Source organism: Rattus norvegicus, chromosome 16, assembly GCF_036323735.1.
Source record: "Rattus norvegicus strain BN/NHsdMcwi chromosome 16, GRCr8, whole genome shotgun sequence".
Taxonomy (NCBI): domain Eukaryota; kingdom Metazoa; phylum Chordata; class Mammalia; order Rodentia; family Muridae; genus Rattus; species Rattus norvegicus.
This window is the reverse complement of record NC_086034.1, coordinates 5,868,201-6,097,500: the sequence shown is the minus strand read 5'-3', so window position 1 is coordinate 6,097,500 and position 229,300 is coordinate 5,868,201. Positions and strand designations below refer to the sequence as shown.

The 229,300-nt window shown below is 45.7% G+C and overlaps 5 protein-coding genes, 1 long non-coding RNA gene and 2 pseudogenes across 22 annotated transcripts in view; 2 read left to right on the top strand and 6 right to left on the bottom strand.

Moving 5' to 3' along the window:
- The window catches only part of Itih4 (inter-alpha-trypsin inhibitor heavy chain 4), a 15,178-nt gene extending 4,662 nt beyond the window's left edge, over positions 1 to 10,516 (bottom strand). The window contains exons 1-17 of the mRNA NM_019369.2: positions 10,412 to 10,516; positions 9,078 to 9,238; positions 7,382 to 7,486; positions 7,096 to 7,258; positions 6,841 to 6,951; positions 6,560 to 6,688; positions 5,816 to 5,932; positions 5,499 to 5,667; positions 5,296 to 5,421; positions 4,927 to 5,108; positions 4,648 to 4,833; positions 2,459 to 2,598; positions 2,093 to 2,247; positions 1,830 to 1,859; positions 1,523 to 1,582; positions 924 to 1,118; positions 141 to 197 (exon numbers count right to left, since the gene is read on the bottom strand). Of these exons, the coding sequence (NP_062242.2) occupies positions 141 to 197; positions 924 to 1,118; positions 1,523 to 1,582; positions 1,830 to 1,859; positions 2,093 to 2,247; positions 2,459 to 2,598; positions 4,648 to 4,833; positions 4,927 to 5,108; positions 5,296 to 5,421; positions 5,499 to 5,667; positions 5,816 to 5,932; positions 6,560 to 6,688; positions 6,841 to 6,951; positions 7,096 to 7,258; positions 7,382 to 7,486; positions 9,078 to 9,238; positions 10,412 to 10,501 (2,176 nt within the window). The 5' untranslated portion in view covers positions 10,502 to 10,516. The remainder of the gene's footprint in view (positions 1 to 140; positions 198 to 923; positions 1,119 to 1,522; positions 1,583 to 1,829; positions 1,860 to 2,092; positions 2,248 to 2,458; positions 2,599 to 4,647; positions 4,834 to 4,926; positions 5,109 to 5,295; positions 5,422 to 5,498; positions 5,668 to 5,815; positions 5,933 to 6,559; positions 6,689 to 6,840; positions 6,952 to 7,095; positions 7,259 to 7,381; positions 7,487 to 9,077; positions 9,239 to 10,411) is intronic.
- Positions 10,517 to 15,892: 5,376 nt separating this feature from the next.
- Positions 15,893 to 18,146, bottom strand: Mustn1 (musculoskeletal, embryonic nuclear protein 1). The gene is made up of 3 exons (NM_181368.4): positions 17,877 to 18,146; positions 16,747 to 16,879; positions 15,893 to 16,570 (listed from the first exon to the last, which is right to left on the bottom strand). Exons 1-3 carry the CDS (start codon positions 17,883 to 17,885, stop codon positions 16,464 to 16,466), a joined length of 249 nt encoding a protein of 82 aa, NP_852033.1. The 5' UTR covers positions 17,886 to 18,146; the 3' UTR covers positions 15,893 to 16,463.
- Positions 18,147 to 18,347: 201 nt separating this feature from the next.
- On the top strand, positions 18,348 to 19,514 carry LOC134482447 (uncharacterized). The gene is made up of 2 exons (XR_010058556.1): positions 18,348 to 18,444; positions 19,328 to 19,514. It is a non-coding gene; the product is annotated as an uncharacterized LOC134482447 (long non-coding RNA).
- A 714-nt stretch (positions 19,515 to 20,228) lies between these two features.
- On the bottom strand, positions 20,229 to 77,713 carry Stimate (STIM activating enhancer). 6 transcript variants are annotated; one of them, XM_039094618.2, is made up of 9 exons: positions 77,410 to 77,522; positions 72,060 to 72,184; positions 34,652 to 34,700; positions 33,197 to 33,292; positions 30,903 to 31,024; positions 26,573 to 26,685; positions 25,453 to 25,530; positions 24,410 to 24,559; positions 20,229 to 22,841 (listed from the first exon to the last, which is right to left on the bottom strand). In XM_039094618.2, exons 4-9 carry the CDS (start codon positions 33,259 to 33,261, stop codon positions 22,743 to 22,745), a joined length of 627 nt encoding a protein of 208 aa, XP_038950546.1. In that variant the 5' UTR covers positions 33,262 to 33,292; positions 34,652 to 34,700; positions 72,060 to 72,184; positions 77,410 to 77,522; the 3' UTR covers positions 20,229 to 22,742. The 6 variants fall into 6 exon arrangements, 5 of the variants coding, with proteins under 5 accessions (XP_038950546.1, XP_063131561.1, XP_063131560.1 ...); XM_063275491.1 differs by lacking the exons at positions 72,060 to 72,184; positions 77,410 to 77,522 and adding an exon at positions 35,066 to 36,540; XM_063275490.1 differs by lacking the exons at positions 72,060 to 72,184; positions 77,410 to 77,522 and adding an exon at positions 34,838 to 34,981.
- LOC102555619 (uncharacterized) lies at positions 55,040 to 72,420 on the top strand. The gene is made up of 2 exons (XM_063275915.1): positions 55,040 to 70,392; positions 71,998 to 72,420. The coding sequence occupies exon 1, from the start codon at positions 59,714 to 59,716 to the stop codon at positions 60,620 to 60,622; it is 909 nt and encodes a 302-aa protein (XP_063131985.1). The 5' UTR covers positions 55,040 to 59,713; the 3' UTR covers positions 60,623 to 70,392; positions 71,998 to 72,420.
- Positions 77,714 to 81,189: 3,476 nt separating the features above from the next.
- Positions 81,190 to 200,815, bottom strand: Sfmbt1 (Scm-like with four mbt domains 1). Of its 12 annotated transcripts, none has more exons than XM_039094800.2 (25): positions 199,424 to 199,707; positions 172,763 to 172,917; positions 170,273 to 170,332; positions 161,352 to 161,487; positions 160,567 to 160,660; positions 138,731 to 138,869; positions 134,059 to 134,153; positions 130,018 to 130,258; positions 124,873 to 124,961; positions 122,516 to 122,762; positions 121,908 to 121,996; positions 120,873 to 120,974; positions 119,028 to 119,178; positions 115,702 to 115,784; positions 103,041 to 103,167; positions 101,994 to 102,107; positions 99,949 to 99,991; positions 97,771 to 97,832; positions 96,922 to 97,061; positions 92,705 to 92,814; positions 91,586 to 91,761; positions 88,476 to 88,654; positions 88,057 to 88,302; positions 86,751 to 86,879; positions 81,190 to 86,201 (listed from the first exon to the last, which is right to left on the bottom strand). In XM_039094800.2, exons 6-25 carry the CDS (start codon positions 138,756 to 138,758, stop codon positions 86,061 to 86,063), a joined length of 2,592 nt encoding a protein of 863 aa, XP_038950728.1. In that variant the 5' UTR covers positions 138,759 to 138,869; positions 160,567 to 160,660; positions 161,352 to 161,487; positions 170,273 to 170,332; positions 172,763 to 172,917; positions 199,424 to 199,707; the 3' UTR covers positions 81,190 to 86,060. The 12 variants fall into 12 exon arrangements, with proteins under 12 accessions (XP_038950728.1, XP_063131751.1, XP_008769228.1 ...); XM_063275681.1 differs by lacking the exon at positions 199,424 to 199,707 and adding an exon at positions 173,118 to 173,589; XM_008771006.4 differs by lacking the exons at positions 161,352 to 161,487; positions 199,424 to 199,707 and adding an exon at positions 200,086 to 200,225.
- LOC120097675 (small nucleolar RNA SNORD113/SNORD114 family) lies at positions 92,891 to 92,969 on the bottom strand (annotated as a pseudogene).
- On the bottom strand, positions 189,074 to 199,417 carry Fdps-ps1 (farnesyl diphosphate synthase, pseudogene 1; annotated as a pseudogene).
- Positions 200,816 to 229,300: the final 28,485 nt, after the last annotated feature.

Genomic DNA, 229,300 nt, shown 5'->3' with positions numbered 1-229,300 from the left:
GGGGGGATGGGGCCCTGGTAAAGGCATTTTTATGGGTTTGTTTATTTGTTGTCTGTTTGCTTTCAGAGCTAGGGAGCAAATTCGGGGACTATGCACTTCAGGCAGATACTCTCACGAAGCTAGGCCACTAGCTGCAGTACCTTGTTCCACCACTTTCGGTAACATGGCTAGACTTGGGCCGGCTGGATCTTGTGAGGCTGAGGTGAACATGAGCACAGGAACATTGGACAGAAAGGGAGAGACCGTTAGGATGCCGGGCCTTGTGCACCCGAGGCCCCTGACCTTTCCTAACTGCCTACCAAGCTCAGGCCTAGAGAGGCAGGGGTGATTTCAAGGAGATAGGTCCTGACTGAGTCTGAATTCAGATTGGGAACAGCAAGGAGTATAAGAACTGCTGGAAATGGGAAAGCCATCCTTCTCCATCGTGAGGAGTGGGTCCTCAGGGAACGAAGGGAGTTAAAGTACTGCTCTGGGGGAGGGAGGCCTGTTGTCCAGGAACTGCTTGGGGAAGAGGCACCCCCCAAGAAGGAAAGAAGGAAAGAGTTGGCTCTGGTGGTCTAAGGAACCTAGTCATGAGCCCTTTTGTGACCCAGGGCTCACAAGAGAGGCTACTCTGTCAAGGTTTGTGGGCCGGCAATCAAGGGACAGAGCAAGAGCCAAGAGAGCTGATTCTTGAGACAAAATGCTGTGGACAAGGCAGAGAGAGGCTGGCGCATGGATAGAAAAGTGAGGGCAGGGAATTATGTACTCATCCAGCCCCTGACTCCTGGCTCTGCCTTAGGACAGGATCCCAGCTAGGTCTTGTCTACCTGCATTTCTTTGCCAATGTCATGGCTTACTCTGTGTTTTCTCTCCCTCTTTGGGTCAGAATCATTGAGCTAGGAGAAGAAGGAAGCCCGCTGTGGGTCAGAAAAGAGGCTCACATAAGGATGGCAGGTCTAGCACCCTTCCCAAGGAAGGCTGCCTGCCGTAGTCAATGCTAGAAGCAAAATGAGGATGTCCGGGAGGCCCAGGAGGTCCAGGAAGTCCAGGAGGTCCAGGAAGTCCAGGAGGAGGCATGTATTGTCTAGATCCAACGAGACCATCCCCGAGTCTGGACAATGTCTGGAACCTATTTCCTAGTTTTAAAACATTGGCATGAGCAGTTTCTCACAGGCAACATTGTGGGTCCCCACAGCCAGGACTAGGGACTTCATGTCAGGAATAGGATGTAGATTAGGTAGGTAGTCCCTGCTTCCTTTTGGAAAGCCTCCCCAGGAGATGAACAGTGGTAGAACTCTTCCCCACGGAGGGTCAAGCCTCCCTGGGCGGTGCCCCTCCAATTAGCCTGATTGCTGAATCAAGTAAGATTCAAGTAAGTCAAGTAAGATTCTAGACAGCCAACTCCTAATTAAACCCACCTGATCTTTAGATACAGGTCTGTTACCAGCCAAGAGACCCAGGCTAGGCACTGTCCTTCCAGAGTCCTCCTGGCACAGTTCTAGAAACCTCCCTTCCCACCCCATTGTCCCTTATCACCCACCTCTCAGCCTGGATGTCAGCAGTTTAGATCCTGTGGTAGGAGTCTTGAAATGCCGTTGAACTGGAAGACAGTGAGACTTGGGTTTAACTCTTTGGAGCCAGCTCTCTGGGGCTCCATCCTGGATGGGGACTGTGTACCTAGAGTCCAGGGCAAGGCCTGAAGGGTGGCCAGCATTTGGGCGAGCAAGTGGCTAAGAATACTGACATGTTTGGGCAGATGACACCAGCTCCTGGCAGCAGAGGAAACTTGGCCCTCAGAAAGCTGCTGGACCCTACATAGGCAGGGCTTTGAGCTCTGAGGCCCTTACCTGCTGAGAGGATACTCCACACTCCACCATCTGTAACAAATGAACAAAAGAAGCAGAGAGTGAGAGAGGCGGGTTTTATGGGTGGTTTCCCTAACCTCAGGAGCTTTTGCTTAAACTTGCTTCCCCAGTCCCAGACTAACGGGTGCACTCAGTGAGTCTAGGGTGCTGCAGGACCTATCCTCGGTCTCCGCCTTAGTGAGTTAAGATGGGAATCAGGGGCATAGTCTGAAGCCATGGAGGATGAGACCCAGCCCCACACTCACCGACTTCCGTAGGCTTCTCAGCAACTTGGAATTGTTCTTGATCTTCAGGTTTGGTGACCACCATGTGCGTGAGAGGAGTGACAAAATTGTACTTGAGTGACAAGTTCAGAACTTGGGCCTCGAGGGCCTCTAACTCAGCTCCTGAGGCTGAAATCCTGCAGGTTGAAGACGTGAGAGCTCAGGAGGTCCCCGGGTATCTTGGCAGTTCCCCTTTCACTGGCCCCTCCTTGTGAGTGCTCCCGGGGAAATGTAGAGTTTGGACCTAAGACCTCATACATACCTGGTAGATAGCCTGTGCCAAATATGCCTGCCCCACCACTGAAAGGCTTACTGGTGCAGGGGCTTGCAAAGGCCAGGGTCACTCACCTCTGCTCCAGCTGTTGCTGTATGGTCAGCAACGCCCAGAGTCTCTCCATAAAGTTATGAAAGATGTACTTAGGACCCTGGAACTCTTTCTCTTGTTGGGCTATGCTGGCCTCCGTTTGGAAAGTGATGTTCTGCAGGTGCTGCAAAGAGGTGCCAGACCAGGCCAGGGCAGTGAGGGCCTCGGGCCCAAACCTGTCCAGACTGCATTACTTTTGAGTATTGTGGAGATAGGATGGTCTCCCACAGATGCTCCAGGGTAAGAAGGAGGTGGGGTAAATGTTAGCAGCTGCCCAGGAATGGCAAGACAGCTGTGTAGGCAGGAGCTCGGGTCGGCTGACATTTTATAAGAAGGGACAACAACTTCCAGGCCAGAGCAGAAGGAAGAGTTCTCAAACAGTGTGGGGCAGAAAAGGGTTCTGCTCTCCCAGACATGAGGAAAAGGAAGAGAACAGAAAGGCAGGGCCTTCCCCAGTAGTTAGCAGTGGACTCGAGACTAGCACTTCAGAACCCCAGCAAGCTGTCTGCTCCACATCGCCCCTCTACTAGGGCTGGCCAGCCTGGGACAATGACAGGAAATGTGTGCCTCAAGAAACACAGTCTGGCTGCTTTCTTCCCAGGGGAAGGATGGCGATGGTCTTAAGTTGGCCCAAAAGGCAGTCTGGGAAATGGGGCAGAAAGCAAGCAGGCCCCAAGCCTCCTCCATCAAAAGGGCAGGTAGCTAAGAGGCCCAGTGCAACCGTCCCACTGTGCTGGTACCAGCCTCTTCTGGCTCCTATGCAGGACCTGGCTTGCCAAAGCTTTGGTACATGAAGGCCTTGGGCATGAGTTTCTCCCTATCTTCTCAGTGAGGCTACCTGCTTGATGTTTTTCCTTAAATGAATTTTGAGTAGACAGACATTTTCTTTGGGCTCATCCCAGAACAGTTTAGTCACACACGCCTGTAGCTCTGGTTACTCGGGCAGCTGCGGTAGAAGGATGAACTCAAGGCCTCTCTGGGCTACAGAGCAAGTTCAATGCCACCCTGGGAAACTTGCAAAGGACTTGTCTCAAAACAAAACATAGCAAGAGAACTGGAAATGCTGCTTCGTGGTGGAAGATTTGTTTGGGGTCCCAGATTCAATTCCCTGCACTAAAACCAGTGTACTCGACCCTGTCCGTGATGTTTGAAGTCATGTTTGTGATTACAAAGTATCCCACAGTAATGCTACAAAGTAGCCACCTGAATCAACTACATTTGTGATCAGGAGGAGCCTGAGTCACTTGTCACCTATGGGAGGTGAGGGAGGTTGATTTGCAGACATGTTACCTGGCCAGTCTTCAGGAACGGTCCTACTACTTGGCCATGTCTGAGATGAGGCCTTGGGTCTCCCATTACCCACTGCCATTTCTTGCAGACAAAGTGTCCTGATGGCATATGAGCCCAACAGCCCTTCCTCATTTCTGGGTTCTGCTGCTCCTACCGATCGGTCACTCAGTCTTAGCAGACCTCCTGTCTGTCCTGCCTGGAGCTTGCTCTGTTCTCCTGGGAGCTGGGAGTAGTTCTCTCAGTCTGGCCACACCCTCAAAGGCCTGTTATGAGAACAGAGGGCACGGGGCACTGGGAAGGAACATCTGTTTCCATCTTATGTTCCAGAAGAGTCAGGAGGCAGCAGGGCGGACCGAGTTATCAGTTCCTATATGTGCTAGCCGCTCTTAGGAGCTATGCTATGCTATGTTACATTATGCTATGTTATGTTATGTTATGTTATGTTATGTTATGTTATGTTATGTTATGAGCATGTTGTCTTACAGGATCCGTACCATGAACCCATGTAGCGAGGGCTGTGTCCTTCAGGAAAACCCGAGGAAAAGGGACCTTTGAGACTCACTCAAGGTCAGTCAGCTGGAATTTGGTATGGCTTGAGCATAGTCCCTCCAACTGCAGATATGGAGACTGCCCAGGCTGCCCCAGCTGCCCCAGCTGCCCCAGCTGTCCTAGCTGTCCCAGTTGCCCTAGGCTACCCCAGGTGTCCTAGCTAACCAGGCTGCCCCAGCTGCCCCAGCTACCCCAGCTGCCCCAGTTACCCCAGCTGCCCCAGCTGTCCTAGCTATCCCAGCTACCCCAGGCTACCCCAGGTGTCCTAGCTGCCCCAGGCTGCCCCAGCTGCCTCAACTTCCCCTTTGCTCCAGGATGACTCAGTCATGCTTACCATCTGCCCACTGACTTTGGCTAAGAGGACATCAGGGCCCTGGTCCCGGAGCTTCCCAGCCACCACCATCTCTGAGCCCTTAAAGTGGTGTTGGAAGTTGTACCGCGTGACGTCCTCCACAGCATTGCTGGGATATTCAAAGGTCACTGATGACAGCAGCGGATTGGCCACTTCCTGGTAGAAGTCCTACAGTGTGGCAGGGGGTGGATGGAATATCCTGCAAACACCAGGCAAGCAGGGTCTGCCCGGCTGTCTGCATCCTCCGGATCCGACCAGTACCTGAAGCTGCAGAGCAGAGTCTGAGTCCTCGTAGATGCGCCGGGCCAGGCCTCCGTTGTCCAGGGCCAGCTTCTCCAGGAAAGGATAGTTCACATCAAAGCCAAACCCCAGGCAGAAGAGGCTATACCGCCCATTGATGGCTTCCTGTGTGTTCTTCTGGATAATCTTGGGATTGGTCTCCCCTAGATTCAAGAATTTAGGAACCGGGTGAGAAAGAATGATTTGCTCAGCGGACGTTTCTGGAACTTGAGAGCCGATGGGGTCTTGACGATTCTCCCTCTCCCCACCCCAGGTTTCATGGTCAGTCTGGAAGCGATTCCAGCCTTGCTCCGTGTCAAGCATGCCCAGGAATGGCCACAGTGTCCTCACCCACAGTGGGCTCGCCATCCGTGAGCAGGATGATGAGGGAAACGCTCTTGGAGGGCAGTAGCTCAGCCTGGTTGCTTTTATCCAGCAGTTCCACAGCCGATAGCACTGCTTTATTGATGTTGGTCCCTGGAGGACACAGACTCAGGGTTGGTCCCAGCCAGTGACCATGGAAACGCCTACCCTCCTAAGATGCAGAGACTCACCTCCCTGAGCCGGGATCTTGGAAGCATAGTCAACCGCCCTGTTCAAGTTCTCTTCTGTTGCTTGCACCAGCAACTGCTCCCACTGGTTTGCTTCCCCACTGAACACAATGATATTGAACTGGTCTTGGGTGCTGAGGTCTTTCAAGATCTTGATTAGGGCTTCTCGGGTCTGATTAGGGGGAGAGAAGGCAAGGCAGGTGTCTCAGAGGAGCTCCCCAAAGGTGCATAATCCTTGGGGTAGTATCCTGGAAGCTTCCACCCACAATGCTGGAACAGGGGAGGTGCTGCTAATCTCAGAGTCTAGGAGACAGACCTACCTGTTGGATTTTCTTGCCTGCCATAGATCCGCTTTTATCAATGACAAAGAGCACATTCTTGGCCATTGTAGGAAGGTCCTCTGGGGCAAAGTGGTGCACAAAGTAGCCGTTCTCAATCTGTGGCCAGAGCGAGTCCACATTCAGATGATCAGATCATAAGCCCCGCCCTACCTCTGTTAGGTCTCCTCATCCCAGATCCCTGTTCTCTTTTTATGACCCCTCTCCATCCCAGCTTCTTACCCATCCCTCTCCCCCAAATCCTCATCATTTTTCAATGCTCAATCCGTTGCCGCTAACAGGAGACTTCCGTATTCAGGCATCGCCCTAGATCTGTCCATAACTTTGTTCCCTGTTTCAGTATTTGAGGCAGCTTATGCTAAAAGACACTATGAACCCAATATCCATCAAGTGGGAGCACTGAGGGAATAGGGAGTAAAGGGAAGCACAAACATGACCAGCTGCTAGCCTTGCAGGTAAGGCTGAGCTCTGAGCCTCGAGGTAACAAATGCATAGAGGGAGACTCCACAAAGTCGGTCTTTGCAGAGACAACCCTTTTCTGACTCCAGAAAGGGAATAATATTCAGGATCATCATAATTGAACTGCCTGTTTTCTGTCTGAGTCAACCCCTAGTGCAGAGTACAAAGGAGGGGCCGTCACTTTCCTTTTCCAGAACCCTCTTGCTTAGACGTGTGAAGGTAAGACACACTTTGAGGTTTCACTGCTCTTGTCTGGAGTCCACCCACCTGAATGGTACCGCCAGTGGAAGACCGGTCCACATCATAGCGAACGGTGAAATCCCCATCTAGCACCGTGTCCTGCTCATTCTGAGACTTCCGTTGCTGGGAGAGTGTCGGCTTGAACTGGATATGTGCCTGGAGGAACAATCAACACTGAGGTTGAAAGGAACAGTGGGAGTGGCATGGATACAGATCTCAGAGCTTTCCACCTCAGATTGCTGCCAACTATTTCAGGAACCATAGTCTAAAGACTGGGCGTCTTCACTTGATGGCCATAGCATGCCTACCTTGGTCTTGTTCTGTGAAGTGGTAAGGGCATTTGCCAACTCCTGGGTCATGAAAGTACTCTCTGTCTCCAGGGTGCTGATACCCTGAGGCTCAAAGATGTAGATGTCCATCTGGAAGGGAAATACAGGTCACCAGGGTCACCAGGGAAGCCATGAGGTGGGCTGTGCTCCCAGGAGGGTAGGTGGCAAAGGGAGACTGCCTTAGTAGGGAAGGGATTGTCTATGGGGCTTGCTGGAGAAGGCAGTGCCAGGTACCTGAAGGTGCTTGACCAGCTGCTCAGGCCTCACTTTGAGGAGTAGCTCATACATTCCCAGCCGTCTTTGGAGCAGCTCTTGGTATATGAGTTCGAAGGTAGTCTTGGAACCAGGGGCCACGTTGACTGACACTTCAAACTGCTCTGTCTTTCTCCCAGTGGTCCTGGGGAAAAGAACCCGTTTAGGTCAGGTAGGGGATGTATCCTGGAGTGAGCAGCAAAGCTAAAGGCCAAGGTAGGAGCAGTCTCTACCCATGCACACTCCCCCCAACCCCCCACGGGCTCACTTGACAAGGCCAGCGCTCTCTCCCCGGCCCACAGCAGCAGTGTATTGCTTCTGGGCTTCAGCCTTCTCTTTGACAACCCCTGGGTAGGTCACACCATCAATGATCCTAGATAAGGAAGAGGACAAACAACTGAGAACCGTTTTAGAAGAGTTTTTTCTTTCTTTCTTTCCAGAATTTGGTGAGCTAGACATGACTCCTGTCTTTAACTGGGACAATGGCATTTATCATGCACCTACAGGGTAGAAGACCCTGTCTATGACACTGGGAGTGGCTTTCAGTTATCCTGAGACATACACAGGGTTAGTTCACACGGGTGTTCCTGTAGGGACAGAGCAGAAAGTTACAGAGAAAGCAGGACTGGGCTAAACTCAGTCCACATTCCACTGCCCCATGACCCTTATGAACTGTCCCGAAGGGCCAGCTAATCATAGCAAAACCAAGAGAGTAATGAGCTGGTTCTTTATCGAGCCCTACATCTGCCTCTTGTGTGGTCAAACTTGAGCAGGAGGGAGACACGAGGCTGCGACATAATTCCCTCCCAGTCCCCTTGCTTAGGACAGGTGTTGCAGGGAACTTGGCATCTCTGGACACAGGCTCTGGGGACCTAGTGGTGAAGACTCCTGGGAATGTAGACTAGTTTCTGGAAGCTATCCTTTGAGGTTGAGAAGGAATTGGCAAGGCTACTTCTTTGCACAGAAAATGGCTGTTCCAGAAGCTCCTTGTTGGGTGAATAGGGACCAATAAATGGTCATTTGCTTGTCCTAGGGGTGGTACCAGAGCGTGGGAGTGTACAGAGAAGGGGGAAGGGAGGGGATCTAGCCAAATCCACAGGACAGACGTCTTCCTTTCCCTTCTCTGGTCATGGTTAAGTCTTGGGCCAGCATGGGAAGGAACAGGGGAAGCCTGGCTCCTTCTTCTGGACAGAAAGTTCATCCTTTCTCCAGACATTCTGCCAGGGCAGGGAACAGAGATGTCTGCCCTGCACTTCTCTGTCTCATGCAGTAGAAAGACCTGGCCCACTAGCCTAAGCTTCAGGGTGGGGGTGGGGGCAGCTCTGGGGTGGAGGTGGGTGGGTAGAAAGGGAGGAGCCAGCCAGAGGGAAGTTAGTCCTGCCTACTGCCCTCTAATTCTCCTCCACCCCTAAGTGCTCCCTCTATTGGGGGCAAGCAGCCTGTCTCTCTGCGAGGCTAGGGCCAAGCGTGGAGTTTCACCAAGTTTAACAAACATTGCAAAAGAGATAAGGGCAGTGTTGGGAAGGAACTCAGAGGGCATGGTAAGGACTGCTGCTGTCTCAGAGTCCGCAGGAACCCTGGCATCTCCTGAGAAGGCAGAATAGATCTGCCTACCTTCTGCAGTGACAAAGGGACCCCAGGAGATAGGGCTTATATTTTCCCAGCTGGAACCTGATTTTGGTGACTTCCTGTGCCCAGGTTAGCCTTGCCCTAGGATTGTACTTCTCAAAGGCAAAGACTCCAAGACACTGTGGTTCTTGGCCTGTCACTTAGCAGTACTCAGTGAGGAGGCGGGATGGCAGGAGGGACAGAGGCTCTCAGGGGCTTGATAACATCCTTGTTTCCTGTGAGTCTGACTTGTGGAACAGAGGTCCCGAGTGCCCAACCTGTGGAACAACATGTCTCAGGCCCAGGGAAGATGGAGTTGCAGGACTGGGTTGTGGAAGACATAGGGAGACACCTACATGGAGAAGTTGGTGATGAAGGCTTTCCTGGGTAGCTCTACTTGGAAGGTCGCTTCTTGAACAGTATCGGCTCTGTTGACCACCCGGCTGGTAACAACAGTATGAGCAAATCGGGAAGAGACCCGGGAGTCCACTGTGAGACTGTAGATATCGATGCCATTCTGGAGAAGGGACAGGGAGGAGGGCTGGAGTGTTTACCTGACACCCCCAAACTCTTCAAGATAGGCTTTGACTCTGGTTCCAGGCCAATCTCCACCCTTGATCTGGCCCAGATACTGTCTACGCTTCAGGCAGAACCCCATCAAACACTTCACTGAAGTCAGAGGCAGCTGTGGACCTCATTCCCCACAAGACAGAGCCTACCACAGAGATCTCATGGGAAACAAAGCACACAGGAGCAGCAGTGCAAGCCTGGAGAGATCACACTTCTTATTCTGGCAAAGGCAAGGGGCCCAGAGTCAGGGGCCTTGCGTGCAGGTTGAGCTCTGCCTAGTAAGAGGGCTGTGAGCAAGGTCTTTGATTTTTTTGGAAACTCTGGCCCCAGTGAAAGTGGAAGAATGCTTCTGCCTCAGTCACAGGAACTGTAGGAATCTGTCCAGGATCAGGTCTTTTCTTTGCCTATGTTCCCTGCATTGGACCCTCTGCCCCGACCCCTCCACAGGGTACTGCTTGCCACATACACTGTTTGCCCCGAGGTTGGCAAATCCTTAAGAAAAGATATGTGCAACACATACAGCCTGTCCCATGTGTCATGCTGTGCACACACAAACTGTTCAGATACTCATGGTTACCTGCCCCAGTTTAGCACAGAGGAACGGCATGACTTGTTTTCAGGTTGTTTGAGGTTTCACATCAGCTCTGTACTATAGGTGGCACTGAACACTTCCTAGGTGTTATAAGCTTGATTATCAACCAGCACAGCCCTCTGATGATGTTATATTATTACCCTCTTTCAGATGAGGAAGTTGATAGGTAGAACATGTAAGTCATTCCCAGAGGTCACTCATCTAGAACAGAAGAGCTGGGCTCTTACAGCCACATTCTGACTTTCTTGGCTCTGCTGTCAGCCTCAAGGAGCAGCTGGCTCTACTCTTCCATCTATAAAGTGGCTAGAATAGGATCATTCCCTATATTAAGTGAGGGAACCTTAAGGATCCTTGGGTACTACCTGGTGACTAGTTAACATCAGGCCTTTGCACGAACACTGACCCGCACACATGCCTCCTTCATTACACGCATACTTAAGAGGTACCTCCCAACTTCCCAGGTGTGTCAGATCATTTACTTAGCTCACACTACACATACACAGAGGCACCTATGGTGGATACTGCTACCTTCTCAGTAGTAGTGATCGGAAGCACAGCCAACAGCGAGAGCAAGACCAGTACAATGTTCCACATGTGGGCAGGGGCAGGGCTCTTCATTTGTCTCCAGTTGCCTGCCAGACTGCTTCTGAGCCCCGGAGCAGGTGGGTTATAAATTGGCAACTTGCTGGTTGGCCTGCCCCTGCTGGTGCAAGTTCTGGGAAATGCAGGTTTCCAAGCCAAAAATCCCAGAGACCTCAGATAAGGAGACAAATGACCTATGTCCAGTAAACTTTGCTGATAGCAGGACATACCCTGAGGAGAGGCAGACTCAGGTTGGAGCTGGGTATTAGCAGACCTTCTGCAAGCTAGGTCCAGAGTTCCAGGAATCACAACCTGATGTAGACACCCACTATGATCTGTAGAGCCCGAGGCACCCAGCAGTGAGGCCAGCATGTTCTTAATGAATCTAGCCCAGGAGGATACTGAAGCTTCCCTAGTAAGACTGGGGCTAGGAAGACTAGACGGTTTCCTGGAAAAGACAGGGCCATATTAACCAGGTAGCTAGGCATGCCTGCAGGGGGTCCCTGAGACATTGAGAGGACCACAGAGGTGTCCAAGGACAGCAGCAAGATTGGTCACCTTTTGGAGCAAAAGATGCTGGGCCCAGGAGCCCCTGTTCGCTCACTAGTGTAACCAGGCCGTAGGTTCGAGCCGAGCAGACTCCCAAACAGGTCTGCAATTTGACGATGCATTCGAGTTGTAGAGATGCGTGTCCTGAGCCTAGAGGCGTGATGTTGGATAGTCTATGCAGGAAGGCGGGGCACCTACGAGCCACTTGGATAGAGTTCCTGAAAGCTGTGTACGGGTGGAGTGTGGGCTGACTTTTGTCATAGCAGGCCCTTGAGAATTACTTAACTGCTGCTTGCCTCTACTCCTGAGTCCTTGATAAAATTAAAGTACTTGTTTTTTTTAATTTTAATTTTATTTTTATTGCTTTTTATTTACATCTCGATTGCGGCTTCCCCGCCCTCCTCTCCTTCTAGTCCCTCTCTCTCAGCTCGTCGCCTACCACACCCACCCACCCCTCCTCCCATTTCTCCTCAGAAAAAGGGAGGCGTCCATGCATACCACCAGTCTTGGCATATTGAGTGCATCTGCTACTGAGGCTAGATAAGGCAGCCAGTCAGGGGGAAGGAACCAAGGCAGGCAGTGCAGTCAGGGGTAGCCTCTGCTCCGATTTGGAGTCCCTTATGGAGACCCAGCTGCACAACTGTTACATATGTGCAGGGGGCCTAGGCCTGTCCCACGCATGCTTTCTAGTGGGCAGTTCAGTCTCTATGGGCCATATGGGCCCAGGTTAGTCGATTCTATAGGTTTTCTTGTGGTGTTCTTGACCCCTCTGGTTCCTTCAATCCTTCTCCCCACTCTTCCACAGGATTCCCTAAGCCCCACTTAATGTTCGGCTGCGGGCGTCTGCATCTGTTTCCATCAGTTGCTGAGTGAAGCTTCTCTAAGGACAGTTACACTAGGCTCCTGTCTGCTGGTATGGTATGGTATGGTATAGCGGAATATCATTAATAGTCAGGGGTGGGCTCCCTCTCGTGGAATGGGTCTCAAGTCTCATTGTGGGCCTTTCCCTCAAATTCTGCCCCATCTTTTACCCCTGCACATCCTGTAGGCAGGCGGAATTGTGGTCTAACGTTTTGTGGGTGGGTCGGTGTCATAATCTGTCCACTGGAACTCTTGCCTGGTTACAGGAGGTGTCTGGTCCACATTCCCCACTGCTAGGATTCACATGTCCCCATCTTGGGCCCTTAGTTTGTATTATGGCCACCCTGTGCTTTATGGCTCACGTCCACTTATACACGAGTACATACCACGTTTGTCTTCTGGGGCTGGGTTACCTCACTCAGGATCACCTTTCTAGTTCCATCCATTTGCCTGCCAATTTCATGGTGTTGGTTTCAATAGCTAAATAGTATTCCGGTGTGTAGAATTATCCATTCTTCAGTTGGGGGACATCTATAGTGCTTCCGGCCTCTGGCTATTATACATAAAGCTGCCGTGAACATAGCTGAACAAGTATCTTTGTGGGACGGTGGAGCATCTTTTGGGTCTATGCCGAGGAGTGGTATAGCTGGTCTCGAGGCAGAGCTATTCCCAGTTTTCTGAGAAACCACCACTTGATTTCCAAAGTGGCTGTACCAGTTTGCCCTCCCAACAGCAATGGCGGAGCGTCCTCCTTGCTCCAGATCCTCACCAGCATGCGCTGCCGCTTGAGTTTTTGAGCTTAGCCATTCTGAAGGATGTAAGCCAGAATCTCAGAGTTGTTTTGATTTGCATTTCCCTGATGACTAAGGATGCTGAACATTTCTTTAAGTGCTTCTCACCATTAGATTCCTCTGTCTAGATTTCTGTTCAGACCCATACCCCCTCTTTTTTTTTTTTAAAGATTTATTTATTTATTATATATAAGTACACTGTAGCTGTCTTCAGATACACCAGAAGAGGGCATCGGATCTCTTTACAGATGGTTGTGAGCCACCATGTGGTTGCTGGGAATTGAACTCAGGACCTCTGGAAGAGCAGTCGGGTGCTCTTAACCACTGAGCCATTTCTCCAGCCCCCCCCCCTTTTTTTAAAAAAAAAACACTTTTTTTAATTTATTCACTTTTTATTTGAGTACAACACTGTAGCTGTCTTCAGACACACCAGAAGAGGGCATTGGATCCCATTACAGATGGTTGTGAGCCATCATGCGGTTGCTGGGAATTGAACTCAGGACCTCTGGAAGAGCAGTCAATGCTCTTAAGCCACTGAGCCATCCCTCCAGCCCCCCCATACCCCCTCTTAAACTGGGTTGTTTTGTTTGTTGATGTCTCACTTTTTTTCTTCTTCTTCTTTTTTTCGGAGCTGGGGACAGAACCCAGGGCCTTGCACTTGCTAGGCAAGCGCTCTACCACTGAGCTAAATCCCCAACCCCCTTACCCCAATTTTTAGTCTACCATTTTGTCCTTTTGTCAGTGTCCTTTGCCTTACTTTTCCATTTTGTGAGGATCCATTTATTAATTGTTGATCCGAATGCCTGACATGTTAGTGTTCCGTTCAGGAAGCTGTCTCCTGGGTCAGTGTGTTCAAGGTCACTCCCCACTTTCTCTTCCCTCAGATTTTTTTTTTTTTTTAGGTCTTTGATCCACTTGGACTTGAGTGTTGTGTAGGGTGACAGGTATGGATCTACTTGCATTCTTCTCCATGCTGACATCCAGTTAGACCAGCACTGTTTGTTGAAGATGCTTTCTCCCCCCCCCACCCCCCTTGTATAATTTTGGCTTAACAAAAATCAAGTGTCCACTGGTGAGTGGATTTACTTCTGGTTCTTTGATTCGATTCCACTGACCAACTTGTCGATTCCTATACCAATACCACGCGGTTTTGATTCACTATTGCTCTGTAGTACAGCTTCAGATCAGGGATGGCGATTCCCCCCCCAGACGTGCTTTTATTGTACAGGATTGTTTCAGCTATCCTGAGTTTTTTGTTTTTCCATATGAAGATGAGTGTTGTTCTTTCAAGGTCTGTAAAGAATTGCAGTTTTTGTTTTTGGTTTTTTGAGACAATTTTTTTTTTTCTGTTTAACAGCCCCGGCTGTCCTGGAACTCACTTTGTAGACCAGGCTGTCCTCGAACTCAGAGATCCACCTGCCTCTGCCTCCCAAATGCTGGGATTAAAGGTGTGCCACCATACCCAGCTGGTTTTTTTTTTAACTTTTTGTTGGTTCTTTGTGAGTTTCACATCATGCACCCCAATCCCACGCATCTCCCTGCTCTTCTGTGCCTACCCTTTGCCCTTGCAACCTCCAGCCCAAACGGGGGGGGGGGGGGGCTTGTCAAAGCTGTAATGTGTGAGTATCCCACAGTAGATTCTTTTGTCCACACTTCTTTACTTGGAGATGTTATTGCAGTGAATCACTGGTCTGGTTGGAGGCCTTTGGCTACTGCTACAACATCAGTACTGACTCCCCTGAGAGGGACTCCTCTTAGACACCCTGTCATTGCCCTGTGTCATGGAGATTCTGTAGCTTTATCTGAAGGACCGGCCCCTTCACACGCTCCAGCAGTTCATAGATGGGGTAGATGTTGGGTGGGCCAACGCAAAGCCCTAGAAGTAGGCTCGAGTGGTAGCTGAGCTGGTCAGCCCTCCATCTCTCCTGCACCCACAGCACAAGGTTGAGTTCTCCAGCACTGCCCAGCTAGCTCACCTAATGCCACGGCTGGCAAGGGCAGAGTCAGCTTTCCTGGTCTCATGGTCTCGGTCCTTTCCACCAGAGCCAGCTCAACTGTGGTGTATAGCCAAGGGGCAGGGCTTGCTCTCCCAAATGCTGCAGTCCATGAGGGGCTGCTCTCCTAAATGCTGCAGCCCATGAGGGGCAGGTTGGTTCTCTAGTTCTGATGAGCTTGGGCCTAACTCTCCCGCCTGCCATAGGTGGGGAGGGACAAAGGGTGGCATCTCGCCCTTGCCTATGCTACCACCCACATGGCAGACAAGTGTCAGGGATAGCTCTCCCATGCTTACACCCGCCGGGCTTGCTCACCTGCGACCTCTCCATCTGTATTGCACTGCCCAGGAGAGGTGCAGGGTCTGATCTCCTGAGAGTTGTAGCCAGTAAGGGGCAGGACCTCTCTCATGACTCCAGGGCCAGTTCTCCTGCCTGCTGCTGGTTTTAAGGGGTGAGGCACGGGTGGGAGACACTGCTCCCTCACCCACTGAGTACTTTTTTGTTTTTAAATAACGAAGAATGTGATGAAGTGGACAGATAGATACTGAGTACTTGATGCAGATGGAGCCGATGCTCTCCGGTGGCCCTGAAAAGCCCACTCCGGAGTCTATGGACCTAAAATTATGGCCAGCGGCTGGTGTGTTGTTTATCTCCAGCGCGGTACCTCAAGGCTGGTGGCGTCTGTCCCTAGGTCAGGGCATCGGGGACTTTGGGGCAATTTCTGTTGCTTCCATTAACACCTTCCCTTTGCTTGCAAGACTATGGTCAGAGGACACAGTCCTGTGCATCCGCTCCCTCTCCAGCCTCTAGATGGGAGTGGGTTGCACAGGGAACACAGTTCTTTTGGGAAGAACATTATTGAGAGGTCCAGGATCTGCCCCCACTGAAGTTCTGCTCCTCTGGGACCCAGAGGATAGGCCTGGAGCCAGAGCCACTTGCCCAGGGGCTCACAGGAGCTTCCCAGCAGAGTCGCCCGTGAGCCCGTACATCTGCTCTCGGGAGCCTGCCTGTGTCCTTGCCATCCTGGCCGTGCAGGCTTTTGGTTCCCTCAACCCGACACAGCAGGCACAGGTCTGAAGAGACAGATCCCAGGCAGCTCGGAATCTAGTGTTCTCAGGCCCGCAACAACACGCAGAGGGGGCTCGACCTCCAAGTTTGCTGTGTCACTGTCACTTGCTTCATGAAATAGGCATTAATTCAACCCTCCTGTTGTACATGACGGGAAGCCGAAGGCTAGTTTTACATTTTATTTTTGTCTTAGGTATGTGAACATTTCGACCACAGGCGTACCACGTGTATGCAATGCCCGCAGAGGCCAGAAGAGGGTGGCAGAGTTAAATGGTTATGAGCAGCCATGCGGCTGTTTGGGAATTGAACCAGCGTCCTCTAAAGAAACAGCAAGTACTCTTAGCTATGGCACCGTCTTTCCAGCCTAAAACAGAGATTTAGAGAAAACAGACAAGTCTACATCCGTCAGAAAGTCCGTATCAGGACTCCATGTCTAAGGCTCTTTCTAGAACACCTCAGTGGTTCTGAAAGCACACACATCATTCCCCGACCCACCTCGGGGACCAGGAAGGGCACTCAATATGCTGTCCCTCTCTTCTGCAGGTAGTGGCCATGGTACCTTCCCAAGTGGCGTATTCTTTATTGGTGTTTCCAAGGGCTAGGGTTGTGACAGTCAAGATGGTTCCAGAGGTGGCAGAGGAAAAGCATCTTCCAGCATTAAAAAAAAAAAAAGAGAGAGAGAGAGAGTTCGTGGACAGGTTGCTGTGCCCAGGGGTGTAGTGCAAAGTGCACTTCTCAGCCAAAGACGCTCTTGGCAGGTCCCTCTTTGGGCTTCTCGAAGACTGTCTCGGTGCCCGTGCGGTTGCGGCTGAATATAGATGGGGCAGCTGAGCCAGCTTGCTCTGCAGGCAAGAGATGGAGGAAGTCACACCAGGGACCCGGAACTGGCTCTCTCAGGGGCAAGGCTCCCTCTGCTGTGTCCAGCCCCTCCTAAGCCCAGAAACCCTCCACACTGCTCAACTACTACTGGGGGATGCTTATGTCTCCATCCCGTCCACATGCCCTGGGGTACACTCACCATAGTCCCGCATGACCTGGTACGTCTTAGACTTGATCTCCTGGTTCTTGGACAGACTCCCCCGGGCCCCCTTCAGGTCTTCTTCCTTCACAGGGGGGCGCTTCTTCTTGATGGGGGCTTCAGGAGTGCCAGCCTTGGAAAGTCCAGAGCCGTACAAGTCAAGGCCTTGAGGTGAAGGCCCCTCCAGCATTGGCAGGAGTTCCTTCCTTCCAGGTTACTGAATTAAGCCAATTCAAAGCCCACTCCGCTCCCAACTCCTGTGAGCCCCCTGCCCTCTTAGTCTGACTTGGACATCTGACCTTGCCCCACAGACAGGAAGGGAGCTCCTGGGGGTGGTGGCCGCTGCATCCTCGCACTAGCCTGTTTGTCAGGCCGAGTTCAGGACTGGACACAAGGGGTGGACAGGAAAAGGCTGAACTTCAAGACTGAGCAACCCTAGGGAATCTTGTGAATTCTAAGACCCGTTCACAAAGGTGGCAAAGTCCCATACAGACTGCTGCCCACCCACCAAAAACACTGATATTTTCCATTACTATGTTAGGAAAGGGAATGAGGTAGACAGCCATAGAGAAGGGAGCAAGGACGACCTGGCTGCTCTTGTCCCAGGAGAGCTGGGACAGCCAGAGTTAGTGCCTACCCTGCCCTCCCAGCCAGCCCTGGCGCCTGCAAGGCTGAGGCCTTATTCCCTCTTAAGCCCTGCAGGCAGGTGCAAAGATTCCCTCCCTCAGCCTGGGCTGAGCTCCCAGGGAAACACGAGCCTGCAGAGACACACCCTCTCAGGGAGATAGCTGTGATCTAATAGGTACAGTCAGTGTCCTTCCTCCTGATTATAAATGAACACACATCTGGACACGCTAAGGCATCCAAGTCAGCTCCCTCACAACATACAAAGGCGCACAGTTCTATATAAGCACTCCCTGACCCCAAACCTTCACAAGAAGCCTGGAATCAATAAGGCCACTCACCAGAGCCTGGTGGGACCCAAGGTGTTCTCTGAGGCCAGCCTGTGAGGGCCACAGTGCCTCTTGTTTAGGCTCAGCTTTTACTTCAGAGTGCATACTACTGAGCAGTGTCCAGCCTTGCCCTCCCAACTTCCTTGGCACCAGATGGGCCCCACTGGGCCTTCTTACCTCGGACATGGTAGATGCCAAGCAAGCTCTCTTTTGGTAACTCTCTGGCAGCAGGCAGTAGCCACAGGCAAAGATCTGTGTGGAGCCCAGCCCTTGGGAACTTATATAGCCTGCCTGTGCGTCCTGGGTAGTCACTCCCCTCCTTTGGAAGCTCTCAGATGATTCAGATCCACGCAGGGACTAGCTGGAGTTTATTCTTGGACATGATGGGCAGCCACCCTGGGGAGAGCAGATGGACAGGGGGTATCCCGTATCTCGGGACAGCTGCTCCCTTGCAAGTGGGAGGTGCTGGCACTGTCGTCCACAGACTGCGTTTATGAATGCGAACCCTGGAAGGTGTGGGACAGTCTGGGCAGGCCGACTGCAAGGACCCATCCCAGCGGCAGGGGCGGGAGGAGGAATCTGCGGAAGGGGAGGGCCCTGAACGAGGGTGGATGCTCTTGTTTATCTTTCTCTTGTACTCCTGGATTCCACTGGAAATATTTTCCATCCCCGCACACCAGCAGGGCAGAGGCTTCCTTTCTGTTGCTTAGAAGCATTTCCTCATGGCAAGCACAGCTGACTCGGAGTGAGTAGCCAGGAAGGCTGGGACCCCGTAGAGCTGCTATATCACAGTTTTGCTGATGCCCTGGCCTTCTAGCCAGCTCCGGGGCAAGTTTAGTAAAGGGACAAAGCAAGGTAGGGTATGGGCCCAGGAGGAGACCATAATGCTGGTGAAGGTTTACAGAGGGTTTCTGCCTATCATGGAAACCGGGAAGCTGGCTGGCAGGACTTTAGAGAAGGGTGAACACCATTTCAAAGCTGTGGTAAAAAGTACACAGCTCCCGTGGAAAATCGTTCAGCACCCCCATTAGCCTCATCTCTGCACAAGGAAATCACCAGGGGCAATGCAGGGCCCCTGAGCCTGAGGTGGGCTGTGGTGGATGTGGGAGGTTTGTCTTCTTTAGACAAACCTCCGCTCCCTCCAGTCTACAGTGGACATTCTTTTTATCCCTAAGGAACCAGGCAGATGGAATTCAACCAGGCACTAACAGTTGTCCTAAATGTCATCCCATAGCTGTTGTGCCTCCAACTCCACCCATTCTTTGTTCTGGTCCTGGTTCCTAGCTCAGTGTGGGCACCATCAGGTCTGTAAAGCATAGGGTTGAGCATTCCCATGATTCCGAGGAAAGGCCAGGCCAGGCCTTGTGATGCGTGCCCACAGCTGACTCCGGCTAGTCCTGGTCTCCAGGACAAGGATGAGGGATGTTCAGCTCTACACTCCAGGAGGGAGACTGTGTTAGGCTCATCAGGGATGATGGCTAGACTATGCTGCTTTCTTTCCTTGCAGACTTTGAGCCCACAGCAGCCAAGAGCCATGGGAAGGTTTATAAACCCGTTGAGCTATTTTAATTCCGCAGGGCACACAACCAAGGATCACGAAAGCACTCGTTTCTTTTTTCTTCTTTAAGGTAATAGGACTCCATGAAAATGTACTGCAAACCAGCTTGCAGTGGAAGTATACCATCTTCTCTTTCACCTAAGAAATGTGTTTCTGTGACTCGTGACACCATGCTTAGACAGCCTCGACAGGCAGCTGAACTGGGGTGCCTTCTTCACATAGGTCTGACTTCTAAGTAAGCTCTGTGAAAAGAAAAATTGAGAACTAAACCAGGACCCAGCCAACCAACCAATCCACTCACCTACTCAGAACTCAGGGTGTTCAAAGCAAGGCTGAGCACATGGCCCTCACTGTGAACGCGTCTCTCATCGAAAGCTGTGTGAATCTTCAATTCAAAGCTAGCTCACTTCGGGGGTGGTCGCACACATCTTTAATCTCAGCCACTTGGGAGGCAGAGGCAAGAGGATCTTTGAGTTTGAGCCCAGCCTGATCCACAGAGCTAGGTCCACGACAGCCAGGACTATACAGTAAGACTGTCTTAAAAACAAAACAAAACAAAACAAAACTAAAACCCAAACAAAAGACTGGCTTACATCCTGTAAGGTTTGCTGCCTGGTGGGAGGGATGGTCTGGGTCTGCCCCTTCCAGGTCTTGGGGCACCTTTCAGATAGACATCTTGAGCTGTAGTCAGCAGGCCTATACTGCCAAAGAGAGGTTATAACTTGTTTGCCCCGAGCAAAGAGGCAGGAGAGGTGGCACAAACCCATGACTCCTTGGTGCTAGGAAGTTCACAATTTATAGTTTGAGGCAGGAAGGTACTCCCAGCATGCTCCAGGGCTGAGGGGCCAGAGAGCCTCACCTCACACATCTTCCGGAACACTGCCACACAGGGTCATACCATTTATCTTTGCCTTTCCCAAACCCCGACCAAAGCCAGAAAGAAATAAAAGAGTAACCACCATCTCTCTGAGTTAGGTGTCAGCTCTCTCTCACTGGTTTATTTGTTAGTTACAAAAACTTCACTCATCACCTTGGCTTGCAAGCTTCCAGCAAGAGCAGCTTGGCCAAGGCACCTATTTGGACAAAACAGATTGACAGCGTACCACAGCTAAGTCAGCATTCCATTTTTCCCCCTCGCTCGGTGTTGCCTGCTGTCAGCCAGTAAAGGGTCCCACCTCATAAGGCAGCTTGGAACAAGTGATGGGGACACTCGTTCCAGGGAGGGAGGACAGCTCTGGAAGAAGCCTTCTACATCCATTCCAGTGAGACAGTGCACCACGGTAACAGAAAGGCCTTGTTGGCCACCGAGGCTCTCCTGAGGGACGCCGGGTTGCGAGAGTATGTGTGCTTATGCCGCATGAGTGCACGTACACATCCACACAGGATGGGGGAAGGACACACACACCAAACCTGTACACAGACAGGCTCAGTATCAAATACCTGCTGGACTTCCTTTCCTTCTAGGCCAGCCCAGGAGCTGTGGCCCGGAGACTGTAGCCCTTAGTGGAAATCAGGGTGCAGAGGGAACCTGCATTCACTTGCTTCCTGTCCTCCAGGCGCTGTGCTTGGGAGCTGGGAGGACCTTACGGATCACCTCTGTGAGGCTGTCACCTTGGAGTTTCCCCCACCTCTGTGCCTGGCTTGGAAGTTTCGGGAGCTGGAGTCTGAAAACGAGGTTTCCCCTGAGCTCCAGAAGGACGGCAGGGGCGTGTGCTGTACAGGCCAACTAAAGCACAATGGGGCAGGAAGGGTATGTGAGGAGGGTGTCAGTGATGGCCAGGGGCTGACCATCTCACCAGGACCTGAGTTGCACCCTTCCACACGGCTCAGTGGAAGTCACTAGAGAAGGGGTGAGAATGGTCAGGGCTGCAGGATGGGAAGGAAACAGGAACAACGCAGAACCTGGCTGAACCACTTCCCAGGTCACGGCCTCTGCCTGACTGGAATGGGAAGCCTCCTACAGCAGACTCACTCCCCTCAGTGGTCCTTTCAAGTGTCCCATTTGTGCTTGTCTCACCGAAGGCTTCAGCCATATCACTGCCAGTGCGTCAAGTGGTGGGGTGTTCTTGTGCCCCTTACCACTGTGTCTGCCTGCAGCTCTGACAGGCCACCAGACAGCCCCGCCCTGCTGTTCTCATAGCAGGGTCAATGCCAAGGCCAGCAGGACCACAGGTAAAGCACAGCCACGCTGAGGAGCGGGAAGGCCAGCCAAGAGGAGGGACCGTTAGAAACGCCTCATACCACCTACGCAGTAAAACATGGCTCTTCCGCTGTCTGCTCTGCTGCGGTCACCTCATCACTTTGGAGGGTGTGATGACAGGCTTTTCCCGACAAGCACAGCTGAGCAATCAAGCAGGTGACAGCTGGTGACAGACACCAAGGGCAAAGGTTGGCTCTGTAAGCTGCTGTACTGGATGCTGAGGCCAGGGCTACTCTAACGCTTGTGATTTAAGAGACTCTGAGAGAGGCAGGAAGCCAGCGGGAGGAGGCCTGGTGGCCTTGAGTCCTCTGGACACAAATGTCTAACTATTGGGCTCCCTCCCTAACCGAGTTTGACCAATGCCTCTAACATGTCCGCCTGGCCTGGCAGGGCTCTGTCTGTCCTCACAGTGGCGCACACAGATCTACTTGAACAGCTGCCTCCTGTGGAGGTTCTGACCTTAACAGAGTATGGCTCTGTGGCCGCAGATAAGCACTATCTAGCTACCCTCCCATCAGGACCATGTACCTCAGCAACCATGTTCCCTAACAGTATCCCTGGCTGAAAAACCTCCTTGTCTTGACCCGCCTCCCACCGGCTCCCACCCCATGAAAGGCAAACAAACCCATGTGTTTGGGGATTAAAAAGAGTTTTAAATACAATAGTATGAAAATATAACTTAAAAATATAAAAGTCAGACAGCATAGGGAAGACTTAAAAATCTGTTTGCCCGTTAGACCCATAGGTACTTTGTAGGAAACTAACACGTACTCAAAAAACAGTAACACTGTTGCAGCCTGTGAGACAGGCTTCAGAAGGAAAGAGTTACAAAAGCCGGTTTTTGAGTTAAGAAACCATTCCTGTTCCAACCTGGGTCAACCAGCGACTGTTAACCCCAAGCACGTCGCGTGTCCACAAGGCCTGCAGCCTCGGCAGGAGAACCCACCACAGTTCTGTGTGTGCTCTGTTTTCTTCCACCATGCCACCCGGTCAGACATAGGACAGGGGGTCTCACGACCCCCCAAAGGGACGACAACGAACGAACAAAGCTCTTCGCTTGCATATTTGGTCAGTGTTTGTAGTGCAACTGAGCGGGAACTCCAGCTGCCCACAGCCCCTCAGGCACCGGTCCTCTTCCCTCTTCTCAGTCACAGTAGTCTGGGGCGGGCGGAGAGCAGGCAGAGACAGCAGGAGGAGTGGAGGTAGAAGAGGAAGGCAGAGGGGAGGGAAGCAGTGTTGCTGCAGGGCTGGGCCCCAGGACTGTCACCCGCAGCGTGGAAATGCGTCATACGGGCAGCCCGAAGCGATGTTTCTTCTTCACAGGTCTCCGGAGGTCCTCCTCGGCGTCAGACTCCTCCATCTCGTCGTCAGCCGAGATCAGGATCTGATGTGGTCAAGAGGCAAGGTCTGAGACGCCGGTGTTTCTGTGTAGTGCTTGTCCTCCTCGGAGCCCAGCCCCTCTGGGAGGCCTCACGTCTCCCACATCCTCGGGAGAGGGCGGAGGGAGGCCCCTCATAGTGAGCTGTGCTGGCCTGCTGAAGCTAGCATTAGAGGGACCACCCCTAATCTGCCACCCCCACCCCATCAATGCCTCCAGCTGCCTTCCAGACAGACCCAAAGCTGATCAGAGCCAACCAGGCGCAGGGAATCTCAGGGTCCTGGACCTGCCTTACACACTCAGTCTCTTTCAAAAGGGACTGGAATCATCCCAGGGACCACACGGGCAGTGCGGTTTCAGAGGGGCTCTCTTGAGTCACCTCTGCCATTTCTGAAGATACAGAGGGAAGCAGCTGAGACACTGAGGACAAACTTGCTCACTCCTGCCACAGCTGCTGGCCTTAGACCTCTGAGTACCACGGGAAGATCAGAGGCCTGCACGCAGGTTTAAGGGCCCTAAGCCCAGCCGTGCAGGGAATGTGCACTCCTACTCCAGGGTGGGACAAACAGCCTCACTACCCTCCCTGAGGACCAAATCACTTGATGGTTCACGGCTCCCTGCTCTGGCCAATGAGAATTTCACGTTAGTATCAGAGGGCAGGCTGTGGTTGCGAATGCTGATAAGCTGTTGTTTCTGCCTTATGGCCATCTGTCATTTGCCAAATGTGATCCAATTACTATGACGTAATAAACCCCTATAGCCAGAATACACACTTGGGGTCAATACAGGCCTGCCTTCTAATCTGTTCATCACTTAAAACTCCCTCCAGCCTGCCCAGGGTTCTCCAGGGCACTGTGAACCATTTGTGCATTTGCGTTCCCCATCCTCACACCTCAGGGTGGCAGCCATCTCAGTCACTTTGGTGGGGAGGAGTCAAAGTTCACTGTATAGCCCTTTCTGGAATGTGCTATGTAGACCAGGCTGACTCTGAACTCACAGACATCTGAGTGTCTTTACTTTCCAAGTGCAGAATTAAAGCCATGAACCACAAGCTGGGCTAACCCCAGCATTGGCAGCACAACGCTTAGCACTGTGGGAGTTACCTCAGGCCTCTGCTGCAGCCCAGCTGGGACACACACCCCTGCCCCACGCTGTCTGTGTTCATGCGTGCTGCTCCCTTATGTTCAGGCCCTTGAATTTAGGCACCAGCAGGTAAAGGGAGACGAGGTTTAACTAGTCCTATATTTTAGAGGTTTCTCCCTTGACTGTTAGTGAAGAACAGGGCTCCAAGAACAAGGTGGCTTTCATCTCACCTGGCTGTCTCCACTGCCACAGGGACGGGCTGTGGCAAATCTACAAGCTACATCCCTTTGGCCTGAGAGGACACATGTGACAGCAGACACTGGGCTCAAGCTAATGTGGCTCTGAGCAACCTGGGCAACGCTTCAGCCCAGCCTCTTCTGTCCCTCTGACTGGTATTGTGAACCAGCATTCAGGTACAACCTTAAGAGCAGAGACCCCCAGAGCCCAAGGTATGATGGCCAAGCCCTTGGGGAGAGTCAGGAGGCTCCTACCTCAGACTCAGACTCCTCATGGGATGCCGCCCGTCGGTAGCGAACCTTGCTCCCGTTCCTTGAGTCCTGGTTGGCTCCTCTTTCTTCGAGTTTAGCTTTCGTCTTCCCCTTTCTCATGAGGAAATTGTCCACTACCCAGAACATGAAAGCCTGCGGGAAGAAGGTGTAGGTTACTGTGGAGAAACCAGGACAAAGCAAAGCAGGGGGCTCCAACCCACCCCTTCACGGAGAAAAGAGAAGCCCCACTCAGCCCCCACCATCTCTCAGAACATTCAGGAGAGACTGCTATTTTCTTTCATTTACTATGCTTCTACAGTCAAGAGAACAGAGAACAGCCCGGTAATTCTTGCAGTAGTCACTTAAGGGTTTTGTTGTGTTAAATAATGACAGCCCAGGGCCACACCCTTCCTCACAGCACCTCAGAGGCAGAGACAGATCGGTCTCTCTGAGTTCCAAGGCAGCACAGTCTACTTTAGTGAGTTCTAGAACAGCCAAGACCCTGACTCTAAAAGCAAAAGAACGAACAAACCAGGCAGTCTGTTTTGGGCCTGGAATCTAGGTCTCTAGCTGCCCGTTTGGAGCCTCATGGGTCTTTCATAGGTGGCCACACTCTGGGAGCCCCCGATTCCCTTAGCACTCTACATCACGGGGTCTTCACAGAGGACACTGCGCTCCCGAGTTTCTCTGAGGTGTATACTCAACACTAAATGTCTGGAGAACACTCGAAACGTCCCTGATCTAGAAGTTACTATCACACACAGGCTGGGACCTCTCAATGAAGTGGCCTATCAGGGAAGGCGAGTCATGGTTCCTAGGATCCCTTACCCGAAATAGGGCCCTAGAATGGGTGCTGGGTCTCTGAGGAAGGACCCCCATCACGCTCAAGACTGGTTATGGGATGGAAGGTAACAACTGGCTACACAGATGGGAAGGACTGCCTGAGGCTGTAAGGGTGACTTTTGTGCCACACTTAGAGCTTTGAGCAGGACCCTGGGCGGCAGGGCACAAGCTGGGGTAGGTAAGACAGTCAACGAGGCACTGACATTGACAAAGAAGGGGACTATGAGCATGACGATGGCCAGCTTCAGGTCAGGGTTCTCAATTGGATTCAGCAGGGCCACCTGCAGAGAGAAACAGACAGTGAGGAGACCACAGGGCCGCAGGCAGGAGACTCAGACACTCCCCGAGAGCCACGGAAACAAACGGCCCTTACACTCATGGCTGCACAGACCCTAGACACTCACGGCTGCACAGATCTGACTGTGAGGGACCAGCTGGAGCCAGTCTGGGCCCTTAGCTCTTAGCACCTCCCCCTTGTTGTGGATCTGAGGACTGAGTCAGATGCAAGTGGGACCCACACCCTGTAGGGAACCTGAAGCCCAGAGAGCAGCAGCGTGTGTGTGTGTGTGTGTGTGTGTGTGTGTGTGTGTGTGTGTGTGTGTGTGTGTGTGTGTGTGTGCCTCAGGGGACTGGGGGGCAGAAATGCAGTGGGTGATCGTAGAGACAGGGGCAATGCAGCCCTAGGCCACTCACTTTCCAGCAGACATGTTGCACGGCCAGGGGCACAGCAGCTCTGAATATACTGGCTTGTTTTCTCTCACAAGGTGAGAATCGGCCACAGACAAAACCAAAGCCAGAATCTGAGCAACTTGCCCTAGAAGGCTCCTTGGCTGTTTTATATGGGAACGAGCTGTTTCGGTTGTGCTAGGGGCAGAGGGCAGAGGGCAGAGGGCAGAGGGTGGGGCTGGTAAAGCCATGGGCTTACCCAGGGAGGTGGGAAAAGACCTCAAAACTGCATCAGCTGAACCAGCTCAGACACGTGTTTGAAGGACATTTGCCAGCGTAGACACATCCACAGTTACCAAGTCTGCACACTACTCAGACCAAGCAGCACGCCAGACGGGGCTGTATTTCCATTAAGTTTACATATCCCAAGGCTTAATGTAGGGAAGACATGTATTTACATGAAGTGGGTGGACACCAAGTACAAGAATGGCAAACTAAGGCTTTTATAAATACTGCTACACCAGACCAGATCCAGGCCTCGCTCATGGAGCTAAAACAAAAACAAGCAGACCAGGGGCCGGCCGGCCAGGGCTGTGGATGACATGGGATGCCGTTTTCTTGGCTTAGAAGAGAGCAGAAGCAGGGATGGACGCAAACCTTTTTCCACTGGAGTATGAGAAGGACGATGAAGACCACGGACTTTTCAAAGATCATGATCACGATGTAAAGGGCACACTGCCCGACCCAGGCCCCACACTGTAGAGGGTCTCCTGCAGGGACAGGAAGGCGCTTAGCCACATACGCCAGGATCCGAGTAGGACAATCCCATCCTCACCCCCTTTGCCCCTAGCTGGATCCCGGAACCCCAGTTCTAAGGTTCTTCATGAGCCCTAAGCTCTACAAATCACCTCATTTCTAAAAGAGGCGGCTCCCTGCATAAAGTCAGAATTCCTAATTTAGACAAACCAGAATGTTCTTCTTTTAAAAAAAATATTCTAGGCTGGAGTTGAGAGGAACTAAACTTAGTAGGAGCTCACGCTGGCTCTGTGTCCACTGGCAGCAGAAGCTGGGTTAAGCACGAAAGCTATTATTATCTGCAGTTGGTTTTCCCAGTGACTGTGCTAACCCCCGCATTCTCTGTCCACGATGGGACTGACACTGTGCCTATGAATGCAGTAATCAGCTTCTTTGTCCACTTCCCTCCTTTCGGCCACCCACTTCCTACGCCGGCCGTTCCCCAGCATCCCTGCCGTTCTCAGCCCTGAGTACATCAGTCTGACCTAGAGAAACTCAGATTCCACCAAATTCATGCAAAAGAACCCCAAGTTAATGCTTTCTAGGGTTTTTTCATAGCATTAAACAAAAAAAAATTTTTTTTTGGTGGGGGGAGCAACCTAATTAATTTTGGGGAACCACACAACACCTTGGCTAGGACAAAGAGAGAAGCCTTCAAGACTAGGGGTAGCAGAGACAGACTGAGGCCAGCAACTACGACACAGGGGTGAGTCTGTCAGTGGGTATGGTTAAGAAATGACTCGGAGAGTGGTGGTGGGGGGCTCCAAGAGACCAAAATGGGGAACATCTGGCCCTGCAGTGCCTCAGAATGCTTCAGAAAGGGACTCAATGAAGGGGGGGGGGGCAGCCTCTCCAGAGAATGATTGAACGACATGCAGAATCTTAGCACAGGCCTCAGAGCGGGAGAGCCGGCAACAACCTGCCCTCCACCCACCAGAACAGCAACAAAGTAACATTTCAGGGAGGCCGTGAGAAGAGAATCTGGTCTGGAGAGAAAGCTCCAGGCTGTGTCTGGGCCTGCAGGCTGAGCCCGGCTGAGGCAGGTGAATGCCTCTCACAGCGGCCATGGGGCCAGCAGAACACGTGTGTCTTTTTCTGGATATCGGCAGGGAGCATGCGGCAACACGCTACTGCCTGACCTAAGGCTTCCTTCCCAGCTGCTCCCGCTTCTGGGGCAGGGTACCTGAGCCTCAGAGAGCACTCGGAAGTGCCGCTCTTCCTGGCAAGGCTGCCAGCAGGAGTTAGTTACACAACTTTCGGTAAACCACCTGCCCTTACTGAGAAAAGTTCACTTGAACAGGAGAGGAAACTATTTGCTTAGGCTCTCAGGTAAGGCCAGGGATGCCCCGCAGGAGGTGCCACCGGGAAGGGTCTGAGAAGGACTGGTGCATCTGGGAGAAGGCAGAAGGGACACCATTTGTTCACTGTTATAAGAACATTCACTAGCTCAGTGTTCATTCACTCCATTTTCCCAGAAGCTGTGAGAAACGACTTTCCTCTTCTTTCTTAGTTTGTCTGTACAGTGGGGCTGCCACTGCCTTTTGTGTTTTGATACTAAAATAAAAAGGTTGAAAACCACCCAGAGAGACAAAAGCAGCCGTGTCCAGTCGATACACCCACACACCCTTGCTCGCCTCCTGTGTACCCAGGCCACAGGTCACTGCAGCTGGACGGAGTAACACGTGACAGTTTGTTTGATCATTTCTGGTTCCCTTGAGTTTTTTTCAAATGCTCCCTGAAATCCTGTCTTCAGGACAAATGTGGCCAACAAGCATGCCGGTGTGAACTGTTTTCTGTTGTAGTGGGCAACCTCAGGGATGCTGGTGAACTGTTCTCTCGGGCTGTTACAGGAATCAGGGCCGAAAGGAAGGGACACGAGTGGGCTGAGAAGCTTCTGGAAGGGGGGCACTTAGGTGGGCGGGCAGGGAAGTCTATGATGTACCGTGCCACCGAGTACTGTCTTGTCTGCGGGTACAATAAGCTTGGTCGTCAGACTACAGATACTCAAACACTGTTCACCCTCAACTAAACAACTGTGCTTATGTTCGAGGCCCATGACTTCTCCTAGGAACCCAACGTGCTGTCTAGAGAGCAAACCCCGTCGCCTTCACTTGCCTCAGAGCTGTGGGGCCGACCTGGTGTTCCTGTCTCAACTGGACAGGAAAGTTCACAGGTGTAGAAGTCAGAATGGTCCTGCAAAGATGTCCACACCCCAGTCCTGGACCCCATGACATGTGCTGCGACCTAGCCAAGGGCAGCTCTGGCTGTTAATGGAATTGAGGTTGCTATTCGGACTTCAAATGAAGTATCTGGAGTGTCCAGATGCACTCTGGGTAATCAAGGGCCACTTCAAGGTAGAAGGTCAGAGCGGTATATCATGAGAAGAACTTGGCTGCTGGCTTTGAAGACAGAGGGAGAGAATCATAAGCCAGGGACTCGGACAGAACTAGAGGCTGGACAGGGCAACAGAACCACCATCCCTATCGCCACCAGAAAGAGACAACCCTGGTGTTGCCTTCATGTTAGTCCAACGGAAGTGCATGGACTTCTGAAGGAAGCACAGATAAGTCAGTCTGGGTTATCTGGGCCACTAAGCCTATGCTGGTTTCTTGCAGCAGCAGAGAACACTAAGCAACTACGATGCCACAGGCAATGGGGAGACAGTCCAGGGAGCGAGGACTTGGGTGGCCCTGGACAAAGGGACGTTTTCTCTGAAGACACTTGAGGACTCTGGTTCCCAACAGCAGTGACGGGATTATGGGGCTGGGCCAAGAGGACAGAGCTCACACAGAGCCGCTGCCATGTTCCCTTCTCTCCATCCTTGGGGAGGCAGACAAGACTGGCTTCAGAACCGGTGGTATATGGGACGAGACCTGACCCTGTCCTCAGTCAGCAGTTGACCGTGGGAACTCTGTATCATCACTGGTCAGCTACTGGGGATCTGGACAGCAGAAGTGCAGGTGAGCAGTGCTGGTGGAGGTAGAGTTTTAGGTCTCCTGGTGTAGAGGACACAGAGCCGCAAACATGTCCTGACGGGGTAATTGCTTAACTCCTAGTTGCCCTTGAGAATGATGTCACACTGGCTCACATGTGTTGGGCCATTTCTGGCCTGCAAGCTGAGAACGCTATGGCGGGGGCACTTCAGAAGCCTTCCCTCGAGTCCTGAGGCACATGCTACGTTGGGCACTATCTTAAGTCACTGACTCATTGGCATCAAGTAACAGGCTAAGAAAAGCCCTCCCCTGAACTCATCTTCCCTCACTGAAGACAAACAATTACTTAAGATGTCTAGAAATACCCAAGGCGCTCCACAGCCAGCTCCACCAATCTCGTGCCCTTTTAAACTGTCAGTCCCTCAGGTCTTCAACCACCTAGAAGTGAGTCAGTCTCTGGGTGCAGAGCCATTAGTCGTCTGCTTGGTGTGGAAGGGATGTGGAGCCCGATTCTACCACTTGTCCCGGCGCCCTCTTGTGGTGAAGTTCTACTAGCACTGCTCTGGGCCCAAGAGTAGCTCCTCACTAGAAGCTCCACACATCCTCAAGCTTAGAGCCAATATGAAAGCAGCTTCTTATTCAGGCTGTGACATGGGGGTCTTACAAGGTAGGCTAGCACCCACAAGCTGCAGGTCCGAAGCCTTATATCTGAGTCGGGGTAAACCTCACATCTGAGAAACTGGGGCACCCAGATGCTAGGGGGGAGAGAAGCCTACAGCTAGAAGGAGGCGAGGCAACTTGGCCTCGGAAGGGATGCACACATTAGCCCTTGACATGTGGGCACTACGCTGTCACAGAGCAACCTAGTGACAGGAGAAACACAGGTGTGTAGCATAAAGAGGGACAGGTTTTCGCCTCACTGTGGACAGCTTCCCAAACAAGAGCTGCTCCCATCTGTCTAATGCGGTGGGCAGTGACATGGACTCTTTGGGGAGCTCGGCAGAACGAGGTGGCCTTGCAGCCCCGCATGTGGGACCAACAAGTGCCTCTGGGAGAAGGGCCATCTCTCGGCTTCTGCCAATCCTTCCCTCCGAAATGAACGTCTTGGCGGTGAAGCACTTCCCCCCTGACCCTAGGGAACCGAATCTCAAGCCCTAAGTGAACTCCTTTATGTTCAACAGCTCCAAATCATCCAGATTTCAGAGCTGCACAGGGCGAGAAGAACCCAGCAGGCCCTACCCAGTGTCCACAGGCATTACCATATTCTCCAAAACGCAGGGACTCCCACTGCTGCCACTCCACCAACACACCGACGGCACGTACGCCCACATAAATGAGGAGCATGCCTACAGTGGCGTCCAGAAGGAAGTTGATGAGGTACCTGGAAGAGAGGCCACACCAGCACGGTCAGGAGACAAAAGCCACTACGCTGGGGCCTCACTGTGGCTCTTACCAGGGTCCCAAATGAAGGCTATCAGACCCAGTCTTTGCTCGGCTTTACTGAGGGAGAGGAGAACCCCGACATGACATGTACTTATTTATGCAAGAGACTACAGGATGGTGGCTTCCATTTCCAGGACTCTGAAGAGATGCTAATATTAAAGACACGAAGAACAGGGAAGAGGACAAAGACACTTTATAAACTTCAAGTCTATGTGCCAAGGCCAAGATTCAACGGAAGACAGCTCGTCTGGAAGTACCTAAGGAAAGCGAGGAAAACAAACCCCGGTGGACAGCAATAAATCCATTAAGTGATTCTGTTCTTCCTGATGGTTCCAGGCCAACGGAGGTGGCACAACTGTGCCACTTTCCCAGGGCATTCAAGGAAAATGGCTTCTGAGACTTCTTAGGCAAATCAGGCAGGGCCGCAAGGCTTTGTGCTCATGTCCATCCCTGTCTGTAATCATGTGTGCAAACACTAGTTTTACCTTTTTTTAGAGGTGCTGTGATGGAAACCAGCACTGTGCATGTGTGTGTGTGTGTGTGTGTGTGTGTGTGTGCACGCACATGCTTGTGTGTATGCTTGCATGTGTGGGTGTGTGTTTTGCACAAATATTCTATCAGAGCTACAGTTCCAGACTTGACTTTTATACTTCACTGAAGAGTTCTGCTGCCTTGAGAAAAGGCCAGAGGACTGGAGAAAGGGACATGGGGAGGCATGCCATAGGGACCACACATTCTTATAAGACAAGGTTTGTTTCCATTTGCCTGACAAAGAACCTTGTCCTCGCCACGGGAAAGCCCTGTTTACCTAGCCTCCCTACACCCAGACCTAGCTGAGCACCGCTGGACACAGGCTCCAGTTACCTAGGCGGGCGAAGATGAACATGAGGCTGTGGAGCAGATACTGAGCCTCTGTGATACCGAACGGCTCCGAACTCCCTACAGACAAGCTCACGGACAGTGCAAGACTTGGCTTCAAGGAGCTTCCAAGCCGCTAAGGCCTGAGACACTTGGCTGTACCAGCAGACCTCTGCCCCAGGCTGGGCTTTGTGATGTGCATAACATTTCAATATGGGGCCAGCTTATTGTGCTTGGTCCTCAGAACCCAGAGCATTGAGAGGGAGGCAGGCAGTTTGTTCTTCCTCCTTAAAGACACAAGGGGTCACTCTCAGACCAGAGTCAGAAAGAAAAGTCACAGCTTCCAAAGCAACTTCCATTCCGGCAGGAGGGCACTGCTCTGACACTGATCTCTAACTCACGGGGAATGCTATTCACACCTGCAGTTTCACATCTGACACGAAGCCTGGAAACTAACAGGGCAACGGCTACATCCAGTCTTGAATTCGCTTACATACTTGTCAATTACTTCCTGAGCCTAGTGGGTGCTGCCCCGGAAGCCAGGACCAAACGTCACACCCTGCATTCAGCACAGAGGACTCATTTAGACATCAGAGCATCATGGGGGCTTGCACACAGACTGGTTTAAGTCCAGCTTCGCCATGTCTGCACCGTGTGACCGTTAGCCTTTCTGTGCCTCCCACTTGAAGTTGGAGATGGGAGGTAAGGATTGGGATTGGAATCCTCCTCCAGTAAGAAGTACGGCACTTTAGGGCATGGCGAAGGTCGCAGACACACTGCTCTGCACATCATGCGGAAGGCAGTCCAGACGGACAGATGGAACAGTGGACGTGCTTTGTGTCAAAGAGGCCAGTAATGGCTCAACCATAACCGTGTCTGTGAGCATCTCACAGCACAGCTAAACGGCCATGTGCTCTGCAGCCGGCCCACGGCCACTCTTGAGTGTTATCCTGTCCTGCTGGGGGGGCTGCTGGGAACCCGGGACCACGAGGGCACTAGAAAGACAAATGACTGAACTTAGACTGATGAGCGGAAAGCCAACACACAAGGTCACTATCCAAGTCCTGGGAACCAACCAAAGGCTGAGTGTACGAACTCATGAAGGCACACACAGGATGAGAGCAGAGAGAGAAACCCAGAGGAGAAAGGATGGGTGCCTCCCCCAAGCTAGAGAGCCGTGCTGGCAAGGGGAGGGAAGGGGAGGCTAGTCTGTATTTCCAGTGGAGGTTAAATTCGAATACAAGCCACTCACAGTGAGCAAGGGTCCTCTTCAGTGAGATCCGCTAGGTACACGTTTGCAAAGTGGATGAAGAGCATCCCTATGGCTTGTTTGGAAGTGTCTAAAAACCTGCACAAAACAGAACCAGCAAGCGTTACCCACCTGACGGGAGAGCGGCGACCACCTTGGGGAAAGGAGACCAAGTCTGTGGCCAAGCCTCAAAACCATCCCTATACCCAAAGAGAAACACACGGAGGGCCTTAGATCTAGGTCTTCTTGAAGCTCCTCGCTGACCACAAGACCAGGACTAAATGCCCAGGCTTGGGAGAATCGGTGACAGAAGGGTACAAATAGGAGTTCTCAACAGACAGGAGTTATGTCCTTAAGAGTCACAGTATGTGTGGGACAATTTATAAAGCACTTTTATTGACAGGACGATGACGTCGCTACCAAAGGGGAGTGGAAGTGTCACTAGGGCAGGAGCAAACTTAGTGTGGCCCACACTGTTACCGGAAGCCTGCCTTCCAAGTGACTTACTGTTTGGGAATTTTATCATTGGGATCTGTTTCTGAAGCTTTACTGCTGTATAAGAAACATACACCTGTTACCATAGGGCCATCCTACACAAAAGGAGTGTGTTTGATATCATGTGTCTACATTAAACACTTGGTCCCTGACCCTGACCCAGAGTCCTAACCGCCCTGTAACCTCCCAAGTGCCAGGGGTGGGAGGTCTAATCCTTTGGACTGTCCTGGGTGCATATTCTGTTGGTAACTGGAGTTCCTAGAGAGCTCTAGGATGGGGAAGGCCACTGGAAGATGATTAAGTAAGACCCACCACACTCCAGGGAGAGAAGGGCAAAGCTGACAGTCAGGTGAGCCTCGTGAGCCTGGAGTGTGTCGGAACCAGTGAGCAAATGAGCTGGTTTACGGGGGGATGGAAGATGTGAAGGCCACGTTCCCAGAACTGCCCTCAGGAACAGGCCATCCCAGCTCACCGAATGGCTTCATCTGGCCACTCATTCGCCTGCATCCTTCATGATAAACTGGGAAGTGTAAATACTCAAGTTTTCTTGAGGTTTGAGTCACATCTGGTGAGGGGTGTGCTAAGAGTCTCTGAAATATGTATGGCTAATTACCAAGGGTCTGATTACATACACAGACTGTATGAAGTCAAGAATTTAAGCATAATCTCGTAAGCCAGGATGAGGAAGCCCACAGCAGAGGCTGCCCCGTGCGTACTGCTTTTCACTTCCAATACTGAAAGCATTATAAATAAAAGTAGGGGCCAGAGCTTTTGAAGAAACAGAACTATTTTCATATTATACAGCACTCGTATTAACTCAACTGAAGGATCCCACGTACTTTATACGGTATGCAATTTCTCCTATTCCATGTCCTACCTACCCCAAAACTGTCCCGTGTCCCCAAACCAAACCCTAGCACCACAGAAGGCGCCTTCTGAGTGAGTCAGCATTTTGTTACATACCATATCCTCCATGGCCGTCTTTCATGCTTTGGTTCTCGGAAGCGTTTAACTGAAAGAACAAACAGACATTGGGAGTTTCTCAAACCAACAGCAAAGCAAAGTGCATACCCAAGGTGGGTTATCAGTCTTCCTGCTATTTACAGTGCTAAGTGAGAACACGGAGTATGTCGGCACGGGGCGGCATACTTTGCTCAGTGAAGGTTACGGAGAGCCTGTGAGGCTGTCTGTCAGCAGGGACTCTTCAGAACTAGATACGTCCTAAAGCGTGCCTTCTCAGCGTCTGTGCAGCCCTTCACGTTTTCCCCGTGACAAAGCTCATTTAGGAGGTCCCTAGAAGCAACAAGGGATGGTGTAGTCGCTTCCAGCCCCAGCATATGTTCTGAGTACACCCCACCCACTCACCCTGGGGCTTACCGTACTCCAAGCCAGACACTGAGGATACAAATGTAAAGTCGGCTCCCTAAGAAATGGGAGAGCGGCACAGCGCAGGCTGGGAAGTGCTACAGAAGTGACAGACCCGAGGCTGGACTGGACGCAGGAGTTAGGGCAGGCTTCCCTGTCAGAAGTAAATGAGCTAGGTCCTCAAGGCTCAGTAAGAGCAGAGAAAAGCACAGGGCAGACGCAGCTTTGAAGTTTACATGTACAGCTGCAGAGCACGGCAGTGTGTGCAGAATAATTCAATTTGCCTCATGATAGTAGATAAATATGAAAGCCTGCGGGAGAAACAGCAGGTAAGAGGGTAACAAACTGAACATGAGACATGTGTCAGGGGTTCCTGAGTGCTGGGTCAGAGGGTTTGCCATGGATCCTGTAGGGAAGAAGGACCCAGGAGAGTCTAAGCAGAGTCAGCTTAGAAAAGCAGCCCTGAGAACTGAGCGGATGCTGGATTTCCCAGGTGAAGTACTGAGAAGAGATGCTGGCTATGCTCACAGCTCCAGGGGCAAGGCAGCAACAACCTGCTCGACCTTGGCTGGCAAAGGACTCTCAGGGCAAAGGTGTGTGCCTGTTCTCGGCACGATGTCTGTAACAGGAAATAACGTGATTTGGCTACAGGTGCCCCTGAAACTCTTATCGACCTTACACAACTAAAACAAACATCGGAAGTACGGCTTGTGTGATATTTACCACACCAAAGTGCTAAGAAGAATCCAACTGACTTAAGGCATGAGAGACCCCTGATCAGAAGGGGGACAGGAGAGCACCAACTTGGGAGAAATCCCCAGCCACCAAAGAGACTAAGAGCAGGCAGAGGGTGTGAGAAAACAAAAGGCAGGTCAGCCCTGCTCTGAATAAATGCAGCAGTCCACACAGCAGGCAAGGCTGCTGTGCAAACACGGAATAACAAGCCTGGTGTCCTCAGTCATGCTGATACTGAAGAGACCAGAGAGCTGGCGGAACCGTAAGGAAGAGTGTTTTGTCCTTGACATATGGTTTATCCAGACCCCAACATTGCCAAAGAATCTTAAGCTGAAGCCCAAGAGGCTCTGGGGCCTGAACGGCCCTTGAAGGTAGGTTTCTCCTAGAAACACCGGGTGTCACTGAGGGGCACAGGCTCACAGAGACTGGGCTATAAACTTCCAGCTGGGCTGGAGTCACTTTGTGCCTCCCAGTTCTGTCCTCAGCATTCTGACTACTGCCACCATTATGTTTGTTCTTCAAAAATAGGGTTTCTCTGGGTAGTCCTGGCTGCCTTAGAACTCACTCTGTAGACCTCAAACTTAGAGATCTGTCTGTCTGACGCCCCAGTGCTGGGTTAAAGCACGCTTGGCTTTGTCTTCACCAGTATTAACAACACCAAATATTGGAAAAGGAGAAGGCTCTGATTCCTACAAGACGAACACTTAGGTATCAGAGGGGCTGTAATTTCCCTTCAAATGGCTTGTGGGGAGGAATTATACATTATGTGTATTAAATAGGTTACATAAAATGATATAATTAAGTACAGTATAACTAGACACAAGTATAGGTAATTATATAATAAATCTACTGTTATACTATTATAGCAATGCCATACGTGGATAACAGGAACAATTGTGGTGCCAGGAGACTAATGCTTTTGAAGAAGTGACTAAGGTCAAATGAGGTCCTATGGGTGTGTCCTACCCAATATGTCTAGTGTTTCTTAAAAAGAGGAACCAGAGCACATATGTCTGAGTGAGCACATGTGTCTGAGTGAGCACATACGTATGAGTGAGCACATGTGTATGAGCGAGCACATGTGTATGAGCGAGCACATGTGTATGAGTGAGCACATATGTCTGAGTGGGCACATGTCTGAGCGAGCACATGTGTCTGAGTGAGCACATATGTCTGAGCAAGCACATGTGTACGAGCGAGCACATATGTATGAGTGAGCACATGTGTCTGAGTGAGCACATATGTCTGAGCGAGCACATGTGTATGAGCGAGCACATGTGTATGAGCGAGTACATGTGTATGAGTGAGCACATGTGCATGAGTGAGCACATATGTCTGAGTGAGCACATATGTCTGAGCGAGCACATGTGTCTGAGCGAGCACATGTGTCTGAGCGAGCACATGTGTATGAGGAAGCACATGTGTATGAGTGAGCACATGTGTCTGAGCGAGCACATGTGTCTGAGTGAGCACATATGTCTGAGTGAGCACATGTGTCTGAGTGAGCACATATGTATGAGTGAGCACATGTGTATGAGCGAGCACATGTGTCTGAGTGAGCACATATGTATGAGTGAGCACATGTGTCTGAGTGAGCACATATGTCTGAGAGAGCACATGTGTCTGAGCGAGCACATGTGTCTGAGTGAGCACATATGTCTGAGCGAGCACATGTGTCTGAGCGAGCACATGTGTCTGAGCGAGCACATGTGTATGAGGAAGCACATGTGTATGAGCGAGCACATGTGTATGAGCGAGTACATGTGTATGAGCAAGCACATATGTATGAGCGAGCACATGTGTCTGAGTGAGCACATATGTATGAGTGAGCACATGTGTATGAGCGAGCACATGTGTCTGAGCGAGCACATGTGTCTGAGCAAGCACATGTGTATGAGTGAGCACATATGTATGAGTGAGCACATGTCTGAGCGAGCACATATGTCTGAGCAAGCACATGTGTATGAGCGAGCACATATGTATGAGCGAGCACATGTGTCTGAGTGAGCACATATGTCTGAGCGAGCACATGTGTATGAGGAAGCACATGTGTATGAGCGAGCACATGTGTATGAGCGAGTACATGTGTATGAGCAAGCACATATGTATGAGCAAGCACATGTGCATGAGTGAGCACATATGTCTGAGCGAGCACATATGTCTGAGCGAGCACATGTGTCTGAGCGAGCACATGTGTCTGAGCGAGCACATGTGTATGAGGAAGCACATGTGTATGAGTGAGCACATGTGTCTGAGCGAGCACATGTGTCTGAGTGAGCACATATGTCTGAGTGAGCACATGTGTCTGAGTGAGCACATATGTATGAGTGAGCACATGTGTATGAGCGAGCACATGTGTCTGAGTGAGCACATATGTATGAGTGAGCACATGTGTCTGAGTGAGCACATATGTCTGAGAGAGCACATGTGTCTGAGCGAGCACATGTGTCTGAGTGAGCACATATGTCTGAGCGAGCACATGTGTCTGAGCGAGCACATGTGTCTGAGCGAGCACATGTGTATGAGGAAGCACATGTGTATGAGCGAGCACATGTGTATGAGCGAGTACATGTGTATGAGCAAGCACATATGTATGAGCGAGCACATGTGTCTGAGTGAGCACATATGTATGAGTGAGCACATGTGTATGAGCGAGCACATGTGTCTGAGCGAGCACATGTGTCTGAGCAAGCACATGTGTATGAGTGAGCACATATGTATGAGTGAGCACATGTCTGAGCGAGCACATGTGTCTGAGTGAGCACATATGTCTGAGCAAGCACATGTGTATGAGCGAGCACATATGTATGAGCGAGCACATGTGTCTGAGTGAGCACATATGTCTGAGCGAGCACATGTGTATGAGGAAGCACATGTGTATGAGCGAGCACATGTGTATGAGCGAGTACATGTGTATGAGCAAGCACATATGTATGAGCAAGCACATGTGCATGAGTGAGCACATATGTCTGAGCGAGCACATATGTCTGAGCGAGCACGTGTGTCTGAGCGAGCACATGTGTCTGAGCGAGCACATGTGTATGAGGAAGCACCTGTGTCTGAGCGAGCACATGTGTATGAGCGAGCACATGTGTATGAGCGAGCACATGTGTATGAGCGAGCACATGTGTCTGAGCGAGCACATATGTATGAGTGAGCACATGTGTATGAGCGAGCACATGTGTCTGAGTGAGCACATATGTATGAGCGAGCACATGTGTATGAGCGAGCACATATGTCTGAGCGAGCACATATGTCTGAGCGAGCATATGTGTCTGAGCGAGCACATGTGTCTGAGCGAGCACATGTGTATGAGGAAGCACATGTGTATGAGCGAGTACATGTGTATGAGCGAGCACATGTGTCTGAGCGAGCACATGTGTCTGAGTGAGCACATATGTATGAGTGAGCACATGTGTATGAGCGAGCACATGTGTCTGAGTGAGCACATGTGTATGAGTGAGCACATGTGTATGAGCGAGCACATATATCTGAGCGAGCACATGTGTATGAGCAAGCACATGTGTCTGAGCGAGCACATATGTCTGAGCGAGCACATGTGTATGAGCGAGCACATGTGTATGAGTGAGCACATATGTCTGAGCGAGCACATGTGTATGAGCGAGCACATGTGTATGAGTGAGCACATGTGTATGAGTGAGCACATATGTATGAGCGAGCACATGTGTATGAGTGAGCACATGTGCATGAGTGAGCACATATGTATGAGCGAGCACATGTGTATGAGTGAGCACATGTGCATGAGTGAGCACATATGTCTGAGCGAGCACATGTGTATGAGCGAGCACATGTGTATGAGCGAGCACATATGTCTGAGTGAGCACATATATCTGAGTGAGCACATATGTATGAGTGAGCACATATGTATGAGCGAGCACATGTGTCTGAGTGAGCACATATGTATGAGCGAGCACATGTGTATGAGCAAGCACATGTGTCTGAGCGAGCACATATGTCTGAGCGAGCACATGTGTATGAGCGAGTACATGTGTATGAGCAAGCACATATGTCTGAGCGAGCACATGTGTCTGAGCGAGCACATATGTCTGAGCGAGCACATGTGTATGAGCGAGTACATGTGTATGAGCAAGCACATATGTCTGAGCGAGCACATGTGTCTGAGCGAGCACATATGTATGAGTGAGCACATGTGTCTGAGTGAGCACATATGTCTGAGTGAGCACATATGTCTGAGCAAGCACATGTGTACGAGCGAGCACATATGTATGAGGGAGCACATGTGTCTGAGTGAGCACATATGTCTGAGTGAGCACATATGCATGAGTGAGCACATGTGCCTGAGCGAGCACATATGTATGAGTGAGCACATGTGTATGAGTGAGCACATATGTCTGAGCAAGCACATGTGTCTGAGCGAGCACATGTGTATGAGCGAGCACATGTGTATGAGCGAGCACATATGTCTGAGTGAGCACATATGTCTGAGTGAGCACCTATGTCTGAGTGAGCACCTATGTCTGAGTGAGCACATGTGTATGAGCGAGCACATGTGTATGAGTGAGCACATATGTCTGAGCGAGCACATGTGTACGAGCGAGCACATATGTATGAGTGAGCACATGTGTCTGAGCGAGCACATGTGTATGAGCAAGCACATGTGTCTGAGCGAGCACATGTGTACGAGCGAGCACATGTGTACGAGCGAGCACATGTGCATGAGCGAGCACATGTGTCTGAGCGAGCACATGTGTCTGAGCGAGCACCTGTGTCTGAGCGAGCACCTGTGTATGAGCGAGCACATGTGTATGAGCGAGCACATGTGTATGAGCGAGCACATGTGTCTGAGCGAGCACATGTGTCTGAGCGAGCACATGTGTCTGAGCGAGCACATGTGTATGAGCGAGCACATGTGTCTGAGCCAGCACATGTGTATGAGCGAGCACTTGTGTCTGAGCGAGCACATGTGTCTGAGCGAGCACATGTGTCTGAGCGAGCACATGTGTCTGAGCGAGCACATGTGTATGAGCCAGCACATGTGTATGAGCGAGCACATGTGTCTGAGCGAGCACATGTGTCTGAGTGAGCACATATGTCTGAGTGAGCACCTATGTCTGAGTGAGCACATGTGTATGAGCGAGCACATATGTATGAGTGAGCACATATGTATGAGTGAGCACATGTGTCTGAGTGAGCACATGTGTCTGAGTGAGCACATATGTCTGAGTGTACCAGGAAGGGACCATGTGAAGATACCGTAAGAAGCAGACATCCAAGTTGAGAGGTGGTGGTGCACACCTTTAATCCCAGCACTTGGGAGGCAATGGCTGGTGGATCTCTGTGAGTTCGATGCCAGCCTGGTCTACAGAATGAATTTCAGGAGAGCCAGGACTACAAAGAGAAACCCTATCACAAACAAACAAACAAACAAACACCAAACGACAACAAAAAGTAGCAGCTCTTCATTGGTTCCTCAGAAAATTGGGATTTGATCTACCTCAAGACCCAAACCCACTCTTGGGCATGCACTCAAAAGATGCTCCATCCTACCACAAAGATCAATCATATTCATTGCAACTCTACTCATCATAGCCAGTAACTGGCCACAACCTAGATGTCCCTCGACGAAAGACGAATAAAGAAAATATGATGGGGTATTACTTGCTGTTAAAACCAATGACATCATGAAATTTGCAGGCAAATGGATGGAACTAGAAACAAAAAATCATCCTGAGGGAGGTAACCCAGGCCCAGATAAACAACCCCAGTCTCTATTTACTTATGTGCGGGCATCAGCCGTTAAATAAATGATAATGGATAATCCACAGACCCGAGAGGCTAGGCAGGGAGGAGGGCTGTAGTGGGGAAGCCATGGTCTCCTCAGGAAGGAGTGGGGATGAGAGCTGGAGGGGTCAGGTGGTGGGAACTGGGGGTGGAGGGAGAGAGTGTGGGGAGACAGCTGGAATTGGAGGGGCGTGGGTGAGGCGGAACCTAGTTCAGTGGAAACTTCCTGGAATCTGTGAGGCTCCTAGTGGAGGCCCCTAGTAATGGAAGACTTGGAGTCTGACCTGGTCATCTTTTGTAGCCAGGCAAGGCTCAGCAGTGGGTCTGCGAGAAAGGCACTCAGTTGAGACTTTAGCTGAGGGGTCCCACAGAGATCCCTAATCAACCCAGGCTGACCCTAGGACAGCCAGGCTGATGTTAGGGTGAGGGTCGCTCTCTGAAACCAACGGTAGAGCCCCGTTTCTGGGGACAGCATCCACACAGCTCAGTGAATGGAGAGAGGTCAAGCTGGTGCCTGCAGTCTTCACCCCTATGGTCTACTCTCTTTGGTATGGGAAGGTACTCTTCAGGATATGGACAAAGAAATGTGCACACCAACCCAGACACAAAACCTTTGACCTACAATCTACACTGCCTACAAGATGCACTGGCACAATGGTAGCACGGAATTTGTGGGCATGGCCAACCCATGTCTAGTTTAACTTGAGGCCCAGACCAGGAGAGTCAGCTCATGCCCTACACTGCCTAGATGGCTAGGGGCAAGGGACTGGAAAGCCCAGACACCTAGGGTAGAAACAAACAAACAAAAAAACCCAAAACAAAACAAAACAAAACAAAAAAACAAAAACCAATGAAACGATTTCTAATGTTCTGCTATACTCAGAACGGTGTTTTGTCCAGTCGTCATCAGAGAGGCTTCCCTTGGCAGCAAATGGGATTGAGTGTAGAGCTCACAGCCAGACATACGGACAGCCTAGACTGGAGGTCTCCACTGGGTCCCTTGGATATCAAGGAACTCTTCGGAAGAGGGGGTAGAAAGACTGTAGGAGTCAGAGGGGACAGAGGACACCAGGAGAACGTGGTTCACACAGACTGAAGCAGCAAGCACAGGTCTGCATGGGTCTGCACCAGGTCCTCCGCATGCATGCTATGGCTGTGAGCTTGGTGGTTCTGTGGAACTCTGAACAGTGGGAGCGGATGTGTCTCAGGCCCTCTAGCCTGCACTTGAGACTCTTTTCCTCCTAATGGACGGCTGTGTCCAGCCTTGAGACAAGGCCTTGTCTTACTGTATCTTGTTTTGTCCTGTCTGGCTGTTGTCTCTTGAGGGCCTGTTCTTTCCTGAGGAGGAAACGCGTCCTGACTAGCCCTTTCATCTTGGATCTGACCTCAGAACTGAAAGAAAATAAATGTCTACCATTTAAGACACCCAGTCTGTGTACTGTGTTAAGGAAGCCGGGGGGCTTAATCGTGTAGAAAGATAGTAACTGCAGGGCAAGGTGAGGCTTTTCTATAGGCCAAATGTCCCGTTTAAAAAGGTGGAGAGAGAGCATACGTCCAGAAGTCCAACGTGGTGAGTCTGCCAAAGAATTACACTGCGTTCTCTGAAGTCCAAGGTGAGTATTCTCCAAGTTCAAATGTATTTATCTATGGTGTATTAATTTACTGATATAACTTGAAAGTGTTTCCATGTATGAAAACATATAGGGAGGTCACTGTACCACTGTCACAACAAAACCCTGGAAATAAATGGTCACTAAATATTAACGGGGATAAGTATATATAATAGGGCACGTATAGATTTTAATCCTAAACACTGCTAAAAAAGTAGATCTAGACAAGATTAATAACTTAATATGGAAATACTTCCAAGTTCTATCGGTAAATTAATACACACATAAATATATACATTTGAACTTTTATGTAAGATGAGCCATTCAGGAGGAGGTGAATCAGGTGAAGTCCTTGCCTTCCTTACATGGGAGGGCGGCTAAGCTCCAGAGTGCATCCGTGCTGTGTGAAGGTGAACTCTGGGAAGAGTCTGGGAACAGGCACGATCTGTTTGTGGGGGTTCCAGGTAATCTAACGGAGGAAGGTGCAGGGGGGTCAGACAGTCTCCACGCTGAAGTGGGTCAAGGGCTTCTCTTTCTGCCTGAGGGGACGGGTGGATGCTAAGCTGGAGTTCACTCAGCGGCTTCATTCTGCTGCTGTGCTGACAGCGGCCTAAAGAGGGTGATACAGGAGCAGGGAGACCCGGTAGACATCCTGGGCCAAAGAATAGCTCATCACTTGCTGCCACAGAAGGCTGAGGAGAAGAAAGATGTTTTAGAAAAACCTTCAGCTGACAGAATTAGCTGTGGACATGAGAGAGAGAATGGTGTAGAGGCCCCTGCTGTGGGAATTCAAACTTGCCCCATGGTATCTCGCATCTCAATTGAATGTTCTAATCCAGGGACAAGGAAACCTGAGAAGACAGAAGTCTCTGCAGGTGAAAAGCCAAGAGCTAACGTTAAAAGCAAGGTTCACAGAACTCCAGGACAAGTGACCTCTCCATTAATGGCGCTCCTGAAGAACAGAGAAAATGGACAGAGCAAGGCCCCGCATCACCTTCTGAGGCAAGGCTCAGGGCAGAACAAGCAGGGTGAGGAAGCTCTCCAGAACTGCAACCAGCTTGAGGGATCCCTTCCGGGGCCAAGAGAGGAGGAGAGCCAGCAAGCTAGAGACTCCTGGCATTCAAGGCCAGCAGCACTAAGTGAAGCCCTTTCTCTCACACAGGCCCCTTCCTGTTGCTTAAAGGGCGCCAAACTGCCTTAAGGCCTAAGCAGGTCCTCAGCAGGTACAAGACAGACAGACAGGCACAGGGTCCCAAGCCTCTGAAGGAATGAACAGTCAAGAGTATGAGCCTAGAGACAGAGGTGAGTTTGAACCCAGTCTCTGCCTCTAACTTGCAAGTCAGTATGCACGCACACACGCACACATGCATGCACACACACACACATGCACACACACATACACACACATGCACACTCTATACCCGGGAAGAAAGAGGGAGAGGAGTACTTTTAAGAACCTGCAGCTTAGGTACGCGCAGCTCACTCTCCCATCCCTGCCTCTCACCCTGTATTCCCTCCCTTCTCTAACTCATCTCCCTGAGTCATAGGCTGAGCTGTCTCCTACCGTGGCCTTAGACACGCATTCCACTTGGCTAGGACCTGACCTCTCCAGTCCAGCCCCTCCTTTCTTCCTTCCCTGCAGGTCTAAGAGCTTAAAGCACCCCCAACTGTGCTCCGTCCTCTTCCTATCCTTCAGTGGCCTGGATGCCTCTGGGGCTCATCCCTTTTCAACCCTTTGGGGGTTGCTCTCCTCTCAGGCCTGGCAGTTTGCACAGCAGCCACGACTGCTCTTCTGCACACGCCCCTTTCCTCACGCCTACCAAGGCCTTCAGGATTTGTTTTCCCGTGCTGATGGGCTTCGCTGCTCCTCCCCCAGGCGGTGCTCGCACTTGCAGTGAGTAACGTATAGGACCTGGCGTGCCTCAAACAGTTCCCATCTCCTCCAACCTTTGGATTAAAATACACCTTTTAGAAAATGTACACGTACAGGAAATATTCATGTTTGGGTTTTGTTTGTTTGCTGTTGAGGTAAGATCTTGCTGGAGAGCCTGGGCTGGCCTTGCCTCTCCTCCCATCGCCGCCTCTCCCGTGCTGAGATCACAGGTATGCTCACCCTGGCCAGTCCCTTTTTTTTTGGTAGCGTTTTTTTCTAAAGTGCCTTTTCAATCTCTTTAAACTTTATGTTTCAGGCAGATCTGTTGTAAGCAGCATATAGGTGAATTTCTCCTGAAATGTCGTTGGTGATTGTAAGCGGCTGCAAGGTAATAATCTCTGAACAGTTGGAGTTGACACCTCCTGTAATAAAGGACAGTGACTCGCGACAGCTTGCATCACACACACAGCATCTGTGCACAGCATCTGAACGACAGCATTTCAGGTACTAGCAGACAGTGGTATAGAAGCTACCTTCCAAGAAGGGCCTTTTAAATAAGCCTTGAGAACCACACCACGGAAACAAACATTGCATGCCTGTCCAGCACAGGAGTCACCCTCAGCAAAGAGAAGGGTGAGTGGCTGGGCCTGCTGTCGGGGCAGAAAGTCTAGGCCACATCTGGTCACCACAATCAACAAGCACCTATGGGGGACTTGAAGGCCCAAGCTGAAGTCAACTGATATGGTGATCTGAGTAAGGCCATTTCTCTTGGCCCTTTCCTGGGCAGAGATGGCAAGAATACAGGATCCCGTGCCACCTGCGACCCCACGTTTCCAAGAGTTAAATGAATAAATACCTTGCTCAGAGCCACAGTGCGGTTCATGTAACAGACAGAACGCTGTCTGCTCCTCTATCCACCCGTCCATCTTTCCATCCACTCACCTGTCCATTATCTGCCCTCCATCTCTTCCCAGTCACTGGTCTCTCCAAAGTATAAACAGTTATGCTTTCTCCTTTGCACTTAAAATACCCACGGCACACGGACTCATCAAATTTCACACTTAAGATGTGTTACTTTAATAAGTAATCTCTTTACATTATAAACGAGCACAGAACTGTCCCATGCCTTTCTTTCCCTAGTGTTTAGGGTAAAGGGCAAGCTCATTCTGTAGCCAAGGTCCTACATGGCAGGGATCTTGGTCATTCCTCTGACCCGATTCCCACATATCCCAGCCACAGAGGCTGCTCTACACCAAACGCCCACATTCTGTCTGTCTTCCTACAGCAACACTCTGCTCCAGATCAACAAGTGGCTGGCTTCCTCTTATTTCCCTAGTTCCCAGGTCACCTCCCTGGAAGCCTCTCCGGACACCCACATCTGAAGGTGTGTACCATGCCCATTCATCAACCTCCTGTTAGCCTATCCACTGGACTCCAATAATACCATGGCTTTTCTTTCTTATTTCTTTTGTACTAGAGACTGAATCCAGGGTCACACATGCTAGGCAAGCACCCTGCCATCGAACTGCATCCCCAGCCCAGTTCTATCTATTTTTATTTTGTATTTCTGCACTCTGATTTTGAGACGAAGTCTGATAACAGTTTTAAGCTGGCCTAGAACTTACTTTGCAGCCCAGGCAGACTCTGAAATCATGATCTTCCTGTCTTAGCTCCACGAGTAGTTAGGACTACTGGCTTGAGGCGGAAGGCTTGGCTTCTCCTGTGTTTTCTGGACTGCCTTACTTTCAATAGGATGTCTGCCCGGTAGTGTCAGAAGGATCTGCTCAGGTCAAACCTATTCACCACTAGCACTTAGGCAGAGCCTGGCTCACATCAGGTAGCTGAATAACATTTTATCGAACAAAGGAATTTATTTAGATTCTCGCTCAAGCTCCATTTCTTGGGGATTGTGTGGGCATTTATTTTGATTTTAGTTAAGTTCCATGAATTTTCATGATAGGTTCTTTCAATTTAGCTGCAGAGATTAAAACTGCTTTGGAAGCTCACAGCAAGAATGCCAGAGGACAATTACTCCCCGAGGGAAGGCAGAAGGAACTGATCCACAGTCTTGATTATGGTGTCTGGACTAAGTTTTTAACCACAAGTGTTCATGAGTAGTTTGGGGGTAAGGATTTAACTTTTTTTTTTTTTTTAAATCAGATAGGATTAAAATTCTAAGGTCGCCAGATGTAGATCTCGTATAACATGTCCAGTTGAGGGCTGAGAGATGAATGGCGCCCTCTCAGAAAAGCTAAACAAGTAAAAAACGCTTATAGTACTTGAAGCCACAGCTTCTGCTGGGAAGGGGGCAACAGTGCCTCTGTCTCGTGCTAATGATCCTAGCAGGAGTGACTGTTATCTGCACAGCACGTCCCAAGGGATCTGTCTGACAGGAATAACAGCTGATAGACACACAAGGTAAGAAGCCTGATGATGCTGACAACACAGACTGATAGCTGTGGCGAGAATTAAGAAGCAGGCATTGCCTTCGAGGAAATACAGAACAAAGTAACCCTGGTACCCAGAAGAACTCAGGCCAATGGAGGCACTCCCCTGGTGCCTCAGCGACCCGAACATTTTCGGACCGGGAATGCTGCAGGTACATGGGTCTCTGGGACCTGGGAGGGGAGGTAAAGGGATAAGGCGTACGTTCAGGATGCAGTGTTGTGTAACTGCCCTTAATGCCGTTGGAACTCTGAGTAGGAACTCCGAGTAGGAACAAGCTGTCCGGGAAAGAGGCCCGGCTAACCAGTGCACTTAGGCCGAGGGGACATTCTAGGAACGGGGCACACATGAAGACACGTTCATATTCTCCTGTTTGTGTTACCTCTGCATCATTATCCTAGTGTCCTAGACCAAAAAAACGCAGAAACTTTTTGATCTTATAATAAAGGTGCGCGCGCGCGCCCGCGTGTGTGTGTGTGTGTTCTATCAATTTACAGACCCCATGAGAAGTGAGGGGTTACTCCGGAAACACTGGTTACTGTGTAAGGCACGGCACAGGGGATGTGATTGTGTGTCGAACTGACAAGGAGTGGACTTGCACTTTGGTTGTGAGCCTTCAAGGCTGCGCCATCTCTCCAGATCAACAAGGGATGGATTTGTGATGACTACACTTGGTTGTTACCATGACTGCATCTGGAATTAACTTTAACCCGATGGCCAGGCATATACCGGTGAGGGAGATTTTTCTTAATTAAATCATTTCCAGCTTCACGGCTGGAAGATCCACCTTTAATCCAGACCTTTAATCTGGGCCACACCTGCTGGCGGCCTATACAAAGGACATGGACAAGGAAGCTTCGCTCTGCCTGCCTGCTCTCTTGCCTCACTGTCAAGTCCGTCCCCTTGCTGGCAACTGGAGCCTACTTCTTGGATTCTTGGACTTTCTGGTTGGTGGACAGCCATTGTTAAGAGTAGTTGAACCGGGGCTGGGGATTTAGCTCAGTGGTAGAGCGCTTACCTAGGAAGCGCAAGGCCCTGGGCTCGGTCCCCAGCTCCAAAAAAAAGAACCAAAAGAAAAAAAGAGTAGTTGAACCACAGTCTGTAAGTCATTCTAATAAATCTCCTTCACACAGGCGTGCACACACACACACACGCACACACGCACAGGCACACACACACACTTATTCATTTACAGGTTCCGTTCCTCTTGAGAACCCTTACTAATACAGATTTTGGTACTGGGAGTGGTTCTACGGCAACAGAAGTGTAAGGACGATGTTTCTAAGGATCTGGAATAGGTGTTTGTTTGCCAACTACAATTACTGAAGCCTCTCCTGGGGGCTCAGAGAGTACGGGAAAACCCACGGTGTGAACTATTTTACAGACTTGAGACAAATCCATTTGACTGACCTGGTTCACCAATTATGACAGGCAGTGGATCTGGTAACTCTCTACGTAAGTTTTGACAACTTGTGGGAAAAAAAAATCTAAAGAAAATGATGCTGCTGGTTGGTTGCTCCTAGCATCTCCAGATAAACTGACAAAGGAAAAGAATGAGCTACAGGATTAAAAATTAGCCCACTTCTAGCATCTCAGAATACAGTGAAGGACCACAACTCAGAGATAAATCTGATGGACTCCATTTGTACATCGACAGTCTAAAGGTTTCTAAGAGAATCATCAGTGGTCACAAAGCTCGAGCTGAAATCAAACCAAACCCCTCATTATAGGATTGACTGAATCACAACGAAAACTGAAGTCCCGGCTTTGGAGAGAAGTGTCATCAGTTAAAGTGAGGGCACTAACTGGTAAAGAGTGGGATCCTGCAACTTGGGATGGAGATGTGGACCCTACTGGCGCTGAGAACTTTGAACCCTCCGATTCTCAAGGGTTCATCTCACCTGAAGAAGCAGTCTCTCCCCTCGCAGCAGAAGATGCACCCCCAGCCCCAAAGCCTGGAATATTAATTTGACAGAGGAAATTAATTCTTTATTCTCTGCTAAATCAGCAGTGACCTTCTCTGAAGGAGATGCCAGGCAAGATAATACCAATGTCTCCCAGGGCCCAACAATAGTGGCCTCTAGAGCTGTAACCAGACGTAGGGCTACACAGGCTCCCAGAGGGAGACAGAACGTGTAGTCCACAGGAGGTGTGCTGCACTGCTGAGAGCTTACCGAGCGAGTTGGCCAGGTCCTTCAAGCAGAAGTCTGAGATAATGGCGGGAAGAACATAAACTGGATCAGGCTGGGTATGGATACGGGCCTACCAACTGTAGCGTCTAGGTGTAATAGGGACGCTTGCACAGTTAAAAGGAAATGGTGTCAAAAGTTTGTCTGAATGGTTGGCTAAAGTATTTGTCAAAAGATGGCCTACTGAAATGGAGTTGGAGGTGCCTGATGTCCATTGGCTTAGTGTTGATAGAGGGATTTTAAAGCTCAAGGAGACTGCAATTCTAGAGTAGACATGTTGTGTAAAACCTAATTCTCCACACTGGAAAGGCTGGAAGACACGCTCTTCACGAATCTTGTAAGATACGGAATAATGAGAGGCACCAGCACGTCTGTGGAGCTCTGCTGTGCCCCTCTTCCTCCTGCCACCCCTTAGGGTTGGAGATGCTGCCGCTCAGACAGGTGAGTTAAATGCAGTGGTTTGGATGGGCTCTGAAGTAGCCGGGGTCAAGAAGCCTACTGCACCTTTGTTTGATTTGCATAAGTGGAAAAATCATCAAGCAGACGAAAAAGGGACACGGGGGACCATGGCAAAGGTAATCTTGCCCCACTAACGATTTCACACTGGAGCCAGTCTGAACGGAGATGGCCAGGTTTCCCTAAGGAAGGGCCTTGATAGAGTGCCTGAGGGTTTTTTGTTTTGTTTTGTTTTGTTTTGTTTTGTTTTGTTGGTCCTTCCTCAGAGAGACCTTAAGCCTTTTGCAAGGGTAATTACACAGGGGAAAAGGAAACTTCCTGGTTTCTGCAGCATATCACAGTGGTGCACTATGGATTGACAACACTGTGCTGATTTATTTGATCAAGGGAGCAGCGACTCCTTTGGACTCTGGTGACACAGTGCATCGGAAGATGGGAAGTGAATCCAACCGAAATTCAAGGACCTTCTACATGGTGAAATTCTCTGGAGTCCACTGATGTGGGGCACGCAGAGACACTCCTTCTAAGGTGAAGGGAAAGTTATTGCACCTGGCCCCTCCCACCACCAAGAAAGAAGCACGTGTAGTGGGCCTATCTGGAATTCTGGAGACAGCACATTCCTCACCTGGGTGTGTTACGAAGGCCCATTTAGCCAAGCGACTGGGAGAGCTGCTAGCTTTGTGTAGGGCCGGGAACAGAAGGCTCTTTAGCAGGTCCAGGCTACTGGGCAGGCTTCTCTACCACTTGAACCGCACGATCCAGCGGACCCAAAGGTACTCGAGTGTGAGTCCGCCTTTCTACCTCGGAGCTGGAGTGTCAGAACGCTGCCCTGCCGATGTGCCATTCCGATGTGTTGTTCTGGGAAGGCGAAAGGCTCCTTGCCACTGACAGATCGCTCGAGCAAGGCAAAAACAGTTTAGGATAGGGGCCCCAGCCCATGCTTCTCCCAGTGAGAAATGGCTGGGCTGGAATGGAGGCTGGGATTCTCAAACTCTTGTGCACCCAGATGCCACCGGGAACCCTGAGGAGTTGAGAACAGGCCTTAGGGCCTGAGGTGAGCCCAGGAGGAATCTGGCTTAGCTCTGAGTGAGAGCCAAGGTATAGCGGGGCTTCTGTGGGACACTCAGCAGCCGCTCTGTGTGATGAAGCCCACCCTGCCCCCGACAAAGGTGGTCCTTGATAAAAGAGACGGTCCTTACTTGTCCAAACTGCTTTATTCATGATGGATGAGGATGCATACGTCTTACTTGGGGTGGATCAGGGATTAAATACTTTTTGCAGGAGGGGATGTCTAGGAAGGGAAGCTCACTGGCTAAACACTCAGGGCCTATCCAGATGCCTTACGAACATGGAGTCCTGGTCCTGTGCGCCAAGACAGGGACCTGGTGGAGAGCTAGTTTGTATTCCTGGCATCCTCGATTATGAGATTCACTGGGGTTCTGAACGTACTGCTACCTTACCGGCTCCTCTGTCTGGTGGCACTGCCCCACAAACCCACACTTGGTAATGGCAGACAGGCATGCTGCCTGGGGACGCTGGCTGGCCACTGTGGGTGAATCACAGAAGAGCCCTTCAGGATTTTAGAGGAAGGTTCTACTATCATGAGTGGATGGCTACTCTCCCTATGAGAGGACGCTCTTGGTCTGCTCCTGGGCCTCAGTGGAAACTGAACATGTGACGATGGACCACCAAGGGACCGTGCAACCCGAGCTGCCCGTCATGCACCTGACCCAGAGCCCTAAAGTGGGACGTGCACAGCAGCGGTCTGTTATCGGATGGAAGTGGGACATACGTGACCTGGCCTACGCAGGTCCTGAAGGCACAGGCGAGAAACATGAAGAAGTCGTCCCAATGCCTATGGTTTTCTACTCCCGTTACGATGCCACCCGCTGCCCAGCCTGCACCTACAGCCTGACAGGGTGTGCCCTATGCTGGGCTGACTGAGACAGGAAAGACCGGGGCCTGGTTGACTGGTGCTTTGCACACTATGCGGGCTCCACCCAGGAGTGGACGGCAGCAGTGTTACATCTCCTCACTAGGACAACCCTGAACGCCAATGGTGAAGAGAAATTTTCACAGCAGGCAGACCTCTGGGTGGAACACGTGGTCATACATTTTGTTTGGAAGGAGAAATGGCCAGATGTGATATTGTGAATTGGCTGGGTGATCAGGGGCCTGGAAACAGCATGACTGGAACATTGAGGAGAAAGACACTGGGGAAGCAGTGGACAGAGCCCTCTAACTGTCCCATGTAAACGTTCATCAAAAGGTGACTTCAGCAATCAAGTAGACAGGATAACTGTTCTGTGGACACTCTGTCTTTCCCCAGCCATCCCTGTCACTGCCCAGTGGCCCAGGGACAAAGTGACCACTGTGGCAAAGATGGGGGTTACGCATTAGCTCAGCAGCATGGATGCTTCTCATCAAGGCTGAGCTGGCTACAGCCGCCTCTGAGTGCTAGATCTGCTGACAGCAGAGACCAGCACTGAGTCTCAGAGATGGCACCATTCCCCGGGTTAGCCAGCCAGTGATCTGACAGTAAGTTGATGACCCTGGACCACTTCTTCTAGGGAAAGACAACGCCTCATCCTTTCAGGCATGGATACTTATTCTGGCTATAGATTTGACTTTCTTGCACTTAGTGCTTCTGCCACAACTATCATACAGGGACTTGCAGAATGCCTTCTCCACAGTCATGGTTCTTCATACATTATTGCTCCTGACTGAGGAACTCACTTCACAGCCAGAGAAGTACGACAGTGGGCCCACGATCGTGGAATCCACTGGTCTTACCATGTTCCCCACCATTCTGAAGCAGCTGGCCTGATAGAGATGAGCTTTTGAAGACGCAATCACATCACCAGTTAGATGGCATCCGCCTAGAGCGCTGGGCAGAGTTCTCCAGAAGGTGGCATACACATTGACTCAGCAGCCAACATACGGTACGTTTTGTTTTTATTTGCTTTCCCATAGCCAAAATCCACAGGAATCAAGGGTGGAAAAGGGAATTGTCCCACTCACTATTACCTCTAGTGAACCACTAGGAAATTTTTTGCTTCCTGTTCCCATGACCTTAAGTTCTGCTAGTCTAGAAGTTTTGGTTCCAGAGAAGGGCCTGCTCTTGCCAGGAGCCATACAAAATTCCACTGAACTGGGATCTCAGACACCCCCCTGGCCGCTTTGGATTTCTGGTGTCCCTAAGACAACAGGCTAAGAGAGGAGTGACAGTGTTAATGGATTGCTTCTCCACAATGGAGGTAAGGATTATGTCTGGAGTGCAGGAGATCCCTTAGGGTGTCTCTTGGTGCTACCATATCTGTGATTAAAGGCAATGGGAAACTACAACAGCCTAATCCAGGAGGATATTACAAAGGGCAGCATCGAGAACGAATGTATGGGCCACTCCTCCAGCAAAGAGCCCAAGACCTGCTGAGGTTTTTTTCAGAGGGTACAGGAATCACAGAATGGTTAGTAGAGGAAGGCGGTTATAAATACCAGCTAAAGTCATTATGACCAGCTTCAGAAACAAGGGTTATAATTGACAAGAGTGCTTCTGTCATATTTTGTTAAGAATGTGTCTGTGCAGATACTTGTGTTTTCTTTCGATTGTCTGTCAAATACTGTAACATTAACTAATGTATAACCAGCAGTTACAGATTTAAGTTGAGACACTAAAAGAATGCCCCTCAAGGGACACATTCTAAATTTATAATGTGTTTGTGGTTGTATGAGGGATAATTATATCATGTTAGGCATAATTATGAACTTGTTAAAAATATAATGTGTTTGCAACTGTACATGGACGGTTCTATTACATTAGGTGTAAAAATTACCTAGTTATTGTTTTCATTTGGAAAGTAATCATGCCATAGGAGATATGATTGTGTGTCAAGTTGAAGAGGCGTGGACTTGTGATGGCTATTCTTGGTTATCAACTTGACTGCATCTGGAATTAACTAAAACCCAAATGGCCGGGCACACTTGTGAGATTTTTTTCATAATTATATCATTTTAAGTAGGAAGACACACTTCTAATCCGGATCCTTTGAAGTAGGAAGATCCACCTTTGATGTGGGCCACACTCGCAGCCTCTATCAAGAATATGGAAGCAGGAGGCTTGCTCTCTTTGCCTGTTTGCCCTCACTCTTGATGGCACATCCATTCCTTCACTGGCATTAGCACCAGCTTCTTTAGGATCCCAGTGTATACTGAAGACCAGCGGAGACGCCCAGCTTTGTGGCTGGAACAACTGCTTGGACCTGTTGTTGGTAGACAGCCATTGTTGGGACTAGCTGGACCATAAGTTCTGGTTCTCTAGAGAATCCTGACTAACACAATTTATTATAATGCAATGAAGTACAATTATTAAAAAGTTGGAGACCATAAACTTGAAACGAGTGTATTCAGTGGTACATAAAATATAACTCAATCAAATTATACTGTAAAACTGTTTAAAAAGTAAGACAAGGCTAGGAGTGCAGCTTAGTAATAGGGTACTTGCCTATTGTCAGTACAGCTAAAGCCAAAAAATAAGTAGGTCCATCTGCAGTGAAACAGAAGCATGTCCTAAGGAACGGAAAAAAGCAAGTTCCAAAATGAGAAATATGTATGGCGCACCTGTTTTTACTTTAAGACAGACAGAAAGAAAAGGAGAAAGAGAGAGAGAGAGAGGGGGGGGGGGAGGACATGAACGAACGGTCAAGTAAATGCTTGTAATCCTATCTCAGTACTAGGTTTAGGCTGGAGGATCGGCCACAAGTCTGAGCCAGTGTGAGCTCCAGGCCATGACAGGCTACAGAGTAGGTAGGAGTCTTGGTTTTTGTTCTTTAAGCAAACCAGGTCCCATGCCCCATGCTCCAAAAACATAACCCAACACACGCAAATTTGAAGGCACAAGGCACACACAATAAACCTTTAAACACGGCTAGCCTTAGAGCATGACATTGTGTTGATCTTCTAAAGACGCAGGGGCTGGCAAGATGGCTCAGTCGGCCAAGGGCCTACTGCATAAGCATGAGGACCTGAGTTCAGACCCCCAGCAGTGGTCAACAACAACAGCAGCAGGTTGGGCACAGTCGTTTCTGTAACCCCAGCATCGTGGAGGCAAAGACAAAAGATTCCTGGAACTCAACCTCCAGCCTGTGCTGGGTTCTCCAAGTTCAGTGAGAAGCCCTGGTTGAAGAAGATACCTTATGTTGGCCTTTGGCCTCTCTACACAATATACCCACATGCATGCACACCGGAATGGGCATGCACACACACACACACACACACACACACACACACACACACACACACACACACACACTCGAAAAGGTTACAGGCCTCTGGTTGTAAGAGTAACACTTTTAAAAGCATAAATTACAGTTTGGGCAATCACATTAGGTAACTAAGAGCCGTCCTCAAAACCGACTAATCTCACACACTGCTTCAGAGGAAGGTGTCCAGTGGGTAGAACTCACAGGGTGTGGAAAACAGGTCTCTTGAGCTGGTATGGAGTCCCACCGAAGGAGATCGAGGGTTACTGCTACAGTTCTACCGTTGTAAGCCTAAGTTCCCTGTGCCCCACCTGCCAGGCCAGAACTCCATTCTTACCCGACACTAACACACACAAGATAAAATGTCTGTTGTACGCTTCTACTTTTAAAAAATTATGTGCATGATGTATATGTGCTTGTATGAGTTCTGTGCATCGTGTACCTACAGAGGCCCGAAGAGGACACTGGATTCCCTGAACACAGAGTTAACAGGAAGGTGTGAACCCGAGACCTGGGTCTTTTGCAAGAGCCGCGAGTGCTTTTAACCAATGAGCATCTCTTCGACATTTCCCTACTTTTTTTTTATTTTTAAGGATTGTCCACTTTTATATAATAGTTAATCAACAACCAATCTGGTTGTGTTGAACGAGATGCCTAATTATTAAAAGTCCTCTACCAAGTAAAAGACTTAAAACCAACCTTGTGACTTACCAAACTTAGAAAAATGGGTGACGCTGGGGTCTGTGTTTTAAGCGACCCATGTTTCCCCTATTTAACACCAAAACTAAAGGACTAGATGCAAAGCTGTCGGCACGGTCTGGCCACTCAACTGTCCAGCATCTCACTGAGAGAAAGCAGTACAGTGTCCTTCACTCAAAGTTGACTCCATCTTTCCTCTTAACGCTCACAGGTCATACGTGGTCAATGCCATTCTTTGGCATCTGTGAAGGAGCCACATTCACAGAGACTCTGAATTCTACAGCCCTGGTGAACAGCGCATGTTCCTATGAAGAGATGACCCATTTGGGAGAAATGTCTGAGGGTGACTGCTAAGGACAGGTCCATCCCAACAGGTCCCCAGAAAACCTCACTGCATCTTCAAGGACAAGCAGACTCAGCTGCTATCTAAACTTGGGGTGCACTCAGCCGAGTTCCTCTGAGGACACGTGAGGCAGCCTGACCAGGTATTGTCAAATCGGTGAGACTGATGGCTCCCAGCAGGCACTCCAGATGTGCTTACCTTAGGAGGGAGAGGGAAACAGCCTCCTTTCTAGATGAAGAAACGACACACAGGGCAGTCCAGGCATTTGCTGAAGGGTCTGAAGGCTGTAAGTGGTGACACAGTCCAGGACACTGTCACCCTTTACTGACCTGGAGTCAGAGTCAGGAGTGAGTCTGGCCTCTAGGTGCAAAGTGAAGCCTGTGACACTCAGACCTCTTTGTGGCCTGGATTGCAAAAGTCACTAAGAGTGTGGTAGGGGTGGACACCCTCGGAAGGTAAATCTCGGGCTGGCAAGATGGTTCAGCAAGGAAAGGCACTTCCTGTGCAAGCCTGGTTACCCAGAACCTATGAAAAGGTAGGAGAGAACGGATTCTATCAAGTTGTCCTCTGGACTCCCTAGGTCCTCGAACACCACAGTCTTTTTTACAAAGGTAAGTTTAAATGGCAAAGCCACCCCAGAAAGCCGTTTAGTCCTGAGGGTGAGGAGGGTAGTTACGTAAGCATGAAAGCTTTCCGGCATAGGTTGGAGGTTAACTGAAATCTTAGGGTGGGTTAGCAGCAAGGCGCTGGACTATTAACAGTTCATAGGGACAGACAAGAGGTCAAACTGGTTCCTCTGGTGAGCTCTGCCTGGGGTTTCTCCTATGATCAGCCGTAGTAGCTCAGGCTCTTGGGCAACTCCACAGCTGCTCTGCCAGGGGGAGTGGGTCAGGGGGGAAGCTTACGTTTCCCAAGAGTCTGCAACATCCCTCCGCGATCACTAAAGGCTTCAGCCACCTTCTCAGGGGCTGCTTCTCCAAGCTCTACTTGTGGGCTGTTGTAACCAAGGGCACAATGCCAGTTAAGAAGGTTTATAGGTGGAAAGAATCCCGTCCTCATGCCGCGCTGTAGGACAAGTACTGGGCAATGATCGGCGATCGGTCTCGAGAGAAATACCCTCTGCTGTGCAAATGAGGGATGCCACACGCGTGTCTACCGGCCTGGTGAGGGAACTGTGTATGTACCCAGATGCTCTCTCCTAAAAATACCCTCCACCCCAAACCTCTAGGAAGCAAGATATTCTTTACGACTTTACTCATGGAAGCAGATTAACAGGTAGCCTTAGAACAACTATTAGAAGATCAGCTGACACTGGAGGACGCAATTACATTTAAGACCTTCCCCCAGTGAACTTAGCACTCAAAGTCATCTTTATTCAGACAACACAAATTGCACAATCAGCCAAAATCGGAGCAAGACGGTGACACCTTGGGGACGAAGCAGCAAGAGGCAGGATAGCACAGAGCAGCAAGGAAGTCTTAACTTCACAAACTACACCCCAGGAAAGCTGAGGGCTACAAGCCAAGAGATCAGCCCCCAGTGAGCTACCCACACAGCCTTTGGCCGGCAGTGGGAATCTTATCCAGTGGTCTGACATTTTGGGTGCCTCTGGGTTATTCCCATCTTTTTCTCCACTGTGGAAGAGCAGGTGGGCAGGGAGCGTGGGAGTGACACAGGAGAAGTCCAGCAGCATGGAGGAAGTTTGCTATGAACAAAGACCCTTAGCAGGGAGCAGCTGTGGAGGAAAAGCGGCAGGGCTGCGGTCATGCAGCTTGGATCCCTCACACTGGGGACACTCCCTGTGTAGACAGACAATGGTTATGGGAGGCAGCATATGGCGTAGGTCCCAATAACTAAGGCTGAGTAGGCTGCTTAGTAGAAAATACAATAAAAAAACAAAGAGGTCTGCCTTTGTCCTTGAGCGCTACAGACTCCACCTCTACGGTGGAAGGGGAAGTCATATCGGCATTTAGAGGCCTGGAGAGGGGCTGCCTGATGATGATTTTGAGACCAACCTACAACTATGTTCTCCCTTGGCTTCTGGTTCCAACCTTCCCAAAGTCTAGAATGGACCTACGGCCAATTCCAGGGAACTAATATATCCTGGTTCTGTTACTTCTCCTTTAAACAGGTCTGCTTATGCCACCTACCATTCAAAAAGGCTGTATACAATCTACAAGGTCCCAGAAGAAAAAGGAGGTATAGGGCTCTCCAACCAGGGAAGAATCGGCATTAACCTTTGGCCTTGCTCTCCAGCCAAACTATATGCAAGATGCCTGGCTGGGCCTTATCACAGCTGATGCAATGCGAAAGGATTCAAATGTGGCAAGGGCAAGCACGGAGCCAAAGAAAGCAGAATTAAAACCCGCTGCCAAGGAGTAACCAAGCTATCTGCCATCGAGAATCAGAAGGGGTTACTGCTACAGAGAGGCTCACAGCTAAGATGGTGGCTGCTCTTGCAGAGGCCCAGAGTCTGGTTTCCAACACTTACATCGTGGCTTACAACCACCATAGCTCAGAGCTCCAGGAATTCCAATGCTTTCTTCTGACCTCTGTGGGCGTCAGGGATGCAGGCGGTGCACAGACATACATGCAGGCAAAACACTCACCTATTAAATAAATCTTAACTGAAAAGTCAGAGGGGCCCAAGGGACAGCACAAAACACTAAAGTGCCTGCTGTACAAGCTTGGGGACTTCTGTTTGCATCTGCAGTACTCAATGTGAAATTCTGGTGCCTTTATGTGTGACTGTGACCTCAACTCTGTAGAGGTGGATCCCTGAAGCTCACTGGATGGCCAGTCGGCCCAGCTGAATTGATGAGCTCCAATTTGAGTGAGAGATCTTGCCACAAAAGATGATATGGAGAGTGATGGAGGAAGGCACCCAAGGTCACTCTACACACACACACACACACACATACACACACACAAAGAGAAACACACACAGAGACACACAGAGAGAGACACACACACACTTACACACACACTCACACACACAGAGAGATACACAGGCAGACATAGACAGGCACACAGACACAGACACAAATACACACACAGACACAGACACACAGACACAGACACACACAGATACACACACAGACACACAGACACAGACACACACAGATACACACATGCATGCACACACACACACACAGAGAGAGACACACACTCACACACACATAGACATACACACAGAGACACACACACACAGAGACACACATACACAGAGACACACACACAGACAGAGAGAGACACATGCACTTAGACACACACAGACACACACATACAGATGCACAGGCAGAGACACACACAGAGACACACAGGCAGACATAGACAGACACACACACAGACACAGATACACACAGATACACACACAGACACAGACACAGACACACAGATACACACACACATGCACAGACACACACATACACGCACAGACACACATGCACGCACACACAGAGACACACACATACATACACACTCATGCACACAGAACACACACAGACACAGACACACTCACAGACACACATACAGACACACACACAGACACAGACAGATACACACACACGCACACACACTCACAGACACATACAGACACACACACAGACACAGACAGATACACACACACGCACAGACACATACAGCCACACACACAGATACAGACACACACAGATACACACACAGACACACACTCACAGACACACAGACAGACACACATGCACAGACACACAGACAGACACACACGCACAGACACACACATGCACACACACACAGACACACATACACACACATGCACGCACAGACAGACACACACAGATACACACACACGCACAGACACATACACAGCCACACACACATGCACACACACACAGACACACACACATGCACGCACAGACACACACACATGCACACATGCGCGCGCACACACACAGGAATCAGGAGAATGATGACTGTGCATAATCGTATTCTAAAGAAGAGCAGGTGGTTGAACAAAGACCAGGGCATCACCTACATCTTAAGGCACAAAACGAAGCCAAGCTCTGCGCTGTACAGAAAGCAGGACTTTAGCACTGAAGCCTCTGCTGCTCTTTCGGTGAGAAATGAGTTCATCAAGCACCCCTTAAACAGAAGGGTTGGAAACAAGGCCACAACTGAGTTAAAAAAAAAAAAAAAAGCATACGAAGCCACTGCTCGGTGAGTAGATTTTTAAACACTGGTCCCTGTTTGACTCCCACATGTAACTCAGAGCTGGAAATCCAGCACGGATTGTAGAAACACAGATGTCGTCGTCTAGAGGCTTGCTAGGAACAGGGCAAATCCAAGAGAGAAAAAGTTATCCAAGGCTTAGAAGATGGTAGATGTGGGCAGTGCCTACGCTGAGGTAGGCGATTGCTGGTAAGCCCGCCCCAGAGCACGGGAGGGTCGGCATGGAGGGTGGCAACCCCACTCTCAGGCTACACACTCCCCTTCAGCTCTCACCTCCCCTGCAGGAAGGCACACGGGGACTGACCTCTGGCCATGCAGTGCAAATCTGGATTACTTCTTCAAATAATCTGCCGTCCTAATCTTACTGCAGACTCTGGAGAGCAGTGATTAAGTTTCCCAACTTCTCCACATCAGCTCTGCCATATCACTGCCACTGCTCCATGTTCTCCGAACCCCGCTGGCTTACGACAAACATTTATTATTGGTCTTGACGTGTTCTGACAAGATCTCTTGGGAGGTTACACCATCCCTGGGGACCCATCCCCAAACCACATATATATAGTCTAGGTCCTCTCGTGTGGACCGGGACTCTCCATGTGTCTAAATCACTGGCATTCAGCTTCCACAGAGCAAGTGACGGACAGAGCCAATGAGGGAGTATGGCCGACTTAAAGGGCAAGCTGTATCCTGCTAATGACCTATTCTCATGCCACTCAGGACTTCAGACAATACTAATACTGATGACATGGTAGGACATTGTACACGCTATAAAGACCAGGGGTGGGGAATGCTGGCTTCTAGCATGGAGGCTGGTTGCTAGGCTCCCTACTCTGAGTCCTTAGATTTCTACTAAACATGGAACAGACGCAACGTCGTAGAACGTGAAACTGGTATTTCATTTTCTATCTGGTCTAAGCTGACACTCTCATGCTCTCTGCTTAGCTGTTGGCTAATAGCCCTCTAGTGCAGGAAAACACACACACACACACTCACACACACACACTCACACACACACAGAGTGTCTTTCAAAGTATCATAGTGTCTTCATCATTCTTAAAGGCGAGCCCTCCTCTACCTCAACCATCAAGATAGTGTTTTGGACTGAATCTGATTTCTGATGCAGAAGCAGTGAAAAGTCTGCCATGGAGTTGGGTGGGCCAGGGCTTCTGTTATCCGAGGTGGCTTGATCCACTGGTGCTATATAAGCTATTGAGAGGTACTTAAGTCACGCACGGTACTCCCCAGGATGATGGGGAAGACGGAGAAAGAGGACGGTAAGCAGGAGGCACTGGGAGCACACGGTCTGTGTGATCTGTAGGAGTCTAAATCTGCAGTTTTTATGCTATGTTAAGAAAGAACAGAAGAGATGACATGGTGGTACATGGCCTGTAATGCCAGCATTTGGGAGGCTGAGGCAGGACTAGGTATTCAGGATCAGTTTCTGCAGCATACAAGCTGGAAGCCGGTCCCTTAAAGGAAGGAATGGGGGAAGGAGCGAGGGAGGAACTCAGTTCAGCCCTAATGCATTTAACTTCCTAACATCACATTGAACTGTGAGGCTATAAAAACCTTAAGAGGTCCAGCGGCTAAAACGGAATCAAGGGCTGAATCACTTGCTTTGGGCAAAGAAAGATGTATTTTTTATCTAATGTGTATGTGTGTGCCTCGGGATGCCAGAGGAGGATGTCAATAACCCAGATCTGGAGTTTCACGTGAGCTGCCTGACGTGGGTGCTGAGAACTGAACTCCAGTCCTCTGGAGGAGCAGGAAGTGCCTGCCCTTACTGCTGGGCTGTTTCCCCAGAACCCTTTATCCAGCAAAAATTTTCCACCTTCATTCATGAGAGACATTTTTTCACTGGATCCAGAATACCAGATTGGCAAGCTTTTACTGTACATATTTGAAAGATGATCCATTGTGTTCTAGCTCAAAGAACTTGGTGAAAACTCTGAATTAGTTTCTTATGTTTATTTCTCTGCATATAATAAATCTCTTTTTCTGACTTTTAGGAGTTTTTTTTCTATCACTAATCTTCAACAACCCGATTTCACTGTAGCACTGTGTGTGTGGTGTGTGTAGTGTGTGTGTCTGTGTGTGGTGTGTGTATGTGTGTGTGCCTGGTGTGTTTGTGTGTGTGTGTATGTGTGGTGTGTGTGTGGTGTTTGTGTGTGTGTGGTGTGTGTAGTGTGTATGTGTGTGTCTGTGTGTGGTGTGTGTATGCGTGGTGTGTGTGTGTAGTGTGTTTGTGTGTCTGTGAGGTGTATGTATGTGTGTGTGTGTGGTTCATGTTTGTCTGTATGTGTGTGGTATGTTTGTGTGTGTGTGTGTGAGAGTGTGTGTGTGTATGTCTGTGGTGTGTGTAGTGTGTGTGGTGTGTGTCTGTGTGTGTGCATGGTGTGTGTGTGTGTGTGTGTGTGTGTGTGTGTGTGTGTGTGTGTGTGTTTCCTGCAGTTGGATCTGGGCCTTTACAGTTTCCATCAACTCTGGAAAATGTTTAGCCATTATTTATTTTTTCAAATAAAATAGTTTTGCTCTCTCCCTTCCCATCTCTTCTTGCAAGCCCACTACACATCAGGCTTTGATACTCTGGGTAATCAGAGGTTTGTTTGGTTTTTCTCTATGTCTGTCTTCTCTCTCTATGCTTCAGTTTATAAAGTTCTGTTGTTACATTTTCACATCCAGTGTCCTTCCGGACAGTCTAATTCTTTGTATGCTTGTCCACTGAATGTTTCGGAAAATTTATTTTCCATTCCAGAAATTCCATGTGGCTCTCTCTAAAATCTTCCATTGCACTCCTTGTTACGATCTGATTTCTCTTTAAAACCTTTAGCAGGGAGCAGGGGAGATGGCTCAATCTGTAAAGTACCTGCTAGGCTAGGACGAAGACCTGAGTTCAAATCCATCACCCAAGCAGAAGCTTGCTGTGGCAGCCTGTGTCTGTAACCCCAGCACCAGGGGAACAGAGAAGACAGATCCCTAGAGCTCATGAGCCAGAAAGCCTAGTCCAGTCGATGAGATCCGCTTGGTGAGAGACCCTGACTCAAAAAATAAGGTCGAGAGCAATTGAGGGAGACAAGTGATGCTAACCCTGGGCCTTCGCGCATGTGCATGCACACCCATGATCACACATGTATACACACACCCATGATCACACATGTGTATGCACACCCATGATCTAACTAGGTCTTCTGGCTTGCTAGTACACTTTTCCTCACTTGTTTCTATTTACATTGATTGGGTTTTCAAATGTACCATTGAGTCCCACACTTGCCACCCCAAGGCCACCATTATCTTACCTGTTGTCACTATAGATTAAATTCCCTTTTTCTAAGATTTCATATAATTGAGACATACTATAGTTTGATATTTGGCTTCCTCCGCTTGGCGTTTTCAGCCATGAGCATCAGCCATGTTATGCTGCATCAGGCACCAATGGCTTTACTCCTCCTAGTTGTGAACATCTACCCCATTGTTAAGATATACCATGGCTACCTATGCACAAGTTCACAAACACTTGCACTATCCCTCTTGTTTTGTTGGTATCCATGTCATCTTCCCCGGAAGAACCCAGAGGTAACACTGCTTGGTAGTGGGGGACATGGAACTTTATAAGACAATGGCAAGTGACTTTCCAAAGTGTGTGTGTGCTGCTCTCGTGTCTAGCTCTCATATATGAAAGTGGAGGAGGTCATATTCTTTTTGTGCTTGGTGTTGTTGGTCAGCCTTTTTAACTTTTACTCTTGTGTGGATGAATAGTGGTATCTCATCACTTTTTAATTCGAGTTTTCTTGGTGACTAAGATTGTCTTTCCATTGGCTCTTGTGATCTTCAGGAGAAAGGACTATTAGCCTCTTCCTTACTGAAGAGCATATCGTCCCTTTCCACTGAGTTCTAAGAATTCTCCACATGTTCTAGTCACAAAGGCTTGGCCAACATTGGTATTGTGTTTCCTCCTAGTTTACGGTCTACCTCTCAAAAGTGAATGCTATTTCTGACGGACAGTCCGTACGTGTGTTTAGAGAGTGCTGCGATGTGTGACACCTGTATACAATGTGGCATGATTAAGTCAGGTTAATTCTGTAGCTATCATGTCACTTAATGGGTTTTCTGGTGACATTTAAAACGTCCCCTTTCAACTATTTTTAAAATACAGACATAGTCCTTTTCTGAAACATTTCAGACCAGTGTTCCTGATTTTACAATTTTTTGGATTCTGGAATATCTTCATGCACTTCCTAAGCATTCCTAGTTGAAAATCTGAAACAGTTTTCTATACTGTGTGTGTGTGCGTGTGTGCGCGTGTGTGTGGGCATGCAAGCCACATGCGTGAGAGGAGGGCAGAGCACAGCTTTGTGGATTCAGGGCTCTCCTCCCACCATCATGTGTTCTGGTGACTGAACTCGGGTTCCCACACTGGTGTGGTACTTGTGTTTACCACCGAGCCATCTTGATGGGGAAAAAATCTCAAGCTTTTTTTTTTTTTTTTAAATTGTCATGTTAGATTTGGGCTAGGGATCTTCAATCTCTACTTAAAAGAATATGTAAATTACTTTTAAAATACGTGTGTGTGTGTGTGTGTGTGTGTGTGTGTGTGTGCATTTGTGTGTGTGTGCACAAGGTTAGAAGATAACTTTGCACAGCTTGTTCAAGGGGTCAAAATCAGGTCACCAGACTTGCATGACAAGTGGCTTTATGGCCATCTTGCTGGTCTCATCCAAATTACTCTCCACTATGGTCATGGCAGTCAGAGATCACACTGACTCGAACCCTTTAACCAACAACGCCTTGCCTCTTCAGCATTTGAAAGAATAGAAAATGTAAGCTGGGCACGAGTGGCACACACTTTAATCCTAGCACGTGAGGGGCAGAAACACAAACCTCTGTGGGTTCAAGGCTGGGATAGTGAGATAAAACAAGCGACGAAGGAACAGAGAGTTTAAATGAATTCTGACGTCATTTTTAATGATAAGCGTTTAGTGTCCCAAGAAATCCTTGCCCATAGTCAGACTTCTTGTTTGCATGGTTCCTTCTAGAACTCTTCTGGCTTCCCTGTCTACATTCTGAGCTGTGATCTATTTCTAGTCAATTTTAATAGGGCACTTTGTTGTGATTTTTCCCCTCCACTTCATCCAGGGTTCTTAGCTCACTTTTGTAGAAAATAGCTTTTGAGAAAGCAATTCACTACGTAGCTCAGGCTAGCCCAGGCTTGTGATGCTCTTCCTGCTTCGGCCCCGAGTGTCAGAGGAATCCCAATCTTAACGTACCTGCCATGGCTCTACTATCCGCCGAGACGTATCTGACTTGCTCCACTTCAGCAGAGATCCTGACGGTGAGCAGGCCTGGCTGCTCACCCGACTTGGTCTATCATTAGAGTTAGACACCATTCTTTTTGTCCAACCACATTTCAGCGTGTCTGTCCACGCTGCAGTCATGTCAAAGGACTGAGGTCTCTTTGTAAAAGATTCAGAGCACGGGGGGTTGGGGATTTACCTAGCAAGCGCAAGGCCCTGAGTTCGGTCCCCAGCTCCGAAAAAAAAAAAAAAAAGAAAAAGAAAAAAAGATTCAGAGCACGGAGTTTCTAGAAGCTAAATGTGTGCAGGTAACAGTGGGCAGTGCACCTTAGAGGACACGGACGCCCACCCTCCTTCACGCCCTGCTGCATGAGTCTCTCACCTGCGTCCTCGGTCGGTATCCTTTACAGGGAACCAGTGAACTGGGCAGGAGATGGCTCAGTGGTCAAGAGTACTCACTGCTCTTCCAGAGGACCAGAGGCCAGTTCTCAGCACCCACAGCCAGCAGCTCACATTCATTACCTCAGCTGCAGGGGTTCTGACGCCTCTGGCCTCTGAGGTACCCGCCTTCATGTGCACATATGCACACCACTGCCCCCCATACATGAAAAAGATAGAGGGCTGTGTGAAGTCCAATGTGCAGTCAGACTCAGGAGCACAGGTAAAGCAGCCTGAGGCTCGAGCTGGCAGCTAGAGGAAGGAAGATGGTCTTGAAGACATCCCCCTCCTGCACAGACATCCCTCCAGACATAAAGCCTGAAGAGAGAATGCTAGGATGGAACCAACAGACGGCAGTGCACAGGTATCTGCTAGGCCAGAGTGGGTGGCCTGTTAGAACTGACTAAGAGAAATTCTAGTTTGTCTCTCCTGCCTCAGGGAGGGAGTTATTAGCCAAGAGCAGTGGAAGAAATTCCTCACTTCTGCGCTGAGCAGCAGTCCACATTGCAAACATGTAGCAGAAGAAAGTGAGTTCTGGTTTGTATACATGTATAAAGGCTTGGTGTTTTAAGCTACATACTGTTTGCTAGAGCACTTGGGTGTCGCCCCTCACGCACTTACTGAGTGCCTCGGTTAAGGCCTCCCCACTATACCCACACAGAGCTCTGATGTCTCTGGGTCCTGCAAACTGCTCTCTAGCAGCTACTCTTCCTGGTCATGAGCTCTACCCAGCCGTCAGACCTTTCCAAGAGTCTTGAGGGAATCCCAGGGTACACATCTACAGCTTTCTCTTGTGCAGTTCCTTTCCCTACATACCTTCTCCTGCAAGTTCCCCTTTGCTTCTGTCTCTAACTCTGCCTTCTTAACACATCACACTTTTGGCTACGTGTGGGTTCCTCGCTGCTCTTCAATGTGGGGACGGTCTCCAGGCAGGATGCTGGGCCCTCCCTTGGGGAAGCAGCAACTGTTGTTCAAGGACCACAGACAAGAGTTGTGTGTGTTCTGCCCTGCTTTCTGGTTGCTTATAGGAAAAGGGTAGGTTGCCCTTTCACAGCATCTACTTTTGCACAGGCTAAAGTCGAATGCAGCCACTGAGGAAAGAGCACTCGGGCTTCGAGATCCAGCCCTGTTCTCCTCCATGCTGCCCACTGTACCTAGGAAACCCTGCGCTCACGATCTCAGTGAGAACGCAGGCGGCTCTCAGTCAGGAAGAGGCATCCTGTGGTGTGAACACAACGGTCACTGCACACCACAGGCTGCGCGAAGGCAGGGAGGCCTAGAGCTGGACTAAGAGCCATTGGGATTGAGTCACACTTTTGTCAGTTGACACTAACTGTTGGGTATCTTCACGCAGGTACCAACCAGATCAAACTGGTCACGCACCTTCACTCTCGACTTGTGATTTTAACTGCCCAACCATTGAGGCTTTGGCCGGAAACTGACAAACAGATCCTGTATTTACGTAGTCTTACACTATCACTTGGGGCTAGGAGTGGGTATGTACCTAATGGTACAGCATCTGGTTAGCATTGACTAGCTTGTATGAGGTTCTGAGTTCGACACTCAAGATCCCAGCACCACCAAAACACTAACTAAATTCTTCTGTAAGTTCCATGTTAATTACAAAGGGAGAGACTTCACGGCAGAAAGACTTAGAAGAATCAAGTTATTAAGGAACCAATGCTGGTGCCTCAGATTAGGACCAACCAGTGTGACACTAACATCACTTAGGTGGCAGCTCTGCCCACAACATGTAAGGCAGAAGCTGTCGCAAGCAAATGGAGCCCAGCAAGCAGGACAGAATAGTTGCGACAGCATCAGGGTGACTTGAAGGTGTAAACACAGGGCTGGGAAGACGGTTCAGTGGGCAAGCTTTGTGCTCCACAAGCATGGGAACTCACGTAAAACCCAGATCTGGCAGCCCATGATTGTAGCTCCCGCCCTGCCCTGGCAGGACTGAGATAGGAGGATGCCTGGAGCTTGTTGGCCAGACAACCTAGCTTATCGGCAAGCCGTAGGTCCAGTGAAAGATCTTGTCTCACAAACCAGGGTGGTCAGCTCCTGAGAACCGCCATCCAAGGCTGGCCGACCTCTGCCCTCCACACCAACATTCTCTGTACACAGAGGAAGAGGAACAGGCACAGGAAGCGTGTGGGCAAGGGGAGGAGGCAGGCACTCGCGTCACGGTACAGGGGCACCCCTGCCTCTCAGTATCTGCTAACTGGGCGGCTAACATGTAAGACTATACCAGCTACAGCATCTGCAGCTCAGACACGACACGCCGGTGAGAGGTCAAAACGGAGTGCCAACCACCAGGGCACCGTCCTAATTTAGCCTGAGCTCCTGCTGTAATACAACAGCAGATGTGGTCGGTGGAGAGAGACCAGCCATCCCCACGTCATAGAGCAGGGGCGTGCAAATGCCCCAGGTGGCACTCTTCTCTCTACCCTCTATTTCCTGATGCCTTATGTCACACCAGGCCAAAATTCGGCCTGTTACTGTCCACGTGGGCCTGGTCCCAGGACCTCGACCACAGGGGAATGAGATCACACTGTAGACAGCTGCTGCTGGGTATGCTGTATACCAGCCCTTGGGAGGCTGAGGTGAAAGGACTTGCCTGAGCCTGAGGTGACCTACACAGCCAGCATCAGGTCAAACAAGCCTATATAACAAGAACAAAGCTGTCCTCAGAATGCTGTGGCACCCATTCCAGTGACACTGAGCCCAACTGTAACGTTCTTGATGACTGCCCCTGAATATTCTCCACTGTTCTGGAGTGTTAGTTATTTTCTTAAACACATTCTGGGGGGAGGGGAATCACTATTAGTTGAATTAATAAACATTTAAGCTACCTCTGCTTACTTTAATTTCCTGTAACCCAATGTTTTTGTTATTATGTTGCCAACAACTGACAGGACTTCTCACAGAAGAATCTGAGAGAATTACAAAAACCGGGGTTTTTTTCTTTTTTCTTTTTCTTTTCTATGCTGGGGATCAAACCCAGGCTCACGCATGCTATAAATGCTCTACCACTGAGCCAAATCCCATCTGCAAACCAGGACAAGATTAACGAATCCCATCTTCACAAAATTAACACTGTTTTTCAACCCTGTGACTGTAGGAACCCAACACGTTCTTATCTCGGGCCCCTCCTGTGCTGGACCCATTTCGGGGAAGCCATGGAACCAGTAACTCAGACTTGCAGTTCGCTAGCCGAGGAGAGCCAGATGTGTGACACATTTGTTCAAACGTGCTCACTGTCTCCCGCACTCCTCTCTCTAGATGAACACAACAGTGGTGGGTACAGATGGCCTTGCTTGCAGGAGCTGACAAGGATTCATCCCAAGTACACTGAAGGGTTCGGGCCACCTCAGCCAGGACATTTGAACTGCAGGATCTGCACAGCCACAAGAATCTGTAGCAAGTCTTTAAGGGGGCCAATGCCTTACCCACCAGGGAACTGCATGTCTATATCACACCTTTAAAGAAGTATCAAAGCCAACAAGAAGACCATGCAGCAGCCCCTGAAGCTCCCTTCTTCCTCTCTGGTTCCCTTCCGGTGTGATACACGATCATAACGAACCCCCACTCCTTTCCTGACAGGAGCCTGTTTCCTGCACACAGCACCCTTCAGAATGAAAGTCCCAGGAGCCAATGGAATGGCAAGGAGGTGAGCCTACTGAAAACTCAGAAGTCAGAACTCAAGGGGGAGCCTGTTCTACTGGGCACAAAGGCCCAGAATTCCAGGATTTGCTGACAAGCAGAATTCTTCTTGGGAGACATTCCAAGGCAAAGGCCACCCCTACCAACACCTGGGGCCATGCTCACAGGGTGGGCAATAGCAGTTCCCAGAACTTCCTCAGCCTAACAAGATTCTCTGTGACCACACGCGGGAGGTGCGTGAGCCTCCATGAAAGTGATGGATGATCAATAAACACCAATTAACAAGGACCCTCCTTTGGTTTTCTGCCAAAAGGAGCCTTCCAGAGGTGGACTACGTGGTTCTTTCTGCTTACTGACTCTCTGACCCCGAGTAAGCTTCTCTGTAACTCAATTCCACATGTATATGGAGGTACAAGTGTTTGGGTGGCTGTCAGGACTAAATGTCTTCCAATGTCACCACCACCTGTGCTGGAGCTCAGATGGGACACAATGAGGCTAGGAGGACAGTCCTTTGTTAGGTTCTGACAGTCCACTGTTCTCTTACTTGGGGACACAGCGTCTACTGCTCTGTCCTTGCGAGCTGAAATAAGCTTCCTGTGTAAGGCACACGCTGAACACTCAGTGACTCTCACACAAGGACGACTGTCCCCCCGAAGAACACCAGGCAATGTCTAGAGACATTTTTAATGGTTGTCATGATACAGGGGTTGCTACAGCGTCTAGTGTGTGCAGGCCACAGATATTATAAATGCCTTATAACGCAAATGGCAGCTTCCCACCCAATTAAAATGAGGTGAAATGCCAACAGTGCTAATCCGAAACACTGTGGGACAACAGGGTAGCATATTACCAGTGGGAGAGTCTCAGAGACTGACTACTCCTGTGCACAGACTAACATATAAACCCATGAATCACATGGGGCCCAGGAAACCCCTTCCTCACCAGTCAGCAGCTCCTGTCCTCCCTCCATTTGTTATTCAGATACCAGACCTCGGTCCTCAGAGGACCAGGACCTCCTAAGGGCTAAGGAAACACTCACAAATGCAAAGTGTGACTCAACATGCACGAAATAATTGGAAAATCACTTCAGATGCGTTTATGTAAATATTCATGAAGTACAGTTTTATACGTCCCCATGCCCCCATGCTCTGTTTATTTGAGACAGTTTTACTATTTAGGCCAGGTTGGCCTGAGGATGAGATCTTCCTGTCTCAATTTCCCAAGTGTTAGGATTATGGGTGTGAGACCAGAACGGACAGAACAGGACAGGCAGGGACGGAAGAACTCAGGAGAGCTCAAAAGTCTGAGGGACTTGGCTTCTCTGCTCTGCACCGAGTAACACGAAGGCACAAGACCAAGCTCTTTGTTTATAAAACCCTTCCTTCCAGGATCCCTGTGAGCCTATCAAGTGTTCAAGCACAGGAACCAGCAGAGGGGGGCCGGGGAGAACAAACTGTAGGAAGGAGAGGCCAGTTCTAGTGACTCTATAGCCGCTCCCCAGCAAGGACCTGGGCAAAACAAAGCCCAGGAACAGGAGGCAGGTTTATCACCTGGAGGCTGCTTAGCCCAGGAAGACTCCCTGCTCTGCTGAGGCCCCCATGAGACATCACAGGTGAAGAAAACGCAGGAAAGGGTTGGGTAGAACAGGTGTGGTATCTACTAAAACCACAGCTCTGGGAACGTGTTCATTTAGAATTTACACTGACCTTGCCGGTTGGGGAAAAGGTTTGTTTGTCTTTTACATTTCTTTTTTTTATTACGGACTGTATGAAGAGGGCTAAAGGTCCTTACAGTGTTTAATGTAAGGACACCGTGCAAACAACGAGGGTAGAGAGGCAAGTGTCCTTAACCCCATTCAAAAAACAATGTGTAAGCACTTGGGAAATGCTTTCCCTGGGACCACCCTGGACCCGGCACCCACAGAGGACTGGATGTGTACCCAACACTGATCCTTGATGACTTCCAATCCCCACAGGCCCAGAACAGAAATCTCCATTGCCATCTTCCTCGAAAAGAAACTGAAGCTTTGAGAATTACCTCCATGGCTCAAGGACAGAGGAGAGATCGAGTGCGGACCACATTCACATCCATCCGAGGTCCTGCTACTTTTAACATCTTGTGAAGAAACTTCAACACATCTTCATCTTCATGCAAATATTACTCTAATTATGAAGGGTTTAAACACATCGTTAAAGCAGCAGAGATCTGGCAGGCCCCTACAGAGCAACACTTGACCAACAGCGGTATTTAGTAATTTAAAACATGCATTTGATGAAATTATTCTACAATTCAGATCGCTCCCAAATTCATAAAACTCCAAATTAACAAACTTTTACTATAAATGAAGTGGCAGAATGCTGTTAGGACAAAAGCTAACAAATAAATACCTATCTAGAAATCCAAGTCTTTTGAACATGAACGCCCAGGACTAGCATGCTAATGTCAGTCATAGCACAGGAGGGAAAAAGGAATGGCCTCCTTCCCACTGGGAGAGGAGAGTAAGTGCTGGGTGCTAGGCCCAGAGTGAAGCCTTTACTGCCTTACAGTCCATCTCTCAGCGAGGAAGTAACCTCTAGGTGAGAAGTTACCAAGGCTTTCACTCACTCTTAAAGCATCATAGTGAGAACGATACTTTTATAAGGGAAAAATGAGAAATCTTCCCACTCCTTCCAAGAAGTAACTGGCCTTTCTCTTTCTTTCCAGTTTGATACAGGGTCTCTTTATGTGGCCCTGGCTGTCCTGGAACCCACTAAGTATACCAGGCTGGCCTCAAAAGAAATCCACCTGCCTCTGCCCACATAGTGATGGGATTAAAGGCGTGTGCCAACGACACTCAGTCAAGGACTTGCTTTTTCTAAGGGCTACAGCCTCCTGACATCATTAGAAGCACACAGCACCTCTTATGGAGTGTTCTTACATAAAAAAGGTTATATGACTTTAGCTGTTCCAAATTGAGGAAACACCGGGGGTCAGTGACACAACACAGACCCCCAAGGATACACCTAGAGACCCGTAGAATGTGGACACTTGACAGTTAACAGGCAGGACTCTTCCAAAGGCCAATAATGTCATTAAAAACTAAAAGTGTTGCTGGACATACAGCCAAATGGTAGGACACTAGCCTATCATGGTGAGGCCCGGGATCAGGTTCAGCACTGCAACAGCAAAGCCCAAACCAAGCACAACGTATGGCCCTCTGTTGAGTCAATTAAACAAACAAACAAACAAACAAACCAAAAACCAAAAAAAACCCAAAACAAAACCAAACCCTCTACCTATAAAATAGATAGCATTTGGAAAAATGTGAACACAGTGGGTATACAGAGAGGTTTTTTGTTTGTTTGTTTTTCCTTTTTGGTTTGGTTTTTTTTCCAGACAGGGTTTCTCCAGACCTCAATCTGTAGACCAGGCTGGCCTTGAACTCGGAGATCCACCGTATGGATTACTAATCCTGTTAGAGGGCCGTCCTTGTTCTTAGGAGGATGCTCAAGTCTTAAAGTGCGATAACGACTGCATCTTTTCCTCAAAAAGCTCAGAAAAAAAAAAAAAGAAAGTCGCATAGAGAGAAAGCTTGACAAAACGTGGACTTGTGAAACTAGTTGGCAGGCAGGCCGTGGCTGTTCTGGCATTCTTAGAGATAAAGCTGTGATGGGATCTAGCGAGGGGACCATGAGAAACGCTGTGCCAACTCTGTCTGTACAAAGAGCACAGAGGGAGGCCAGCTCTGTAGGAGTGGAAACGCCACACAGCCTTATCTGAGAGCAAGGTATGAAGCAGACTAGACTGCTTTGTACTTTTGCTTTGGGTCACAGAAAAAAAGCTACCACTTCTTCATGGCAGTACCCTGCTGGGACCACAGGGATCCACTTCTACCAGCTCGCTAGGCCCGTTCTGTGATGTGAGAACGCACAGGCAGATTTGCTCAAGCTGTCAAAACGCTCGTTTTGTTAAAAGCCAATTCTGTCCACACTTCAGCATAGAACCCCGCCTGTGCACGGTGAAGGAAACTCAGGTTTGCTCTGCACTCAAAGTCACGAGAGTAAACGCCCCCAAATGCTAACACACACAGGCCAATGCTGCCCTCGGGCTGGCCGATGGAGTGGTGGCCAAGCCTCACCACTGCTCAGCCATGCTCTGCTCAATTCTAGTCTGAGTGCCACGCCATGGACCAGAGACAAAGACACCAAACAAGAAGAACCGTTTGGCAGGCAGATCACGACAAAGCCTCTGTGTAGATGCTCCAGTCAGTTTCACAATGTCTCAGAAAACTCCGAGTGGCTAGAAACTTTATAATCTGGCTAAAGTTTGCTGGCCATTCCTTGTACGGGGGCGGGGGGGGGGTGTTCCTTAGTAGGAAGTCCTGGGAAGTCCCCTACTCAGTCACAAAGTGGTACTGCCCGTGAATACACCAGTGGCTGGTGGACTCTAACAGTCTGCCTGTTTATAAAGACAACATGGAGAGCAGGAAGCACACGGCACCTGGCATAGAGGCCCTCAACCATCTAGTCTGAGTCAGTGTGCAACTTCCAGATGTAACACAAGGCGTCTATCAGAGTATCGGGGGAGAGATACTTGTGAGAACCGAAATCTTCCCCAAGTGATATTAAGGTAACCTCCAAACTGTTCCTCTCCTACAAAGCCCACCCATACACAGAAGGGTAGAAAACACAGCAACTAGGGCAAAGTGATTTTATGCCTAGAGACAGGAGAATAAACAGTGGATCTGTGGTTCCTCTGAATCCAGGAAGGTTAAGGGAGAAACCTCAGTCTGTCAGGCACAGAAGTGGTCTTATTATACCATGGCAAGAGCAGGTCCAGCAGGAAAACTGAAGTAAGTCCCTGTAGTCAGAACTGGATAGGACCCAAGAGAGGCACTGACCCTACTGCCTCGAGGGACAGGGTACCAGGAAGGGGAAGACCTCAAAAAGTACAAGCACTGTTAAGTCAAATTGTCCAGAAGAATCTGAAAGGTATTTAAAGTGTGCCTGAAGACCATAAAGATGGGACTAACAAAGGAAGGTCCCCCCCGCCCCTGCCCCCACTTCTTCAGGGACTTCCAGTTGGGCTCTGACCCAGAAGGCTGGCCCTTGACTCTAGCAGCTCAGCCAGATACATTTTGTGACCGGGCAGACAGAGCCTGACAGCTGCCAGATGTGCTCCACAGCAAAAATCTAGTCCAAAAGTATAAGGACCTGAAGAACTCTGCCTCTCCCTGGCTATTCAAAATGGAAAAGCCCCACAATTCTGTTTCACCAGGACCAAGAGGTCTAAGCCGTGTGAAAGGTACTTCCCAAATGGGCTACAGCCCAGGAGGTCTCCCGATCTAGTACAAAGGTCCTGCTGTCTTGGTTTGCTTGATCTACTTTCTGCGTCCAGGCCATCCCATCTCTTCTGCATAACACTGCCTCTCACTGGCCAAGGGCCTTCTGCCATGGTCATAAAGCCCTTCCACACTGAGCCTTCCCCTGAATAGGAATCAACTTTTGCACTCAGTATACGCTCCCACAAAGTCCTAGCAGTCCTGGGATCTGTATGTAAACTCACACTGAAGATTAAGTGAGGAAGTGAGTGTCCCCGAAGACTTGCAGGGCCAGTACTACCACTCTGAACAAATCCACCTGACAATTCTCATCTATGAGCAACTCTGTCCTGACATAATCACATGTCCCTCTCTGAATCACAAGTGGGCCCTAGGGGTTACACCGAACCAACAACACTAATCAAGCCTATGAGAACAGCCAGCTCCGCCTACAAAATCCCCTAGTTTTTTGAAACCTATAGTTTCTTGAAAAGGGACAGTGACTGGAGGAGAGAAGGGTGAGAAGGAGAAGCCCATTCACAGTATCGTGGAAACACATGCCCAGCAGAATATGCACCTGTCGGCAACTGATTCTAGTTAAGTTGTTACAAACTATCACTGTGAGAAAACTAAGCCTTGGTTCAGCAGAGAAAATGGCAAAGCAAGTAGAGATGGAAAAGAAACAGAGGCAAGCACGTGGCTAGTTGGACACTTCCTGTTCAAAGCCGAGCAGTCATAGAGAAATAGTGGCCAGAATCAGAAGCTATCCAGGGTCACTTGAAGCCTGGGCGAGTTTGCCCAAAGAAATCTGTTGTTATAAATAAGCAAGGATAACTCTACAGATGCGTTCAGAGCTGCAGCAAGACCCTCTCCCCGCCAGTGAGGAGTACACCCTGCTGGAACTCCCCATTCTGCCCACAGAGCACAGTTTTGAAAACAAGTCAGTTTTGGAATTAATGCCTCTACATATTAATTATAACTCCTCTGTAATACATCACAGGGAGGTCTATATGCCAAGAGACCTCCATCCTTTAGTGTCTTGTGTGTGCCCATCAGAGAAACAGCACAACCTCCCAACCCAAGGGTAAACATGGCCCTTACTCCAACCCCCACTGGACAACACCGGCCATCTGTAACTTCCTTCTTTACTATAAAACTCCCCGAGAAGTGCCTCTGGCGACTTAGCATGAAGATTCTGAGACCTTTCCCAGAGCCTCTAAGCCTCCTCCATCAAGACAACCAGGTTGTCAAGAGTTCACAGAAAGAAAAAACAAAACAAAACAAAACAAAAACAAAACAAAACCAAAAACAACCCAAAACCCCAAACCCAGGAAATTAAAAGCGTAAATAACAGGCGTGGTTTGGAAGAACAGCTAGGGGAAACTTCAGATACAACTTAACTAGGAAAGCTCGGGACAGAGCTGAACAGGTGAAACGGAGGTTGAGATGTGGGGACCACGGCAGTCAGAGAGGATCTTCCCTGAACAATAGAGGGAGTAGGACCGGGTCGCGCGACGATGTGGGAGCACCGACTGCACTGCCCTAACACTACAGGTGGGTGTGGGTGCGTGTCCACACACCCAGCAGGAAGGGCAAACACAGGGAGTGAAGGTTCAGGGAGGAGCCCAGCATTAGGCCAGTAGACACTTAAGGATGTGGGGGTCTAAGAGCCAAGGGGAGGCAGGCTACGAGGAGCCCGAGAGGGAGCTGAGAGTAGTGCTATCTTTGGGAGTGGGAGGGTGGGGGAGACGGCTCGGCCCATACCGGAAAGTGGGGTAACCTTAATTTGCGATGGTAAAGTAGGAGGGAAGCAGATTTAGGCTGGCATCGGACAAGAGACAGGTCTAAGGTGGCGACGGGCAGGGTCACTCCTGGCCCAAAGCTGCAGCTGTAAGCCCAGGGCTCTGAGGGTCCGGGACTCCCTTCTAGTCTCGGATGCCCAGCACGGTCTCGCGGGAGAGGGAGGCACCGCAGCCCAAGGGCCCGGTGCCCAGGCCGGGACTCTTAAGGGCAGGAGGGTCCCCGGGGTGGGGCTAGGTCTGCAGCTGGCGACGTGGGGACGGGGAGGGGCTGGGGTCCCGGACTCACGCATCAATGTGCTGAAGGCCACGACGCCGAGCAGCCCCTGCAGGAAGATGCCGAAACTGTGCATGAGCGCGCCGCTCTCACAGCGGCCCGCCCCGGACGCGACCGTGGAGGCCGGCCCGCCCGGCAATCCGCGGCTCACGTTCCCTCCCGGGCCTTGCATGGCGGCCTGACGGGAGGGCGCGAGGGGCAGCCGGCCTCGCTGCAGCCCGGGCCGCGCTGCCCAGCCGCGACCCGGGACCTGAAGCTGGGAGCCGGTTTCTCAGCCCGCGGCCGCTCGGCGCCGCGCGTAACCCGACGTCCGAGATCGTAGAGCTTGATTGGTCGAGCCAGGCGTGAGGCGGGCTTCGATTCCCCTAGAGGCGGAGCTCTAGCCAGGGCTAGTGGGCGGGGCTGGAGGGAAACCTCTGCAGGTAGAGAGAGCAGGTGAGTTAGGCTGTGTGAAGGGACTCACCAGAGCCCTGTGTTCTAGGTCACGAGGGCAGGGTCAGGGACAGTGATGAAGTCTGTCGTTAAATCCCTTTCCCCTCCAAGGTAAATAAATCTTCTATGCTCGGGGCAATTTTCTAAAAATACTCCTACATTTTGCCCTCAGCTTCGGTTCACTACTTCAGAAGTGGAGTTCAATAACCTGCAGCTACAGTATGCTAAAGCATGGTGTTGAGTACAGTCTCAGACATCTAGTCTTCTTCCCACGCCAGGGTTGAGTGTTCTACTTAAATGGTCAAAAGTCAAGAGGGTTCAATTCATTAATCAAAGCTCCAAGGTGAATGAATCCCTGCCCTCCCCCCAACATAATTTGTGCGGGGTTCGTTTTGAGACAGGCTCTTACGTAGCCCAGGCTGTCCTCAAACTTAAAACGAGGACCTGTAAAACAAGGATGGCCTTGTACTCCTGATCTTCATGCCTGCACACTGCAAATACTGAGATTATAGGCCTGTGACACCAGTCTGATTTCGCTGTTTTGTTTGAGATTCGGTCTTGTTGACTTGCCCAGGCTAATTTGAACTTCTGGACTCAAATGCTCCTTCCACCTCAGCCTCTGAGGTAGCTAAGTGCTACTACACTTGCCCAATCCCTCTTTTTTTTTTTTTTTATTAACTTGAGTATTTCTTATATACATTTCGAGTGTTGCCCAACCCCTCTTAAATGGTTACTTTTAATCCAGCCACTTTTCATCTTATGAAAATGGTGAGATGAAGTGCAAAGTCAATATGCACAAGTCCCTGCTCTGTTCACTTATGAGATACAGCTACAAAGAGAACGGTTTTTGTTTGTTTTGAGACAACATCTGGGACTCATTATTAGACCAGGATCTGCCTGCCTTTGTCTAAAGTCATATGCCACCACACCCAGTCTGGTTTAATTTTTTTCCCCCCTCCAAAACACCGGTGTGCAGATAGACTCCCGTTTAAGTTTGTCTTACTTGCCCAGGCCCCTAGATATTTCTGCTCTCTCTAGATACCTCTTATTGGTGCCTCAGAGCTCTGACTTTTTTGCTGCATGTCCGTGGACATGTGCATGGTACAGGTCCAACCTACACCAAGCTATCTTTGTTGACCAATAAATACTAAACTCTAAAGAAATTCCTCAAAAAGTTCTAATTATCGAAGAGGGCTAAATACCTCCCAAAGATTTTTTTTTTTTTTTTTTTTTTTGTTAACCGAAATATAGACTAACCCGGTTGGGGGTGGGGGGGATGCAGTACTGCGGCCTTTCTTAGTCGACTCACACATCTGTATCTCCATACAGCGTTCTAGCTGTAAGGATGCTGTTTCCCCATTTCTGCCCCACCAGCTGCTGCCGGAGCGGCAAGGCAAGCCCCGCTGACCTCCCGTCTCCACTACACCTGCCCTTTCCTGTGCGCGCCAGTCCACCAGCGCTTTCAGACTTTAGATCACACAGCTAGGTCTCTCTTCTGGGTAGGAGCTTCCTGAAGGCAGGGCTAGTCTTGATTCATTCTTGAATCCAGCAGATTTGGCACACGATAAATATAAATTTACCTGAATTTTAACTTATACATTTTAAATGTATTCAAAAATTTATTGAAAAAGATTGAGGAAACAAATGATCGGATAAGGAAATGTAAAGTCCCCTCATTCCCTGTAAGTCCAAGAAGGACCCTACACACAAAGTGCTCAGCTGTTAAACCTCATGTGCAGAGAGAACCAGAGAGTGTGTCTTAAAGCTAAAGAGAGGTTGTGGTTGGGCACAAGATTACTAGTTGCTTGAAGACAGAGTTCATGAAAAACACGGCACGCACAGCTGACAAATGAAGTCTGGGAGAAACACAGCTCTGCAGAGTCTGGTGTGACACTGCCCTGCACACTCAGGTGTGACACTGCTCTGCACACTCAGGTGTGACACTGGCCAGTACCCTCAGGTGTGACACTGCTCTGCACACTCAGGTGTGACACTGGCCAGTACCCTCAGGTGTGACACTGCTCTGCACACTCAGGTGTGACACTGGCCAGTACCCTCAGGTGTGACACTGCTCTGCACACTTAGGTGTGACACTGCTCTGCACTCAGGTGTGACACTGGCCAGCACACTCAGGTGTGACACTGCTCTGCACACTTAGGTGTGACACTGCTCTGCACTCAGGTGTGACACTGGCCAGCACACTCAGGTGTGACACTGCTCTGCACACTCAGGTGTGACACTGGCCAGCACACTCAGGTGTGACACTGGCCAGCACACTCAGGTGTGACACTGCTCTGCACACTCAGGTGTGACACTGGCCAGCACACTCAGGTGTGACACTGCTCTGCACACTCAGGTGTGACACTGCTCTGCACACTCAGGTGTGACACTGGCCAGCACACTCAGGTGTGACACTGCTCTGCACACTCAGGTGTGACACTGGCCAGCACACTCAGGTGTGACACTGGCCAGCACCCTCAGGTGTGACACTGCTCTGCACTCAGGTGTGACACTGCTCTGCACACTCAGGTGTGACACTGCTCTGCACTCAGGTGTGACACTGGCCAGCACACTCAGGTGTGACACTGCTCTGCACACTCAGGTGTGACACTGGCCAGCACACTCAGGTGTGACACTGCCCTGCACACTCAGGTGTGACACTGGCCAGCACACTCAGGTGTGACACTGCCCTGCACACTCAGGTGTGACACTGCTCTGCACACTCAGGTGTGACACTGGCCAGCACACTCAGGTGTGACACTGCTCTGCACACTCAGGTGTGACACTGGCCAGCACCCTCAGGTGTGACACTGCTCTGCACTCAGGTGTGACACTGGCCAGCACACTCAGGTGTGACACTGCTCTGCACACTCAGGTGTGACACTGCTCTGCACACTCAGGTGTGACACTGCTCTGCACAGTCACATGTAGATGGTTCTCAGGCCTACAGAGTCTTCAGCATTTGAGAACAGAATTCCCAGGTCTGGGAAGTGGGAGGGATTCTGCTCACTCCATCTCTTCTTAGTAATTTAAAAAGCAACAAAGAAAAAGAAAAAGAACAAAACTTATCTCAATCCAGAAGGGACAGGTAAGACGCCAGTGGGCGGGGCGGGGTTAGCGTCTAGAATTTTATAATTTTATGTAAGTAGGAAAGGCCTCTCCTACACATTTCAGAAATGATCTTCTGAGGCCCTACTAAGAGTCTGGAAGAATGTACTCTAGCCAAAAGCCTTTCTTATGGTAAAGTTAGCACAAATGAGGTTAAATTAACACGTGTCTTTCTTGTAACCACTTAAAACTGTCATATCACAAGTTTACTATAAACTTACTGGCCAAAAAAGAAAGAAAAGCACGCATATATTCATTCAAAATAGTTTTGTTTTGTTTTTAATCCTTTAAAATTATACCATCAAACCTGATGGGAGTTATTTTAATAGGTATTCTTGTGCATATTTCTCCTTAAATGTACTTTGTCTTCAATGCATAAAATTTTAAATTAAGAGGAAAAACAGCAAGCAGGAATGATACAGTGCCAAAAGCATCTCATTTTGTTCCAGACAAGCAACTTGTTTTGGTTTTTTAAAGGCAAATACATTAAACAAAGTGCATTTCTTCCAAAGAGAGAGTACTGGAGAGAGGGCTAAGGACGGTGCTGGAAGCAGCCTGGAGTCCCATCCTGGCGAGCCCCTGATTGTCTTTAGGGAGGGAAGTGGGAGGGAAACACGAGCACTTAAAACTCTTACAAAAGGGGACAGGAGACTGCCTGCTTTACCCCAGCCTGGGCTTTGTAAATGTCTGTGTCCTCTGCTGATCATCTGCGTTGTGACCTGCCCTTAAAGTCTATAACCTTGTTGTGACATTATGTGACCCCCTCAATTCTGCCAAGCTAGACAGAATAAGCCCTACAGGAGCCCTACGGCCTGAGTTTCCACACACGGAGAGAAGTTCCTCTCTCACACCTCAGCAATGGTGACACTGTTTCTCTGTCAGAAGTTCCCTCCCTCCCTTGCTTGCTTCCTTGTTTCCCATGGCTCCATTCCACACTTTACTGCTGGTAATGACAACTGTCTGGTGAATCCGTTGCTTGTCTCTTTCATAACACTTCGCCATGGTAGGCCATTGTACCCACCACACCAGCCTCATCAGAAAAAGTAAGAGAGTTTTAGAGCTACTTTAATCCCCCAACCTCCCCTACAAACCTTCACCCTGGTGTTGCTGGTTCTTGTGATTCTGACCTTTGTGGCTGAAGACAGTACAAGTGAGTGCACCTGGAACCAGATCCATCTGGACTGCGCTTTGAGCTTAGAATCCTTAGAATGAAACTCCAGGTCAACAGGTAGCTTATTAGAATAAATTCAAACTCCCCAAGTACATACATTCTCACACAAAGCAGTCATCAATGTTCACGAGTAAAACATTTAAAATGAAGCCAATGGCAGGAAAGTGACCATCATTTCTTGGTTGTACAGGAGGCTCTGTTCTTACAGAGTTTCTGAGCCAGCATCACGGTCACAAGACACAGAACTTACCAAGGTCCTAGGACCAGAGACATCCAAGTTTACAAAGTGATCATCTTGTCTGCCCAAGTTCTCTACTTCACTTCTTCACAAGAACGCGTAGGAACGTGTGTGACTTTGTACACAGAGAATATTCCCAGTGTGTAAGGCAAGTTCAAACTCAGTGTTACTTTCACAGTCTAAGGACTCTCCCAGCACTGGTGGCAGTCACTCAGACTGGACAAGATCTCTTCAATGTAAGCTTTGGTGAGAGGTGCCAGCTAAGAATAAGTCCCAGTAACAGTTTTCATGATTCTACAATAGTTTTTACAGTGCTACCACCTATGGTTTAGACTGCCTCATTTTCTGTGTCTCTTGGAAACAGTGTTGGCTTGCGAGGGGTGGGATGTTTTGAGTCCTATCTGCCTTCTTCAGGCTTCACATTAGTAACTACAGTGGTTCCAAAGAGCATGTAAAAGGTATTCAAGTCTTCAGGAAGCTTTGGTCGAATGCCCTTTCCCTCACAGTGAAAATACTTTTATCTCTCGAAGAGACATACAAAGGTCAAACTCTGAACTGGTTTTCTATGCCTGCCTCTATTAAAATTCAATAAATATTTACCAAGATCTTCACTTCTAGAGCTTGGCTAGTACCCTTCCTACGCCTGTATTATAAAAACAGGGAGCTGTGTACATTGCTAAAGAAAGGCTAAAGATGTAATTAAAGGGCTCCATTAATGTATCTCCTATATTTAAAAAGGACAAAGACATTTCACAAAGGGAAACAGCATATATAGTCAAAATATCAGAACTAATCTGCACATACAGTTGAAGGTTTCCCTAGAAGACCAATATAGCTGTAAAGTCTAGTTTGGGTCTGTTAAGTCTTGAGGTCTAGGAGGACAATATAGTCTGTTCATGTATTTCTAAGTTTGTCAACCAGGTTTAAGGTGGATCATAAAAAACTTGACTGCAGGCAAGCTATGAGAACAACTGCAGGTGAACTCTAGACAAAGAGTCTCCTTACAGCAAACATCTATGAATTTTGAGGCTGGCTGTCTCAGAGACAGTTTCCCATACAAATGTGTAACATGTAAACTATTTACCCCAACAATGCAAGCTATCATCAAACTTAAAACACCCCAGCATCATAACCATTACTGCTACCTAGCCTAACCTTTGTATCTTTATAGATACATGAAATGAAAACAATCTTTAAAAAAGGCAGGATCGCACATAACCTGGGCTAGCCTAGAATTCACTATGTAGCCAAGGTTGATCTTAGACTTCTGATTCCCCATTTCCTCTTCCCAAATATTGGGATTAAAGGTGAATATCACCGTACCCAGTTTGAGATTAGAATTTTATACTTAAAGGTCCTCTGCAAAATCCCCATTTAATTGTCCTCTTCTGTGTGAAGAAAGTTGGGATAGATGATTCTTTGCTAGGACTGTCAAGTGTATGGTATCCCAACACAAGTGCAAGACATATTCAGGGAAGCCCTCCTCTTGTCTAACTTACACAGAGATTGAGTAATTATGGTAGCCTAAGACAAGACTGTTGTGTTTCCCCCCAGCCCCCAGCCCCACTCAGGCCTTGGGTCGTGTGCTTCACCTTCCAGACAGAATACCTGTTATCTCTGGTAGCTCTACGTTCTGTGATCTGAGTCAAGGAGAGAGGTAAATTAGAGTCAATGCTGTCCCCTTTCATTTCACTAAGGTAACAGTGTGAGACCCTGTAGGCATGGGTTCTATGTCCTCTCATGACTCCCCTTTGTATCAGTGACTCAACTCCTGCAGTCTCCGGAGATTCTAAGAAGAGCCACGCATGTCAGTCTGCCAATCTGCTCCCTAGTACCATGTCTGCCTCTCTCCATGGCATCAGAGAATTATGTTTTTAGAAGATGGATCTCTAAGAAAGCTCAAATAACTGAACCATTACTTAAATGAAGCTTCTTCCCAGAGACACCTGCTGGTGGCCTATGTGAAGAGCTGCTGCTTTAAGACTCGGTTAGACGGTTATCCAAGGAAGAGGGGGATCCACACTACAGACGTTCCCAGGGTCCATAAAAACAGGTGGAGTTGAGGTGAGAAAAGAAAAAAAATCACAATTTAAGTTTGTAATGATATGACCTTATATTTGTATGCTTGTTCAGAATTTACTCCGTTTGCAGTTTTAAAACATTTTCAATTCTTGAGGAAAAATGTTTAGGGTATAAATCTGTAGGGATTAGGGTAATCAAAAATAAATAAATAAATAATCAACAAGGAAAACTTTAAAGGAGGCAACTGTGTCTGCATGTCTTTCTTTACTCCTGGCTGTGGTAGATCAAATGCTATTCTTCGGTAATAACTGAACAACGCCATTGTAAGTGAAAATTCACCTGGAGCTTCATGTCAACTTGAGTTTAATTAAAAAGAAAAAGAAAAACTTCAAAAGAATGAGCTACTGAGTGGGAATCTTCAGACTGTAATGACATTCAATTTAAATTGGCTTAACTGAAGACAGGCATAACCGTGGCTAGACAGAGATTTCTAGACTTCTTAACCACATCTCCCATCCAAGTACCAACCAGGCCCTGCTTAGCTTTCCAGAGGAGAGAAGATGGGGACATTTCGGGTAGCGTGGTCATAGACTCTTAACTACCTCTCAGTACTCACAACCGAGGACACTGTTAACAAACTTCATACTTTGTGCCATCCCCAAAGACACATTTCTCTGCCATGTGTCTACTTGGACATACCCAGAAAACCAGAAAAATGGGCTCGACAGTGGGTCCAAAGAACACACACTCATTTTCACTGAGAGTAGAAATTCCAGAAATTAAACAGAGGTAGTTAAACAACTCTACAGAAAACTAAGCATAAAACCAAAGCCACTTAAATACCTTTCAGAAATAACGGGTGGGGGGGGGGGAGTGAAGACTGAAATACTTTGTAAAGCCACTTAACAGCGGTGGCCAAAACTGGGTGACAATGGAGGACACAAGAGTGGAATTCCTAGGACAGCTGGTGAAGGGGCTGGGGTGTAGGTGCTGACACGATACCTTTAAAAAAGCAGGCAGTGCCGTCTCTAATTTCTGTCATAGTTTTAGCATTCAGCTTAAAAATGGCATCGTACAAAAAATGTCACTCATGGCTGTAAGCGCAGTCATCAACAGAGGTAGTAAACAAAGGAACTCCTAAGACAGATTTTAAAATGGATCGAAGTGTGACTATACATTCAAAACCCTAGAGCCACTTCAGTATCCCCAAAATGAACTGCTTTAATTTAGAAAAGCTTAAAAACACAACAACAGTGGGGCACTGCCGTGCCTTAGGCACCATCCCAAGCCAGTGCCGACTTAAAGCTATGTCCTCTTTTTTCAACAAAGAGAAAGCAGAGAACAGAGTTCAATCTACAGAGGGAAGGAACAGAATGAAAATAACCAAATTGGTGTGGTCCAGCTGTCACAGTCATTCTTTGATTTCAGGTCCCGTTAATGGTCACTCAGACTTTTAAGGGTTTTTTTTCTTCCTCACGACTTTTAAACTGGAATCTTCTAAACAGAAGTCCACAATTCCATTGCAGGAGAGCCATTTTGTGCTCTTTTTGCTCCCTCCTTCCCTGAAAGTGCAAAGATAGCAAGCCAGCACTTGCAGGCCGATAGCCCAGGACGACTGCAGCTGCCCGTAGAGCAGGGCAAAGGGCTTGCTGCACTGTGCTTCAAAGACCCAGCTCAGTCTGCTTGTCCTTCTCAGTTGGCAAACTGCTCATAGAACGCAAACTTGATTCTCTCTATGTGATGGCAGAGCTTGATGGCGGGGCCCAACTTTAAGTCCATGCACTCTTGAACAGTGGGGAGGGTAAGGAGCAAGAGGGCCTGCCCATCAATTTCCTGTTGAGGAGAGAGAACAAAGGCTGTGACGTGCACACAAATGAGGCCCCTCACTATGTAGCTTAGACTGGCCCAAATTCACTATGTAGCCCAGGCTAGACTCCAACCTGTGAGCATCTACCCCACCTATCCGGGAATGGGGGTAACAGTCATAGTCGATGTTTTATACGGAGAATGGGATAACGGTCATAGACGATGTTTTATAGGGAGCTACATCTCCATCTGCCATAGCTACTGGCATTTATTTCACCATCCCTGCATCAAAGCTGGTCATTGTGCTAGAGCCCAGCATATTAGAGATGACACATTTGTTTTAAAAAGCAGACAATCACTATCCTTAAAAGATGAGGTCGACTAGTAGATGCTTGACGTAAGTCACTCAGAAGAGAGGCTTAGATTCTGAGGGCGCGCTGTACCCTGTGGTGCAGGTTGTGAATGATGAAAGAGGACAATGGCCTTCTTTCCTAAAGCTTGCAATTTTTGCCCATAGCATGCATAGTTCTACATCAAAGAGACATTGCTATTACAGATTACCCCGTCTGTGGTTACCTGATCAAGGAATATTCTTGCCAACGGAGCGCAGTCGGTGGACCTGATGAACCGCACGACGTCGGCCACACTCCACTTCAGTGGGTTACTGTCCAGGTGAAGCCTTTCATCAACTTCAATTCTTATTTCCTTCATTCCCAAAAACAACATCAAATCAAGTGGGGTAAGAGCTTACATATTTTTAGAATGTCTCCCAAAGAAATTCCACACTCCTTCACGGAGGATTCAGAGCAGTCCTTCAGGCTGACATTTCCCACCCCACTTATTCTCTTTCAGACGGATTTTTGCCAGAAAAGACAAGAGGCTCACATGTATTAGTTATTTGGGAAATTTATAATACAAATTTTATCTTTTTAATTTATGTTCCCCATGTGTTTCTGGGTGTTCTTAGTTCTCTGGTAGGATACTAGAGCAAATGGTATTTCCAATGAGAACATAAAAAATAAATCTTTTATTGCTTCTGTTAATAGGACACTTAAAAAGTCCAGTTTAAAATGGTAAATTTGTTTTGTTTTAGAGAGGGTTTCATGTTGCCCACACTGGCTTTGAACTGGTCTCCTGCCCCCACCTCCCAAGTACTGGGATTCCAGAAGTGTGAATGACAGCATACCTTGTTTTAGGCTGTACTAAGGACTGAACCTAGGCAAGCACTTTACCAGGTCTAAAATAGTAAGTTAATTATAATAGCCCTTATATTAATCAGGTCACATATTCAGGTCATTTATGTACATAGTAAATTGCTAAACAAAACAGCTGAATAAGGGAATTAAATGAATAAATGATTTGCTTCTAGAAAATTACACATATTATAAAAATTATTTAAACAACACTTTTCCATAAACTGAATGGCCAGTTATAAATAAGCAATGAGACCTTTTCTTTTTACTGGAAACAAGCAGATTCTCTGAGAATGTCCCTTCATTAACAAGCTCATGCAGATCACAACTTTGACGGTCACTCTCCTTATTTTTTATTTATTTGTGTTTGTGTGTATGCACGTGCACACACGCACTTAGGTGTGTACACCCATGCTGTGCCACAGGAACCAGAAGAGGACATGAGAGCTGACATCCCAGGCAGTGTGTGGGATGGCTGCCATGGATGCTGGGAAGCTAACCTGAGTCCTCTAGAAGAGCAGGAGTTTTCTCAGCTGCTAGCCATCTCCCCAGCCTCTGAGGCTCACTTTAAAATGGCCCTAGAAACTCCTCCTAAGCGTATATGGAAAGAAGTGGAATGCTGACACCATGCGCAGTGACAGAGGGAGACGAGAGGGACAACGTGAGAGGAGATTCTTTTCCCGTGGTACCTTTGGTGAAGGAGGCTTGTTTTCACCATCTGAGAGTGAGGAAGTCTGGGCCTCTCTTTTATCCGTCTGTGTGTCTGGGGGCAGTGGGGTGGACATCTCACTCTGGGTGGGAGAAGGGGAGCATGATTTTTTTTCTGACACCTCAGACTCTTCATGTAACTCGTCCTGTTGCTCAGATGTACTGCCCTCAGTGAGCGAATCATCATCTCCGTCATCGGCATCATCCTCATCCTCACCCCCGCTTCCCTGCAGGCAAAGGAGAGAAATCTCTCTGAAGCCCAGGACAAACCACTCACTGGCACAAAACCATCTTCTGACCAGAAACTAGAATCACAAAGACGTGTAGGCAATATGTATACAGACTGTAAAGCAGGGATCGTTTGGACCCTGGAGAGGAAGCCACATTACAGATCTTATACCTGGGGTGAGCCCACTGGGGTATTGTCAACAGATGCAGAAGAGCGTTTCTTCTTATGAACAAAAATATTTTTCCGCCTTTTTCTCCTCTTACTGGTTTTTTTCAGGGCACAAGATAAATTACTATGCCCACCGGGTGGTCTCCCAATTCTTTTATTTTTCTTCTTTCCATAATAGTGTGCTAAATAGAAATGATCAAAGAGAAGGGAAAAGGTAGCTTAATTATTGTTATGTACCTTAAAGCCACAGGAGTCTATGAGCACAGCAGAAAATGGGTTTACTACATTTGCAGTTTAAATTCCATACACTAGAATAAGCAGAGAAATACATAATATGATTTGTACTAACATGTAGAAGCATACGCAAAATAAGTCAAGGCAGAGAGCATATCCATTGATACAAAGCTCTCAGGGTCCCAGTCATTCATGACAGAGCAACTGCTTTCCTAATTCCCATCACTGCAGATGAACTTGCTCTCTCAGAACCATGCAGTGGGCTCTCCGTTACAGTGTGATTCGTTTTAATCTCGTGTCTTCTCTATGGTAGTGGGTAGGATTCTCCTGTATAGAGGTACCCACTCACTCATCTGTCTCACTGCTAACACTTGGGCTACATCCAGGTTCTGACGTAATTCAAGTTGTAATGAACAACCCAGCTTCTTTGCAAGAACAGTAAGTGCTCTCATCCACAAAGCTAGTTCTTTAACCCCTCACACGAGGTACGCCTTCACTGCTTTGCACAAATACCTAGTAATCAAATGCTGGACCTTAGCATAGAAATCTTGAACAATTTAATGTTTGTGTATAGAAATTTCTCATTGTAGCTTTAAAAAACAATAGATAAATGTATGTGGTATGATATGACATTCCAATATGTGTATAATATGTATTACCATCAAGCTAAACAACATAGATCTCACTTTAGACATTTATATTTTTTGTATTAGAAACATCTGAAATCCTCTCTACTATTTTAAACATAAAATTAAATGTTGCCAAAAGTTAGCTTTCCACCTGGTCAGTCCAAGCAGTATCTCCAAGAAAAATAAGAGCTTTTCTCTTTTTTTTTTTTTTTTTAAGAGCTTTTCTCTTAAAGTGGTGGATGGCATTCCTGAGCCTCTGTTCTGGGCCTCTACGCTGGTGTACACACAGGACCAAAACTGTACCCCTTTAAGCCTACTACATTACTGTATCCATCAATCAACTTCCCTCCATTCTCACCTTCCCAGGCTCTGATAAGCACTATTACTGACTTTAGTGAGAATTTTCAGTATTTTTCTTTGTGATATCCTCCCTCACTGCTCTAGCATCCCCTACATTGGGGCATCGAGCCTCCACAGGAGGCATCTACAGGACCAAGGGCCACCCCTCCCCCTGATGCCAGACAAGGCATTCCTCCCTCTGCTATATATGTAGATGGAGCGATAGATCCCTCCATGTCTACTCTTTGCTTGGTCCTGTAGATGCTTGATGTCCCAGCACAGGAGGATGTTAGAGAGGTGGGGCAAGAGTGGGTGAGTGGGTGGGGGGCACCATCATAGAGAGAAAGGTGAGCGAGGATAGGATAGGGAATTTGTGGAAGGGAAACCAGAAAGGGGGATATCATTTGAAATGTAAAAAGAAGTTTTAACTGAACTCAACCTCATGTAACTACAATTAGCTATTTAAGTATACAATTCAATGGCAGTCAGTATATTCAAATGACATGTAGCTATCCACTCTGTATCATGTCAAAATCTCCCCTTTCATTACAGAGTTGTAGAAATTCATAAATGTTCTGGACTTCTTGGCTGCATACACATTAAACATACTTCCCAATACCGTAGCTTAGTGTCCTCTCTTTAATGGCAATATGCAGAGAACCACAGCTTTCCCCGTGGCCTCATGTGTTCTTGTTGCCATCGGCGTTTCTGGGCCCTCACTAGAAACCTTTGCTCGCCTCGCCCTAAGGTCTGGAGACTACTCTTCTTTCTTCTAGAAGCTCTGTAGTTCTAGTTTTCACAGAAGGCATCTATGATAGGTCAAAGTTGATCTCTGTGTATGGTATGAGGTAGGAGCCGGAGAGTTTGCACACCCACTGTTACTTGTACCACATTAGAGTTAGCTCTTTCTTCCCTATTTGTCACCCTTGTTAAAGTCATTTGATCATGCACATGCCACTCTACTTCACAATCCTGTTTAACTCATTGCCTTCTCCTGCTACTCTTTAGTATTAGAGTCTTTCAGTAATTACAGTTCTCTCTTACAGTTACAAAACCAGTAGGTCCTTCAATTTAATCTTTGTGGTGTTTTATTTCAGGATTACAAAGCTTGGTTATTCTTTTTTTTTTTTTTTTTTTTTGGTTCTTTTTTCGGAGCTGGGGACTGAACCCAGGGCCTTGTGCTTCCTAGGCAAGCTCTCTACCACTGAGCTAAATCCCCAGCCCCTAAGCTTGGTTATTCTTAATGCTTGTTATTTTTCTTTAATCAAACCAGAGCTGGCAGAGTGATCTATGCCTATACTCCCAGTAATCGGAAGGCTGAGTAAAGTGGACACAAAGTTTGAGGCAAGTCAAGGCTGTATAGTGAGTTCCAGGCCAGTCAGGGTTACATGGAAAGGCTCTTCAGAACAAGAGCTGGGCACAGTGCTGCAACACCTGGGCTACATCATAGGACCTTGTTTCAAAAAACAAACCAAAGTCAAACCAAACCAACAAAGCCCCCAAAACAACCCCCCAACATCCCCACCCACCCTGCACACACACACGAAAAAAAGGAAGGCTTGGGATGTGGTCTGGAAACAGGAGGCTTGCCTGGCAAGCATGAAGTCCTAAGTTCGATACCTAATCCCTCACAGGGCAGGGAGGAAGGAAGTGGAAGAGGGGAGGAGGAGATAATTTTAGTTATGTAGTAAAGTGATATAAAAATGTAATATAATCTTCTGCAAAAATGAATTCCTTATTGGTCCTTCCATTTTTAAAACTTTTTTAAACATAAAACAGAACAAAACAACAAAAGCAGAATGAGATCGTATGAGCCGTGGTAAATCTATCATCTGATCCTTTACAGGAGCCTGTGCTTCTCTCTGCACGACCTAGCGCGTCGTGGCCAACGCGTCTGGGGCCAGCACTCACTGTATTTGGTCTTCGTCAGGACAGAGCAGTTCTCAGAGCATGTGTCCAGAACCATGCGTGGACCAAAGAGGTTGGGACAGCATTCCAGTTTGATACATGTTTGCCGGCAGAATTCCGTCACTCGGTCCGCTGTTCTCACTATCTCAACAGTAGCTCGGTAGCTCTTCCCTTTATATCTACGATTAGAAGACAGCAGATGCAAACTTATTCCACCAGTGATAACTCTGACAAAAACTAAGCAGAAATTTATCTAAAATAGTTTGAGAATTCTTTTTTAAATGGTTTATCTATTTTTATTCTATGTGCATTTGTGCTTTGCCTATGTGTATGTCTCTGTGATGGACCCCATGGAACTGGAGTCACACACAGCTGTAAGGTGCTACATAGATTCTTGGAATTCAACCAGGGGCCTTTGGAAGAGCAGCCAAGCTCTTAACTGCTGAGCCACCTGTCCAACCCTCGGAGTTTGAGAATTCTCAAAACAAGAAGGAAGTTCTGTAGTCCGTACTTAAATCTGGTATGCTCCAACAAATAAAAATTAAGTCACCTAGCAAGACCAAGCCCCAGCTTTCTGTTCTGGTGAAAGTACGCACACATGCATTTACTCATTCATGGGAGCATGGAATGAATCCCAGGGGCCTCGAGCATGCTGGCAAGTATTCTACCACTGAGCTCTGCCCTCTAGCCCTGAAGAATTTAAATACTACTTTTACTAACTACTATAAAAGGACCTTTTTCACTCAATTTGCCTTTATCCCCCATCAGTGACCCTCAGAGTCTGGCTCGAGGACAATATGACTTGCCAACTGCCATCTACCCACAAAAAAGTTCAAATCAGAAAGCAATGGTAAATGTTCATCAATTTTCACAGAAGTTTTAAAACATAATTTTATATATCTTCACTCTAATAAAAAGTGTTCTTGTATTTAAGTCTCTTAAAAGTTCTTATTTCTTAGAATTAACTGTCACATAACAGAAAGAAAACCAAAAATGGGAAATAAGCTCGGTCCTTGACCACAAATGGCTGCCGCGGCTCTGCTCTGGGGTACAAATGATCTGGTGCTGCCATGAAGCTCAGAGACCTGTGAAGACAAGCACCAGGGTGAGGCCTCTACTCACTTGGCCTTCAGGACTTCTCCACACCCATGCCACACAGAGTCTTTGTCCAGCTGGAGCTCTCGGAGGACACGGCTGGGCTTGTATGCTGCGTTGATAAGCAAAGTAAGGACCTGTGGGGTTAAGGCAGACGTATGGGTCAGGAGGAAGGAGAAAGCAGACCATCAGTCTTCTCTTTTTGTTTATGATGTGAACCTCAGACTCGAAAACTTGTAGTCATCATCCATGACTCACACAACACCCGAAGTTTGTGGTCATCATTGATCCAGATCATCAGTCTTAACGTTGTTGGTAGTGTGAAGACTTTTTTTTTTTTTTCTTTTTTTTTTTTCCGGAGCTGGGGACCAAACCCAGGGCCTTGTGCTTCCTAGATAAGCGCTCTACCACTGAGCTAAATCCCCAACCCCAATGTGTGAAGACTTTAACATCAATTTGGAGCTTATTTCAGTCATAGTAGGAATGTCAATAAAATTATAAAACCAAAATTGTATCAGCTGCGATTTAAGAGTAACCAGATTCTTTACAACATTCAGGAAAAAACACAATCAACACAAAATTGAAAGTACTCTAGGCATGTGCTTCCAAATGCTTTCCAAGCATAGTGTACATGAACAATTGTATTATTTGGGACTTTCCTGCTGCTATGATAAAACACCATGACCAATAACAACTTGGGGAGGACAGGGTTTATGTGGCTTGCAGGTTAGTCTTTCACAAGAAGTCACAGCAGGAACCTAGTGGCAGAAACTGAGGCAGAATTGCCCATCCTCCTTTCTTATACCCAGGACCACCTGCCCAGGGGTAGCACTACCCACAGTGTGCTAGGCCCTCTTCCCACATTAATCATTAATCAACAAAATGCCCTAGAGGCTTGTGGGAAGCCTGATGGAGCATCTTCTCAACTGAAGCTCTTTTTCCCAGGTTACTGTCACTTATGTCAAGTGGACAGAACAACAACCAGGAGAAGGACGCTAGATAGACAGCAGCCTTCTTAGGGCTTCTTAGGGGAACCTGGTCCAGAAACTCTATAGCTTCCCCAGATTCTGCTTTGCCACTCTGAAGACTGATAGGTTCAAGCCCTCATATACATTGCTTACAGTAGAACATACTGGCTAAAGGTACTGAAACTGAGAGATTCACAGTTCGATCATGGACTCTAGTTAATGCCACAGAAACTCTTTAAGTTGTAAACTAATCTCGGTGAACTCAAGCACTTACACACACTCCTGAGTGTTGGACTTACGTGCATGTGCCCTTATCACCCCCATCGGCCATCCATCCACCGAGCTGAGCTAGGAGTGCTTGGAGCCTGAACTTAAAGAGTTCTAACTGACAACTTCAGGCAAGGCATCCCAATCCAATTACTCCCACACACTGTCAACCATCTATCTCACTCATTGCTGGGCCATGTGAAGCCGAATCCCGATGCAACTTCCCTGGTACAACCTCTCCCAACTGCAGTCTCCATGCTGCTGCTGGTCAGGAACCCTCTAGTCAGCTCACGTGGTGTAGACTCAGGTAACCCACTTGTACTCCCTGGCACAGACCGCCCAAACTCTGCTGCTGCTCATGCCAGGCCTACACATCCTGTGCTCTGGGTCAACTTAATGAGTTCACAGGACCCTACCTTTGTCTGCAGCTTCCCCAATTCACAGAAAACAAATGAAGCTATAGTTACTGAAATGCAAAATACAACTAAGAACACAAACAACAAAACCAAACTCAATAATTAAATGACCAAGTCACACACCTTTCAATAATAACTTTAAATATCAGTGGCCTAACTCTTAAAAGACACAGACTGCCTGAATGGATTAAGAAACAAAAATCTTTTTTTTGTTTTTTGGTTGCCTACAAGGAACCCAGCTTTAAAGACAGGCTTATTTTAAAGTAAAAGGATGTAAAAAAGTATTCCAAGCAAAAGGGAACTGGGAACAAACTGGCAGTTATCCTAATATCTGACAAAATAGACAAGACTAAAGGTAATCAGAGTAGACAGACAGTTCACTCTGATTAAGTGTCGGAAACAATCAGTGGAGAAGACATAACAACTCTAAACATGGATGTGCCAAACTTTAGAGTACTCGATCCCACAAAAAGCCTATTACTGGAATTAAAGACACAGATGACCATCAACCCAGTAACAGTTGGTGACATTTATACCCCACTATCTCCATTAGACAGGACATCTGGACAAAATGTAAACAGAGAAACATCAGAATTAAATTACATCACATATCAAATCAAGTCAGTAGATGGCAAGAAATAATAAAAATCAGAGCAGAAATTAATGAAATTCAAATAAACCTGCATAATCAATGACTCTAAGAGTTTGGCAGAACGTTAGCTAGGAGACTCGAGGCTGACAGAACTTTAGGTCCTGGGCATGCACCGCAGTACCCAGTGTTTAGTTTGCTCTACACAGTGTCAGGTGGTCTCTGACAAACACCTATTTTAGCTAGAAGTGAACCTATTTGAAAATTTGCTTGGGTGAATGTCCCCTGAGGAGTAAAAATAACTGTGTACCACTTAGCCATGTAGGACAGTAGGTAGCCCCAGTCTTATCTGCAATTTTGTGTTCTGAGTTTCAGCCACATATGATCCACAGAAATAATTCACATATTTTCTATTGTGCACCACTTTGAGTAGCCCAATGAAATCCTGCACCTCCCTGCTAAGGCACAAGATTCCCACCTCTGCCTACTTTGCCCATGCTGCACAGACTCTGCACACCACAGCCTCGTGGTAGCTGTGCAATTATCAAATCAGCTCTTAAAACATGGCAGGGCTAACGGCTCACCTCAGAGTCGTCTAATGCCACATCTCTCGCCATGTAAGCACAGACCTCAGCTCACAGCATAACGAATCGTAAATGTGACGGTTTGGACATAGTTTGAATATGTTCCCCCAAAGGGTATGTGTCGGGATCTTGGTCCCTAGTATAATGGATGTAGAAGGTGGTAGGATCTGTAAGAGGTGAGGCCAGGTGGGCTGTGATGTGTAGTTTTAATTGACATTTTGACACAATGTATTACCACCGGGGAGGGCGTGTCAAGAGGAATTTGTCTAGAACTGGCTTCCTCGTGGGCATGCCTGTGTGGGCTTATCTTGATTTTGTTGACTGGCCCAGCCTAAAAGTGTGTGCACCACTCCTTGGTTTAGGGCCTGGATGTATAAAGGAGAAAGTGAACTGAGCAGAGCATCCATGCATTCGACTCAGTCATCTGTTCTAGACTGTGGGGAAAATGAGAGTGACCGCTTCCAATTTCTGCTGTCTTGACTTCCCTGCAATGATGGAGTGAAATCTGCAGTTATGAGCCAAATAAACCCTCTCTCCTTTAATCTGCTTTGTCCATTTTTAAATTACAGCATCAACTGTTGTGGAGCAGTTCCAATACTTTGATTCACTTGGGAATCTCTGTGTCCAAATGCTAAAGGTCCTTGTCCCCAATTGAAGATGCCAGCGGCCAAGGACTGGGCAAAGGGAGACAGGGCGGGACCCTGAGAGGACACAGCGGGGAGGAGATGCAGGATTGCTGGGCTGTGGTGGAAACTGAAGGGGAGAGCTGCAGGAGAGTCATGAGCCATGGGAAGAAGCAGGTTAGTGGCCACGTCCCCGGTGAGGCCTGGATAGCAGGGAAAGGTTTAGGAGCCTCTGAGGTAGCTGAGGTATTTGGAAAATAATCTAAAGTGTGTATCTTTCACAGATCCAAAGAGAGCGCCTGGGCCTTGGAAAAACTAGAACCATGACCTCAAAGGGGACAGTAGGGCTCCGGTCTCTCACAGCTCTGATTTGGTTCATTATTCTTCCTTATACATATAGTTTTCACAAAGATTTGACAGAGACAAGACTTTCATCAGAAGCCATACTGATAAGGACCACTTAGTCTTGAATTTTTTAGTCTCCAAAACTATGTACTAAATAAATCTTTTCTTCATAACTAACCTCCTTCAGGTATATCTTGTTATAAGAACAAAAATATTAATATAATACACATAAGAAAAAGACTTAGAATCTACAAGGCTTGGCAGTTTTCACATCTCTAGGCACTATGAAGTCTTAGAATCACATCTGCCATGGCTAACTGCACATAAGCAAAGTTAAGTTACATTTGATGAACTTACACTTACAGTTGTTCCATCAATGGTACATCCTCTGCATGAATGAGCCCAGGACACTCCGTTTAAGTTCCAAGTCCCGCCCTGGGTCATGGCCTTACCTCTCTAAGGACCAGAACACAGTTCCCAGGTCCTACACACTGAGGCAGCTCAGCAATTCTTCCTTTATTAAGATACGGCCCTGAGAAGCAACGGTGGTTGAAGTATATCTTTGGACAACAGTATTTTCCATTGATCATCACTAGAAATGAAAAAAATAAGTGTTCAAAGTACTCATTCTCTCTCTATTCCATGTTTCCAAAGATGAGTTGGGGGTGGCAAGTGACATTATACATTTTGTGTGTGTGTAGATAGGGGTGTGCATGCTATTGAAGCTTTGAGCTACATATTTCCAGCCATGGAGATACATATTTTGAAGCTTAGCATACAATGCTCTTAAATATCTTACATTTATGCTGGCTTACACAGCTTATCACTGTCCAGAACTACATCTGTTCATTAATTCCAGGGTAATTTTGACACAAATCTAGGGCCTCACGCTTCTACTGATAAAGGAAGTAGAGGACCTACTTCAGACACTCACCAAACTTGATGACCAATTATTTCTTTTCTAGTCCTTCAAAATCAACTAGTCTATAGTACTCCTAGGGATAAATGTTGAAAATTACTCAGACTTACAGTCTATCTCCTAAGCCCCACATTAGTTGATATTTCAAATGTATAGGAGTTTCTGTTTATTTTATTTCGAGATAAGAATGTCACTATGTAGCTCCAGTTGGCCTAGAGTTTTATGTACAGCCCAGGCTGGCTACAGACTTGAGGTTATCTTCCGAATGGTGGGATCGAAGTCACGTGCCACCATACTCGGCTCAATTGTACTCTTTACTTCCTGACGTAGCCCATTAAAAGGTAAGCAAGGATCTCTCCTCCACAATGTCACAATGCTATACCTGAGTGGGGGGAGTTCAGCTGATTCTTCAGGCCTTCATGGACAGTTCTTGAAGACAGTATTCTTGGTTAAGAAAACAAATGAAAATAGTGAAATTACCAGCAGAGCCTACAAGTTAGCGTCTTTCAAAAGAGTAAACCCAAAATAGAATGCTCTTAAACCATAATACAGTATTTTTTAAAGTGGAAATTGATTTTAAAACCATGCATAGGACAAATGAGCCAAGAATCTCTAGACATGTTTTTACTCTGTGTTCAAAACTAAAAAAACGGTATCATAAAATCTAAAAGTTTCTTGTTGTTTGAAACGGTCTCGGTAAATATCTCTAGTTGATCCTCTATGTAGACCAAGATGGCCTCAAATTCATGGCAACCTACCTCAGCTTCCTGTTTGCTGGTATTACAAGCATCTATCACTGGGCCTGACTTTCTGTGAGATTAAATAAACTATTCATTTTTCAAGTCATACAACAAAAACATTTCTTGTGTATGTGTAGAATGTTGATATATACATGAGTATAGAGGCCAGAGGTACCACATTTTTTTGAGACACAGTCTCTTACTAGAACCTGAGCTGACCAATTCAGCTAGACTGACAGGCTAGCAAGTCCTAGGGTCTGCTTGCCACTATCTCCCTACCACTGGCATTCCAAGTACACCACCATGCTTAGCTTTTTATTTGGGTTCTGGGGACAAAACTCAGGTATTCCTCAACCTCCCAGAAACATTTCATACACACACACACACACACACACACACACACACAATTGTAAAGCGTTAGAGGTGCATTCTACATGGAAAAATCCTTAAAATATTTAGAATGTTTTAGAATGCTTCATTACTGAAACTTTGGTTTAAACTCAGCAATAAGATGTTGTTGTTACCCTCTCTCTTATGCAGCAGGGATGCAATTGTGTGGCCTTTCACTTTACTTCTATTGTCAGTTTTACTACTTATACAGCTACAAACTAGCTATAAATTACTTAGTAGGTTATTGTGAAAGTGGCTACAGATGGAGCTGAACCCTTCACAATTCCTTTATTAAAATTATGAGATTCATGTATTTATCTAACCACCAGTGTAACTGCACATGAAGGTCAGGCTTTTAGGAGATATTAAGACTTATTTAGAACTTAGATGCTAAGAGTATGATCACCTCGGAGCCTTATAAGAAGAGTAAGGACAAAGACAGGAGGAGGGCAGGCAGAGTTGTTTACCGTGAAGTTGCAGCTAGAAAGTATCCACTGGCACGCCAGGAAGCAAGCTTTACAGGGAATCAGATCACCTGCTAGTCTCATCTGGCAGTTGCTAGCTTGTAGAGTATGAGAAAACTGGCTTTGTGGCTTGGTTTACATCACTCAGTCTGTGTTATTTTGTTATGGCAGCTGATTAGACTATATAGAACACAACATTTAAAATAAACATAGAAACTTTTTGTATTTCTAAGATGTAAGATACCACCAATTGACTGCTTCTCAAAGGCTCTAAGAGTGTGCTCCCAAGAGTTTCCTGATGGATTTAAAGGAGGAATGTAGCTTTTCTTTTCTTTTCTTTTTTTTTTTCTTTTTTTGGTTCTTTTTTTTGGAGCTGGGGACCGAACCCAGGGCCTTGCGCTTCCTAGGTAAGCGCTCTACCACTGAGCTAAATCCCCAGCCCCCGAATGTAGCTTTTCTTTCCCAGATGCTCTTTTGTCCATCAAGATACTGTGATGAATCATTCCCTGACTTAACAATTCTTATTTTTCTTTCAACAATATTTCCTTTTTTTTATTCAATTGTATTCAGTATCTAAAAGCTAAAAGGAACTTCATTTTGGGAAGCATCTTGATGTATTTGCCCTTTTGTATATAATAGTAACTTTTTGATATAGGTTTCACTACTTAACCCAGGCTAGTCTGGGACTCATGATACAAACCAGGCCTTAAATGATCCTCTGACTCGACCTTTCAGGTAGCTAAGATTATAGGTGTACACCAACATTCACAGCTCTACAGTGTGGTTTTAGGAACGCATATACCAAAAGAAGTGTTTAAGCTACCAAATGTACCTTAAAAGTTTACGCCTCCATTTGAGAGAGCAGCACAAAGGAGATCTATTCCCTTAAACGCTTATTTTCCCCCGAGGTATCCTACGTTCAAACTCAGGTTTAACATCTGGTTAGACATCTATTGTATTACTTACTGTTTTTCGGGTTGAACCACTGCAATTTTCCTCAGTTTATGCCCTATAAGAGAGAAAAGAACATGCCAAGAGAATGTAAAGATGGAGACAAGGCTTATGCTTGCAATCAGCACATGTGATACCTGGCTGCATGCAGATAACTACAAGCACGGTTGAGTCCATCTTCAGTGTCAGCATCCTGCCTGAGGAGCACTGTTCTGGGTTGGAGAATATTTTCAAAGATCACTGGGCTAATCAATGGTTAAAAACACTTTCCAGCAAAAAGAGATACTGGAAAGGAAGGCTGATCTGACCAGCACCCTAGGATTATTTCATGGAGCAGTAAGTTTCAACACAGTGCTAGGGAAGTACAGCATCCATAAGAATGAAACTAGACTCTTAATTTACATCGCATATAAAAATGAAAGGAAATTACTTAAAAAACAGATAAAACTTCAAAATTCTCACGTATGAGAAAAGGTTTACGGCACTAAATGTGTAGACACCTTTAAATATGACACAAAGAAGAGAGGTGACAAAGAAGTCAGAATTACACTGGAATATATTAAACTTAAAACCTGGTATAAAGGGGTTGGGCTCAGTGGTAGAGCGCTTGCCTAGCAAGCGCAAGGCCCTGGGTTCGGTCCCCAGCTCTGAAAAAAAAAAACAAAAAAAAAACAAAAAAAAACCTGGTATAAAAAGAGAACAAAGCGGGGCTGGAGAGATGGCTCAGTGGTTAAGAGCACTGACTGCTCTTCCAGAGGCCCTGAGTTCAATTCCCAGCAACCACATGGTGGCTCACAACCATCTGCCATGGGATCTGATGCCCTCTTCTGGGTGTGTCTGAAGAGAGCATCGGAAATAAATAAATCTGAGAGAGAGAGAGAGAGAGAATGAATATGAATGAATGAATATGAATAAAGAGCTGACAACCTGAGCTTGATTCACAATAGCCATTTAGTGGGGAAAGGGAATCAGCTTCCACAGGTTGCTCTCTGAGATGTATATACACAAACACAAATATCTATAACAAATGTAAAAAAACTAAAAGAAAAGGGCTGGAGAGATGGTTCAGCAATTAGGAGAACTTGTTCTTATACAGAGAACTTGGGAAGCAGAGGTAGACTAATCTGAATTCAAGGTCCCCCTGGTCTCCATACCTGACTCTGGTTAAAAATAGATAGTAAAATACAAGCAAAAGGTAACAGGCCACCTAATTCCAATAGAAGCCACATGCCAGTTTCCAAGCTGCCCTATGAAAAGATTCAATTAGCAAAGAACTTCAGTCCATGGCCCGTAAAGAAGGAAATTCCTTAGTTCAGCAGCCCATGGAGATGGAGTCTGACTGCACTCAAATCAACTCTGAAGCTGGACTCCCACATGAGAAGGTGAGGTGTTTGGTAGGTGACTGGACAAGGAAGACAGACTTTCCATGATGCTCCGGAGAGCAGGCAGACTGTTTTAGCAGGTGAGCACCCAGCAGAAACATCCCTAGGCAGAGACAGCTCCGAGGTGAGGAGTGCTTGCTGCTCCCACAGAAGACCCTGGTCTAGTTCCCAGCCCCACATGGTAGCTCACAGCCATCAATAACTGCAGCTGCAGGGAAACTGACGCCTTCTTTTGACCTCTGGGGGCCCCATATGTAGCTAAGACACTCATAGATATGATAAAATGTTTTCAACCTAAAAAAGAAAACAGAAGGCCTCAGCTAGGAAACAAAAACAGATCCTCATATCTGCTAACACCTTATTACTTGGGCTTCCTAGCTCCAGTGATAATAGATATTATTTTATAGAATCTTCTTATCAAACCCAGAGTGGACTAAGACTCTTGCCAGTAATCATTTGAGTAAACTTGGGGAGATCCTGTGGAAAATCAAGATCACCTAAGCTTAGCCCAGACTTCTAAGTTAATAAAAGTTTGTTGCAATAACTAACTACCTACATATAAAAAAAATATACTTATCGTTTTGGTTTTCTCTGAATGTCTATATTCACCCTAATTGGAAGCACCTATACAAGACATCATTTAACAACCAACCTTCTAATTCAGAAATAGACAAATACCTCGTGCCCGGCGAGGAGTACTGAGAGGATGGCCATTGGTTTCACACCAGCCCAAAGGAAATATATTCATCGACTCCACACTTACAATAAACTCGGGTACAGGCTTCTTAGAACCTGTTAGAATAAGAAAACACATTTTGAAGAATTAGAGAGCTTTTTTGTTGGTGTATGTGTGTGGTCTGTTTAGCTTTCAGACTGGGTCTCGCTAAGTAAGACAAGCTAGCTTTGACATAGTGACCCTCACCTCAGCCTCCTAACTGTAGGAACTATAGGCAGGCACACATGTCTAGTCCTATACATCACTTTTGAAACCATACTGTAATAGTATAGACACATGTCTCTTAAGTAATAATCTTTCTCATAGAAGCCACATATTTTATGCTATATAAATATTATGAAAAAATAAGTTGCCTTCTATGTATAACTTATAATAACTAAGAAGCAAGCATATACAAGCAACCTTGCATTCTTGAAATAACCTGAATGTCAAACAAGGAACTGAAAGCAGCAAAGATCTGCCAAGCTGCAGGCAGACGTTACATGGATGTCCTTGCTATCTGCATTACATACAGTTCCACAGTCGGAAACGGAAGGCGTCTTTTTAGATACTATTTGGCAGCAGGATAAAGAAAACAGGCCACATACGACAGCAGCAGCATTGAACACTTACATAGCTTCATCCACAAACCTGCCCAACCCTAATATCACCTTAGGCAGACAGATCCGGTTCGTCTACATACCACCTGGTTCTTTTGTCTTGGAGCAACCAAAACGTTACCTTTTCAATAAGTGAGGCAGTTAATGTTACACTAATGTATTTTGGCTACATCAAAATAAGTGTTATATTGATTTGCCCTTATGAAAATAAAGGACAGTAGAGTAAAGAGCTTTCACCTGTTTTTATTTCCTACAACTTAAAAGCAAGGAACAAAAATGAAAACTTTAGCTTAAAATCTTGGATTCAAATTAGATCACTATTTAACAAGTCCACCAAGCAAGCTGCGCTACAGGGGTAAACAGGAAACTTGTCAGGGGCTGGCGCTTTACCTTCCAGCTGGAGCCACAGGTAAGAGCCTCTCACTGCAGTCACGGTGGCTATGCTCACTTCTTCAGGGAAGAGAGGGTTCACTGCCTCCAGCTTCATGTTCTCCTTGAACTGGTGCTCAGACACTGACTACAAGAGAACCAGTGAACCAAACGCATTAAGTAAATTAATACCTGGCATTAACTCGTGTACTCAACTGGTATGTTTTGCAAGCAGTATTTAATCTCTATATCTGTGTTAAAGCAAGAGCATACTTTGCTCTGTTTTCATAGAAGCAAGAGGAAAAGGTTTGTTTCCCTTGGTAGAGTAGTAGAAAGGTGTCTGGTCAGACATTCTTGCATGGAAAATCTGCTACAGGAATAATGGCATTCCTTGCTTGAGTTGCAGAATCTATTTTGCCTGTTTCTTCACTTACCACATGGAGTTGAAAACACCTATCTTGCTAGGTTATTAGGAAATAGCTATTAAATGAGACCTCTAAGGCTCTATGTCCCTAATCAAATGTCTCTCAACCACATTTGGCCCCTTAGAGGGCACCACTATATCCTTTAATATGTATCATAAAAGGACCATAGTCAGGATAAAAATACTATAAATAGGGGCTGGGGATTTAGCTCAGTGGTAGAGCGCTTACCTAGGAAGCGCAAGGCCCTGGGTTCGGTCCCCAGCTCCGAAAAAAAAAAACCAAAAAAAAAAAAAATACTATAAATAGGAGACAAATACTAAGATTTAGCTGTTTTCCTTCCTGAAAACTCACTAAAAGTCGCTGTTGGTTTTGAGAGAATAAACCTAGGGCGGGCGGTATGGATGGGTTCAGTGGGTAAAGGTACTTGTCTGGTACCCAGAACCTACATGGTAGACAGTTGATCTCCATATGTGTGCCATAACATTTGTACATGTACACATGCACACATACACACTGCACACACAAAATAAATAAATAATATTGTAAGATGCTGTGGTGGTTCCAATATGCTTGGACCAGGGAGTGGTAATATTTGGAGGTGTGGCCTTGTTGGAATAGGTGTGGTCTTGTTGGAGGAAGGGTGTAACTGTGTCACTGTGGACATGGGCTTTAGGACCCTCCTCCTAGCTGCCTGGAAGCCAGCATTCCACTAGCGGCCTTCAGATGAAGATGTAGAACTCTCAGCTCCTCCTGTACCACACCTGCCTGGATGCTGCCATGATCCTGCCTTGATGATACTGGACTGAACCTCTGAACCTGTAAGCCAACCCCGATTAAATGTTGTCCTTATACAAGTTGCCTTGGTCATAGTGCCTGTTCACAGCAGTAAAGCCTAACTCAGACAGATGCATGTAACAAGAGAGAAAACTCAGCCTCACAAAGGATGATAAACATAAGCTGGCAGTGAAGAAAGCCAAGAACCATGAGACTAACACAACTGGAGGCAAAGGAGAAGTAGCTCAAATGAGGACGCGTTGACTTGCATGCTTCTTCTGCTTTGCTTCAGACAGGTCTCGTGTAACCCAGGCTGACCTCTAACCCCTGCTACATGCAAAGCTGTGACCTCTATTCCCGACCCTCACTTCTGCCTTCCATGTGCTGGGATTCAGCAATGCACCGCCACACCTCCTTTACACAGTTCTGACAACCTTACACGCATGTCTGAAAATGATACCGAGAAACATTCTCTGTCTGTCTCTCTCAAAAACGAAACTTTTTTTGAGAGGCGCGGGGGTCTTACACTTAGAAATGGCTTCCCTCAGATCTACATCAATCCTCCTGCCTCAGCCTCCTACAGCACTGGGATTGCAGATGTGCATTTTCATGCTTGGAGAACCTCTTTTTCTTTCATTTCTTCTTTTCTTTATTTTTACCAAGAAGAATTTGTTAGAGACATTTTACAAGCACTTACATTATGGCATTATGTACTATTACATACCTCAGAGCAATTGTGTCTTTCCCTTCCCTATAGGAAGTGAGATTTATTCTCTGGAAAGGATAAAATACAAGCCCTTTGGGCAGGAGGACACAAACAACTTTTAAGGTGTGTGTATGTAGTGAAGGCCCAGCTGTAGCCACTATCCATCAGACGGGGCACAGGAAAAAAAACTTTTACAGTAACAGGCTAACCTATAAAGATATAAATTTAGGGTTTTTTTTTTCAATAAATGGTCAGCCAGATTCCATTCTGTAGGAAGAATCAACATTGACAAGTCTCATTCAAACATGCTCAAAAGTTTCTAATAAGTTTTTGTCCTAGTTCCCCATTTTTTAAATACAAGAAGCAACCAATAAGTATCACATACTTAAGAACATAAAAGCTACAGGCAAAACCAGCAACTGGAGAAAGCAGAGAGCATGTGAGGAAACCTTCTAACCAGCAGTGGCGTTAACTAACATCTTCTGGGAGACAAGGAAATGTACTTCTAACTTAAAGAATAGTACGCATTAAGCATAGAGAACTGTCAGAGGTGGGTGTGGTGTGCACGCCTTTAGCCACAGAGCTCAGGAGGTAGATGCAAGTGGAGAGAGCTGACGGACTTCAAAGCCTATCAGTCTACATAGTGAGTTCCGAGTCTGGTGGAAATAGAGAGACCCTATCTAGTCAGTGAGACTCTGTCTCAAAAACAAAACAAAATACAATAAAGAACTATTCAAAGAAATAATTATCAAAAACATAAAAAGTGTAGTGTGATAAATATCAAAAGCTGGGGATGCAGATGACTTGGAGGTTAAGGGAGGACACTTCCTGCTCTGAAGAGGACCCAGGTTTAGGGCCAGAGTCCACATGGTGGCTCACTACCCTCTCTATCGCAGCTTCCATGGATCAGCCTCTGAGGGTACTGCACGCAGGTAAACACAAACAAAATATTCAGACACATAAAATAAAAACAAAGACTTTATTTATTTAGTTTTTTCCAAGACAGGTTTTCTTTGTGTTGCAATGGCTGCCCTGGAACTCAATCTATAGAACAGGGTGGCCTCGAACTCAGAGATACGCCTGCCTCTGTCTCCCCAGAGCTGGGACTAAAGGTGTGTGCCACCACCACTGGCTCTTTTCCACTTTTTTTTTTTTTTTTGGTTTGTACTTTCTATGAAAGGAAAAAGGCAAGCTATCTGTAACTTTCTACAAGGAAAGGCAGGTTCATCTACAAAAGAGTAAAAATTGTCTTTTGACTTCCAAAACACTAGAACTTAGACAAGTAATATTGTTAAAATACTGAAATAACATCAACCTAACTTTCATATTAAGCTAAACCATGACTAAGTCCACACAATGAAACTATGATAAATAGTATTTATTAGGGAGTGGGGAAAAAAATTAAAAAAAATAGTATTTATTAAATTTGCATGGCCTTTATATCCATGTTTAAGAAGCTTCTAAGCAACGGCAGGTTCCATCAGGACAACCATACAAGAGGTCTGAGAGGTGTCCAAGTAAGTAATAGCATTTCCCATAAAAGCAGGAGGCCCGAGTTCAAGTCCCCCATACTTATGTAAAAAGCTAGGTAGATCCCTGTAATACCAAAAGTACATTTTTGGTGCATGGTACAGAGAGGCAAGTGATGCCACAGGCTCTGTGACCACGAGTCAGACTCTTAGAGATAGAAAGTTTCAAGTTAGTGATAGACCCTACCTTTGAGAAATGTGGAGAGATACAAGGAGACGCCCAACGTCACCTTCTAGCCTTTGCATGTGCACGTCACACACACTCACTCACATACACACACACACACACCACACACACACTCACACACACACACTCACATACACACCACACACACCACACACACCACACACACACCACACACACACTCACTCACACACACACACCACACACTCACATACACACACACCACACACACACTCACATACACACACACCACACACACACATACACACACACACCACACACACTCACACACACCACACACACATACCACACACACACACACATGCTCACACACACACACACGCACACACACACACACGCACACACACACAAATCCTACCTGACAGTGACAAAACTACTTGGTACCCCTCAAACGCAGTCTGTGTAGGGAGAATGCAAAGTGTTAGGAAAGATGATCTCTGTTCAGACTGCCTTTGTGATGTGAGTAACAGAAGTTCTAGATGGTATGGGAAGAACTAGCAATAAACACAAAGAACATTAATCAAGCAGGGTCAAAAGAGCGATTATTAACACAATTATAAACAACAATTATTAAAACATTTAAAAAAGGAAACAGCCAAAATCTTGCAGCAGTCTCCTGCTAACATCTGCATGCATGTAACGCAAAACCTAATAGCGATTATTAACACAATTATAAACAACAATTATTAAAACATTTAAAAAAGGAAACAGCCAAAATCTTGCAGCAGTCTCCTGCTAACATCTGCATGCATGTAACGCAAAACCTCAACCTAGTCCCACACCCGCGGATCCCAGCCCGCAGCAGCTCTCTGCTCCCAGACCCAGTGAGAGAGAGACCCAACCGCCTGGTCAGGTGGGCACTCCTGAGGCTGCAGAGCGGAGGAGACCACCAACTCTGCTCACCCCTGCCCACATCCCTGGCCCAAGAGGAAACTGTATAAGGCCTCTGGGCTCCCGTGGGGGAGGGCCCAGGAGCGGCAGGACGCCTGCCTGAGACACCGCCGGAACCTGAGGGAAACAGACCGGATAAACAGTTCTCTGCACCCAAATCCCGTGGGAGGGAGAGCTGAACCTTCAGAGAGGCAGACAAGCCGGGGAAACAAGAAGAGACTGTTCTCTGTACATACATCTCGGACGCCAGAGGAAAACACCAAAGGCCATCTGGAACCCTGGTGCACTGAAGCTCCCGGAAGGGGCGGCACAGGTCTTCCTGGTTGCTGCCGCCACAGAGAGCCCTTGGGCAGTACCCCGCGAGCAAACTTGAGCCTCGGGACCACAGGTAAGACCAACTTGTCTGCTGCAAGAAAGCTGCCTGGTGAACTCAAGACACAGGCCCACAGGAACAGCTGAAGACCTGTAGAGAGGAAAAACTACACGCCCGAAAGCAGAACACTCTGTCCCCATAACTGACTGAAAGAGAGGAAAACAGGTCTACAGCACTCCTGACACACAGGCTTATAGGACAGTCTAGCCACTGTCAGAAATAGCAGAACAAAGTAACACTAGAGATAATCTGATGGCGAGAGGCAAGCGCAGGAACCCAAGCAACAGAAACCAAGACTACATGCCATCATCGGAGCCCAATTCTCCCACCAAAACAAACATGGAATATCCAAACACACCAGAAAAGCAAGATCTAGTTTCAAAATCATATCTGATCATGATGCTGGAGGACTTCAAGAAAGACATGAAGAACTCCCTTAGAGAACAAGTAGAAGCCTACAGAGAGGAATCACAAAAATGCCTGAAAGAATCGCAAAAATGCCTGAAAGAATTCCAGGAAAACATAAATAAACAAGTAGAAGCCCATAGAGAGGAGACACAAAAATCCCTGAAAGAATTCCAGGAAAACACAATCAAACAGTTGAAGGAATTAAAAATGGAAATAGAAGCAATCAAGAAAGAACACATGGAAACAACCCTGGATATAGAAAACCAAAAGAAGAGACAAGGAGCTGTAGATACAAGCTTCACCAACAGAATACAAGAGATGGAAGAGAGAATCTCAGGAGCAGAAGATTCCATAGAAATCATTGACTCAACTGTCAAAGATAATGTAAAGCGGAAAAAGCTACTGGTCCAAAACATACAGGAAATCCAGGACTCAATGAGAAGATCAAACCTAAGGATAATAGGCATAGAAGAGAGTGAAGACTCCCAGCTCAAAGGACCAGTAAATATCTTCAACAAAATCATAGAAGAAAACTTCCCTAACCTAAAAAAAGAGATACCCATAGACATACAAGAAGCCTACAGAACTCCAAATAGATTGGACCAGAAAAGAAACACCTCCCGTCACATAATTGTCAAAACACCAAACGCACAAAATAAAGAAAGAATATTAAAAGCAGTAAGGGAAAAAGGTCAAGTAACATATAAAGGGAGACCTATCAGAATCACACCAGACTTCTCGCCAGAAACTATGAAGGCCAGAAGATCCTGGACTGATGTCATACAGATCCTAAGAGAACACAAATGCCAGCCCAGGTTACTGTATCCAGCAAAACTCTCAATTAACATTGATGGAGAAACCAAGATATTCCATGACAAAACCAAATTTACACAATATGTTTCTACAAATCCAGCACTACAAAGGATAATAAATGGTAAAGCCCAACATAAGGAGGCAAGCTATACCCTAGAAGAAGCAAGAAACTAATCGTCTTGGCAACAAAACAAAGAGAATGAAAGCACACAAACATAACCTCACATCCAACTATGAATATAAAGGGAAACAATAATCACTATTCCTTAATATCCCTCAACATCAATGGCCTCAACTCCCCAATAAAAAGACATAGATTAACAAACTGGATACACAACGAGGACCCTGCATTCTGCTGCCTACAGGAAACACACCTCAGAGACAAAGACAGACACTACCTCAGAGTGAAAGGCTGGAAAACTACTTTCCAAGCAAATGGTCAGAAGAAGCAAGCTGGAGTAGCCATTCTAATATCAAATAAAATCAATTTCCAACTAAAAGTCATCAAAAAAGATAAGGAAGGACACTTCATATTCATCAAAGGAAAAATCCACCAAGATGAACTCTCAATCCTAAATATCTATGCCCCAAATACAAGGGCACCTACATACGTAAAAGAAACCTTACTAAAGCTCAAAACACACATTGCACCTCACACAATAATAGTGGGAGATTTCAACACCCCACTCTCATCAATGGACAGATCATGGAAACAGAAATTAAACAGTGATGTCGACAGACTAAGAGAAGTCATGAGCCAAATGAACTTAACGGATATTTATAGAACATTCTATCCTAAAGCAAAAGGATATACCTTCTTCTCAGCTCCTCATGGTACTTTCTCCAAAATTGACCATATAATTGGTCAAAAAACGGGCCTCAACAGGTACAGAAAGATAGAAATAATCCCATGCGTGCTATCGGACCACCACGGCCTAAAACTGGTCTTCAATAACAGTAAGGGAAGAATGCCCACATATATGTGGAAATTGAACAATGCTCTACTCAATGATAACCTGGTCAAGGAAGAAATAAAGAAAGAAATTAAAAACTTTTTAGAATTTAATGAAAATGAAGATACAACATACCCAAACTTATGGGACACAATGAAAGCTGTGCTAAGAGGAAAACTCATAGCGCTGAGTGCCTGCAGAAAGAAACAGGAAAGAGCATATGTCAGCAGCTTGACAGCACACCTAAAAGCTCTAGAACAAAAAGAAGCAAATACACCCAGGAGGAGTAGAAGGCAGGAAATAATCAAACTCAGAGCTGAAATCAACCAAGTAGAAACAAAAAGGACCATAGAAAGAATCAACAGAACCAAAAGTTGGTTCTTTGAGAAAATCAACAAGATAGATAAACCCTTAGCCAGACTAACGAGAGGACACAGAGAGTGCGTCCAAATTAACAAAATCAGAAATGAAAAGGGAGACATAACTACAGACTCAGAAGAAATTCAAAAAATCATCAGATCTTACTATAAAAACCTATATTCAACAAAATTTGAAAATCTTCAGGAAATGGACAATTTCCTAGACAGATACCAGGTATCGAAGTTAAATCAGGAACAGATAAACCAGTTAAACAACCCCATAACTCCTAAGGAAATAGAAGCAGTCATTAAAGGTCTCCCAACCAAAAAGAGCCCAGGTCCAGACGGGTTTAGTGCAGAATTCTATCAAACCTTCATAGAAGACCTCATACCAATATTATCCAAACTATTCCACAAAATTGAAACAGATGGAGCACTACCGAATTCCTTCTACGAAGCCACAATTACTCTTATACCTAAACCACACAAAGACACGACACAACAAAGAAAGAGAACTTCAGACCAATTTCCCTTATGAATATCGACGCAAAAATACTCAATAAAATTCTGGCAAACCGAATCCAAGAGCACATCAAAACAATCATCCACCATGATCAAGTAGGCTTCATCCCAGGCATGCAGGGATGGTTTAATATACGGAAAACCATCAACATGATCCATTATATAAACAAACTGAAAGAACAGAACCACATGATCATTTCATTAGATGCTGAGACAGCATTTGACAAAATTCAACACCCCTTCATGATAAAAGTCCTGGAAAGAATAGGAATTCAAGGCCCATACCTAAACATAGTAAAAGCCATATACAGCAAACCAGTTGCTAACATTAAACTAAATGGAGAGAAACTTGAAGCAATCCCACTAAAATCAGGGACTAGACAAGGCTGCCCACTCTCTCCCTACTTATTCAATATAGTTCTTGAAGTTCTAGCCAGAGCAATCAGACAACAAAAGGAGATCAAGGGGATACAGATCGGAAAAGAAGAGGTCAAAATATCACTATTTGCAGATGACATGATAGTATATTTAAGTGATCCCAAAAGTTCCACCAGAGAACTACTAAAGCTGATAAACAACTTCAGCAAAGTGGCTGGGTATAAAATTAACTCAAATAAATCAGTTGCTTTCCTCTATACAAAAGAGAAACAAGCCGAGAAAGAAATTAGGGAAACGACACCCTTCATAATGGACCCAAATAATATAAAGTACCTCGGTGTGACTTTAACCAAGCAAGTAAAAGATCTGTACAATAAGAACTTCAAGACACTGAGGAAAGAAATTGAAGAAGACCTCAGAAGATGGAAAGATCTCCCATGCTCATGGATTGGCAGGATTAATATATTAAAAATGGCCATTTTACCAAAAGCAATCTACAGATTCAATGCAATCCCCATCAAAATACCAATCCAATTCTTCAAAGAGTTAGACAGAACAATTTGCAAATTCATCTGGAATAACAAAAAACCCAGGATAGCTAAAGCTATCCTCAACAATAAAAGGACTTCAGGGGGAATCACTATCCCTGAACTCAAGCAGTATTACAGAGCAATAGTGATAAAAACTGCATGGTATTGGTACAGAGACAGACAGATAGACCAATGGAATAGAATTGAAGACCCAGAAATGAACCCACACACCTATGGTCACTTGATTTTTGACAAAGGAGCCAAAACCATCCAATGGAAAAAAGATAGCATTTTCAGCAAATGGTGCTGGTTCAACTGGAGGGCAACATGTAGAAGAATGCAGATCGATCCATGCTTATCACCCTGTACAAAGCTTAAGTCCAAGTGGATCAAGGACCTCCACATCAAACCAGACACACTCAAACTAATAGAAGAAAAACTAGGGAAGCATCTGGAACACATAGGCACTGGAAAAAATTTCCTGAACAAAACACCAATGGCTTACGCTCTAAGATCAAGAATCGACAAATGGGATCTCATAAAACTGCAAAGCTTCTGTAAGGCAAAGGACACTGTGGTTAGGACAAAACGGCAGCCAACAGATTGGGAAAAGATCTTTACCAATCCTACAACAGATAGAGGCCTTATATCCAAAATATACAAAGAACTCAAGAAGTTAGACCGCAGGGAAACAAATAACCCTATTAAAAAATGGGGTTCAGAGCTAAACAAAGAATTCACAGCTGAGGAATGCCGAATGGCTGAGAAACACCTAAAGAAATGTTCAACATCTTTAGTCATAAGGGAAATGCAAATCAAAACAACCCTGAGATTTCACCTCACACCAGTGAGAATGGCTAAGATCAAAAACTCAGGTGACAGCAGATGCTGGCGAGGATGTGGAGAAAGAGGAACACTCCTCCATTGTTGGTGGGATTGCAGACTGGTAAAACCATTCTGGAAATCAGTCTGGAGGTTCCTCAGAAAATTGGACATTGAACTGCCTGAGGATCCAGCTATACCTCTCTTGGGCATATACCCAAAAGATGCCCCAACATATAAAAAAGACACATGCTCCACTATGTTCATCGCAGTCTTATTTATAATAGCCAGAAAATGGAAAGAACCCAGATGCCCTTCAACAGAGGAATGGATACAGAAAATGTGGTACATCTACACAATGGAATATTACTCAGCTATCAAAAACAACGAGTTTATGAAATTCGTAGGCAAATGGTTGGAACTGGAAAATATCATCCTGAGTGAGCTAACCCAATCACAGAAAGACATACATGGTACGCACTCATTGATAAGTGGCTTTTAGCCCAAATGCTTGAATTACCCTAGATCCCTAGAACAAACGAAACTCAAGACGGATGATCAAAATGTGAATGCTTCACTCCTTCTTTAAATGAGGAAAAAGAATACCCTTGGCAGGGAAGGGAGAGGCAAAGATTAAAACAGAGACTGAAGGAACACCCATTCAGAGCCTGCCCCACATGTGGCCCATACATATACAGCCACCCAATTAGACAAGATGGATGAAGCAAAGAAGTGCAGACCGACAGGAGCCAGATGTAGATCGCTCCTGAGAGACACAGCCAGAATACAGCAAATACAGAGGCGAATGCCAGCAGCAAACCACTGAACTGAGAATAGGTCCCCTGTTGAAGGAATCAGAGAAAGAACTGGAAGAGCTTGAAGGGGCTCGAGACCCCAAAAGTACAACAATGCCAAGCAACCAGAGCTTCCAGGGACTAAGCCACTACCTAAAGACTATACATGGACTGACCCTGGACTCTGACCCCATAGGTAGCAATGAATATCCTAGTAAGAGCACCAGTGGAAGGGGAAGCCCTGGGTCCTGCTAAGACTGAACCCCCAGTGAACTAGTCTATGGGGGGAGGGCGGCAATGGGGGGAGGGATGGGAGGGGAACACCCATAAGGAAGGGGAGGGGGGAGGGGGATGTTTGCCCGGAAACCGGGAAAGGGAATAACATTCGAAATGTATATAAGAAATACTCAAGTTAATAAAAAAAAAAAAAAAAAAAAAAAAACCTCAACCAAAGGCCATCACAAGTGAACCGTGATGGTTAAGGAGGGAGGGGAGGCAACATCAAACAGCTGACTGTTCATTTACTGGAATGTCATCAACACAAGTGTCTAAAATTAATACCTTGAAAGATTGCCTCGTATTATTTTGAAAATAATTCTTGTATAAATCCAAGAATTACAGAAAAAGAAAAATCTAATGTGGTCACTGTATAAACTAAGGGCATGATCTCTCATGATCTCTCATTAAGGGTATGGTTGAGGGAAACATTTTTATTGTAGTTATGAGGTAAAGTAGAGCCAGAGGCCATCTGGAAGAGTACAAAGAAGAGAGAGCAGCAAACTGAACACGGCCCACAAGAGGAACAGAAGAACAGACGGACAGACAGACAGACAGACAGACAGAGACAGAGAGAGAGACAGAGACAGAGAAAGAGACAGAGACAGACAGAGACAGACAGACGGGGGGGGGGGGGGTGTCCAGGCAAAGGAGTGAGGCCAGAGAGTTGGAGCCAAGAGAGTGAACAGGCATAGCCCAAACCACAAGTTTACAAAGGCACGAGAAGCTGAAGGAAGGGAAGCATGCGAGCCGAACAAGTTTAAGGTAGGAGCAGAGGGAGCTTGGAGGCCGCCAGGCACTTTGGTATGCTGATAGGCACCAGAGTTTCAAAAGAACCCGACAGTTCTAGGAGGGTGCTTGCAAAGGAACAGACAGGCACTGTTCTACATTCTCAGTTTTTATTGCTGCAATACGCAGCCTCTCCTGCCTATTGTTTTGTTTTGAATTATTTCATGCTTTGTTGTGTGTTTGACAGAATCTTACTATTGTAGAGCTGGATGACCTGTGTAGACCAAGGTGGCATCAAACTCACAGATATCCTCCTGCTGCAGGCTGGGCTTAAAGGCAAACAGCACATGCACAGCCAGAGGGGTTATTTTCAAGATGTAACTTTATAAAGGTAAACCTGTCTGGTCCATGGCAATCCTTCTGCCTCAGCCTCCCATGTGCTGGGATTACAGGCCCACGCTACCACACACAGCCGTTATCCAGCCTGCTCTGTTTTACTCAGCTTTTTGAGACAAAGTCTTGCCATACTGCCCAAGATGGCCTAGGACTTGCTATGTGCCATGGTGGCCCCACGCTCGTAGTCCTCCTCACTTGCCTCAATCTTCCTAATGCTGGGACCCTTTAATACAGCATGGTATAGTGATTACCAGCCATAAAATTATTTGTGTTGATACTTCACAACTTTAATTCTGCTTGTTATAAATCATAATATAGATACCTTATATGCAAGATCTATGACTCCTGTAAAAGGGTCATCCCACCCCCAAAAGTGTTGTGACCCACAGGTTGAGAACTACTGGTATTATAAGTGTGCACCACCATGTCAGGCCCAAGAGTGATGCCTTAGCTATTTGGCCTTTTAAAACATGCTCATATATTGTTGGGATAGAAGTATTTTTAAATAAATGGAACCATTCTTCTCTAATATTAACAGTTTTGATATTATTGAGCCACTAAAGTATGAAATAAAATTTCAAATTCACATGACCTTACCTAAAAAGAAAAAAAACATATAAACTTGTAAAACTAATTTACTGAGCAAACTCCCTTGTGCAGTGAATGCGATGTCTTTGGACTGTTTTATGACCAACACGGTGGTGATTGGGTTGAGGGAGCTGACTGACTGCGGAGTAACAGTCATAAGAGCACAGCAGCACCACAGACCCCAGCCTGAGGCAGTTCCACAGGGGCTCACCTGCGGGAAGCACTTCTGGGGAGCGGCTTCAGCACCACACTGCTTGAGGTAGTCGGCCCAGTCAAAGTCCTGGCTCCGGAAGCCTACAGAGACAGAGGAGCAGTGAGTCACACACACTCTGCCTGCTGACTCTATCCCACTGCCACACTGTCCACTCAAGCGGAGAGGCACTCTGAGCATTTGTCAAGGTAGGAAGCTGAACCCAGGACTGTTTATAACCAATTTTATGAAACAGAGTAACTCTGGGCAAATTATAATTATGTAATATAATTCAAGAAGTTAGTTTAAATTTCCAAAATTTAAACTACATACCTTTGAGCAGTATTTTTGGATGGCTAGTTACTGGCAATTTGCCAAGAGTTTAAAAAAAAGTTATATGGACTTTATTTTTTAAATAGAAATTCAGCATTATTGATTTATTAGTACTTTTAATTATGAGGACTTTTTCTTGATAAGGCTATTTGCTTTCCTTAACATGTCTTAGCTAATATCAATATATGATGACTTTTTTATAAGACAGGAGTCTCATGGAGCTCAAGTTGTTTTGGAGCTGAAATAGCCATGGCTGACCTTGAACTTTTGACCCTCCTGTGCCATCCACCTTCCAAGGTCTAAGATTCCAAGGTCTAGGCATACACCACCACACACCCTGGCTCTGATGTGTACTCATTAACACTGTTTTCAGATTCACGTACTACAGAATCTGTCTAAAATTCTTAGGGACGAAGAAGACAGTGGGCACAGGGATGCAGCTGGATACAAGTAATAATTTCCAACGTCTTTACTAAAGTAATGTCTTTATGGTTGGCAAAACTTACCTGAACATTATTAATCTACATCTACTAAACTACTAATAGAGAAAATTTTGACTGTTCACAATACAAAGAAATAACATTTTATTTGATAGATATGTCCTTTACTCCAACCTGATCATTTTATGGTGAATGTACATATTAAAATGCTACCCTGTACTCCACAAATACATGTCAATTAAGAAAACATTTTAAACTCTAAATGCTCTTATATAATCTGAATCATAAATTCAACTCAGACTGAAAGAAACAACCCTCTACTTCAGCAGTCTATCAAGGTTCTTGGCAGAAAACCAGTGTCTGACTCAGTCCCATCTGTGGGGGAGGAGCTGCGTGGTTGAGGTCCACTTTGTCTAAACTGTTCTGCCTCAGAGCTTAATCTTGGGCTACTCAAAACTGTGGCTTCCTACAGGCAACAGGCTCTGAAAGCCCCTTTCCTGCTAAAACATAAAGGGCCACAGCTCTCCCTCCAATTCAGTCTCGCTTCCTGACAAAACAATATTCTTTCTTAAATAATTCTATTTTTATATGTGTGTGAATGTATACATACATATGTACATACATACATACATACATACACACATACATACATACACACATACATACATACACACATACATATGGTGGGTGTATTCACACATGCAATGTAGAGTCTAGAAGGAGGCACCAGATATCCTAGAATGAGAGTTGCAGTCAGCTCTGAGCCCTGAGATGGATACAGAGAACGGACCTCTGGACTTCTGCAGAAGCAGCAAACGCACTTAGCCACTGTGCCTGCTCTGTCATTTCCATTTCCATAACTTCCTACTTCCCTCTGCATACAAGTCAACTGGCTGTCTACAGTATGCACAGAGCTCCTGTGCCTTTAGTGCCTGCTTTCTCCTTCCCACACAAAGGTAGCAGGCAGTATAAGGAACTTGAGGTGTCCTAGGCTCTGCTACAAAGCAGTAAGTTCCTAGTTTAAGTTTCAATTCCGCACCTTCCCACCAGGTATTCCTGGGCTCTGTTCACTGGGGAGACCCTGGGCAGTTCTGTGCGTGCACTCTCCTATCCATGTGTGGCTTCTCAGTGATAAATTCAATGCACGTCATAACAAACATCTCATAAACATTTATTAGACGAATGAGGGCGGGGTGGAGGGCAGTTCTGAGTTTATGATCCTTGCTAATATAAGAGTGCTTCCAGTACAATGTTTCAGCAGTTACCCTTCAAGTGAAGCCTTGCTTACCAATACCTAGTAAGTCAAAACAGTCTGGTTTGCAAATAAAAAATGTAACAAATACCTGACATTTTCTAGAAACTACAAGTTTAAAGTACTAAGAGTTTCAGGCAAATTTAGTGAAATCATACTTCAGTGCTTTGATCAGAAAGTTAAACATCGTATTTTACAAAGTTTCAAGAACAAGTAAAATCAGGTGTTACTCATTTTAGACCTTGACCATAAATTCTGTGTCTAGTCACCTCCACTACAAGGCATTAACACCTAAAATACCATCCACCTTCTAGTTCTAGATCCAAGAAAGCAGATCTAAAGGCTGGGTGTTGATCAAGCCTACTGTGCTAATTAGTTTTTGTCAACCTTGCACAAACACAGTCATTTCTGGAGAGAGAGAGAGTCTCGGAGAGGGACTGCTCTGGCAGGGTGTCCTGTGGGTAAGCCTGAAGGCATTTTCTGGACTAACAACTGATATAGGAAGGCCCAGCCTACTGTGGGAACTGCCACTTCTGGACAGGTGCCCTAGCTTGTGTAAGAAAGCAGTCTGAGCCAGCCATAAGAAGCAAACCATTGAGGAGGAGAATTTCTTTACAGTCCCTACTTCAGTCTCTGCCTTGAGTTCCAGGATGAACTTTCTCTCAGTGATGGGTTTAGTATAAGATGAGATAAACCCCTCATTCTCCAAAGTTGTTTTGGTCCACAGCTTATCACAGCAACAGAGAACCAAACTGGGCACAGTCACCCCTCTGTGACCTCAACAGATCCCAAATGGAACTGACAAGGGAACCAGAACAGGATTCAGACTTGAACATGTCCTTCTACCAGTTATACAGATAATGTCAAACAATGAGAAAAAACTCATACTGATACTTTATTAGCTTATGGGTTCAAATATTATATAATGAGGGAGGTGTGGTGGCACAGGCCTGTGACCACAGCACTCAGGAGGCAGAGACAAGTGGATATCTGTGAGTTCAAGGCTAGCCTGATATATACATAGCAAGTTCCAAGCCAGCCAGAGCTACAAAGTAAGACCCCTTCTAAATAAATAAATTACAATCCAGATCTTATTCATGTTATTTTGGACCTCCATGATACTCAAGACAGGAGGTATAAAAGATCTTGGCAATGCCATCCAACACATATTTTAAGGGCTAAGTCTGCTGGTGGGTCTGGAATTTAAGGCCACCCAGTATCATATGGTGAGAAGACACACTCTGCTACTCAGTGAGACCCTACATAATTAATAATGGTAATAATAATTTTGAGAAACAACATAGAAGAACTCAACTCCATACCTGGAGGAGGGTTGATGTGTAAACCATTCTTTAGACTCCACTGCACAGGAAAGATGCCAGGACTGTTAGCATGGCACACAAATGACCGCCTTGCGTGGTCTTCTGGTCGAAGGTCATCTATTTCCACTAGAAAGTACTTATCATCAAAAACCTGTATATTAACAGATAAAACTGACAAATGGCTTATGTGTATTTATATATACATACACATATACATACAGACATACATATATATGTATATATATAAATGTATGCACAAACTCGATGGCACAATCAAACATGCTAGAAGTTCATTTATACTCACAAAGGATTGTTAAAATATTCAATAGATGTTAGTTTTAGGTCAGGTAGTTATTCACTCAATATTCACTCAGTTTTACTTTTCTGTAACAATCTAATGAGGTAGGTACCACTTTCAATTCCATTATTTAATAAAGAAAATTAATTCAAAGGAAGGTAAAGTCATTTCCCCAGGTTACATGCTCAAAAAACTGCAAACCTGAACTCAAACCAAGTTAGCAAAATTTAGTTTAAGCTTAGCAAGGGGTCAACAACATTGCTGTACTAACTTCAAATGCCAGAACTGGAATTAGTGAATGTCCTCTGGAACTTAAGCAGCCCGTATCTCTCCAGACTCCAGAGAAGGGTGGAAGGCCTTAGTCTTAGTTTTCTCTGTTTCTGTCTCTCTGTCTCTGTGTCTTAAAGATGTATCTTTACTTACATGTGTGTGTGTCTATGTATGTGAGTATATATGCCGTATGGGTGTGTGTGCTGAGAAGAAGGCGCATACAGCTGTAATTATGAATGGCTATAAGCTACAATGTGCAGATGCTGGGAACTAAACTGGTCTTCTGATAAGAGTAACTGCTCTCAACCCCTGAGCCACTTCTCCAGCTTCTAGAGGTCTTAAGACAAGTTCAAGAACCCCTCGTTGCTCTGGGAACAATCTCCCACTAGGCAAAAACAGTGTAAATCTCATCCAGTGAGACAAGCATCCTAGTAACTACTCGCATACACACCTATAATCCACCTTGGGCCCTACTTCTATTAAATGGACGTTTGTCCTAGGCCTGAACCAAATGCTGTCTATTACACTGGGACTCAGTACCTGTACCTCGCCATGAGTTCAGCTTACTGGGCTTACTCCTTAAAAAGCCTTACTTTTGGGGTTGGGGATTTAGCTCAGTGGTAGAGCGCTTGCCTAGGAAGCGCAAGGCCCTGGGTTCGGTCCCCAGCTCCGAAAAAAAAGAACCAAAAAAAAAAAACCTTACTTTTGTCAGCTGCTGGAGAGATTAAAATCTGATTCTGGTACGCACTGCTGTAGCTCTCCTACTGATGATGCTAATTCTGTGATTCCTACAGGTCTCTCTGTGCCTGTTTAGGTAAGTGATGGCACTGCCTGGATCCGTACTATAAACACCATGGCCGGTACACCAGCCCTGCCCTTTCCAGTTTTACAAAGCAAGGCTTGCCTCCAAACGACTTCCCCTCTACTACTCTGATGCCCTGACTCGCTGCTCTGCTTTGGCTGTACAGTACTACTAAGCTCTGAAAGAGAAAGGGCACACACAAAAAATGGTACTATACAGCACAAATATACAAAAGTGATTCTTTTTTTTTTTTTTTTTTTTTTGGTTCTTTTTTTCGGAGCTGGGGACCGAACCCAGGGCCTTGCGCTTCCTAGGTAAGCGCTCTACCACTGAGCTAAATCCCCAGCCCCACAAAAGTGATTCTTGCTTTACAATGGATTGTATTAGGATAGTTTAAAGATAAAACCATCATAATTTCCTCAACTAGTCACCCTGATAGCAATTCTTTCCCAAAAAATAATTACTCCCACTTCACCTTAGCAATTGTAGCAGGAGAAATCCCAAAAGGAGACCATGGGTCCACAGCTTCCAACTTCATGTTTATAGAAAACTCATGGGTTCTAATAACTTGCTTATCCTGAAATATGTACAACAAAAGGGTAAAAATACAGTATCATTGAATTAATTTATACTTATACTTATATTCAGTTGAATATTTGTGACAATTAATCTTCACTGCCAACAAGACTAAACTTAGAATCACTAGGTGACATGCTTCTGGACATGCCTTTAGGGAATTTCCAGAGAGGTTTAACCGAGGAGGGAAGAGACATATTCCCAACATGGAGAATGTCACCGGATGAGACTAGACTGGTCCTAGACTGACTACGAAATGGCACGAATTGAGCTAAGCAGCAGCACTCCCTCCACACTGCCCAGCTATGGTGGTCTGCATCCCTTCACACAATGAGCCCACTGAGCCCTTCATCCCTGGGTTGCTTTGTCTCAGGTGTTTCGTCACAGCGACAAGAAAGGTCATCTAGTTAAGGAACTAACACAACTGTGAAGCTTCTTTTAATCCTGAACTCTTCTCCTGGGAGACCATTCAGGAAAACAACAACGACGACGACTCACAGACAGTATTCCTTCCACATTTGGAATATAATGGACATCTGGAGGAAAAGCCCAATTTACTTCTTAACTAGTTATGGTACTGGACTTGAGATGAGAGAGAAAGCTGGGTGGTGGTGCACAGCTTTGATCGCAGCACTCAGGAGGCAGAGGCAGGCAGATCTTTTGCGCTAGCAGCCAGCCTGGCCTACAGAGTGAGTTCCAGGATGGCCAAGGCTACACAGAGAAACCCTCCCTCAAAAAATCAAAACAAAACAAAACACTAGAAAGGAAAACATCCAATTAGCTTGAAGAAGATCTGGAAAGAAACCCAGGGTGACCCTGCATCGCCCCCGCAGTGACCCCTCCTTCCAGTGGCTACTTTTCACTCCTTACCCCCCTGACTGATGTTCCCCACTGTGCAGAGAAAATCTGTATGTTCACGAGTTTCTGGTTTTACCTTAAATAAGTAAGAGGGTAATGGCTCCTCCTCTTTCACTCTGGCCAAAATCTCTTGCCAGTCAGCTTCATTTTTCAGATGCCTGATGGCTTTAGTGAGACAAAACAGCATGTTTTACGGGAGAAAACTTATATACAGTTCAGCTTCTAAAGCATTCACGAAAACAGAAGCACTTTTTACTATGCATTAGGAAAGGCTTCAGGCCTTTACACCCACCTTCATACAAAATACCTTAATCTCAGTACTGGACTCCGTGTAAAAGACCAGAAAATTAAAATTTGTTAAAATATTTATTTACAGTAAGAGCAGAATTATTGATGTGGCATATGAAATAACGCATAAATACTCAAACTGGATTATACAGTAATAGATGCAAGTGAGCATAAAGTATTGGTCAGGGGAAAATTTGAGGTGTAATAACCAGTATGTATGCTAAATTGTAAGTGTAATAACAAAGTCAAAGAGAAGTATACACTTATACTTTGTATAAATATGAAATAACTTTATGGAATTAAGAAACATTTTCATCATATACAGAATACATTTCAGCCTCACAGATATTAATAAAAGAACTAATAAAAGTGTATAGGAAAGTGTTTTGTTCTTACCTAATGGGGGCTGGAGTTCGTATCCTTGCTGAGCAGCCCAGCCAATGTGATGAAGAAACGGATCTAAGTAATATAGCCAGTGTTCAAAACCATCATGCCTTTCAAGTCCTTCATACTGCAGCTTCAACCGTCCTCCAATGTTCTCCACAACAGTAACTATCCACGTGCTTACAGAGTCCCGAAAATCTTGGCATTCTAGTCTGGATCCCGGAGCAATGAGATCTAAAGGATTCCTTCCGTTACGGAGCTGTAGGTTAAAATGTCCAATTGGAAAGGTTAGCTTCTTTTTAAAAGTCAAGTTCTAACCCTTCTTCAAACTAGTTTTTTTTTTTTCTTTTCTTTTTTTTTGGAGCTGGCAAACTAGTTTTAACACTGTTTTACTCACCCCAAAACAGTGGCACTGAACCACATTGTCTACAGATAGTCTCCCACAATATCACTCCTGGATGGGATTAATGTTTGTCATAAAGAAAACCCAAACTTGTGATACAACAAAATTACTTTAACGTGTGTGTGTGTGTGTGTGTGTGTGTGTGTGTGTGTGTGTGTGTGTGTGCCGCACATTTACTTTGTTTTTTTTTTCTTTTTTTCGGAGCTGGGGACTGAACCCAGGGCCTTGCGCTTGCTAGGCAAGTGCTCTACCACTGAGCCAAATCCCCAACCCCCATTTACTATAATTTTTAAGATGGAATTTTGTCTCTGATTGTGAAAGCAAATTCGATCCCCATTAAGGAGAAAAATTAAGCATGGCCTCACTCTTTTATTATCCTAAAGACCTAAAGAGCACAGCAAATACTGGGTCTACATACCACACACAAGTCAATATCTATTCCTGATTCTCTTGGTTCTGGTTCTTTTTCCTTTTTTTCGAAATATATCCTGTTTGTCGGTATTAAACCATAGATCTAGGGGTTGGGGATTTAGCTCAGTGGTAGAGCGCTTGCCTAGGAAGCGCAAGGCCCTGGGTTCGGTCCCCAGCTCCGAAAAAAAGAAGCAAAAAAAAAAAAAAATAAAAATAAAAATAAAAATAAACCATAGATCTAGTTTTATGGGAGCAGATGTAAGCGCCCTCTACTTTTAAACTGTTCTGAGAACTCTGCGTTTAAGTGAACAATAACCTACTCACTTTTGATGAGATTTTACTTGTTTTTGATTTTTTTTCCCATTTCACTTGTGAACACAGTAAATATTTTTGGTTACAGGGAAGGAAAGGGAAAATTTACAGGCCAGATGAGTGGCTCAACAGTTAGGACCTGAGTTTGGTTCCCAGGACCCAGGTCAAATGGCTCATAACTGCCTATAACTCCAGCTCCAGGGGATCTGTCGCCCTCTCCTGGCCTCGACTGGCGCTCAGATTCACGTGGTCAAACCCACACTCAGACACATACATGACTAAAGATAAAATCATAGACTGGGCATGGTGCTGCGCACCTTTAAGTCTAGAATTCAGGAGCAGAGGCAAACATATTTCTGTGAGTTCCAAGGCCACCATGATCTATACAGGAATATTTGAGGCTAGCCAGATCTATGCAGTGACTCACACACACAATTCATATACAACAGGGGGGGGGGAGGAGGGAAGGAGGGAGGGAGGGAGGGAGGGAGGGAGGAGGGAGGGAGACTGGAGGAAAGGTAACTTGTACAGGAGTTACCTTGGGTTCAAGTCCCAGCATACAGGAGTGGAGAATAACATTAGTGAGCTCATTCCAAAGTCATCATTTAATCAACACCCACAGTCTATAGTTGTGCCTGGCCTGGAACACATTGTGTAGAGCTATCTGGCCTTGGACTCAGAAATTTGCCTGCTCCTGCTCCCTTAGTGCTGGGACCAAAGTTGTGTACCACCACTTCCAGCCTACTTAACCATTCTTCACATTTGCTGTAACATTTTTTCCTAGTATAAACTGCTCTGTGAAGTTTTCATATCTAGGTGTAAAAAAGAACAACAGAATGAATGGAGTTAATATATTAATTGTTACAAGTTTCAAGAAAGCAGAGTCATGGTCAATGCAGGGCAAGGATCATTGTTCATTGTTCACAGTCTCATTCATTCATTCACTCTTTACCAGGTTTTTGAGATGTGCCAGTCCCTGGGTAAAAATTAAAAAATTAAAAAAAAAATAAAAGTGGTTTGAAATAGTGTTCACAAGTGGGCCTACAAGAATGTATCAGTAGAACCTTAAAAAGACAACGGACTCAAAAGCTCCCCAGGCACCAAGTGCCACTCCGGAGACTAAACACCCAATACTTATGCTCAGACTCCAACAACAATGTTTCCTTTTCTTCAAAGTAGTAAGTTGCAATTGGTTCTGGGTCCCTTGCAAAGCTTCTCTCCTGGTTCAAGCGGTGATACTCACGCCCTCTAGCAGAGCCACAGGGGGACCACAGGCTCCTGTCAGGGTCCGCTGTAGGAATGCACTCCAGTCAGACACTTTATCTCTGATGCCTAATGAGAGAGGAAACGGCCATTCACCATGGGCAGAGTGAGAGGAACCGGACACACAGAGACTGCTTACAGGTAGGCTTATCATTTAAAAGTCAGCGCATTGCTTCTTTGAAAGCTTGAAAAGACAAAACAAAATAGCTATAAAACCCCTCTACTCCTCATGGAGTCATGTCCTGGCTAGTTCTGTCACCTTGATACAAGCTAGGGTTATCTGGGAAAAAGAAACTTCAACGGAGAAAATGTTCCCATCACACTGGTCTGTAGAAAAGTCTGTGGTGCACATCTTGATCCATGACTGATGTGGAAGGACAGAGCCTGGCAGGCAGTACTGAGATGGACAAGAAAGCAGGCTGAGCAAACCACGGGGAGAAAGGGGAGAAAGCCAGTAACAATAGTCCTCCATGGCCTCTGCTTCACTTCCAGCCTTGGTTTCTCTCAATGGACAGTGATATCTAAACCAAACAAACCCTTTCCTGCTCACACTGCTTTTGTCTTTGTTACAGCAATAGAAACCAAACTAAGATCGCCGCTCTCTGTAGATCAATACGAATTATTCATAAAACAGAGACTGTGAAGTTGTACACAAAATAACTCCCTTCACTCAATTTTATTTTTAGAAAATGCCTACTTCATTCTTGTTATAAAATTTTCAAACATGAAAAAAAAAACAAAAAACCCAGAAAGAGGGTTGGGCATAGTAGCACATGCTTTTAACCCAGTGCTTTGGAAGGCTGAGGCAGGCAGATCCCAATGTTCTCAAGGCCAACCTGATCTACATAGCAAGTTCCCGGGCTACATAGTGAGACCCTGTCTCAAAACACACACACACAGACACACGCACACACACGCACACAGACACACACAGACACACGCACACAGACACACACACACACACAGACACGCACATAGACACACGCGCGCGCATACACACACACACACACACACACACACACACACTATATTCTGAGGTGCTAGGCCAAGTGTTGAGTCACTCTTGGCTTCATTAGATGTACAAGGTGACTGCTCTTTTTGCTGCCATACCATGCAGTATCTAACACCTCTTTTCTCTGTGCTCTCTGCTGTGTTCATCTCCGTCACATATCAGGACCGCGACTTGTGGCTTACTCCTTATACTTGTCTCTACTCCTTTGTCCATTTTATCACAGACTGACAAATATGTTGACAATTTATTCCTGCACGTGAGACAACGTGCTATGCTTCATAAGCCAATATAATTTTTTTGCTTTTAATGAAAGAGTAAGCCCATTTGTTGTTCTCATTGATACAACGTCCCTGGTTTTGTCATATTACTGAATGTTAAATGAGTTACTTATACACACGTTTCCTATGTCATTTCTATTTGAATATATTCTTTCTCTTTTTAAACTGATTTTGACATTTAGATAGTTCATATTTTCTAATGTTTACTTTTATGCTAATTGACTTATTTACCTTATAATTCTGTGTGTGTCGGTGCGTACAGTATGGATGTGGTATGTGCACAGATCTATGCAGGGTGTGACCCCATAAAGGTGCGTGCAGATACCAGAAGAGGACATGAGGTATCACTTCTCATCCAAGTTTTTAAAAACAAGATCTCTAAAACTGTCTTGGCCAGGCTGACTGCATATCAATTGCATGATGTCTGCTTTCTCTACCTCCGAACACTGGTTTTACAGGTGTGATTTTTATCATGGGTGCTGGGAATTTGAACTTAGGTCCTTTCAATTTTATAAGTAACTTTACAACCTAAACCATCTCCCTGATATACAAATGGTTTACTTTATTTATTTATTTATTTATTTATTTATTTATTTATTTATTTATTTATTTATTTTTACAAAATCTCACTATGTGGCCCAAACTGGTCTCCCTCTTGCCTCTGCTAACTGGTTGTACCATTGAAAGACTCACAATACCTTTATATGCTAGTATCAGTCCTTTATTTATTTCCTTTTTCTCTCTACACAATACTGAACTTGAATTAAAAAACTTCCTCCTCCTCCTCTGCCCCTTCCTCCTCCACCTCCTTTCATCTCAGGCAATATTCTTTTCCTTCTGGGCTAACAAATTAAAAGTAACTAGTTAATTACATGGAAATAAAGATGGGAAGCGAGAAAGGAAACAGCTGGAGAGATGGCTCAGCAGTTAAGAGCACTGACTGCTCCTGCAGGGGACCCCAGGTTGGTTTCCAGCACCCGCAGGGCGGCTCATCATTCAGAACTCCAGTCCCAGGGGACTCATGCAACGCCTTCTTCTGACCTCTGAGGGTTCCAGGCATGCACTCATGCACATTAAAACAAAGAAACAAAACCACTCACACATATGAAATAATAAATTTGAAAAATAAACTGCACAACAGTGAATTTATACCACTACTCACATACTGTCCTCTACTACTGTTTTGGAAATGAAACTCTATCTACATTGTATTCCTGTATGTATCAGGTGTCTCTTTATACTAATAAATCATTCATTTGATTTTCTGAACCTCATTTTTTTTCAGAGAAAAGGTTTTGTGTGTGTGTGTGTGTGTGTGTGTGTGTGTGTGTGTGTGTAACCCTGGCTATCCTAGAACTTACTCTGTAGACCAGGCTGGCCTCAAATTCAAGAGACCCACCTGCCTCTGCCCCTGCCCCTGCCTCTGCCTCCTGAGTGATGGGATAAAGGTATGAACCACCACCACCCAGCTTGGATGGAAACTTAGTAGTCACACATGACAAGAGAAAGCAAAACGTAACTCAGAACATTTCCTTTTTTCTAAAAATGTTAGAATTATTACTAAAAGTAAAGCAGGTCTGAAGAGTAAATAATACCATTTTACCAGATTTACCTTTCTGATTTCAATATTTTACTGTACTGCTCATGAATGTATTATTGAGAAAGACATTAAAGTTTCCATGAGTAAAGGGGCACCATGTCTAAAGCCTGTGGGGGCAGGGAGAAATGATAGAGCAGATGTGGTAAAATATAAACCACTGGGAAAACTTCACAGAGTCATCATGAATATTCTTATACTGTTCTTACAAACTCCATAGAAGTCTGAAACTAAATCAAAACAAGTCATAAGTATAAAAAGTCCTGAGTTTTTAAATCTGCAATCTTTCCTCCTTTATCCCATACCTTTATCTTCCCCTTTATTTTTATTTTTACTTACTGTATGATAAGTACTGAGTTTTTTGCCCGAGTGTATGTTTGCATACCACATGCACTCCTAGTGTCCACAGAAGTCAGAAGAGGGAATTAGATTCCCTGCTAACCAAGTCAGCCATTTGTGTGCTGGGAACCAAACCCAGGTTCTCTGCAAAAGTAGGAAGTATTCTAAGTCACCACCGAATCTCCAGCCCCTTCTCCCTTTTTAAATTGTATTTTAATTTTTTTGGTCCTTTGTACCCCTCCAACTTAATTTACAGTCTACTGTAAGCAGGCACCTTCCTGGAACAGAGTGTGCACTGGCTCATGTTAAAATGTCATAGTGCCGTATACCTAAATCCCAGCATTTGGAGGGCTGAGGCAACAAGGCTTGCCAAGTTTGAGGTTAGCCTGTGCTACAGAGTAAGACCCTAGCTAAAAGGAAAAAGTCTGTAATATAGTTTACAAGATTACTTATGGCTAAAAGGAGAGAGGAAAGAAAGACAGAACCAGAAAATGGTGTCACAGGCCTGAAATCTCAGTTGTGTGGAAAGGTTTAAGCAAGAGGTGCGAGGCCGGCTTAACTAAAGAGTTAAACCCTGTATCTACCGGGGTGGGGTGGGGGGGGGAGCCAGCACTATGAGACATTATCTTAAAAATAATAAAGGGACTAGGGTCTGTCTAGGAAGAAGACCTCTTTCTTCACATTTATAAAGGTTCTGGGTTCAATCCCCAGAACAACAACAAAGTCCCAAAGCTAAGAAACAACAATCAAGTCTCCAAGTCCCAAATCAGACAGCCTCAGCCTGAAAAGATGAGAAACTATGGTGTTGATGGTCATGAACAAACAAACAAACAAACAAACAAACAAAACTTGATATTTCTTTATAGAGAAAAAAGCACCAGGGAATTGCAGGGCCAGAGAGAGGCTCAGCTGGTGGAGTGCTTGCCTAGCATGCACAAGCACTGGGTTTCACCCTAACATGCATAAATGAGGCATGAGGCATGGTAGCAAATGCCTGGAATGGCAGCATCCAGGAGGTAAAGACAACTCAAAGTTCAGGATTATTCATGGCTGCATAGCAAGTTCAAGGCCAACTGGAAGACAATGCTTCAAAAATTAAAAATAAGTAATAAATAAAATAAGAGGCTGGAGAGATCACTGGCTGCTCTTCCAGAGGTCCCAGGTTCAATTCCCAGGACCCACATGGCAGCTCACACAACTGTCTGTAACTCCAGCCTCAGAGGATCTAATACCTTCTTCTGGCCTCCTTTGATTATAGTAGAAGCTTCGGAGGAAGCTTCAGCCATGGGAACCCAGAAAGACTGGCCTCTTGGTACAACCCCACACCAGAGCAGAAAGAAACACAGACTAATAAGGAGCCACGAAAGCTGTAACCAAGTAAAAACCTGCTGAGTACTGGGTCTGGCAGCATGTCTGTAAGCCCAGCTGCTTAGGAGGAACAGCAAGAGGTAGAGCAGCTGAAGGCCAGCCTGGACTACACAGTGACCGAAGGCATAGCCTGGCGAGTCAGCCACATCCTGGCAGTTTTTAATGGGGCGGGGCGGGGCAGGGCTGGAGAGATGGTCCCGCCCTTAGGAGCGCTGTCCTCCTAGAGGACTTGAGTTTGAGTTGCAGCACTTACCTGGCTCTGTAACAGTTCCGGGAGATCTGACCCCCTTCCTGGCTTCAGTGGGCAAGCCCTGTGTACTAACAGGCATGCACAAAAACACACACGGGAGCACACACGCCTGAATACATACACACACAATAAAAAATCTAAAATATTAAAATAACAAGACAAACCATAGATAATGACTTCATTTTAAAAACAGGGAAATGGGTATATAAAAACTCGCTATAAAAACTACCATTCAAAATGTTAGCCTAAAATGTTTTGTCAATCTCTGAGAGTGGACTGACCTTCGGGAGCTTCGAGGGTCTTCTTGTTCTGCTGACACCAGCCGATGGGGTAGAGGCCAGCTCTCCTGATGTCGCACCAGAAGTCTGCCTTCCGGTCCTCCCCATAGCCTTCGTAGCGGAGCAGGAGCAGCTGCTCACAGGCCGTAATGACGGTGGCCACCCAGTAAGTTTCAGGGTCCTTCCTCAGAGCCACCTCCAGCTTCATCCCAGGGGCAAACCCACTTTGCAAACATATATCCACCTGGAGACAGAATGTTATGAGGCGCCAAACACTGCACAACTGCTTCTCTAGCTCAAGCTCTCCTAAAGACCTAGCATTTCTCAAACCAAATGGCAATAATCCCTGAGAAATTCCGATTCTAACTCACAGCAGTGGTCTAAACAAAACCGAAGCAGCTGCAGGGCTCTGCCCCACATGACAGTACAGAAGTTGGCCTTTTCAACACACAGTCTTACATTATAGACGGTATCTCCTAGAAAGCTTACCCATTACTAAACACTCACATTTTCATAATGTTCAAATGCCTTCAACAGTGATTTCTACATCACTCGACAGAAACAGGGAGGAAACCATATTGGAGAAAGGACAGAAAGCCACAGAGATAATAAATCAGTGGTATTCGTAATATTATATACTATATGCAGGGAGCCTTCCTTCCAGTGTTAAAGCCCATGCTCTGTCAGCTGTTATAATAAAGGGTATAATCACCTTAGGTGAAAAGCTACATGGTGACAAGGGACAGATCAACAACCCTTACATGAACACACAAGAGATGAATGACACTCAGTGTGGGAGACGTTACAAGTAAAGAAGGGGGGGGACCGGAGTGAATTCTGTCATTCTGGACTGGAAACAGACGTATCTAAATAAAAATACAGCAACGGATAGGAAAGCAGTATGGATGTGCATATAACTCTATGTATATTTCTTAGTTCTGAACCCAGAGGACTACAAATACACAAACAAATTTAGTGCCCAAATCTTGGTTTTTGTAAAAAACTGAAGTTAATCATCTTCCAATAAATAACAAAGATCACAGAGAAACTACTGGTTACAATTCTAAAAAAAAAGTCAAAGAAGCAGGAGCCTGAAATATCTTGCAATATCAAACAGAAAAAACCAAAACATGATAGGAGCAGGTCAAAACGAAATAAAAGGATCTCCCAATGGTGACAGTTGTAAACCAAAAGATAAATATAGAAAAAAATGATGGAAAAATATAAGCAGGTAGTTCTCAACTACAGTTCCAGCACTCAAGAGACTTAAGTAAGAGGACCATGAGTTCTAAGCCTGTTTGGACTACAGAATGAGATCTTATCTCAAAGAAAAAAAAGCAAAAAAAAAATATATATATATACATGATGAACAACTGTCATCAGACAAACATCACATAAATAAGCACATTGAGAATTATTGACAGATGCTAAAACTACTACAATGAAAACAATATTTGCATAATCTCAAAGGATTACTCTACGAGATTCTCATCAACTGCAAAAGGCAAAATACTAACAATAAAGTGAATAAGACTGGCAGATATCACTTTAAATTGATCAAAGTTAGTATGACTCCTAAAACATCAATACTGCATTATATACACTTGCCTGACATCAGACAAGGAAAGGACTTCCTCTGGCATGCTTGCTACAGCTGCATATACTGACGTTAGCCACAGGGGAGGGGACTGAGAAATCCTGCATAAAACAACTGACATGCAGTATACATTCTCTAAAAGAATCAAGCTCATGAAAAAACAAAGAGCAATAACCGGAGGAGACCCTGGATATGACCAATAGAACAAGTCAAACAAACAAATAAGAATGTAATAAAAATTAAAAAACAAATGAAAATGTAGTCACAGTTACTAGATAACGAGAGTCAAGTCCTTAAAGAAGCAAGGTCAGTGTTTTTAAAAATAAATCTTAAATAAACCTTATTTTCTTAAAGTAAAAAGTGACAGTGTAGTGTGAAATTCACATTCAAAAGTCTTTTTCTCAGGAATCTAGCACATGCTCAAGAAGATTTTACACTGCACTCTAGGGTAGTTCTAAACAGCAAGAACTGATGGATTTTATGATTCAAGACAGAGCACGCTGACTATCAGTTACTTCTGAAGATTGTGCTTTGTATTTTCAAGGGAACTACTACCCCAATGTGTAAGTGATGTCCTGAGAACAGGGTTTTACGTCATTTAACCCCTACACTGACTCCATTAACGTGCTGTCCACAACTGAATCAGGCCAGTGAGTGTTTCCAAGTTCAAAGCTCAAAGACCAAAGAAGCAACAGTTCCACCCTAGCAGCAGTCCCCTCTCTCCCACCACCCATTCCTCCTCAGTCCCCCCACAGCGCCACAGCCAGGGCTCTGCTGGACCACGCACTACCACAGCTATAATCACCAGAACACAGCCCAGCCTGCCTGTCCACTCCGCAGTGGAAGACTTCCGTCCAGTAAGTCCTCACCTCCCATGTGGTTGCCTTGATGGCTTAGGAGCTGGCTTTGTCCTTCAAGAACACTGAGTTCAGGCAGAAAGCACCAAAGCTGTGGGTTTGGGGCATTTACTTAGTTATTAACAGTCTCTCAGTCCTCACTGACAGTGCCAATGAAATCTTGTGAACATTATTAGAATTGTTTTTATTCATGATCTTACCATTTCCCTAACCAGCCCTAAATTTTGAAACAATGCTTCCCACACCAGTGAGGCGCACACCTCTTGTCCCAGCACTTAAGAGGCAGAGGCAGGCAGATCTTGTGGGTTTTTTTTTTTTTTTTTTTTTTTGGTTCTTTTTTTTCGGAGCTGGGGACCGAACCCAGGGCCTTGCGCTTCCTAGGTAAGCGCTCTACCACTGAGCTAAATCCCCAGCCCCTAGATCTTGTGGGTTTTCAGCCAGCCTGGTCTGCAAACCAAATTCCAGGACTTCCAGGACTACAGAGAAACCCTGCCTTGGAAAACGAAAAGGAAATAAACTAAAATACTTCTCAATCCTCTTCTCTCCTCACTCCGGCCCCAATCATCAAAAACCATCTCCGCAAACCAAACAAAGCCTTCCTTCTGAAGTGTTAACTGCATTTTTAACAAGTTTCATTCTCCACCTGCTCTGCACTGGGATTACAGGTGGACAGCTATGCCAGACTCTTTATGTGGGTGCTGGAAATCTGAACTGAAGTACTTACACTTGCATGCCAAGCACAATACTAATTAAGCCACATATGTCCCCAGCCCAGGCTTTCTTTAACATCTAACTGGTTTATAAAACAGTAACTTCAGTCTTGCTGGTCTGGTATTTCCTCAACATAACCACTTTCCTCTTGGAATGGTAATTCATCATTACTTGTCAATGTATATTAAAAGTACATAATTTGCTTTTTAATTTTTATACAACTAAGGGATTACCTTGAGTCTCAGAAGAGACTTTAGACTTTTAAACAGTCTTGACACTCAAAGGCCATGGGGACTTTTGAAGTTGTGCTAAATGCATTTGGCATTATGATATGGCTGTTGGCCTACAGGGGCAGGGAGAAGAGTGTGGTTGTTAAAATGAGAATGGCCTCCAATGGGTCATACTTGACTGCTTTGGGAAGGATGAGGAGGTGTGGCCTTGTAGGAGAAGGTGTATCACTGGAGTAGGCTTTGAAGTTTCAGAAGCCCACACTGTTCCCGGTTAGTTCTCTCTCTGACTTGTGGTTGTCTCAACATAGGAGTTTGCAACCTGCCTGCCTGCCTGCCGCCCTGCCATGATAATCCGGGCCTCTGAAACTATAAGTCTCCAGCAAATGCTTTCTTCTGTAAGTTGCCTTGGTCATGGTGCTTAGTCACAGCCATAGACAAATAACTAAGACACAATAAAAACATTAAAAGAAGAGGGGTAAGCCAGGCATGGTGGCATACATCTGCAGTATCAGCACCAGAGCAAAGCAGGTTGATCTCTCTAAACACAAGGCCGGCCCGGTCTACGTAGCAAGTTCCAAGACAGCCAGGGTTTCACAGTGAGGCCCTGTCTCAAGAGAAAGAAGAAGGAAAGTGAAGGGGTGTTGCCTACATGTTTAAACGATGCATAGGGAGCTGTGGTGGCGCCTGTCTCTTCCAGATAATCTTCCCAGCTGAACTCCTCTACTTCTACACCAGACCCGAGATCTGCAAAAGAAAACAAAACGTTTATCTCCAAGTAAACTCAAGTTAGATAAATAAATTACTGTAGGTCAAATTGATTTTATGCAAAAAAAAATAAGCAACTTTTGCTTTAATGGTAGATTCCGTAAGTCAATTCAATTCAATGTAACAGTTAAATCTGATATATTCATTCATGCTGGGTGTGCTGGTTTGAATAGAAATGAACCCCACCCACAGGCCCATATATATATAGATATTGGTCATCAGGCTGGAGTAGGTGTGGCCTTGATGGAGGAAGTGTTCCACTTGAATGGGTTTTGGAGTTTCAAACACTCAAGCCAGGACTAAGTCTCTCTTCCCGCTGCCTGTCAGGACAGATGTAAACTCTCAGCTGCCTCTCCAGCACTGTGTGTGCCGACTGCCATGTCCCCACCATGACAGTGAGAACTAAACCTCTGAGCTGTTAGCTAGCCCAGTTAAATGTTTTCCCTTGTAAGAGCCGCTGGTCATGATGTTTCTTCACAGCAAAGAACACTGACTAAGACACTAGGGAAATAACAAATCTAAAGTTTACTCAAAAGATCATATAAAAGTAGAGTGGATATAAAATTACTAGAATTACTTTGGACTCAAATATATTTCTAATACCAACATTTAGGATTCTTAATAGACAGTTCAGATTTAAAATGCAAACTTGATTCTAAGTATTTTACAACCAAGTAAAAATACTACTAGCCAATATTTGCAGTGCATTAGATCTAGAAAGTGTGGTTTTGGTTCCCCTGCCTTTTTTTTTTCGGAGCTGGGGACCGAACCCAGGGCCTTGCGTTTGCTAGGCAAGCGCTCTACCACTGAGCTAAATCCCCAACCCCTCCCCTGCCTTTCTATTCAGCCCTTATATACAATCCAGTGAAGAAGATCCTAAGTCTATTTCTCCTGTATCCACTGCTATCTCTGGAGCAAGGCCTATTCAGACACCTTTCCCTCTCACTCACATACGACTGCAAAGGCTCAACAGGATCTCACCTACTCTTCCGCTTCTGTGAACCAGCTCGAACCAGCTCACAGTGCCCTGTAACGTCAGCTCTTGAAGACCTGATGCCCTCTGGCCTCTGTGGGGATGGCACTCGCATGTACAAGTCCATATCCACAGCCATATCCCAGCACTTGGGTGGCAGGGGCAGGTACATCTCAAAGCTAGTTCAAAGCCAGTCTGACCTACAGACTGAGTTCCAGGACAGCCAGGGAAACCCTGTCTCAAAAAACCAAAGGAGGGGGAGAGATTAAACCCCAAATCTTTTCATGGGTGGGGCCTGGAAGCTCCCTTCTTGCTGACTAGTTTTCATACTACTAGACAGTGCTATGTAGGTTGTAGAGGAGAAAAGTTATCAACACTTTTACTCAGCCATGGACCCAGCAGCTGTTAGTGCTAGCCCCCTGGTTAAGATGTGCTCTAATGGCTGGTGTGAGGACTGTTGTGAGGACTGTTGTGAGGGCTGTTGTGAGGACTGGTGTGAGGACTGTTGTGAGGGCTGTTGTGAGGGCTGTTGTGAGGGCTGTTGTGAGGGCTGGTGTGAGGGCTGGTGTGAGGACTGGTGTGAGGACTGGTGTGAGGACTGGTGTGAGGACTGTTGTGAGGGCTGTTGTGAGGGCTGGTGTGAGGGCTGTTGTGAGGGCTGTTGTGAGGGCTGTTGTGAGGGCTGGTGTGAGGGCTGTTGTGAGGGCTGGTGTGAGGGCTGGTGTGAGGGCTGGTGTGAGGGCTGGTGTGAGGACTGGTGTGAGGACTGGTGTGAGGGCTAGTGTGAGGACTGGTGTGAGGGCTAGTGTGAGGGGTGTTGTGAGGACTGTTGTAAGGGCTATTGTGAGGGTTGTTGTGAGGACTGTTGTGAGGGCTGTTGTGAGGACTGGTGTGAGGGCTGGTGTGAGGGCTGTTGTGAGGGCTGTTGTGAGGACTGTTGTGAGGGCTGGTGTGAGGGCTGGTGTGAGGGCTGTTGTGAGGGCTGTTGTGAGGACTGGTGTGAGGGCTGTTGTGAGGGCTGGTGTGAGGGCTGTTGTGAGGACTGGTGTGAGGGCTGTTGTGAGGACTGGTGTGAGGGCTAGTGTGAGGGCTGGTGTGAGGACTGGTGTGAGTGCTGTTGTGAGGACTGGTGTGAGGGCTAGTGTGAGGGCTGGTGTGAGGGCTGGTGTGAGGGCTGTTGTGAGGGCTGTTGTGAGGGCTGTTGTGAGGGCTGTTGTGAGGGCTGTTGTGAGGACTGTTGTGAGGGCTGTTGTGAGGGCTGGTGTGAGGGCTGGTGTGAGGGTAACCGACTGCTTTCTGATTGGATGTGAGACCTGCTCCACAGCATGAGAAGTCATTCCTAGTACTGTAAATTTGGTCAAAACCCACAGCTGGGGAAATCACAGACCCTAGTGGAAAAATCTTCCACTGCTGTTTTGCTAAATGAATATACTATGCCCATGAAGTCACCTTTCATTTATTTATGCCCAAGGAATATTGCTCCCATTAGCTTTGGTCAGAGAAGCCTCTGTCTGCCATGAGTGGCAGTTACTTCCAAGACTCGTAAGTGGTCAAAGTACTGAGATAAGTAAGTGCTCAGGGCTGAAGGAGACACGGACATTACTCATTCTATGAAGCTCAGAGAACATGGTGGAAAAGGGACACATAAAGAGGCAGAAGAACGAGAGGATGCTATAGATGCTGTCTTCAGGGCACAACATGGGTACTGCACTCATGAACCCACAGCTGCTGTAATTATTCGTGTAAGACCTTCATAAGCCTGGACCCTCCAGCAGTCTAGGATGGGAGGGGAGAGACCAGGAGTCTGCGCTTTCCTGAGGATCTATCCATGGGCAGACAGTGGATGCTTGGAGAGGATGAGACATTTTCCCCCAGTGGTATAACCAATAACTAACTGCCCAGGCTGCTGTAAATAATCCTTCAGCAGTGCTCTTATAAGCAATACTAACTAAACCCACTGGATCACCAAAGAAAAAGGCAGGAAAGTAAGTGAGGAACTCGTTGGGAAGAGGAGAGAGACAGGAGAGTACAATAGGGAATGAATATGGACAAAATACAGTGTATAGTTGTATGAGGACTGTCATAGTAAGATGAAGCCTATTACTATGTATAATTAATATGGATGGATTAAGAAAAACTAGGACATAAAAATGGCTCCTCTGGATAACATAGGACAGTATTATCACTAGGCCTAGCATTGTTAAATTGCACTCAAGGCTGTAGAATATAAACGAAGCATCTGTGCCACACTACCTCCTCTCCAAGGCTCAGAGATCATGAAACTGTGACTTCACCAAACACAAAACCTGTTAAAAACCAAGCTGGTCTACTCAGGTACAGGAGAAGCTCACAAGTTCCATGACCAGCTGAAGAGTCACTGGGAATTCGTGGCTGCTGGAGGAGAAGGGATCAGTTCCTCTGGATGCGGCCCCTGAGGACTGCCCATGTTCTAGCAGGTGGGCATGTAGCCATGCACATACAGACTTAGTGTCCTAAGGGGACTCACTGGACTCTTTAAAAAGTACACGATGCTAATTGGGAAAAGTGGTTGGGGCTTGGGAAGAGTTAGAGGGGAGGGACTGAAGAATGGATCTGATCAAAACACATGTTCATATATAAAATTCTTAAACATAGGTTAGAACAGAATTTAAAAATGAACACATTTTTCCTTCCAAAATAGATTACTGTATCCACAACTATTAATAGCAACTTATTTGCAATAGCTAAAATTAGAAAAATCAAAATGTATGAAAAGATGAGTAGTTGAGACAAGTGCAATACACTCATGAAATGTGACTCACAATACGAAGTAACAAACATAGGCTGGCGAGGTGGCGGGGCAGGTAAAGGCACTTGCTGTCAGGGCTGATAACCTGAAGTCAACTGTTAGAGCTCATGTGGGAGAAGAAAAGAACCAGGTCTTCCAAGCTGTCCTCTCATCTCTGCACATGCACCATGCCATGATCACACCACACAAATACACACACATACAAACTCATCTCAAGTCTACTATTTCAGGGTAGACTTTAAATGGTCATATATTAATTCTGTTCATGACGCATTCTCTAAATGACAAAATTATGGACATAGCAGTTGATTAAAAGTGTAACAAGATGGAGAAATAGGCAGCTGTTCATGGTTGACAGAGTTATCCATCGTGACTAAGGTGACACTGATAAGAGAGTATACATGTGACAAAACACACAGAGCACTTTATGCACTCTTGTTTGTTATATGTACAACTTTTATATAATATCTTATCTTATAGTATAGTTATATGAGAGAAGAGAAACACGAGTTGACAGAAAACATGGAACCTGCGACACTATCTTTGTAATTTCCTATGAATTAATAAAGTATTTTAAACCAATTATAAAGCAATAATTAAAATCCAGTTATTTAAAAAACATGGTCTGTTCTTAAAACCTTTTTCCCCCTAGCAAACAGTAGTTGTAGTCCCTAGCGCCATGCAGTTAAGGCCCAAGTGATGCAATGAAAAATGTAATACTATAAAGGGCTTCCAGCTCAGCAGGATAAAGTCAAGTCAGACCACGCAACAGAAGGGGTTTAGCCAATTCAATACCTGCATCAAGCTGCTGCTCGCCGTTCATCTCCACAGCACATGGGTGTTCTCTTCCCCGAGTGATGAGCAGGCTGAGGGCTCTGCTGCGATACACAGATGACCTGAAGTGTCACGTTTCTACCCAGTGGCACCCAAGGACCTAAACAAAAGTGATTAAAAGTTAAGTTAATACACATGACAAGATTCAAATATGCTTAGTTAGTGATATGACGGCATTTGACTGGGTTGAGAGGTAGAGAAAAAGAAAATCACTTAGAAGAAATAGGAATACAGAGATGGGGGTGACACCTTTTCCAAGTTCAAAGCTTGTCTAGATGTGTGTGTACAAGAAGACTGTCAACTCCTTTCTTTCTACGGACTTCAATAAATTGTGACTGGAAGAGATGGTTCAACAGTCAGGAGCGCTGGCTGCTGACTGTAGGATCCAGGTTGGAGTTCCACATAGATGTGGTGGTGCCCAGCCACCTCTAACTCCAGTTCCAGGGGATCTAGGTGCCTTTTGTCCTCCTTGGGCATCAGGCAGGAAAGTGGTACAGAGACATACATTCAGGCAAAACACCTATACACATAAAATAATTTAATAAAGATTACAATATATTGATATATGTTTGAGTCATAACCTTTAAACTTAGTATCGTGGTTGCTAACTACAAAAATTCTACTCTGTCCATGACAACTCTAATACCTAAAAGAACCACTCAAATAAGTTCTAAACCCATGCATATTTTAAAACAGCTTTATTGGGCAGGCACGGTGACAGACAACCTTAATCCCAGCACTCAGAAAGAGCCAGCCTGATCTACATGGCAAGTTTCAAAACAGCCAGAGCTACACAATGAGAACCTGAATCAAAACAAAACAAAACAAAACAAAAAAACAGCTTTACTGTAATAGAATTTACCAAAATTCACATTTGAAATGTATCTCTTTATTTTAAATTTAATCATAAATTTAACTAAAATTTTTTAACTAAATTCATAGAGAATTTAGCTATTACTGTAAACCAGTTTTAGAATATTTGTGCTCCCCTAAAAACAGACTTCACACCCATGCTCACTATCACACTACAAGGTTAGCATCATCATGAGCTCATAAACAGGAAGTAATTATCATACATGCCCTGGAACCAACAGCTAGCAGGCAGCAGAACCAGGCTGGCTTTTAACCAAGGAGGAAGTCTATATTTCATATCCTCAAGTACTGTACTGTCTCTCAAACAAAAGCAACGATGATGACTTTGAACTCTGATGCTCCTAACCCTACCTTCTAAATGGTGGGATGCATGACTGAGATGATTAATTCTAAGAAAAAAATTAATAAACATTTATCAGGGAGTTAAGGAAAAAATCCCACTAAAATATTTGAATTTATACACTATTCCAATCCAAAAGATGTACATACTTTTAAAGTATGCTGCTAAGCATGGTAAATACCATAACCAGATGTTCCACTTTTCAGACTGGCAGCTCTAACTATGCCCCTGGCAGGTAAAGGCTACTAAAAGTCATTCTATTTCTTGTTCCCCAGGAGTTCAGATTCCTTCGATTGGCCCTTCACTTTCAACAATACTCAACTATTGTTCCGTGAATTCGTCTGCTTTAGACAGTAAATTAAACTGGTGTTCTTATTTAACAACTAAACTTGATTTTCAGGGTAAAAATCTTTCGTTGATTCATTAAGTTGTTTCTCCTGGTTAATTTTATTGTTAATCCACTCCTACATGCCTAAAAAGATTAGAAATTAAAGTCTGACAAAGTCCAGGTTTTAAAGCATTCTAACAGACAAATCTTAGCCACCTATATAATCTAAATTAAATCTGACCATAATGTAATTTTTTCAAGTTTATGTAAATTCAATATAGCTTTATCTATCTTGGCTCAAAAACTAGTTCTAATAAAAGCACTGAATACCCAAAATTGTTCCCTTTTAGAGACAAGTTCTAATGCCCAGACTAGCATTTTCTTCAGGTATTAAGTGATCCTCCTAGAGACCTCTCAAATAACATCACACCTGACAAACAATAAGAAAGCATCAAAAATATGGCACAAAAATATAAAAATGTAAAATATAGCCATTAATTTTGTTTTGAGACTGCATCTTTCTATAGAGTCCTGGTTGTCCTAGAACTCACGATGTAGACCAAACTCACCTTGAAGTCACAGAGATCTGTTTGCCTCTGCCTCCCTAGTGCTGGGGCTAAAAGCATGTAACACGATGCCCAGCCATTATAAATTTTATTAATGAAACTTTTTCTTCTCATTCAAATCCCAATGGAAGTATTTTACTCTGTTGGTATGCTTGATTTTTAAAAGAACATGTATATCCAAAATGCATGGGTGAGACTGTAGGTCAGGATCTGAGGGTACGGCATAGAGACAGATCATCCGTCAAGCACAGAGACCCTAGTTTGACGCCATTAACAAGAAAACAACAATAATAAAACAACAGTAACATACACATTCATATATGGCTTGGGGCTGGTTAAACAGTTGTCAACCATGCAAGAGCCTCCAGATTTAATCTTCCGTATTGGGAGCGGGTTGGGGGTGTGCCAGAGGCTGGGGTGGAGTAGCTCTCTCTTTCTTGGTAGTTATATGTATAGCCTATGCCTGAAATCCCAGCACTTGGAAGATAAAGACAGGAAGATCAGAAGCTCAATCAAGGTTTACACAGTGATTTCTACACCAGTCTATGTTACATGAGACCCTATAATTTAAAATAAAAAAGATAAAAGTAAATAGTTTTAAATTTTTGTTTTGACCTCATTAATGAAGATAAAACATACACTGGACATGGAGAAATTAATTTTTTTTTCTTTTCTTTTTTTCGGAGCTGGGGACCGAACCCAGGGCCTTGCACTTGCTAGGCAAGTGCTCTACCACTGAGCTAAATCCCCAACCCCGAGAAATTAATTTCATACTGACCAGCAGCTGCCTCTCTGTAGGCTAGCTTTCATAGTACTAGAAAGTGCTATGAAGGGTGCTGGGGGGTGGCTGGAAGCCATCAACAGTCTTGCACAACTGTGAGCCTGTGAGCTGCAGCAGGGACAGGCCAGGCCACACATGGCCACGGGCGCTGGAGTAGCACAAATACTACGTGAATAACCAATTGCATGCTCACTGGATTTAAGGCCTGCTACACAGGCAGAAATGCTGTCTGGTACTGTAAATGTGGCCATCAATCCATGGTTGGAAACCATGCATGACCCACGGATGAACCTATTACTATTATTTTGCGAAATGAACATAGTAACAAACTGCCCTCCAGTTTGCATCTTTCTACCCACAGAGCCAACTGAGCAGGGTATACTGGTTGATGAAGAAACTCACCACCATCACAGTGCAGACAACTTTTGGGGCGTTCGCAGTCATCGATTTTACTTTGTAATACTTATTTTATGTGCATGAGTGGTTTTGCCTGCATGTATGTGCCTGAGAAGGCCAGAGGTCCCTGGAACCGGGTGCTGGGAACTGAACCCGGGTCCTCTCTAAGAGCAGCCAGTGCTCAACGCTCTGGCTCACATCCGCAGCCCCATGGGATACCTAGTCCATAGCCCACATAGAGCCGACCTCAAGACTCAGGGACCGTAAGGAATAAGGCAGCAAAGAGATTACCAGGGCTACAGAGGACTGAAACAGACCAGTCTCCTGAACATGACAGGGCTGCTGGACTCATGAACTCACAACACTCTAGCATGGAGGGGAAGGGGCTCACAGCTCAGAGGAGCGATGGATAGTTGATGACTTCTCTGAGAGGAAGTTGATTTTCTTTAAGGTTGTGGCTCCTGAGAGGTCAACCATGCTCCAGTGGGTAACCCAAACTCAGACATTTATGGGCAGCACAAACTAGAAATTTTGGGTTGTTTTGTTTGTTTTATAAAGAGAAAGTTGAAACAGGTATAGAGGGGCAGGGCTGGGTTTGAAAAGAGAAGTGAAAGGGAAGACAAAAATGATTTAAATTATAATGTATGAAATTCTCAAAGTTAATAAAAATATCTTTATAAACTACCTCATTCCTGAATGTTTACAACAAAATTATTCATAACATATAAAAGGTAAAAAACTACTCAGATGTTTATCAATTAATTAATAGATGAATAAAATGTAGTATATCTAATACAATAAAATCTAAATCATCCACAAAAAGAAATTTCATGGCATGGGTATCTTAAAATATTGTTGTAAGTAAAAGAAACCAGATATAAAAGCCAAATATTATATTCGAATTATACTAAATTTCTACGATAGGTAAACTGTCTTCATTTCTATAGGCACAGAAAGATTAACAGAGACCAAAACACCAGGGTAGAGAGGTCAACGGTGAACTTGGCTTATTTTTTTTTTTTTTCTGAGGTGAGGTGAGGTGGAATACTGACCATTTCAGAGCTGGATTCTGGTAGTATTAGCCATACCACTCTGTAATCGTTGGTGATGATAGATAAGTAAGTTCCTAGTACATTTCTGTATATATATATATATATATATTTTGGGGGTTTTTTATTTTTTATTAGATATATTTCTTTATTTACATTTCAAATGTTATTTCCCTTCCCAGTTTCCTGTCCATAAGCCCCTATTCCCTCCCCTTCCCCTTCCCCATACAGGTATTCCCCCTATACATCCCCTTTATTGCCCCCCCATATTCCCCTGCACTTGGGGGTCCAACCTTGGCAGGACCAAGGGCTTCCCCTTCCACTGGTGCCCCAACAAAGCTATTCTCTGCTACATATGCAGTTGGAGCCCTGGGTCAGTCCATGTATAGTCTTTCGGTAGTGGTTTAGTCCCTGGAAGCTCTGGATGGTTGGCACTGTTGTTCTTATGGGTTTGTAAGCCCCTTCAGTTCTTTCAATCCTTCCTCTAATTCCCCCCAAGGGGATCCTGTTCTCAGTTCAGTGGTTTGCTGCTAACATTGACCTCTGTATTGGACATGCTCTGGATGTGTCTCTCAGGAGAGATCTCTATCCGGTCCCTCTCAGCATGCATTTTTTAGCTTCATCCATCTTATCTAATTTTGGTGGCTGTATATATATGGGCCATGTGTGGGTCAGGCTCTTAATGACCATTCCTTGAGTCGCTGCTCTAAACTTTGCTTCCATATCCCCTCCTATGGATACTTTTTTTCCCCTTTTAAGAAGGAGTGGGAGCATCCTTCTTGAGCTTCCTGTGGTCTGTGGATTGCATCTTGGGTAATTCGAGGTTTTTGGCTAATATCCACTTATCAGTGAGTGCATACCAAGTGTGTTTTTCTGTGATTGAGTAACCTCACTCAGGATGATATTTTCTAGTTCCATCCATTTGCCTATAAATTTCATGAAGTCATTGTTCTTGATAGCTGATTAGTACTCCATTGTGTAGATGTACCACATTTTTTTAATCCACTCCTCTGTTGAAGGGCATCTGGGTTCTTTCCAGCTTCTGGCTATTATAAATAAGGCTGCTATGAACATAGTGGAGCATATGTCTTTGTTGTATGTTGGAGCATCTTCTGGGTATATGCCCAGGAGTGGTATAGCTGGGTCCTCAGGTAGTGGAATATCCAATTTTCTGAGGAACCTCCAGACTGATTTCCAGAGTGGTTGTAGCAGCTTGCAATTCCACAAACAATGGAGGAGTGAGTGTTCCTCTTTCTCCACATCCTCGCCAGCATCTGCTGTCACCTGAGTTTTTGATCTTAGCCATTCTCACCGGTGTGAGGTCGAATCTCAGGGTTGTTTTGATTTGCATTTCCCTGATGACTAAGGATGTTGAACATTTCTTTAGATGCTTTTTGGCCATTCAATAATCCTCAGCTGAGAATGTTTTGTTTAGCTCTGTATCCCATTTTTTAATAGGGTTATTTGGCTCTCTGGAGGAAGATCTCAGAAGACGGAAAGATCTTCCATGCTCATGGATTGGCAGGATTAATATAGTAAAGATGGCCATTTTGCCAAAAGCAATCTACAGATTCAATGCAATCCCCATCAAAATTCCTACTCAAATCTTTATAGAGATAGAAAGAGCAATTTGCAAATTTGGAATAACAAAAAACCCAGGATAGCGGGGCTGGGGATTTAGCTCAGTGGTAGAGCGCTTGCCTAGCAAGCGCAAGGCCCTGGGTTCGGTCCCCAGCTCCGAAAAAAAGAAGGAAAAAAACAAAAGAAAACAAAAAAAACAAACCCAGGATAGCAAAAACTATACTCAACAATAAAAGAACTTCTGGGGGAATCACCATCCCTGACTTCAAGCAGTATTACAGAGCAATCGTCATAAAAACTGTATGGTATTGGTACAGAGACAGGCAGATAGATTAGTGGAACAGAATTGAAGACCCATAAATGAACCCACACACCTATGGTCACTTGATCTTTGACAAAGGAGCTAAAACCACCCAATGGAAGAAAGATAGCATTTTCAACAAATGGTGCTGGTTCAACTGGAGGTCAGCATGTAGAAGAATGCAGATCAATCCATTCTTATCACCCTGGACAAAGCTCAAGTCCAAATGGATCACATAAAACCAGATACACTCAAACTAATAGAAGAAAAAGTGGGGAAGCATCTCGAACACATGGGCACTGGAGAAAATTTCCTGAATAAAATACCAATGGCTCATGCTCTAAAATCAAGAATCAAGAAATGGGACCTCATAAAACTGCAAAGCTTCTGTATATATTTTTAAAAAGAAAAAAAAAAAAACTCAGCCAGGCATAATGGCATATGTCCAGCAGAGACTAGCAAATCTCCATGAGTTTGAGGGCAGCCTGGTCTACATGGTGAGTTCCAGGACAGCCAGAACTATGAGACTCTGTCTCAAAAATAAATAATTCTGAATATTAATTCATAATCATGAATTAAATGAAAAAAGAAAGAACAAATAACTCTATACTTTGCATCTGTATGTACAGGTGTGGGGCCTGAGGTTAATTAAGGTGTCTTACTCTATCACTCTCCACTTTTTTTTTAAGACTGGGTCTCTTCTTCATTCCTTCTCTCCCTCCATGTCCCATCCATCTCACCAAACTTGGAGCATTGCAGGAGGTTGGTCTGGTGTTACTTTGATTTTGAACGCTAATATTGGTCCCCAAGATCTGGTTGTTCCAGACAAGGAGATCCTCACTTACACCAAATGATGTTATGTAAATATTGCCTCCCAATTTATTCCTGGTTGGTTGATATAGATGCCTACAGCCTGGGCTGGGCAGAGAAGAGGGAGCCGCTCAAATGAAACTTGGCAGGTATCATCTCAGGGATTTGGATGGGGAAGCAGACGAAGGTGCACAGAGGGTTGGGATCTCCCCCTCTAGTTCCTGTGTCTTTTATTTGAGAACTAAATGATCTGAAGTGGATATTTACAGACCTAATAGATATTTACAGACAACAAGGAGGTGTAGTGCACCCCATAATGATAACCACTACAGAGCATACGACATGGCTAGACTGACTGGCCAAAGCCCCAGAGAGCCTGTTTTTCCCTTCAGTGCAGTGGTCACAGATGCGGCCACTGCATTTGGCTTTTTTTTTTTTTTTTTTTAAATGTGGGGCATTAAGGATCTGATATCAGGTCCTTGTAAATCAAGTCCTTTATAGACCACACCATCTCCTCAGCCCCATATAACTGAGTCTCATGATGAAGTTCTGAAGCCTTTTTTAAGATAGCACTGACACTGACGAGCCTGCTGGTTGGATTAGACAGCGCTGACACCGAAAAGTCTGCTGGTTGGATTAGACAGCGCTGACACCGACGAGTCTGCTGGTTGGATTAGACAGCGCTGACACCGACGAGTCTGCTGGTTGGATTAGACAGCGCTGACACCGACGAGTCTGCTGGTTGGATTAGACAGCGCGGACACTGACAAGCCTGCTGGTTGGATTAGACAGCGTTGACACCGACGAGTCTGCTGGTTGGATTAGACAGCGCTGACACCGACGAGTCTGCTGGTTGGATTAGACACGCTGACACCGACAAGTCTGCTGGTTGGATTAGACAGCGCTGACACCGACGAGTCTGCTGGTTGGATTAGACAGCGCTGACACCGACGAGTCTGCTGGTTGGATTAGACAGCGCTGACAATGACGAGTCTGCTGGTTGGATTAGACAGCGCTGACAATGACGAGTCTGCTGGTTGGATTAGACAGCGCTGACAATGACGAGTCTGCTGGTTGGATTAGACACGCTGACACCGACGAGTCTGCTGGTTGGATTAGACAGCGCGGACACTGACAAGCCTGCTGGTTGGATTAGACAGCGCTGACACCGAAAAGTCTGCTGGTTGGATTAGACACGCTGACACCGACGAGTCTCCTGGTTGGATTAGACACGCGGACACCGACGAGTCTGCTGGTTGGATTAGACAGCGCTGACACCGACGAGTCTGCTGGTTGGATTAGACAGCGCGGACACCGACGAGTCTGCTGGTTGGATTAGACAGCGCTGACACCGACGAGTCTGCTGGTTGGATTAGACAGCGCTGACACCGACGAGTCTGCTGGTTGGATTAGACAGCGCTGACACCGACGAGTCTGCTGGTTGGATTAGACACGCTGACACCGACGAGTCTGCTGGTTGGATTAGACAGCGCTGACACCGACGAGTCTGCTGGTTGGATTAGACAGCGCTGACACCGACGAGTCTGCTGGTTGGATTAGACAGCGCTGACAATGACGAGTCTGCTGGTTGGATTAGACAGCGCTGACACCGACGAGTCTGCTGGTTGGATTAGACAGCGCTGACAATGACGAGTCTGCTGGTTGGATTAGACAGCGCTGACAATGACGAGTCTGCTGGTTGGATTAGACACGCTGACACCGACGAGTCTGCTGGTTGGATTAGACAGCGCTGACAATGACGAGTCTGCTGGTTGGATTAGACACGCGGACACCGACGAGTCTGCTGGTTGGATTAGACAGCGCTGACAATGACGAGTCTGCTGGTTGGATTAGACACGCGGACACCGACGAGTCTGCTGGTTGGATTTTGTCAGGTTGACACAAACTAACATCAGGCCAGAAAAGGAACCTCAGCTGAGGAACTGCTTCCATCAGACTGGCCTGCAGGCCTGCCTGGCGGGGCATTTTCTTGACTGATGATTGGTGTTGGTGGGCCCCGCCTACTGAGGCAGTACTGTCCCTGTGCAGGTCATCCTGGTTGTTTAAGAAAACAAGCTGAGCTAGCACGGGGGAGTTAGTAATCAGCACTCTTCCATGGTCTCTACTTCAAGCCCTGCCTCCAGGTTCCTGCTTGAGTTCTTGCCCTGACTTCCCGCAGTGACAGACTATGACGTGAAAGGAAGTGCAAGCCTTCCCCAAGGTGATTCTGGTCACGCTTTTATCGCAGTAACAAAGAAAAAAGAAAACTAGTGCTGAACTTCTGTGTTAGTTACTTTTTGTTGCTGTAATAAAATACTATAAAGAAGCCAACTTATGGAAAGATGAGTTTATCTGGGTCCCAGGGAGATAAGAGGCCATTATGGGGAGTCATAGCAGCATGAGGCGGGCATGATGGCAGGAGCAGAGCCTGAATGATCAGTTTACTCCAAGCAGCAATCAGGGAGGATGGAGGAGCGCACAACATGGTGGACACAGAGACAGACAGAGAACACAAACTGTAAATGGACGTGAGGCAAGGCTATAGAAGCTCAAAGCTGACCACGTCCAGAGACACTACTTCTTCAAACAAGGCTGTACCCCCAAGCAGTGCTACCAACAGGGACCATATGTTCAGTGCCTGAGCCTGGGTGGGCCCAACATTAGTAAATAGTATTTACAGTTAGTATTATCTTTCTCTGAATTGTATGGAACACTAAATATCACTTATTTAAGAAAGCTCAATGGGTAGTGATGGTGGCACATGGTTAATCCCAGCACTCAGGAGGTAGATCATGTGGATCTTTGTGAGTTTGAGGCTAGCCTGGTCTTCAGAGTGAGGTCCAGGACAGCCGGGGCTACAGAGCTTTGTTTTGTGGGAGGGTGGGAAGGAGGGAAAGGAGGGAAGGGAGGGAAGAAAGCTCTATGCATTAATAGCAGTGATATTATAAGCTGCTACAGAATTTTCTTTTTTTAAACAAAGGACAAAGAGTTTTTTTTAAAAAAATATCTATTTATTTATATATTTATTTTATATGAGTACACTATAGGTATCTTTGAACCCACCAGAAGAGGGCATCGGATCCCATTACAGATGGTTGTGAGCCACCATGTGGTTGCTGGGAACTGAACTCAGGACCTTTGGAAGAGCAGTCAGTGCTCTTAATGACTGAGCCATCTCTCCAGCCCCATAGAATTCTGTCTTAATTCTGGAATTATTTACTTAGCACATATTAACTGACATACCACTCTAGGTAATGAATATTCTAGGATAAAAAAATAAGAAAAACATTTCACCTCATTATTCTATAAGCATTAAGTAAGTGCTACATAACTCCTATAATGCACTTGATGAAAAATGTCATTGGAAAAGCTAAAGAGGCAGGAAAGCATGACTTTCAAGTGAATGATCAAGGTCTTGGTGGGGAAGACATGAGCCAACAACTGAGGGAAAGTCAGGAAATGAACCATATGGTAGCTGTAGCAACAGGAAGTGCGAGACCCTGAATCAGGAGCCTGTGTGAATGTTAGAGGCCAGTGTATTTGGGAAAGAATGATAAAGCCACTAGGAAATGAACTCAAGAAGGTTTCAGGGAATCACATTATATAAGAACATATATATAATGCTGGTCCCAGTGGCACACGCTTTTAATCTCAGTGTTTGGGAGGCAGAGACAGGAGGATCTCTGTGAGTTCAATGCCAGCCTGATCTACACAGTGAATTCCAGGACAGCTGATGCTACATAGTGAGGCCCTGTCTCAAAAAGAAAAAAAAAAAAAAATAACCCCTTACCCCCAAAAGAGTGTATGTAGGCTGCTATGAAGATTGGGCTTTTGGGGAAGACACTGGTGAATTATGAACAGAAGACAGACATAATCTGACTTTTAAAGGAGTCACTCTGTGGCTATGTTGAACAGTACTGAACCGGACTGTAAGCAAAAGCAAAAACAGAAAGAGCAATTTAAAAGACCCTGGGAACGTCCTGCTGAGAGGAGCGCAGATGCCTAAGGAAGTAAGCTTGGGACCTGACAGCTGAAAAGACCGCAACTGTTAGAGCAGAGTGGCTCTGCACGAGACAGCACCAATTACCCAGGAACTCAGGCAGGGCACATCCTGTCTGCTTTCATACCGAAGTGTGGCTCTCTCAGTGTTCAAGGAACCGTCCCGTCAACGGAGTATAATGACACCTATCTGCATCTGTTACGTTTGTGGCTGATGCTATTTTTCATATGCTAAGCTTCGCCTGGGTGTAATAAAGCCCCCCCAGAGCAAGGTTGACCCTAGGGGAGGGGGTGTTTGGGCTTTTCATCCTGGCGGCTTTCCTATCAGCTTCAATCCTACACTTCACTTTCTCTATATGTAGTAATCAGCCCGAAGGCATTTCCCCTTGCTAATCATTAACTTATACTAACTTTTAAAAGTATATTAATTTACTTTATGTGTATGGGTGTTTTGCTTGCATATATAGCAACATAGTGAGCAACACTTGTGTTTCCAGTGCCCTCAGAGGAGAAGGAAGCATTTTATATCCTGGAACTGGACTTACAGACATTTGGAATTTGCCATGTGGATGCTGGGAATCAAATCTGAGTCCTCTGGGAGAGAAGTCAGGGCTCTTAACTGCTAAGCCATCTTTCCAGCCCCTTTAACTTTTTATGCCTCAATCTTGAAGAAAATTTCTAATAAAGGCCATTTAATATCAATTTTTCTAAGATTTAATATATATATTTTAAAATCTCAGGCATAAATACTATATTAGCTACATGATGATAATACTGGAAATGTAGCTGTGATCAATTTATAAGTCCCATATTCACAACTATTAAGCATGACTAAACCATTTCCACAGCAATTAATAATTAGTATGTACTTCTATGCAGTTACCAAGATTATTACATTATGACTTTGAAATTTCCTTTAACTGTATTTAAAAAGATGACATGCATTTTAAAATCATTCATTTATCCTATTTTGTATACTAGAGAAACAGTAAATTTCCTACAGTTGATATGATCATATTTTTCATAAAGTAAGTTTTATTTATGGAAGCCAATAACAGTAACATTTGTTGTTGTTGTTGTTATTGTTGTTGTTTTCTTTTTAGACAGAGTCTCACTGTGTAGCCTTGGCTAGCCTGGCCTGGAGTGCTCTACGTAGACCAGGCTGTCCTTGGACCCACCTTGGCTGTCACAAGGACCCACCTGCCTTGCTTCAACCTTCCAGGCTCTAGGATCAAAGATGTGCACCACATCTAACAGAGAGGCACATTTGTTGTCAGCATGTCTTGTTCTAGTGAAGTAAAGAGGACTCTAATTCACTAGGATAAGCACTATCAAAACGTGCCCATTACTACAAAAGGACTGCAAAAGCTGAGCTGTCTGGTAGTCATTAGCAAGAAAAAAGAAAACTTGAAGTATTTACATGAGCTGGACAGTTATCAAAAGTAGCAGTGCAAATAGTCAATAAAGACACTCAAAATTCTCATTCCTTATACACCTGGGAAATGAAAATCAAAACTATATTGAATTCATCTCACACCAAGAATGTCTCTACAAGCAAATAATAAACACTAACACTGGCAAGGACTAGGGAGATCCCTCTTAAACACTGCTGTTTGGATGTAAATTTGTACAGTTCCTATGAAAATCAGCATGGTGTTTCCTCATAAAAACAAAACCATATGATCCAGCCTTATTGTCCCTGAGTATATTTTCAAAGCACATGACAATGTGAAATGTTATAATAAAACTCATTCTTTTGCATTATACTTTTATTTTTAATTAATTAAAGTAATTAACTGTTGGTAATTTTAATAAATGTAAAAATACCCAACTTGGATGTCCCTGGGTACTGTATATGTTAAACAGTAAATGGTTGTCCTCTGGTGGGTGGCAAGCTTAACTGCACAACTAAAGTCTAACAGTATTCTAGCATCAAGACTACTCTGTTTAAACGCTAATTTCCTTCTACAAGTGTGGAAGCTGTGTCTCAGAGACAACCTATCAGTTCGCAGGGCTGGGGATGGGGTAGGGATGCGCAAACAGCAGGGCACTGGAGTCTTACCAGGGCCCCAGGCTTCCCTGAATCTCAGAAAACATGAAGGTGACTCTTAGGGATTATGATCAAGAACATTTCATATGACAACTAACTTCACCATCCAGTAGGCTGGCCCAAAGCTCTTAGAAACTTGGCTTATTCATACTCGACAACTGGCAATCTGATATTTAATATTTAAAATGAATTAAAGAGGCCAACCTAGATTACTAACTGTGTTGGTTTAAATGAGAACGGCCCCCATTGGCTCATGGTTGAATATTTGGTCTCCACTGCTGAAACTCTTTAGGAAGGATTAGGAGGTGTGGCCTTGACAGATGTGACACGGGGCAAGGACTCTGAGGTTTCAGAAGATACATACCATTCTCAGTGCACTCTCTCCCTTCTGTTTGTGAGATGTGAGTCCTGGATTGTTCCTGCCTCTGCCATGTCTTTGCTCTACCATCATGGACTCCAGCCCTCTAAAGTCACAGACCCTGTTAAATGCTTCCTTTTTTAAGTTTCCTTGGCCATTTGGGGAGGTAGGGCACAGCAAAAGAAAAACGAAGATCTGACTCTGGTTATTTAACTATAAGAGCTGAGTTTCAGATAAAACAGAAGCCTGAAATAAAGCCTTCCAACTGTCTCTGACGTTCAAGAAACAGACTCAAGCTGAATACCTAGAAGCTCTAAAGAAGCCTAGGAAGTTACCTGATTGCTTCTGCTTCATGAGTATCTATGCACATGCTCAACTGAGCCTAGGCAGCCTCCTACCAAAAACAACAAACAACCAGCAACAACAAACACCACTGAGAGAGGGATGGACGGGCCTGAGAACACTCTCAATCCCTCACTGAGAGAGGGATGGACGGGGCCTGAGAACACTCTCAATCCCTCACTGAAAGATGAACTACAGAGCCAATCAGAGCTGGGGAGGCGGCTCACTAGGTAAGAGGCTGCTGTCAGGCCTAATGATCTGAGTCCACTATCACGGTCCTCAGAACACAGAGAAGTAGAGAACTGGCATACACCTTTACTCCCAGCACTTGGGAGGCAGAAGCCAATGGATATCTGTGAGTTCAAAGTCAGCCTGGACTACACAGCCTGCATAGGGAGTAGTCAGGGATACATAGGGAGACCCTGTCTCAAAAATCATTAAAGCAAGTTGATTAACAAAGTAGCAATGTGGAAAAGACAGTCTCATTAGACCAAGCTCCCTTCTCACACTTCTACTCAACTCTTGTTGCTCTAGGTGTTATAACTATGTCCACAAATTATCTGGTATGTGATCTGCTAAGAAATCACGGAGGCAACAGCAAACCCAATCACATCCACTACATCTTACAAAGGGTAAGGTGTCAGCTGAAGCCTGGTATTTAGTACAACTAAATTTGCTCTACCCGGCTTCTTACAATAAATCCCTAGAAAATGACGGTCACTCTGAAATCACTGAGGCTACACATTCAAGAACTTGGGTTTTTACTTCTCACACACACCACTATTTTGGACAAGATGTTTAAAAAAAAAACAAACAAAAAGTTTATATGCTAAGGAAATATTCTGAGGAATCTGAAGAAAGCCTAGGCTACATAGCTGTCAAGAAATGGCAATTTTGAGTTATTAATAGACTGGACTACCGTAAAAAGAAGCTTTAGCTTAAATTGCAATCTGTGATTTCTGACTTTGGTTTCCTTCTCAGTTAAACAGTGGGTATCCATTAGCTGTAGTAAATACTAAATGGTAAGCTATGTGATACAGCACCATACAAACAGTAGGTATCTAATTATTTTATTTATTAAAATACTAGCAATGTCTTGTAGGGGTGTGGTGTGTGGTGTGGTGTGTGTGTGTGTGTGTGTGTGTGTGTGTGTGTGTGCGCGCGCGCGCGCGCCACAATGTGTCAGAGGTCAGGTACCAGAGTGAGTCAGTCCTCCCTTTCCGCCTTGTCTTTGAGATGCTTTTGTTATCTCACTACATATGCCAAGCTGGCTAACTGGCCCACAAGCATCTGGGCCATTCTGTTTCTGCCTCCTATTTCCCAAAGGAATGCTGGCATTACACTCAGGTTGTCAGGCTTCTAAGTAAAGCCCTTTACTCATCTTCCTGGCCCTAGAAATGTAAGTTAAGCCTGTGTTCCAATGTATCTATACCTCCCCAGCTAATATAGCTGGAGATCACATATTTGGGAGGCTAGTAAACCTAGACTACAACTTTCAAATGGACAGGAGGTTTGACTTTAAATGTTTAAGTAGTTAACAGCTCTCAAAAAACAAAGAAAATCAAAATGTATGAATGTTTACCAATGTCAAAAGCAACTAGCCAGTCCAAGTAGGAAAGGACTTCTGAGACGGGACAGTAGGCAGTCAACCTACTTACTGAGAGTAGACTAAGTAAAGTAGTCCAGGTAAGTAAACAATTGCGTCTCCATGTCCTGTCTGTAAAATGGAGATATTAGCATCAGCATCAGCATCCCTCTCAGTAAGTAAGATATATATATATATATATATATATATATATATATGTATATATATACATATATATATATATATATATATTTCAGTTAAGTACCATAGGAAATTTCTAGCATAGTGGCTGAGAGATGATGACTTAGCAATTAAGAGCATTTTCTGTTCTTGCAGAGGACCTGGGTTCAATCCCTAGTATCCACATGTCAGTTCACAACTGTCTGTAACTCCAGTTCCAGGGGATCCAACACCTCCTTCTGGCTTGGCCTATATGGATACTAGGCATACATATGGTGCACAGGCATATATGTGCAGGCAAAACATCCAGACACATAAAGTATACATTTTAAACAAATTTCTAGCAGAGTAAAACCTCAAAGATACTAGCTATATGTCTAAAAGACCTCTTACCAGAACAAATATTTCCTATTTCAAAGATAATTTCTAGAACATAAAGATTTGAAGTTCCTAGCACGTATCCTAACCATTCTTAGTAGAGTTATATGGTATATATATTTAATTACATACATTTCCTTATTAATTTTTTAATAGAGTAACACTGAATTTGAGAATGACCAAGCTAAAAAGATATCAAATGAGAAAGTCATCAAAAAACAAACACAAAAACAAACTAACGTATAATGAGCAGGGAGACCCCACAAACAAGGCCTTCGGCCCCTTAGAGCATGTCCAAGCTCTGCCTCCTCCCAGAGGCCTCCAGAAGAGACTGAAGGGCAGGTTCTGACTACTGACATCTGAGAGCCTTGAAAGTCTGTTTTCCACCAGTCGTTTACCCAGGAGGCTCTGGTGGGGTTGCTGCTTTTACTTGGTGACATCAGGCACACAGGAAGTTTTAAAAGAGTTATACCACTGGTTTTAGAGAACACAAAATTGGACACACTTACTGTAGAATTAACTCACTGCAATGTTTTAAGAGTTTAAGAGCCCCCCAAAGGGAAATTACTAGGAAGCTGAAAATGTGGGATATTTTGGAAAGGTTTCTGCCCTTCAAAATCACTATAAGCTTTTTGTTTTTTGCTTGTTTGTTTCAAAACAAAACAGAGCAAGTAACAGCCAGTCATTGAGAAGGAGGCATCCCAACTAGAGGCTACAACTGTTGTCAGTGGGGAATAACAGAATGATGAACGCCCACTACACAGCACTGAGCCTTTAGGCCAACGTCTATGCAGCACGCTCAACGCTTAATAGTGAACAGGTGTAAGTTATTTTAAAAAGGCATCTATTTACAAAACAACTCCAGTAGTTTTAAGGCTTTACTGGTTTTTAAAGAGACAGACTGTAAACCATGTTAAATCTGTAAAAGGTTAAATAAATCTAAGAGAAGAAAATAGACCAAATTTTTCTAAGTAATTAAGGACCTAATGTAAAATCAATTCACTAGGAGAATGCCTCTTTCCTACAGGATACTTTTGTTGGGCTGTTATTAGAATTAGTTGTACATTATTACTTGTTTTTACAGATTTTAGCACCCATACGTGTGTGTGTGTGTGTGTGTGTGTGTGTGTGTGTGTGTCTGTGTGTCTGTGTCCCCTCAACACTAGAAGTGCCCATGATAAATATATGGAAATTGTTTGGTGAATGTCTACAACTTTTAACCAAGTTAATAACTACAAATGATTCCTTCCACCTCTATTTCTCTATTCTTCCCCTAACAACTTTTGGTATTTAACTATTGTTCTGGTGAGCTTAAATACCAAGATTACCAATTTTCTAAGATTAGGATCTACCAATTCTACTTTTCTTTTTTTAATTCACCTTACATCCCAATTGATGCACTCCCTCCCACAATCCCTTCCCTACTCCCCTCCCCTTCTCCTCTAAGAGGGAGACAGGCTCCCCTGGTATCCTCCTCCCCACTCTGGCGCACCCAGTCTCTGCAGGGCTAAGTGCATCCCCTTCCACTGAGGCCAGACAAGACAGCTCAGTTAGAACAAACACTGCAGACAGTCAACAGCCTCTGGGACAGCTCCTCCACCCCACCCCGCTCCAGTCGGTAAGGCCCAGTTCTACTCCTTAGCGCTAACTATAAAAATTGAAGGAAAGCATCGAGTCAGGAGCCCCAAGACCAAGTTCTCGGCACAAAGGAGATTTATTTGTACCAGAGGGCAGAGAATATGAGACAAAGACAGGAAATAGAGGATGAGGGAGAAGGAGAAGGGCACAAGGGAGACTTGCAGGGATATTTGTCCTCTGAGGACAAAGGACTGCATCTGGATAGAGAGGAGACAGACATGGCCCGAAGGAGGACAGTGTTTTCTAAAGGAAAAATGAAAAAACCTGTATTAGGATGAGGTGTTTAACTGGGAGGCTAATTAGGTGGGCGAGGGGGCTTTTGATTGCTGGACCTTGATATCAATATTTATGTAGCTGGATCTTGGTAGTCAGCCTCAGGTGGAGGCCTAATAAGGAAACAGACTTGGTGTCTAGCTCTGTGAATGTGGCTCAGTGGTTTTGTTGGCAAGGCAGAGGGCATGGGGAGAAGGGCAAGGCCTGCCTGAGCCACACTCCGTGGGCCAGAATCCCTTCAAAATGTACATAATTTTCAATCCTATAATAGTGACGATATTGACAATGCTTTCGTGCTTTACAGAAAACATGTTCCCCGTGTGCTTCCATGTTTTGTTTTTAAAAATCATTTTACAACAATTTTAGCATGTCTCTGAGTCATTATAAAAGCTATCGAGAATTTTTAATTTCATTATTTTGCAAATGAACAACAGAAAAGGAAGGGCTAGGGGTAAATGATTGGTTATTAATATCTCCTCAAGAAACAACTGAAGTACTGCCTGTGACACTCTTCTGAGCTATGCTTCAAAGCTAGCTGCTTTGTGAGAAAGCATTTTGAAGGCCAAGAGTGATGTTAAATTTGTTATATTTAAACTGTGTAGGAAACAAATAGAGTTGGCCAAAGCACAGCCAATGGCTCAGGACAAACGCACCCACAAAGTAAGATCAACTCAAAGGTCACACCTGAGGCCACTGTGCTGGTCAGTCTCCCTCAGTCCCACACAGCCACAAACCCTGGGAGGAAGATGTCTCAGCTAAGGAACTGCCTCCATCAGTTTGGCCTCTGAGTGTCTGTGGGACATTTTCTTTCTTTCTTTCTGTTTTGTTTTAGTTTCGGTGTTTTGAGACAGGCCTTAGCTGGCCTGGAACTTGATTTGCCGAGCCTTCTGAACCCTGAAATTGAAGTTGTGAGAATCACGGCATAACTTTTTTGTTTGTTAGGCTTTGTGGGGTTTGGGGCCGTGGAAGAGCCCGTCCACTCTTGGGGGCATTACCCCTGGACAGGTGGTTGAGAAAGAAAGTTGAGCAAGCCAGGCAAACTGCTTTCCACCATGTTCCTGCCTCTACTTCTGAGTTTCTGCTCTGACTTCCTTCAGTGATTAATCATGTAATCCAAAACTGTCTTTCCTCTTCATGTTGCTTTTGGTTATGGTATTTCTTACAACAGAAAGCAAACCAGAGCAGTCATTAACATGTTTTTCCTCAAATTATTAAAGGATGGTAGATAAATACAATATAGTTTTCTATTAGGGCATTAAAACAAACAAACAAACAAAAACTAGTTGTTTAAGCGCAGATTCCTACAAAAGGCTATTTTGAAGATTTCTGGGGTTTCTGTTTTTCTTATTACTATTGTTAGGGGCAGAAATTCTCCTAAAGCTGCCCTGAAACTCACCATGTAGGCCAGGGTGGCCTCAATTTGAAATGATGTTCCTTTCTCTGACTTCCAAGAGATAAAATTACGGCAGCTAATTTGAAGATTACTGGTCACAGTCCAGTAACAGAAAGACTTTCAATCAGTACTTCTTACCCTAGAAACCAAAATCCAACACTTGACAGAGTCTTTCTTGCTCATTTGTTCAGTTTTGCTTTTTGTTTTTCTTTTTTTTTTTTTTTTTTTCAGAGCTGGGGACCGAACCCAGGGCCTTATGCTTGCTAGGCAAGCGCTCTACCACTGAGCTAAATCCCTAACCCCTGCTTTTTGTTTTTCAAGACAGGGTTTCTCTGTGCAGCCCTAGCTGTCCTGAAACTCAATCTGTAGACTTGGCTGGCCTCAAACTCAGAGATGTGCCTGCCTCTACCTTCTAAGTATTTGGAAGGGAGTATAGTAAACCTAAGTACCAAAGACCTTAAGCTTAACCAAAGGACTATGAGGAGGAAAGGGTTTATTTCACCTTACAGTTTACAGTCTATGGTTCAGGAAAATGATCCTTGGAACCTACAGGATACAGAACCAATTTGCAAAGTTGTCTCCTGACCTCCACATGTAAGCCATGTTACAACACACACACACACACACACACACACACACACACACACACACACTTTTTTCAATTAAATAAACTTTTAACACTTGCTGTTTAAGTATGAGGACTATGGATCAGATCTCCAGAACTTTAGCTCCAGTAAGAGCTAAGGGAGCATGCCGACTGCAATCACAGCACTCAGAAGGCATGGACAGTGATCTCAGAGACCCAACCTCAAAAAATCAGGTAGAGAACCACCAAGGATGGCTCCAGATATCAACCTTGAACCTCCTCATACACGTGTACAAATGCACCCACACACAAGCAAATGTCCATGCATACACACAACAAATGCTTACTAATGATTTGCATGATGAATAGCTCTCTAAAATGAAAGTCATAGATGCAACTTGACTACAAACATATATGTATCCATTTGGGATTTTTAAATGGTGGCAGTATTTTAGAAAATTAAGTTCTTGAGCCTCTACAAGAAAATAGATCACTGGAAACAGGTCCCTGGAGGGACTCTTTGCTGTCATAATGGGGGGCACATGGGGCAAATACTACTCACTTACCTCTTCATGCCCCCACTGTTCTAATATTCTTTCCAAGGACATGCATGGGCTACCATGGGCTGAACCTCTGAAAACTTGACCCACATTAAACCCTTCCTCACTTAAGTGTTTAAAAACACTAAACAAAACAGGGATGCTGTAATAATGGTGAAGAAACTGACTTGTTTATCTATAAAGTCATGAAAACATCTTTTTTACAGAATACCTATTAAAGTACTAAGACAGCCTGCTGTTTGGAAATGTCTTCCATGTAGTACATAGTCAGAAGTGGTCCACAGTCACTTCTAACAAGGTAAGATGTCACGTCACGTCTAGGTAATCCTAACAAGACGACTTTCCAATCAAATAACTTCCAGACTAGGACACCTGGCGTGGTGGTGGCCTGCCTTTAACTCCAGCACTTAGGAGGCAGAGACAGGTGGATCTCTCTGAGTTTGAGGCCAGCTAGACTATGGAGGGAGAACCTATCTTAAAAAAAACAACAAACTCCTTCACTCGAACATCCTTCCCTTACACAAAGGAAACAGAAGTTCTAATGAAAGACTGGGAAAGCAAAGGGCAGCCCTTCCAACACTGAGACGTGCCTCATTTCACTTCCCAAGTCGAAAGCAAGCACTGTGTAAGAGGCTTACGACTGGAAGGCCAACGCTCCAGCAAAACTAAGAAACCCACTCAGAACCCACGTCTCCTTCCAAAGCCAAGCACCCCACATGCTATCTCATTTATGCCAACCATGGCTGAGACCCCGGCAGTACACACACGTTCTCTATAGCCTGTGCACTCAAATTACTCCCACACTCCAGGACCTCTCAGAATATCATCACTGTAAAACAGGAATTGTTTAACCTCTAGGTTTTTCTCCATGAGGATCTCCTGAATTTTACAATAACCTCACACACTCTCTTACAACTGTTGACTAAAAGTCACCAGTGTAGAACAAGGCAAGTTTTCTAAACTGCATTTCCCTTCAAGCAATTATCCTTAAGCAGTTTATCTCATTTCCACTGTTTATAGAAAGGTTTGTTTTTGTTTGTTTTGTTTTTTGCTTTTTTTGAGTTCTAAAACACAAAGAGAATTCAAGAATTGAGTATAAGTCAAGAAAAGGCTTCCTATTTATTTACTAGCCTGCAGAAATTAAAGATTTTCTTCACATGTAGGCAACAAATCACAGTAACATTAACAGTGACTGTAACGTTACCACCACCAGCACAGAGCACAGGTAATCACAACAGCGTAAGTAATATGTAACTGGTTTCTCTTTCAAACCTCATACATTTTAATCTTATTGTTTACACCCATTTCTCAGAGAGCACTAAATGAGCTACGGTTATGAATGTCAAGAAGCAAAAGAATGCGTGATATTAGGGTTTGGACACGGCACGGTGGTGGGGTGCTCGCCCAACATGCAAGGACCCTGCACTTACGCACAAGCTCTGCTGGGTGCACACGGGATAGGAACAGGAATGACTGCCGCCAAGAAGATCACGAAATAAGACTGGAAACCAACAAGGGTGACGTCTAGACAGAGAAGCACAAAAAACATGGCAAAGGCAATGAACCTTTGAAAGATCACAACTCCTCAATTATGGAATAAAAAACATACTGGAATTGTTAAATTCTGAAAAATAATAACAAAATACAAAAAAAACTGTTATTTAAAAATTACAAATATTTCCTGTTATCATTCCCAAATCCTAAACCACAGTAAAGCATGTGAAAGACCAATCATCTAGAAACCTGCTCTATGAATTGCTGTGCCACGGTTTTTTATTATAATAATGGCAAAAACATACTTTTCCATCTCTTCTAGTAGTAAGCCTTAAAAGGAAACAGAACCACCCACTCATAACACTGGCTAAGTTATAGCTTTCATATTACAAAGGTTTGTACTCAAAGTGATAAAGGTGGTCATTATTCCACCCTTTACATGAAAAAGGAACATCCTTAGAAAGCATTTAAAAGAAAAGCACAAAAGAAACCCAGACCACCCTAAGACAGGCTGAGCCAACTCCATCAGTACAACCAATGATGTGAGCAACTCAACTGAGTTTACTTTTCTACCAAAAAAAGGCATGATAGCAAATATAACTGTATCACCAGATTAAAAATGATCCAAAGGCCAGACTCCTTGTGGAGTGCAGTTTATTCAGTGTAACAGGCATTCCCTGTATTTACAGAAGCATTATTCCAGATGTAAAACAAACCCCACCTCTGGTGACTTGCCAGCAGCCTGCCACACGTAAAACAGTTTCCTCAATTAAGACACATCCATGATTTCCAGTATAAGAATGGAAAATAAATCCATAAATGTATGTTCTGTAACGTACCAGCAGCATCACAAATTACTAAAAGAAAAGAAGTAACTGATTTTAGAATACAAGTAAAAGACCTCTTCCTGTAAATAATCTGTATTCGGAAGACCTGGGTATGTGTCTTCGCTGTTAGTTTGCTTGCCCAGCACACACAATGCCTGGTTTGAGTCCCCAGCACTGTAATCAGGGTATGGTGGCTGTAACCCTAGGACTAGAGAGATAGAGGCAAAAAGCATAGAAATCCAGGGTCACAGTGAACTGGTGCCCTCTGGACTACAAACGCTCTGTCCCGAGAAGACAAACTGTGTTTTATTTTGTTTCTAACTAATACTATATCTCATAATAGTTAAGAATCTAGCTGGACATATTGGCTTACATTTTTAATACTAGACACCCCAGAGACAGAGATAGGCAGGTACCTGAGTTTGAGGCCAGTTTGGTCTACAAAGTGAGTTCTAGGACAGCCAGGGTGTTGTGGTTTAAAGATGCTTGGCCCCTAGGGAGTGGTACTGTTAGGAAGTGTGGCCTTGTTGGAGGAAGTGTGTCACTGTCAGGGTGGGCTTTGGAGGTCTCCTCCTATTTTCAGGTTCCACCCATTGAGGAAGAGAGCTTCCTCCTAGCTGCCTAAGGATACCAGTCTGTGCCTGGATGTCTTCAGATTAAGATGTGGAACTCTAGGCTCCTTTTCCAATACCACATCTGCCTGCATGCTGCCATGTTTCCCTCCATGATGATAATGGACTGAACATCCAAACGGTAAGCCAGCCCCAATTAAATGTTTGCCTTTATAAGAGTTGCCTTGGTCACGGTGTCTGTCTCTTTACAGCAATAAAACCCTAACTAAGACACAGGGCTACAGAGAGAGGCCCTTTCTCAAATTAAAAAAAAAAAAAAAAAGGGTGGGGTGGGGTGAGAGAAACAAAGGAAGGAAGGAAAATAGGAGCAGTAGATGTATAGAATTGATCTTTAACGTGTATAAATTCTAATAATTAATAGTGGTTTTAAATTATATCAATTTTTACACATTCTTAGAAATTATTACAAGTTGAGTATCATTTCATCTGAGATGCCTGGCATCAGAAGTGTTTTAAATTTCAGATTCTAGAATATTTGCATAGACTTTGCCAGTGAGCATCCCTAATGAACAATTCAAATTAGAGATGCCCGATGTGTAACTAACTATATTTACTCTTGCCAAAAATGCTCTCATCATCTTGTTACTTTTAGATAATGACCACTTTAATTACTTCAAGGAAGAACACCATTTATTTATGAAGGATATTCTTCTTTAAATAAACTTCTGAAGTGAGGAAAAACAGCTGACATTTGAGCGATCACTGTACCAAGCACAATGCAGTATGTGTCATCCGCCCATCAACATTCGAAATACTGCATTTTAAAGGTCAAGGAATGAAATCTGAAGACATTGTATTGTCTAATTTACACATGACTCATAAATGAAAGGCAAATTCAAAACCTAAACTCTTTCACAACCATATAATCCAAGAAACAAAACAAGAAAAGCACTTTATGTGAAAGACTTTAAAAAAACAACTAGATCTTCTCCTCTTCTCTTATTTCCTCTCAAACACTTTACTGTACGTTCTAAAGCCTCAGTATAGGAAAGAAGACAGCTAACTATCAATAAAAAATTTTTAGAACTACAACCCAATGAATCAGCTGACAAAAAATAATAAACACACCTGAGCACTGTTCCTGGTAATGGGTCTTCCTTTGTAAAAAGCTCTAAGAACCACGGTACATTTAGTGCATTTTAAACCTTGGTCAGCGAAGCTATATTCTTTATACCTGTACCACAAAATCAAGTGTCACCAGGGTGCTTTGGGTTCTCTCAGCACTGGACTGAGATAGGTTTTGTTTTGAGATCCATTTATTGTGTGTGGGGGCGGGGGGTGCATACACATGCACACTTTGCATTGCAGCAAATGGATACAGGTCAGAGGATAACTTGTGGGTATTGGTTCTCTCCTTACCATGAAATCCTGAGCTCAACCCAGGTTCATCAGGCTTGGCATACAGAGTACACCTTTACCCACTAAATCACCCCTACAGTTCAGGAGTGAATTCCTAAAGACAAGGCGAGCATGGGCCCCACATTTATAATACCAGCAATCTGAAGGTTGAGACAGGAGGACTCCAAATTCAAGGCAAGATTGGGAAAGATTCTTTTTGTAAAGGAGGTGTGGGAATGGCCCTCAACATATGTTCACAGAGTGAATGGATGACTGAAGATATATAGCCAGGGCTGGGGGGGAGGGTAGCTCAGGAGTATCAGCATTTGCCTGGCATGTCAAGGCCCTAAGTTTGATCCCTAGCATAGTAAAGCGAAAAGAAGAAAATCAATATGAAATTTAACACAGACTAGATTAATTTTCAAACTGGGAACTATACAAAATAAGAACATAAAAACAGCCTCAACTTAACAAGAGTTGTTTTAAAAGCTAAAATAATCTTGAAGTCATAAAAAAGTAACAGACCTCTGTAGGATGATGTCATACAGGTGAAGGCAGGTACAAGACAGAACGAGGCCTGTCAGTGGATGAGAAGGAAGGATAGGTGGGAGAAAAGTTTTAGAGAGAGAAGACAGGAGAGAGGGAGAAGAAAAGCAGTGGAGAGAACATGGAGGCAGATGTTAAGATTCCTCTCTGCACATATACAGGTTGTTATAAATGTTCTTCAGGGATGGATGTGTACAGGGCTTTGTATGTCTAGGTGGGCAATTATATCTTATCAATTGTATCAGAGGTTATTGTGTTGTGTGTTCTTTCTTGTGGCGATTTAAGTTCAAGAGAGTATGTGGTGGCTGGGGACACTGGGCTGCCACGGAATTGGGATGTGTATGTCAGGCATGGTGACAACCTGCCTAGGGAACTAGATGGGTGGAGAGACTGCTGCCAGGCTCAGAGAGTAGCCATCGGCAGTGTGGTATGGGATGGAGCAGAGCGGGTGAGAGGCTTTGCTGACTGAGATGAAGATGTCTACCAGGTGTCTTGGGGCACTGCGGTGCCAGACTTAGTGCAGGATAAGAGACAGCTTCATTTTGTTGTAATTTTACAGCAACAGACCTCTCTACACAGTCACTTCCTATAGTCATACTTTTTAAATATTTACAATCTTGGTGTACATATAATGAAATTTTACTGTATTTTAATGTGTTATGTTTCCAAGTAAGCCTACAAGAATGAATAAATATAATGCTATTTTTAAAAACAAAATAACAAGTTGGAGTGGCTATAAAGACACAAAAACCTTCATAGTATTTATAGGATAGGATTCATAAAATAGTATAGACCCTCTGGTAACTGACAATTCCTCAATAGAGTTAAGCAAAGACCAACCAATTCTACTTGCAAGATTAATTAAAAAATATACCCACACAAAAGTCAACATAGGTATATTCATAGCAACACTAGTGATCACTGCCAGAAAGTAGTAACAGCTCAAATGTTCATCCACTGAGGACGGATTAACAAAATGAATGGCATCCACAATGACATTCAAAAACTTCATGCTAAACTGAAGAAGCCTATCACAGGGGAGCACAGATTATAGGCATTGCTTCTATAATCTATCCAACATAGGCCAATGTGGACACCGAAAGTACATTAGTGATTGCCTTGAGCTGGGGCAATAGGAAGACAGAGGTAGAGAATAACTGCTAATGTACGTAAGGTTTCTGTTTTGAAAAGTAAAATATTCTAAAATTAAATTATGGTGATGACCATACAACTCTGTAAGTATATTTAAAAAGCTTTAATTGTATATTTTAAAATAGATGAACCCTTTCTCCTTAAAAAAAAAAAAACACCATTTTTTAAAATAAAGGGAAAATAAAGCTTACAATTGATTCTTTTTTATTTTTCTTGTTCACATGACAAAAGATTTATTTTATTAGAAACATTATGGTTAGTGTGATAACACATGCTTTTAATCCCAGCACTCAGGAAACAGAGTCCAGTGTATATTTGTAAGTTCAAGGCCAGCTTGGTTTACACAGTGAGCTCCAGGTTAGCCAGAGTTACATAGTGAGATCCTGTCTCAAAAAACAAACAAACAAAAACCAAAACCGCACGCAGTCAGATGAGGACTGCATCTCAGTGGTACAGCAAGTGCCTGGAAGGTGCGATGTCCTGGGTCTGACTCCCAAGACCACAACCACCAACCATAAAGTGTACCTTCTGCAGGGCATGATGGCTCACACCTTCACATCCAGCACTTGGGAGGCAGAGGCAGGTGGATCTCTCATTCCAGGCCAGCCTGATCTACAGAGTGAGTTCCTGGACAGTCAGGGCTGCACAGAAGCCCTCTCTTAAAACAAAGTTGCTTTTCATGGTCTTTGTTTATCTTTCTAGTCCTTGCCATTTACACCATCATTTGTAAACTTAAAGGACCAAGTACAAAAATGTATTAGAGGGGCTGGGGATTTAGCTCAGTGGTAGAGCGCTTGCCTAGGAAGCGCAAGGCCCTGGGTTCGGTCCCCAGCTCCGAAAAAAAGAACCAAAAAAAAAAAAAAAATGTATTAGAACTTCGAGCTCTCATACAAATGGGTGGGTTGAACTCAGCAGCCACACGGGACCCCCAGCATATTCTGGTGTACAATCGCAATCTTAGATCTCAAAAGCACAACCTTCACAGATTGCCTCAGGACGTGAGCAAGTCAATCCTGCCTCAGCACACAGGAAATAACCATTAACTTTTGCTCTTTGCTTCTTTAAGACAATGGAAGTCAGTGCATACTTAGAAAACTCAAGATGTGTAAGAAGGAGGTGGTTTTTTTTAAAGTTAATTCTGCCGAGTCAGGCGAATGACAAAATAATAAGCTTCCTTTACTCTCACCTGCTGCAGTTGCTTTCTTTCATCCTCTAGAACAGCGGTTCTCAATCTGTGGGTCATAACCCTTTGGGGCTGAGTGACCATTTCACAGGCGTCACATATCAGATCTCCTGATATGCTATCACATATCAGATACTGACATTGTGACTCACAACAGCAGCTACATAAGTAGTTTTAGGGTTGAGGCCCAGCACGACATGAGGAACTGTATTAAAGGATGGCAGCACTGGAGAGGTTGAGGACCCCTGCTGTGGACAAAACTACTCAATGACATTCCTCTTCCTGTCCGCTCTGTAGCATCGTGGCATGTGCAGTTCTCCCACCTGTACAAGCCCTACTGCACTGGTTCAAAGGAACATCAAAACCGTGTTCTAATGCTGTCACTTCAACAATAAAAGAAGGTTCTCCTGCCCCACCCCCTGGCCAAAATGACTTTGCCTCTCTTCTGCTCCACTCCACAGTAAGACGTTTCAGTCAGCTTTGTCTTCCTCTACGTTGCTGGCACTGCTTGTCCAGATCACCAAGAGCCTATGGCTAAATCCAGTGTTTCCCTCTTATCGTATAAGCTCTCCTTGCTCTGCTCTACACGGCAATACAAACAGCAAATCTCAAGTCCCTAAAGCATTTATCTCTCTACAACTATGACTTTGCTTTCCTGGTTTCCTTTTCCTACTGTGGCCATAATTCCTCTGTGGCCTCTGCTAAGACCTGACTCTAAAGGTTAGAATCCTACAAGGTTTAATATTGAGGTCACTTTTTAAATACATTCACACTTGGCATTCTCTTCTTAATCACTGCCATGCAAACTTATGGACTCAGTACAATGATTATTTGGACTCATTTTCTGAACCCCAGACACCTGTGTCCAACTAACTCATTTGGGATCTCCATTTAGTGTTTTATATGCAAACAAAACTGAACTCTAATTCTATTTCCAAATATAGTTCTCAGGTTTCCTCATCTCAGTACTACACAGTCGACCAAGCTTTGCCATGTTAGGACCCTCAGTCCTTGTAAGATCTGGTCCCGGTTTGCCATTCTCTCATCTCTCCATTCAAACTCCTCTTTTTGTTTCTGTGATAGTTAACCTTGCTTGTCAACTTGATTACATCTAAGACCAACTATGTTGGGACAGGTCCAGAACGGTTTTCCCAGGACTAACTGAAGGGGGGAGACATACTCTCCTAAATGGGCAGCAACTTCTTGCCACAGTTCAAATACATAGATGATCAGGCATGGTGGCTCACAGCATTAGTCCCAGCACTCACAAGACAGAAGCAAATACACTTCTGTGAGTTGAGGCCAGTCTGATCTACAGAGTCAGTCTCAAACACATAAACAAACCAACCAGAGATGCCCAGGGCTGTTCTGCCTGTCTACTTTCACTCCCTGCTATTTTTAAGGGCTTCTACCCTGTTGCTACTATGACTGCCATCCTTCTCTGGCATCAGAACCCAGATTCTTCATCTTCCAACAGGAACTGAAGACTAGCAGCTCTCCAGGAATCTTCCAGGCTCTGAGTACTTATGAGAAAACTCCAAGAAAACAAGACAAAAATCTTCTGGCTTCAGTTTCTTCAAAACTATGGAACTGCTCTTGGAATGTGTTTTCATGTTCTTCCCAGGCATAGCAGACCGGAGTGAGTTTACTTCAGCTGTTGTTATTCATGTGCCTCCATGGAAAAACATGATTGTGCCATGTGCGTCTTATCCTTCTGATGTACTTTACTCAGGTGACTCTTGCTAACCCCAGAGTATAAACTGTCTGATGCTCTGGATAAAGTTGGCTATTACATTAGACTTTATTTAGTCCGTCTCATTTTTAGGCCCTGCTCTCCCTGGTCCATGACGCCAACTAGAGAAGTAAATAAACTCTCTTTGTAAGACATATTCACTCATTGTTTCTGTTTCTATAACAAGCCCTGTGTGGTTCTCAGGTTCTCCAAGCACCAGTTCCTCCCTAGAGCTCTTCACAGAACTCCTTCTTGCTCTTCACATCTTAGTCCAAGAGTCAGCAACATATAAACGTCTCTTGTATACGTCAAGTACAAGCATCTGCGTCCTATTCCTTCCTATCACTTAGACCTGCGTCCGGCATCTATCACAATAGCCATTTCCTTTATTTCCTTGTGCTTGTTTAATTTCCTACCTTCCCACAATAATACAGCCTTTCGTCTCTTTGGAGTAGTATACGGCAACAATGGATATTTGCAGAATGAATGGCAGTCATAAAGAACGAGTCAAAGAGGAGCAAGGAAAAGTGAATTTCCAAACCATACCTCAGTTTTATAATAATTCCTAACGAAGTCTTTGTAAGCCTTCTGAGTAATGTCTGAGAATATGGTGAGATGGGACTGCCCTCTCAACTGTGAGTCACAGATGTCACCACAGCACCTTCCTGCAAGAGTTTCCCATAACCACCTCAACAGCAGAGCAACTTCAATGCAGGAATAAAGGCAAAAGAGTACATTACTTCCTTTAACTTCACATCTTTTCTCTCAGTATCCTGAAGAACTATGTTTCTAGAGTTGCACTTCAAATTCAAGAAGGCATTTACAGAAGACCACATGCGACCACAGCAGAAGTTAGCTGTCCATAGAGAAAGCCTTCCTCCCCCATCTATATACTGTACTTTGTACAGGATATAGGATACCCTTTCTCCAATATAAAGTAGACTGTTAGGTCTGTCAGAGTTTAGAAAACTGACAAAGAACAAAGGAAATCAAAAACAACATAACAGGTTGAGTGGGAGATGGCTCAGTCGGCTTTGTTTCGTTTTCTAAAGTGTTTGCTATACATGACTGACAACCCAAGTTAGATCTCTGTGACCCACTAGGAACGGGGAAAATCAATGTCCAAAAGTCCTCTGACCTCCAGATGCACACTACTGTGCACATGCCCACTTATACACAAAAGTAATCATTTTTAAAAATATTATTGCAGGTGTTTGGGGATTTTGTTTTGGTAAAGCTGGTTGTTTTTTACTATGGAAATAATCTGATCTATGGTAAACAAAGTAATACAAGTTCATTCTTAGTTTGTTTGGCTTAAGTAATTTTTAAATTCCTATCAGAAAATCAGGGAGTTGCTACTAGCTACAGTTTTAATAAACGCAGTATATCCGAATTAGTAAGTCTGTGACCTCAGTCAAGTGGATCCAGACAAGAACAAGGACAGAAATGAAGCCAACCTAATGGATGATTTAAGCACTTAAGACTTAGGGATGGATACATTGCCCAGCTCTTCAGTGAGAGGAGCTGCTCTCTAGTTTACTAAGACAGAGCCTTGCTTTGTACACTAGGCTGGCCTCCAACTTGTCATCCTGCTCTGCCTCCAGATTTCTGGTATCATAGGCAGGCACCACCACACCCAGTTTAAAGATACGTTTAAATATCAAAATCCCTTTGATGGTTAGTTTCTAAGGAGAGAAGACAGTATATGCATTTTGGGAACATAAGTTAAGGCAGAACTCTAAATCCATAAATGCGATCAGCAGCATAGACTACCACTCCGCCCCACCCCCCATGTTGGTTTTAAGATGGGGCCTCACTGCAGTGTCAGGTTGGGCTCTGATCAGAGCCTCAAGCTTTGTTTTAGGTGGGGCTAACCAGAAGGGACTCTTGATCTCTCAGTGTGTACTCCTGGGCCTAAGGACCAGACTCTATGGCCGTTCCTAACTGAGCCGAAGAAACAGAAAAGGACAAAGGGCACAGAAACACCAATCTCCAACATCTTACTATTCTCTGCTTCTGTTTAGAGAAAAATATTGTAATCCAAAATGAATTAGCAAAATAAAATACAGATTATAAAAAATTTTATTTCAGCCTTATAAAGGAAAGAAATTTTGACGCATAAATGTATGTTAATATCAAAGTTCTGGCGTGAATAAACTTTGAGGACAGTATGCTAAGTGAAGCCAGTCAGTCATAAATAAATACCCTATGACTTGGCGAATCCTTACTTACATGGAGTAACAAGAGTAGTCAGTTTCAGAGACTCAAGACAGAAAGGTGGTTCTCCGGGAACTAAAAGGGTAGAAAGAGTTTACTATTTAATGGGTATGTATGCTTTCCAGTTTTACAAAACAGAAAGTTACAGCAATGAGTGTCACAAAACAATGTGAATACATTTAATCTCAAGAAACTGTATATTTAAAGCGATCAGGACAGATTTTATTTCATAATAAAAGGAGTAGACTTTTTAAAGCTAGCTATTAAACAGATTCATGTCATTAACTGTGAACATAAACATAAATGTGGCTGACAATCACGTATGTTTAGATCTTAGTGTCCTTAGTCATAAAGTGAAGAAAAGACAGAAAGAGATAACTCAATCCTGGCACTAAGTCCTGGAGTAGGGAAAGGCTAGCAATGGAGAGGGGAGGACATTAAATAACAACTACCATACATCCCTTAGCATCCTACACTTGAGACAGAAGGGCCCTAACAATGCTCCAAGAGAGGCTGCTTTAATCACTGTAGTCTGGGACAGCACTGGACCTAAACCCAAATTTAATGAACTCAAGGAAATGAGCACTGAATCACACTAAGAGATCATAAACACGGTTTAGACCTGCTTCCTGCTAAGTGCCATTTCTAGAAGCTTAGCTCAGCTTTGTGGTCCACACATATGTGTGACTGGGCTAAATTAAGACTATCCCTCAGCTTTCTTATGTTTCAGGAATGATCTAAGATATTATCCTAGTATTTGGTGTCAGAGTCCACACTACTCAGCTTAATCTGTCCGACATCTGCCTGTTTTCTACATGTAAAATTAAATGTTGTCTACTACACTACTATGTTAGTTAGGGTTTTATTGCTAGGAAGAGAGAGCAACTCTTCTAAGGACAACATTTAACTGGGGCTGACTTACAGCTCAGAGCTTCAGTCCATTATCATCATGACAGAAGTGTGGTGGCACACAGGCATGTAAGGTGTTAGAGAGATGGCTGAGAGTTCTGTCTAGATCCACAGACAGTAGGAAGAGACGGTGAGCCACTAGGCCTGGCTTGAGCTCAATGACACTCTTCCTTCAACATGGCCACACCTCCAATGATGCCACAATCCTATGAGTCTATGGGGGCCATTTTCATTTAGACCACCACAGCTACATAATATATATATATTGGAAGGCAGCTTCACACCTACCCTTCTGGCTCTCTCCTCAAAGCACCAATCCTAAAATCTACATTTCTAAGCCATCAGCAATGCACCCATCAGGTTCCAGGTGCAGAACTAGCAAAAGCATAGTTTCCTACTTGTCAAGGTTCCCACAGCACTGGTGGAAGCAAGTTTTGTAGGCTCTGGTTTATAGACATCTTTTTCTTGTTGCTCCTTCAACTCTTCATTTTGTGACAAATTCCTAGAAGTACATATCCCCTTCAGACCAAAGGACCCAAAGTTGTTTTCTGGCTGTATGAACAGATACTTCTGTGGGTTAATTCTTGTCAATTTGACACAAACTTATATATAGCTGGGAAAAGAAAATTTCGGTTGAGAAACTGTCTTCATCAAACTAGCCTGTGTTTAGGAGACTTTTTTTTTTTTTTTTTGGTTCTTTTTTTCGGAGCTGGGGACCGAACCCAGGGCCTTGTGCTTCCTAGGCAAGCGCTCTACCACTGAGCTAAATCCCCAACCCCAGGAGACATTTTTAAACTGCTAATTGATACAAGAAGGTCCAATGCTATCCCTAGACAGATATGTAGGAAAGGTAGTGCAAAAGGCCAGGGAAGGAAAGCCACTAAGCCATGCTCTTCAGAGGCTTCTGTTTCAAGACCCTGCCTTTAGTTTCTGCCTTGTCCCCCCTCAATGATAGAACATAACCTGTCAATGACAGATCATAACCTGTCAATGACAGATCATAACCTGTCGTCAATGACGGAACATAACCTGTCAATGACAGATCATAACCTGTGGCTAAATAAACCCTTCCCTCTTCAAGCTGTTCTTGGTCATGTGTTTTAGGACAACAACAAAAAACAAAGTAAGACAATATCTCATGTCCAAATCAAAATCTCTATAGTTTTCAGGGTACTAAAAAAAACTTAACAGATTTTCACTGAATATAACTATAGGCCAGACCATCTTCTAGACTGAAGACCAGAAAACAACACAGAACAAAAACCCTTTGTCCTACAGAAACATATACTCTAGCAAGAAAGAAAAGCGCTACATATGATAAATATGTAATATGAAATATTGGAAAAGGGTAAAGTTTTAGTCATACTAAGATGATTTCTGGGGAAGGACCACAAGGCAGCATGGGATCTAATCACATTCATCTCCACAGGAAGAACGTTCCGGCAGAACACAAAGCAGGTGCAGAAGCCCTAAGGAAAGTGCCCTTAGGCAGGCTAGAAAACAGCAGAAGTCCTCTGTGGTGACAGTAGTTATGGGGAAGTACAAAGTAAAGAGGGATGCAGATTCCAAACAGATGAATATCAGCATATAACCCACCTGTTCCTGGAGACCTGCTCTCTCTGAAATAGCTGGCCCTGGACGAGGGCAGGAGACAGACACAGCCAAGTAAGTCTGGATGACAACTGAAGCCAAAGTGAGGATACTGAGCAAACGCTGATCCTTAGAAGTTCAAGAGCTGGTCCTAGATCTTCCTGGAATTCAAACAAGAGACATTTCTCTATGGGGCTAGTAAGATGGCTGAACAGGTAAGGATGTTTGCCACCAAACCTAGTGTGGGGTTTGCATATGCTTGGCCCAGGGAAGGCACTATTAGACGGTATGGCTTTGTTGGAGTAGGTGTGGCCTTTTTGGAGGAAGTATATCATTGTGGGGTGGGCAATGAAAAACTCACTACTCCTAACCACATGGGAGCCAGTCTCCTCCTGGCTGGCTTCAGATGAAGATGTAGGACTCTCAGCTCCTCCTGCACCATGTCTGCCCAGATGCTGCCATGCTCTCTCCTTGATGATAACGGACTGGACCTCTGAACCTGTAAGCCAGCCCCAATTAAATGTCCTTATAAGAGTTGCCTTGGTCACGGTGTCTGATCACAGCAGTAAAATCCTAACTAAAACACCTAGCAGCCTGAGTTCAATCCTGGCACTTGCAAGGAAAGCCAACTCCCAAAAGCTGTTCTCTGACTTCCACATGGGTGTCATGGCACACATGTATACATATGCAAAGTACAATAGAGAAATAAGGAACAGGAAAGACGGCTTAGTGGTTTAAAGCATTGAGTATTCTTACAGAGGATCCAAGTTTGGTTCCAACACACACACTTTGAATCCCAGCAGTACAAAAGCAAAAGCAGGCAGATCTCTGAGTCTGAAGCCAACCTGGTCTACATAGTAAGTTCCAAGCTAACTGGGGGCGGGGGGATGGGGTGGGAACAAAAAGAAAAAGAATTGAAGGAGGGAGGGAGGGAGGGAGGGACGGAGGGAAAAAGTCATTGTTTGCCTCTCTGTTGGTGTGATAAAACACTACCCATAATCAACTTGGGGAGGGAAGGATTTATCTCAGCTTCTGACTTGCAGGTCATACCTCTATCACTGAGGAAGTCGGGCCAGAAGCCTGGCGGTGGGAACTGGAGCGGAGGCCGTTGAAGAACGCTGCTGGCTGGCTTGGGCTCCATGGCTTGCTCAGCTTCTTTTTTATTTTACACTGGTTGATGTATGGGAGTGGGGGTCATGACATGCATGGGAGGGCCAGAACAAACTGTGACAATCAGTTTTCTTCTACCAAATGGATCCTGGGGAATGGAACTCAGATCATCGTGTTTGGTAACAAGCACCTAAAGTTTTTGTCCTTCCCACCCCCGGGTGACGAGGTGGTTCAGTGTAAAGACACTAACCTCAGGTTTGAATCCCGAGACCTACATGGACAAAGAGAACTGACTCCTATGGGCTGTCTTCTAACCCCCACACTGCCACATGGATGCCATAGCGTCCACGCACTCACCGGTACACACGGACGAGTTAGTAAGGGCTATTTAAGATTTTTAAGAAAGCATTAAGCTTTTAACTAACTCAAGCAAAATTAATTTTCTAGCAAAATATTAACACTATAAACACTATCTGAAAAACCAAACTGCCAAGATAATGTTTACACTTGCAGTAAGTGCCTTTAAAGTATAAACAGCAAAGTAGTGTGCTGTAATAAAGAGCACTTCACCTCTTCTAACTCCACCAGTATGCTCCAGGAAAGCAGTCAAATGCTTAGGATGCTACCTGAGGAGTCTGCAGGCCTCTCTGATGGACCCTCCAGTTCTTCTACCAGCCACACCGGGCACACAGGACTAGGCATTAGTGAGCTGGGCATCCTGGTCTAAGATCCTGGTGCTACAGAAAGGCACACGACCAATGTTAAGTGCTGTGGTGTGAAGCACTGTTCTAGGAGGTTTACGGAATGTAAAGTTGATTAAGTTCTATGCCCTTGATGTGAAAGATCTTGTGATTTAAGTGCTGTCAGAAAGGGACAACATGACTCTGGAAGACGGTGACAGAGGCATAGGCTACCATCTTTCTAGAGTTGTTTTGAGAAACAGTTATTTTAGGATTAAAGACTACAGAGTTAACTAGTCTAAGGATACTTACTTAATTGTATTGTTAGTATAGAAATTAGTGTAAATATGTTGTTAGTGTAGAAATTACTAATAGACTTAAATAATGATTTTTTTATTGTTCTGAGATAAAATTAAACCTCAAACTGCCATGTAATGAAGGATGACTTTAGAACTCTTGGTCTTCCTGTCCCTCCCTTCCAAATGCTTGGATTATAGGTATGCACACATACCAGGCACAATGCTTCAAGTTTCAATGGAGTAATTTTTAATAAAGTAATTTGATATTTTCTTTTAAAGTAACTTACTAAGCCTTGAGCTTTTATGCTGCCTCCTCATTAATGTAATTGTTTCATTTTTGTGAGGTCTCTACCAGTTGTCCTTCAATCTCAGATTCTTAGCCCCAACAGTGTCAGCCATGGGTGTTCCATCTTGTAACGTGGGCCTTCAACCCAAGCAAAGAGTAACTGGTTTCTCCCACAGTGTTTCTGTCACTACTGTCCAAGCATGTCATGCAGTGACGTCGCTGTTGTAGATCACAGGGTGTGTGGCTGGGCTGTAGTTACCCTTCTCCTTGGGTGTTATACAGACTAACTTCCGGTACCATGAATAAGTAGTCAGTAAGAGGGAGGCTCTATCTACTTAGGCACCAGCTCAACCTCTCTGTGTTCAATGAGATATGTAATTGTTTCCTTCACTTTGTGAGAGCAGCAAACAGCCTTGGCAATAGCCTGAGTTGTTTAGGGGCCCACACAGGGTCCTTTGGCCAATGACTCAACTAGAGGTAACCCACGCCTGTTACTGGAGGTTCCACTTGATAGCAAAAAAATGTCTAGCTGGGACACTGTCTTCCCTGTTATTTAGTGACTCCATTTAGGTTTCTTTCATAGGTTAGGAAAGCACTTTAATGGAAACAATACATAGAGAAGTGTGAACATAATCCAAGGTATATTCTAAAATTCTCCCAAAAAAAGGATAATAATTACGAATGTTGACTGTTAAGATAGGTAATATTTGATTTCTCCAAGGTAAATAGCTACCATCTTCATGAGATCTGCTGAGCCTGCTTCCAAGTACCAATCATGACAGACCCTGTGGGCTCTTAACATTCCTTTATGGGAGGAAAGTAGGTGAAGAAGCTTGAAAACTCCCCTGAACTGTTTCAGCTTCCAATTGTTCCTGCTAGCCATCTGTATGCAAGTCTGCCCTACTTACAGAAGATCTTGGAGGGGGCACTCATGCTCCTCCTACCAGGAGCCCTCACCCATGCTCTGTGAGTAAAGGTAGTAAACTCACTGATTCCCACAGGGTGAATTCTGGTGGGACCCTACTTTGGTTTGTCACTAGGCTTTTATGAGGAAGCAGGCACTGTTTGCCTCCTCAAGGGAAAAAATTCACACAACACTGTAAACCACAGAACATCTTAAGATTACAAATAAAAATTCTTTAGAAATTCTAACGACAGAACTGGAGTGCCATGGTTGACACCCCTTACTAAGCATCCGATACATAAACCAATGCTCGGGGCAGAGATGTCTCAGGTAAAAAGACCCTTGCTACACAAGCCTGGCAACCCAACTGCCATCGCTGCAGCTCACGAAGGATGCAGGGTCTTACACCTGTAATTCTAGCACTCCTATGGTAAGACAGGAAGCAGAGACAGAGGAAATCACCTCAAGGCTCATCAGCCAACTAGCCTGTAGTACACAGCTGCAGAAACAATAAGGATCCTGCCTTAGCAAGATAGGAGAGAATGAACTCCCAGAAGTTGTACTCTAACATCCATTTACAGGCAGTATATGAATAAATGTGCCCACAAATACATTTACACACTCCATACACACACACACACACACACACATATACACACACAAATAAATACACACACACACACACACACACACACACACACACACACACACATATATATAATAGTCATTTTTGGTGCCGACTTTTAAAAATATGGCTATATTTCTATCAATGAACAAAGAATATTTAAAAGTTCAGAAATCAATGTTAATCAATGTTGTATATAACACTGGTCTCCCAGCATAACAGCCATTACAATTTAATCAGAGCAGCTGTGATTATAAAACACTCTCAAATTTGGGCCTTCTGAAGTTCTTACAGAAGGAACACATGAGGAGAATCATCACGGTCTCACCTGAGAGTCCAGCTATGCACTCGTTGGACTCGACCTGACCCTACATATAATCCTGCCCCGGCTCTTGGCGGTGCTGCAGTAAACAGAGTTGAAAGCTGAGGGTGAACTCTATCTGTGTGTTTACAGAGATGCCCTCCCATGCTAGAGTGAGGCATTTCAGTGCTGTGTCTGTTGGGGGAGGGCATCCATCACATATATGAACCCAATAAACTCACTGGTTCACCATACAAAGTTTGCTGGAATCATTCCTTTAGTGTGATGGCAGTAGCCTACTGGGGGTGAGTACATGTTTGTCACACTCCTCGGTGGAAGTTTACCAAACAGCCAATTAAAATGTAAAAGCTGGGGCTGGGGATTTAGCTCAGTGGTAGAGCGCTTACCTAGGAAGCGCAAGGCCCTGGGTTCGGTCCCCAGCTCCGAAAAAAAGAACCAAAAAAAAAAAAAAAATGTAAAAGCTGACGAAATTGTGAACATACACAGGCCTGGGACTTGAACAGCATAGCCAGCCACATGTTAGTCTACTGGCATCTTCAGGGGCTTCCTTCCTCCTAAACTCAGTTAGACACCTTTCTACACTACCTTTCAACAGCACAGGGACAGAATGAGAGACGGAAGGCCGATGTGTGCCTTCATCTCCAAGTCCTTACTCTATGCACCCAATCCCACTGCCTTCTGCACCTTGAAAGGTTGGGACTGACTGGAGACCAGTCTACCCTCACAAGTCTCAACCTTTTTGTTAATACAAAACAAGTCTGTTGCCATTAGTTTCATGATTCTACTTGCAGTAGTAACAAAAAGAAAACTGGAAATAACTTAAAAACATCTAGACAAACAAGCTGGGAACTGACTGAAGTTACCCTTATCCATGGAAATGAGATGAACTTGCTGTGCTCTTAAACGCTGACCACATCTCAGCCTCTTGCCCCTATTTTTATTTCAGTCACAATTTCAAAACTGAGATAAGGCCAGGTATAGTGGTACATGCTTTTAATCCCAGCACTCAGGAGTCAGAGGCATACAGGTCTCTAAGTTCAAAGCCAGCTGAATCTACAGATTGAGTTCCAGGCCAGCCAGGGCTATACAAAGAAACACTGTCTAAGGTAAGAGCAGAGGAGACTTTTGTCCGGGAGGAGAGAAAGGGACTTAACTCTAAGACTATGATCTAAAAAGAAAGCACATAAGAAAAAGTAATGATTGGTAAGAGTATTCTTCCTGTCCTACAACCATATGCTACACAACATTCTGCAGATGACAGATTGTGTACAACACACAGTGGTCCATTAGATTAAATCTCCTACAGAAACTGCGGTTATCACAGATGCCTCAGCTCATGGAAGTTCTCCCTATAATGAGATTGCCTAGTAACATATTTCTCAGAACACGTCCCTGCATGACAGTCCTGTCGCACAACCTGAATTCAGTACAGATGAGTGAAGGATTAAGAATATGAAGAGCCCCCTACTATTCTTCTTCCTTATAAATACAGTACTTTCAATTTTGTGCCATAGTGCTAAAAATATTCCACCCAGTTTTTAAAGTACATTCTATTCTATTTTGTACATTTGGTTCTATAACTGAAGTTTAAGACTCAAATTATCCAGTAAGTCTTCAACGAAAGACCAATTAATTACATTTCATGCGAATATGACATGCTTATCTTTACTACTAAAGGATTTCATGTAACATTCTTGTAAGCTAACTATACATTCTAAAATTACTGGAGTCCAATTTTCCTAAATTTGCCCCTATCGATCCTATTCAGTGAAACAGTAAAGGTCAACACACACACACACACACACACACACACACACACACACACTTTTCAGAATTTCCCTAAAATCTCCCATATTCAAGAAGGATGGGGAAGGAAAACAAAAACCCACAAAGTCTACTGTCAGGTCCTCCTGCACCCCAGTAGCTGTCTCCCTGTCTAAGAGAGCACAGGTTCTCCCCAGATGCAGCAGGCCCAGAGCACACATTTATTAACAAAGTGAGAGGCAAGGGGATCAACAGACTTGTTTCCGAAGCTGCAGTCCTGGGCAATGGAAATGGAGTTACTCCACTCCTCTCCCACATAAAACCTAAGAACGAGTTGCTTCTCATGTCTACTACCCCACAAGAACGAGAGCAAACGGCTTGGTGTCTCAGCCCTGGATGTTTCTGCTGAAAGCAGAATGCACTGCCAAATACCTGAAGCTGCTCGGTTTCCTTGGGAGAATGGATATTATAAATTACTATGACATTTTAGGATTTTTAATTTTTTATGTGCATGTGTGTTTTGCTTTTTATTTTTAAAAAGTAATTTTTTAAAGTGACATTGAGGAGAGGGACCTTGCTAACCTAAAACATTAATCAAAATAAGCCCTGTTCTTCAAATGTGGTAGAACATGCTAGAATCCAAACCCTTGGAAGGATTAACAGGAGGACCCTGAGTTCATTCCCAGAGTGAGACTAAAACAAAATGAAATAAATCGGAAAGGAGGGAGGGAGGGAGGGAGAAAAGACCTGCAAACAACAAAACATGGTAAGATACTGGCTTCTCACCTTTAAACTAAACAGCCTCCAAACTGTTTGCTGTCCACATACCTGCACTTAACATGCATATATGTCCAGACACCCTTTTCAGTAACGAGGGAGGCCATGATAGTTAAGAGTGTAGTCTGTCCTCCAAACAGTCTTCACCATCTTCACCAGAGCAGCTCTGACTAACTGCAAAAGACCCTCAAGATCAAGAGAAAGGGAAGAGAGGCTCAATAGACCCTCACCTGAGATTCCAGCCACTTCTGCCTACACCTCCCTCCCACATGTATATTACTTTTGTACAGGCTCTCAGGAGTATACAGTGCCTGGGACATACAGCCGTGAGAGAGCCACCACACCGGGATGAGACCTAGTGACGCTGCTGTTTTGGAGTGTCCTACAGTCCTGTAAGGAGCCCCTAACCTCTCTGTGACAAGCCAATAAACACAGTAGCTCACCAAGCTGGACCGTAGTTGGTACCTTATCTAGGGAGGGTGGGTGTTTGTTTTTAGCACTCCAGGAAAAGCTCACGAAACAAAGACAAAGACAGCTCTTGCCTACCTGGTTTCCCAACAGTAAATACAAGCAACAATGCATTAGTGAACGCACTTCTATTTCTCTAGCAAGGAGCAATACCAAAGTATTCTTAAGTAGATATATCAGTTTTAGTATTGATTAAATATGGTTTAAAGTCTTACGATGTACTGAAACTAGCTAAAAACAAGGACATGTCGTATAGTAATAAGCACCATGAAGAAAACGGCAACGGGAAGGGAGCGCCTGGCGTGAACACAAGAACAGTGAGGGCTGAGGGAGCCTTGAGGCACAAAGGTGAACAACAACTGAAAAAGGCAGAAGTGGGCAAGGACGCAGTCACAAAGGCGGTGCTGGTCACACAGGGTTTGGGCTGATTTTCATCCTCATAGAAGGCTCTAAGTATGGGAATGACAGAATGAGATCTAAGGAAACAATTGTTTCTCATTTACAGGAAATTTACATTTTTAAATAAAAATAACTTTACAAATGCAGTTCCAGCCTAGCATTTTTGTGTCTTCAGTTGTAATTTATCTAGTGTCTGTATGGTACTGAAGAGGAAAAACAAAACAAATCTGGGACAGACCCATGGCTCCAGCTGCATATGTAGCAGAGGATGGCTTTGTTGAATACCAATGGGAGGAGAAGCCCTTGGTTCTGCCAAGGCTGCCCCACGACACCCACTGTGGGGAATGTCAGGGTGGGGAGGCGGGAAGGAGGGATGGTTGGGGACGGGGAACACCTTTATAGAAGAAGGGGAAGGGGAAGGGGAAGGGATAGGGGGCTTATGGACAGGAAACTGGGAAAGAGAATAACATTTGAAATGTAAATAAAAAAATATCCAATTTAAAAAAAAAAAGTCTCTAACCTTGAGCTCACAGCTTAACAGAGCCAGGGGACATCCAACAAATAATTAGAACTGTAATATAAGAAGAGTACATAGAATGCTGTGTCCACGCAGGAGAAAAGGTGATTGATACAGCCTCAAGGCGTCCAAAAAGGAAGCTCTGGCCTTAAAAGGCAAGCAGGGACTTGGCTGATAGAGAGTTCCTCTAAGTGCTACCCTCAAACCACTGGGGACAAGAAAGAACATCCAGACACTACTGAAAACTCTTCCTCTGAAGCAGTTACAGAAGATCATTAAAGTGGAATGAGGAAAAGGAGTTAATACATGAAACTTGCAACTGTGGCATCACAGGTATTAATGATTAGAACAGTTTTGTTTTTAAAAAACAACTCTAATAATCTGGTAGGGTGCCTGTTTTGTTCTGTTTTACCCATCTCAGACTACATTCAAACTCTCTAGGTGGTAAAGAATGACATTGAATGTTTCACCCTCCCTCGCCCACCTTCCAAGTGCAGGAATTATAGGCATGCAACATCACATCTGGTTTATGCAGTGCTGGAAATTAAACACTCACCATGCTGAACTGGCACTCTTACCACCTGAGCTACCAACCCAAGCCAGATGATCTGGTTTGCTTTTATTTTCCATAACACTGAAAATGTGACAATCTACGTATCAGTCCAACAAGTGAACTTGTGTTCCTTTTCAGAAGCGAAAAGTGTGTCCATGTACTATATTCATTAAAAATTACTACTTGCATCAGACGTGGGGCGCACACCTTTAGTCCTAGCACTGGGGAGGCAGAGTCACCTGGATCTCTGTGAGTTTGGAACCTGGTCTACAGAGCGGGTTACAGGACAACCAAGGCTACACTGAGAAACCCTGTCTCAAAAAAAAATTTTTTTATAGTGTACTTCAAAATCTTCAAAAATAAACCAGTCCCAAAATTAGAATAAACGGAATAATAAATTTTGCAAATGAAATGGAGACAAAAGGGATGGTACACCTCCTAAATGTCAGTAAAACAAAGAGTTGGTTCTTTGAAAAAAAAATCAGGTAGAGAAATCCTTAGCCCAAAGAAAGCACAGACCCAAATTAATAAAGTATGAGGTGAACGGTATATACAACAGATATCACTGAAACCCAGAGGACCAATAGGTAATACTTTGAAAAGGGAATTGCAATAAAATGGAAAATAAAGAAACAGACTAATTTCTAAATACTCATGACCTAACAAAATGGAATCATAAGGATATTAAAAAAAAACTAATCAGATCTATACTGAGCAGTAATATTGAAGCAGTAATAAAAGATAAAATGACATTACTTTCTTCAAACTATTCTCTAAAGCAAACAGGAAAGGAATGGCTAATCTTAGCTGTCAACTTGACCACATCTGGAATCAACTAAAACTCAGGCATCGGGCCCACCTGTGAGAGATTTTCCTGACTGGTTTATTTGAGGTGGGAAGACTCACACACACACCTGTGAGAGGTTTTCCTGACCGGATTATTTGAGGTGGGACTCACACAAATCTGGGCCACACCTTCTAGTGGCCGTACAACTTAAGCAGAGTGGATGGACATAAAACTAACTCAAACAAATCAGTAGCCTTCCTCTACTCAAAAGACAGGCTGAGAAAGAAATCAGGGAAACAACACCCTTCACAATACTCACAAATAACATAATATCTTGGTGTGACGCTAACCAAGCAAGTGAAAGGTCTGCATGACAAGAACTTCAGGTCTCTGAAGAAAGAAACTGAAAAGCTCATAAGATCTCCTATGCTCATGGATTGGCAGAATTAATACAGTAAAAATGTCCATTTTGCTGAAAGCAATCTATAGATTCAACACAATCCCCATCAAAATTCCAACTCAATTCTTTGTAGAGTTAGAAAGTACAATTTGCAAATTCATTTGGAATAACAAAAAACCCAGAATAGTGAAAACTATCCTCAACAATAAAAAACCTCCAGGGGGCAGGGGGGTAATGACCATCCCTGACCTCAAGCAGTATTACAAAGCAATAGTGATAAAATCTGTACGGTATTGGTACCAAGGCAGGCAGCTAGATCAATGGAATAGAATTCAAGACCCAGAAATGAACCCACACACCTATGGGCACTTGATCTTTGACAAAGGAGCTAAAGCCATCCTGTGGAAAAAAGATAGCATTTTCAACAAATGGTGCTGGTTCAACTGGAGGTCAACATGTAGAAGAATGCAGATCGATCCATTCTTACCACCCTGTACAAAGCTCAAGTCCAAGTGGATCAAGGACCTATACATAAAACCAGATACACACAAACTAATAGAAGAAAAAGTGGGGAAGAGTCCAAACACATGGGCACCGAGGAAAAATTTCCTGAACAAAACACCAATGGCTTATGCTCTAAGATCAAGAATCAACAAATGGGATCTCATAAAACTGCAAAGCTTCTGTAAGGCAAAGGACACTGTCATTAGGACAAAATGGCAACCAACAGATTGGGAAAAGATCCTTACCAATTCTACATCTGATAGAGGGCTAACATCCAAAATATACAAAGAACTCAAGAAGTTAAGACTCTAGAGAGCCAAATAACCCTAGTAAAAAATGGTGTACAGAGCTAAACAAAGAATTCTCAGCTGAGGAATATCAAATGGCTGAGAAGTACCTAAAGAAATGTTCAACATCCTTAGACATCAGGAAAATGAAAATCAAAACAACCCTGAGATGCTACCTCACACCAGTCAGAATGGCTAAGATCAAAAACTCAAGTAACAACAGATGCTGGTGAGGATGTGGAGAAAGAGGAACACTCCTCCATTGTTGATGGAATTGCAAGCTGGTACAACCACTCTGGAAATCAGTCTGGAGGTTCCTCACAAAAGTGGACATAGTACTACCTGAGGACCCCGCTATACCACTCCTGGGAATATACCCAAAAGATGTTCCAACATATAACAAGGACACGTGCTCCACTATGTTCATAGCAATCTTATTTATAATAGCCAGAAGCTGGAAAGACCCCAAATGTCCTTCAACAGAGGAATGGATACAGAAAATGTGGTACATCTACACAGTGGAGTACTACTCAGCTATTAAAAACAATGACTTCATGAAATTCATAGGTAAATGGATGGAACTAGAAAATATCATCCTGAGTGAGTTAACCCAATCACAAACAAACAAACAAAAAACACACATGGTATGCACTCACTGATTAAGTGGGTATTAGCCCAAAAGCTTGGAATACCCAAGATACAATACATAGACCGTGTGAAGCTAAAGAAGAAGGACGACCAAAGTGCGGATCCTCCAGTCCTTCTATGAATAAAAATATTCATAGAAGGAGATAAGGAGACAAAGTGTGGAGCAGAGACTGAAGGAAAGGGCATCTAGAGACTGCCCCCCACCTGGGGATCTAGCCCATGTACATACAGCTACCAAACCCAGACAATATTGTTGATGCCAAGAAGTGCATGCTGACAGGAGTCTGATATAGCTGTCTCCTGAGAGGCTCTGCCAGAACCTGACAAATACAGAGGCGAATGCCAACCATTAAACTGAGAACAGGGTCCCCAATGGAGGAGTTAGAGAAAGGACTGAAGGAGCTGAAATGCAAATTAAAAAATATCCAATAAAAAAATTAAAAAGTGTTTAAAAAAAAACAGGACATACTACAAGAAAGCTTTTGCTTTGGCCTGTTTGTGCTCACCCTCACTAGCTAAATCTATTTTCCAGCTGAGGCAGTCCTTAATGATACGAAAACCTATTTCTTCTGGATTCCAACACATCCTGAAGAGCAGGTGAGCCATCCAGCCGCCTGGACTGAACTACCAACACATCCTTGGTCCTCGAGTGAGAAAACAGCCATTGTTGGACTAGCTAGAGCACAGCCTGTAAGCCATTCTAATAAATCCTCCAGGACCCTGTGCGTGCGTGCGTGCGTGCGTGCGTGCGTGCGTGCGTGCGTGAGTGCGTGCGTGTTTGTATATGTAGCTGTCTTAGGGTTTCATTTCTGTGAAGAGACACCATGTCCAAGACAACTCTTAGCATTTAATTGGGGCTGGCTTAGAGTTTCAGAGGTTCAGTCCATTATCATCATGGCAGAAAACAAGGCATTGTCCAGGCAGGCATGATGCTGGAGGAGCCCAAGGATTCTGCATCTTGATACAAAGGCAGCCAGGTCACTTTTTTTCCATATTGGGTGGAGTTTGACCATAGGATCTCAAAGCTGATCGCCATGGTGATGCACTTCCTCCAACAAGGCCACACTTCTCATGGGCCAAACATACTCAAACTACCACAGTAGCCCAGCCTGTCCTAAAATCCAAGATCCTCATACCTGTCTCTTGTGACATATAGTGGTTTGCTGTATCACCTATTACTAAGTATGTTACTCAAATTCTATACACAATGGACTCTTTTACAGAATACAGTTTAATAAAATATTACTTATATGACAATCAAAGATTATGTCATCTTCTTAAGGAGTTGGACTTTAACCTGCTATTATGGAACTTTATCATGATAAAATCCATTTTGCAAAGCTCTACTTGCCACACTATTTTTGGATAGCTGAACAGGACAGAAGATAGCAGCACCATCTGAAGGCAACATGATAAGACACACTTATCACTGAAAATATTTAATATTTTAGTTCTTCAATAACAATAAACAAAATGAAATTAAATTAGTTTTATCTTGAATGGTCATGTTGGTAGAAATATGACTTTAAAGAGACAGACAGGGGTTGGGGATTTAGCTCAGTGGTAGAGCGCTTGCCTAGCAAGCGCAAAGCCCTGGGTTCGGTCCCCAGCTCCGAAAAAAAAGAAAAGAAAAAAAGAGAGAGACAGACAGATGTGGTCATACATAATGTTAATGTGTGCAGAGGGGCTCAGGCAGGAGGACTGCAAATTCAAGCCTAGCCTCACACAGGGTGGGGCTAAATGAAGGAACCTTGGTCACTCTTGAAGGTTTTAGCAGACTTATTTATTTTTACTTGTGTGTGTGTGTGTGTGTGTGTGTGTGTGTGTGTGTATACGCGCGCGCGCGTGCACGTGCATCTGCATGAGTTCACAAGTACATCATCACAGGTTCCCATGGGCCAAGAGAAGGTCCCAGATCAGACCCTCTGGAGCTGGAGTTACTGACAGCTCTAAGTAATCTGTACCAACTTCAGGTTCTCTGCAAAAGCAGAAAATGCTCTCTAACACCCGAGTCATTTCTTCAGCCCACTACAAGTCTTTTTTAAAGCTTATTATTTATTTTTATCTGTATGAGTGCTTGCCTACATGTATATAGACACTATGTGTTCACAATCACCCGCACATATAAGTAAAATTTCATAATAACAAAAGAATAATTTACAACTCCTTAGCATTTTGAAAACATGTAACTATTCAACTCCTAAAACCCTTAATTCTACAAAATCATTCCCACTATTTATAAATACAGATTTAATATACATCTAAGAAAAGCATTGTGCACAGAGCCAATAATGCAAGCCAATAAGCTTACCTAAATGTTTGGTAGTTTTCTATGAATTCAGAAGTGAGAGGAGAAGGTAGGCTGACTAAGTGTGCCTTTCAGATAGCTGCGGTATGTGCAGCTTTTAACGTATATATTTTATACTTCTGGACAACACTGGGACATCACTGACTGTAATATGACCTTCTATGAGCCAACTGGAACCCCTCAATGAGACCCCCGCCAGCCTATGCCTTTGCTCTCTTAGCAAATCCCATCTTCTACCTTGATGTCGTAAGTAAGTATGTCTCAACCGCTTCGAAAGACAAAGCCGTTGGCTCTTGCACTCTGCTCGACACCTCCAGTTTTCCCATGGGAGGTAAACAGTCCCAGTGCACAAAATTCTGAGACTTCTATTTACATTCCTGCTGTGAAAGTGTAACTAACATTTCATTTTCTTAAAAGAAAATTCTGATTTTTATACCATGGATAAACCTTGAGAACAATATGATAAATGAAATACACTGTACAATTGATTCTGCATATAAAGGTACCTAGAATAGTCAAAATCACGAGCAGAAAATACAGTGCTGGTGCAGAGAGAGATGGAGTCATTGTTGAGTAGTCATTTCACTCTTAGTTCACTTTTAAGAGATAAGGAGACAGATGGAGGCAAAAGTTGCATAAATATGAACATATTTAAGACAGCACTGAACTATACATTTAGAATAGTTAATATAAAATTTCAGGCATTTACTTCTATTTTCTTTATTTGAAGAATAATAAAAATGCACTTGGAATCGGAAAGACGGCCCAGCAATTAAAAGCACTTGCTGTTCTTGCACAAGAGCTGAAGGTGGTTCCCAGCATCCACAGGGCAGCTCAGATCAACCACAGCTCTAGGGACCCAATGCCCCCTGCTACCCCCTGTGGCTCTTGCCTGTACACGGTGAGTACACCTACACTTGGCACAGAATATACATATAAATGCTAAAACGTTTAAGATACCTCAATTATTTTTATGCTCTAGGCAGGGATATGTTATGTGCACCTGTAATGGCTGCTGTCTAGTCATTGTCTAGTCATTCTAAGGTTATTTTACAAAGACACAAGAAAAACCAACCAAAACGGTATCTTGAAATTATGGCTGCAATCTGTTACATATTATTTTTTAACAAGAGAAATTTGTGTATGTGTGTGTTTCACATACATGGTGGGGTGGGGGAGGGGCTGGAGAGCTGGCGCATCAGTTAGGAGCACTTGCTACTCTTAGAGAAGAGCAGGGCTCTCTTCCTAGGACCCACACGGGGGCCTTACGGCCTCCCCAGTCCCAGCACCAGGAGCTCTGAAACTCCTCTGACTTTCTCCAGCAGCAGGCAGGCACGTGGTGCATATACATCCACGCAGGCAAAACGCTCATGCACGTAAAATAAATAAATCTTTAAAAAATATTTTAACTTCTCAAAGGATAAAAACATTAATTTTGACCTCAAACAAAATATTTAAGTAGCTTTAAACTGAACAACAAAAAATAAAAAATAAAAAAAAATTGTATATCACCAAGAAAACTGTTTGAGCTCTTTAAATAATTACTAAATACCTTATTTCACCTTATGTTGTCATTCCAAGTATGTAACCTTGACTACCATGATGGCTAATCTTGGCTGTCAACTTGACTACATCTGGAATCAACTAACACCCTTGCAGCTACACAGCTGTGAGGATTTTCCTATTTGGGGGATGGAGGTTGCCCTCAAGATAGAGTGTCTCTGTGTAATCGAACTCTGGCTGTCTTGGACTTGCTTATGTAGACCAGGCTGGCCTCAAATTCACAGAGCTCTACCTACCTCTGCCTCCAGTGTTCTAGGATCAAAGGTGTGCACCACCATGTCTGACTGAGAGATTTTCCTAACTGGATCATTTGAGGTGGGAAGACTTGGTGCACAAAAAAGACACAAGAAGAAAGCTTTTGCTTTTGCCTGCTTGCCCTCACTCTAGCTTACAAATCTGTCCATCCTCCTGCTGAGGCAGTCTTTGATTATTAGACCCTACTTTGGGATTTCAACATATACTAAAAACCACACCGGGGGGGGGGGGGGGAGGGAGAGGGAGAAGGAGAGGGAGGGGGAGGGGGAGGGGGGAACCTGACAAGACAGCCAGGGCTACACAGAGAAACCCTGTCTTGAAAACCAAAGAAAAGGAAAGAAAAAAGTACTGAAAGATCACCTAAAGACAAGAGAGGGAGCTGGAGAGCTCAGTGATTAAGAATGCTGACTGCTCTTCCAGGTGGCTCACAGCCATCTGTAATGGGATCCAATGCCCTCTTTTGGTGTGTCTGATGGCAGCTACAGTGTACTCATATAAATAAATCTTTAAAAAAAAGACAAAGGGGGTTTAATAAAGTTGGGGATTTTTTGTTGTTTTTTAAATGAATTTTATCTTTAGTTGATTCGAGATTATACCAACCTTGTGTTTATTGTTTTGTGGGGTTTTTGTTTTTGTTTTTGACACAGTCTGTCTATTATGTAGCTCCTTTATAGACCAGGCTGGCCTTCAACTCAGAGACCCGCCTACCTCAGCCTCCCCAGTGCTGAGAGATTAAAGGCACAAAGCACCACACCCCGCCTCTGAACCTGAACTTTTTTTGTTTTTTGGGTTTTGTTGTTGTTGTTGTCCCTGTTGTTGTTGTTGAACAATAATTTATTGAGACCCTCTACAATTTCGAGGTCACTTTCTAGTTCCAGGAAGAGGGATGGGGGCAGGGTGCAGAGCACTGCTCTGTGAGACTCCTGAGGCGGTTGTAATGTCTTCCTCGTACCTGAAGAACACAGTCTGCAGATCCACTGGGTCCCTCTGCCCGAAATTCTCCTCTGAGATCTGGCGCTGCTGAGGAGTGGCTCATAGCAGACACTGAACCACCAGCCAGCTGCATTTGTTGTCCTGGATGTCAGTGCTGACCTTTCCGGTCACACTGGGGTCTGCAAAGAGATCAAGGTAGTCATCCTGGACCTGAAAGAACTCGCCCATCTCCAGCAGGATCTTCAAGGCATTAGCATGCTCCTCCTCCCCATCAATTCCGGCCATGTACACGGCAGCTGTGTAGGCAGGTGGAAAGAGTAGAGGCGGCCTTGTTCTTGACAACATATTTGTACCTCTTTTCAGTGTATCCACCAAGATGCCCATGGCCCTGGGGTGCTGTGATGAGGTCCACAGACTGCCATGTCTCAGCCTGATAGCAGCTCCGTAGACAGCGCTCCAGCAGGTTCAGGGAGTAGGGCTGCTCCCTGCAGCAGAACTTCAGCAGGCAGTAGATGGAGGCTCCAGGAGCAGAGAATTGTTGATGGCTTCTGATACCTGCAGATTTGTGAGTCAAGTGAGTGAGGAATCGTCCATGATGGCATAGGACACGAGGAAGAAAGCCTGGAGCAGTTCTACACCAGCCCACAGTCAGGGCCGGCTGAAGACTCGCTGCATCCTGTTTCCTCGGCTCCACCAGCTCCTGAAAGGCCTGGACAACCATTAGACCCCAACTGTACTTGCCTCCTTGACCTGGGTAATAGCACCCCTATCTCTGGATGTCCCAGTTCCTCCTCAGGCAGCACCTTGACGATGTGGGAGAAGTGCCGGATGAAACTCTGCTTTTCTTGGTTATAAAAGTCCAGTTTCTGGGCCCATTCATTCTGACAGAGGAGCTAAATGCTCTGTGCTTCATGGGGGTTCTCCCGGGGTCCTGCACTTATTTTGGTTGATTTATAATTACTAAATATAGAAGAAATAAATATTCCTTCTAAAATATCTTGACTTTCCATTACATAATTTTTATTTTGTATCTCTTAATAATATTTAACTAATTTGTAGGGAAGATCTCTTGAAAGAATCTCTTGTACTGAATAGAAGCATCACCTGTCAATTAAAAGCTGATTGGCCAATGAGCAGAGGCAAAAAATAGGAGGTGGGAGCTCCAGTAGAGAGAGGATTTCTGGGAAAGAGTCAGGAGTGACAAGGATCTGCCCTGAATTCTGAGGAAGACAGTTCCATAAATCTGAAGGAGAGGTAACTAGTCATGTGGCATGATCTAGACTAGTTTAAACAGGATAACTGAGTTATGAGTTAGCAAAAGAGAGCCAAAGCTATTGGCCTAGGCATTTATTCATATATATTTGAATATATATTCAAATATAACTACACATTTATATTTACTCATATATAAGAAATCTATATCCTTCATGTAATTTATATATGACCTTCATGTAAATATATTAAGTCTCAGCATTTCAGGGAACTTGGGTACAGACGGAAAAGCATAGAATTCAAACTTAGAAAGAATCAGGCTTAGAGCCTAAAATGTTCCAGGTGGAAGGCACGAACAAGCACTCCCTAGCAGGGTCCTGACAGATAGAGGAGTCTAGGCCCAGTGCATCTCACAAGCACAGGTCCTTCAGAAGGAACCAGCACTCTGCAGCCAGGCTAGCAGAAGGCAGTCGGCTAAGCAAGGACCATGAGCTAACTCAGCGCCAGAGCTGCTCCACGGTCTCTCTCAGATGGGAGCCTAGGACACCACAGCTGAGGCTTCTCCCAAGCATGTCGTGCATGGTCCAGAGAAAAGTCAAAAGCCCGTTTGAGAGAGCTTCCCTGTCCAACTCAGGCCCATGATGCAAAGCCTACAACTGCCCAGAGTCACACTGAGTACTGACTTGAGTAGGACAGAGCCAGCAGCCAGCAGCCTTCCTGACATATTTGCTGACTACAGACGTGTGAAAATGGTGGGAAAAGCTGAAAAGTCAACAGACTTGGTAGATACTTGGGAGAAAATATTGTCTATGTTTAAAATGGGAGAAAAAGCAATGATAGAGCTCACTTGGATCCTGTATAACTTTGTTCTGATTATCATCATGCAAATAATTACACGTTCAATAATGATTGTAGTTGCAAATATTCTCTTTAAGATCAGAATAAAGCAGACTTAGAGAAAGAAAAGACAAAGAAGATGGAATGCTAGACTGGAGGCCATAGAACAGAGGTTGGAGGATTCTTCAAATCAGAAAGGAGAATCTTCAAAATAATCCAATCTGAAACCTACAGCAACAGCAGAAAAGGTAGTTGCAGGTGAGAAGAAGCCACAAATGCTTGAGGAATTAGAATAGCAACCCACAGAGATGCAAAGTGCTGAGTTAAAAACACGACTCTGTTTAACGATGCACTCTAGAGCATCATATAATAGTTTATATGTTTCAATATAGAGTTTAACATTTTTAAATAGGTACATGTGTTGGTATACTATACAACTGATGTATGTTCAGAATTCTAAGAGGCTTCTGCCTTAAATTCTGAAAAGGATGATTCTGAGAATACACATTTATTAGAGATGGTGGCTTGCTTGGAGATGTGTTTACAGACTGAAACGGATAATTCTTTAACATAGGTATCCATTAGAATACGACAATTATTTAGATGTTATGGCATAAAACATGTTATAGATACATCTTACAATCATACAGGTCAAGCAATCATGGGGAGATCGAATCGGACTGTAAAGGAACTGATCATAGAACAGAAGGGGATATGGAATCTCCCAGAGATAGATTAAATAATGCTTTATTGATTTTAAATGTTTAAGTGTTAATGAGATAGATAATACAGCTGTTGAGAGATACTGGATTATGAAAGACTGAACTAAATCAGCCGGTTTATCTTCAGGATGTGCTAACTTCAAAAGGGAGGGAAGGAAATGTGTTGTGCTGGGGGAGAGGTTTTGCATCTTTTTTCACGGGGGGGGGGGAGCTGTGGATTCTATCCAAATCGATAAAAGTTAGATTTGATGTGGGAGACCCTCTGAAGAGCCTGACTGCACCCAGGAAGGAAGAAATCATGAAGACCAACGAAGCAGGTAACTTGTATCACTGATTCCCCTACGTGGGAACAGCTCTGAGACTTGCTGAATCATGAAAATGTCTCCAGACAAGACTTCAGCTATACATGGCTAATAAATCTTGTTGGCTATAGAATCCACAGGACTTATCATGGCATTCCTTCAAATGGCATAGATTAAAAAAAAAAAAAAAGACCTGCTAGGACAGAGAGCAGAGAATCTTTAGATTAATGTGCACGTTGCACATTCCACACGTGTTATTGCAGGAATGTATATTACCTGTGAGAGCTTTATGTTTACAGACACGGTGAAGTCCAGGCAGCCCTGACAAGATGTACCCTTGGGGATGTTAAGACACTGAGACATATTTATTCCAGCATCCTGCTTGATCCTACGTTAAGACTGCCTCAGTGCTGTTTTCTCAAAATTCTACATCTGGGACAATTTCAAACTGACTAGCCTAGATCACCCAGCATCACAGACCGTTTTGAGTCAGGACCTCAGTTAAGCTCTGAACTTTCTCAGAAAGCAAAGACTGGACAGCAAACGCTACAGCTTTCTTAAGACTGAGCAACATCCCAATTCTTAAGGGGGCTAGGACAAAAGGAAAACGATGCCCCAAATCAACAGGAAGCCATTTTAAGAGAATGATACCCCTTCCCAAAAGGCAGGATAGATGGTTTTGGTCGTTCCACAGTTTATCATTGTTATTGGGGGGGGGCGTTGTTTGCAAGTTGTTATAGTCTTAGACAGGGGAGGAAACAAAATAAGGGAGGTTAGATTCAGGGATTTCTTTCTCTCCTATCTAGTGCTATGGGGAAAGGGGGATGAAAGGATGAAAGAAAAAGAGGGATACAGGAACGATAGGATGAAAGGGTAGATTATTGAACCTACCTTTAGATCAAAGAATATCAACAAGTCAAATAATTTTACATTGATACGGTCTTTGTATATTAATACAGATTTAGGATCATATTTTGCTACAACACACTATGTATATATGTTTAACTCTTTTTTAAGGTATTGTACCTATATAATGTGACTTTCTAGTCCTTGAATGCTTCTATTGCAAACTGTTTAGGATAATTAGAATATGCAATCTGGTAATCAGACAAACAAACTGATCATCATTAGATAGTACTCTAGTTAATTACAGAAATGTTTCCAAGGTTGAACAGAGAGTAAATAGCTAGAAACAAGCAACATTTGCCTATTCAGATATACTATAGATAGACGAATGGTCTTCAAAAACCTCAGAGAGCTACAGAATATGACATTTAAAGATGTTTTATTAATAAAAGGCCTATTTTGACAATGAGACAAGTCTGCTCCTAGCTGCACCCCCGTTCTACTTCAGAGAAGATAAGCATCAAAGAGCCTCCATATGGAGTTTGCCTCAAATATGTGGCAAACTAGCTGTTTGGCCAGTAAATTGCCCTTGCTCCAACTGCAGACAGAATGTCATTCAAACTGTGAAAACAAGACACAGGGAAGTCAACTGCTAAGCTTTGCCAAGACAAGGTAAGCAGTCCTTCATATGCCCTGCTTCACAAAAAAACCTGTCAGATCTTCTGGGCCAGAAGGCTAAAGATGATGCTCTGACAACACAGAGAACGTTTAGAGGACTGTCCAGGCGTCAGCTTGTCATGTCTATAGTTCAGAAGCTGCTTACCTGCAGTGTCTGCATGCTCAGTAATATTTATTCCTCCTCAGGCCTCTGATGGGGTTGAAGATTATATACAGTCCCAAAATTTAGCTTAAGTTGTTTAGGATTTAGGGAAATGTTTTAAGGTCTAAGATGTTTTTAGGTTGGTAATGCAAGTTGCGACAGATTGATTTAGGTACAGAACTCTCAACTCACCAAGATAGGCTAGATATTAGAATACCTTCTCCAAGATCTGCATATATATATATGGGCTACTCACTATGAATGTAATCTTACCTGATAGTTTTCATAACTGTTATTACTGTTTAGTTTATTATTGAAAGAGAAAGAGCCTTTTGTTGGACTAAAGGAGGAATATAGAGAATCTCTCGTATTGAATGGAAGCATCACCTGTCAATAAAAGCTGATTGGCCAATGAGCTGAGTCAAGAAAAAGGAGGTGGGAGTTCTGGCAGAGAGAGGAACTCTGGGATAGAGTCAAGTACACCAAAGATTCCCCAACCTCTGAGAGAGATGGTCGCGTAAAACTGAAGGAGAGGTGACTAGCTACATGGCATGGTTTAAACTAGTTTAAAAGGATAACTGAGTTATGAGCTAGCAGAAACAAGCCAAAGCTGTTGGCCTAGGATTTATTCATATATGAGAAGTCTCAGAGTCATTTTGGGGAACTTGGGCACAAATGGGAAAGTCTGTGGTTACAATCATTTTCACATCCAATTGAAAAGATTGATAATTTTTCTTTAACAGTAACATGTTCTATTGCATTTTATTTATTTATTTATTTATTTTGGTGATAAATACAACTGTTAGGTCTCATTAACGCAGGATAGAAAGACAAGGAAATGGTGAGAATGATAAGGAAAAGGATCCCTCATCCGAGTCTGGTCCATGTCTCTTACCAAGAGAAAACAAGAATTTCAGTACAACTACCAACTGCTAACATAGAAATAAGATTCCTTTCATATGCAGATACTTTGTTAAAATGTAAACAAAAACAGACTAGAAGAATAATTATATATAAATCCTCAGGGACTTCCCATTATCAGAAAAGGTGTTACTGTGCAGGGAGTAGTAGCATTTCTAACATGGTACACAGTGCTGCATGTGTCAGTTGCTTTTTTATGTTTTGTTTAGTATATAGAAAGAGGTTAGCTACTAAACTGATTTGGGGTAGATAGAATAATTAAGGAATATCTGCTCTGTGGAAAGGATTAGGTTTTGGAATGAGGTGATATTTAAAGGTTTTTTTGTTTGTTTGTTTGTTTTTAAGACTCTTGCTAAAACTTCTGCAGTGGGCTGACAAGATGGCTCAGTTGGTTAAAAAGTCCGATTCATGAGATGAAGAGATGCCTCAGAGGTTTAAAACACTGGGTGTTCTTCCAAAGGACCCAGGTTCAATTCTCAGCACCTATATGGCACCTCACAACTGTCTATAACTCATCTAACACCCCTCTGTGGACTCCCAAGGGTACCAGACATACGTGCTGTTCATGGACATATATGCAGGCAAAACACCAATACACATAATAAAATAAAATTTTAAATATTATTTTAAAGACACTTCAAGTGGCAATGTGGGGGGTATTATCTATAATCTTGGAGGTCCTGTGGTGAAATGGTAGGCAGAAAGGACTGGAGAGATGATGGCTCAGCAGTTAAAACCACTCACTATTCTTGACACCAAACAGGGTCCCACAGCTCACAGTGGCTCACAGCCATCTGTGACTTCAGTTCTAGGAAATCTGATCCCCTTTTCTGACCTCCACCAGCACCAAGCATTCATGTGGTACACATGCCTATATGCAAGTAAAACATTCATTCATATAAAATCAAATAAATAAATCTAAAAACAAAAACCCAAAATGGAACAAGTAAACAATTAGTTTGACAAACTAATTAGATGACAAACAAAAAATTAGTCATCTGACCTCCACACATGCCCACAGTCACCCCCCCAAAAAAAAGCTGAACAAACAAGAACAAAAAAACTTAATGAAAAGAAACTTTTCTTTCTTTCTTTTTTCCTTTTCAAGACAGGGTTTGTCTGTGTACCCTCAATCTGTAAACCAAGCTGGTCTCAAACTCAGAGACCACCTCCTCCTCCTGAGTCCTGGGATTAGAGGAATGAATCACCACCATCCAGCAGAAAACTTGGAGGAAAGTCTATTTTTCTCTTTAATAACTTGTTCTTATTCTTTTTACCATCACTTCTGAAAACCTTAAACATGAATTTTCAACAACCTAACCTCCACTTTTCTGTTCGTAAATCATTCCCCAGTGGGGCTGGTGTCACGTGAAGTACAGTAGCAGCCTAACAAACCCACTCCCTAAAGTAAACTCCCAGACACTTGCAAGCAGCTTAACAACTGCTATAAAGGGGAACTGCGTTCAAATATCCAAATGGGTACAAATTGTATTCATGGAAAGAAAAACATTCTGCCATAGCAAATCTGCGCCATTTGCCAGGTACATTTTTAAAATTTCACTGAAATCGCTATAAAATATTAGCTATCAGCCAAATAACGCCATAAAGTCCGTTTAAATTTCTAAAATGGAAAATTTAATATAATATTTAGCATTCGGTTCCTGTATAGATGATATGTTGTATTTGTCACTTAATATGACTATAACATCATAAGGCTATAATAAAAAGTCAATGAAGTTTCATTTGTTCATCTTTTCCATAGACAAGCAATTCAAATGACATCTACTACACCACATTTCTAAAACTAAGCCCAGTCTAGTTATCACTATGAAAGCAAAGGGCACCCTACACACATTTGAGCAAGCGAAGATTTATGCACTTTGGTGGTGGCTTGGTTTTGTACAGTCTGGGTTGGTTTTTTAAGTCACGGTCTCACGTAGCCCATGATAGCCTAAACCTCACTGTGTAGTGGCATAGGATGGCTTTGAATTCCTGATCCTTCTGCTTCCTAAATGCTGGCTTTGCAGGCCTATATCATGACGCCAGGATGCCAAAGCTTTATTTTTAACATTTATTTTTAAATCTCTGTGTGTATATTTGTGAGCACACACACGGCAAAGCATTTTTTACAGGGAAAAACCATGGTTCCTAAAGAAACAAATATTAAAGAAAAGAAAGTCCCTTTTGTATTTTCTGTTTCTTATATATGTCCTCAATCGCATCACAAAGATTCAGCAGTTTTTATAATGAAAAGTTAAGAATTCAAAAGGGGGGGAAAGCCTCAGAAAACTCACGCAGTTCATCAATGGTGTCGAAATCACTGTGTATTCTATTAGTTCTTGAAGCTGTAAACATCGAATGAAATGACCAGATTTAAATTAGTTGTTGGCCCATCAACATGCTGGTTAGAGGGAAAAAGGCCTTTGACTTTTGTGGAATATTCCACATAAATCTCTAACATGGGTAGTAAACCATTCCAACTTTCAATTACACAAGATGTCTTTGCAGGGGGTTGGGGATTTAGCTCAGTGGTAGAGCGCTTGCCTAGCAAGCTCAAGGCCCTGGGTTCGGTCCCCAGCTGGGGGGGGGGGTCTTTGCAGACCAAAAAGGAAAAAAAACGAACAAACCCAGGAGCTTGCAAGAAACTAACAAGATAAACATTCGCTTAGACTCTAATATGGACACATTGAAAGGTATTTGGGAGATAGTAGCAAATTACTGCAGCCTTTACTTCCACTGGATATGTAAAACCCAACTTTTTGGTTAGTGTTCTAATAAAAAAAAAGTGGCTTTAATAAAATGGACTTTATAAAAACCACAGCTGACATAATTTTTATTTATAGTTTGTTCTTGCTTTTACTGTTAAGACCTTTAATGAGTTGACAAACCAGGTGTGCATCCTACATGCATAAATCAAGTTAACGCCTGTCATTTTAAAGGTCTTTAAAGCATTATACCCATATTATTAATTCACTGGACTCTTTAAAAAATCAATTTTCATTCAATTTTCTTTGCAAACTCTAGGCTTAACAGAATTAATTCATCTACTGACAGCTTTAACTCTAACTTGTTCAAAAATTCATAATTCTTCCTTCAAACCTACTCTCTACAAATATATCTGTATCCCAAAATGTGTAATGATAAAACATAACGGACTATGACCATAAAGACTCCCTGAAACCACAATCCTAACACACCAAAACTGCTCAGTTAAAAATGTCCTTATGGCCACTAAACTCAAAGGTCAGAGACTTAAGACCCTGTACACACTGGAACCCTACACCAGTATAAAAACACAGCATCCTGGCACCTGCTAGTCTTCCATAATTGATACTGCTCCTTTCACATTCTAAAGGGTCCTGCTTGGAGGCAAAATTCATTGGTTGTGTCAGAAGTCAGATTGGTGGCTGCCTTGGGGAAGGGGCAGGTGTTTACCTTTGGTGGTGGTGGTGGTGGTGGTGGTAATCTGGAAATGTTCTGTATCTTAATATGTATATAGCCAGCAAGGCAAATGCATGTGTAAAACAAGGCTGGACTATCCTCTGGGATTTCATTGTTAAACTTTGAAAGGTATACCTTCTTAAGTATATTGAAATGCCTTCTTTAAAAGCCTAGTTCACAGAATTATTCTGGATTTAGCTAACAAGATGGCTTTTCCAATCTTTTTATAAGGACACGTATTTGTGAGTGATTTTATGTAGATAGAACCTTTCAAAACTTACTTTTTTAAAAATCTCATTTTAAGAAATCTCCAAATTTTAGAACTAAAAGCATGGTGATCTATTTATTCTACTTTTGCAAATAACAAGGGAGATCAAAAGCTACACTGGGTAAGACACCTACCCCGAGATAAGGCCGCTTGTCAATGGCAACATAATAACTTTATAACACAACTGTTTCCTTATCTCAGCCCCCACCCCCACCCCAGTTCCAAATAGCTGTTATGTTCCTTGGCATTGCAAACAAATCTGAACTCTGAATCTACCTGTGGCCTGGAAGAGTTCAACATTTGCTGCGCGTTAACAGGCCCCAACGGGTACTTAAGAAAACACATTCATCTTCCTCCACCCCATCTAGAGAGCCGACACAACAACAGTTACATGCTCGAAGCATTCATTCTGCTTCAGATGAAATAAAGTTAAGTCTGACATCTTAAAAATCGTGGTTCAGGAGAGGTCATACTCAGATATTGACAAAATCCATTTAACTTCCTTCAGATCTTTTTTGAGGAATACAGGAATCACAAGACGCCACTTGGGGCCAGTAACTGCTTTGAGTGACCCGCGGGGAAGAGCGAGCGCCCACCAAGTTAAAAAAAAAAAAAAAAAAAAAAGCCCTACTTGAGACGGGAGCGTCCCACCCCACTGCACCGCAAGCTCTAAAGATGACCTGGCTTTGACAGCTTAGTTTGAGACCCCACACGAACAGCTGGCATCTCGGGGGGGAGAAACTTAACACGACGTATATCCTTTCCGCGGGAATTTATTTCTGGTCTCACAAGGCTTTTCTGCTCCGCAAAGAGCAGGCCTTGCTTCCCAGGACACAGGGCTCGTCCCTCCAGCCGTCTTTACAGCGAACAAAACAAGACTTGGGAACAGAAAACGAAACGGTCACGGACCTGCCCAGCGGCCTCGAGACGCTAACCAGGTCCGCGCAGGGGGTCGGGCGGCGATGCCTCCCCAGGCGAAGCGCCTAGGAGGCCGGAGCCACCGGTTGCGGCGGAGGCTTAGACTCTCGGTCACCGCGCTGCTGCTGCCTGGGCCCTGCGAAGTTGAGCGGCCGCGCGGGCTGCGGGTTCGCGCCCCGCCCGGAGCGAGCCCGGGGGGGCGGGTCCGCGGGGGCTCGGCGGGAGGGCGCTCGATGGGGGCAGGGGACTGGAGCCTGCAAGTTGGGCGCCCGCTGCCGCCACCCGGCCACTTTGGCCTCTCGCGCCCAGCTGGGCTGACGCGCGCCGCTCGCCCGTTCTCTCTCCCGGCGCCGCCGGCCTCCGCCGCGGCCGCGAGGTGCCCGGGCGCGTCCCCGCAGCCCCCGCCGGCCGACGCGCCGAGACTCGGGATCGCGCCAGGCCGCGCGCGGGCGCAGCGTCCCCCCCCCCCACACACAGCCGTACCCCCGCCCAACGCGCCGCCGCCGCCCGTTGGCGCCTCAGCCCGCGCGCCCGCCGCCCGCCGGCTCCCGGCGCTTCCCGCTGGCAAAGTTGCTGGGCCTCTTCAGGAGGGCGCCGCACCACCCCTCAGGCCGCCGCGCGGGAAGGCCCAGCCGGCCGCCCCGCTTTTTTACCTGACGGGAGTTTTCGCGCGCGCGCTTGCTCGCTCTCCCTGCTAGCTCGCACGCTCGCTCGCTCGTTTTCTTTCTTTCCTTCTTTGCGCTCGCCCGCGCGAGGCGCCTTTTCCGCTCGTACTGCTCGCGCCCTCCTTCCTGCTGGGCCCGGCAGAGCGGGGCGGCCGGCAGCTCTCCCCGCCCCCCTGCACCCGCGCTCCGGCGGAGGCGGCGGCGGCGGCGCTCCGCGCTCCGACTCATTCCAATATGGCACGGACGCAAGGCGCATGCGCCCGCGCCCCCCCCACAACCCCCCAGCTCCGCGGTCCTCCCGGCAACCCGCGCCCCTCGCCTCTCGCGCGTGGCACTCCCGACCTGGCCTCCCCGCGCCCACCGACTCGCGGAGCTGGTGCTGCATGGGAGACGACGCGTCCGTGGGCCCGGGTCCATTACCCGCCGCTTTTCTCGGGTCCCCTGTCCGCACCTCGCCGAAGACACCCGCGAGGCCGTGGCGCTGGGCGGCGCGGCGTGGGCCTCTGATCCCCGACGGCGCCATGGACCGAGCACGGCTTGGAGACGCGTCCTCGGGTTCCGGGGGCGAGTCCTGGCCCTGCTTGGATTCTGGAGAGAAAGACCTCACCTCGGCTTCTGGACAGAGCGGCTCGGAACCCGGCTAAGTCCCTGATCCATCCGTCCCGGGCGAAGCGCGCCACTGTAGCCCGCACGTGACCACCTCGAGCAAGATGGTATTAGCAGAGAGGCAGCAGCCCTGCAGGTCCCTAAAGGGCGCGTGCTGCTGCCGAAGGAGCTGCGCCCGCCGGCCGGGCCACGTCGCGAATCCTTCACGTCTTTTGACATCTAGCAAAGCACTCTAGTGCCCGTCTACTGCGTCGGACTCGAACGCCTTCGGAGAGGCGCTTTGTAAATCCGTCTTCTTGCTGCAAAGGGTGACCTAAGAACTTCAAAGAGAAGAAGAGAAGCTCAAAAATGCTGTGAATCAGCCTCGAATCCGAAGGTGCCCGCGGGCAGCTACCTTTGGCGACTCCTCCCTTCTTCAGCACGCACAGGTGTCAATAGGATGCACACCCACCTGCTCCGGAAAGTTCCCGCAGAAGAAGATCCCAGCGCCAGTGGGACCCGGGAGCGCCAATGAGGCCAGACTCTCCAGCCTAAGATGCCCTCAGTCATGGCTTCTACTAAAGGAAGGCTCCTGTCTTTGAGAGAAGAGGAGGCGCCCCCACACAAACACACACACCAATGTCTTGGGGTGTTCACATTAGGCATCTTTCTCTTGTTTTGGGGCAACCCTGGGAAATATGCACATTACAAACTCCAGATAATTTTTCTTTTTGTAAGTGTAAGCACCATTGAAAAGACAAAGTAACAGGAAAAAAGGAATGTAAAAAGAATATTCAATGATTGCTACACAATTTGAGTCCCCCCCCCAAAAAAACTTCTACATAGATACTTACCTTGACGTGCTTGCAAGCACACATTTTCTGTTTTTGATACTTTAACTAACATGTTTTGTTTGCATGATCTTTTTTTTAAGATATACGGTTCCTACTTGGGGGGTGTTTAATTTCATTGCAGTTATCTGCTAACACATCCAGGCGGTCCACAGTCGAGATGAGTTTCTAGGAGTGGGAAAGTTTTCAGGTGGGAAACTGTGAATGGCCTGTCGCCCCAGTTCTTTCACCAGCAGGGAACAGTGTAAGGAATGTAATGCACATTTCTAAACACCGAGTGACATCTTTTCTCCCCGACATTAATGATGCCTAGTGATGGTTTGAAGTTACCTTATTTGGCAATTCTTGGATGACTAAACATTCAAAATTTCCCCATTTGCTCTCTGTATTTCCCCTTCTGTACATAACCTGTTGTTCATATCCATTGTCTTGAGTTGAATCTCTTCTCATGTAAAAAAAAAAAAAAAAAAAAAACCTTTAAAAGATCTTTCACTTTTGTTATTATGGGAATGTTGCCCCTAACTGATACTCTTTCACTTTTGTTATTATGGGAATGTTGCCCCTAACTGATACTCTTTCACTTTTGTTATTATGGGAATGTTGCCCCTAACTGATACTCTTTCACTTTTGTTATTATGGGAATGTTGCCCCTAACTGATACTCTTTCACTTTTGTTATTATGGGAATGTTGCCCCTAACTGATACTCTTTTGTTTTAGTTTACAGTTCACCTGTCATTCTAGTCCTCTGGATGTTTTTGTTTTTGTTTTCATTGTGGAATGTTTTCATTGTCAAATGCTAACAAAATGAGCTTTCATGCACCTGTCTACTTGGATAATTTCTTTGCATATTTTATTCTATGATCACCTGTCCAATTTTATTTCTGCTGTTTTGGAGTAAATAGATAAAAAATGTAGACCCAGTTTTCCTCCTCTATTACAATGGTTATTGTTTATGCAGTCACCATTTATTAAATAATTCTCCCCTTGGTCTTTGCTTAGCAAAACCTACTTTTTTGCTACCTTTGCTTTTGGCTTGTGTGTTTCAGAATCATCCAGTTCCTCCAGCAGACCTTGATTTCAGCAAACACTGTATGGTTATAACTGTCGGTTCTTTGAAATAGTTTTCACATCTCACAAGGGTCGATTTCTACCATGAAAACTTGTTTTTTAAATAGGGTTTACATGCCCATACACATTCTCGGATAATTATATAAGGGAGAAGAGCATTGGTTTCAGGGCTGGGGAGACAGCTCAGCAGTTACCCGTGCATACTGCCCTTGCAGGAGACCCAGGTTCAATTCCCAGTGCCTACATGGAGTTCACTACTGCCTGTACTTGAGCTCCAGGGAATACAGTGCCTCAGACACCAACACTCATGTTTTTTTTAAACAAATCCCTTTAATCCCAGTATTTAGGAGTCAGAGGTAGGCAGATCGCTGGTCAACAGAGTGTTTTCTAGACTGCCAAGACTACACTGTAAAACCCAGTCTCAAAAAAAAAAAAAAACCCAAATAAGTAAATAAATAAATACATAAATAAATAAATCTAAAAAGAAAAAGGAACATGGGCTTTAAGAGTAAACAAGGTTTACTTGTTCAGCCCTGTGACCTGAAGTTACCGCCCAATCAGGCCTTACAATTGGGGTTTGTAAATGGGGATCTGAGTAGTGCCACCTCACAAGTTCAATGGCTGGCACATAGTAAGTGCTTAACGTTCGTGACTGTTGTTAATCGTGTTCTGTTCCAAAGAAGTAAATGTATGAAAACGGCACAATGAAACCCATTTCTCTGTACACTGACACTTATAATGATGGTAGTAATATTAATTGTATCCAAAGTTGGTGGGTGATACTAGTAGTAGTAGTAGTAGTAGTAGTAGTAGTAGTAGTAGTAGTAGTAGTAGTAAAGTTGTAGCTGGACGTAGAGCTGTATGGCCTGCAGTTCCAGCACCCGGAGATCCCAGAAGGAAAGCCATGAGCTCAGACTAGCCAGGCCTACATAGAAAAACTCTATCTTAAAAAAAAGAAAAATAAAAAGGGTGGGAGAGATGGCTCAGAGGTTAAGGGCACTGACTGCTCTTCCAGAGGTCCTGAGTTCAGATCCCAGCAACCACATGGTGGCTCACAACCATCTGTAATGGGATCTGACGCCCTCTTCTGGTGTGCATGAAGACAGTCACAGTGTACTTATATATAATAAATAAATAAATCTTTAAAAGAAAAAGAAAAAAAAAACATGTGGACCAAAAGGGGTGGCACAGGCCTTTATTCCTAGCAATCAGGAGGCAGAGGCAGGCAGATCTCCATTCATTTAAAGCCATCCTGGTCTATATGGCAAACTTCAGAACAGCCAGTGCTAGCTACATGGAGAGACCCTATGTTTTCCCACCCCCCCCCAAAAGTGTTGCAACTGACATGGAATTGCATTAATATAGGAACTGATTCTGACATAAAATATTCTATAATGAGCTGGAGAGATGGCTCAGAGGTTAAGAGCACTGGCTGCTCTTTCAGAGGTTCTGAGTTCAAATCCCAGCATCCACACAGTGGCTCATAACCATCTGTAATGAGATGTGTAAAAATATCTACAATCGTCTTCTGACCTGCAGGCATACCTGCAGCCAGAATGCTGTATACATAAATAAATAAATCTCTAAAAAAAAATACTCTAGAACATTTCACGTTTCCAACCAGGACTTATGCTGTCTTTCTGTTTATTCAAATACAAATTTTCAGAAGCCAACTCTCTTGTTGCTTCTGATATTTCTCCACTGCTCACATCACGACTCCTAATGAAGACGGTAAGGAGCCACAAGGAACTGCTTAAACTACTATTCGAACACCTGTCTTTTGTGCGCTCGCGTGTGTGTGTGTGTGTGTGTGTGTGTGCGCGCGCGCGCACGCACATGTACCCCTTCCAAGGTCCCTGTAGGTGGGCTATGTATGCATTCCCTATAGCAAACTAGGAGCTTTCAAGCCATCCTTGATAGAGACAGAGCTAGGCCACAGGGCTGCCAGTTCCTTAACTCTTTAAAACCTTTGTATATATACTGGGGGTGGAGGGGGGTGCCACAACACCCATATAGAGGTCAGAGGACAACTTAGGGAGTTGGTTCTCTCCTTCGATTGTGTAGATGTTAAGGCCTGAATCAAATCATGAGGCTGGTAGCACCATTACTCACTGGGCTCCCTCACCAGCCCCAGGTCCGCCTGGGCAGCTTGGATTGGGGGTGAGTTATGGAAGAGGCACATGGGGACAGGGGTAACTTTTGGCAGCATGGATTGTGGACATGATGCCCTCCCCACAAAGGTTCTGTGAGGTTTCCTGATGCACTTTGTAGAATGCTGAGAGGCTCACTTCATGACGCTGAGAGTGGCCCCACCTGCCTTCCCTTGTCCCACTCTCTCTCTGCTCTGCTGCTTGTGGTTACCAGCTTGATCCCCAGGGGTATCTGCACCAATCTCCTTTCCCTTCCGTGAGGATGCCTCAGACCTTCCTACCCCAGGGCACTGGGTCCCTCTCTGTCCCGCCTCCTGCACCCCCCCTCCGCATAGCTACAACCATCTCATTGTTCCAGTATCTCCTTAATGAAGTAATTTCCTTAGGCCTCTGCCTCCTTACTCACCCACATATGTGAGCCAGACCTCCCCCATCTCCCTCCCTCCCTCCCTCCCTCTCTTCTTCCTTCTCTCGGTCTCTGTTCATTCCTTGCCAGTGTCTACCTGCATGGTTCTTCGCCTCTCTCCATTGCTCCTCCTAAAAGAAAAGACATGTTTGGCTCACACAGGCCTGACCCCCCAAGAGGCAATGGTAGATAAGATAGCTAGTGTGCTAAATGGTGGCACCTCAAAGCAGAAACTGTGCTGGGCATTAGTGGTGCATGCTTTTAATCCCAGCACTTGAGAGGCAGAGCCAGTCAGATCTCTGAGTTGAGGCCAGCCTGGTCTACAGAGTGAGTTCCAGGACAGCCAGAGAAACCCTGTCTGGGAAAATCGGAGAGGCAGGGAAGCAAAGACTGCCATGCCCGAAAGGATCCTTCACAACCCCCAGCTTGGTCTCTCCTCACAGGTTCTGTGTGGTGACCTTCAGTAACTACCATGCTCTCGATGACCAAGGGGTCTCGACCTTTTTCCATTTTATGCAAACCTCTCTTCCCAAAGCTGAGTCTACTCATAGGCAATACCTAACAAGTTGGAGCCTTGTATCAAGTGAGAGTGTGAAGTCTGGACCCAAGGAACTGAGAGCACCCTGGTCCATCAAATCCTTCGAAACTCAAGACCCTCAAGCCTGCTACGATCTGCTGCCAACAACCAGAGGTTCACCGCTGGCACTGGCCAATCAGCTCCCTGTAATCACCCCCCCCCCCAGAGAGGCAGATCACATAGTGACTCCCCGTGGCCAGTCACACGTGGCCAATTGCAGGTGATTGTTACCAAAAAGTCTTGCTGATGCCCCGATGTCTTGGATGTCCCTGCTGCCCTGGAAGTCACAGGCCATTGCTAAGTGACCTCTAACACCTTCCCTACTCCATATCCTTGGCTTGGCACCTGCGAACATGCTGACACCCCCACTTTCTGCACCCCGTGAATGGGAGAGTAATAGGATTGGTGATAGAGAGCTTTGCGTCAAGAGCAGATCCAGTCAGATTTCCTCAGACCTTTGGCGGAGCTCTCCTTGTGGGAGCTCCGTTTCCTCATCTCTGTGGCAAGGGATGAAACCTCCTACCTTGCCAAGCCGTGGGAATCCAAGAACAAAATGTTTATAATCATTCTTCAAACTATAAATCACAACAGAATTAAGTAATTGCCTTGAGGGACCGAGGACATAGGTCAGTGGTAGCTTTTCCCAAAGCTCTGAGCTCCCTTTCAGCGCTGCAGCTGAGGAGGGGAGGAGAGGAGGAGGAAGGAGACGGGGAAGGAAGGAGGGAGAGAGAGACCTGAGGTGAAAGGGGAACTCTGCTTGCCTCTCTTCTTTCTAAGGTACTTCTCTTGCTCTGTCCCCAATCAGTTACCTTGGCCCAGGCGCAAGCTCTCTGAGTCTATTTTCTGTCCTTGAGCACCACAAGCCCAGTGAGCCCCAACTTTGTACCCACAGCCCCCCCCCTTGTATTGGGGACATCGAGAGTAGTTTCATATACACAGGAATCTCTTTTACTCTTTAGCCCACCCTGGCCTCACGTTCTATGTAAAACTAACTGGTAAGGGGCTGGGATCTGGGCGATAGCTCAGTTGGGAAACTCACAAGTCCTTGAGTTTCACAGCCAGAACCCGTATAAAAAGCCAGGGGCAATAGCACGCACTTGTATTCGCTGTGCTGGAGATATGGCGACAAGGGATCGCTGGGCCTAGGGATCACTGAGTTCTAGGCTCGTGAGAGAATGTCTTTTTAAAAGCCAGGGAGAGGGCCCAAAGGTTAAAGATGCTAGCTGCAAACCCCGGAATCCACATAAAAGTGGAAAGAGAAAACCTGACATAATTGTCCTCTGAATGCCACACATACACAGTAACATGTGCGTCCCTTGTGTGTCACGTCCACCCACAATAATAAATTCATGCATTTGCCAATTGATTAAATTAAATACGAACCCAGGTAGATGTTGTCCTCTGGCCTCTGTACACACATGTGCCTGTGTACACATATTCATCTACATATACCTCTCCACACATACACATGTACGCACATGAAGTGAATTTATTTTCTCTGGAATATTATCTGGGTTAAATAGCACGAGAAATGGTGCGTGATAGAGACACAGACTAGCAGCTCCCATGGAGTCGTGCCCCACCAGCACAATCACCACACACTCTTCCGTTTTCCAGGCGTCATATATAAACAACAAAGCACATACACATACTGACTTCCTTTAGTGCTGGCAGAGCCATATCCCTCGTCAATCACTACCACAGCCAACATGGTGGCAGCACGTGACCAGCGTATGACCATTCACCCACACTCTCCGCTACTTGGGAAGCTCAAACGAAAGGATGGCCTCGTCCCAGGCCAACCTGAGCAATTTAGCGAATTCAAAATTTTTCTTTCTTCATTTAGATGACGGGGGATGCAAGCCCGGCATGGTGGCGCACTCCTTTAATCCCAGCACTCAAGGGGCAGAAACAGGTAGATCTGTGAGTTCAAGGCCAGCCTGGTCTACAATGAGTTCCAGGATAGCCAGAGCTACACAGAGAAACTATGTCTCCAAAAACAAAAGCAACAACAAAAGATGCGGGTGTGGTTCCATGTCAGGGTTCTTGCCTAGTATGCATAAGGCCCTGGATATCAACATTGCCCCCATTCCCCACAAGACTCAGAGAAGAAAGGGTAAAAGAACTTAATGGTGGTTGGGGGCAGTGTTGGCTTCTGCATGTGACCATTGCACTCATCAGCTGCCGCCAGTGGTTACCTGCTTAAGACGAACACAAGATCGAACCAATCACAATTCCGGCGGGTGGAGGAAGCGTTCACAGGGCTCCGCCCCTAGCTTAGGAGTTATTGGCAGTTTAGGACGGCCAGGAACGTCCTTTTTCTTTGGGATTGTGGCTGCTGGTGAGTTGTTCATGCTCCAATGGATGATCTGATACCCTCGTGCACATAAGCAGTACTAACTGGATTCCGTGGGTAATCTAAAAATAAAAAACCGTAGCTGGGCGGTAATGGTGCTGGGCTTTGGTCCCAGTACTCAGAAGGCAGAGAGGGGGAATCTCTGGGAGTTCGAAGCCAGCCTGGTCTACAGAGGGAATTCCCCCAGGACGGCCAGCGGTACACAGAGAAACCCTGTCTCAAACAAACAAATAAGAAAGCATAAGAAGCATAATAAGAAGTTGGGGCTGGAGAGATGGCTCAGGGGTTAAGAGCACTGACTGCTCTTCCAGAGGTCCTGAGTTCAAATCCCAGCAACCACATGGTGGCTCACAACCATCTGCAATGGGATCTGATGCCCTCTTCTGGTGTGTCTGAAGAGAGCTGTACTCATATACGTAAAATAATTTAAAAAAAAAACAGAGAGAAAGAAAGAAAGAGAAAGAAAGAATGAATGAGAGAAAGAAAGAAAGAAAAAAGAAGAAAGAAGTAAGTTGATGTGGTGGGATGTGGTCCTGGAGGAGTTAGAAGGGGAAGAAGGTCGATTTGGTCAAAATACATTGTCTGTAGCTAGGTGTGGTGGTGCATGCTTTTGCAGCAGGTGGATATCTGTGAGTTTAAGGCCAGTCTGGTTTACATAGTAAGTTCCATACATAGAGAGACCCCATCTCAAAACAGCAACTATAGCAACTATATATATATATATATATATATATATATATATATATATATATATATATACATATATATATACACATGTGTGTGTGTGAAATTATCAAAGGCTCAATAAAAAAATACTATTTTAAAGGGGGCCATTGAGATGGGTCAGTGGGCCAAACACTTGCCACATGCATAAAAACCAGAGTTCAGATCCCCAGCACCCACCCATATTTTGTTGGCCCCCTGCTTGTCGAGCAGAGATAGGATTCCAGGGGCAAGCCTGCTAGCTAGACTATCTGAATGAGGAAGCTCTGGTTCGAAATACAAGGCAGGGCGTAATCAAGGAGGACACCTGATGTCAACCTGTGGCCTACACAAATGTACAACACAAATGTACAACATTCATGTGCATGCACACGCAGATGAATATGCACATGCATTTATAGATGTACACCACACACACACACACACACACACACACACACACACACACACACACTTGTGCATCCCACACCCAGACTCATACAGGAGTATTCAGAACAGTTTAGTTCATGAAAATCTAACACAGACAACACACTAGATCAACAAGCGTGGGTCGCCTGCTCAGTGGGCTGTGGCTATCAAAGGTGATACAGATGAACAGCTGCCTTGCTGGGCAGGAAGAATGGACCCAAATAATGTGTCGCTCAAAGAAGCCAGAGCCTAAAGAGATGACTCTTTAGAACGTAATGAACGAAGTACTGGGACAGCAGAACTGGCCTTTGTGGGTAGAGACCATATGGTAGGTACTTCTGGAGCAAAAGACTGTGAAAAGACCCAAAGGAATTGCCCGGAGTGGCAGAGCCTGCTGGGGTCAATAGTTATATGACATGCGCCTAGTCAGTCACCCAGTAATCCATTAATGGCTTCATGGATTTTAGCAAGTGTAAATTATTCCTCACTAAAAATTTAAAAAGCCTCCGGGGTGTGCTCCAGGGCCTCTGGGCCCCACAGCAGTACCCTGGGGCTGCACCCTCCCACCTGTTAGGACTTCCGGATGGGAACTCTTCCAGGTGTAGTGTTAGGACACCAGAATGTGCAAGCCAGTGGGTGAGGTCGCAAACATGCAAATAGCGGGCCGATTTGGGAGGCGTTTATCACCATTGCCTTCTGCGTAACTCATAAATACACCTCCTATTAGAGTTGTAGCAGATCACAGCCAGGGAACCAAGTGATCTCCCAGCCAGAGTAAAGGAGGAGAGTCACCATGGCACTGCCAGGTACTAGGGCATGCTTTTTTAGTCTCCTTTCTTTTCAAGCCATGTATCCCAGGCTGGCCTCAAACTCTCTATGTAGCTAAGAATGACTTTGAACCTCTGATCCTCCAGCCTTTGTCCACTAAGTACTGAGATTACAGGCATGTGTTACCAGGACCAGTCTTCTATGGTGCTGGAGATCAAACCTGGGACTCAGGCATGCCAGACAAATGCTCCACGGACTTCGTTACATGCCCAGTTCCAAGCCTGGGTTTTCTGAGCAGGTCTGGGGACTCCAGGCCTGGGGTCGGGCATGATTGCTGGCTGGAGCCAGCCTTGCTCAGGGCACTTAGCTCAATTCCTTCTTACGTGGTACATGAGTATAGGAGGTAGGAGGTAGATCTTGGCAGACCTTAACATGCACCCCCACTCAGACTAAGCTAGTCCCATTTTCCCCCATCGAGTCTTTTCTCTGTTTACTTTTTCCTTCCTTCAGGCACTGGCAAACTTCAGATTCTTTACAGCCACTGCAAGAGGAACGACCTCAGGGGCATGCATGTGTGCTGTTGTGGTGCTCCGCACATAAAAACGCCACACACAAGGCAACATGCATGAACACACAGACGTACACAGTACCCACAGACATGAGCACACATTTGAATAAGAGCTGGTGTGATGGTCTCTATTCTTTTGTCTCCTGATAACCATTTGGGTTTTCTGATTAGGAATTTTTTTATAAGTCAGATGGTGGAGGCACATGCCTTTAATCCCAGCAGGCAGGAGGCAGAAGCAGGTAGGTTTCTGAGTTCAAGGCCAGTGCAGCCAGTGCTATATAGAGAAAGCCTGACTCAAAACAAGAGAGAGAAGGAGAGAGAGAGAGGAGAGAGAGAGAGAGAGAGAGAGAGAGAGAGAGAGAGAGAGAGGGGATTTGCTTGTGAGCATGGTGGCACACCGCTTTAATCCCAGCATCAGGAGGCCGAGGCAGGCAAATCTGTTTTTTGAAGCCAGTTTGTGCATAAATAATGAGTTACAGGACAGTCACAGTGAGACCCTGTCGCCCAAATTGCAGGGACCCCAAAGACCACAGAGGGGCCAATTCCAGTGCAAATACATAAGGGTCTTTATTGTGAGCTCACTAGCAAGGACTCTCATGGACACCACTGCAGTGGGACAGAAGTGAGAGCCTCGAGTCTAGGGGTGCAGGGTATTTATTGCAGTTATAGCAAGCTTGGGGGATTCCCATGTGGGTCAAAGTTCATGTTTTAAAAACTGCATTTCTGGAGTAATCCGCAGGAACCAAACACGGGGTGGGGGTGGGGAGGCAGACCCACCTGACACACAGGATGGCTAAGGTTATCTATTCTCTGCAGGATGTCTCAGGTTATCTATATGTACCTTGACCCTGCTGTTGTAGCCTGACTGGCTCTTGCTGGGGGTGGGGGTTGCCGTAGAATGTTTGCTTAAGTGGACTTTGTAGTTTTCCTTCTGGAATTGGAGTTTAGTCCCCAGAGCTTCAAAATCAGAGTTGGGGGCTGGAGAGATGGCTCAGTGGTTAAGGGTACTGACTGCTCTTCCAGAGGTCCTGAGTTCAAATCCCAGCAACCACATAGTGACTCACAACCATATGTAATGAGATCTGATACCCTTTTCTGGTGTGTCTGAAGACAGCTACAGTGTACTTATATATAAAAAAGAATAAATTTTTAAAGAAAAAAAGAGTTGGTTAGACTTTACATATTCAATGTTATATTCGATGTCGTGTCCTCCAATGGCCTCTTAATCCTCATCATAGATCTGAGGAGTAGGCAGTATCTTGCCCATAAATGACAGAACAGAGGCTTCAAAGCCACCACCTGTGATCCAGCTGCACGCTGAGCTCTTCCCAATGCAATTCTCAAGAGCTACAGCAAACAGAGAGCCGGGGCCTCACCACCTTCCCCCCCCACCATCCTCTCAGCACCCCACCCACCCCCTGCCCCCCCATGCTTCTCTGGGCACATTCTTCCAGGTATGTCCTTCTGTGGTCACCATAAAGGAAGCTCAAGACCGCCCAATAGGCTATCTCAGTCTTCAGTTGCTTGTCCTTTATTTCCCTGGAGGCCTTCCTTGGCGGCTTCTTAGAGACAGGAAGTGCCGCGCACTCTGTGAAAGGGCAAGAGGATGCTGGGAGAAATGTTGCAAAGGGCCCTGAAGCCTCTCTCAGAAGCTGGCCATAAGGTTCCAAGGATCTGGGTCTGACTTGGCAGCAGCTGCCCAACACCTTTCTGCTTTCGCCCCCTGAGATCCTTTTTTGCCCAGTTTCTGAAGAAAGGAATGTGATGTTCTCACAAAGAGCCAGAGGTCAGGAAAAGCCAGATTTTTCAAGTGAATCACTTTGGGACAGTAACCCTTAATTTGGTTTTAGCCCATGCAAAGACCATGTCTGCCACAACTTCGGCCAGACAAATATTAAATGTTAGGCTGAACCTGGGGCTGAGGAGGGGCAGGTCTAGTCTCAGGAGGGAGCCAGAAAGACAGCTGACTCAAATCTGCAGGACTTTCTGGACTCTAGCAAGTATACGAGACCCCATATGAACAATGCCAACCAACCAGAGCTTCCAGGACTAAGGCACTACCCAAAGACTATACATGGACTGACCCTGGACTCTGACCTCATAGGTAGCAATGAATAGCCTAGTAAGAGCACCAGTGGAAGGGGAAGCCCTTGGTCCTGTCAAGACTGAACCCCCAGTGAATGTAATTGTTGGGGGGAGGGCGGTAATGGGGGGAGGATGGGGAGAGGAACACCAATATAGAAGGGGAGGGGGGTTGGGGGATTTTGGCCTGGAAACCGGGAAAAGGAATAACAATGGAAATGTAAATAAGAAATACCCAAGTTAATAAAGATAAAAAAAAAAAAAAGTCACAGGCTACCCGATGGCTGCTGCATTAACAGCGTGCAGCATGCATGTAGGCTGATGCAGGATCTGTCATCTAGATATAACTGGAAAAACCGGGCAAAGGTCAGGGATTGGGGCGAACCTTCCTACAGTGTCCCTCTGTGTGGCCTAATAGGAAAGCAGATGCGGGCCTCTGAACCAGTGAGATTCTGGGGCTGTGCTGTGTGATGGGACTCGTGGAGAATGGAGGTGGTGGTGGTGGCGGCGGCCGCGGTGGCAGCGGCTGGAGGGGGGGCGGGGGGGCGGGGGCGGCGGCAGTGGCTGTGGCAGAGGTGTCGGAAGAATAGACTCAGATTCCAGGATAGCTAACAAAAAGGCCAGCCAGACCCCACATCACAGCAGCTCAAGGCTAGAGAGGTAAACCTAAGAGAGGGAAGCAAGAAGGACCCCAGAGTGGGGAGTGGGTGGGGTTCTCAGCCAATGGGCTGAGGGTACACTGAAGACCTTTGAAAGGCTTAGGGGAAGGAGGGGACCGAAGAGGAGGGAAGGGACTTCCAGGTGGGAATGTGGAGAGTTTGGGAACTGAGGTGCAGATCCTTCAAGTTCAAGTGGAAGACATCCTCGAGGTCATTGCTAGGGATGCTGCCCTTAGCTCACTGTAATAGTTCACTGTTGCCAGGGACACCTCTGATCTCTACAGCAACTCAATGGGTAGGAACAACTTCGTCCCAAGTCCCCGTAATAGCAGTGAAAACTGAGACCCTGATAGGGCCATGCTGTGAAGTTTGCCAACCCCTTTCACCCCTGTCCTGGCTCCATCACCGCAAACCTGAAGCTGATAGATTAGATACATCAAAGAAGCTTAGCGAGGCCATCTCAAGACAAGACAGGACAGGCATCCAGAGAGAAAGTAGATAGCTATAAGACAGGTGACATAAACATAAAGTCACAGTACAAGCAAGGGACTGGGGAGTGGGGGGAGGGGAGTTGCACCACATATAATAAAGGAGTAATGTTCAGGATATATAAATCAATAAGAAAAACATAAAAATATAGTAAGAAAAAAAAAACCTGGGCAAAGGCTATAACAGACTCTTTATAGAAAAGGAAATAAAGAAGGTGTGAGTATTGGAGAGACAACTGGAACGGGGGTTGGGAGGAACTCCTAGGAATCTATGAGGGTGACTCTAGCTAAGACTCCTAACAATGGGGGATACACAGCTTGAATTGACCATCTCCTGTAACCAGATACGACTTCCAGTGGAGGGATTGGGACAAAAACCACAAAACCTTCAACCTATAATTTGTCCTGCCTACAAGATGTGCTGGGACAAAGGTGGCACAGAAACCGTGGGAGTGGGTAACCAGTGGTCCATTGCCATGTCATTGAGACCTGTGCCAAGAGGGGACACCCCACCCCTGACACTGCCTGGAGGGCCAGGAGCCAGAGGCCAGATAGCCCAGAGTTGTAGGATAGAACAAAACAGGATTGGGAAAATACGTCAATGAGATGATTTCTAATGATATTCTGCTATACTCAGATGGGTGCCTAGCCCGATCTCATCAGAGAGGCTTCACCTAGAATTTGATGGAAACAGATGCAGAGACCCACAGCCAGACATTAGGTGGACCTCGGGTGTGTCCCGTGGAACTCAGGGAGGATGGATTATAGGAGCCAGGAATCAGAGGGGTCAAGCCACATAATCACAGAGGCTCACAGAGACTGAACCGCCAACAAGGGAGCCTGCATAAGACTGACTTAGGCCCTCTGCCCGTATGTTACAGTTGTGTAGTTTGGTGTTATTGTGGGGATCCTAACAGCGGGAGCAGAGGCTGACTCTGACTGTTGCCAGCTTTGGAGACCCTTTCCTCCTACAGAGTTGCCTCATCCAGCCTTAATAGGAAAGGAGGTGCCTAGTCTTACTTTGACTTGACAGGCCATGGCTGGTTGGTAACCTTAGGAGGCCGGCCCTTTTCTGAAGAGAAAGGGAGGAGGAGTATATGGAGATTGAGGAAATGAAGATATGGGACTGAAAGGAGAGGAGGGAGGGGAAACTGCAGTCGGGATGGAATGAATGAATGAATGAATGAATGAATGAATGAAAAGGAAATAAAGGAGCTGGAGAGGTGCCTCGGTACTTACTGCTCTTACAGAAGACCCAAGTTTGGTTCCCAGCATCCACACTGGGAGGCTCGCAAACACTGGTAACTCCAGTTCCAAGAGTCTGATGATCCATCCATCCCTTCTGGCCTTCACACATGACGCGGACACATACCTTCAGGCGAACACTCACACACGTAAGATTAAAAACATAAAGAAAATTTTAAAATATTTGTTTAATAAAGAAAAAGAAAGGGAAATAAAAGTAATCCTTTAAGGGCCAGAGGCAAGATGGTTCCGCAGTAAATGTCTGTCACTAAGACCAATGACCTAAGTTCCATTCCCAGGGCAGCATGGTGGGAGAAGAAGACCAACTTCTTCAAGATGTCCTCTGACCTCCACGTGTGCACTGTGGCACACACATGCCACGTTTAAAATAAACAAATATAGCCCCGGCCTGGAGTTCGAGAGCATGGGTGGGAAAGTCAGCAGCTGGGCTAGCTAGTCTGGCCTGTGACTGCCCCTGCCCCTGCCCCTGCCCCTGCCTGGAGCCATCCTGCTAGAGGCCTGGGTGATGTCTATGCGACTTGTTCCCACCGAGGACCATCAGATTTCCACCGTCTCGCTAGAGCCTGAAGCCATATCTGTAGATGTGCTGTCACCTGGAGGGGCTGACATATTGATATGGGCCACCTGAGGCCTTGGTGATGTCCGAATCCGTCTTGTTGCCTAGGGCCATGTCTGGGTGCGAGGCCCTGCTGAGGCCAGGTTCTGTGCTTATGTCTGTGGTCTGAGTTTCCACTAAAGACCAAGCGGAGGTCCGCAGTCTGTGCTGACACATGAAGCCATGCCCCTCTCCGTAGGCTATGCTGCCACCAGGAGCCATGTTCATGTGAGTGGCCTGCACTGCCACCTGAGGCCATGTTGATGTCCAGGACTGGGGAGCCTTTGAGGTCCTTGTCTGGGTCCAGGCTTCTACTACAGCAGAGGTCTGTGTCACCATCAGAAACCATGGAGGCCCATGACCTAGGCTCTTGCTGACTGTGGAGTTCAAGGCAGCTGTTTTTGCTGTGATATCAATGGCTGCAGATGCATACAGTTGAGAGCAAGAATATGGAAGGTTTCTGTGACAACCTCTACCCCTCACCAACTCCCCTTTAAAGGAAAGGAAGAAAGAAAGAAAGAAAGAAAGAAAGAAAGAAAGAAAGAAAGAAAGAAAGAGGGGGTTGGGACTATAGCTCAGTGGTAGAGCACTTGCCTAGCAAGCGCAAGGCCCTGGGTTCGGTCCCCAGCTCCGAAAAAAAAAAAAAAAGAAAGAAAGAAAGAAAGAGAAAAGGAAGGAAAGGAAAGGAAAGGAAAGGAAAGGAAAGGAAAGGAAAGGGAAGGGAAAAAGGGGGAAAGTACCAGCCCAAACAGGGAGCCATGGAAGAGAACGTATAAGGTGTGCTGGGATGCTGAAGAGAGGATCTTCCCAATTGGCAGCTTCTGTGGGAACTGCGGGAGGGAAGCGCTCAGTTCTGTGTGACAGGCTGGCCACCGACAGTTCCACTGTGCTCCAGTATGTCGATGATAATGCAAAGTGAACTTGCTTTTTTTTTTTTTTCTTAATTTTGTTTTTTACTTCTTGGTGGGGAGGGTCACGGTGGTGGCGGCAAACTTGGAAGGGCGGAAAGACTGGGAAGGGATTGTAATCAGGGTGCAGGATATGAGACCCCCAGAGAATCAGTGAAAATGCTGCGTGGGTAAAAAAAAATAAATGTAACTACAATTTTTAAATGGCCGCTAAATAATTTTATTGTTTGAGACTTTCTAACCTGCATATAATGGTTTTATTAAAGATTTGTTTATTTTATGTAGGTGAATACACTGCTACTGTCTTCAGACACACCAGAAGGGGGCATCAGATCCCATTACAGATGGTTGTGAGCCACCATGTGGTTGCTGGGATTTGAACTTAGGACCTCTGGAAGAGCAGTCAGTGCTCTTAACCCTGAGCCATCTCTCCAGCCCCCTACAATGAAGGGGGCTTCCTTGCTCTATCTCTTCCAATCCCTCAACTATCCCATCACTATTTTGACTTCCCCACTTCATGTGCTCTTAAAAAAATATTCAGAGTCCCCTTCTACTGACATATGTGCGTGAGTGTAGGGCCACTCCAGGCCACATCTCTGAAGAAAACTGTCCCTCCCCAGCAGCTGCCGATAGCTCCGCCTCTAGGGGCGGGACTTCATGAGTCTCCTCCCCATCCATGCAGGGCTTTCGGTTAGTATGATCTCGTGCATGCGGTCGCCGACTCTGAGTTCATGTGTGTGCAATAGCAGTGTCGTGTTCAGAAACTACTGCTTCACAGCGGACTCTTATAATCTTCCTCTGGAGCAACCCCTGAGCCTTCAAGGGGGGAGGCGTGACATAGGCGTCTCCTTCAGAGCTGGGCAACCCAGACTCTTGTTCGCTGCATGTTGACCAGTGTGGGTCTCTGTATTGATACAACTGCAAGAGATGGACCGTTGTGCTACTGTTCTGTCAGGAGCACGTTTTAACATTTAATGTATGCATTTTGAGACAATGTATCTCTGACTATTTTGGAACTTGCTGTGTAGACCAAGCTGCCTCTGCCTTCCAAGTACTGGGATTAAATGCATGGACTACCGTAACCGACTAGAAGTCTATTTTTAAAAACTTGTAAGCGGGCCAGGTACAGTAGTATATGCCTTTAATACCAACACTGGAGAAGCGAGGGCAGAACTCTATGAGTTCTAGGCCAGCGAAGGTTGCACATTGAGGGCCTGTCTCAAAATTCCAAAACCAAACCAAATCAAACAAACGATAACAGCAAAAACGTGTAATTAATAGAGAAACTCACATAAAAAAGGCACTGTTCTGAGAAAATGTCACATCACCATGAGAGGCGCCAGCAGTCCCACTCGGGTTCCTTAGATTATGCTGTGGTAACTGCCTCACAGCTCAGCAATTCTACACCCCAGTACCTAAGTAGACAGCATCAGGGAGGGAACTACATGGGGTGGGGACCGGCGCCGGAGGGGCGGGAAGGGCCGGGAAGGGGCAGTGTTTATAGTCTGTCTGTAACAGCACTCCTCTGGAAACTGCAGAGATGTTCAGGAACATGGACTGGACTAACTGTGCCCACTGTCCAGACACACAGAGGTGATGTGTCAATTACACGGACCAAAGAGGAGGGGAAAGGAGATGGATGGCTTGGGGGAGTTGTATCTATGGAGAAAGAGCATACTCCATAAGACATGTGAGAGTTCCGTATGACTCCTCTGGAAACACTCTAGCCCTGGTTGGAAGCCAGTTTCCCTCACCTCTCCACATGCCTAACCATGGTCATCAAGAAGAAAGGAGAAAATAAGTTCTGAAAATTGCAGCTTAAAGGGATCTTTTCATTTTTAGATAGTGTCTCGATCTAGTCCGGCTAGCTTAGAACTCATGAAGGTCAGACTCCCCTGAATTTGCAACAGTCCTCTTGCCGAAGCTTCCTGCAAGTCCTGGGATTGCAGGCATGAGTCATCATGCTTGAGAGAATTTGCTTTTTATTTCTTTAATTCATTTGTGTGTGTGGAGGTCAGAGGACAACCACAAGAGCTGGTTCTCTCCTCTACCATGAGGATCCTACCGTCAACTCAGGTTGTCCATGAAGCTCAGGGTCAAGTGTGTTTATTGCTAATTATCTTGCTGGCCAGATGTTTAATGGTGTTATTGTTGCTGCTGTTGTTGTTTTCCCTTCCCCAACCCCACCACCACCACCCCCTGCCGCAGACAGAGTTTCTCTGTGTAGCTCTGGCTATCCTGGAACTCCCTCTGAGTTTTCCGGATTTCATTTTGAACAGCAAAATGAGTGGACAGAGATAGAAAGCCAGGGGCCTCACTGGCTTGGCTGCCTTCAGGGAGGTCTTCCGCAGAGACGGGCATGACTTCAGGAAGACAAATTAAGCTTCTTTCACCCAATATTTAATAAGCTAGTTATATGCCCTTTTGCATTTCTTAACTCATTTCATTATTGTGCGTCTGTTGAAGGGGTGGGGTGGAGAGGGCTCATGTTGCCGGGTGCTTGTAGAGGTCAAAGGACAAACCTTATACAGTTCGGTTCTCTCCTTCCACCTTTATGTGCATGCTGGCAGTCAGGCTTTTTCCACAAGTGCTTTCTGGCTGAGCCATCTGGCTAGCCCTAAATGAGTTATACATTTTAGACATACAAACAACCAAAACTCATTCTCTGGGATACAATAACTTGTTTTATAATATTAGTATCCTTCTCTCTTTATAGAAGAAAAAGCCCAAACTACTAATCCTTCTGTGCCAATCCTTCTAAGATCTGAGCCTGTGGAGACAGACAAAAGGAGTATTTTGATTTAATTTCATTATATTGCTTTTTTCTCTTCAGAGAGAGTCTTGCTATGAAGCCCAGACTTGCCCTTAAAGTCCTTTTGTAGTCTGTGATGGCCTTGGACTTGAGGTCTTCCTACCTCAGCAATACTGAGATTATAGGTATTGGCCACCACTGATCTACTGGGGTTTGGGGTTTGGGTGGTGGTGTTGTTATGCTACCTAGGCAGGTCTCGTACTCGGCTCTCAAAATCCTCCTGCCTCTCAAACAGTGGGAACACAGACATGTGCACTGACTGGCTTGTGCTACTCTTTTCATTTATTCATTTGTTTATGGTTTGTTTGGTGACATGGTCTTTCTATGTAACCCTGGCTGTCCCTCACTGCAGACCAGACTGCCTTCAACGTCACAGAGACCCACCTTGCCTCTGCCTCCTGAGTACTAGGATTAAAACCTGGGTTGTGTTACATCCCATTTGTTGCTTGTTTGTTTTGAGACAGGGTCTCACTATGTAGCCTTGCCTGGCCTTGAACTCCCTATTTTTAATTTTGTATTTTATTTTTACTTATTCACTTTATATCCCACTCGGTACTCCCATCTTGGTCACCCCCTCTCAAGGCCCCCCTCCCCCATTCCTCATCCCCTATTCCTTTGAGTGGGTGGGGTCCCCCTGAGTATTCCACCCCCCACACACACTTCAAGTCTCTGTGAGGCTAGGTGCTTCCTCCCCCACTGAGGCCAGACAAGGCAGCCCAGCTAGAAGAACATATCCCACAGACAGGCAACAGCTTTGGGATAGCCTCGGCTCCAGTTGTTCAGGACCCACAGTGAGGTTAAACTGATGTTTCTAGTGTAATTAAAAACTCAGTGACTGGGATGGAGAAATAACTCGGGAGTTAAGATCAATGGCTCCATGGGACATAGTAGCATCTGCTTTCCAAGACAGCCATATGTGTGTGTGTGTGTGTGTGTGTGTGTGTGTGTGTGTGTGTGTGTACGTATGATATATATATATATATACATATAAATATATGAGAGATCAAGTTTCATTTAAAAAAAAAGACAGCTGCTTTTTCAAAGAACCAGGTTCAAGTCCCAGGAGGAGCCAATGTCCTCTTCTGACCTCCTCAGACACCAGACATGCATGTGGTACATAGACATATATGCAGGCAAAGCACCCAAATACATGAAATAAAATTTAAGCTAAGAAACTAAGGGGGTTGGGGATTTAGCTCAGTGGTAGAGCGCTTGCCTAGGAAGCGCAAGGCCCTGGGTTCGATCCCCAGCTCCGAAAAAAAGAACCAAAAAAAAAAAAAAAAGAAACTAAGGAACTTCTTTCTCCGGAAAACATAAATGGCAGAGGAAAACGTAAATGGCAGACTACCCTAGCACACAGAGGCCTTGTGGAGGTCAGGCTAGGGAGGTCAAGGAAGCTGTCGGAGCTTTGGCAGTGTGGCTCTGGTCACAGTTTGATGACAGAGACTCTAAGGGGGATGCAGAATGCAAGGCCCCCATCCCAGCCTGGGCAGAGATACACGTCCATCCTAATTCTCATCAGCTGTGCTGATCACTGTTCATGGGCACAGTTGGGCCTCCCTCTTAGGAGCCTGAGACTCTGTGAGCCAGCTTAGGACCACTCAGGGCCTCTAACTGGTAGTCACCTGTAGAAACAGGGCCCGAGGACTCAAGGGTGCTTGCTGCTCCCAGAGCAGGATCCCTGGGTCCCATTTCCTGGGATTCTGCCCCTGTGGTATGAGCCTGGGTGCCAGGCACTAGAGAGAGCAGGGGGACCCTGGGAATCCTTGAGAGAAGCAGCCCAGCAGTGCAGCGGCTGGGGGCAGGACTCTCCCACGCATTTCCTCTAAAAGCTGTGAGCAGATGAGCAGAGGGGCTGCACTCAGGGTCCAGCAGAGGTTATAATGCTAGCCTGTGTGGAGCCTAGGCCTCAAAAGGCAAACAAACCACACCAAAACCACACCAACAACCTCCTATGAGGCGGTGAGATGGCTTGGGGGGCGGCGGAGGGGGTAAGATGCAATCCTGGCAGAAAGGATACAGAGTTGGGATCTGCACAACCAACCCGGCCTGGGCTTCACACAGAGATCATCTGCCTATGGACTCTCCGTCTCAACCATGGAAACACAAGCGGGGATGTGGGGAAGGAGCGAGGAGGAAGTCTCAGTTCTCTAGGAAGAGACCCTGGGCTTCTGAGACCTGGACCCCAAGAGGAGGTGTGAACCAAGCAGAACAGTAAGGCCTTTATCAAGCTGCTGGGGCTGAGGGTCAGTGGAGCATCCAGGAAGCTCCTGACCTCTCCCCGAGCCCCTCTGTCTTCAGCTTCAGTACCTGAGAACAGAGAGGATGAGCCTCAGCTCTGATGAGGTGAGGAAGACTCCTTAGGAAGGAAAATGGGCCTGCCCTGCCCTGGGGCCTCTGGGGCAGGGGTGGTGAGGAGGGGGGGGGGGGTTGTAGATGTTCAGTGCAGCCTGGGCGGTCTAGAGAGCAGAGGACTCACTGTCCCTGGATCTAGTGCACAGGAAGCCAGGGAGAGTCCCTGAACAACACTAACGGCCCCAAGGGATCTTTGTTCCTCTAGGGAACGGCCTGTCCCGGGGAAGCTTGCCGTCTCCAAGCTCTGACAAGGACATCAGAGCTCCAGCTCGGTACTGGTCTCATGTGTACACTTCCCTATTCCAATTAGCACTAATTGGACAAGTGGGAAAGCCCACAGACCATGCAGCAAAAGCAACAAGGTCTGCTGGGTCTCCTGGAGCCAGTGTCTTTTGGGGGCCACATGACATAGGCTTTGGGGGATGGGCCCTCAGGTATCTGTCTCTTCCAAGGAGATGAAATAATGGGGCTACAACTGCCAAGGACCCCTGTGACCCTTCTAGGAGATGGAAATCATTACAGGACAGTGGATGCAGATGAAGAGCCAAACGGATGCCCTTTCCTCCGACTGATGTTTATGGCTTCCTGAACTCAGCCCAACAGATTCCTCTCCCCAAAGTCGGTCTATCTCATTTCTTTTGTTCCCACTCCTTAATACCCAAGTTAAGCATTGTCATACATCCACTCATGTTTTAGGTGTCCTTGGGGACCACAGAGATGGACATGCCAGACTTGCCTGGCTGGGAGGCCTCAGAGGATTGCTGAGTTGACAGGCCTTTCCTAAGGGCCCAAGAGCACGGATTGGTCAGAAGAGAACAGAATCATAAGGAGTGGGGCTGGGGCCAGAGAAGGCTTCTGATGCTTAACTGTTTTCCCATTTCAGCAGCCCTCTCCTCTGCCTACTTGTCTAGGCCTGGGCCCAGGCAAAGACCAAGGGGATCCCCAGCTGGCCCATTCATGCTTGGTGGAGAGGAGAGGGCCAGGCAAGCAGGCTATGTGCTTGGAAATGGAGACCTTGGCTGCTGGTGCTCTGGGTGAGGCTGTAGGTTTTCTGATCCTTCAGACTAGACTCTAGGGAGGAGCCACGCTGTGGTCATATACCAGGCAACAGGTGGAAGCTGAACACTAGAGTCAAAAGGCTCCAAAAATTTGAGCTCTCTGGGGCGGGGCTAGCCCTCAGGAGAAGGGTACAGCCTGAGGCATCTAGTCGTTAAGGATGGGAAGTATTGGGGCTGGAGAGATGGCTCAGTGGTTAGGAGCACTGACTGCTCTTCCAGAGGTCCTGAGTTCAAATCCCAGCAACCACATGGTGGCTCACAACCATCCGTAATGGGATCTGGTGTGTCTGAAGAAAGCTACAGTGTACTCGTATACATAAAATAAATAAATCTTTAAAAAAAAAAAAAAAGGATGGGAAGTATTCCCTGAACAAATGTATGCCGGGGCACTCTGGGCCCTCTGTCTCAGAGTGAGGAACAGAGCCAGCCTGGCATATTTGTTCTACATCGACAGCTCAGACACCCGGAGTGTGGTAGTGGGAAGAAGGCTTTCTATTCTTCACAGCAATCTCTAACAAGGAGGTGGAGGCTTGGCTCTGCACACCCCACCCCCCTTAGAGACCAACCTGGTCCTGGGCAATTTGGTGTTGCCATGACAACCACACACTTCTTCCTCACTTAGCCAACTGAATTGGAGTTCCAGATTAAATCCTGGTGAGTTGTCTTCAGACATATGAAAAGATCTGTGCGGCTTCCATATCACCCGTGCCCCTGATGCCTGTCCCGTCTCTTGCTGTCTGAGGCAAGGTGCGTCTGTACACTCTCCCTATGCTCCCGGGGTGGACACAGAGGCAAAGCTCACTTGAGACATGGCCATGGGAACTGTGCATGGCAGTCCTGTATGCGGTGGCTAAGCTAAGCAGGCCTTGTAACTGAATGACAGTCTTTAGATCTCTTGGTTCAGGAGGTTCCTTTTAGGACGTGGTTCCCCAAGTCTCTGTGAACTAGCACTCTTGCATGGCTGAGACCTTGGAAACTAGGGCTTCTAGCCTGAACCTTTGTATGTTCCCCATGATTAACTGCAGCCTCCACTGACTGGGAATGGAGAGAAATCACCCGAGTTGGCTAGAGGCTTACAGCTCAGCCCTCCTGGACAGCACTACAATAACAAAGAGCAGCCCGATGCTCCCCCCCCCCCCCCCGTTGGCAATAAGTGTGGGGCAGGTGGCCCTTAGATGCCTCAGCCTGGCCATCAGGGAGGGATGGGTGAGCATGTGTAACACAAAGCAGCCATGTGCTAGCTTTAGAAAAGCACAGATCTCCCTGTCAAGCCAAACTTAAGGTCTAGCCTGCTCTCAGTCAGATAAGAGACAGAAATGGGTTTGGAGGGATTTACCAGAATGAGTCCCTCAGGATGGACACGAAGCCTGCCTCTGTCCTCTACAGTGAGGGTCAGAAGCCCGGCTCTGTGTTGTAGGCATTAGAGGTGAGGGGTCCTATTCACAGGGCTGCAGCATCCTTTGGTCAGAGGCAGTCCGACCATGACCATAACTGTACCCCTTAGTTACCTGCTCCATCTTTCTACTCTGCTGAGCCTTAGTTTCCCAGTAATATCAGCGGCATTTGGAAAACAAAAGACAAGGAGTCCCCAGGGCACACTGGCTAGAGTAGCCGACCTGAGTCTGTAAGCTCCAGTGAGAGCCATCAATAGAGTGTAATGGAGGGAAGATGCCCCAGGTCAACTGGCCTCCACACAGACATCTACACACAGCTACACAACACATCCATATACATGTAAACACACACATGTGCATGTACACATGCCATAGACACATGTAATGATGCTATACACAATATCCAGAGATAGCATCACTTATCAAAAACCACAGCACACAGACAGACTCCACGGGGAGCACTCTGCTGATCTAGCACTCCTACTTGGATGTGGCCTGTACACAGGCTCTGGTCTCGGAGTGCACAGCCCCCAGCTCTCAATCCCCTCCCACTACTAAGGACTGCTCAGCTCTGACTCCCCTGGGCTTCTACAATGTTTTTGTTTGTTTGTTTTTTTCGGGTTTGTTTTTGTTCTGAGACAGTATCTCACTCCGTAGCCCAGGCTATACACAAACTCCTGTTCATCTTCCCAAGTGTAGGGTTGTAAGTGTGTGCCACACTCCTGGTTTCACAATGTGAACACACACACACACACACACACACACACACACGGGGTAGGGTGTCAAAGAGAGGGATCCTGATGGGTGCTTGAAAACAGACATGGATGGACATAAGCCAATCTCCCTACTGATGGTGTCGATAGAGGACATAAGATGGCAGGACACCCTCTGGTGGCCTTCCATCCAGTGCCAGGCCTTCTATCACTCTGTTGCAATGAGAGCCAAGAGGAAGCAGAGGCAAGAATGGACTTGGGCACTGTGCCCATGAGCCCTGCTGGCAGCCAGAGCACTGCACGACTTCACTCAGTTACAGAAGAAACAAAGGTAAGTGACCTGTCCTTCGGTTGCTCCCCCGTGGTCTGACATCCGCACACCTGCAGAACATGTTCTTGTCATTGCAGACATGCCTCTCAGGGACATCAGAGGCCACATGGGGAAGAGAGCAATCTCCAGCTCTAATTTGAGAACATGAAGACGTACCATGCTAACCTGTCTTTTTCTGAAATTATGTCAACACGCTAGGGAAGCAAGGAAGACGATGTGAGCGACATCTCTATTCTGTCCAAACGTGTGCAGAGGGAAACGCTGCTGTCTGTCTTCTGGCTACAATGGCTTATTCTCTGGGGTCTTGGTGATTTCTCTGTGGAACCCAAGGCAGGCTCTGTCTGGAGGAGCAAGGAAGACAATGTTCTGGGGCTAGAGAAGCTAGACCTTTACCTATGAAGACAGAAGTTACCCTTTGTAGCTGATGCCTAACTCTCCCAAAACCTGAAAGCCCTTCTGAGAGCGGCCTCTGGTAACCTTGTTCACTACCAAGGTCACGATACCCTACTTTTCTCCTGAGACAGGGTCTCTGTAGCCTAGGCTGGTCTCCCTCTGTCATGGCCTCCTGAGTGCTGGGATTGGAGGTTCAGGCCATCACACCTACTATGTCATGATTTTCACATAAGATTCATGAAAGTGCGGAGTGTGTGAGCCAGGCTGAAGTCTGGTCTTCCCCAGACTTCCCTTTCTCTCAACCACCAGGGCCATGCACTACTGGTTCCCCACACTGGAAAGAATGTCAGGATCTCCCAGACAGGAACGAGGAACATGTCTTCAGCTGTCACTTCCCAAAAGTGACTAAAGCAGTCATGTCTTTACTTAATCAATGTTCGCTGATGGGCATTGATGGTGTACCCAATTCCATTCCAAGGCCCAGGCCCGTGACAAAGTGGCACGGATGAGATTCAGAGTAGGAGGCTGGTGGGAAGGAAGGCCAGGGGCTGTGGAATTTTTTTTTTCCTTCAGTCCCTACCCGGCACAAGGAAGACAGGTGGCTTCTGCCTAAGGCATTAGCCAAGCCAGAGAGACATTGTTGCAAGCCCTTCTACTCAGGAATGGCCAGGCCCCTCACCCCGACTGCTCTAATGGCCTTTTCTATCAAGATGCAGGCAGCAAACTCCACCCTACAGGAAATCCCACCAATCCCTGAGCTTGAAATCCCACCAATCGCTGAGCTTGCCCCAAGATCAGACCACAAAACCTTACCAATCCTAGGCCACCCTGGAAAGCCTCTCCCCCTTAAAAAAGCACCTTTATAAAGCCTGACTTCTGCTCAGGTTCTGAGCAGAGGCAGCCACCCTCTTGAGAAGTTCCCAATAAGTTTCTTGTGTGAGGTTTGCTGTACAGTGTGACTTCCGGGTATTCCTTGGCTCCTGCCTGCCAAGACATATTTCCCTTCAGAGCTGTAACACTTGCACTGGGGAAATTGTTCACCTCAGAGCTGTTCCACAATTGTGACAACTTCATAGCCTGAAGGCACTTTTTACTGCAGAAAAAGACAGAATGTAACAAATGATGATCTAAAAGATTCCTTTGCAAGGAAGCTGTTCTGTTACAGGACCTCATCGGAGCACCAGAGGCTAGAAGGCCACCCTAGATGAACCATGATAGTCTACAGAGCTTCTATCTACAAACAGGTGGGCCAGGACTCACCTGATGCCAGGGTGTCCCATCCACAGACTCACCTGTGATGTATATATAACCTATAGCAGTTGCCTCACAAGGGGCCAGATCCATTTCTCCTTCAGAGGGTCGTGCTTAACTGTACAGATGGAAGATACGGTAGCAGGCTGGAGGTACAAAGTGGTGAAAATGACTGTCTGAGCAATGGAGAAATCTAGCCACTTCCTGGAAAGCATCCTAGCTCTGGGCCTGCCCCTTTCCTTCAGTTGCCCACCAGCCTGCTCTCTGCTGTCACTGCCGGGGTGTGTGTGTGTGTGTGTGTGTGTGTGTGTGTGTGTGTGTGTGTGTGTGTCTGTGTCTGTGTGTGTCTGTGTGTGTGTGTGTGTCGAAGAACAGAGGTTAGAACCATCTCGCTGTGCAGCTAGGAGGAGCTGGGAGTCCAGCCTCTGCCAGTGTCAGAATGAGGCGGTCTCTTCAACTCTTTAGGCCATGGCTGCATTAGAGAGCCCAGAGAGCACAGCTGAAAACTGCACAGGGCCTGGTCCAAAATGTCAACAGCTGAGAAGGCAGGTATTAGTAATGAGAAAATTACTAATGAGGCAGCACGTGGGAAGGGGTCCTGAGCTGCTGTCCAGCCAGCCAGCCAGCCATCTTTAATAAAATGGGCCCTGTTATAGCAGCATTTGGTGGACAATGTGCGGAAAAGTGGGCAGAGAAAGGAGCCTGAGGCCAGCTGCAGAGCCTCCGCTCTACCCAGGAGTCAGAATCTTGTGGTCCTGCTGCCATAGACTTGGAAGTCACAGGCTGCAGTTGCCAGGAGCATTAGACGGGGTACTGTGGGTGTGGGCATGGCTGGTCCTGGCCTGCTAGGAAGGAAGAGGACACACTGGACTCAGCGTGGCAGCAGCATAGTCCTGTGAGCTTGCTGAAAGGTCATCCTTGAGCTCTGCCCCCAAACAGACGCTGAAGGTGTGGCAGAGATCCAGGAACCTCTCCACTTCTGAAAACCCCCGGGGCCAGGAGACTCAGGAAGGCAGCCCAACGACCATGTTCTAGGTTTGGGATTAAGTGGGCACGTGGTGACAGGGTTCTAGGGAAGAGATGGGTAGAGAAAGGGGCTCATGAGCTCTGATGACCCATCCCTGTATGCTCAGAGGACAGCAAGAAGACACGAGGAGGAGAGCTGTTTGCTCTCCATGATACTCTCTGAGCTAGCCTGACTCAGCCTTACAAAAACACAACTGAAACTATACTTTTAGAGGACTTCTGGGTTGGGGATTTGGCTCAGTGGTAGAGTGCTTGCCTAGCAAGTGCAAGGCCCTGGGTTCGGTCCCCAGCTCCGAGAAAAAAAGAAAAAAAAAAAAAAAAAAAAGAGGACTTCTAGTTGCCCAGGATATCTTACATTTAAATACTGTCCCTGAATACATTCGAAGAAGCTTCTAAGTAGATTAAAAACCATCCAGGTAGCCTGAACACTGGCCCCATGCCCTATCCCAGTTACTCAGGAGGCAGGGGATCACAAGTTTAAGGCCAAGCAAAGCAACTTAACAAGATCTTGTCTCAAGCTAAAACTCTTGGAGAGGACTGACGGTGTCGCTCAGTGTCAGAACACAGGTATAGCTCCCCAGTACCACAGAAGAACAAATCACATGTCAAGGTCAATGGCCTGAGTCTTATTGTGCTGCTGACTCTTGATGTCCAGGCCTCCTGGTGTTGGCTCCACACAAATGGTTTTAAATGATGCTTAGGACTGGCAACAGGGCTCAGAAACGAGAACGCTTGCCACACAAGCCTGAAATCCTGGAAGGAGAAGGCCAACTCCTACAGGTTGTCCTCAGACATCCATCAGTGCAGCAGAGCACATGAGTGCCCACGCTAGCACACATACACAAATCATACAACATACACACGTCATATATACACACACTTTTTTTAAAGGTAAGTGCAGGGGTTGGGGATTTAGCTCAGTGGTAGAGCGCTTGCCTAGGAAGCGCAAGGCCCTGGGTTTGGTCCCCAGCTCCGAAAAAAAGAACCTAAATAAATAAATAAATAAATAAAGGTAAGTGCAAAAAAAAAAAAAAAGTAAATACATGGGTTTTGTTTTTCATTTTGAGATAGATGCTCCCTATGTAGACCAGGCTGGCCTTGAACTCAGAGACCCACCTGCTTCTGCATTTCTAAGTGTGAGTGCTGGGATTAACATATCTGGCCCTCTAGTTGTTGGTTCTCTAGAGGCAAATATGGAAGATTTGGGGACATGGTTCCAGAGGATTATAAACTATTGATAATCAAGATAAAATTGGTGCAATAGCACCAAAGGGCAACCATACCAAAAAGAGAATTAAAGGGGGGAAAGAAACCTATTATCTATTTTACAACCCAGAGAAAGGCCTGATAATCTCCCCTGCAGGAGTAGCACGCAGGGCACAGAAAGCCCGGCTTAGGAGGTAGCCTGGAG

Coding starts and splice junctions, on each gene's coding strand:
- Mustn1 (NM_181368.4), bottom strand. Junction 16,571..16,746: donor CCAGGTCATGCGGGACTATG/GTGAGTGTACCC, acceptor TCTTGCCTGCAG/AGCAAGCTGGCTCAGCTGCC.
- Stimate (NM_198774.2), bottom strand. CDS start 77,569: ATGCAAGGCCCGGGAGGGAACGTGAGCCGCGGATTGCCGGGCGGGCCG. Junction 25,531..26,572: donor TCATACTCCAGTGGAAAAAG/GTTTGCGTCCAT, acceptor TTCTCTCTGCAG/GTGGCCCTGCTGAATCCAAT. Junction 22,842..24,409: donor ATGAGGAGTCTGAGTCTGAG/GTAGGAGCCTCC, acceptor TGACCACATCAG/ATCCTGATCTCGGCTGACGA.
- Sfmbt1 (XM_006252658.4), bottom strand. CDS start 138,758: ATGAACGGCGAGCAGCAGCTTGATGCAG. Junction 134,154..138,730: donor CGAGCAGCAGCTTGATGCAG/GTATTGAATTGG, acceptor TTTCTTTTGCAG/ATCTCGGGTCTGGTGTAGAA. Junction 86,202..86,750: donor CAAGAATATTCCTTGATCAG/GTAACCACAGAC, acceptor TCTCCTCAACAG/GAAATTGATGGGCAGGCCCT.
- LOC102555619 (XM_063275915.1), top strand. CDS start 59,714: ATGCACAGGCAGAGACACACACAGAGACACACAGGCAGACATAGACAG.